Raw genomic sequence first — 288,358 nt, forward strand, 5'->3', positions numbered from 1 at the left:
GTACCTGAAGTTTATTTTTGGTCAACGTTATGATTACAACCAGCGTAGAGCTGCAACGTAATACAAACCGGATTTGCATAAAGCTTACAGAGGCGACGGCCTTTTTAAACAAATATATCACACCATCTGAGGAATTATACAAATTTAGGGAAATGTTGCAGGTCATTTACATGTTACTTCAGGGTCAATGAAGCAAAATACACGTACTCTCCTTTGTACAGTACATTTGTGTGGAAATATAAAACAAATCAATAGTGCTGTTTCGGTATTAAAGAAACGAACACAAGGTCAAGCTTGTACATACATTGTTGTTCGCCACTATACAAGCTTTGTTTACATGTTTGTCAAACAGAAGGACAAGACAAGGGTGACCAAGACATGCGCCGTCATCTCATCAGCATTCCAGAGAGCCGGTTGGTCATATTATCCTTGATAAGGAAGCTTGGAGTAATTGGCAAAGATAACTTTTATTTCGGCCATCATTATCTTCTCCTCCTCTCTGTTGAATTTTAATTGTAATAATTTCCTCCCCAAAATATCATTGACTTTCATATTGCCGCATATATATCAGCGGCAAGATCTGAATAATATTAAGGTGTCCGGCGAGGGACACTGAGGAAGAAAATGGCCCACGATTATGACAATTGAATTGATTGCGCAGTTGGAAAAGGGATCGGCATGAGGTAAATGAATTTCAGTGGCAGGTATGGCCACAACTGGCATCTGAAATGCAAACACCTCGGAGGAAAATTACAGCTCAACGCTTGGCGTTTCATAGCTGAGGAGATTTAAAGGAATAGTTCACCCAAATATGAAAATTCTCTCATAATCTACTTCATGACAGATGAACTGTACATGACTTTTCAACCAGATATGATTCGATCCAGGTCGGCTTGTGTTCATTTGTTTACTAATTAAGCTAAAAATATTTTTTTTCTCACAAACTTACTAACTAAAGTCATTTGGAATACTTTAATGTAGGATGTACAGTATGTTTCACCGTTCTGGGTCCTATATGAGATAACATATAGTAATAAATGATATTTTTTTTATATTTAGGTAAATTATTCCTTAAATGGTCTCAGTTATGTACTCTAGTATCTGTGCTTTTTACTAACCGAGAGTATTATTCAGACAAGAGCAGGTGACATTAAATGCATAACACAATGCAAGGAAATGAAAATCAACACGTACACTGATCTTTTGATGTCAGTTTTACCTGTTGACCTTGGTTGACCTCAGTCGCCATCTGACTGAAGCGTATCCGCAGTCCCCATCCTCTCTTTTACTATGTAAGAAAAACTGCATCCGTTGAGTGCATGATATGTCCGATGTTCCACTCTTGATATTTTTGTTGGGATGAGTGCATCATCCGAGTTGCACTTCTTCCTTTTGGAATTTTCAATGTGAACACACTACTCACTCTCTTTATACTACAAAATGGTATAGAATGCACATTGTTTTATTTTTAGATCCTACAACCAATTTAAAAACCTTTCCTGACTTGTGTCATGAATCAAATCAGATGATCATAAAAGTAAAGCCAGATGCTGTGTGAGTGCTTCGAGTACAGTTGAAAGACAACGTTGATCTCTTTGGAATACTTTGAAGCTAAAACAATATTTCTTGAGAGTTTAGACTTTTCAGTAACCATTGCCTTGATTTAAATGGCAGGTCAACTTTAAAATGCCCCACACAGTTCCTCACTCCAATTAGCTTTTGGGAAAGTTGTTAACATATAGGTGCTTTTCCCAGCATGAACTATGAATGATTCGTCAATTTCAATTATAAAAATGTGCACTTTGTAGATAAAAGTATTGGGACGGCCCTTTGTGATGAACATATTTGAAAATTTAGTCATTTCTATGAGCACAACCATACAGACGTTACAAATAGAAAAATATCCTTCCAACTGCTGCAACAAAGATGGAAACAAAATTCCTTTTGTAGGGTATAACATTAATATTTGCGTGGATTTACTGGAATAGATGTTACTGGAACATTTTATTAGCGGGGGGGGGGGGGTGTGCTCAATACATTTGTCCATATAGGTCCAGATTTACTAACAGCTTGCGGCAGCGCAAACGCCTCTTTTAGCATAAAAAACTGCTGTCAGGATTTACTTAAAACACGCAGTGAAAATTTGTGCTGATAAAGGCGAGGACAGCTGCTTTTTCACCTGACCTTGTTGCACGTGCATTTGTAGTAGTTTCCTCTTCAGACACAAACATGATGGGATAATTATGGATATTCAAAGGAATCACGAACCTGGTTAACTAAGGTTTCTCTCGTCATTGTGATGAAATTTGCTATTTATTTAACGGCCAAAACAGCATGTCTTAAATCCTGCGCTAATTTGCATAGCTCTTGGTAGATTTGCCGCCTTGTAAGTAATTGATGCTTTTTTGAAATTGCGCTCTTGCTCTATTTTGCCCTATTTAGTTAATCTGGCCCAAAGTGTTTTGTCTATAATTTTGACTTGCTTATACCAGAATCAGGCCACATTTTAGAAGTTATTAACATGGAAATCCAGGTAACTCTAAATGATTCGCAAACTTCTGTAACCGTAGATGCAATATGAAGAACCTTTAAAGTACCAATCTTAACAGTCCCCTTCACCTTTGCCATTATATGTACATCTCAAAGGACACTTCACAGAGGTCCATTCACGTGTGTGCATTCATTTAAGATTGTATCTAGAACTCGCATTTTTGACAAAAAATAACTTACTTTGAAAAACAAAGAGAGGCTTAACTGAATCAAGATGGAACATATAATGTAAATCCTGATTACTACGTAGTTAAAAAGAGGACTGGTTTCAACATTTTTACCTCAGATGTACACTTCTCATAGCTCAAGGTACACACACATTGAATAAGGTTACTATGGTTAACAGCGGGCTCTTCAGTGCATGGCAAATAAAGCATCCTCAAAGGCATTTTCACAGAGAAACTATGCTTTAAAAAGGAACTCACACCCTCTTCTCTAAGGTTACAAGCATTGAAATGCAGAATGTGCTTTGAACAGTTACATACCTCAGGGCATTTTCTCCGAGGGGAAAAGAAAGGTTGTGCCTTCTCAAACAAATGTCGGGTTGAAAAAACTATACACAGAATTTTTTGGGTTGAAAAATGTTCTATGAACTTATTGTGCTTAAAACTGTGATCGGTTGGTTAGTATCAGAAATCAGCATGTGTGGGTCAAAGTAAACTAGTGGAAATGGAAATTTCAGAGTTCAGAACACCGGTTATGGACAAATCTGAAATGATTTTGATATGATTGTGTTTGGCATTAATAAACACAATTGGGCAGTTTTCAGAAGCCACATTAAAACTGCACCTCTGCCGATCATCATCATTATACTTACTGTGTTTACTGACAATATGTTGACTAAAGGAAAATAAGGTGATTTAAAAATAATAAATGAAATGCACGTAAAATGGTTGTAAATGCATGAATTTGATAAGATGATGACTTGGATTATAATGCGTTGACACATCAAATGCGTCATTGAGAACCACAAGTGTAACAGATTCACAAGGCCTTCAAACCCCAAAACGAAACACGAATTTTCATTTTTCAACAAAGGATGCTGTCTGAGGACAGGTTTCATTTCATTTCGATTGTAGTGCTAGGTAAATGCATTGTGTAAATAAACCCTCTGTCAGAAACAATGAATGAATCAATCAAATTAATAAACAAACAAAGAATGGTATAGCTTGATAACTCCAAGCTATACATAGAGCAAATGGATACTAGGTGGAAACAGTCAAAAAGGGTCAAAACCGAGGGATGACTCTAACCTTTGAGACCTACAAGTACATGACCAGGCGATACCTACTTCTAGCGCTTAACATTTGTGTGGGCAGAAGTTCAAAATATCCCACTGAATTAGATTATGCTTGACTTTTCCACCCTCTGTTTTCTTTGCTATACTATGTGTTTTCTAGATTTGTGTCTTTCCCTTCAACATGTCAGCACTTTGAATTTTTGACACATTCTCTTGGTGCGTCTTTGCTTTAGTGCCATCACACTTTTTTTTGCTTTCTGTATGTGCCTCATGTCCCATCTGACATGTGCTCTCAAACAGCCCTGCCGCTCATCTGCTGTTTTCTATATATAAAGGCTCCAGCAATCTGTTACGCAAGTGCAAATGTCCATTTGTGAATCAGTGCACAAAAGAAAAAAAAACAATTGTGAGTTATCATGCAATCTTGTGCTGATTTAAGAAATGTTTGGTGGGCGGAGATCTATTTGATTTATAAGATCCACCGTGAAAGCCTGCGATACATATTTTTTAGTTTGTTTCATCCTACAACATCAAATAATAATCGGAGGATTTGATAAAAACAAAAAGGTGTCTGTTTTCCCCAAGCAAAACCATTTGTTTTATTACATGTCATTTGACAAGTGTTTGCTGCAGAATGTTGTCTCGTGAGATTTGCCAAGACAAGTGCGAAATAGTCTCACCATCAAATCTGGGGCACTTTTTCACCTGCTGAAGTCGGCTGTCCCAAAAGTGAAACTTTCTTCTTTGTTGCTTTGTTTTCTGTAACTGATTATCCGGATCAATCGTAAACAACAACAAAAACTTCTACAAGTAACTAATGCTGTACTCACTCTACCCTGAAGAAAGCACAGCAAACGCGAGTACGGATGCCAGTTAGTGTGTGATGGTTGGTTTAATAATTTGAGTTCAGAGAGTCATGGTCTGGTAAGAACAACAGCACTTGAAGGAAGAGATGTTGCTTTACTTACAACGAAAAAACTTGTGTGAGTGTTTTTTTGATGAATTTAATATGAACCAACAATAACATGAGGTTGGGGAGGTGACTGTGACCGATACTGAGGGATAGCATCAAGAAGGGGTATTTTAAACAATGAGAGCAACAACAAAAGGCAAAGTAAACATCTGTCAAAGAGTAATACACCGATGACACAAAGCGATACGTACATAAACCGTGTTTTCATGATCACACTCTAATCAAAGTAATTAATTCAAATAGTTGTCGAACCATTTGCATATGATCTAGGGCCGCTTGGCCGCTTTGATATTGTCAGTTCTTATTTGTTAGATGTACGCCACTGACAAACCTAAAAGAGTTTACACGAGATCCGGCCCAATCTTACACAACTGCAGCTGTCCCGCAGAGAGCGCCGCTGAACGGGTGAGAGGTCAACACAGCAACAGTTAGGGAATGCTTCGGGGAGGAACCTAAAATTGGATCTGTCATTTCTGAAAATTGTGGACTTGATTTGATCCTCCTCAGGCTAGCCTGTGTGTAACCGGGGACATCCATACAGGCTGATGAAGACAAATTACAGGTATGCTTTTCATGAGAAAACATCAAACACAATGCATCAAACGCAATCTGTTTTTTAAAGAACCTTCTTTAAAAGTGCATGTTGATTTGCGATGTTATTTTATTGTGAATTATTATCCATAAATTAATTATGAAATGTAATGTTTTTCATTGACTTATTATTGTTAGAAAATATTCACATGAAGACATTTAAATAACTCTCAAAAAATGATAATTTGTGTTTATAGGAAATATGTTATGGCCCCCTGTCAGGTCCTGATCACCCAGGATTTGTTTTAAAACCCAAAATATTGATTCGAATACGAAAGCTAATAATGATTTATCATCTGACACATTTACCTAGCAAAAATACTGGATGAGTGCAATATCACTTAATGTTGTGGTTATTGATGAACATCTGACTGCCGGATGTGGTAACCGCCGAATCAAAATGTAGTATTCCAACAGTAAAAAATGCAATTGATACAATAAGGGTGGTTTGTTCCAATTTATATTCCTGTTTGCGTCTTATAATTAGCTTTGCTTTTTGAAACAAAATTTGAGCTTTGAAGCAGGAAGATGCTTCAACAAGTCACATGTTTATCTGTTCAAGCTGTCAGTTCCACATGCTGCGGCCCAGTGTAACATATGTACAGCATTTACAGGCTTCCTGGTTCTCTTTTTTCTGCTTTTGAATCCACCACTGTGTACACCAAATTTGATGGAGAGACGAAGAGGTGAGAGATGCACAAAAATGTATAGAGAAACTAAAGGAGGAGAATGTAATCATTCCTAATATTTTAATCTAAATCTAATTAGCCAATGGCATTTTGTAGGTTATTAAGGCTGTTTTAAACCATTAACTTTCAATCATGGTTGAGAACTTATAGTCTTATAGCTTTTCTCTAACTAGAACACATTGCAGATTGTGTAAGTAGCCTATAGAATGTGAGATTTACCAGTATAAACAACCCTTAACACACACGCACACACACAGAGTACAGTTCAGTATATGTCACACAAAAAATCACATAATGTATCAAAATGATCAAATATCATACACATGCTTGTTTTCTCTAGCATTGATTCTGTATTTTGGTCTAAAATGTGATTTTTGCTTTAACCACTCCAACAATTATGTTTCTATTGCTCATGAATTATTAGCAGTTGTTTCACTGGATTTAATAAATATAGTCTCTAAATAAGACTCACAGAGGGCCATATCTGTTCCTCGTGCACATGCAAAAGTAAAGCAGTCCCCAGAGCCTCTGTTTACCAACCAAGTCAGTTTTACTCCTTTCATAGCCAGACATACAGAAGCTCACCTTCTCCCCCGAGGCTTGCATTTTGTCTCACATTGTTACTCCTCTCCAGCCACAAACCGCTCGAAATTTACCAGACTGAGGGGCTTTTATGCAAATCTCTGCACCAAAAACATAGTTACAAACCCATTCCTCATTCTCTGAAATACACACTTCAAACAGAAGCCATTTAATTCTCTGATGACAAAATTGAGAAGAGTTCCATTATTGCCCGTACAAGCTAGAGGGGACAACTTAAGAAGCTCGTCTGTAAACATAGCCATACAAAAGCACTCTCAAGGAACGCATCATCAGACAGGGAATCATTTGCATTCTTTTAAACAAATGTTTTGATGTTGAAACACACAGGCCCATTCTGCCATGTTTGATCTCCATCATTTACGCAAAGCGTTGACACTAAGTACAAAAACAACTTAAGGTCATTCCTCCATGACTGTGACAGATGATTATTCTGCAGAGGGGCGGGGCGGACACGGATGACGGGTGAATGGATGGTGAGATTACCAAATTGTTTCAACCAGCTGACCAACTCAAGAGAAGGATTCCTCTGTAGCTAATGGTCACCATTTGAAAGTCTTTTGAATCAGATCACATTAAGAAAAATGAACCTTCGTGAATTGGAATATAGAGAGTGAAGCACACCAAACGAAACCAATGAAAGGGTTAGTTAGAATGGCAACCAAATTCATCTATTCACGGACGGCATTCCTGAAATATATTTAATGGTCATTAGGAATGCTGTTTCAATTAGTATAAGGTAATGATATTTAAATGATTAAACTGGGAGAGGAACGTTATCCAGGTCAGACATATTCAGAATGCAGAAATGAAAAAAAAGGCAGTTCAATGTTGCTATTTTGTCAGATATTTAGATATGTTGCTAGAGCGTTTATATTTCATAAAGCCTGTGGCCTTTCAAATAATAGAATGTGAAGTTTGAATTGGAAATTTGGTAAACAAAAACACAAGAATTCTGCCCTCATGGATCCAGCATCTTAACAGACACATTTAAAGTTTATAATTCGATTATGAATATGACTAGCCTACAAAAACTACACGATTTTCTTAATGAGTACTTTCATCAAGCATTAATCATAGAAAAAAGATTTAGATCATATGCCAAGTAAACTATTTGCCAGTAAAAAAACAGTCATTTAAATAGTTTAATCTAATTACGATTTAACCAAAGCACTGAAGGTAAGTGATGACGTAACTAAATATTTTACCCACACTATTTGTGTAGAACAATGTGAATATGGTGTTTTAGTCAAAAAGTAGTCATACAACATGTATTTCAACTAAGTATAGATATTGTACCAATATGCTCTTGTTCAGATTGACTGACGGCTGCCAAGTGTTGCCTGTGTCACCGAGATGCTGAGCCACAGCCCATCACTTCCAGCTGTTCTTTCTATGGTCACACCCGACATGAAATCGATACAGTGCATTCTGCTGCTGATAAGGACACAGTGGGGAAAAATCTTTCAACCAGACTCCACTATATTTTTGGCCTTTCAGGTGTTTAACATGACTGATGGACAGATCAACAAGAAAATATGCTGAAGATCAAACAAGTTCTTTAGTTCAGTATCTTTTGATGTTAGTTTCTAAAATCAAAAACTCAGGTTTAGAGCACACTTACAGTGCAATTTACATTTAGTCATTTGGCAGACGCTTTTATACAAAGAGTTTAGGGAGCCATAAGCGATATGTCATACAGGAGCAATAATATAGTACGTGCCAATACAAAGTTACTGGCTCCAATAAATGGTAGACCACTTCCTGTTGAAAGAAAGGGTTAGTGTCAAGTATTCACAGAAGAAATGGGTTTTAAGTAGTTTTTTTAATGTTGTGAGAGATTTGGTTGACCGGACCGAGCTAGGAAGAATATTCCACCATGAAGGTGTTGTGATTGAGATTGAGCGGGAAATCGATTTACTGCCCTTATGGGAAGGCAATACAAGACGCCGCTGGTTTGCAGAACGCAGGGATCTTGATGGGGTGTAGGAGTGCAGGAGGGTGTGAAAGTAAGCCGGTGCAGATCCAGTGATAGTCCTGTAGGCTAGTATTAGTGACTTGAATCTGATAAGGGCTTCAACCGGTAGCCAGTGGACAGAGATGAAAAGGGGTGTCACATCAGCCCTTTTGTTAATGTGAACAATATTCAACATCTTTGTCATAATAAGACATGTTGTCATAATAAAACATAATAGCCTAAATAATCATCATAGCATCTTTCTCGAGCCTTAAACCCATTGAACAATTGCAGTGCACTTTTGATTAAAAATGTCTGTGAATTGTCTCAGAAAGTCATTGGTGGGTTCTGTCATACACGGAGGATGATGGATATTGACGTTGTTGAGCACAAGCATGATGGGTAACGTAGTTTCACAGAGTGTGTGGCTTTATCAGCGTTTACACACAGCGCGACAAAGATTTTAAAGCACAACCTGAAGTTTTTTGTTTTAATAAACAGTATAATATAATAGGTAAAGAATACTAATTCCAGTGCTTCAAAGAAAATGCTGTAAAGTTTTTATCTATCGCAGCAGCGGAATTCTACTTCATACTTCACAAGCGCCAAAAGTTACGTCAATAACTGTTGTCATCATTACAATCAACACAAGTTTTATTTCTGAAATGATTAACGTTACTTACATTCTGAATATATTAAGTAATAAGTAGGCAGCCGCATCGTAACAACTTTTGCTTATAACTTCTAAAAAAGTGGACGCTAAATTCTAACGGGAGGCCTGTATATTGTAACATTAGTAGTGTAAGGTAAGACAGTGGTTATGCTTTCATGTTGGCTGCCCTGTCGAAGAACAAATCGCGTGATTCTAACGTTAAGTCTTTTAAGTATTTTACAAACATACGTTTGTATTCAAAGCCTTTGTTTGAATTTTCTTCAACCTCTGTTGCTTTCAAGTCCACATTAAACAACGCGTATAACACATTTATGTGCATACTTTAGTATTACAATAAATGTAAACAAAATAACAAAGATTAGGTTTTTGTTTGACGTTTTCCTTTAATATTTCTTTCTCTTAAAATGTTTTAGATCATATTATAAATATAAATTTTTAATGCATTTACCATGTAGCTATATAATTGACAACAAGGGTAGGCTAAGATATTTTTGGTCTGTTGGATGCTGTGGTTTGCAAGTTTTAAATAAATATGTTTATGTTTGGAGGCTGGAAGTACAGAGATGGGAATAAATACAATGTTTTTGTAAAGAACATCTGTTTAAAACTGACTTATTTAGTACACATGTATGGCTGTGAAAGATTTTAAATGTCATCTTAAGCGTTCCTTTGAGCATTACTCGAGACTGCTCCTTAAAAGCCAAAAGAAACGTAAAAGAGGCTAAAGTGATTTCAAGAAAAAGACAAGCAGTCCCAGAAGACCCAGCTAAAGTAGGACTCTTTTGGTTGAGCACACAGATGCAGTACATAGTTGTGACCATTGTTCACAGTCTTGCTGCACCAGCTCACTCTCTGAGCTTCTGGAAAGCAGTGGCTCATATCATTCATTCATGGGGGAGGATGTGTCACATATCAGATTTAAAATCTCATGGATGTTATTCTTCAAGGAGGAGACCTCGACACATAGGATATAACATAAATTTTTAAGCATCTAAGACTGTCACTATCTTTTTTACCGTTGAAGTTACAATAAAAGCTTATCAACCAGATCTTATACAAAGTGTGGGAGTAGAACTAGCTTGCGTAGTCAGCGAGAATCTAATAATGTAGCCTTAAGCCATTTCAGGGGTCACAATGTGCCCGGTACCGCTGTGATTCTCGCTGTACATGTATGTCTTCTGAACCTTCTGTTCGCCCCTTTGGCCTAATGATAGGCTAAAGGAAAACCTGAAGCTTGTGGTAAAATCTCGAAAAGGTCATTCTACAGACGATAATGCATTCATCAGCAAGAAAATTAACTACACAATTTCACGTCTATAGTTTTAATGCGAAGATTCATTTGTGCCGCAGACCATGGGAGAGAGCAATATGCCATTAGTTTTGGTTGGCCAAATGAAAGTGCTTCCAATGTGTCTTATGCATACCTGTGTCTAATAATTGTAAAAGTTTAATCTTTTTCAAAAGGCTTAGACTTTCTAAAACCAATATGTAGTTCGCGGCATGTGACTTTAGTGTTCCGAGAGCTATGATTTGAAAGAAATTGGACAGTCGCCCGACGTGGGATAAGCTTTCATATTTATGAGAGGAATTGAAAGGTGGATGTGCTGTTTTGTCGTTATTTTAACCCTAGTCAATGTTTTTTCTTTGTTTATGAACTGAAGCTGAGCTATAATTTGTGCCACAGGTAGTCACACAGGTTTTTTTTGATCCATGTTATCATTTATACAGTGAAGCCATTGTTACAGCACTGTTTCTGCACCTTCATAGAGTCCTACAAAACAGTGTTTGAAATGGAAAAATGTGGGTATTTTTTATTAACCTGCCACGGTCATAGGCTAAAAAGATTCCATTCCAGTTGGTTTCTCTTTGAATAACAACATTAATTTCCCCCTGTGATGTGTTCAGGTGACCTAATGCGCAGATTCTCTTATAAAAGTCACCTGAGGAGTCAAGATTGATTTGAACAATGTTTTGCAGTCAGCTAGTTCAGAAATAATTTGGCTGATTAGAAATGTAACCATTGAAACCCTTCATTGATTTTTTTAAATCTTTTTTCTTAAGCATCATTAAAATAATCACGCTGTGAAAAATTGAACTTTAAATGAAAAGCTGGCTAAATGTTTCAAGTTCATTTAAATTAACTTAACTTCTATTTAAGTGGCTTAAAATCTAGTTTTATTTTGTATAACCTACAAGATGAAGTCCAAATACAACTAAACTTTCATTTAACTAAAAAAAATAAGTCAGCTTTTGAACTACAGTTTTTAAGTTTACATTTTTTTAAATGTAAATGCATATTTTAGCTTGGAAAGAGGTGCAAGATTAGAGCAATTCCCTTTCTTTGCAACTTCTATTTAGTATACAAGAAAATATATGTATTTTGTTCTATAAGGAACCGTCCCAGTATGCTAGGAATGTGTGCAGTCCACTCTTCAATATTTTTTTGATCGTGCAACACCTGACTAAACCTCACTGTAAAATACCTGAAAATTCACATTTATTGGTCTAATGTGTAGATTCTTGGAGCTTTGTTAGAGACCGCAGCCTTCACAAACTGTAAACTCTGCTTTGAATCAGTCAGTTTGCATGAGGATCAACATTTTGTTACCAGCTGGGTCCAGCAAAGGAAACCTGAAGGTGTTAATGAATTCAGAAGGGGGTAAAAACTGGGAAGAAGTTTAGATGCACAGCTGTAGGTCAATCCACATGTGTTCTGCATCAGTCATCGCTAATGTGAACTTTGCTGAAGCGTGTCTGGAGAGATGAAGACATGTTGTCAAAAGTGCACAATTTATGATGAGATCAATGAGACATGTGCTTTATTGTGTTCTTTAACGAATAATAATTCATAATTGTTAATTAAACCATTTAGTTAAACTTTATGATACAGCAAAAATATTATTCTAACTTGTTTGATTTGCAAAATGAGTTGTTGGTTTAGTCCCATTACGAAACACTTGAAGAGCGCGTTCACAGCAGCCCTGCTTCCAAATGTCTGGATTGTACGGAACATTACTTTGGAAGGCCCTGTTCACAATTTCCCAAAAGCCACAAACACAAAACAACAACAAATTCTGACTATACAGTACCATATAAAAAGCGTATTGTGTGGTTTTCCTGTTCATAGAAAATATTTGCATACATATAAGGTACTGGCTGTCAGTTTCTGTATTGCTAATGTGCAAAGTATGTTAAAATTTAAAACAGGAGAATGGAAAATAGATTTGAGACTTGTTCTTAGATGCTAATTCAACTGGTGCAGGAATAATAAATCGATAGTCTAGCAGTAACATCTCTGACGATGCTCTCATCTATAATGTATAACTCATGCATGTGAAATGAATCAACAAATAATTTGTATTACTCCATAATACAGATCGTGTTGCTCCTTAATACCAGGCTGCAGTTGCAATGCATTAAGATGTCTTAGTAAGTATGAATTATTGGAACATTGCGTGAATAGGCTGTTACATCACATGTATTGTTAGTATATATCATACACAGAGATTGCAATTGCACTACATAAGGAGGCCCAAAATCAAATAATTTGCAGAAAACTCAAGGGATATTAGCCGGTACTAAAAGGGTTGACCCCATAAAGAGTTGCAGCCTAATTATGATTTCATTAAATTGTTTATTCAATGGAGGAAGAGGGAGTAGAGGAAATTGAATTGTTAGGAAAGATGATGGCAGTGTTGTATCGAAGCGCAGAGTTGAGTTGGGGTTTCCATCCTATTTCTAGGTTAATTACATAGAGCCTTCACTTCAATTGTCAGAGGAGGAGCATCGCTTAACCTAAATTACACCAAAACCCTGAAGAGAAATTGTCTCATCCATGTAAACCTGAGTCCTCATCCTCACGCTCATCTATCTCTTCTCTCGATCCCAGCATGCCTCGCAATCATTACCGCAAAATCAAGAGTCAAGCGTCGGGGATGCGGAGTGTCCTACACAAACTGCCTTGTTTCCTGCATCAGGCGATGATAGTTTACACGACATGCTTTCAATTTTCCTCCTCAAACAATGCTTGTGTACACAGCTCACTCTAGGTTTGGAAAATGCAACAAAACGTGATTTGAACATCAAACGGCGGACCATCTGGGCACCACGTAAAGACCGGTCTTTTATTGTACCAGTAATGCGTCTTTTGTTTTTACCAGTATGAGGGCATCGAGGAGAAATATCTTCACGCGTTGATTTTTTCGTGCAGCTGTTTGTGTGTCCGTAGTCCTCTCATCCGGCCCTGCACAACAAAGAAAAAGCTCCATTAAAATTTCACACGAAGAAAGGCCTGCCAGGACTGAGGTTTAGTTGATGGAGGATCTCAAGACACCGCGTGCTTTTCATTTCACCAGCTTTTGCTACCATCAAGGCCGGCCTAATCCCTAACCTCATGCAGGCTATTCATTAAGATTGGAAATATGTATTTCAGATCAATTCTGTGTCCTTCCTATGGCCATACAGGTTACTTAACTAGACTGTGATAGCAGTATAAGCTCCGACGTACATACATTTATGGTAAATAACATCACTGTTCTCGGACTGAAACCACTTGAAATTGAACGGCTTGTTAATTATAGCCTGATAATTAATGTGTATGCTTTCTATTGTTTTGTATGCAACTGAATTATTCCGTCTAAGCCACATTCTGTCTCCTATAATTTAGTCTAGGGGCACTTGAAAAGTTCCTTCCTCCGTTCGCTCATGATTATTGGTGGGAGTTAAGTACGGCCGTCTGATCTCTTTAAATTCATGAGTTCGCTCGGAGAAAGAAAAGCATTTCACTTATGATTGGTCCATTGGTCAGAAAGAACAGAAGACAAAAATGTAGACAGATGGTATAAAAGGGACATCAATGTGTGTTTTTACGAAAGTAAAAAACAAAGCATATTGCTTATAAAAGAGAGAGGGATTTTTGTTTAAACAGTTGTATTTTTGCATCTCACAGCCTCCGCAACCAAATGACTTGATTTTTCAAACGTGATTCATCAAGACAAAAAGTATTTTAATGTAACCCCTCTTTCTCTTTATTTCTGTCGCCCTCTCTCTTTTCTTTTTTTTGAGCGTGTGCATGCTTTAGTGAGCGTGTGTACGGTTTGCTAGCATTCAGCCGAGATCTACAGGGGGGAACAATGTGATGAATTAGTTATGCATGCACACAACAAATTGATCCTGCTCTGTTCTGTCACAGAAAGCAGATGTTGCATGCAGTGATGTATGTGGATGAGCAGCGTGACTACAGTACATTAATATTATTTCTCATTCAAATGCAATGCAGAGGACAAACAGTGTCTCTCATTCATGGCAAGATGTGCAAACAACAATAAGCCGTATTTTGATGTATGAACTAACTAATACATCACACGTTCTGCCAGCCAAATGTATTGTTACAAAAGGCACACATATTTAAGACCAGTAATTTCTGACAGAATGTGTTTTCCCGTTCATTAGGATTAATGTTTACTGCGTGACGCGCTAAATTGTTTTGTCTGTTCTGCATATGCCTCCAGATTTTTTATATTAGCCAATACGTCGTTGGGAGATGTTTTGATGGAAAAAAAGACACAGTCAGACATTTTCTACATTTTCATCCTCCATTTACTGGATAGATTTTTTCAAGTGTATTATAAGAATATGTCAGCTTCTCTGCCATAAGTATATTCTTCGATGTAATGCTTAAGTAAACAGCATATAAAAATCTGAGGCAATCAGAAAGCAAGAGTCGGCATGCTTATGTCCCTGTGATGGCAAGTTTTAGTAGTAACAAGAAACAAAGCAAATATATTCAAGAGACTTATTTTTCAAATTCTCCTCTCACTCTTTCTCATTAAAAGTCCCATCCAGCAAACAGAACAGTTGTACAGGCCTTAGGTGTCCTTGGCATGCCATAATTGGTTCCGCAAAAACGCACAGACATCAATCGAAGTCTCTTGGAGCCACGTTGTAGTATCCTCAAACTCTACATCATATAACAAGTCCAGCATAATACAAGAGTGGTTTGGGTTTGTGGAAGCCGGCTTCAGGACAGATGTATCTTTGCTGTCACATATCTCCTTGGCCCCGTCACCTCCTTATATTCCCCAAGGACGTGGCATAGATCCAGTCCATGATTGCAATCAACCTTGTCTTGCACACAAACAAACAACTATCCTTCACCCTATCCGGAATGGCTCATGCCAGGCGATTCGACGGGCGGCAGCATTCATTGAATACCTTCATATCATCTAACTGAGAAACCCCACGACCTGTTCAATTGACTCTTCCATGAGCCGTACAACAGCTCTACGAGACATGGACTGAAAATAATAGCAAGCTTTGTGAGGCTTGTGTGTATCAAATCCCAAAGTCATTTATTGCAGACTATCACCTTATATGTGGGTCCGTACCCCTAATGCTCACCCCTGACGGCAGCTGTCATTGACATTTGGAAATACAGACAGGTTTGCCTTCTTTTTGTATTTATGGCTTCGTCTTCACTTTTAAACAGAGCCATCTTTACACCTGGCTGAGAAAATCACAGTATCCTGTTAGATGGCCCAAAATTCGTACATATTTAATTCGATTTCAAAAGCCTTCATAATTCATGGCCTGGATTTGTTACCGGCCGCACTTGTTTACGTTTTGCCATTTTCCACCTCGGCGGAACGATGCCTCGGCGATCATCATACCTGAAGGACGTTTCCTTTGAATTCCTCCCTCGCTATATTCTTCCAGGTTGAATGGAGGTCATGAATGTTGTATGTTTTGAAGGCAAAGGTCAAGATATAAAACTCGTTTGAACCTCAAACGCCACCTTTTCTTTGTTGGTTATGTTCAATGGAAGACATCGGCTAGCCGGAGCAGGATGAAAGACGGTCTCTGTATGCAGACATTACTATAGGGATTTCTTGATGTGTATGAAAGATTTATTTTCTCATTTCAAAGAATTCCATTACAGCTGATAATTTAATCATCTAATTGGAAATCGCAAGAGAGATAGAGAGACATATAGCGCGCACGGGGACAAGGTTAATAGACTAATAACAGCTTATAACAAGTTCATGGTTAGTGCTCTAAACAGGAGTTCCGACAAGCCTGTTTCCACTGGTGTCCATCAGCATGTCAATAGGGAAGCGAGTTTGATTGCCTGAATAATACGAATCGCCAGCATAGCATGACAGGATTTTTTAGAGGCCAATGAATGCTGGTAGAAGAGGAGAAGTAACAAGTTATTCTTTAACGACAGGTAGGATAATACAGAAGCATGGTCATGCTTTATGGGGAAAAAGATCAATCCGTTCTGAAAGAACCTGAATGTTAATATATCGAGGCACACCTTACAATTTACCTTCCCAGTCTTCAGCGCCATTCTTCGCCAAGCTGGTCCACACTGATAAGGTATATTAGTGTGTTCTTTTCTCCAATGACTTCTCTACATGCCGTTGGTAATGAGTCATAGATTCTGCGGGGGGCGGTCACATGCAGACTAAAGGATGAATAGAGGAAACCCTATTTGATCATATCAGTTAAAAACCCAAAACCCATAGGGTGCGTGCAAGACTCTAGACATTTCGAAATTTTTAAGTCGCAACATTTCGTATTGAACACAACACCTTTGTATCGCATTAAAGAAACTGTGGAAAGAGTTAAACAGTAGTGTAGGTTTTACTATTAGAGGTGTAATTAGCACACTGTGTGTTGTCGTCTAGATTACACATGTTGCTTCGATCTGATTGCCCATGGGAAGTCACAGCTTGATGTTTTTTATGTCAAGGGATACCACTATTCACCGCGGGCTGTGATGTTGAAGGCAGTGAAACTGGTAAACTTGCTGTGAATGTTCCAGAGAGATGAAGTCTGAGATGGAACAATATTGAGACTGTAGACTTCTGCTTGCATGATGAATTTGGAAGAACTCATTTTTTGAAGGTATTATCTTTTCATTTGAGTTGAAATAATGCATCAGTTTAAATATTTAATTTGGCCATTTATACTGTTATATTGTTACAGTTAAATGTTGAACAAGTTATTTTAAACATGTAAAGTAAGTTTTTGTCCTCTAGCTGTCAAATTAAAACTGCAAGTTACTTGCATGCAAATAAACACGTTTTTGTAATTATGTGAGTTGGGCTTTAACTACTTGGATACGATGGTTTGAGCCGTACTGCTGTACCCATGGTAACAGGTGATTGTGTCATTACAGCAAGTGTCACTAACAACCACATCAATCCTCCCGACTCCCAAAAATGGCATGGGCCATGGTGGTTGCATGTTCTTTTCTTAATTTTTATGGATATGACATGATGTGTGTATGTATAGTATAGTAAACTAATCAAAAATTTTATCTGTGGGAATTTCATTGTGACTAAAAGCATATGAAATAAATTAAAGCTATGTTCTATGTATTCATTTAAAATAAATGTAATAACATTTTTGTTTTTTAATCAAAGGAATTGATATGTAGAACAATTATATTTTTGTCCACAAATGTAGAAACTTAAGCATACACCTTGAAATGAAAGGATTTTTAATATCATTACAAACAGTCAAGCGTTTCTCAACTTTTGACTATACCGTATATATATCTAAAAATTTCTTTATAATTAAATATATGTGGAGAGAGTTTATAAAAAAAATATATATTGTGTTTTACTGTTAGATAGCTGTTTTTTTTGTTATTGCTTAATCAAAGCAATCCAACTACAGTTTGATGATAAGATCTTAAATGCACATTAAAAACATGATTTTTGAATGGATTTCCGATGTTGTCAGAAGTTGGGATATCAGTTTACGGTTAAAATGAAAAAAAACACATTTCTGTCAAATTGCACTTTTAATAAACCACCCACTTGCCGCTGTCCAAAATAGTTGATCTTATTCCAAGGCTAAAGTGATTATTCTTATGATAAGCATGTTCTAATGCATAAATCCATTATAAGGTATATCTTTGGGTTTTACGTACCTGAACAACGACCAGGGAAAACCAAATTATTAAATCATTTTTTATTACCAGTATCAAACATCAGACTGATATCAGAAAAGCCTTGAGCTGAGCTGTTTCCTTATAATAGTCTTCTATGGAGGAGAAAATGCTTAAAGTGAAATAATTCATCTAATCGGTGGAATAACGTCTCGCTCTTTTGACAGCAGCTAGTGTTTATTACAAGTAAAATTGGACAGAAATGTGACTTTCCTCAGTCGTTGTTTGGGCATTTTAAGTTGTTTAAGAAATGAAACCGGAAACTTATATCCCACCCTCTGACAACATCAGAAGTCCATTTAATGTCATATGCATTTAGACGCTAAAAAACATATTTTAATGACCGTAGCATTAGTCACTGTAAAGTTTTTACTTTGACCAAACTTATTTTTAAGTGTAATAATAACCTAATAGCAAGCCATCAGTAGCAGAAAATAACTGCCTTGCAAATTAAAATGATGTTGCATTATGATTCTGACATGAGTTAATAAGAGAAGTTTTAATTACTGAGTAGAAAGCAAACATTTCACATTCATATTGTAACTCTGTTTCTGCACGCCTCCCTGAAAGCACAGACACAGGTATCCAGTGTCATAAATCATTAGATTATCATGGTTGAGAGGGCGCAGAACTGTGATCTAAAAATGCTTGGCATACAGTTCTATTGAAAGACAATCTGGATAGCACACAAAACAAGGACAACAGCAGTGACTCAAACAAGAAGTTATGAAATCCTAATTTTGGCTTGCTTTACTTATTTCCTAAACATTTAAGATGTTACTCACATAGGCTATTTTACAAACGTTAACCCTCTCCGTCTCATTACAGCAGGAAATAAAAAATTGTCCACGATTAGATGAGGACCATGACATTTAAACTGCTCTGTGAATTTGGTGGATGCTCTAGCCCTATCAGAAATGCATAACTGGTTTCTCTAAAAGTTCATTTTGAGGGTGGCAAAATAGCCCTCTGAATAATACATGAGGTATTTTGTGCCTTTCATATTGCTTTAAGGCTCTCAGATTTGCATTTCTTTAACATGCCTCGAAGAAGTCCTTCTGTGACATGAAGTATGAATCTTAAAAATTTGAAAGGATCAAACCCTTTTTAGGTATAGCTCTGAGATAGCTACAATACTGGTATGGGGTAGAGTAGCTCCCTGGAGACTCCAAATTCCTCAAAGATATACAGGCATCCTTAAGAAGAAAGTAAATTAAAACTTGTGCGTTATGCGATTTAAGAAACATTTTCCTTGCTCCAAAACAATGCCCGGTGACGAGATCGAAACGATCAAATACGCATTAGCCTTAAAAATAACAATAGAGCTTAACTGTAAACATGGAATTTTACACAGGAATTGTAAATGGGTTTCATTTGATGCGAACATTAAAACCTTAAGGGCACGTCACGCTCAATTGAAAGTGTGACTATTTAAAACTGGGGCGAGGTGAGGCGTCACGGCGTGATTGATGTTACTAAGGTTATGGCTTTTGGTAAGAAAAGCTAGCTTGAGGGTGGCAGTCAAAGACTGTGATTTGTTACATTGCAGCAGTGTAAAATTAATGGGAAGATCAATGTGTACATGTTGTGTGAGTGACCTTTATTGAATGTGAGACTCTGCAAGATTTTCAGCCATCGCCGGCGAGGGAAAGCGTTGGATTCTGCTGACAAATGATTGTGCTTTTCAGGTAAGTGCGCTCCCTTGAATTTCGGTTTATAATGCATTACTGTAGGTAAGGGGCAGAGCAACCATCATAACTGCCAGGGGGTGTATAATGTCCTCTCCACTTTTACAAATGTCTACATTCATCGCCCCACTTTTTGGGGATGATCAAAAGACCCCCATTTCAATTATATCCTTGATTAGGTGTTTTATCTTTGGGCAAGGGTGCAAAAAGGGGGGTGGTAACAAATGCGTTGAAACAGAACGCGTGTATATGTTAGTCATAGGGGATATTTAATTTACACATTTAGAAATGAGACAGTTTGACGTTAGACTGTAGGCAGACAGTAATCTTTGTAACTAAAGCGAACACTGCCCCCTTTTCTTCGCAGGCGAGTAGCGGCGTGGTGCAAGGGTGAGATATTAGTCCACGGTGGATGTGAGCCGGGCTCAGACTCCGGCAGCAGTGCTGCTTTAAGATGATGAAGGCTGTGAAATTTATTGGAGGCTCCTCCTCCCGCGATGATGTCAATCGGAGGTGGAGAGGTGGGCAGTACTAAGGAACTGAGTTCATGCAATACAACAGAGATTGTCAGAGCTCTGCGTACAACTACAGCAAAACGCCTATCTCAGTGCGCGTGAGTGATGCTGCACCTATAGGCGCACTTTCAACCTCCTTCTCCGTTGGGGAACGCAAGCACTGACAGTCCACAACTCTATGTTTTCTCCAAATAGATATTTCGCTCTCCTTGTCCCTCTGGCAAACTAGTGGATGTCATTAAATGACGTGTCAGAGGATGTTTTCAGTGAAGTTAAGCAAACGCACTTGACGCACAGAGAGGGAACAAAACAACTTCACTAAAACTGTTTCTGGGCGCACGAGGAGAGTTCCCAGGTTTTCTAATGATGACTGTGTCACTGAATTGAAATAAGAAGTATTGCAAAGCCATTTGGAGCACCGCCATCTCTCCGCGCGTGGGATTCAAAGAGTATCATCCGAGCGCGAGACATCCGAGGAGGAATTACATCTTCTCTTCTGAAAAGTCGTTCACACACGTTTTTCGCTCTTCGCGCGCGGACCTTGGACTTTTGCATGGACATGGATCGTTTACTTTAGTTGGATAACGACCGGTCAGAACGTTGAGCTGTTTGATTCTGGGATTCTGCTTCATGGCACTTCATCTCCTCCAGCAATGATGCCGCTACGTGACGGGAATTGAGAGTTCGCTCCATATTCACAGAGAAATCCGAGGTAAGACGCGTCTTCTTTTATGCTCGTTTATGGTTTACATTTTACGAATGAAAAATAATATTTTTACCCGATTCGTTAACTTCATTAACACATCTGCGTTTTACGTGTCTCAACGGAAATCACGTTAAACAGTTTGGATGCCCGCTTGCTGTGTTTGAGGCAAAAGTAAAAGGGCCTTTCGATGTTATTGTCACTCGCAAAGTCCTAAGTTTACCCTGCTGTCTTCGAAGCTGAAGGAAATTGTACTCATATCATAAAATAAGCGATATTTTAAAAGACAGATTGTGTATAGACTTACTTTACCCCGCGCTTTGAAGATGCGCAGTCTCCAGTTTGTCAATTTGAATGGCGACTTAGCTAAACATAAAAGTATTATCGTACAAACATCGTGCGCTCGATCTTACGTGAATGTCAAGTCCCTACGATACGCTTCATATTGAGAGAACACAGCCAACACGTGAATCAGAACTGTTCAAAACCCGTGCAACGCTCTGATACGATCCTGCAACTTCTAAGTAATATATAAGAGGATTCTGTTTTGTGGTAGAATCCGGTAGCCAATATATATAATAATACCCCAAGGCGACGGGCACATCGCATTTTACTTTAAAATCTGTATCGAGCTCTGTGGACAGAAGAGCATCTCAGTAGATGAAGCCGGTGGATGCAAGAGAGATTTTCCAGGATGCGTCATTTTCTATACCGGTGTGCTTGCCGAAATATTTCGAATCGGCATCTCATGGCCATTTATTCTGTCGCTTGCAAAATAATTTAGTTACCGAAAGAACACGAAGTCATTTATTCTTGCTATAATATTTTGCATGGTTAATATCTGCCACAACTGTAATAAAAATAAGACATGATCCAACATGGCATTCTGTAAGCTTCTAACAAAGACGATCCAACATTATTTAAAGGTTTCATTGTAGTAACTAACTACGGCATTTTGGCAGGCAATGGTACATTTAATAGTATGAGTGCCACAATTTAAACTGCTAAGTTCAGTGGAAGAACAGTGCATACAATAGTACATTCTGCTACTTTGTTAACATTCAGTCATACATGTAATCATCAGATGAGCATTGTAATACAGTGTTAAATCGTATTAATTTCTAAATTAATGGAGTAAAGGGATACACTTCTGCATAGGTTTAAGACAAAGTGATGTAGTTTTCATTTCCACAGCTGTATCTCTGAGGTCGGAGCAACACTTTGAGATGCAATGCAACAGGCCTTTCGTTTAACTCATTGATTGTACTAAACTAATCGTATCAGTCAAGTGTGGAAAATACTGCATGGATACACAAATAATGTAATTTTTTTACTTATGACGAAATGTATTTTTTTGCTATAGGATCACTTTAAATTCCTGTAGCTCTTGCTTGTTTTTTATGCCAGCCTGTATTCTGCGTTTATTTTAATTAAATTATGCTTGTCTGACTATTGACTCTTCCATTATCATTACAGTCTACATGCAAAATAAATTCCTAGGTCTGTGGGAAGTTGTGGAACATATACGTCTATTGAATGTTCCCAAGAAAACTTACTTGAGTCAGTAGCACATTATTCCTAATCAGTCAAAGTGAAGTGAATACATTCACCTCACCTGCACTGCTAATGAAGCACAAGTCTACAAAAGTTGTCATCATGCGTGAAAGCAAAAGTTACAGTCACAAGCTTAAACTTAAATTAAACGTGTCACAGAGCAGGTGGCTGTAATACTGTTGTCTCGAAACCAAAATGCATAATTGGCAAAGCCATGGACAATAAATTATAGCAGTGAACGGTTCTGTAATGTTTTAGAAGCTACCGATATCAACACTGATATGGAAAAACAATTACTTTCAAATTAGAGAACTTCAGTGGCTCTGCTATGTTATATTATTTGCACAGTTATCCTCAGCAAGTATTATAATAGCATAAATGTAATACAATTTACAAACAAATAAAACAAAAAACGACTTGTTTTCTCCAAATGCTTAAATGAAACTGCATAATTGTTTAAAGTGGTTAGTTACACTTGATACTGTATTATGACTTAACACATTAACACATAAGTGGATGTTAATCTTCATACACCCAAATATTTTAAGGCCTACCTGTTAATTGTTTTATTTTGACCACTCCAGTGCCCTCTATTGGCAGTTTTATTTATTTATATATCTTGCGCTTCATTATTTTGTGAGGAGCATCTTGCGAACCAGCTATCTCAAGGATGATTTAGGTTGAATCTTAGATTCTTTATTATTTCCAGTAAGGTGAACTAAGTAAAGTTTAAAAAGATTGAAACGGCCGCAAACTGCATCGTAAATGCTCTTTAAATATATTAATACTCTATATAGTATGTATGCCCATGCAACTTTATAATACGTCAGGTAATTGAGGAAAAAGGACAAATTAGAGATTTTATTATATTTCTTCTCATAACTTTTGGACATTATACATTCATTTTTTTATTTGAACAGACTGCCGTATTAGTTTAACCACTAAGAGTAAACAGTACATCAAAGGGCAAATCTAAGCCTTTATAATCTTTATGTATAAGCCTTTATGTATTAACTTGGACATTCATTCAGTTTAAGATTTAGGGTTGCGTTGGCATGTTACACACTTTGCGACGCTTGTCCGTATAAAATCAATTTCAGAGAATGATGTATAGCCAAATGACATGTTGTTTCACTGAAAGTGCCCGCTATAAATTGCCTGATGTTGGTCTAAAGAATTAAATGAAAGTTTTACTATGATTATTTATGGTTCAAATTAGCAAAACAGAATAACTTGAGCATGGTTAAGGGCGCACCATTTGACGTGAACAAAATCATTCTTCGTTTCCTCTATAGGCTGAAGTTAGCCTTAGGTTGTTTTGTCATCTGTATGAAATCATATGAATAACAGACACGAGTGAATGCGTCATTCCTGCCGACTCGCATTTGAATCTATTGCTATTGGCAAAATTTTTGCTATGTTAATACCGCCCTATTGATCATTGAATTGTCTATTGATCCTCAGGATTAGTGTAGCTTTGTGTATTTGCAGGAGTCACTATTCAGTAAGAATCTAACTTTAAGGCATCTTCCAATCAGAGGAATAGTGCAGCCTGGCCTTCTCAAGTTTATCTAAGTAATGCGTTACTGTAACTGTGTTGCAGAACAATGGCATAACAATAATATTGACACTGAAAGCAATAGCAAAAATATCTAGTAAAAAAGCCATATGTTTCTCATTAGCAATCAAATATTATCACTTATTTGATGTTCGCAAGAGATTTATACATGATACATGAAGGCTGGATAAATTATTAAGGCATGTACTCTGTAGATGAGAAGGATGGCATCCTGAGTACAGAGGAAGGACAGCAGGTATGCAAGCGAACAGCTGGCAGGGGGTGCAGTGGGTCTCAAACTGCTGATGGCAGGAGGCGGAGGGCAACTCAAACGATGCACTGAAATGTCAAAGAATCACGCACACAAGGGGTTCCTTTAAACCCCGAAGAGTGACGCTTGACTTCTGATAAAATAGAGTTAAGCGACATGCTTCAGGCGCTTGTCCCAGTTTAACTTCTATAGGTGCCCTTAATTATTTGAAATGTCATTTTTGGTTTAATTACCGTTCTTATTCAATTTGATTGGTTAAAGAGTACATAACATGAGATCATGAAAATGACATTTCATGCATTGTGTTTGAAAATAAGCAGTCTGTCAAATTGTAATGTCCAAAGGTGAATGAATAACAAAGTTATTGGCTTGGAAAAAAGAGAGTCGACTCTGAATCACTCATACGAGTCGTCCCTAGTCCGATTCACGAACTGCCGCAGATTTACGTCACTACATACAGTATAGTCCACGCCTACGTTTTGCTAGGACTATCTGACCAATCACAGCAGACTAGACTATCTGACCAAACACATCAAACTAGCGGAAAGGAGGGGATTAGACAGATTAATCGCGGAACAAATCATTTGAGAGTCAGTCAAGAAGTCAGGTATGAATAACTGCCTATCATTACGAAATAATAGTGTTTTTACACTAATGTACATAAACTTCTTGTTGGACATTCCATAAACCAAAGTAGGACCTTAAAAATCCCCAATTATGTACTCTTTAATCTGAAGTTGTTTATCTGTCCCGTTTGCGTGTTGCTGATGCGATTTTACATCTCTACCGCATTGAGTCCCCGCTGATTCACATAGACAGAGATTCAGTCGAAACTTGCAGTTGGCATGTAAAATAATTTTTCTCCTTGACAGCTCAGCTCAAAATCAAGAGCAAGCAGGCCTGTCCATCACATTGTCATTTAAAACGTCTGCACGCTCCTCGCTGCTTGTTCCAGAGGGAAGGACAGCTTTTGCATACTCCGTGGAATCCATGGTCCGCTGCTCAGAATAGATCACTGAAAGACTGTGCAAGCCAGGAAGAAGTCTCGCTTGATACCCGTGAGCACAATTTTCCTAATTCTCTCTATTCAGTCGAAAAACTGGAAGTTCTGGAAGATTTGAAAAGTTGAAATTCAAGGCATTGCGAATCTATCCGGAGCATAATTTTCAAAGAGTCGTTCCCAGGAGTACATCTCAAAATGGCTCCGATTTTGCACGACAACATAAACTGTCCTAAATATGGGGAGGAGTGACACCCGGGCCCCCGTGCGGAATAGTGTAATCCCATCACTGTGTCCCTGGGTAGCAGAGCTCTGTACGAAATTCTAGACATCTCTTACAGTCAGCTATAGCTCATACTGTGAAGACTATTTGGTTCTGTACAGGTTCATCAGCGTTCGTTCTCACAGGGATGCTGCAATTTGTTATTGCTGACAGTAAAGTGACAATGACAGCCTAGATGCAGCACGATATAAGAAACAAGAGAGACAGTCGCACTTATTACATGTTTAATGTCCTATTCTCATAGACACCTAATGTCAGTTTGGGTTATTTAGATGTAGATCATCTTTTATTCACTGCTCTGCAGTGCACTTCATAGCCAGTAAGTCCTCTTCATTATGCGTTGTTGGATACAGCCTTGGACCCTTCAGAGCTTATCAGAGTACTGTAGGTGAATAGTAATAGCTTCGCTCTCCTGTTTTAAAAAATGGTGCAATTGCGAAAAGCAGAGCAAATTTCCTTCTTTTTGCTCTAAGAACAACATAACAGTCTGTGAATATGTGCAGATAGCATGCTGGCCATTGATCACTGTCATGTAAATACTGTGAATGGTGCTCGTCTGCCCAACAAACCTCTAATGAGTCCCTGCAGTCCAGCTTGAGAGTGCTCTCGGTGAAGAACAGAACATCCTCCGTCAGAAGAGACTCGAGTACACACTTGCCAAACGGCTAAGAAAACGGGGGTCTTTAACTCTGTGTGTGAGGAAGTCATTCTTTGGGATACATTTTTGATGTATGAGTTGAATCGTGCCACGTGGCCATGTAACACACGTCCTGATGGCTTAAACAGAAAAATTGTGTGTTATTGGGAGTAACATGCAATGGTTGAAGAGATCACCCAAAATTAAAGTCTTTCATCATTTACTAACCCTCGCGTCACTCCGTACGTGTATGTCTTTCTTCATTCTGCACAACACAAAAGGAGTTATTTTGAGAACTTTGATAACCAAACAACATTGGAGCCCATTGACTTCCTTTGTGAGGACATAGAATGACAGATATTTCTCAAGATATCAAAAGAAAGTGTCAAATATAGATGGTTTTGAACAACAGGAGAGGGAATAGGCCCTATATGATGACATCATTTAGTTTGTAGTTCATATATCCCTTTAAATAATTTGCTAAATTTGCTTAAGTATGTTTTATACTTCTACTTAAAATATTTTTTCATCACTTATTCACCCTCTTGGCTTTCTTCTGTGAAACACAAAAGAAGATATTTTGAGAAATGTCTCTGTGGTCATACAATGGAAGTCGATGGGTTCAGTGTTGTTGGGGCACCAGCATTCTTCAAAATATCTTTTTTGTGTTCTGCAGAGGAAAGAAAGTCATACAGGTTTGAATTGACATGAGGGTGAATGAATGATACATTTTTGGGGAACTATTCCTTTAATTATAAACAAATTAAACCGTTTTGTTGCTAAATATGCTTTTATCTTCAGCTTTACTAGTAAGTCATTTTGGAATTATACATGTGTGTCCAGACATTGCAGAATGTTCAAATCTATGCAAACAGGAAAAGCAGTGCATGAAGAGCTCTGAACACTAACAATACTGAGAGTCTAGAAGTGTTAGGCATCTCCCCCACCACTTTTCAGTGACCTAGTTGAGTTGTTGGCACATTGTAAAAGCTTCAGCCCTCTGGCTACTTTTATTTATATAATGCCCTGACAGGATTTGTGTGGCCATCGAGCACATTGGCAACAAACACTGAAATGCTGATTCATAAATCATGTCTTGGTGCTTTTGAATTATGGCTTTGTCCTAGTCTTCTGAGGGATAGTGACAATCATTTGGGACTCATGTTTTTTGACTTGCTAAAACTTTAGTCATACAACTTATGACTGTACTGAAGTTTACAGATTGTCTACATAGAAATTTAACTATTGTGTTTTTCTGATTTATTATTTCTTTAATACAGGAACTTTATTAGTTCTTTATTTTGTGACAAAACAATGATAAAACCGTCAGTTTTGAATTGAATAGTTTAAAATGTTTTACAGATATACCAATCATTTTCTCTTGCTTGTTTAAGAAATTACATTTCTGTCATAATTTACTCATCTTTGATTTGTTCTAAAATCTGTATAATTTCTTACTTCTGATGAACACAGAGAAAGATATTTGAAATAATGCTTATAACCAAACAGATCTCGACCCCCATTGACTACCATAGTATAAAAAAATACAATGGTAGTCAAAAGTGCCCCAGAAATGTTTGCTGTCCTACATTCTTCAAAATGTCATCTTTTGTGTAACTTTTCCTACTATGGGAGGCAATGGGGGTCGAGATCTGTTTGGTTATAAGCATTCTTCCAAATATCTTTCTCTGCGTTCATCAGTAACAAAGAAATGTAAACACATTTTGAACAATACGAAGGTGAGGAAGTGATAACAGAATTTTCCTTTTTGGGTGAACTGTCCCTTTAAGAAGATTGTGATCATGGCTGTCCATGGTCCCCATCCAATTTCATTACATAAAAACAGCTTGGTCAATCCAGTCTTAATATGATTCATGCAAAACATAGAAACAACATGAAAGGGAATGATGTCATTATGTTGTTATTTATGTTTATGGTCCAAAGAATGGTACAAATGTGAGTAAAAATCTAGTTGTATCTTCACTATATTTTAAAGTTGTCAATATGATCTTCTTTCTCTTTCTTTCCTGTCTTCTTGTACTAGACTTGCAGATCTTTGAAGTGAGAGTGTACCACCTACTCTGAGTATGGACTTGGCAATTGAGGCTCATGTTCTGGTGGTTTTACTCACCTGCCTGTTCTTGATGAGCCGGGCTCAAGAGAAGGACTACACGGTAAAAGAGGAGCAGCCCGAGAATGTGCGCATCGGAAACCTGCGCAAAGACCTAAACTTGAACCTAGACCCGAACGTTAAACTGTCATCTGCGCTGCAGTTTAAACCCGTCTACAAGACGGGCGACGTGCCTTTGGTGAAAGTAGAAGCCAGCACGGGAGAGATTTTCACCACAGCCAACCGCATTGACCGCGAGAAGCTCTGCTCTGGAGTCTTCAACGAGAAGCGCTGCTTTTACGAGATCGAGGTCGCCGTGCTACCCGACGAGATTTTTCGTCTGGTGAAGATCCGCTTCCTCATCGAAGACATCAATGACAACGCCCCGCTGTTCCAGTCTACGGTCATCAACATCTCCATTCCTGAGAACACGGCCATCAACAGCCGCTATCCCGTCCCCTCTGCGTTTGACCCTGATATAGGAATCAATGGGATCCAACACTATGAGCTTGTCAAGGTGAGTTCAACACTCAGCTATGATTTATTATAAGGCTTTGCTATTTACTGGTCCCTTAATGTCCAGAGTAAAGAAACACTGTGTGAAATAAAAATGTGTTTGGCTCGTGGGTTTAAAAGGAATTTACTCTTTGTTTGAGGAAAGTCGGTAATTGCACCGAGATTGATGGGAATAATGTGTAGAAAAATACTTTTTAATTGATGTGTTCTGGGTAACAAGGGTAATATCCTCAGTGGCTTAATATAGCCCAAAATGAAAAGTAGGATATTGTTATGCGCTGCATTAAATTATATACAGTTGCACGTACATTTGGTGAGCCGTACCGCGTACTCACATACATCCACGCTGTCAGTCACACTACAAAATATTACAACGTCACACACTTCAATGAACGAACAAGTATTCCCTTTGGAAAGGTTGCGCTGTATTTTAATTAAAATTCAAATGCAGTGTGAAATTCAAATACAGTGTGAAACAATGAACCCAAGACTGTCATTAAAGTGTGAAAGAGTAATTTGTACCTTTTCTTTTGAGAATTAGCAAAATCCTTGCTTTCCATGTCTGATTAAGTTACCAATTTGCATTTTTAAACAGTCTCTTGCTGCCAAGACGTCTCGGGAGCACCATTCTCAATCGCTCGCGCTTGGAAAGTGACCAGTGCTGTGCCACATAAAATATCAAGAAATAAGTACACGCACTCTTGCATTTCAGACGATACAATTTATCCTTTGCCTATGAGCGCACGGTTGCTTTCTATGAATCGTATATGCGTGTTTGGTGAGTAAACAGAAACGGAAAGACGGGGTTGTTGAACGCGTCTCGCGAGCAACATCTGGCTGCATACCTAACTCTTGTGGTCCCACGAGAGTACGAATCCGAAGCTCCCACACAGTAACGGTTCAGGCCGGCTCACCCTCGGCATGGTTCAGCACGATTAGCATTGCGGGCCGCAGCTGCCGCGCCTGTCGTAAGAGACTGGGCTCTGAAAGAGCTCTGATAGCAATCCCTCTTCTGCTCTTTACCCATTCAAGTCATGTCACCCCAAGAGGAAGCCCTCGCTTATGACACAGAGGGCCGTTATTGCCTACCCCGGTTTTAATTGCACTGCCATATTAATTGTTCCATCAGCATTAGTGTTGCCGTGTCACCTGGAACGATGCACACAAGCACTTTTGGACGCTATCAAGGTCAGCTTACAGAAAGTAATACCATGCATGGCTGAAGGAGTGCTTTCCATTAGAAGAGATTTTATCACTTAAAGAGAACCTCTTTACAAGTCCTATCTGCAGGCATGTGGATCAGATCAGGCTCATGGGATGAGGATATTGACTTTTCTGTTGTGGGTTCCACCCAATTCATTGTTATTTTTACTCTTTCATTTAAGCACTCTAACCTCACATTAAGAAAGCAGTTCTTCTCCTTTTGAAGCCATTTGTGTGTTTTAATCACCCGAGACCTTTGCCACTGTCATTTTAGATCTGCTCTACAGTCGAACATTCGAGAGATTTCAAATGCGCTTTCATTTCGCACCGTCCCCATTGGATTAGGTATTTCAGAAGCCAAGGTCAACACTGAAGTCATTATTGTTTTAATAATTCAGGTGTATTTTGATTTCATCTGTGTCTGATACTGATTTGATGTAGAGAAGAAACTACATCAACTTAAATAATTTAGCAAACGTGTTATTTTTTTTCTTAAGCTATTGCTTTTAAAGCCTTTCAGTTTTGTCAGTGCAAGACAGTGAGAGAATGAGTTGAACAATTTCGCAATTATCGAAATTGTCCGTCGGTCTCCTAATCTCTCAATATAGACCACTTCGCAAGAAGCAAACACTAGTCCAGAATTATTTTTAAAAATGACATGTTATTTTAACATTTTGATCCAACATCTGTTTTATTTGATGTATTTTCTTCAAACGTTAATGTTAAACGGTATGTTAAAAAACTGAATAAGCGTTGCTTACGTTTTTCAAAGCGGTCTATATGTGTGTGTTTATATACATGTGTATATAAAAGCTTTTATAAAATAACTTTTATAAAACAACAATAATGATAGCAATTAGCCTGGGAGAGCAAGCTATCAAAGCCAATGAACTCTCATTAAAACTAAATGTTTAGCATTTGCACACCCTTGAGAAATAGTCTGGGCAACGGTATAAAGTGCATCAACTTCAAAGCGACGAGTGGAAATTGCAAACTAATTTCTATTAGCGTTCTGGACAATAGCGGACGCTGGGGAAATTGTAAAAGATTCTAATCAAATTTCTCACTTTCATTTGCTCCCAGGTTCAATTTGTATCTAATTGTCGGCTGTTTCTTCAGCCAGAGTTGGACTGAGAAGGCGGCTCTTTTTGGTCACGAATAGCCAAAATCTGATTACAGCGGTGACAGAATGTTCCGAAAATAGTAAAAGTTACTCATTTTCTACTTAATATTTCAACCGTGTCTCATCCTGCTGTGGTGCAGGAGTCTAAAATATTCTGAAGAGATTCTCAGTTGTTGATACTGAGTTCATTCTAAAGGGTTTCTGTAGAAGGTCATCTCATTGATTCATACAGCAGATACTTTACCCGGGCCCCAAAGCTTTGAGAAACCCAGCTTGCACTATGCAAAATGAACTCCATTGATGCTTAAAACTCTGCTGTTAAGAGACTGATGTCTTTGGGTTATTTATAACTGACACTGGGTTTTGCATATATTTCTTGATTGCGCCAATGTACTTAAAGTGTGTTTTTTCTTAACCCGGTATCATCCTCTGTCACTCATTTACTTGTTCAAATGAAATTTCTCCCACGTGTCTATCCTAACGCTTTACGGGTCATTTCGTATGAATATGTAGATTTATACGAACCATGTGTATTCATTTCACACAATTGTCACTTCCCTTGGGTGCGTGATTCATGTTCCTTTGACTCTACCTGGGTCTCTCTGAAGGCAATCAGAATATCCCAGCTTCATTTTCTATGGGCAAGGCTAGAAACAAATGCATTGAGCATACAGACTTGTTAGCTAAAGCGTGTATTGTCAGCTTTTTGTTAAGGATTCTGCTTTGAAACTGGTCTTAGCATGACCGTAAAAGCCCATGGTAGAGATCATCTGTTGATATGTGCTTGTTGATTCTCGTGTAAACATCCAGTCAGTGTTGACTGTATAAGGAGAGAGAGATGTTCTGCAGGTGCTTCTTAATATAAATAGGCAATTGACACTGTTTATCATTTCGATGCTTATTATTGTACTTGTAACAGTGTCAGACGATTAATCGTGATTCATTGAATCTAGAATTAAAGTTTGTGTTTACATAATATATGTCTGTGCATATTCATTTTGTTTTTGTAAACAAATACACATACGTATACGTATTTACAAAATATTTACACTTAACTTAAACTCTATACATGTGAATATATTATTTAATATATTTAATAATAATATTTTATATTCTTCCTAAAATATATGCATGTATGCGTGTGTTTTTATGAATTCAAAATTACTTTACACATCGCACAGACATATATTATGTAAACACAGACTTTTATTCTGGATGCGATTAATCGTTTGACAGCCCTATAAGAGTGTAGATTTCCTCTTTTTGTGAGCGTTGATTTGTGTTCTTGCATGTGTTTGTAGTACAGACCAAAAGACAAAGCACAATGCATGCCAACAACCAACAAAAGATAGATGTTACATTATTTTAGCGTGTACAAAAGCTTTGTCAGCAAACTATTTAAATTGCCTTTTGCCATTAGGTGGCTGCATGCGATGTGCCAATAAGCCACAGTTTGTTAGTGCCAGAAGCAATAATGCAAGATTACCCTTAACTTGGAAACGCATATATCGTAACAACATTTGAAATATGTGCCTAGACAGAGTAATCTTCCCAGCTTTTTGTGGAGTAGGAAGCTTATCTCTTAAGGAAGTTGCTTTTTCTTGTTCTAGCATGAAAATGTTTTTGACTGAAAGGGCTTCAAAGAGCCTCTTTGTTTCACAAATGTGCTTGACTCATTCAGGCACCATTTCCATGTCTCCCCCATGCTCAGAAATATAGAACACGTTCAGGGTTTAGCTTCACCGTGTAGCCTGATCTGTAATCATAAATACAGTATAAGGGCTAGTTTCGCTAGGAAGCCAATTACTTTAAACAGTCAAAGCTGGTTTCTCATGGGGATTACATACAGTATGCATTTGTTTTCATTTTCCTCAGGCTTCGCCGTTGACTAGATTTAGTTCCTTGCTGGGGAAAAGCTTTTTCACACTTCGGGTTTTTAATATACAGTATGGTGGTCTTCCACTATACTTAAAATGGAAGCTTATCTCTTAGGCTACCATTTCAGCTACTTTGCTCACATGTGAAGTGGAAACCGTTCTGAGAGACTTCAGCGCACTAATTCTGAGAGTTGAAAGTCAGGTGAAACAGTACGTTTTGTGTGCAGCAAAGCAGAATCCACCAGAGGATAGAACTGGGACTCATTGTTTTATTACTGTGCTGCTATGATGTAGCTTTGTATTGGTGAGTTTCTACGCTGAATGTTAAAAATGTGTTTCATTGAATGTTAAAATGGCAAATTCCTGTCAAACTGACAATTGTTTTTTTTTATTTTATGTTTTCAAGAAAATGAAGAGCAAGCAGTCTTATTAAAGAGTCAGAAAAGGTCAGAGAGAGAAAAAATGAAAGGATTTCATGAAGGTCAATAAAGGCCTTGCTGTAAGAGTTCTAACAGGAATATGTGCATTGATTTATGTTCACCCAAGCAAATATGGAATGGCACACAGTAATTTCCTCTCCACCAAACAATTTTTGATTGCTTACAGAATCTTGGAGTTATTTACTTTAGAGAGAAAAAACAGCGATCGGTGCATTGCATGTTTCACAGGCTTAAGTTTTGAAGGTGCTGTATGAGGCTGTTTACTGTGTGTGGTTTCAATGTTTGCATAGGTCTTTACTTTATAGGATCGTATCCCCCAGACAGGCTTTCCAAGTAAATATTTTGGCTTTTGAAGGCTTTTGGAGACCTTCTGCCTTTTCTCATAGGATGAAAAAATCTTTTCAAGGTCGGATGCTGGAGCTGGAGCAAACATCTGTTTAAAGTTAAAACAAACTTATTGACTCGAAAGAAATCAGGATGTTTATGTATTTCCTTTTTCTGTGAGCTAATGATGACTTGTCATAAAACACATTTACACAATACAAAAACTCTAATCACAATGCTGATATAAATAACTGTAACATTATAAATCATTACTATTGAATTCCTCTTATAGAAATGTAATTGTTTCATTCTTTAATCTTGTCTCCTTTTCTTTGGCTGATATACTGCAAACCATTTTTAACGCTTGTTTTATCTTTTCTTTTCAGAGCGTAAGTGAATTCGGTCTGGACATCATCGAGACCCCAGAGGGAGACAAATGGCCCCAACTCATAGTCCAGCAGAGCCTAGATCGAGAGTCGAAGGACACCTTTGTGATGAAAATTAAAGTAGAGGATGGTGGCACCCCTCCAAAGTCCAGCACTGCCATTCTGCAGGTCACCGTCTCGGATGTGAATGACAATCGCCCGGTATTCAAGGACAGTGAAGTGGAGGTGAATGTTCCCGAGAATGCCCCAATGGGAACATCTGTCACTCACCTTCACGCCTCAGATGCTGATCTAGGATCCAATGCTCAGATTCACTTCTCCTTCAGCAACCAAATCTCCCCTGCCACCAAACGACATTTCGCTATTGACAGCACAACTGGACTGATTACTGTCAAACAGCCTTTGGACAGGGAAGTCAACCCCGTCCACAAGCTTATAGTGCTGGCCAGTGACGGAAGCTCTACCCCTTCAAGGGCTACAGTTATAGTCAATGTAACAGACGTTAATGACAACGTCCCCTCTATAGATACACGTTACATAATGAATCTTGTTAATGGCACTGTGCTGTTGTCTGAAAATGCCCCGCTGAACACAAAAATAGCCCTGATTACTGTGACGGATAGAGATGCTGACCTGAACGGGAAAGTGACCTGCTACACGGATCACGACGTACCTTTCAGGTTAAAGCCGGTCTTCAACGACCAGTTCTTGCTGGAAACTGCCGCGCTCTTAGATTACGAGACCACTCGTGAGTATGCAATAAGGATAGTCGCATCTGATTCTGGAAAACCTCCTTTGAACACTTCGGCGATGGTTCTTATTAAAATCAAGGATGAGAATGATAACACCCCCATTTTCCCACAGCCGGAAATCCAGCTCTCCATTCCGGAAAACAATGACCCTGGAACGCAGCTGATAAAAATCAGTGCCACAGATGCAGACAGCGGTTCGAATGCTCTTATTATTTACAGTCTCGGCCCAGATGCCCCGGATGGGTTTAACGTAGATGCGCGGTCAGGAATCCTTTCTGTTATCAAAAGGCTAGATAGAGAGAAGCATGAGAAGTATTCATTCACAGTTATTGCCAGGGATAACGGTTCTACCCCTCTTCAAAGCAACGTCACAGTAAAGCTTATAGTCCAGGACCAGAATGACAACAGTCCAGCTTTTACCCATCCCGAGTACAACTTCTATGTCCCTGAGAATCTGCCTTTGTACGGGACAGTGGGGTTGATCACAGTGACAGATGCGGACGCTGGTGACAACGCAGTCGTCACCCTCTCAATTATTAACGGGAAGGACAATTTTATCATCGACCCCAAAACCGGGGTGATCAAACCAAACATCACATTCGACAGGGAGCAACAGAGTTCATACACTTTTGTCGTCAAGGCTGTGGATGCGGGCGCAATGCAAACCACCTCATATGCCAAGGTCACCATAAATGTTGTTGATGTAAATGACAATCGTCCGGTGTTCGTCATCCCTTCCTCGAACTACTCCTATGATCTGGTTCCTTCAACCACCAGCCCTGGGTCTGTGGTGACAAGAGTGTTTGCTATTGACAATGACACCGGAATGAATGCCGAGCTGCAGTATAGTATCATTGGAGGCTCGCCGAGAGGATTGTTCGCCATTGACAAAATGACAGGCAACATTACTCTGCAGGAGAAGATAGTAATGGTAGACCAAGGTCTCCATAGACTGGTGGTAAAGGTCAAAGATTTGGGACAGCCGGAGTCTTTATATGCAATTGCTCTTGTTCATTTGTTTGTGAATGATACTGTCTCAAATGCTACGTTCATTCAGGAGCAGCTACGCAAGAGCTTGGAGACCCCATTGGACCGTAATGTTGGTGACAACGATGTGATACCTCAAACCAACGGTTATGTAATTGTCGTCATTGCTATCATCGCTGGGACTATGACAGTCATCTTGGTTATTTTTGTCACCGCCCTGGTGCGCTGTCGACAGACGCCAAGGCATAAAGTCGTCCAAAAGAGCAAGCAGAGCGGCGAGTGGGTGTCGCCCAACCAGGAGGGCCGTCAAATTAAAAAGAAAAAGAAGAAGAAGAAGAGGTCGCCAAAAAGTTTGCTGCTTAATTTCGTCACCATAGAGGAACCCAAGAGTGACGACCCCACCCACGAGCACATCAACGGCACCTTAGACCTCCCCGTCGAACTTGAGGAGCAGACGATGGGAAAGTACAACTGGGCGACCACACCAACTACCTTCAAACCCGACAGCCCCGACTTGGCCAAGCACTACAAGTCGGCGTCTCCTCAGCCAACATTCCAGATCAAACCAGAGACCCCCGTGGCTCCCAAGAAGCACCACGTCATTCAAGAACTCCCGCTGGACAACACGTTCGTGGTGGGCTGCGACTCGCTCTCCAAATGTTCCTCCAGCAGCTCTGACCCCTACAGCGTTTCAGAGTGCAGCTGTCAAGGGGGCTTCAAGGCACCTGGGCAAATCCACACCAGACAGGTAATTCACAACTTTCTTTCTTAAACCACTCGCTGTTCCAGCTCCCATTTGTACTGTCCTTCTGTTAGAAAGATGTGGAATGAAGGGTGGGAGCTGCATGTTGTGTGCGTGTCACACAAAACGTAAAAGTGGGAGGGTGTTTGTTGTGTGCTCGTTTGAGCGTTTCAGTTCTTTTGAAAGAAAAATGTCAAATAATTAATCAACTGGAGGAACGTTGTATATATTAAGAAAACGGTGACAGCGTTGGATAGCTTTGATTACGGAATGTTTTTATCTCCCAGTGAGACCATCAATTCTAAAGGGGGGCTATTAGAAAAACAATTTGTGTGTGTGTGTGTGTGTGTGAGAGAGAGAGAGAGAGAAACAGGAGTGCTAGCTCGCAGCATTGAGATTACGGCTATGTTTGTTCTTGATTGACATGCCAAAACCAAGCATGCTTGACAGAAAACCAAACAAGATAGGGTTGCATTCCACAGGCGCAACTGAACAGATGCACACTGCCGAAACAATTGTTTCCCACAGAAATGTTTGATAGAACTCATTAGGGCTAAAACTTTCAGCATAGTAGCGAAAGGCTGATTATTTTTTAAATACGATTCAGAAGTCAGTCCAAAAGAAACATTATAAGTTGTCTCTGAGGAAAATTGCCGGCATTAATGAGAAGAAAGTTCATTTGAATACCAGCATTGTATCCTGTGCTTCCCGAGGATATGTGCCAAATGCAAAATAGCTAATAAATAAAAGCAGGTGAGGGACGCAAATGTAAATTGGGGTGGAGGGAGAGGTGGCCTAGCTGCGGCGACAGGTCTTTCTTTAGTGGAAGACTGAGCCGTGCGATTGTAGGTCGGAGAGATCAAGGTGAAGACAGAGCCGAGGGACCGAGAGATTTAAATAGAAACATATTTGCTAATAGCTTGAAACGCTATTCATTTTACCTATCAGATGCGTGTTTTTTAATGACCCGGCAGGAGTCGGCGGGGAAAGGACTGAGGTCATACTGTAAGTCTTTCATTGGTGTGATTTCAGTGACAGAACTGTATCTACACGATCTGTTCCTAGTTTCTCAAAATGCCCTTTTTCACTTTCGAAAATGGCCTCAGTCATAGCTGGTCCTTTGTTTTGTGCATCTGTAATATCATGTCATGCACTCAGATCTCTTGTCCTTATTGAGGAAAATCTCCCACTGCATATTCTTTACAAATTACTGTAGATCCACTCAGATACATTGTGCGCATGGTAATTTAAGGTGACACCCACACATAGCTGATGTGCCTTTTCCACCATGAGGCCTTTATTTTACAACGCAGTTAAAAGCGACGCTCTGCCATGGCGCATTATACATAAACCTACTTATAGAACCAGATTATGGAAAGACACGTAATTCAGTTTATGTTTGTAATTTGACTTGCCAAGTTGTCCTTCTGGGTTTCAACGCTTCTGATTCTTTGTTTTGAAATATGCAGAAATATTTGAGGAAGCTTTTGAAATGTTGCGTCAGACTGTTGTGGGAATGTTTGTAATAAAGACAAACTGTAGATTCAAATCCCATTTAGTTTCCCGGGTGGTATCTCTATCTTTAAAACTCTATAACATTCTCGGTTTCTTTAGTAGTTTTATTTTTGTTTTTTGTTTGTTCTGCTGAATTTAGCTGGCTGTTAGATCACACAGCTCTCTTTGCTATATAATGTATAGGATCTTATTGCCCTTAACATGATATCACTAACGTTTACACTCACAACAACCAAAAAAGAAAGCTGTAATATATCCAAACCGATATCCCGCACTTCAGTCTAGAGAGCCTTTTGTGGATTTACTTTATAAGTTTACTTTTTAATTTTTTAAGGGTCAATTTTGATTGACAGGGATATGATAAACAAGAGCCTCCTGTTCAAACTGAATTTGACAAATTTAGACCAGACTGTGTGTGAAACGGTTTTCCATTAGGTTTAACAGTGTATTTTTTAGTGATGTGTTTGTCGTTTTTTATATATCTTAAGGGTAGCCGGTATGCTTTGACAGCTTTACACTATTGACTTAAACCCATTATGGGCAGTTGAAATGTAGAAGCTCTAAAGTTTAGAGTCATTTAGAAGCTCTGAAGTCTTGAGTCATCTCCAACTCCTAAGTAAAGTGCTTCTTATGTCATTTCTATATTAGGGCAGTCTACTGCACCCTACATAAACTATGAGTTACGTACTTTGAACAAGATTTATTTTTGAAACACACATCGGCCATTGTCTTTTATGTAGAGCAGTTGTGATTGACAACAGCTATGAGCCATTAGCGTTAGCGGAAAGAGACCACAGTGCTGAATCAGATTATGTCCCGCATCCAACCGCCCTATATTTGGTGTATTTACTGGGATGTTCTATGTGAGCCATAAAGCAACAACACAACTGTTAGCATAACGTAATGTCGCGACCTCATCCGAGCTGACACGCATCATGTCTGGATTTGCCATGATGAATAGACCAGCGAGAACATTCATAGGACCATTAAAAGATGCATTTCTCCCGGGAAAGGCTCATGGATGAAGGTCAATGGGACGCTTAACGGAAGCGGGAATGATGTCAGCATCGCAAAAAAAATCTTGTCAAAATACAACTTATTTATGGGCCATATGGCCCATAATAGTGTTCATTCTGCATTCCATGCACCACGAAAAGCTCGCTCGCGTCTCTTTCACTCATCTCAGCCTGTCTTTCATCTCCCGCTCTCCATGTTCTCAAACAGCGTTTTTAGAGGTCAGTCCGCCCCGCTGGTGTTGGGCCTTCTGTCTGAATACGCACTTCAGTTGTGCGGGTCAAGAAAATATCACCGTACTTGACTGATCCCTGGGAAGGCCATGAATATGCAAGAAAGCTAGTATAATCAAAAGCTATAAGGCATCTATATTCAGGACAGGGGTGTGTTTGAGGTCAGTAGTTTTGCCACGCAAGCTTATGTTGCGTTCTAACCCCTCTCCCTCAGAGCTGGATTTGAATACGCCCTCGACGGACTTACGAGGTCTCGCAGTCCAAAACACATTTTCTTTGCATCAGGCTTCACGGTACATTCAATATTTCAAAAAACATCATAAAACACGGTAGAGGATGTCCTTGAGTCCACAGTTTGTGCTCTCACCCAACCGAGTTTCAATAATTTAGATTCCACTTCAATTTTGATTCTCGCCGGGTATGGGGCAGATGTGCCTGGATTTCTAACCGTGCGCATTTTTTAGAACATGAAGTGATTGATTTCTTTTGGATTTCTCTCTCTCGCCCTCTCTCTATTGATTATCTCCAGTCGTGTCAAACTCCAGGCGTATTCTACTGCGTTTAGCCCATCAGCGATTCTCCGGCACGTCGTTCCTTAGCAATGCAATCTGCATGTTCATTTAAGCTTTGTTGAATATGTCCTCGTGCTTTTTAAAGCGTCCGATTCTGTCGCCTCTCGTAAGTGAAATTAAATTTCTCCATTAATATTTTCGCCCGGAGGTAGAGCCGTTTTCGACTCGCTTTCTCCTATGATATCTCGGTTATTACATCACTGTTAATAAGGGCAATGAAAAAATCAAGTGTAATATCTTGAATTGACCTTTCATGCCACAGGTCACATTTTTTATGAATTATGCCGCACCACTGTGACTATCCCGAGCCTCCTGTTGTCATCAATGAATGAGTGTTGCTTTAGTGTGGTGGATGTAACGACACATTCTGAGCAAAAAAAGCAATTTGGTATACCTGCATGCATTGACTAGTCACTTAACACTCAGCATTCTTCAAGGTAAATTTACCACCATCACAAAAATAACAGCCTGTTCCTTGCAGAATGCTTTTTCTCTCTCCGCACATACGCTGTATGTGTCCAGAGAGAGATGACTTCATTATCATCTTACACAGCTTAGCTACCCAGATGATTTTGTAACTACAATTTCCCCTATCTGTCTGTCTCTCTATATTACAGGAGACGGCACTGAACCCACCACTCTATGGCACACACTGTGGCACAGGTACAGCTCGCTCCCACAGGATAAAAATCAATCTCTAGCTGCCATTTCCTAAAGAGGGGCAGGGAGGGAGAGGAAGGCCCTCACTGAAGAGGTGAAAACACAAACTGTACAGATTCTCCAGCCTCAATCGAGGCCCGGAGTGAAACGCCAGACTAAATTGACTGTCCGGAAACTCTGCCCGCGAACCGTAGGAGGTTTGAAATGCTTTGTTAAACCCTTTTCGTCCTCACTCACCGGCCTCGCCGAATAGGGCACAAGACACGCCTGTAGCGTTTCTCCACTCCTCTGCTTATCCAAATGGAATATGAAAACGACCTCTGTATAGGATGTTTATGTATATATGTATTTATGTATACGCAGCATAGTCCCTATGTTTATTTATTGATTTTGTTTTTTTTCACACATTGGACAAAGTTTGACGTGCCTGGTGCTTGTTTCTCAATTTTATTTTGACAAAAAGATATCTTTTGCTCACCTGCTGTTGATGTTTCATTTGTTCATTCTGTGCTCGTATGTAAGGTACGAATTTGTGACCACCTCACTCCACGTCCCACACCGGCCGTGATACAATGCGCACCTCAGCATCGACACAGCCGCTGTCCTGCTCTCATTATACCTCACATTAAAATGCACGGCCCTCCGTAGGAGGCACCAGCACGCCACGGTAGGCTTTAGCTGTGTCACCGATTGCCTCAGAACTTGGGATGTGGAAGATTTTAATAAAACCCTAATGCTTTGCTAAGCTGCAATCATAGGGGACAGCTCTCCTGGTTCCTAATCACAGAATTGTCTAGAAAGGGACAACGGGGCTGACCTTTATATGTCGTCTGTTGTAGTCAGCTTATAAAACCAGAGCCAATATAACCTGTGAGATGTATTTTACTGATTCTGAATAGAAAGCCTCCGGCAGTCTGTTATGTGAGATGGTAGGTTGTAGTTACATCACCTGGGTGTTTGTATACAGTAACCTGACATGCTATGTATTCATACAGTACAACCGAGAAAAAACATGTAAAAAAATATATGAAGTAGACACTACCGAGCACGATTAAGTGGACTATACATATTTCATGTCAACAGCAATAAATTTACAGTTAAACAAGAATTCACAAGCACTTTAAAATCTTGATAATGAGCATCTCACATTTGTAAAACTTTGGAAGATTCCTGAATAACTATTTGTTTTTATAGCAGCATTGATCAATTGCTTAAGTGGATGGTTTTTGTTCAAGCAGTAATTTACTCCTTAAGGCGATGGACTGATTTTTTATAAGTGTCTTTTGACCTCTCGTTCTTGCGGAGGTATCGGATCTTATTGGTGTCTGATAAGTTGAAAACAAAGAATGACTCATTCATAGAAATGCAGCACTGTGCTGCAAACAGTTAGACAAAATATTTGCGATAGACAAAGGAGAGAAAATAGAAGAGGAGTTTTTAATTTAAGGGATATGAACGAATCACTTTCATTGAATATAAAGCACCTTACATTATCTTTGTAATTGACTTTGATTTGCCAACGTGTGAAGTAAACTGTATATAACTGTTTTATGTATGTTTGAGCTTTGAAAGTTTATTAAAGTCTTTTGCATTGTACTGCACATTTCCATGCATCATTTATTAATCTTGCAATTTCAAATCCATATAGTTGTTATATTTTCAGTTTATTATTAACTTCAAGATTTTTATTATAGTGCAATATTTTGTAACTGCATTCTTTCCTTAAAGGTACAGTTCACCCAAAAATAAACATTTTGTCAATATTTACTCGCCCTGTTGTCACGTTGTCACCCTGTATGTCTTTTTTCCTTTTTTTCCTATTTTTAAGAATGTTGTAACTGAACAACTGTGGTACACATTAACTTGCTATGGTTTTGTGTCCATATAATAGAAGTGATCGGGTACAGCCGATCTCTTCTTCAGAAAGTTATTTTGTGTTCTGCAGAAGGAAGAAAGTCAAACAGGTTTGAATTTAATTTTTTTTTATTTGGGTGAACTGTCTCTTTAAACTCTCAAGAAAATTGTCATCTGGAGATAAATATTACTTCTGGTTGGTTGCCGGTCTGTATTGACAGGACAAAAACGAATGAATATAATAAACAAATGCAATGATTTAATACTTTACATCATGTATTTGTGAATAGTCAGGATAACAAAGTCAAGAGCCTTGTCATTTTTTTAAAAGCGAGAAGAAAATTATTTTTCAAATGTTTTCTTAGCCAAATTAGATAGATGCCAACATGAACAGATTGCGTGACATGCTCTCATTTTTGAAACTCATAAACATAACTACACAAGTCACACAAGATAATAATAATATGACCCAGACTATGATAAAAACAGGTTTTCTTTTCAGCACGGGTAAACATGGTTTGTGCTGTGAGTCGTTGGCTGTATAGAGCATGAAACCATCACATTAGAAAGCAAACGTAATTACGTTTACTTTAGTACGATCAACAATTTCGGTGCGCTTGAGAAATAAAACTAGTTGTAGTTATGCAACTATAAAACCGAACGCGACATCTTTAGAAATACACCTTTTATAAAACTGAACAATTACCATTTTTAGTGCTCCTTGATCACGAAACGAAAGTTCTCGACGTGCATTTGTTTGCAGGTCCAAGAGTCAGCCATTGTTCCATTGAACGTGCTTTCAAAGATGCTGTTCCAGAAGTTCACATGAAAGAGGAGAGAAATAAGAAGCAATGGAAAACAATTTAATTGCTTATCAAAGTTACTTTATATTGCGAGCCTGGAGAGCTAATCATTTCCCTTGAGGGAAATATGTCCTTGGTGATTAGAGAAAATGGTGCACATGCATTACAGTGAGCTTGTATCTCTTTTTTTCTGAGAGAGTGTGCAAATGTCAGCCTGCTATTAATACCGCAATGTAAACTCTCAATGTGCTAAAATCTTTTTACGTTCGTGAGTGTGTTGACATGTGCGCTTTTCCTTAAGAACTCTCTCTGAATAATGAGACTAACACCGCTCACTGCTTATTTCAGCTTGCACAAGCATTTAAGATAAATATGAAAGCCTTTTAGGTGATGTAAATACACCGGACCGCACACAACTGAGTGTTTAGTATGTAAGCGATAATGTACAGTCAGCAGATTGCTGCTGCTACAGCACGGCTACCTGCCAAATAAATGAATAAACAGAAATTAAATATTGAGTTTTGATAAAAAATAATTGCATCGGGTGATAAGAAGCTGCAGAATGATGCATGAAATTATACAAACAGGGTGAAAAACGTTGCTGGTGACAATGGTCATTATACAAAAATAATTGACCGATCAGAATTAAGCGTTCCAGACGGCCTTGTAATAATTTCTATTAGGTCTTGTAAATTAAAAAAATGGGCAAAATCGTCCACCAGAATGATATCCATCTGGAGATCTGGCGAATTGTGTTTCTTAAAGAATATAATTTATTCTTCAAATTTACTATGACAGCTCGGCAGAGTTTCTTGTGTTGGCACTGCTTGCTTGTAGCATTGAGCTGAAATGTATCATTTGCTTGACAGCGTTGAGTAGAATGAGAATTCCCATTGAATCAAGTACAAGTACTAGCTTGGTGTGGATTATCTTGCACACAGAGCTAACATACTTAGCTTGTTTTCTCATAATATGCCCAATAAAGGGACCGATAAACCCAGTCAGTAAAGTAACAGGTGCAGTAAAAGAGGTGTCCCCGGGAACTAATGTGAACATGTTAAAGGGACAGTTCACCCAAAAATGAAAATTCCTTCATTTACTCACCCCCATGTCATCCCAAACTTGTACGAGCTTCTTTTTTTCTGCAGGAAACAAAATATGATATTTTGAAGAATGTTGGGGACCAAATAACATCGGCTCCTAGACATTTCTCAAAATATCTTCTTTTGTGTTCCACAGAAGGAAGAGTCATAGACAGGTTTTGGATGACATGAGGGTGAACAAATGATGACAGAATTTCTATTTACAGGTGAACTATCCCTTTAGTGCATTAACATTAATGCACAGTTCAATTATACTCTTTGTACCCTTTCATTGCACTTTATCTTTACCAGAACACTCCAATATTCCAAAAGTCTTTACCCTCACTTTAAAATAAATATATTTCTGCTTCATTTTTTCTTTTCTTGCTGCTCTGTATTTTTAGTATGTGTCGGAAGGGAAGAATAACTGCATAAATACATAAATTATCGCTAAAAATAAATAAAAAGTTGCATTTAATTGTGTTCAGTTTAAGGAAACTTGATGCTACTGCAAGACAGTGAAACCGGTAAGGAATTGCATTACTTCACTCCGAGTCTGAACGCTTATGAAAGTATCTCTCTGGCAGGTGCTGACTAAAGGAGTATTGCATCAAAAGACAGCTCATGAATTAATAAATCAGCCGGACTTTGCAATGACAAAATGTATCTCGAGGATCAGATTGCTGAGAAAGTGCAACAAAACATATGTCTTGAGATGGTATTTATAATTCATATTGATCATATCCTGTGTCCTCAGTATTACATCACATGCAGGGGCAGAATGGGGCCGGGGATTTGAGGGTACAGGAGAGTCATCCGCCGTTATAAATGATCAGTACACGGGGGAATTACTGGTTACTGCAGACTGAGAATATTGCGTCCAGGCCCCGAGGGGATTGCTGATTATCTCTATGTAGTTCTATTTATGCATTTGCCGTGCAGGGGTAGTACACCGGAAGATGGTCTCTGACTATTATTTGCTCTCGAGGCAGTGCCGAACACTCCTGCTGCCAAATCTATGCCAGACTTGATAATTCAATCATTCCTGTGGAGCTGTCGTGTATATTTGTTTGTTGGAAATCAGCTCTTTAACTGAACTAGTTGGCTTGTTAAGGGGATAGTTCACCCCCCAAAAAAATCGTCAACATCTTGTAATTTCAAACCTGTAATGACCATCTCGTTCTTCTGCCGAACACAAAAGAAGATATTTTGAAGAATGTTGGTAACCAAACAACAGCGGTATTAACTTCTATTTTGCGGACACAAAGAGCAATGCAAGTGAATGGGTTCTGCCGCTGCTTGGTTACCAACATTCTTCAAAATATTTTCTTTTGTGTTTTACAGAAGAAACTCATAAAAGGTTTAAAATGTCAAAAGGGTGAGTGAACAATGACAGAATTCGATTTTGGGGTAAAATATCCCTTTAAAAATGTATCCTTTGGTTAAATATACAACGTTATAAATATTCACAAGCTACATTGTTGAGTATTTTTAGGCTGCCTGGATTTACATACAATTGCTGTGAGGTGGCTGAGATTAATGTTATTGATCAAAGCCGAAAATGAATCAGTACTCTCTATTCAGAAAAAATAGTTTTACTTTAGAATTGTACAGTATATTATCCGTCACAAACTATACAGCCTTGTAGCTTTCAAATGACTTTGAGGAATGTGGAATTGAATTTAAACGTGATTGTCAGTTTTGTTGTTTTGTAGTGCTAGGTGGTCTACGCTTATTATTCAAAAGAGAAGGACAAAAATAATAAAATGTAAAATAAAAATACTAAAATACACTGCTGTCTGATTAAATGCTCTTGAATTTCATTCGAAGAACGTTGCTCTACACTAATCTTCAAGAGGACTCTGTCTTACAGATAAATTCTTCTGAAACAAGGAATTCAATTTCCAGAGCTTGTTTTTCATTTCGTCTGCATAGTCATCCTGGAAAGGTAACTTTTGTATGTCATGTCTTTCACGCTGGCACAAAATTCACAATGCAGCATGTATTAGGAAATGGCATGGCATTATTGAGCTGTGTAATAAATGTTAACATACTGTAATTAAGGTTAATGTTTGCACGAATCCTGAAGTAGTGTATTGGTGGGTTCATGTCATGTTCATGCTGCTTTTGACAGACAAAGTGCTTCATGGGATTTATTTTGCACTTTTGTAAGTCATGGACACTGAAAACTGATTAGTGCAAAAAAATGTTTGAAATGCTTAACATGATAAACTTACTTTAGAAACAACACTGCATAAGATTTAAAGGAAACATTTACTCAAAATAAGAATTGTCATCATTCCCCCTTGAGTCCTTGGCAACGAATGGCCACCATATCAGGAAAAATTAGTGGTGAAAAGTGCCCCAGAACCAATTGCTTTCCTACATTCTTCAAAATATTGGTAACACTTTCCTTGAAGCATTATAAAGTATAATGCATTATAAAGAGTTATTTACAACACATAATGTGTGTTGTAATGCATTATATGTAGTTGTAAAGAATTGTAACCATTTTAAAATGTGTAGTGTAACAATGAATTGCTAAGTGTATTAACTGTAATAACAATTATTTACAATGCATTAAAAGGTGCATTACAATGCTTTAATGCAACTTTTATAATGCATTATACATACATGCTTCGAAGAAAGTGTTTACAAAATAATTTTCCTAGAATGGTAGTCAATGGTGGCCAAGAACTGTCTGGTTACAAACATTCTTCCAAATACCATGTTCATCAGATCAAAGACATTTATACAGATTTGGAACAACTCGAGGGAGAGTAAATGATGACAGAATTTTCATCTTTTGGGTGAACTTTTTCTTTAAGACTTGTCAAAGGATGCTTTTGTCTTAATGCTTTACCATAAGCACAAGTGAAAAAATCCACCAGTGCACTGAGATAAAATGCTTTTGTTTTAAAGATTCAAGTCTAAATGTGCTATACACTGTTTCTTCTTGAGTAGATTTATCTTATTTTATGACCATTTTTCTCAAGACTAGAGAATCGTACTAGCCAACAATAGTTGTTTCGGAGTGCAGTTGTGTACCTCACAATTGATTTTGTCTAGTTGAGAAAAATATCCATCAATTTCAAGGTTTACAGGTGACCAGCTGGGTGTAGGCACAAATTTGCATGAGATCTTAACTAAGTGGGTAAGCGGAAGATCGGCTAAAGCAAAATTGGAAGGCGTTGATTTAAAGACACTATTCAAAGCCACTGTAATCCAGGTAATCCAGCACAGATTTCTTGATTTACGTCCGTCAAAGAGACGACAAGAGCCTGGCCCCATTTTAGACTAGCTGGTAATCTGGTTTGGACAGAGGGCTCTGGGATATTTACCCAGCCTTAACATTTGCTAAAGCAGATGGCAGGGAGGGGGGTTGGAGGCACCAATCTTCCTCATCCATCTACAGAAAAAAAGGAGCACAAAAAAATAAAAAGAACAGTGGACGATAATCAATGTTGTTTATTTTGCTGCTTGACTCTTTAAGTACTTTCAGACAGATTATAGGCTTTCCAGGGGATAATCGGAGAGGGCAGACAATTGCCTTTTTTCCCGTACTGAACGTATCCCCTGTGCCGACGTAAAGAAGGCGGTTTAGGGCGGATGCCGGTTCTTAATTCCTGATTAGTTCTGTTCTAAACCTTGCTAAAATTAACTGAGCAGGATGCTAATCACTGAGTCTCAGACACGTTCCGCTCTGCTCTGCTGTGCTGCATGGTTTACACTGTATAGCTGTCATGTGAGAGTGTTTCTCCAGAGTGTGACCCAATTAGGGCCGGCTTTTGAACCTTGCGCTGAACATTGTTTGACCACATAATGGACAAGCCATTTCTCGTAGGTGTTGTTACTTTGTTGACTTTATAATGGACTTATAATGGACTTTACAACAGAGCTGTCCCTCGATGATGCGACATGTTACATGTCATTGGATCTTAAGAGTAGTCTAAAAAGATGAGGAGAATACTGTATTTGTAGAATATACATTTATGAAACGAAATACAATTATTTATACAATAATTTTGGAATATTTTAGCATTCATGTTCTGTTTTATTTTTAAATCCCTTGAACCAGAAGTCGGGATCGTTTTCTTTACTTTGATCAAAGTCAAATGACATCTTGTGTAATTACCCGATAGCCCAGATTATATGAAATCAGTATTGTTTTTAATAAATAATAAATCTTTTGTCTATTATTTTTGTTGCGATTTTGAGACAGTTTTCAATTATTTTTTTGATCCGCAAGCTCAATAATGTATTTGTTGATTTCTGCAATTCAAACTTTTGCCTCTCTATCGCCATCTCTGGTTGACACATAAAGCTGCAATCTGAATGCATCTTGAAGTTAAATGATGTTAAACAAACACTTCCCACAAAGCAAAACCTGACTGCTCAGACTGATCATTATTATAATCTTATCGTTGTCAATCATGGCAAATAGACAGTTTTAAAAACTATTTTTATGGACTTGGATTTTTGTTCATTTTGTCTTTAATATTAGTATAGATTTTTTATTGATTTATCCAATATATGCACATTAAAAAATCCCCCAACCCTTACAAGCAAAATCCTAGAGTCTAATATTTTAGATAGGAATTATAAAAATGTATACACACTGACCGCCAGTCAATAAAAAAAATAATATATATATGTATACATACTCTTAGAGAAGAAAAGGAGGAAAAAATAAAATGTAAAATTAAAGAAATCAATTGTAGTGAACAATAAGCCTTTATTTGACATGGTCAGCATATTCTATTAAAGGATGCCTTCTTAATAATCTTTCTCCAGCATGTTCCTTTAATGAGTACTATATAAGTACGTTCATATTTGATCCAAATTATGAATTGCAACTTTAAAGTTATGTCCTTATTATCATATATTCTTTCATTTTAAGCTAAATAGCAGCTATATTCAAAATTCGGAAAACACCAAAAGATGAAACCTCTAGAAGATGTGTCCCTGGTCTTAACCCGCCTCGTCCTCTGCCACGCGTCCTCTTCCATCAGGGGTTGGACAGCAAATGCAGCCAGGACATATTTCTCTAATTAGTCCACAGAATTGACTAATTAGTGCTCAGAACAGGCGTTCACATGTCATGTAGCCAGGAGACCATATAAAGCTCTTTTAAAGGTGAACTCGCTGGCACCGGCTGGCTAGACTTAGGGAAGAAATCGGTAACAAAAAAGATCAACATCCTATACCGCGTTCAAATGATGCAAAATGGAATCTAATTCAATCAGCTTTGTCTTTTAATTGGATGAAAATGTGTAATTAGGGGCCAGATTGAATGGCCGGTGTTCTCGTTTAATATGCATCTTCTCCACGGTCTGTACAGCAGGCGTCCAGGCTCCAGAGCGCAGCAAAATGAGACTGGACAATCTGCTAAGTTTCTAGGAGATAAAAATGTGAGGATTTTAAGCGGGCCTGTGTTGACATCATTCCACTGTTAACTCATCGGCGCAGGTTATTAGCAGATGTCAATACCGCGGTAGAAAGTGTGCCATTAAGTTTGCTTTCTCATAGCATGGCTCATTACATATTTATGACAACCAAACTTTGTATTACTTTGGACTCGTCCGCTGTGAGTACAAAATACTGATCTGTAATGTCAACAAAATGTCAGCTCGGTATAACATTGCAAAACAGACCAGTAGATTTCATTATGGGATAGTGCCTGTGCTATTATGCGTTCATTATATTAAATCTGGCTGCAGGCAGTCGAATGTAAGAGAGGCAGGCATGCTGTTCGGGGGAATGAGAGTAGAACTGGAAACATACTGTTCGTACAGATTGTCGGCCCTAGAGAGCTGCCCTGTGGACTCGGCATGCCTTCGGATGCCTTCCTCTTGCCTAGTAAGCACTTTGAAAGCTATTGTTTAATACCTTGCCATACTCTTCGCTTCCCTCCATCTAGACACTAGTGGCTTTTGTCACACTTGATGGCTGCTTGAAAAATGTTATACATTTTCCAAATAAATAGAACAAAGAGGCAATAAATGATAAATGACTTGGGGAGCACCTTTTTTAAAAGCGCATTTATGAAAGTTTCAACACCGTAACAAAACAAAGCAAACTTTTTGCACTGCAGACACATGCAGCGCACCTATTAGGCGCACCTTTCAAAGTCTTTGAGATTTTAATATTTGAACAGAACAGCTTGGATCACATTTTGAAACGCTAACAAACAACAAACTCTGTGTTCATAATGCTATACCAAAGCGCCTCTGTACTTTTTCAGAGCTGACTGATGTTTGACATCACTTAAAATCTCATATGGTCACTGTTTCAAATTGTTTATTTTTGTATCTCTATTTATTGCTTTTATAGCAAGATAAAAGATATCGTTATTTGCTTTTCACATTTTTTCTCTCTTTTTTTAAATCCTGCCATGTTTTAAGGGGGTTCGAATGCAAAGTGCTTTGGCTGTTCTGCAATCTGTGTGCATGGGATGTTGGCTTTGGAGTGCCATGGATGGTGGGGATGATAAATCTCAATAAACTGAAGCCAAGCACATGGACAGATAATGTTATTCCTCCCCCTAAACATTCAGCCACTGTCCCTTTAATGAAAAGCTGAGCTCACGCAATAAAGTGAAATTTGTTCAAACTTATAAAAAAAAAAACTGGGAATAGATGGAATCCATTGTAATTGATTAAGTAGATCTTACATTCTGAAGAAAAGCCGAGGAGGGTTTGTCTGTGCGAAAAGTCGTCGACACAATCCAAGCTGTGGTAGGCGGGGCTTTGCCATGCATGTTGCCAAGTTATTCTACGGAGATCTAAGAAGAGCCCACCCCTACATTTTTTTGATCTTCTGGGGTCCTTTAATGTAACTCTTTGTGTTGTTTTCTTTGCCTTGGCAAGAACCAGCAATTAACAGCGTCTACCTTGCAAAATGCAGATTGATCGTTTAAACTCATTATTTATTACAATACACACAACTTTTGCAGGTGCAGAGTGTTTGCCTTCTCTATCTTCTGAGGTGAAATATATTCACCTCTTTCTCGGTTTACCCAGAGCGGATCATCATTTTGCTGTAGTCACAAGTCTGACTAAACCGCTGTCAACCTCTTAGTGTTCGATGTTTGCGAGTGCATGTTTCCTCAATGTCAATGATCTCAGGTGTAAAGAGACATGTCGGCACAAAAAAAGCGGTAGCACTGAGAGTTATTAAAATCAATGAGGGAAATGTGTGGCGTTATTTGTAGTTCTTCTTTAGTAACTCTGATGGAGGGAGTCAATCTGTACTAATTAAAACAGATAGGCCGGGGTGCCTGCGGACTGTCAGCCCTGTCTAACTTGATTTAGAGCCTAACGGTTGTAAATCAGGACCAAAAAGAGCTTGGGAAAGCATGCACAGACTGAGTATTTACAGGTTTGATGGACAGTATGCTTAGTCTTTTGAAATATATAGCACGGATCAAAAATACCACCACTGATTCTTGAGACAAAACAAACTCTTCAGTTATTTTATCTGACAAGATTAATATTATGTTCCATATATGTCAATAAGGTGAAAACATATTATAATATTCTGTAGCAGATTCAACAGACGGAGATGAAACCCTGGTGTCATTCATTCCATAATGAATTACTTGGCGTGGCACATTAGGATTTTAAGGGACAAAGGTTATAAGAAAATAGCAGGCGTTTGCACCTGAGATCTATCAACACCTGTGAACATGTTAAATAGGATAACTAAAACATATATCTGAATATATTTTATTCACATTTGTAGACAGTTTTATAATTATTGACAAAAACAATTATAGCAAATACAGTGATCATCTATTGTCTAATGTCTATTATCTATAAGGGAAAGTTTACCCCAAAATGAAAATTCTGTTAACATTTATTCACTCTTGTCATTTCAAAGCAAACCTGCATTACTTTCTTTATTCTGGAGAACACAAACGAAGACATTTTGAAGAAAGTTGGTAACAGAACAATGGCGGAATGTTGTATGGACGCGTCGTTGGGAACCGCCATTATTCCGAGTACAAACATTCTTTACAATATCTTCTTTTTTGCTCTGTGGAAAAAGAAAGTCATACAAGAGGGTGAGTAAATGATGACAACATTTGGGGTTGAACTATCCCTTTATTTTCAAGACTTGATCCGCAGTCTACAATTTGTTAAGAAGAGAATAACGAGTGCGGATCTATTCTTGGAATTGATGTTATTGACTGATCTACGCACCGAAACTAAAGTGGAGCGCAGTGATTTTTATAATTATTTGTGAATGTTAAAGATCCAGTGAAGTCAAAGCGAACAGTTTTTTAAGGACATAAATAAACTGATACGCTATTAAATGCTTACAAAATGAGCATTTTGGAGATTATAACTGTTCAAAACTCGCAATGGCACGTGTGCTCATACATATCTAGAAATTCCATGACATCCCGCTACACTTCAGCATCTCTTCGAAGTTCTTGTCCAATCGAATCCGCTTAAGAATCCGAAGAGTCCCGCCCCCTTCACTAGCAGAGCTGCGAGAGCGCCTCTCAGTCACATGTTCGCATTTATTATGTCCTACATGGTGACTGACACATAGTATACTAGATGGGAGATAGGGGATGATCCACACAGTGTAAACATTTACATTAAAGTCTTAATTTTGCGTTAGTGTGCACCGGTTGAGAGACATGTTAGTACAGAGCTGCTTGTATCTGTCAATCATACGCACAAATCTGCCAAGAAAACAAAACGTATCTAAACTGTTTCAAGTCTGAACAGAAGACTTTTAAGGCTCTATGGCTCTTTTAAACATCACAGATTTGGTGAGTGATGGAGAAAACAAACTCCAGTGTAACTCACCACCGTAAATAACAAGCTTCTAATGGCACATCGCTGGTATTACTGATCTGCCTATTCTTTCAATAGACTTACACTACCGTCACTGTGGATATCACGCTGTTAAATGCAGCTTTGCCTGGCTGAGGCTGACTGTTCTGTAAACGAAATGCTACTGGATATTTTAAAAGGGGGAGGGGCCATGTCTTGCGCTCTCTGCATTTTTCTGTTGACATTACAAACACATCAAATAATGCTGCGCGTTTCAAGGCGATTCAGTGCGTCTTTAAACAATCCCTTTAATACAACATCAATTTGTAAATTATTCAACATCCATTTAAAAGTTTACCTTAAGAGCCACAATAGTTACAAATATGCCTTACACTCAACCGGCGTGTTTTTGCGAGTTTCAGCCTGACGGAGTTCTCATTTTCCTGTCGTGCGCCGCGTTGTTTAAATAGCAAATGCACTTGCGCTCATTTATGCGCCCATGGGCGTGCTGGTCTAAAAAAGAGGTGTTTTCAGGCGCAGTGTTGGTGCGTTGCTATTTTTTTGAGTAATTGAGGAACTTTATTGTTTAAAAAAATAGCTCCTCTGACAGGTCCACAACGCGCAGCAGCACACAAACATGCCAAATCTAAAAACAAAAAAATATTTATAATATCAGATACAGATTCAAACACATTGCTAGCTCGAATACCCCTCAATATTTCACAATAACCATTACAATTACAAATACAGTCTTAGATAAAGATATTTTCCAGACGTTGATTTTGATGCTGACTCCAATGCTGTTTGATGGGTTGTTAATCGGCTTTTTGTGGAGGGCAATAGCAAGCAGACCAGGACACATTCCTTACGGCTAATTCACTTCGTAGAACAGCATGTCTACAGAATACATGTGTTCAGCCCAGGGAGATGGACAACAGTTGAGTGCATTGTGAGAATAGAGCTCATTTCATTGTCTGGATGATTGGGTTCGCCTGCGAGAGATAATGACAGTGCCCTCCTTTGACTTTGAGGCAGTGACCTGAAAATAGGCCCACAAGTGAAACCGCAGTCTGTCTGAACCTGTATGTGATTAAGGTCACCCAGACACACCACATTTGCTTGACCCCCTGCTCACATCGACCACGGCTCCAATTCACTGGGGACTTTTTTGTAGTTTCTTCACAATGCAAACATCAGGCTTTCAGGGGCGAGGTTCTGCGGCAGGAACCGTCCTGTAGCAGTTTTTCCAAGAAAATCTATTTTCTGACGGCTTGATAACACACACGGGAGGATTTTTAAAGCATATTCAGCTTACTAACTTACCAAGGACGGGCATTCAGTCACGACCACAGTGCTAAAACCGGCATGTTGAGTAATTAGTAAGATGGTCGCTGGTGAAAAAAGACACTGGGTAGCCGCGCATTCTGAACGTTCCCTGCTGAATATGGCCTGTAAGGTGAGATTTATGAGCTTCAACATCGAGTCTACTCTCAATTCATCTCACTGTGCCCTATCGGGGCGTCAAAGTCAGCCTTTTTTTACATTAAAGTGCCCTGTCGCCGCTGACCAATATTGTGTGACTCTGTGGTGTAGTATAACAGATGACTTGTGCACTTTTTACCCTGCCGCTGTTGGCAACATGCAGGACAACTTATTGAAGTCAGTGGTTATTCTGATGCTACAAGAAAATGTATATTACTTCTTTAAAAAATGCATTTATACATTTGATAGATGCTTTTATCCGAAGTGACTTGCATTATTATCAGTTTATGTGTCCCTAAGAATCAAACTCCATGAACTTGGCGTTGTAAGTGCTATGGTCTATAGCAGGGGTATTCAATTAATGTTTGAAGTTATTTTTTTCTTCCAAATGGGGTCCAGACAACGTGTTTTTGAAAATATCAAATAATAAATATTTAATCAATTTACCCAACACAGATATATATATATAAAATATATAATATTTAATCAGGCCCTTTGTCTTATATTTTGACATACACTTATCAAAAAAAACCAAAAAGGTGCTGACAACATACAGGCAACAAATTAAAATGATCTCATAATAACCAGAAAACAAAGTTACTAACTAAATTAGCCTTTCCATGCCATTCACACCAGAACTAATTCTATCTTTAAATAATTTCCCAATTAGAACGTTGTTCATTACAAAATGGGAACCTGCTTGAGAAAACCTTGCAAAAGTCTTTTTACTGTTTCCTACACAGGTTCATCATACAGAAAGAATATTCTGGGAATATATAAAACAACAAAATCTTCAATATTGATTGAATAATGACATTTTAAAGATTGAAATCTTAGTGAAATTAATGGGTCTTTAGCCTGGGTTTTCACAGGGTCATAAATGTTTACATGCTGATCAATAATGCTAATGCTAAATGTAGATAAAAACGTTACGCTTCATAAAATATCACAAATCTGGTCGAAAGGTTGGAGACATGGAGCAAACAGTCAACAGACTGACAGATACAAATACTTTAAAATTGCTGCATTTTGTTTACTGTTGTGTGTCCATTTACCTGCTCTGCGTGTCTGCACTACGGTTGTTAAAGCGTATCTGCTGCTTTTTATGCTGCGCGTCTTTGGTGGGAGAGAAGCAGCACGCGGAGCGGAAAGGGTTAAAATGAAGCGCGTTTGGCGCTGGATAAAGATATTAGAAGAAAAAGCGGCAAAAGATAAATTATATAAATGTTCCTGAGAGCGCGTGTGATGTGATTCTCTGTTCTGTAGACGCGCGGCTCAATTTAAACAACGGAAATAGTCAAATGTTTAAATGGTTTATTAGGCTTTATCACGGGGTCCGGATCCGGCATGGGGTCTGTCTATTGAGGAACCCTGCTCTCTAGTGTGTTGTGCCTATTTTCATAATACACTGTAAAGTCTTTCAAAACAAAATATTTCCGATGCGATTTCATTTAGTTCATTTTATGACCTCTTTCATGTGATAAATAATTAAACAAAGCAGTCTTGTTTTCTAGGGTCTCATTGGCCTGGCACATGACGCCCTAATGCTTGTAGGTAACACGATATCATGACCACCCCTCCAGGCTGAGAAAATGTGTAAACAGTCGTCTGCTTCATCTTCTGGAGCCTGGCAAGTTCTCTCAGCATCCACAGATCTCATAGCGTTCCCATCATTTCATTACAGAGAAATCTGTGTCTTCTTCTTTATGCACAATAGGTCAATGAGAAACCGAAGCATTCTAGTACTATAAAAACATGTGAGCTGAGCAGCGCAGGGTTCAGTTCCAGCTGGGTATCCAGAACTACTGTAACACCCAATGATTGATTTTCAGCTGGCAGATGATAAGAAAGTATAACTTAGTTTGTTTGTCAGGTTTTATATAAGGCATTGATCGGTGGCAGGCTATATATAATTCAAGAAAGAATAGGCATCTGTGATTATTTTCAAGGAACGGTGTCACTTATTTCTCTGCTGTAGCAATAGGAAGTTTTAATCTGAAGTTTGACTTTGAAATATCTTCTCTTTAGTTATGGAGAATTAGATTTTTGTCTGTTTCTTGAAAGACCTCAACAGTTAGGTTCGGGAATAAAAATCCTATTTATGTTCAAGAAAGAGAAATTCATTTTTAACAATTACATATTAATCTTTCAAGACAGATCCTAACATGAACACTGAGATTAAGAACATGCTCATGTAAGAGCCAGGTAAAAGGAACTGCTCACTTCCAAAGTAATTTTGTTATTATAGAGAATTTAAAGTGAAAGTTCACCCAAAGATGAAAATTCTGTCATCATTTACTCACCCTCGTCTCATTTCAAGCCTGTATGACTTCCATAAAACACCAAAGAAATTTTTGAACAATGTTCTTACCTGGCACTCGTTCACTTGCTTTGGTTTTGTGTCCATACAATAAAAGTGAATGGGTTCCGGTGCTATTTGCTTACCAACTTTCTTTAAACTACCTTCTTTTAATTTCTGCAGAAGAATGAAAGTCATACAGGTTTAAAGCGAGACAGAATTTTCATTTTTGGATGAACGTCCCCTTTAATGTTACATCTATTGGTTATTTTAAAAATTGATTTTACATCAAATCAACTACTTTTGCTATTGTTATACATTTTTCTGTCATGTTTTCATTTTACTTCGATTGTGTCTCAGAATGATGACCTCATTACCTAATAAAATATAATGTTATAAAGTTATAATGTTGTGATTCATCTGGAAGATGATCTTCACGGTTTATGGTTCAGAACTTTTAACTGTATTTTTAACTGTAAGTCCCTATACAGAGAAAATAAATGTGAAAAATACTGATACCAAGTATTTTATACCAATATAACATTGTTATTGCCAAATACCAAGGGCATTAATAAAAGTTGGCAGTGACTGTTTTGCTCCATCGTAAAGCCGCAAGTGTCAGTCTCCATTGCTGCCAAGCAAGCCGGATGTATCACATTAATGGAGGTAAAGAAATCCATCAATGCATATTCGATATTGCAAATTAGACGTCTTCAAAACCAACTGTCCTTGACTGCTTAAGTATTAAGCCATGACATGAAAGACAGTGCGAGTCAAAACACACACATTTCCTGCAAAGTGAAGAATCCTGCCCCTTATCTATTTGATTCTGCACTTGGGGAATTTTTTTTCATCTTACGCTTCAAACGTTGAGCGGCAAGTTCATTTGCATGCGCTTGAGGCTTGGAGAGTTTTAAAACAAAGACGTGTGACTGCGGCTGAGAGACGGCGGCAGATGGGGGTGTGGAGTGGGAGGGGAACCTGAAGGGGGAGGGGTTCTGAAGGAAACAAATCACACGAAGAGGATAATTTAATCTGACTCATTCTTTCTGTCACTTCATATAAACCAGTTAGCTGGCTCGGCCTCTAAAATGAATTAAAACGCATGAATAATTAAACATCTCTAGCTGAGAAAGGAGACACGCTTTCTGCAACTTCAAAGCTGGACAAAGCAGTTTTTTATAATCAACAAATTCGTGTTTTTTGTTCCTTTGGTATATTAATCCTCATGTTTGACATTGTATAATGAAAACGCAATTAGCTTTTCAGAACCCAAACTATTTCCTAAATCAATTTGCGACAAGTGCATTTGTAACGTTAATAGCTGCTGTGCAACTGTTCCTGCAGTGAAACTAGCCCCAAACATGCGTGAAAAACTGAATTATGGATTCGATTGGATTCAAGCTTTTTTCGGTCCGTTTCCATGCGAAACATTTGATCTGAAATAACCGTGTCATCAGAAAACTGAAGATGATCTGTAATACATCAACATACTTTAAACTACACCATTGTTTATTGCTATGCCATAGAGGTGATATTCCTTTTAAGCTCTCACAGACATATGCAGATACAAGTTTGACTCAAGCCTTTACTTCCGCCCTGATCTGACAGTGCCGGTGCACTTTAATGTATTGGCGCCGCATTGTGAAGAACGGTTGAATGATAACACTTTGTGATCTGTGATCCGTTCGGAGATCAATGCTTCGCCAAGTAAAAGCATGAGGCCGCTAAAGCCCCAGAATTTATAAGCAGTAGAAACTATTACGGTGGAAAGCTCAGAGGCTTGACATCAGAAGTGAGCAAGCGTTCTGCCCTGACAGTGATGTCACACTTAATATCAGACAGTACATTTCCCTGCTGGAATTTCCATTTTAAAAACCAATGTCTTATGAGATCTTACGTGAGGTATATTGATTTCAAAAGACACTAAAGGTGTTTAAGCTTTAACTTATTTGTTTCTTTACTCCTAACCCAGAATACTCTGACCTCTTGTACCACAAAGGAAGATCATAGCTTTTAACAAAGTGGTGACTGACCAGTAGACAAACAGCAGTGGCATGCACTTTTGTTGGATGGAGACAAGATGAATACAGTCATGTTTTAATCACTGACCTGAGTAATTCAAGACCCATCACATCCCGTTCGATGACTCTTTGCTTCAGTGAAGACGATTGATCTCAACCAAACCCTGTGAAATCGATGCGTGGTGACCATCACGAGCGGCACCAAAGTCTGTGATCACTTATGTGGCAACTCTGAAAGATAATTACCAGATAGTCTGGTCTCCTTGCAGCTTTCATAATTAACACTTAATTATGTTTTGAGCTGATGAGTTTCCTCAAAGTATGGCTGACAATCCTAATGTGATGAACAAAGTCAAGACTTTCGATGCCTTGATGAAACAATTCATGATGTCAGATCAATACCATTGTTAACTAGTATGGTACGAAAATGTTTTGAAAATAATATTAGGGAACATGTCATGTTCATTAGGCTGTTAACAATAAAATGGCAACATTTTCTGTAAAATGATCTTATAAAGCAAAGAAATTTGATGGATGGGTTGTTGTAACTGGTACGCTGTGACAGCCTTCAAAAGGGAGTAAGGTTTGATTGTCATACAAGTGAAATTTCTGAGCCCCAACCTAAATATTAAGCTGTATGTGTATGGATAGTCTCATCGGGCAATTTACAATAAATGCTCGCATTTGTAATCCAAAGACATAATTTCCACCACAAAATGACAATTTAAGGTGTCATATAACTTTAGATATAATAGATGTCTCACAGGATGCATGAGCAGTCCGCTATTTTGTTGATAAATGAAGAATTTCATTGCAAACGTTTACAAAGTCAAATGTTGAAGAACATCTCCCACAAAAGGGACAGTGCACTCATAAATATAAACTCTTGTGTTCACATTGTATGATTCCAAATCTTATGAGAGTCACACTGAATCTACATGAGAGCAAGCGAATGAACACAAATCTTAATTTTTTCCTTGAGCTATTCCTTCAAATCGCTTGAAGCCAGAGCACACCGTTCCAAGGAGCTGCAGAAACATTTTATGTAAATATTGTTTATGAGGTGGTGTTTATCAGATTGGAGGAGAATGTAAGTCAAGGGGCATGTTATTCTGTCAAAGATTTCCATCCATCCATGAATATCTGATGCATCAATTTGTGTCTAAAGAGGCATACAATGTTCAGGAAAAAAGAACGTTATTTGACGGGGGGTAATCCTTTATAAGACTTACCCTGAAGTTGCCTGCGGGAGAACAGAACAAGAAAACAGATTCCCGCTTCCGGCTGAATTCACAACTGTTAACTGGCTTCCCTATCCTTTTGTTTAGTGATATTGCGTTTTGCTCTTTGATATTCCAGTTAATCCTTCAAGTAAAAAGATTTAACTTGAGATTATGCTCTTTCTATGAACCCGGGCTCCTGGTCGCTTTCGCGTTCATGAGCAAATATTCCCGAGGCGATGTCATAAATCGAGTCATACAGAGAGAAAGCGGAAAAAGGAAGCACCGGGTTTCCCATAGGCGCTGTTGCTCTTGCACATACGTGGCCTACATTTGTACACAACTCTTAATGAACGCGTCTGAGTTTATAAATCACCGTTTAGTAAATAGCTTGATGGCATGGAAGCACTGTGATTGGATGTCATTTTAACATGCAGCACTTGAAAGATTGAACAGTTTCTATAGGGAACGCTAAAGTGTTTGGCTCATGAAAAATGTGTGGACAGATAACTACTTCAATGTCAGATTAGACGCTTCACTCCTGGCTGTATTTAACACGCTCATGAATGCTGCTTTTCATAAACTAGCCCACTCATATAGAAACAAATATATGCAGACTTTCAAAACTGCATCAGAAAATCACACTTGAGTATTGTATTAAGTAATATAAAAGTAATATCTTAAAAATGATGTTTTTTTACTATTTCTGTCATTTTTAAGTAAATATTGAATTACTTACCTTGCAAACAAAGTTGCAGTCATTTTTAGGGTGATTTTTTCATTTGGGGACTAGATTGTTGGTTATTTGGTTTCCATACGAGTATATTTTTGATTCGATTAAATATAGATTATGTTTTATAAATCCAGACACATATCATATATAAATTGATCTTTAAATGTAGATGCTGGTCACCGAAACCCTCAAATTTTGCTCTATTTTTGAAATACACATTTACATTAAAGGTACAGTTCACCCAGAAAATAAAAGAAGTCTATATTTTACTAACCCTCAAGCAGTACCAGGTGTATAATGAATAATATCCTGGCTCATCCAACTGGATAAGGACAATGGATTGAGACCCAGTTTTAAAAGCTCCTAAAAAAGGGCATTTCCATAATAAAAGTAATACATACGACTCCAGGGTTACATGTCCAGGGTTAATCCACGTCTCATGACACAAACAATACATTTGTGAGCAAAAATGAGTAATATTTTGAGTTAATTTAGTCACACGTAAACAAGATTATCACTCTTCTCACTCAAAACGGCTGCAGAAATGGTTACAAGACACACAACAACCAATGAGATTCAAAACTTTAGATCTGTAGCGCTGTGAAGCAGCGGTGTTCCCTACTGTTGGAAAATGATCGGTTCTCCAAAAAGTAATTTTTCTTGTCCTGAGACATGTATTTAAAGGCAACTTGAAACAAGTTTAAAAATATGTTTTCAAAATCAGAACAAATCAAAACAGGCCCATATAAGCCTTTACATAAGCCAAATTCCAGCATCTTCCTTTATCTTTATTCCAAGGAAAAGCGAAAATTCTAACATCTTCAGGAAGAGAAGGGAAGTACAAATTATTACAATAAATATTACAGATAATATCCTCTGCATCGCGTACATTAGGAATAGATTCAAGTATTCTGTTTAATTAAATTGAGAATTGATTCGAATCAATTTGTTTTATATTTAATTTATATTAATTCATATATCAATAGGTTATTGTATATTAATTGTATTAAATTAAATTAAAACTACTCTTTTTACTACAGTTATTGATTCTTTGAGGAGGTTGGCCACATAATGTTTGTTTATGTTGTTGCCACCGAAGTTTATACGAAATATCAGCACTGTTGTAACTTCACGTATCCAATCAAATTAGAGAAGCAAAGAAGAGTTTTCTACCTTTGAAACAAATTGAACATTGCATATTTCACTCAGATAATGGCCTGAGGGCCTATCATTTGGCAGCCAGTGAAGTGATGTGCTAAGGTCTATCGGGTCTGCCATTCTAACAGCTTCTCTATCTTGCCCTGAATATGAACTCATGTTTTCCTCATTGTGATTCTCTTCTCATGGCCTGTTGTTAGTGGCTTGGTTGAAATCTGAAAGGCTGAAAAGTGCCTGCGAGTCTGCAGGGTTACGAAGAGAATGATAAATCATTTACCTGTTAATTTGATTTTCAGAAATGTGAGTTTTATGAGTTTTTTAAATTCTTAGTCCTATTCTTCCACGGTTACATTTTTTAACGCTGTTCAGATAACATCAGTTCCGAAACACTTGATTGGCTGCAAGTCAGTATATGTTCGCGCATGAAGCGGTTGCCTAGCAACGTGGCTGTCTGTCTGCAAGGTCTTTGGCATTGTGTTGTTATGATTTTAGCATTTTTTCCAGGCCCAATCAATTGAGACAATCAAAAATACATTTTTTCCGACAGAGATTTGGAGCTCTGTCACAGGCTATTATTGTCTGATGTTTAGCAGTTTGAAGAGAATCTCGATATATTAGTGGCACCTAATTGCATTACCTGGGGGTAGACGAATGGCGCCAGCTAAAATGGTTGGCTGAGGCTCAAGCTGTGTTGAAGACAAGTGCATCTTTACAGCTTTTACATCCATTTCCAGCTGGGACCTTTATTGACGACTAAGTGATTTTCCAACAGTTTTTTGCCCTCAACACTCATGCTTCATCTGAGCTAGCGTTTTGCCAGTCACCATCTAGAAGCATATTAGCGGGTATTTCTCATTTGAAGTTGAGTAAATTCTGCATTGTAAAAAACGTCTGCTTGTATTCAGGGTATTATTACATATTGAAAGCATCTACTTATGTTTGCTTATTTCTTCTGTTTATAGCATTACATTTGTTTATTTCTCTCTCTGTGACTCTTTGTACTGTAGATGTGTGAAATTGGGTAAATGCTGGTCCATACTGTCTCAAAAATCACCCACATTTTAGATTCATATATTTGTGGCTGTTGGTTTTAAAATAAAAAATCACCATTTTAACATTGTCTCTAAAAACACAAATAACGTTCAAGGAAGATACATATATAAAGATATTTAGAAGAATGCTTGTAACTAAACGGTTCTTACCCACGTTGACTACCATTGTTGGAAAAATATCTTTATACATTTCTTTGTTCTGCTGAAAACAAAAGAAGATATTTAGAAGAATGTAGGAAATTAAACAATCATTGTCATTTTTTTCTTAAGCTAGTCAATAGTGGCCAAGAACTGTTTGGATACAAGCATTTTCCCACAAGCTTTCTCAGAACAAAGACATTTATACAGATTTGAAACAACTTGAGCGTGAGAAAATGATGAGAGCATTTTTTATTTTTGGGTGAAGTGTCCCTTTAACACATTAGCTGAATTCCATTTCAAACAGCTCTGAAGATTTGCCACTTCTCATGTTGAAAAGTAGGGGACGCTAACAAACCCCAATTTGTCGGATACTGCATGTCGTTGATCAAATCTTTACTACTAATCTTTCATGTGTACTTTTTACTCTGTGCTCTGTGCAAAATAATGAAGTGAATGGGTACTGCTGTGTTCTTCGGATACGACATTCTTCAAAATATCTTCTTTTGTGTTTTGAAGAAGAAAGAAAGTCATACAGGTTTGAGATGACAAGAGAGTGAGTAAATGATGACTTAAGTGTCATTTTTGGGTGAACTATCCCTTTAAAGGTGCATTTACAATACGAAAACCTTTTTTTAAATGATTTTTTTTATTTTAGTTCTAGCTGTGCAACTTTGTAAATCTTTTAGAATGCCGATTTGTCATTAAAACCTTGAAACCCACTGCTTTTCTTTCTATCCATTTTGCTATTCGTTATACTTTCTTTGCAACAACATACATTGGATCTGGTCTGATGTGACCTGCTGAATGATGTTGCCCACACACATTTAGCTAAATACGTGACATTTTAATGTAGCTTCGTTTTTTCTCTTAACTATAAAATTATCCGCAAAAGATTTCCTTTCTTATTTTATACAAAATGTGTTTCCATAGAGACATATTTTTCTCTGTTTTCCACCAGCTTTACATCTATTGTCCCTAATGAGCTGAGGACAATCATGCATCTATGAGTGACTTACTGCCGGTGTGGTGAGATCTTGGATGGTGAGATCTTCTCTAGATGTATGCGATTTATACTGTATTACACCAGTATAAAGCCATGTATTAGCATGCGTTTGTGCGATGTTATGTGAAATCACCAGTGACAATTATTTTGTAACAACTGTGGTTAAAAACATCCACTGACACACTAGCCAATATTTTCATGTTGCTTATAAAACCCCATCGTGTTTGTCCTGTCCTTCTATTCGAACATAGCTGAAAATGTGCTCTAGCCGTTTGTATAATGATAGAATCCTAATTCAAGGACAAGCGGAAGTAATCATTTTTTTCAAAGGGAACTTTTCAGGTGGTTTTCATTGCGATGTGAAAAAGCAGCGTTTCAAGTTTAAGTCAGTCTTTGAGAGGTCTACCTATTGGGACTGTTAACCTCGTGCGACGTGGTGCAGGAACAAGTGTGTTTCATTAAAATGCATAATGCATAAAGCGCAGTGATTGCATACCATTGATCAGCACTTGAATAAATTGAGTTGAAATTCTATTAACGTAACCAGTTAAGCATAAAGTGAGTGAATATTTAACAATAGTGCAATTTAACATATATAAACCTTCTGCTTTTCTTGAGTGGTGTTTAAACTACTTGAACAGACTAAACTGTGTGCATGCATCTGAACGATATGTATTCGCAATTACTACATAATAAACAATGAAGCAATATTATCTTGTATTTCCTCCACTGACATAAGTGGGTCTTTTATGGAATCATTAAATAAGCCCTGATCAGAGTACTTCCAGGGTCGTTTATGTGTTATGCAAGGGCTTTTAAGCTCTCTAACTTAAAAAATGAATATAAAACTTGTGGAATGATTTCTTTAAAAGGATGTACTAGAGTTCCCTTTCTGTCGGTCTCTCGACGTTGTGTCGAGAACGACAGATGGGGTTCGCCCTTGAGAACCAATCAACTCTGACTACTATAGAAAAGGCCAATGAAATTTGGCGAATGCAATTTGCATGCTGGGCTCCGCCCCCGGAAATCCGGTATAAAAGGAGGCCGGCGTGCAACATTCACTTACCTTTTGTTCTTCAGAGCCATCGCTCATGAGTACAACTCAGGATTCAATCCTCTACAACTACACGCTGGTGCTACGACGTGTTACAGCGGATCGTCCCTTCCTGCAGCGACCTTCCCCTGGGCGTCTCGGCGGTTCCGGAGGTGTTAGAGATTTTTTTCTAAAAGTCCTTTTCAGGACTGACTGAGCATTCTCCAGCGCGGCATGTCCCGCTGTTCTCTTGGGTGCGGCACCCTCATCGAGGAGGGGGATGGACACGATCGCTGCATTAGGTGTCTGGGCGTCCAGCACACTGAAGCAGCGTTCGTTGACACATCTGCCTGCACTGCGGGCAGATTGTCATTCAGAAGTTGCGGTCACGGGTGGCTGTCTTCCTACGGGAACCAGCCACCATTTCGTCTGCTACCCGGGCTGTGACATCTGTGGCTACGGCCCCGATGACCACCCACGTTAGCAGCGTTAGTGATACGGGGAACTCTGCGAACGTAAACCCGCCAGCCAAGTGCTCACGGGCCGATCGCACCCCGATTCGCTCTTCTGAACGTTCCCCAACCGGCGGTGGCATACCGTCCGGATCCTCACGCACACACTCGGAAACGATGTGTGACGTAGATGAGATGTCGCTCGCAGCATCGGAGGGAGACTGGCATCCGACTCTGCCGAATCCAAACTCCACCCCCAGCGGTCGAGTTCAGGAGGAAGCAGAAGTGATGTCATCCGTGCTAACCCGGGGATACGTGGTTCCCGAGGTCGGTGCGCGGTGCAAACCGCGCCCACCCCGGGTGCCATGTTTTTCCCGGAGGTGCATGAGGAGCTGTGTAAAACTTGGAACGCTCCACTCACGGACCGTTCCAGTGAAACCAGCTCCGGCTCCCTTACTTCCCTCGATGGTGAGGCAGCCAAGGACTGCGTCGAGATCCCCCGGGTGGAACGTCCGCCTGCGGTGCACCTGTGCCGCGGACGGCTACCACCTGGGGGGGGATCGACCACTCCTACCGTCCAAAGCACGTAAGACTTCGGCATCACTGGTGTCGAAAGCTTGCGAGGTTGCGGGCCAGGCTGCCTCCTCTCTCTATGCCTTGGCCATCCTGCAGGTCCGCCAGGCCAGGGCGTTGAGAGGGCTCCACGAGGGTAAGGCCGACCCGGGTATAATGCAGGATCTCCGTGCCACCGCTGACAGCGCTCTACGGGCGACTAAGGCGGCGGCACGGGCCCTGGGTCGGACGATGTCCACGGTAGTGGTCCAGGAGAGACACCCCCGGCTATACCTTGTGCAGAAGAGTGACAGCAAGGAAGTCCGCTTTCTTGATGCACTCATCTCGCAGGGTGGGTTGTTGGTAACACCGTCGAGGACTGCGCTCAGCAGTTTTTTGACGGCGAAGCAGACAGTGGCAATTAACCACATTTTTTTCACGCCGCGACTCGGCCGCCTACAGGCCTCCGAGATCTCACGTGACGTCTGCTTCCCTGCAACCCAGGACCCTTTCGACATCGGCTCCGGTTCCTGTGCCCCCACAGGCGGCACCCCGGAAGCAGAGGTCGAGGGGGAAACCTCCACCCCGTCAGCAACCTCCTCGCGAGAAGGGACACTGACGGGAAGACCCCAGGGAGAACAACATCGGGCCCGAACCTTCACAGCCACGGCTCTGATCGGTCGGTACGGGACGACTCCTGCCTCGTCACCAAAGCCGGGCCCTTGTTAGGGCTTGGCGCCCACTTACTCACTGAGTTTTCTGTTCTCCCCGGGTTTACTTGCAGCCGATCGCACACTCCACTGGACTGTGCTCGGCGAACCGACCTCACACCCTGGCGAGGCGTGAGGTCGTACACATACGACAGCCGTCACCACTCTCAAACCGACAGTGCGTGCCGTTGTCCCGCCAGGCAGGTAAGCAGGCGGAGCAAAAACCTTCCCTCCGGGGACTCCCCGCGACATGGTTAGCTCTGCCAGCCGACGAACCACCCCCCGTGGGAATGATGAAGCAGACCGTCCCCTTGGTCACCCTGTCACAGTCCCTGGGAGCTCGAGAGCTGCCCACACTGTCTCGCTGGCTAATGAGGGCGGTCCGTCTTGGTTACTCGATCCAGTTCGCCAGAGACTCACCCAAGTTTCGGGGCATCATCTCTCCCTCTGTCAGAGGCAGGGACGCCTCCGTACTTCGGGTAGAGGTCACCACCCTTCTGGCAAAACAGGCATCGAGTTCGTCCCTCAAAACCAAGATGTTCAGTGGGTCACCACCCGCACTTCATCGTTCCCAAGAAAGACGGCGGGTTGCCCCCAAAGGCTGCGTACCCTGAACAGAGCACCTTCACAAGCTGCCATTCAGGGTGCTCTCACAGAGGCGCGTCCTGACATCTATGAGGTGTCAGGATTGGTTCGTGGCAATCGACCTGAAGGACGCTTACTTTCATGTCTCGATCCTCCTCGACACCGGCCGTTCCCACGGTTCGCGTGCGAGAGGCGGGCATATCAGTACAGAGTCCTCCCTTTCGGTCTGTCCCTGACCGCCCTTTCTCCCTGAGAGGAGGAAGGCGAGCGGGTACTAAACTATCTCAGCGACTGGCCTATCTTGGCACACTCGCGAGATCTGTTATGTACACAAAGGGACCTGGTGCTCCGGCACCTAGGTCGATTGGGACTCCAGGTCAACCAAGAGAGGGGCAAGCTCTCCCCAGTGCAGAGCATCCTCTTTCTCGGTATGGAACTCAACTCTGTCACCATGTCGGCACACCTGTCCGCAGTTGTGCCCAACCAGTGTTGAACTGTCTGAAATGAACATTTTAGGCAGACAGCGGTCCCCCTGAAACAATTCAGAGGCTCCTGGGACACATGGCGTCCTCGCGGGCTAATACCCCTCGAGTTGATGCACATGACACCGCTCCAACACTGGTTTCAGAGTCGAGTTCCGAGGAGAGCGTGGCACACCGGCAGCAGGCGCATGGTGATGCCGCCCTGCTGCCGACGCACCATAACCCCTAGTCTTTATGACTTTCTCGACGGACTCAGGTCCCTCTGAGCAGGTTATGAGGCAGGTCGTGGTGACGACTGAAGTCTCCCTGCAGGGGTGCGGTGTAGTGTGCAACGGGCACGCAGGTGGGGTGTTGGACGAACCCCCGCCTGCGCTGGCATATCAATTGCCAAGAGTTGTGGGCTATGCTACTTGCACTGAGCAGGCTACGGCCTCTCGTGCGAGACATACACGTGCTGTTCCGAGGACAGCACTATAGCTGTAGCGAATACAGATCGTCAGGGTGGCGTTCGCACACAGCAGCTAAACACAACTTGCTCGACGCCTCCTCCGGTGGAGTCAACAGGTGACTCGTTCCCTGCAGGCCACACACCCCGGGCAAACTGAACTAGACAGCCGACGTGCTTTCTCGCCAGTTTATGCCTCGTGGAGAGTGGCGACTCCACCCCCGTGCAGTCCAGCTCATTTGGAGGCTGTTCGGGTAGGCCCAGGTAAAACCTGTTCACCTCCCGTAACACCACCATTTGCCCGCTTGATAGTCCCTGCCCTCGGCACGGATATCCTTGCGCACAGCTGGCCGCGGGATGGGCGGAAGCACACCTTCCCCCCCGGAGCCTTCTTGTACAGACTCTGTGCAAGGTCAGGGAGCAGGAGCACCAAGTGTTATTGGTTACACCACACCGGTCTAACCGCACTTGGCCTCAGAGCCGATGCTCTGGACAGCGACTCCCCCTGAACCATTCCCCTGACAGAGGACCTGCTCTCTCAGGGGAAGGACACGTTCTGGCATCCCAGATCAGACCTCTGGAACACCCATGTCTGGTCTCTAGACGGGACGAGAAGATCCTAAGATGGCTACTCCCCCTATACGGCTGAGACCATCACCCAGGCTAGGGCCCCATCTACTAGGCGGTTACACGCCTCTAGACGGTGCCTCTTCTCGTCCTGGTGTCTTTCTCAACGAGAAAGACCCACTGAGGTGCTTGATCAGGATTGTGTTCCCCTCCTCACGAGACTGGAGACTAACATCTCCCTTCCACACTGAAAGTGTATGTAGTCGCTATTGCCACTCATCACGACTCAGTCGGTGGAAAGTTTCTAGGGCAACACGACCTGGTCACCAGGTTCCTAAGCAGCGAGAGGGCGGAATCCGCCTCATCTCCGCTCCATACCCTCTTGGGACCCTAAGTGGTCCTGGGGAGCCTCAGGGCCCCCCAAAGAGCCCCTCGGAGGTTCCGATCTTCCTCATAGAGTAAGACGGCCCTCCTGACGGCGCTCACTTCCTTCAAGAGGGTAGGGGACCACAGAGCATCCTCCGTGTCCCTGGATTGCCTTAAACTCGGCCCTGGAAACTCTCACGTTATCTTGAGACCCAGGCCCGGGTGCGTGCCCAAGAAGTTCCCACTACTCCCTCCGGGGCCAAGTGGTGAACTTGCAGGCGCTCCCCATAGGGGAGGAAGACCCAACCCGATTAGTGTTGTGTCCAGTACGTACTGGACCGCACGCAGAGCTCTGAAGCTCTGACCAGCTCCGTGTCTGTTGGAGGACAGCAGAAGGGGAAGGCTGTCTCCAAACAGAGGCTGGCGCACTGGGTCGTGGACGCCGTTACGACGGCATTCCGATCTCAGAATCTCCCATGCCCATTGGCAGTGAGGGCTCACTCCACACGGAGTTTAGCCACCTCCTGGACACTGGCAGAAGCGCCTCTCTAGCAGACATCTGTAGAGCTGCGGGTTGGGCTATGCCCAAACACCTTCGCAAGGGTTAACAACCTTCGCGTAAACCCGGTGTCAGCCCACGTCCTGCGTGGCGACATGTAGGACTGGCATCCGGGGGGGCGTATGCCTGCGAAAGCACCTTTCCACCCTCTAACAGGTTGGGTCAGTGTGCTATTTACCTTTTCTTCTTACCCGAACACATCGCTAAGAAACTGGTACCTCACCAGCCTCCCTTCTTACCCAGACACTGGTTAAGAATAGGCATTCCATCCATCACCAAACAAGCACCCCCTGGGGGCTGGCTGGGCAGAGCAGCCTTCCCCCTTAGGCCGGGATACCATGTGAGCTATCACAGATAGCTCTAACCGGACCTAGTGCTACCGGACGTCTGTAACACCCCCTCCGTGGGCTGTTCCGTCTGATGTATCCTCATGAGAATGGTTCCCACTCCTGGTAACCCATGAGCTTCCCCAGGTGGGCCTCCACCTCGCGGTTAACTACTCAGTCCGCACGTTCCATGCGTTCTCCTCCAAGGACGAGACCATACCTATATCCACCATATTCCTCCCCACGGGTAGGAGGTGGCCTCTGTAGCGCTTCTCTGATTAAGAGTCGCGCTTACCCGGTGTAAACTGATCTGGACGGCCTCTCGCCTATAGAGAGCTAAGGCCCCGTCCGTGAAAGTTACCGGTCAGGGCTGTACCCATCTTTCTCCAAGAAAGCTCTGGAACCCCCCGACCACCACACTGGAAGGTTACAGTCTCACGAAAGCTTCGAGATGACACGCCCAGGCTTGTTACCGTCGCTTCGCTAGAGATTGTGACGCGATACAGCGTTGTGGCGTTTTCCATAGGCAACCCCATCTGTCGTTCTCGACACAACGTCGAGAGACCGACAGAAAGGGAACGTCTTGGTTACGTATGTAACCTCAGTTCCCTGATGGAGGGAACGAGACGTTGTGTCCCTTATGCCACGAACACGTATCGTATTCTGCTGCAGTTTGAGAGGTCTCAGGCTCTTCAGAACAAAGGTAAGTGAATGCTGCACGCCGGCCTCCTTTTATACCGGATTTCCGGGGGCGGAGCCCAGCATGCAAATTGCATTCGCCAAATTTCATTGGCCTTTTCTATAGTAGTCAGAGTTGATTGGTTCTCAAGGGCGAACCCCATCTGTCGTTCTCGACACAACGTCTCGTTCCCTCCATCAGGGAACTGAGGTTACATACGTAACCAAGACGTTTTTTACGCTCAGATATGCTTATTTGTTATAACTACATTTTTTTACAGAATAGCAAGAAGATTAACAGGATGTAAATACCGTGTTGAAGGCATGCATTGCTCAGTGAGCTTACAGGAGGATGTAAGCTTGAAGGTCAATTAAAAAAATAAATAACAAGCAGTTTTGATTATATCATACAGGTTTATGTGGTGTATTATATTTTTGAAGGGATTAATGCCACAAAACTGATTTTCACTGAATTCCTTTAAAATTGCTGTTTCTCGTGCTGGTGTATTTCATCCACAAATTAACAAACTTCCTGGAGGATGATGTCATCAAGCAACTGGCATTTGGTAGTTAAAGGAATATGGCAAAAAATGGGAGGGAACATGAAATTAAATAAGTGGTTCTCAAGCCTTTTGACTTTTAAAGCAACCCCAACCCCGCCACCCCCATTCATCATTTTTGCCTGATACAATATTCTGGAATATTTAATTTGTCCATTTTTTGTTTACCTTAATCCTTTTTCTATTGTAAATAATTAAAAGTCATCTCGGTGCCCCTTGGAAACTGTTGTGACCCCCTGGCCCCTTGGTTGAGAAAATATGATTTTTCCAAAAAAATATTTCCCATAAACACATAATACATTCATACATGTATTTTATAATAGATTTGGCAATACTTAAAATATTTATATACAAACAGAATTTTCCCCTTTTTGTAGCTCAAATAGACATGGAAAAACTGATAACATCATAGATGTGTACTTCGTGTAGCTGTACTTCATAACAGAAACACCATACAGAGTACTTGTTTGTATACTCTTCTACTGTGTATTTGCTGAGGGAACACATTTGTCACTATGAAATGAGCGGTGCGGTGTGGTATCCTTGGCCGGCTCCTTGTTTGTGGCGCCTGTCTTCTCAGCCTCCATGTCTGTGGGCCAGCCCGACTGCCTGCTCTCCCCTGTGGCCATCCTGCTCTCCTCTCTTCACCACAAAGCATTTGCATGTACTCGCATTATAAAGCAATTAGGGCCTAAACTGTCAACCTGACAGGTGGCCTCCATCTCGCTAAATGCACCTTAATGTTCACGTCAGAGTTAAATCTTTGCGGGCCCAAGTTGACAAACCGTCGCTTTTCTGTATCGTGAATAATTAAGCCAATTATTTAGTGCGGATAGCGAATAAACATATGCGTTTTCCCGATTCAATCCAGTAGGGGTCTGTCACTCTGTTCCGCGCGGGCAGAGCGCTGACCCAAATTAAAGCAAAAATCCCTCCCACAGCTCCTCATCAACTTCCTCAACAATGCCAGGAGAGGCTGCCAGCATCCACTGCCTTAATAAAACAGTAATGATAATGACTATTGGTATTGCACCATTATGTTTTAGCTCGAAATCAGGCAGAGGGAACCGTTTTATACGAAGGCTACTCGCGGCTGACAGGCTGATTAATCCAGAGTTTCCTTTAAAACCTCTATTTAGCAGATGACACTAATTTCTTTAGTGTTATGGTGGTTTTGTTGATTGTTTTGTGTGTGTGTGTGTGTGTGTGTGTGTGTGAATTTTGAGAAGAAGAGAGATTTTGTGGTTACGCTTGACTATTTCTGAGGTTGCGCGTTTGGACTATGACTGGTAGAAAATGATTAGGTTAAGCAGCATTAGTTTTCAAAAGAGTCTTAGGTCTACTGAATTATGATTGGTCGCACATCATTTCATGAACATAATGCTCTCCTAGATTAAGCCATGTCTTCTTTAACACCAAAAAATGTAGCATGGATAATCTTCGGCGCAGCTCATCGTGGCCTCTTTGCTTGTGTCTCTTGAATTGCTGAAAACGTTAGATTCCTTGACATGTTATCACCGTCTGCCCCGCATGGGTCATCGAGGGCTTTGAGCAAGCCATCTGTCTAGAAATGTGTCGGGAGCTGACCTGGATTCATCCAAAAGGATCACGGAAGTCAATGAAGGTCTTTGTTGTCTCATCGAGCGCCGACCTGCGTTCATACTGCCGATGCAAATCCAACACAAAATAACTCGGTTAACAGCGGCAACAGTGCAATATATGCAAACTATATCCGAGGAAAAATAATTGACAATTTGTTTAGCCCGTAACTAAATTTGCATCAGATGGTAATCATCACCCACATAAGAACCTTGATGTGACTTTATGATTATGTGAAACCAAAGGTCTCCGGCGCTATGGATTGCTGGTGTTGTCGAGTTGATAAGATATTATGTGCCATTTTTAAAGGGACTCCCACGCAGCACAGCGAAGCAACTAATGCTGTCTCTCACAATAACACAGAGATGAGGGAGCCATCAAATGTGACTGTCAGTTAGACTCCAGGGATTCACTTCCCCATTCATGCCTAAGAAAAGGTTGCCAGTACAATGTTTCTTAGCGAGTGAAAAAGCGTCTGTTTTTACTTTTTTCACTTCATGTCACCTTTGCCTTCTCACTGCAGGCGAAACGCAAAACAAAATGCGCTAAGCTTCTTTAGCATGGAAAGAACAGAGAGCGAAACCAATGCTTTGTGTATCTTCATCTCTGTATTTTTGTTGAAGGGAAATGGGAAGAAAACCTCCTTTTGAACCGGCTTTTTTTCGACGTGTAGGAGACATTGTAGCTTTTTAGTGCACAGACGCTTTGAAATAGTGATTTCTGCCTGTGCCTGTGTGGGCGACACCAGTGCAGACTCATTTATTAGAAGCCTATAATTAATGTGTTTGTTGATTCCACTCAAGGAAGTGGAAGGATGGTGCTGGTGTATTCTCTTTCTGTTCGAGCACAGCATTAGAAATATGTTAATTTGTGGAAATGTATTTTTAACCTTTATATTAACTGCAAATGTGATATTTAAAACCACGTCAGGGAAAAAGATACTGAGATTGTGTCATCGGCTAGTTAGATCAGACCTGTTACATCTCTTATCTGCGGTTTGTCATGTGGCAGCAGGTGCGTGAGCTTCTAAAAGAGGACATAATGAGGACATATCAAACAATGTTTGAGGAGGAATATATTGACATAGGCTACTTTTGAATATTTGTCTTCTAACATTGCTGTCTTGTTAGAATATATACCATCTTGACTGGGAGCAGATCTTAAGTTGATATAAATGAAATGTAATTTATTGATTATCTTTACATTTTACGTACATTTCTTTTGTTTTTGTTTTTTCGTCTTTTACTGTAAAATAGTTTGTGGTATATTTGCCCACATGAAAAAAAATACTTTAGTAAACTATAGTATTCACTTTTAAACTATATAAAAAACATACAGTGGATACTTTGAACCATGCAGGAAAAAATCTGTAAAAATAGGGCATAATTGCTCACTATGTTAATAAACCATCTTACAAGTAGTATTTTTATAATTTTACCTGCACATTAACTTCAATTTACTAACGCAAATAATATACAAAGTTGTCTCATTATAAAAAAGAAGGGGGACTGTGTATTAAAATGTCGGTGTTATAACTTTTTCAATTTAACCAGACCTTTCTTTAGACGTGACAGTTGAAATCGCCACTCGAGTATTATGCTGGGTTCACACCAAACGCGAACGCATGAATCGTGTTTCACGCTCTTCATTACTCGCGGGAAAAGTTTGTTATTTTGCGAGTGACGCGGTCTGACAAATATTTTCAAACTTCGCAGAAGACCACATAGAGGCACATTCGCAGCAATCGCGCTGCCCGATTCGCGTCATTCGCACCGCCTTCCGCGAGATCGCATTAACTTGCATTAACTTGTATGTAATTTTTCGCGCAAATTGCTTCATTCAAGTTTGGTGTGAACACTAGTGTTATGCCTGCATGACACGCAATCTAACCATTTTTAGCACAGACACGCAAAACAAGCAGATTATTTAAACCGCATCTGATTAACTCTTACATTATTCATAACACAATTTGCATTTTGTTAGCTGTTCAGCGTTAAAAAGTAATGCATTTGCCAGATTCCGTGCCATTCCGTGTTATACAGCAAATAAACATTTTATGCCTTGGATTCCGCAATTCCGTACGCGTTTTTCGCATCATGGAAACCATAGACACAGTAGATATTGTTGCATAATAATTCAGGTTTAAACGTCGTATAATTTAAAGCATGAGATGAAAAATAAAAAAAGTGTTTACCTATGGCTTTTACCATACTGGTCAGATGTTTGGTGGTTTAAATACCGATTTGCATAGTTTTCTATAGCCCATAAGTGAATTTGCATATGCATAAGGGAATTCTCACATCCATAAGGGTCCACATTCCTCATAAATGGGCACACAAAAATGTAAATAAAATAACGATTTAATACCTATTTAAAGAGCAATCCCTTCTACATTTGTTTGGCTGTTTTGCTTCTGATTGGCACATTTTATTTCACAGAAATCCTGCAAAGTATGTTATCTCTCAAAAAAGTATGTTATCTCTTTTTTTTTTTTTTCACATCCATAAAGCATTAATTTGACCCTCTTTTAAAGAGAATTTGCGCTTAGTCTGGACTCATTAGGGGTTTAGTTAATATAAAGAGATGATTCAATTGGTATCAAATACATTCTCTGCAGATTTTTATTTCAAGTTTTGAAATTAATGTCACATTCATAACGCTGAAATTGCTCATTTGTCTGCACTTCAAATTCAATTCAAACATTCTTATGCCTAAAAACGTTTTCTCAAGTGTCACAAACTCTCATCCTCCCTTTATTGCAAAACAAACACTTTGAACTATATTAAACACACATTTAGAAATGCTAATTCTGTATTAGGCTGGCTTCACAGAAGAGCTTTTCTGTGGTGGAGAAGCATATCCTCAGTTTCGAGCATGTCAGACTGTTGCTCAGCAAGCTCTTTGTATTCCTTGTAAGTAGACAGCCGTTTGACAGTTTGTTTCAAAGAATGTTTCAATACCTGAGGGGAGGTGTGCAAGGAAGGAGAAATCACAGAGGCAATTCAGTTATGCAAATCACATCACACTGTTTTCATTAATCCCACCTGAACATTGCAAACTGCTTGTGCAGAACCTGAAGAGAGAAAGGGAGAGATGGAAAGAGAGAGGAAAAAAAACTTTTCCAATATATCTATCAATGTCTTAACGTGCTAAAAAATGATGACAGTCTCAAAAGGAGAGCTGTGTGACGTTTTGATGGGCTCTGTGGTAATACAAAAGCCTGACAATGTAATTCTACTGTCAAAGTATTTAACTGTGTTATTTGACTAAATTATTTTTGGACTGTGACATCATGTAATGTATAAATAGCACACGGTTCATTGACTAAAGTCATTTCTCAGTTCTCATGTGATTATAGACAAAAGTTTGTCTTTCTCAATTATTTTCAATATTTTCTTTTATGGATTTAAAAGGATAGAAAAGTTGTTCCGGACCTCGTTGAACACAATAACAAAGATGTTTTCAGGGCCACTGTTGACTACTGTAGAAAGTAGCCTAACTGCTACTATGGAAGTCAGTTGTGGCCCGGGACTGTTTGGTTTGTCACCTTCTTCAAAATATCATTTTTTGTGTGTTCAAAAGAACAATGAAATTGATACAGGTTTGTAACAATTTAAAGGTGAGTTGATAATGAAAGAATTTAAACATTTAAGGTGAACTAGTCCTTTAATAAATTGAAGGTCAGCAATGTTCCTTATAAAATGATCAGGTGGTTAAAATGCGTAATATCTCCTCCGAAAAGCCCAAAAACAACAAACAAACAAAAAATGAAAGCATATATAAAGTAATAAATCAGTATTTCGTTTCATCTTCACTAATTGATTGTTGCATCACATTCAGTCTCATGATGCCGACGTGTCTTTCCATTCAACGTTCCATTGACGTCTTGTTTATTTATTCATCACTCAACATTTCTCTTTGAAGTGTTTACTGTGAGAGCGAGTTGTAAAGAAGATTTCAGCCAAATTCCATAAAATACTTCATAAACAGGAGACCTGAGGGAATATGTCTGGCTAAAAGCATAATTGTCATTATTCAGTTTAAAATCTACATTAGGGGTTTAGAAGTGACACGTCCTCATTACGCCGCTGGCCCGTGTCTAGCGGTAGAAATAAAGATGATGCTGTAATTACAATGGCGAGGATGACGGCGACGATGAGGAGGCGGCGCTGCTGGCTACAGGTGGATCTGATTAAGTTTAATCTGGCAACCCTCCTCTCTGCTATCTCCTCTCGAGGCTGCTCGCCTCTAGGTGTAAAAGCTCGGAGGCAGCCTTCCGTAATGAGCTCCTCAGCTACACATTGGATACCCTGGAGAACAGTCCCCGCAGAGCCGTAATGAGCACTCCAGTGTAGCACTCTGTACTCGCAGCCAAGGGCTCCGAGCTGGCCTCCCCGAAGACAATGGCACACGGGTGGGCACGGCTTGTTCGCCATTCTCTCCTCAGCCAGTCCCCAGGGCTGGGGGGAGTCCGCTTGTATGGAAGGTGGGAGGTGTGGCCTGGAGCCTGCAGTTGGCAGCGGTTGCCTCGCAGGGGGAGAGACGCTTGTCTTGGCCCTCTTTCACATCCAGCTATATGTGTGTGGGGTAGCGAGTGTGAAAAACGGAGAGAGGTAGACAGCCCATCATTCAGGCCCACTCCGAGCTCCAGAATCCCTACCTCAGCAGAGTGGTGATGCTATTTACTTTCCAGACAGTATTTATCATAGACTGCATGGTAGTGGAAACAGGAGGCGCTCGCTTTCTTAGCGTCTCTCTTAGTCTTTTGATTACCTTCGTTATTTAAATGGATTTGCATAACAATCAGCAAGATTTTATTAGCCGTCGCGATGCAGAAAACAATCAGCGCGGTGTTGATGCAAGACTCTTAATTACAATGTTGAATAATGTCAAGCAAATGAATCAAGCCAAGCACCTTTCACGTGGGCTTTCATCAGGCTGGAGAGATACAGGGAACACGCTCATTAACGCACGGGTCGTCGTGCCGGGCGCCAGGGTGATGATGAAGTGCTCCGTAGGTTAGCTTCTCACTTTCCACAATTATGCATATGGAGGGAAATACAATGATATTGTTTACGCATTGCGTTTGGCAATGGGCAGTATTTCTTTTTACCTTTTTTTAATTGCGCCATACTTTAATGAGCTCACCTCTCTTGATCTTGGACGGACTCGGTGTTGGCTAGCTCGGGTTGTCTTTCCTGAAACGGCTCCATCTGGGAATGAGGATTACATAGTTATTATCTCGGGGGTGGATTAAGGATTTGTGTCTATCACCGAGCGGAGCAGCCAAAGACAAATAAATCTCAACATGTTGATAATAAGTCTCTATTGTTCTTTTGTAATAATCAAGAAAAAAGGGCAGGGCGCTGGCGCACGGCGAGGGGTGTATTTGGGTTTGCTCCTTCATGTCCTATTTGGGAGGTGGGATTTAAGAAAACATTGTTTCATCATCAGATATAATGCGCTGGATTCCGCTCTTCTGGATCACTTGAGCTGTGGAGAGATCAGAAAGTCAATTCATTCCCGAAACAATGATTGAAAATTGAGAATATGGGATACACGGATATATTGCTCCACCGCTGTTTTGGTACGTATGAATCTTTGTTGGCAGAACAAGCATCTTGTTTGACATGTCTAACAGTGACATGCATTTTTCCATAGGGTAGTTTAGACTAGCGGCTACGTTAACAATTAACCTTTTTTCTCCTTTAGCAATATTTGACATTTGAAATTGTTAGCATGAATCAATATAACAACCTGCTCTGAAACATGTCAGAGGTTCGTCTAGTAACACATAGACCGCATGAAGCCCCTGGTCACGAATGACCTTTGGTGACGTAACAACCCGATTTGATCCGTTGCGTCCACCGAAGCCCACAAGCCCGCTGTTATCCAGATCTAAACCTATTAGCTCACCACCTTGCAAAACCACCCGGCGAGTGGTGGAACAAGTGGCGCACCTGTTACCCCAGGTGACCATCTCTTGTTTGTAAGCGTGAGCTTGTCTCGAAAGCATTGACGTGTCTAAGCGCTCAAAGCCCTGTTTCCGACCGAGCCCAGGCCATGATTTGATAGCCCTGAGTGGAACGGCAGGATTAAGGAGAGCATGCTGCTAGAATTGGTTTAATCATCATGAAGGACGTAGCCGTAAATGGAAGCGACGTGACATTGTCTTCTCAAACAGCCTCTTTATTAGTGCTGTAGGGTGCTGTAATCCAGAGCGCCACGGGCTGCCAGCGGCCACATGTTCCATTGGCTTTACCTTTGTGCTGTGTACAATCACCACAGTGCACGTGGTCCCGTCCTCTGAGCCCACGCCACATCACAACAGCCTTTGGATAATTCTGTTTTGTATAGACATAAAGGAAATGAGAAAGAAATGAGTGTGGGGGAACGGGTGGCGGTGGAAATACAATATTTGTAATATGTTACAAGAAACGTCTTGGGTTATTTCATGTAATTCCACCAGACATGGGATATTACAAATCATTTAATCAAATAGAACAAGACGCTTGTCACGCACAAATAGCAACATGCTCCTAGAAACGTCTTGATTTTTAGGTCGAAGGATCTAGCACTGGTGTAATTCTTTGGGCCCTAAGAAATTCATATTGTTTTTTCCTCAAATTTCATCTCTGTGTTTTCTGTTTTTATTTACTATACAATAGTAATATACTTGCCTACTCTATAAATGTTTTTGACCCATGCTGGGTAAATATTGGGCTAAACATTGCTGGGTTAAATATGACCTTTAATAATAAAATCCTTTAATACTACAGAGTATTTTACTATACTGTACTGTACTGTACTGCTCTGCACTGCACTTGACTTTGCTACACTACACTACTGTTCATCATGGCCTCCTTATCATCCCCATACATACTAATTGACTTTGTAACTCTGTCTCCTTTCCACCAATAAACTGGTGTGTAGAGCGTTCTGGTGCAATATGGCTGCCACTCAAACCCTGAGGTCTGAACTCATGTTTCTCAACATAAAGATCACAATTTCACATCTACATCTGACTGCTTTGCAATAGAGTAAACAGGCTGCAATTTGCCCTTGAGGTTACCAATTCCGCTTCAGATTTTGACTTCTCTTTTGTTCCGGAATTGAATTTTTCCGACATTGTGTGTCCTAATCTGGTGCGCTGGGGTGTTGAGTGTCATGGAATGACTGTATTTAGACATGTCAGACTGCCAGTGTTTGACCATATGGTTGCATCTTTATATGATTCTGTGGTTCTTAGCAGATAAAGAAAGAAAGAGTTCACTCTGCGAGAAAAAAACAAAGAATTATAGCCTCGGTAGGATCAGTTTGCTTTTAAATTCCTTGGTTATTGGTCCATTTGAACCTGACATACATTTGACTGCGATGAGATTTTTTCCTCAATCTTGTAAACCAGACTTGAGCGATGGTTTAAGCAACAGATGACTCAACCAAACAATATGTTCATAAACCACTTAGCCTCAATAACAAAAACAAAGAGCAAACATAAGCTTCTAAGTGTTTGGAGTGCTCTTATTAAGCTTTCTATAAAGCAAAACAAAAATCCATCATAACTCGTTTTAAAGGCTGCATGCTGAAGCTGGGTCAAGCGTGGTATTTCTTGTTATGTCTGTCACATTTTATACCAGAATCAAAATATTTGTTCCAAACAGAAACAAAAGAAGACTATTGTTTTCTTCATAAAACTCTATAGCCGATGAATTATTCAGTGTGACCAAATACCAGTTAACATTTTCAAAAATGAGACGCCACATGACAGCAGAGACTCGGCACAATTCAGACAGAGCTGTACTGTATCTTGTCACACACATTCTAGTGGATGAGCTCTTTTCTGGAGCAAAGGAGAAGGCAAATCTGGTTCTTCTGTTCCTCTCCCTCAGAGACGAGGATCAGCAGGCAGAATCCTTTATTTGTCCCAGAGTTGAGTGTGTGGAACACTTGGCCGTGTCCCCTGGTGCCTCTAGGATCAGAGTTGCGCACGACCACGGTCTCACTGCTGGCAACACACAGAGCCAGCTTGGAATGACAAATTGGTCTGAGACACCGCCGAGCACGTGCCAAGAAATGCTCAGAGAACACGCCACACCAAATTGGCACACTCAACTAAGTTTAGACAAGCTGCACACAAACAGACGCAAAGCAAACATCCGCAGGGTTCATATGTGCATGTGACTGGTGTAAAGGGTGTTTATGCATAATAAGAATGATGTTTATAGTTTATTGAGATATAACATTTAACACAAATTGGTAATGCATTCATTTCTTGCGTATACAACAATTTCTAAGGAGATTGAACAAGGGTTATGGATGTGACATTTTCAGTCAACCTAAAATATAAATTCTAAGAGGTGCATTCCAATGAGTTAAATCATCTGTTTATGTTTTTCTAAACCCCTGACGAGTCCAGACTTCAAAAGTGTATGCATGAGCTTTTTATTTTAAAAGAGGTAAAAATTAACGCGTTATGCATGTGACAAAAAGGAATGCACAAATGTGAGGGATGACCTACTTTGTAAAAGATTTCTGTCAATTAAAATATACAAACCTGAAGCAATAATAGCCAACAGATGGAGAAGGGATGACTCGTCGTGGAAATAGTTTTATTTGAATGACAATTTGCCCATTAAAAAGGATTATGGACCGTTATGGATGTGACAATTCACTTACATGACTATGGAAAACTTTGCTTTCAAACTTTAAGATAGACTTCACATGGGTATTTAAACCACTGAATATTGACATCTTACCTTGGTAAAAACTGTAATTTGCTTGACATTTGCACAGAATAGCCCATTTCTTATTCTGTTGTGTATTCAAAATCATCTTGAATTCAAAGCGTTTTGTCTTAAGAAACGAGGGACTGTTAAAATCTACCTCAGTACCCTTAATGTCTAACATCTGTCATGTTGGTCGGAACTGCACCCAAGATTTTCACCTACTGTTGCACTTGTATATGGTTGAGTGACAATAAAGGGAGTGATTTGACATAAAGGAAGATAAAATGTACAAATCAGAAATAAAAATGCCTTTTATAAAACTAGAAGCTACAATCGCAGATCTGCAAATATCAGGTACAGCTCAGTTCTGAAGCGCTTGATTTCAGAATATCTAGGAAGCAGGCAGACGAGACGGCTGAAATATTGCGTTCAACCGAGCATCCTTGAATTTCCAGTTGTGTGGTCATACATCAAACACAGTCAGATCTTAAGAGCAGGCAGCGCTAAATCCTCAGTCACCGAACAGCTGTAATTCTCAATAAAGCAGTGCATCAAGTATTGTTAACCGAGTGAATGTTAAAGCCACAGTGTGTGCTATAGCGTACCTCAAGAGCTCTTAACATTTTTGTTACCACCCTTTCATTTCCTGCCTGATACATTGAAAGTTTGAGGATCATTTCATGTAAATGATTAATCTCTTCTTTGTACAGCAGAACAGGGCAGGACATGTGACTTTTGATGAGCGTGTAGCATTTGAACTCTGGAAGGTATTAATGGATTAAAACCCAAATTATTTGCTTTGATGTTATTAAATTAATATCGAGTCTCACGATGGAGTGTCAGACAGAGAGTAGACGCGCGGCCGTCTTTGCTGTGAAATCATTACGGGCTTGAAAGGCAGCGCTGTATTGATATTCCTCAAACATTTCTTCTTCTTCGCAAATTTCTGCAATTAATTTCACTCGAATCGCTCACTGTGCAGGCGTACAGAGCCAATTTAAACATTGTTTTATAGATCAGTTCAGTCTTAGGTGTGCTAGATGAGTTGAATAGATTCATATGAATCTGAATTTAAAAGCCAACTATTGAATGCCTGGCATACACAATCTAAATAATCATATTTCATATCATATCATAGTCATTGTGTCATTTGCTTTCTGAATTTATAATGGAATCACTGCACTCTAAAGATGATCTTGCATTGAGTTTTTAGTGTCATGACATGATAAAGCAGATGTGAATAGTGTTTAAGTATTACATATTGGATGGTTTGCCATATAAGGTTTAAAGACTAGTCCTAGACTAAAATAAATGTTAGAGATGTCTAAACTGAAAACTGAGACAACAGAAAATACAGCAGTGCCAATTGTTTTGTCTCAACTGTAATGCTTGTTTATAAGACATGTTTGTGAGATGTCCCAATTTAGCTGAGACCAGTCCTGGCTTAAACTAATCCCTGTGCAGGAACAATCCTCAAATAAAAGGTGCTTCTTGATGCCATAGAATAATATATTTTGTCTAAATGGTTCCTCAAAGAAAATAAAGGGAAATTTACCCAAAATATATACAGTATAGGCGAATGCTAGAAACTTAAGAAGCAACTGAGATTTCTGGGGCATCATTGACTTCTAGAGTAGAATTAATTATTGTATATGTTCTGTGCTGTTGAACACAAAAGAAAATATTTTGAAAAATGTAACAAAACAGAAAATTTGGGGCACCTTTAGATTCAACCATTTTAATGGTTGTCGATGGTGCCCCAGAAATCTCAGTTGCTTCTTATAATCTTTCTTTTATTCAGGTGATGAAATAATTATTGGGTGAACTGTACCTTTAACATCCAGAGAACCTTTCTGTTTCACAAAACATTCTTTGTGGGAAAAAGGTTCTTCATATTATAAAAGAAAAAGATGGTTCTTTAAAGAACCTTTGATTGAATGGTTCTTTGTGGAACCAATACTGATTCTTCTATGGCATCGCTATGAAGAACCTTTTAAGTATATAATAAATCATACATTGTGTTATTTAAGTCCTCATGGTGCACCACTTATATTTACAAACAACACATCAAATCATAATTCAAAAACAATTTCTAATCTATAAATTCAATGTGGATATGGAAGTCGGGTCTTTGCCGTTAAAACGATATTCAGTCTCTCTTTGATGGTCTGTGCCCAAAACCACGCCTTATCACGATTTCAGGTGGACCACTCAAATTGAAAGCTTCCTTCGCTTGAAGCCAGATCAAAATAATTGTGTTTGAGTTGCAGGATTTCATCTGGCAGAGGACTTACTTGAAAATGATTCTGGAGAACAATAAAATACTCTTATTTCCTGTATATGTGTGTAAAAATGCACGACAGTCTGGCTCGCGGTCATTGATCTGTCACGAGTCAAAAAGTTCTGTATTTCTCTTTTTAAAAACCCTGAATGTGATAAATGTACAGTACGGTCCTTAGATTGTATGGCCGAGGCAGCTGCTAAATTATACCGCTCAGTTTGAGGGCTAAGAGTTGCCTAAGGCTCCTAAATTGCTAATGATCAACTGTGAAGAAGCGCTTTGATAGCAGTGCCGGGGGACTTTGTGGCAGATCTGCTGTTGTGTGCGGAGAAATCGGAAACCCTGTACCATTACTCTTTTAGAAATAGGGGATGTCTAAAGTGGAAGTAGGAAGAAAACCCCACGAAAGCAGACATCCTGCAAGCGTAACAGCATTAAGGTACATTTGACAACTGCAAGTGTGACTGTTTGGTTGTAAACTAGGCTGTTTCCAGGCCTGCCACAGTCCTCATTTTCCTGTCATCGCTCTGTTCTCACATTATGTGCTGCTAAGATCCAGAGACATGAGTGTGTGTGTGTGCGAGATCAAAACCATGGAAGTCACATGATCAAAAACATCTGATAATCCTTGAAATACAGACCCCTTTTAAATCCCACGGAGAGAAATGCAGCCACAGTTGTATCTTCATTTCTGCCCTTTTTCGCAACAACAACAACAACAAAGGTGTCATAAATGGAGACAAAAAATCAAGAGCATGTGATGGTTGTGCAATTTAGTTAAACTTCAGTGCTTTTGAGTGTCAGCCAGGAAGTAACAAGTACAAAGTCTCCCAGTGTGTGAGGAGAATGTTACTGGGCAAACGCAGTCTCACTGTGCCATCCTGCCAAATAAAAGCCCAGCGCGTTATTTTGCCTTGGGTGAATAGTGCTCTTGTTTGCGAGTTTAAATGGGAGTCGTCTGAGAGAGCGGCGAGATCTTCTCCACCTGGTGTGTATCGGAGAAGACAAGTTAATTTGACGACGTCAGAGCCTCTCTTAAAGATTGCTTTTAGGGTGAAAAGTGCTCGGGCGCCTGCTCCTGCCAATTCACAGCCCGGGGCTTTTTATCTCATGAGGGCGGGCACGAAAAGAAACAGAAGTATTTGTCAGGATCCTATACGAACCGTGCAGCAGTCTCATCGATACCAAGGAAATCGATCGTCTGATTTGACATGTGCGGCGTATGTCGTCTGTCGTGTTCTTTAGACTCCGTAATAAATGCACGCGCATGCGGGACGAGATTAGATTAGTCTTGATGAAATATTCATGCGTTGCGTTTAAACCCCTGCGAAGCGGTAATAAATGAACATGTTTGCTGTGAACTGCTTTGTTTTGCTCGGCTAGTGAATGAAATGTGATTTCTAATGCAGCTAATCCTTTTAAAAACCAGCGAGCTCATTATGGCCTTGGGATAACGCTTTGTGTGTGTGCTTGAGACGCCATGTTTCCTTGCCTGGTATATGAATATTTCGGGTTTATCTTTGTTGGCAACCACAAATAAAAAAGATATCGTTCCAAATGAGCTATTACATAGCCCAGAGCACAGTGTACTGTTGAGCATAACAGGTATTATGTTTTATTACACACAAAGCTGCGTCTGCGAATACTGTGTTTCGTACGTTCGCCGAACCACCTTGTTGTGTGTGCGGAAGCCCGGCGTACCTGCCTCGAACTCTGTCCTATTACAAACGTCTAATTGAGACTTCTCGCAGCACTCAAGGCCCAGTTGAAAAGAAGGGGCTTCACACTGCTTAGCAAATGAGCACACCAGGCGCAAGAAGCCTCGGTGTCTTGATGCACTTGTGGGAGGCAGTCATTTCAAAGAGCTCCCCTTTATAGCGATGGCACATTGAGCGTCAGTCAGCCTCAACACTGCTGGCAAGGAGATTACTGCTCTTTGCAGCCCGCCGTTCTCTCTACGCTACCCTTTCGAGAGGAAGAAATGCAGCGGTGAAGTGAAAAAATCCCTTCTGTGGCTTGTTTTTGGGGAGGAACGGTGGAGGTTTAATATTTGCAATTTGGCGTCTCGATAGAAACTAATTTGTCTGTGTACCGTGAAGCTGAGATGTAACACGTAATAAGAAGAGATAATAAATTTGCCTTCTACGTGGCGTTTTCCATCATGTTTATTTGACTGCACTTCACAACCTTGACAAAATCACATTTCGCTTTCGCGAGTTTTCCGCCGCTGCATGAATAATGGAGCGAGCTCAGAAGGAAGGAAGATAGGCCTACCAATAAAGGATTCTTTTAGAAACGACTATTCAAAAATCATTCCTTCCGTCCGCGCTTATTTTACGGAGTTAACAGCTCTCTAAAATAACAGGAGAGCGTTCATCTGACACAAGTCGTCTGCCTTTTACAAGGGTAGTTATGGAGAATTTGCATAGCTTAGAGTCTCGGCGCAACGTGTAATTTCGACGCGCATTACAGAAAGGGCATTTCGTCGAACGCGCCGGGTCAACGCCGCCCGATAATGGTGCCGAGTACCTGCGAATGAAAAAAAGCCCCATTGGCGCTTGTGTGTCTGTCGGTTATGTCAGATTTTAATGGGATCATATATTATTTAAACACGCAGGACAAGTTAATACACTCTGCACACGGTACCTGTCATATTAAATAATTAACCGTGGCCGAGCAAAACATTAAACAGGAAATAAAGCATTAACGCAAATGCATTCTTCCCAGAGACGTTTCGTAATTTGTATGTTATCGTTTCAATACTTGTGTCAATGGCGAGGTCCGCTGTTGCCCCGTTTATCAGTAATTAACATGCCGAAGAAAACACAGAGCTTCAAAATTCACGTAGCAAGATGGAGTTTAAATCGTAGTTTTCCTAATGGAGAGCTAAACAGATGTTTCGATTTACTGAAGTAGAGCAAACACAGGTCAAAGCGAGCGATGCTGACAGCGGCTCTCCTGAATAAACATGTCCTCCGAGCTGCCCTTGCAACCAGGAGAATGTGTGCTTTATTAGTCTCTCTACTTGACTTCCTGTGCCAGCGCTGCTCAGGTTACAATATCATGTATTGTTTAAAACAAGCTCATTAAAGGGAAAACTGTCTCCGGGAGCAAAAGCAGGTTGAAGTGGAGAGGAATTAATCTGTAATTGGTCAAATGCGCAAAACGGAATAGGCAAGGTTAGGCAGGGGAATGATAAGGAACTGAATTTGGTTTAGATTTTGACTACATTTAATTGTTTTGGTTCTGGTTACTGCTGATGTCATTAACGTGTATTTTGGTACCTGCATGATTTGTACACAACTACAGTATTGTGCAAATGTCAAAAAAAGACAATAAATGAACAACAGGCATTGTTTTTTTTTTTCACTTTAGTGAGGAATATCAATATACATTTAGAAACAAGCTTTGCCATTTACTGTATTAGTCAAAATAGATTTGAACTGGGAGTCAAATAAATATCCTTAAACACTGTTATTTTTATAGATTTATTTAATTTGGGTGAAACTTCTAATGTGCATAAGACTTATGCGCATGCATAAACACCACTTATTTGTATCATAATTCAATATTTATTTGGTTATAATTTTTTTACTATAGAAGTTATTTCTGATTGTGTACATTTAGTGACATGTTTTAATATGAGCCACTAAATAAGTTTTAAAAGTCAGGCAACAATTTAAGGAAACACACAATTCATTTACCCTTGTGTTCTGCTAAACCAGTATCGTTTTAGCTGTATGTTTGGGATTAAAGTAAAAATGGGTAATATTTATTGCATAAATATTAATCAGTACCATCAAATTCTCTGAAAATGTGAATCAAGATTATTTTAGTTTACTAAAATTCATTCATTCATTGAAATCAACTCAAATAATATTGACCTAAATATTATAAAAAGTTATTTATAAAAGTTTAGTAGTAGTCACATTATAATAATAAACAAGAACTCAAATAAAGCTAAAATAAAAAAATATTAATTTTATATAGCAACATAAAAAATAAACAATGACAAAAACATGTAACAAAATAAAAAAACATTTAAATAAAATGAACATAAAACCTAAAACTCTCGAAATAAAACCTAATTAAAAAAATAGTGTAAAACTAAAATCAAAACTATAATAACCCTGATTTGAAATAAAAAAATAAAAAACATTATTAAACTAAAATGTATTACCATCATTTTCTTGAGGAATTTTTTATGGCTTTGGTCACTTTTGACCATGAAGGATCTAAATGTGACCCCTAAATGTGAGTCCTAGAGAAACATAATCTGCTGTCAAAACGACTTACTTCATACTATAGGCTACAGAATGCAAAAATCAGTAAGAGAAATAAGTAAAATGTCAGAAATCTATATGCCGAAACAATATGTTAGATCTGCTGTTTCCACTGAGATTTTTCAGTATGTGGTGAATGGACGCCTTCATCCCACGAGGCCACACAAGCTGAAGAACCGCTAGTAAATTATTTTCATAGGTCATAGGTGAAAGAACATACAAATCACATGACAATGAAAACAAGGTGCATGTAGTATGTGCACTGCACACTGCACACATGAGAACCGTTATTTGAAATGGGAGAACAAAATCTTGGCCACTGATTTTATCGGATGCACGCGTCTGCTCCGAAGTTAACTTCCGCTCTTTGCTGCTACAATTGAGTTTATATTTAGTTTATTATAAAATTAGTTTATACTTAGATTTTATTGTGTATTAATTGTATTTAATTAAAACTACTCAGTTATTGATTCTTTGTTTATCAGAAGTCAACGTTTCTTTATATTGCTGCTGCTGATTCGATTGTGACTCATATGTACACCATTGAAAAACACACACAACTCAAATGCTTATTTTACTTATTTATTCTGCACTGTTGTTGAAAATAAATGACTCTTTTATTTTTCAGTATTTTAATTTATATTTCTCATCACATAAACCTGATTTTGAATAGGATTAGTCTTTTTCGAACCCTACAGTAAGATTATTAAGCTCCTGCCAACGCCGACTCTCGTCTTTACAGAGGGGGCACAAAACCACTTTCTATTATCTCAGACGCCTTGGGCTGACCACGCAATGTTTGTCTTTTACCAGACAGCTAGTGTGAAGCAAGGTTAGCACGCAGGCGATGCTGACTCCTCTAAGTGCTGATGAAATATAGATGTTGAAGTCTGGACCGCTCAATGTTTCATCTCTCTCGGTGATACCATAAGGAAGCCATTAATAGTGTCAGAGAGCATTAGTCCTACAAAAAGAAGATAACTAGATACGAATGACTGGCAGCACCTGCTTGGAATCAACCGAGCGTCCCTGAAGTATTACGGCGAGAAGTTTGTCCCCCGTTGCGCAGGCTCGGCCGGTTGTTTTTCCTCATATGTATGCGAGGTCACTTGGAAATGGTCCTTTCCCCCTGTGTTACCTTTGTCAGTGTGCAGAGGCCTTGCATCATGCATAATCGCAAACAGCAGGACCATCTGTTGTTGCCTTGTTGACTTACCTGCGTGCAACCTTTTTAGTGTTGCTTCTCTTGTATCGGTCTGATGTAGCGCCATATTTACAATATGGTAATTGGTTAATGAAACGCTGTTTGAGAAGCGGTGCATATGTTATGAAGCTTGTGCTTGTGTTTTCTGCGGAGTGGACGCAGGAATAGGCCTGCATGGTGAGGCTTGCTTTAAGCATCTGTTGCCAGTGGATTTCACGGAGACTGATGACCTTAACCTTTATTCAGTCAATTGGCTTTCCGTTTCTTCAAAGTAAGTGTACATAATAGGTCACTTTGTTGTGTCTTATTACAAAACACTTGCAATTTATAGGAACACTTGAATGCAGCGGTTTCTTTTGAATAAAAATAACTAACACAGAGTTTTTTTTTCTTTTAGAACCAAAGCCAGACGCCAGATAAAACATTCGCTGTTGTCTCAGCCAGCTGCCCCCATAAGGTAAGTTACTATCTAAGTAATGTTTATTACTCTTGCATTAAAGGAATTGTATTTAAACTCTTCAAATCTATGTTAATGTGTGGCTCTCCAGTGGTGGGATGCAAACAAAAAATGAGGCACAAGTCTGTTCTTTAAGGGTTGCGGTCGGCAGGGATTAAATGCATTTTTTTTCATGAATATAGTTTTTAATTACTATTTAAAGGTGTTTGATGAAATATAATTTCCTTGTTGTACCACCTGACCTGACACAGAAAGTGTATTTTTTCAGTATTTGTGAGAAATGTACAAACGGTTTCATTCAGTTTTTCTATTATCTCAACATCTTTAAAACTACTGATATTTGTGATATGTGTTCATAGGACGAAACATAAAACAATACCATGATGTCTTATTTTGAATGTTTAATATTTTATCCCCCATTTTAATACTTCTCTCAAGTTTGAGATACAAAACGTAACTGATATTTATTAAAAATATAAAAAATGTATTTAAACTAAATCTGTTTTACAGAATAATTGTATTAAGTCATTTTAAATAGAAGTTATCCCCCAGGATACAAAGACATGTCACGCCTTAATCCTTGTAGGAAACATGTATAGGTGAACATGTTCAATATTTTTCTTTGTTGACATCACATGGCTGTTTGCTATGTTGGCACAAATTCATCTGTCATTTAGTAGATGCCAACATGAACAGGTTGTGTGACATGCACTCGTTCTCAAAAACCATGTGCAAAAAAAATGTGGGAAAAAATTAAATATAAAGTAAATACAGTATGTGTACTTTTGCGCATTATTTGGATTATGCAGTGCATGGTAGTAGTAATAAATATTTGTACATTTTGGGGTGTAGAGCCTAGTCCAAGACTAACTTACATGTTACAGGTGTCTCAATCGAACACAACTTGCACTGACATATCTGAAAATATATCAGTGTGATTGTTTTGTGTCAAGATGCCAACCGTTAATGTTTTTTGAGCATTATGTTTTTAAAAACAATTTAGATATCTTAATTTAACCAAGGCCTTGTCCTGTTCCAGTCCGGAATCCGCCTCTAAAGGTTTATTTCAAACAAAATTTTGTTAACTTTGGTGCTATGTTCTTTGTTCAACTCCCACTGTAAAATGATTTCCAGAAGCAAACCAGTTGCCACTGTATGTACTTGTATCTATCTGTGAATAATGTTTTCTTCCACGTGTATACCATATAAATACAATAGCATTTTTTCCCTTGACACTACCATGGAGCAGAGCAAAGGGGCATGACAGCAGATATTTCCTCTTTATTGTGTCTTATCTCGGAAACAAGGCCCTGAATTAAACCATTACACTGCTACAAGATGTAGAATTATCTGTGATTTCACGCTTTTTGGCTCAGGATTTACCAACAAGCCGACAAGAATCAGCAGCGTTCTTTGTGCAGATGAACAAAAAGAAAAATGCATTTCATAGTTGAAAGCCGTCTGCGGCACCTCAGCTTCAGTAACGTCATGTCTACGCGTAATAATGTGTCATATAGCGAAACCTGGCGCTATTGTGGGTACGCTAACCCCAAAAATGCAAAAGTGCTTTTCTGGTTGACTGGGCAGGTCAAGAGTAAAAATCCTTGCAAAAAGTTGTCGAATGGCAGGCATTGACACATCAGACAGCCTGCCAGCGAGTAGTCAAACTTGTGTGCGGTATTTAGTGTGCAACCTCTAATATACTGACTGCCGTCTAAAGTGACTTGATGCTGCAAGAAAAGCTGCAAACTATTTATGTCACCCTGCATTATACGAAACCGCACGGCTGCTCATTGTGCCACATACACAAAAAGGCAATCAGCTTTGTCCTGGGCTTCTTGGCACACAACAGGGCTCTAATTGCTGACCTGTCCTTCACACGAGACAGTGCGATTCACCCCTGTCGAGATCACCTCTATTAAAAACCTTCTGAAAACCGTTGATGCACCTGTATTCGTCCTTGAAATGTGGAGAGCGTCGCACTTCCCATGTTGCTGTCGGCCCCCTTGGAAACAGCTGATCTGGATGGAGGTAATGAAGGGATGCCACCGATTTGCCGTGGCGTTAACGTTTCCCTGCGACCAGCAGAACATAATCTCTGTCTCGTCGCTTCCCATTAACGTCTGTGATCTGCACAAGCCAATATGCAAAGAAAGCAATGAAGCAGTGGAGTAATTTGGTGTGTCACTCAGCGCAGAATGAAAGTATAATGGCTCAATGGTTAGATATGATTTCTGTAATAGGAATGGCGTACTGTGTGGCGCTAAGACCGCTCGTATTTTCTGCGCTGGTATTGAATGCGTTCACAATGAAAGCGAGCTAATGAACAGAGAGCTTTTAAAAGCCCAGTGATTATATAGGAAGGAGAAGAGAGGGATAGAAATAAGGAAGGAGAAGAAAGAACGAGAGCAAGAAGAACCGAGGGGGGTGTAGAGAACACTAAGTATACATAATTGCTGCTTGACACATTGGCCAAATTCTGCTGTGCCAGGATTGGAGTGAAGATGATTAACGGCTGTCCGTGTGGGTGGGCAACTTGGTCACCCGGGGCTTCCAGTTGCCATAGCGATTGTACTCCGAAGGCCATACATTACATTGTGAGAGTCCCTGAGGCTTGAGCATTGTTAAATTCCCCAATAATATCTTACATTATGCGTTTGTCCTCTCCGCCATAATTCATTCCCGGCACTGTTATTCACAATAGGTCAATAGTGAATGTGGAGTGAGTCCCAATTTCACAACTCCCATCCAAACGTGAAGGATGGCGCAGCTCGCCGCTTAACGTTGATGAAGTGGCCCTGACTTGGGGGAAGTGATCATTTGTCTGACATTAGTACAGGCACGTCTCTTCTAGAGATTCTATGGACGCCCCCGGCTGATTTTCTGCAGGTATTTAAAGTCCATTCATTGAGGCGTAAGTTAACCCTAGAGGTACTTGTGCCATATCGCGGAGAACACCCGTTGGGACTGCAAAGCAGATGGCAGATGGAAAGCAGAATTTGACCCTTACCTCCCTGTGCGCAATGCCTGGCACAGGCCGTCGTCTCCTCACGGTGTGACCGACGTACCCACTCCAAACAAACACATATGGATGCCATCTATTTTGTGTTATTATGCCTGCTATGATGTCACATCCTCCCGCTTCTATTATCACTTCTGACAACAAGCACCTCCACATTCCTGCTGGAAATGGTGTTGTGAACTTGGAAGAACCTGTGGTGAGTAAGCACATCTTAAAAGTGATTCATACCAGGTAATAAATGGAAATCCCTCCAGCGTTCCAACGGCGGGCTAGTCATGCAGCAATTAAGCTTTGTAGCATGCGAATCTCAAGGCAGCATGCTTCGAGTTAAGCGCTCACATATAGTATACCGTACAGGGGAGAGTGGGAGTGATTCTGGGAGACAGGCAGCAAAATGCCCGATCCCACACTGCGGTGCCTGCGGACGCTTTGGCGGACATCTTCAGACAAACATGTATCAGAACTGGAAAAACTCACAATATGTAAGGTCAGTTGTGACCTCCGGGCGCAGGGCTGCACTGGGGCTGTCACTAGCTAGCACAGCATGTTCATGTCAAACAGAGGAAAGGTACACCACGCTGCCGGATGCTTGGAGTCTGCCGTGCAGCAGGTTGTGTGTGTTTGGGATATTTTTAGCTTCAGGACTTGATTGGGCTGTGCTTTTTCTGTTTCGGCGCAGGTTAATGCACACGATACAGCAGGCTAGAGGCCAAAAGCGATGTTTGACTTTGCACAACTGACACCTTTGCTCTTTATTAAAATATTTTTATTAAAAATGCGAGAAATATTTCAAATACATGTTGCATTGGTTTGTGTGGTGTTCTGATGCCAAGTTTTGGGTAGAATTAGAAGGAGGCTTGGCAACAATTGCAGACAACAAAGTTTATAAAGATAATAATACCATTTCGTATTAACAGTCAATTTATGCATTATTTCCGAGCGGCAACTTTCTGATCCCTCTCGTGAAACCAACACGGAAGTTAATGAAAGTGCAATTCATTGACTGACCAAAAGAGACCAGAATTGTATTGAGACCACTGGAGTGACAAGTGGTTTCAGGAAACAGGCGCCTCAGCTCCAACCACGTCTCGTGTCTTTGCCCATTTTCTATTATCCTGGAGTGAAGCGCTGCTAAGATGGTAACAGCCGGCTCCGCCCACTCTGAGCTTCAAAACAGCTCCTCAGAAACCTATGGGTGACGTCACGGACACTTTGTCCCCATTTTTGACAGTCTATGGTTATTTCTTGTGATATTTATTTATGTATATTAGAATATATTTCCTTGTTATGCTGTAGTTTGCTTTTTTGCCAGATCATTTTATACAACTTTATATTTTAATGCCCCCACAATTTAGGTGAACACTAAACATTAGGGGTAGCGTTTAACTAACTTGGTGGGGCATTCAAATATAAAGTATTGTACAAATATGTCACAAGGCATCAAATAACAGCTATACAATTTCTTTTTTTGACAAAAAATATGATTGTGCTCGACTGTATTTCTATTTATTTATTTATGTTTAAATAATATAAATATTTAATAATTATTTGTTTATAACCAACTAATATTAATAAAGTAATGATAATAATAATAATTATTAATAATAATAATAAAAAATAAAAAAATTGCCTTTTTGCCAAATAATTTTGACCAATAAATACCTCAAAAGTTTTGCGTTTCAGGAGAGTCAAATATAAAATATTATACAAATATGTCCTCAGACATCACTTTTGACCACAACTTTGTCATATGATATGCAAGAAAAGGACTTTCCTCTAGTCCTGTGCTTTGCTGTATTCCCCTTCAGTAAGTAGTAATTAGAAAAGTAGTGTTAATGTGGTGTCTTTTAAATTGGCAGAGATGTTATTTTTTACAGCCGTATTAAAGTGGGGTCTGTGCAAGAGGTACAGCATTTATAGACATACCCCTCACAAGGTCCTCTGGCTGCGGTTGACCCGCTAATGAAGACATGAAAGGAATACCAACCTCTGGAATTACAGCCATAAACCCACACGGATTGGATGATTTATTGCATTAGAACGGGATTAATTTGTCCCATTTTTCATACACTTTTCAATAATAATCAGTCATACTTAAAAGACAGTTTTTCCCTCCCTTGTCACCGGCTCCTTCTAAACTATGGCACGTTTCCTGCTCTCTTAGTTAAACCAATCAGGGATTTCGCTGCATGCTGTCCAATCAATTAATTCAAATCTGTGTGCAGCCCTTTGATATAGAATCATTTGTCAAATCAGCGGAGGTGCTGGAGCGAGCGTACCCATGAGCCTGAGGGCTCTTGACTTCTGTCCACCTAGAAATCTGCTCAGCGTTCCGATTCAGGCATTCCTGGTGTCCTCCGTACTGTTAATGGGGTGTCATTGTACATGCCGGATTTGGTTCGGCTAGGGTCCAAAGGCTTTTTCCATGCATTAGCCTCTCGACTACATAGCTTAACCTCTTAATTTTTTGAAAGCCCTGCTCTGAGAAAGCTCGATAGATGCCGTATAACAGAACAAGACCCATTAGGATTCAAATGATTCACTTTTTGCTGTTGCATGGTTATTGCATTTAACGTTACACGATACAACAACCACCTTTAGCGTGACATGAAGCATCAACCGTAATCTGGTTTTGCACCATTATTGTGTAATTCGGGAAAGAATCCCGAGTTATTCGGGTGGAGGTAATTTGCTGATTTCGCTGTATGGAGACGCCAGGCACCGAGGGGTCATTTAGTTCATATATTGCTCTTTTTAATAATGCTCTCATGTTTCTTTGTTCTTATAGCTCTCAGAGGAACTCCTGGAGAAAACTTTAGACCTAATTTCCTCCTGAAGCATGCGGGCTGAATGTGAACCATAGGTTTTTTATCGAAACGGAAACCACCATTTCATTTAATTACAACATTTTATACCCTCATTATGAATCAGTGTTGCGTGAGCATTACATTTTGATCTTTTGAAAGCACTCCGAAGCGATCGATGTATGTACCTGTATGACACAGATGAATGTTCAACCACAAACACTGCATAGATTAGCTTCAAAAAAAGGGTGCTGTAGAATAAGGGCATAGAAGTGATGCTGTTGAAATACAGAACATCAAGATAATGCTAGACGGCCTCAGTTCACTGAACTCCTATCTGATCTTTCGTAGTGATCAAAGTCATTCAAGTCATGTGCTAAATATTTCAGTAAGAATGAATAACAGTGTGCGTTGGACACGTGGCTCATATCTGAGCTCCAAAATCATTTTTTCCCATATTTAATCTGTGAATAAGAGGTCTTCAGACAATGTTATCGCACTCCTGCTGCCAAGTGTCATGCAATTAATCAATCATGCGCATTCGTGATTCGTACGGCTCCGCATTTCATTATGCGTCTCATTCTTGTTTTGACAAGGAAGCCAGTCCTCCGGAATAATAAAAAAAGCCAGGCGGAGAGTTTATTGCAGGGGCTCTATGCACGTTTACGTCTATAAGGTATTTCCTACAACGCGGTATAATGATGCATCCGTGGAAAGTAGTCATTTTCCTGATGTAGGGTGAGATGCTAATGATCCTGTATGGAATGGTGCCGCGTCTTAACAGTATGTGGCTAAGCGAAGGAGCGTGCGAGAATCTCCCATAAGCTTAAAAATAAATGAATGCCTCTCACCTTCACGCAACCTTTTCCCCCCGTTTCGTCTTCACGCCTTTATTCATGAGACTCTGGGTGTCAAGTTTGGCAATAATTTGTGTACTATTCTTAAATGTGTTCCCAGCACCGTTCCAAGAGGTGGCGAATGGAACGAGGGAATTTTAAATTTGATTTTCTGGTTTAAAACACAAAATTGATGGTTTCCTGAGATCCCGGCTCTGGTCCGCAGATGGGAATCTTTGTTAGGAGAGGACTCGGTATGATAATCATTAAGCAGATGTAAGTGCTCTGTGGAAAAGAAGCGATGACAGCGGCGCGCTGACTGGAATTTTAAATTCCCCCGAAAACTTTTCTCAGGGACTCGGGAAGGGAAATTAAGGCTCGCCGTACGAAGACTAAAAAGAATAATAAAACATTATAACTAGCAGATGACCTCATTAGACAGTGCTCATCCAATCCTGAGCTGCGATTGCTGTTGTTAACATCCACCGTACAGCGGAAGCTTCGTGATAATAAGGTCTTAAGAAGACATTTGTTTGTAGACTGTGAACTAAAGGGCCGTGTGGGGCTGTAGTTTACCGGTCTTGAAGCAGTCGGCCTGACACTCAATATAAACAAGGTTTGGAAGCCTTCAGATGAAGCAAGCTCTAAAGAATTCTAGCGCTGTTCACTGTGACAGCATATGTTGCATTTGATAGCCATAGCCAGAAAACAGCGAGTGGTCTGGAATAGAAATTACATTAGGTTTGTTCCCTTGTTGCCTCTGCTGATGACATGGGCTATATTGTGAGTCACGGGCTTGTCTTAATGGGCCGTAGTTCATGTGTGGACGCGTTCCTGTCACTGAATGTAACATTTTGTGTCATGTTCATCCGCATGGAATATTAATACCTAGTTAGTCGTAAAAATAAACAGTTTTGTCATTTGTGGAAAGCAGTCACTAAGATTTTTAGTTTCACCTTGGGGGACGTCATCGGACCGGCTTGTTCCTTTGTGAGTTTTCAGCGAGTCGTGTGATTCTGTAATGTTTTTTAGTGGACAAGCTCTGACTGCTGTAAAATGTTGATACCTCTTAGCTCTCGGGACATAAAGGAATATCCTCGAGTCGTGGCTACATCACACACCAGAAGCAAGTGCCAGGCAAGCAAAATACAAGCACATCCATCACAGAGCATTTTCAAAATTTCAGATACCGTCTGTAATACCCATGCCATGTCCTTAGTGTTCCTAGAATAGAAAATCCACAGCGAAAGGCCAATGTGGGAATGTTTTTATGAAGTGATTTGACTGCAGACACCTATTTTTTATTGCAGAATTTCCACTTTGACATTTTTTATGTCCTGGTCCTTGTAGGATTGTGATTAACCTTTTATGGTTCAAGATGAGGTCTGATGTGGCTCACAAAAAGCCCCAAATCCACAGATTTACATGTTTTCCTTGAATTCTCTGTTCTTACCCTATAAATCTTTTTTCTTACAGTTTATTACTGTCGTTTTACTTTCATTTCATGTCAAGGTAAAAGGCCTAACCTTGTCCCACTGTTTTCGGCTTTGTGAGTGGCGGTCTCATCTTCCTGCTATTCTGAGACAGTTTTTCTTAAAGAATGTGTGTAATCAAAGCACGAAATTCTCAGATAGGCTGCCCCTCATTTGTACGATTGAAAAGCCTCTAGACAGACTTTGCTTGACAACTGCAATTATGTTTCTGTAGAAAAGAGCTGAAATTATACGAACAGACCTGTGCTGAGACTCAGAAGGTCCATGAATACTTGAAATGCTGCACATGGATAACTGTTATTGAGTTAATTAGTCTGGGCTTATTAGGATCTCCCGTTCTGTCTTTCTCTCGCCGTATAAATTACTTAAGTCCACCTTGGGTATGCATCTATTTCCCTTGGTTTAAAATCAATCCTGACAATCAATAACCATTGCTATTAATGTTAGAGGAGGCAAAGCTGAGTCAATAGCTTTAAGTGTATCAAAAGTGTAAATAAACACTTGAGAGGATCATATTAAGAACTGTCGCTCTGAAAAGTCGCCAATTAAATCTAAGCATTTTTAAATAATTTTAATTGTCATTTTTACATGTGGTGCTTAATGCGTGTGACAGATATGGATTTTAAGGATGTCTTTATGCAACAGCTTTGATGCTCCCTGGACTTTTAAGACGCATTATAAAATACACAAAGGGCAAATTTGTAAAGTTTAATTCCTCTATATCAGCATTTGTAAGATACAGACCAGCCGATTATGTTTTTAACATAACAATTTTCTGCCTCACGTGGAATCATTGGAAAAATAATCACTGTGTGTATCTGCACAACATGGAAAAAAGGGCCCTAAATATGACACCTGCGGATTCACAGCGGTTGGTCATCGTATTTTTGGAAACACTTAGATCCATATGGCGTCCATATGTTTAAATATGATTCAGATGGAACCTGCGCGGGGATCCCGCTGCTTGCACAAACTTATCCAGCGTCATTAATCAGTGTCACCATCAGGTGTCTTGTTTGCCAGGCGAGGCTTAAGTGACAGTGATAAGTGATTCTTCTCTTGTTCCAGCATGAGCCCTAATACAGTGGGCCTTTCACATTATCAGCTGCGGACAATGCCACTGCCACTCTGAATGAATGGAGGTGTCAAGTCATTCAATGAAAGAACAATCCAAACCATTAACAATTTAAATGTCATGCTGAGGAAGCTAACAGTGAAGGTTGATGCAGATATTAGCTCTTTACTATTCCTATCATCCTTCTATCAAAGCGTTGCGCTCGGACGACCTTCGGGCTCTCTCTTTTCACGTCGAGCAACCATGACAGGAGCCAGGTGCGTGGAGAGGCCACACGTAGTCCGAGTTTTGACCTTAGTCTTGATGAGGGAGTTCAGGAAGTGTAGAGGGCACAGTTGCAGATTGGTGGCGAGTTGAACGTGGACTCGGATTCCAAATGTGTTTTCTGTCGAGTGCAGAAACATTTCCCTGCCCTCAGCACTCGAACCAGGTTCTTCATTTTTCAGCATTTTGAAATCTTTCTGGGCCTGATATTGAGTGTATTGTACGACTAAGCTGTTTCTTTGATAACTAAATGAAAATATCCCATTTCGCCGTGTACCTTCTCGCTAATGTGATCTGATTATTAAGTTAGATCCATCGACGTTACTGAAGATGTCCTTCAACTCCACCTCGATTCTGGGGACGGCTTACGAAAATTCAGTTTGAATTTGGTTGAAAGTACCTGATTGAATTTTAATGCGTAATTAAATCAAGCTGTAAATCAATTCATCCCCGTCTGAAGATGAGCGTGCAACACTCCCAAGCATCAAAAGCCAATTATGATGAAGTTATTATCGTATAGTCGAATAACGGCAAGAACTGACTGGAATGGCACCGCAGCTGCGCTCAACCCGCTTCAACAGAGCAACAAGCAGATTCACAGGTAAAACATTTTGTGCATTCCGCTGCACGTGCTTTCCATCTTTTTCGCTAAATAAAGGTGGCAGTTTACCCGCCGAAGCCTCTGGGGGGGACTTAGACTGCTCTCTTGATGAAGAACCAGATCAAACTGGTCTAATTTCCTAAATGAATCCTCCAGAACTATTACCAGTGAGCCCGGCCTCTGCATAATGTGATGAGCAAAGGGAACATTGATGAACTTTTTTAATTATTACGCCGCTTGGGAATTTGACATACCGGTTTGGGGATCCACACAGTCAGGCTTTTCACTGTTTTTTAGTTCCTTTTTAATTCACCCAATTTGTTGGTCCAAATGAAACACTGAAAGGTTAGAGTGTGGAGTAATTAACAGCACCGGGCCTAATGAAATCAGGAGGGGATGGTGTGTACCATGAGGATCAATACAGGTCTTTAATAGTGAGTAGGGTAGGAATTGTTCTGGGAAATAAGGACCACTTAATAGTAATAAGTTGATGAAACAGGCAACAGGGCCGTGTGCGCTAAATGAAAATTCGCTGGAACACAGATTGAGGCGTCACTCCAAGGTGGCAACGTATCGAGTTACGATCGTGTGGAGACGTATCAAGCTACGCTAGCATGTTCTCTGTTAATCTACAGAGATGGATGTGCTCGCGTACTGGGTTTTAAAGTGAACTGAACTTTAAAGTATTTCCGTGCCTGCCCGCCAAACAAAAGCGAGTAGTGAGGAACAGATGCCGGCTGTAAATATGTGCACCTTTGCTCACGTTCCCGAAAGAAGAAAAAGTGTTATTAACTACATGAATACTTCCACTTTAAACTCCTGCTGCCTCAGACATTAATGAGCAGCGCAGGATTGATCATTCTGCACCTTATGCACAATTTTTCCCAGAGAGGGAGCGAAGTCTACGGTGGCCATGTGCCAAAACACACTTAGCCAAACTGAGTTGACCTTTAAAAGTGTGAACAAAACAGCCAGAAACACAACGGAAAAATGGCAAAGGCAGGGCAGGGGCTAGTTGTCACATTTTGTACCATTTTCTCATTTCTTACATTCAGTTTTGAAAGTAAATAATTGTGGTACTATAGACCCCTTCGTTAGATATAAAACACTGCTGCAGAAGCACTTCTGAGATCAAAATCTCACATTTATAATTAAATCTTAAAGATGTTGATTTGACATTTTTATTAAGGTTGCGTGTGTGAACTGTTGTAAAAGTTGTTCTGGACTAGCGTTATTTTTGTCTTGCGAATTGGACTTTATAACCCACAATTATACAGTCCACAATTGCCCACCTGCCTGCCTATTGGTGAGCTTTTACCAACATTTAAAAGGGTAAAAAAAGAAAACAGCTAAAATGTAAACTGTAAAACTAAAATATTAAACCAATAGATGGCCAATTAATACTTCAAACAATAAATTTACATACATATACAAATTTACATTTAACAAATACACACATACATGCAACGACTGCATAATATGGTAACACTTTACAATAATGTTGAATTTTTTAACATTAAGTAATTCATTTCTTGCATAAACTAACAATGAACTACTTCTACATCATTTATTATTCTTAGTTCAAGTTGACTTCAGCATTTACTAATACATGTTTACTGTTTACAAGGATATAACTGTTAACATAAGTTAATGCACAATGACATTCATTCACAATGATTTGCATTATCTGATGTTAATAAAAATATTTATGAAGGCTGAAGATCAATATTGCTCATTGTTAGTTCATGGTATCTAATACATTTACAAATGTTAACAAATATACAACCTTATTTTACATGTTAAGGGTTACTGAGATTTTATATCAATATCAATCCATGTGTTGTATCCATGTGTATTCAGTACCTGAATCATAATGAGATTTGAATCATCAAATGTGTTTAAATTTAGGACTTTTATTTAAAAAAAATGTAAAATTACAACATTTTAACAAAATCTTCAAAAAGTGCCATGAACAACCTCCCCATCTGACAACCTGCATTCGTAACAAAAGTAAAGTAATATAAGTGAATAATTTGGAGACATTTATTTCACAAATCAAATCAAACATAATTTATCAATCCCTCTTAAACAATGTCTTGACCACTTATTGCAAATAAATCACAAGCACAAAATCAAGATGCAATGAGAATGCTGGGATTGCTAAAATGGCCTAAACCTTTTTTTCAGATGATTGCATCTGGAGGAGAGAACGTCATGATACCGAGTGTCACCCTCCTCCCACACAAACTCACCCCCATCAATCTTCAATTACTGTTTACAATGTTGCTATGTTTGGAGGTGTGCATATGCTTCAACTATATGTGTCTGCGCAAGTGGGCGGTTGTACACATGCCTCAGTGGAACAAGGTGCGATGAGATATTACACATTGAATCCTGTGCTGTATTTCACCAAATACAGACACATAAACAAGGCTTCCTGGGCAACTGTCTGATGGCAGGTCACGTGATCCTTTCACCTCTACTTAACAGCTGAGGTAGAGGTCCAAGGCCTGCCAGACAGTTCTGCACGGCTGAGGTACTACGACAGCTTGTGCTTGACCGTCCTGTCACTGTTTTAGCACATAACATGCCACTTCCTGCCAAGGAGCCCAGAGTCATAAGAGTAGCTATGTGAAGCCTTGGAAATGGCAGGAGAACACTGTTTGTCAGATTTCACCGCTGTTTAGATTTGTGACTAGTGGACAATGAAAGATGAGAGGTTGTATGCGAATAACAAACACTTCAAGAGAATTTTTCTGAGAATGAATTGCGTCCACTGATGGTGGCATTTTCGGTGCATTGTCGGTGTTGTTGCCCATCTTGCCAACTGATTCAAGTGGTATACACTCACCAAAAAGATTATTAGGAACACCTGTTCAATTTCTCAGTAATGCAATTATGGTGGTGGTGTAATGGTGTGGGGGATGTTTTCTTGGCACACTTTAGGCCCCTTAGTGCCAATTTGGCATCGTTTAAATGCCACGGCCTACCTGAGCATTGTTTCTGACCATGTCCATCCCTTTATGACCACCATGTGCCCATCCTCTGATGGCTACTTCCAGCAGGATAATGCACCATGTCACAAAGCTCGAATCATTTCAAATTGGTTTCTTGAACATGACAATGAGTTCACTGTACTAAAATGGCCCCCACAGTCACCAGATCTCAACCCAATAGAGCATCTTTGGGATGTGGTGGAACGGGAGCTTCGTGCATCCCAAAAATCTCCATCAACTGCAAGATGCTATCCTACCAATATGGGCCAACATTTCTAAAGAATGCTTTCAGCACCTTGTTGAATCAATGCCACGAAGAATTAAGGCAGTTCTGAAGGCGAAAGGGGGTCAAACACAGTATTAGTATGGTGTTCCTAATAATCCAATTTCTTTTATTTATTTATTATTAAACACTTATAGGTATGTCCGAAAAACATTTTTTTCAAGAGTTACATAACCGTAATATTCGTACAGATGCTTTGTTAGCGTTTTATCTAAACTGTGCAGAACTTTGGCCGTCTTTAGTCATGACACCCTAAACATGTTTAAAACAGCAATAACAACATGATTGCATCATGGCATAATCATTTTGGTTTTCGAACAGATGTGATAATGTTATGTTATATCCGACAATATGCAATGTAAATATATACCGTGATCTAACTAGATTTTGCTAGCCATCTTTATTTGATTGGATTTCGATATGGAAATACGTCGGTCTCAATAGTTGCAGCCTTTCATCTTGTGTTTGTTCATTCCTTAGGGTGAAAAGAAGAGCTTTTTGTCTTCGCTGAGGCATGAGCTTGGCTGCAAACAAGCAATATATTTCTACTTTGTGCAATGGGTGACCGCTGAGGAACATCATTCTTCCAGAACAGACAGACTAGGGTGACTGCTGTTGGGGAACGCTATGCTCATTGTAGGTGGCGTCTTACGTTCATTGGCACTTTGAGATGCATGCGAATTTCCAAAATGTTTGGTTTTACGAAGACGTAAGCTTTAAATCAGAGCTGGGAATCGGAATCCCTGGGGCGCGAGCTCAATCCGGCTATCATTGGAGCAGTTCCAGCCTGGTGGTGGGTCTGAAATTAGCCCATAATGGCACCTCAGCACGGCGGATCCGCCGAGACAGGTTTGTGATAGGGAACGGTTGAAGGACAACGTTAAACAAGTAGTCCGTTGAGGATTGAGTGCCCAAAGTGAATGTTTCCTTCTCATCACAGACATCACAAGAGGGCTGTGACCCCGGCAAGGACATCTTAAACAACAGCGGTGTGCCGCAAGGCTCAAGTACTTAAAACACCTCAGACATATGGCTTACTAAACGAGCGTTTACCATGTTTATTCATTTGTGGCCAGAATACCAAATGAAAGAATGAATTTGTTTTATTTCAACTCTTGAAAATAATTCTCAGCCGTGAGTACTGTATTTATTTCAGCCTGAAGTAATAAGCGGGAAAGAATATGTAGCAGGGATTATGATCTTTCTTTTTACTTTTAAATTGTCATAATATTTTAAGCACTCTTTTCAATGCAATCTACCAGGCACTACGTGTTTGGAAAACGAACACCAAGATCTCTGACAATGAAAGTTTTACAGTGCCTACCTTAGTTTACTCAGAGATGTACTTATATATTTGTTTAAAGATGAAGGCGATTTCAAGGTTGAAATAAATTGGGATTCCGAGCCGCAACACAATAAGGCCTGGTGTTTTTAATCAATTATTAATCCAATATTTTAATGATCAGAAAGCTGGGGATGATCAAAGGCATGGTTCGCGCCTCTCTGCCATTGCTCGCTGAGAGACACTCGGGCTCTTTGAAGTGCAGCGCCAACAAATGCACTTATCTCCACATTTCCCTCGCAGGCATACATGTGGAGGCCCTGTGAAAACACTGGTCTGGAGAACCGCCGCGGAGAGTGCAGAGTCGTTTGACCCCGGCATTTTGCCGTTTATAAAAAATACAACAACGTATAGACTTTGTTATAAACCAGTTATTCAGGTTCACTCGTTGCAGATAATTCAAGTTCATTCTGCAGTTTCCCTTTGGCCTGTACTATTAGGAATAATTTCTGTTTTTATTCCTGAATAATTCCTATTCTCACTGCGCTGGCTCCGCAGTGGCTACACCATATCTCATACCTCCACACTTCTGCATGACAGCTATATCTGAAATATTACTCGCCATTTCCTTCAAGTGCATGTACCGGATTTTGTCAATTTTCATACGCATTATTCTCCCAATTAAACCCGAATAGTAAATTCTGGTCACCCGGTGGAAGGGCAAAGCTCACATTAACTCCCAGCACATGCATCTATCGCTAAAAAGGCCTCCCTGCAGTGAAGGCACAGTTCCATTCATGGTTTTAACCTAATGAGCTAATTAATTTGTTGATTATTATTTTCAGCCTCAAGATGGATTGTTGCATGGCCGTGTTTGTCTTCTCAAGCAACCACATAATTCAAGGGCAATAAATTCTCTAGCTGAGATATCTCAATGACTCCCGATGAACCAATCCAATCTGTGACGCGGCAAAGAGAGGTGTCTGGGAAACTTCCCCGCCTCTGTGACAGGCTGTCGATGACCTGTATTTATGGACGAGGCATTCTGCCTTTAGCAACACCAACACAAGCCTTCATTGTGTTTGTCAAAGTAATTGTAAAACAAATAGGATATATATTTCCCTCTATCGGATAAATCAGCGTGGGTAGATATTGGGCAAGCGAGCAGGTTGTTAATGTCTTGAAATAATTGCTAAAGGGATGTCTTTGTTAGGCTGGAGAAATAAATATTTCTCTGTTGACAATACACTGTGAAAGCATTATTTATTCATCTGTTTAAGGAGATATCCTCTGCCCAGTGAGGACTTGCTTTGCACCCAACTTTCTTAAGGTGATAGTTCACCAAACAATGAAAATTCTTTCATTATTTATTTGCCCGTTTGTGATTTCAAATCTGTATGACTTTCTTTCTTCTACAGAACAAAAAAAGAAGATATTTTGAAGAATGTTGGTAACAGTAAACCATTGGTACCCATTGACTTTCATTGATTTTTCTGTCCATACAGTAGAAGTCAATGGATTGGTACCCATTTAGTGCTGGGCAACGATAAAAAAATGTAATCGCATCATTTTTCAGCGTTAAATTCAATAGTGAATTTTATTTTAAAAGTACTTCTATATCAACAAAAGTGCAATAAGTCCTTATTTCCTTTACATAGCTTAACATTTTTAACTTAAAATATTTATTGTAGATCTCAACTTAAACATTAATGTGATCAAAATAAATATTAAACCATCTGCCACCGCCAGGGCTATAGCGTTCTGTCTAGTTTGATATAATGATTGATTTTATTGCTTTATTTTACTCTCTTTCTGTATACTGTATTTAAAGTGTATTTCAAGCACATCTTTGACAACAAAATTTTTGAATGCTACTTTTTTCTTTATCTTAACAATTCATATAAGGATAACACAATTCCTTTAATATGAGTGAGTGGTTTGGGGCCATTCCTTTGTTGTTTGATAAACATTATAAACCGAGATCTTTATTATGCTGCTGCCCCTTTAAGAGCACTAGATATACGGATCTAATAACGTTTATAAAATGGACTACTTTTACATGGACCCTTTCTAATAAGGGAATTTTAACGTAATTTTGTGTTTGTTTGTCTGTTTCAGAGTATGAAGACGTGAAAGAAAACTCACTTAAGTAGATTGCAGTCTGACTACATTAGCATCACACTGCATACAATACAACATAATTCGTTATCATTGCTGTTTTGTACCTTAGCCTGAGAGGTTTTTGTTTTTTATCATCAATAGCATTAAATCAGCCTTTTACACCTGCGCATACTACGTTTTTGTGGGGCGAGAGCACTGATAGATAAGCATATGGCGGAACGAGAGGGGGAACCGAAATGGAGTGGTTTGTTCTATCAACTAAGCTGTCTGGAAGAGATTTAAAATGAAATATCTATGTAAGAGTTCAGTACCTATCCCCATTCAGTTCTGGTGTTCCTGGTTCATGTGCACGCTACAGTGGTCTTAGGCAAACCCCAAATTTTCTCATTGGCTGAGTCACATGGTGATGCCCATCCCAAGCCGGTACCGATCAACATCCCACCCCTTCTGTGACCCATGGTTTGTCTGTAGGTTTTAGAGCCAGTGAGCAATAATTGTCGGCATGTTAACTTGCCTAGCCCTAGTTTTTATTTGCTATCGAATTTATTCAAAATAGCTTACAGGGTGGACACAAGAGTGTGAGTAAATGATGACAGAATTTTTTGTGAGTAAATGATGACAGTATTTTCATCTTTGGGAGAACTATCCCTTTAAATAGATTTTATTGATCCAAAAATACAAAGATGCATTTTAAGTCTGTTTGATGCTGTTGAGGCACATACCAAATCGTTAAAAAATGTCTTATGGGGAATAATTTCACACTCATGTAATGTTAGCCGGCTGGCTGTAAAACTTTGTAGAAACCATTTCTCTGCTAGCAGTGTCAGAAGAAATAATGCTTTGCTTGTTGAGATCTCCATCTATGAAGTTGGGTTCAGCAGAGGCCTCTGTGTAAATATTTCATTCTCTTGATGAATCTCGGTTGTTTTCCACGACAGGAGCAATTATATCGCTAGCATCTGATGGGACGCTTCTTGCAGCTATTGTCCCATTATAGAGAATTTCTGTAGCCATGTTGTCTGAAACCTTGAGGACCTGACAGGTCACATCAGTCAGCCCATCTCGAATCCTTCGCTATACATGCGGGCGGATACATGTGACCCCTGTTCCTTGATTTGTAGACATGAAAACCGTTCGCTGACAAATCAAAAGACATAGCCGTCATTCTCATCTAACTATCCTCTGTGCATCTTGGACAAATCAGAATATCCTGCTTTTCTTATCAATATCAAATTGCTCATTTATTATCCCCGAAACAAAGAAAACACAATCTGTGATTAAAAATTAAACACAGTTATCTCTTCCTGAGCTATTATGGAGTCCCTCGGGAGAAGATGCTATTTTGCTGCCTCGCATGCGTCTTTTGTTCCCGTTTTGGAGGCATGTCACTATTTATTGTAAATTTTTGATGCTTCATTTGATATGCGCTTCTCCCTCCGACATGAACCAAAGTCTTCATCTCTGTGTCAAGGACTCCCGTGAAGTCCCGATTTTAGGTTCACATAGAGCAGAGAATGTGTTCCACCGCCAGCTCCGTCAACCTGCTAATGCTGTAATCATAGCTGACTGCAGACTCGCTCTGCTCTACCACCAGAATCAATACTTAATCAGACACATCATGCAGAACCCATAGAAACATTTTTACAGAGGTAAATACGTGTGATGTGGGTTATCGATACGTACAGGTCTATTTTTGGGAGCTGTATCTCAAGTCTATAAACTATTAGTTCAAGGTAAAAGTCACTGTTGTGCAGCTCTGCAATGGTTTTGTACGCTTGTTTTGATGCTGTGTTTCTGAAGCACACGTTGGTTTGTTACCGGACAATAATTGGAGCGCAGGATAACTGTCCTCATTAACAGTATTAGGTTAATTCTTTTAACCCCGCTGCCAAAGTGTCTGAGCTACAGGAACTAAGGAGCCCAACATATACCCTGTGCCGTGGACTTTGGATGTAGGAAAAAAACAAAAATATATTGCTTCATTTTTAACCCAGCATTAATTGGGTCCTAAAGGGACAAACCTAACCATCGTGTTGTAAATTAAGTTGCTTCTGGGCTGTTTTAACCCCTTGTTGGGCCATATATAAACATTTTCTAGTTTAATTTAACTCAAAGGTTAGGTTCTTTCCTTTTTGACCCAACGATGAGTTGAAAATAATCCAGCATATTTTTGGAGTGTATCAATTTAAAAGCTTTTCACTGTGGCCTGCTGTCTTAAGAAGAACTGAAGTCTCAGATATGTTAGACTCATTAAACCATTGGGATCATGTGACTCATAAAAACGTGCTAAAACGTGTTTGCGTGCGTGTGTGTGTGAATTGTACACAATCAAAGAGAATTGAATGTAACTGTTGGTTTGTTGGTTGCATTTCTCACTGGCTTGTTTTGTAGAGTTATGATGAAATTCTTGCAAATCAAAAAGGATCTTCTGTTTTGAACATGTTGATGTTAACAAAAATGGCACCGGCGTTTTGTGATACAGCTTGTTTACAAGGACAAATGTTTATACTTATAGAGTTTTAAGGCCTGAGGAACTCAGGATGCATTTTTTAAGAATTGGATTGACAGATTTCTTTAAAACATTCCTTTAAATTCCTTTAAAACAATAACCATGCTGTCATCTTTCACTCATCCCCATGTTCCAAACCTGTAAGACTTTTGTGGAATACACCTGACAGAATGTTATAGACTGACAGTGTCAGTCACTTACTTTCTGCCTAACATCTTATATCATTTCATTTTCCACAGACATACAGATTTTTATATTCGTATACAGCCATTTAGAAAATTTTTTTTTCCATAATTTTCTATTTAAATGTGTTTTGGTGAAATTATCATTTTTGTTTCATTGTGTTAACTACTAACTCAATTTTTCCTAAATTGAAAAAAAGTGTTGTTTCTAATCGCAATTATTTTTTGAAAATGAAACTGGAGGAACAGATCAAAATAACAGAAATGGTGCTCTGTGTTTTTTCAGACCTTAAATGCTGCTAACAAAACAAGTTCATATTCACTTAATACAATAGTAATATTTGTAGTCCTACATACATTTAAGGAAAGTTAAAATATATATATTTTATGTGATAACCTTGATTTTGTATCACACTTTCCATGTGTCTTGTCATGCTGTCAAGTCTTACACAATGCTGTTATCTGACTTTATGTCACTCCTGAGGTTTGTTTTGGTTGAAATTTTATAGACATTGCACTCTTAAGAGTACTTGTTTATTTCAACCCAGCTACTGGGTTGTTTCCACTCATGTTTGGGAAAAATAAACCAGCAATTGGGTTAAAAATAACCCGGCATTGAGTAATTTTAACCCATTATTGTGTTATGTCCAATATTTACACAGCATGGTTTAATAACACGGTGGACTGGAAAGACCACAATACATCTAGAAATGATTAGTAAATTAAAATTGTATTAATGTTTTCCACGTCTGTACTCTGTATATGGATTAACTAGCCCTTTAAACAATTCATGCCACAAAGTTGACAATTCATTAATATAGACTAATATAAGATAAATTCAGGCAATGAATGTATTCTTTTTTGAAGAACGGTCAAAAAAGTCTGTAAATCTCAGACTTTTCATTGCAAATATGTGAGCAGTGTGACAGAAGATCTCTAATACTTCAGATTTCAAACTTCTGGGGTCTTTTTCTCAGGAGAAAGATTTTCATTTTTGTGAAATGTTGTTGTGAAAAAAACTGAGAAATTGAGAACTCAGTTGTGATTATTTATTCCTCTAAGTATTCTATCTGTTCTAATCTGCATGTAATATCTGTGAGGACACAAGTAGTTGATTAAAGTAAACTCAAAGTGTAACCGAGAATGAAAGATTTAAAAGCCTCCATCACCCCAAAGCTAAAAATATTGCGTTTCAGAGCAAAACGCTGCACTCTTAAGATCATCTCTTAAGAGCAGGCAAGGCTTCCAGGAAACAGCATGTATCCTCCTCACACGCTTAGATGCTTCAAAAGGTTCTTCATGTTTCAGTGCTTTTAAGAAACTTGCACTTTTAAACAATTCAGACTCATTTGTCACCTTCGGTTTGTTTAACATTTCGGGATAGTTACAGCGCAATGACTTCAGTCTTGTGACCATCACACTAATGGACCGACAGTTGTTTTTCATCCTTTTTTCCGCGATCAGCTTTTGTCAGAACGACAACAGATTTAACCACCGTTTTTTCCAATTCCGTTCCATCAAAAGCTATTTATTTTGAGCAAATGTCACTTGCAAATGCCTGGTGATTCAGTGATCTTTATGCGTGGAAAGGGGCTTTCGACAGGGTCGGAGATTGTCTTTTTTGTTTCTGAAGTGCCTGGCCCAGCATGGATGATCTTTTCATTATCATGAAGTGCTAACCCGAGGTCAGCCCGAACAAAGTTATGATTAGATTGATCTGTAATCTTCGGCATTTAGTTAATTATGTTGCTCTTGAGGTGGCCGTCCGTGTCAACGTGGAAATCCCTTGAACACCGTTGTCATGTATTGTTTAAATGGTTCTCCAATGCTGTAGGACCATGAAAGCAATGTGCTTTCAACTAATCTCTGTTGTTCTGAATTCAATGTCATTACTCACATACTTCACTGAGCCCTTTGGCAACGAAATGAGAAGAAAGACACACTGTTTTCACCTTCAGCTGATGAGAACATACAAGTCGGTCACCGACCTTTGGTCTCCCTGGTAATTCGTCTGTGTAACCGAAATCTTCATTTTTTTAGATCGTACAACATTTTGGCTTGTAACAACCATGTGGTTTTTATTTATATCCCGTCTAATGATTCATTTGGTTGAAATTACGATTCCGGAGAACATAGGTCAAAGCGGAGGGTTAACACGACATCGCTTCCAAATCAGAAACGAGTTCAAGTGAAAATCAGGAGAGTTGGCTCATGTGTTTTCTTTAGCCGAGCGTCTCCACGCATTGATCTGGAGAGATGCCTGAAGATGCCTGGTTCATGAGCAGCGGCAAACGAGAAAATTAACCATAATGCTATTTCACGGTATTCCACAGTTGGAGATCACCCCTGCCTGGATCTACACAGCCAAGATGATGGGAAGAGACTGCACCAGTTCTTATGGTCACTCTGCGTGAGCGCTCACATATTTGTTAGCCTCTCATTTTCTATTCATGGGAACGAGCTCTAAGCTCCCCTCCCATTCCAAAGATGAGTATAATAAAAAAATGAGAATTTTAAAAGGCTAAATTGGGCCGCATTTATATGCAAAAATACAGAACGCAGAAGCTGCTGGGAAACTCGCAAGGCTGATTGCATTCCTACTATCAGTTGTTTTAAAATAAAAAGTGAGAAGGGCTCACAAATGACTTGATGAGTGCAGGGCCTCATATTTAAACAGGAAGTTTGGGCTGGACATGTTACGTCATAGTAATGAGCCATGTGTTTTCATGTCAATATACAGTATATTTATATTTTATATTAGTTATTATGGTTATATCTATATTTACCCTTTTTAAGTTACTATGTTTTTATTCTGTACAGGTGCTTTAAATACTAAACAAATTGTAAAAATGCTTTCGAAATAAACTTGAATTGAATGATGTACTACAGTACTTGCAGGGGAGTGACAGTCTCATGTTAGGGAGCGCTTGATTTGAGTTTTGCCTAAAAAGTGAGTACAAGATAATTTGTCAATATTTCACTTACTTTTCCCAGAAAAGTAGAAATGTTGGACGAGTTCCAAGCTAATTGAGATGAGCGAAAGGCACCAACAGTCCAATTTTGACGATCCATTCATGGGTAATAAAAGAAAAAGAACAATGTGTACTGTCTTTGATGCGCAAAAAATATTTCAGAAATTGTAAGCTGGTGTTAAATATATGTGATTTTTCAAGAGAGATTTTATTATTAGTAATAGTTTATTTTATTGCAATATAAGCAGATCACTTTTAAATTAAGCCATATATCACATACCCAGTATAGCGTATAAGAAGCCTATCTGCTTTCTAGAAATAACACATCAGAGAACATTGTTGTTACACAATGCACAGGGAATTAGGTTTTTCACAGTTTTTTCCTTTTATCCCGTTACAACTCCTATTAACCTTCGCTATAGAAACGCAACATTGGCTTTTAAATCTAAGAGATTAATTCCAGTAGTAGTTTATTTACTCAAAATAGGGTTGCTGCTGCACGGTTACCTGGCTTTAAAAATCTGGCATTCTTTCTGAATAACAGTGAAGCTCTGACTTTGCTTGGAAGAAAGGACATGGTGATGCATTGATCTGTGACTTCCCCATGGAACAGGATGGCTGATGTTCGTCTTCCCTCTTCTTCATGTTAGTATAAGCACCATCTAATTCTGCATGCCAACCAATCCAGCGCCATCTGCACATTGTCTGGGTCGCCACCGGCGAGGGGCTTTGGCAGCGGTTGGCTTGTCGCAGAACTTGGCTTATTTCTCCTCTGTTTTTATCTCTATGCACATACTTTTGATGGCGGTGTTTTATCCCGTTGGCCAGGCTTTGTTTGGTCTTGGTATCTCCTCTAGCAGCTTGTGTTTATTTTATGGATTTCTGGCATGAGTCTTTAAACAAGTGATAATGTTTTACAATACGTACACACCTTAACCCCTATAGAGAAAGGAGAGATGGGGATTGTTGAGCTTCGTCTGTATCAGATGGCTTTTTCTGAGGAACGAAAAATAATTGGACAAATATTAAATATAGATACATATATTGACATTTTAGATTAAATAAAGTATAAATATATAGACATGTAATAGGAGGGCTTGAATGGATTTACAGCGCTCTGATTTGCTCATAACTGTAATTATGCGCAATAACGCCCTCCTATAATGTTCACAACTAGTCCACCGATTGGCCTAAATTGGTTAAACTGGTTGAAATAAATAAAGTGGTTAAAGATTTATCATTCCACTTGGAAACACCAATTTTGGTTATATTCAAATTATATGAAATGACTCAACGGATGATGATCTGTGAAATAAGGATTCACTAAGGATTTGTTTATCAATATATAATCGAACAACCGTTAGTAGTGAAGTTGCTAAGCTTGTAATATAAAATATAAAATGCTTTCTGTTTGAAACATAAAATGTCAAGTTTATAAACTTTCTTGTACATGTACTTAAGTCAAATGTAGTCAAACTGTAAACTAAAATTATACCAAAAATCAGACACAACAGCTTTAGTTATAAGTCATTATTACTGTTGCAATTCAGAGTAATGCAAGCAGACAATTGTGAAAACCGATTTTGTATGCACTTAGTTTAGTTTAAACAGTAAAAAGTTACAGATTGCAACAAATGAAATGCTTTATATTCGTATGCCTCTTGCGGTCCATTTGGACTTGCAACAGAGCAGAGACTTCAGACGCATCTTTCTCAAATTGTCCTTGACAGCTGCATTTAATCAATTATGGCATTCGATTCGGAATGAGCTCGGTAATTAGAAACATTAAAAGTAATATTTGTGCAGTTGTACTGAAAAGATGACTGTTGTCATCCTTACAGAACTACATTGCAATGAATTTCCCTCAAGGCACAAAGTGGTAATTCAAATCAGATCCCTATGAAGTATTAGCTAAAGTATTCAGTACAAAAGGGAGAGAAAAAATAAGACCAGATAAAATGACTTTGGATCTTTTTGGCAGTCTGTAATAACATATTCAAGATTCAAACCAGATTAGTTTGGATTCTCTTTGATTTTGAAGGAATCTAATGAACCCCCTATAGCCTCATTTCCCAAATGTGCAGTGGGCATCTTGATGGTGTTGGGTGATTATATCCGCCTGTTAATCTTAACATTCCAAAAGCCTGCAAATGAAATGTTGACAGAGGGAAATGAAAGTAATTTATACATTGCTTTTAACAGGATCACGAGAAGTGTGGTTTTGGCCTTGTTGCAATTGCGTGGTCCCTTAATTATAGATCCCTAGCAACAATCTGTTGTTCTGTCATCTCCGATCAGAGCTGAACCACCTAACATGACACTGAAAGGTCATGAAGCTGCTTTCTGTGGCACGGTATCAAAAGCACACTGGCTTACTTTATAATTAAAGAGAGAAACGCACCTCACCGAAGATCAGAGGATGAAATGATAGCTATCGACAGTAGACCGTAACTGTGTGACATAAGCCTACAGCAAATTATTACCTCAACAAACCAAGTGAATTAATGTTGAATTAATACTAATGGATAAAACCAAGTACTTTGGGGGAAGTTGAACTGTATTAAAGCATTCTACACAACACGTACTCTGAAAATCTTAGAAAAAACAGGAAAAAAATACCCCATCATTTATTCAGCCTCTTGTTATTCAAAACCTGCATGACTTACTTTCTTCTGCAAAAAACAAAATAAGATATTTTGAAGAACGTTAGTAACCAAACAACATTGGCCCCCATTGAATTCCGTTGTATGGACGGACATTTCTCAAAATATCTTCCATTGTTTTCCACAGAAGAAATAGTCATATACAGATTTTAAACAACATGAGGGTGAATAAACGATTATTTTTTCGAACTCTATCATAAAGGACATAATACTTTTCATTATACATTGCTATAATTATAAATTCTAACCTAAGAAGAAGTCTAAGGGTGCATTAAGCATCTCTTATGTATGAGATCATTGGAAGTTTTTTTAAAGTAGGCGAGAACACGTAATTACAGCGATTTCTTTTGAATTCTCAGTTCTGAATTCAGCGCCGAGGTGGCAGTAACACAGACTATAATGAAGTTCACAGCTCGGCAGTCAGAATGCAAACTGAAAGTAGTTCGTTTTGTCAATCCACCGATATAGTTCCTAAATGAAGTGGTAAGCAGTTTGGAAACGTGTGTTTTTGGCAGCACATGGTTTTTATTTGTGCCAGCGCGTTTTTATAGGCATCTTTGCCTGCTTTTTTAAATGACAATAAAGCCTTTATTTGTGTCAGAAGAGAAACATTTGAAAAAGGCTGGTTTATATTCCCCCGAGCTCTTGAGCATGTGTTCATGATTAGCTTTTGATTCTTTGTATCTTTGTACATTTCAGGAATGAAAGAAATTATTCTCCCTGTCTGTGTTTATGTGGGGTATATCACGTTTTTATTATAAATGTTATTAATATTATTATTAATGTATTTTTTCTGTTTGAATATAGCCTGAAGATCCTTACCATAGGATCTGTTTTTGATTATAAAATGTATTATTCTGTATGTAAACAACCACAAAGCTGCATAGCTCAACATCAATGCTTTTCTTGAATCTATCACTGTGACCGCAATTGTATGTTCTGCTTTTCATTCTAGCTATAATAATGTCACTGAATCCGAACATCTATCCGTGGGACAAATATGAAAAAGCAAATAAATTGATTTCTGGCTTATTACAGTCTTGCATGATATTAGATGAAGAAGATGATAAAGGCGCCCGGTTTTATAGGGACTCGTGTAAAGCCTGCGCTTGCCTTTGGCCATTCTCTTACAGCCAGCAAAAAGACTCCAAAAAGGTCACCTTACATAGCGATCCCAGCCCCATAGAGACAGAGGTTTTCCTCTCCTGAACAAGAAAATCTACATAGTGTTCCCAGATCTGCCTGGTTAAAGCTACTTGATCCACATCCATCTCCCTCATCTAAATTGGGCCAGTGGGTCGAAAGCGGTGGAGCCCTGTGAAAAAGAATCACCAGTTTGCATGACCGTGGGCAGTCTCCATCAATCAGAAACACAATGCTTAAAGGGAGAAACCGGGACGGGGATATTCAGCTGCTCTCTCTCCCCTTACAGAGCAGTATAGTGTCTCAAATAGTCATTGGAAATACATTATAAACGGATCAAATGATAGTTCGCCGTTCTTGGTGACTGTTTTTTCGTAACTGACGATTAAAATGAATGTGTATATAATGTTAGATTAATGTTTTTATATATTCTTCTGACCTTATCAGAACCCAGCAGTGAGAAATCATTTCATAGTTAATGCGTCTTTGTATTGCAACATGTGCCAGGAATAAAAGCGACTCTTATCTGCTATAAAAACTTTACTTCTGTTTGAGGTCAATTTGACCCTGACATAACAAATTGTAGAAAAATAAAATAAACGAAATCCAATTAGGCAGTTGGCAGAAGCGGACCTCTACAGTACGCACAAATCCTTTGGATTTGAAATTTGCTTGATTATACATTACAATTGTTTGAGACAGTTTAATGGAGTGAAGATGCACCAAAAAATAAAGATGGGAGAATACTTGATACCGAAATTTTGGTCGACTCACTTTAAAAAGAATAATGCATATGATATTTTATTTACAATATAATCTGTTTTTACAAGATTAAGAAAACTCATCAACCTTACATGTCACTGTTAAGCATCTTTTTATGTTTATTATTTTGTTCTCTTCAAACAGAGCAGGAGGGTTAAAACCACAAAACTTGTTTTCTGTATGAACACATACACTGTCTTCAGATCTCAACCTGTGGTCCTGATGCACGGGAAGAAATGTTTTGAATTATGCCTCCTGTTGTTGCTTTAAAGCCTGGAGCCATTGATGACTACTCAGCTTGAATTTTGTGCATTTGTGTGTTTTAGCAAACGCAACGCCGTGTGACCTTTCACCTCCCAGACGGATCTCAGACGGAGAGCTGCGGCGACAGTGGGCTGGGAGAGCAGGAGTCCATCAGCGGGGCCAGCACCACCCATCCTCTGCCTCTGGGCTTCCTTCAGGAAGAGTACTATGAACAGACCTCACCAAACAGCCGCACCGAGGGCGATGGGAACTCCGACCCAGAGTCCAGTGAGTACCGACCGCTGTTTTTTTACCAGTACATTTTCAAAGTTGAAAAGGAGGAGACGGAGATACAACTGCAGGGGCCACCAAGTAACCTTGACTGGCAAATTGCTAAGGAATGTTTTCTTTTTTATTTTGATTAAACGTTTCAAGCCCCTAAGTGCATAGGTATGTAATATTATATTCTGGAGATGCACCGCTAATAGCCGATAGTTTAAAAACAGCCGATGATCAGAGCCGATACATCCTGTCAATCAAAAGGAAAATGCATTTGTGCTCTGTGTATAGAAAATGTTAAGAAATATCACTAGTCTGATGTTCAATAATAAAAGCCATTATATGAATAATAACATTCAGAAAGTTAAGAAATATTTATTTAATCATTAGAATCAGTGTCGGCAGATATCGACTGAATAATCGGCTACTGGTATCGGTGGATAAATGTAGTATCGGTGCATATCTAACATATACCATGGGGTCAAAAATTCTTTAATTGTAAATTTAGGCTATTGCCACCCTAATGTATGCATTTGCACCAAAGCGACCTACAGTGTTTTTCAGTACGTGTGTTCCCTCGGTATTGAACCAATGATCTTTGCACTGCTAATGCAATGCTCGACCAAATGAGTATAAAGGCAAATTCAAGTTTTTGAAAAGTGTAGAATGAGAAAAGTTGAGACATAAACTGAATAATGAATATTTCATATTTTCATGTTTTAAATGAACAGTCATCATTTATGTCATAAATCAAAGCTCATTGATCATGTTTCTCTACATAGTTTGTATGAAAGGTCAGTTTTCTTTGGCTCCATTGAAGCATACAAGATGCTCTTTGGAATATTTTCAAATCATACTGGGATTACTTGGATCATCAGGTTTTGGAGCTCTTGCCAGCTCCAGTGCTGATGCCATTACAACAAAATGTTGTACCAAATACTGAGAAATGGAAGAAGAAAAGCCGTGTTAAACTTTTCAAATTATAAAAATGTAAAAAATAAAAAGAAACATAGGCCTATTCACAATTTGACATTTGAAACCACTATTTCTATTTGTTTGTTTATATATTTATATACTTTAATCAATAGACTTGAAAACTTTTTTCTACCATGCCTTGCGTGCCTATTCTTTTTATTCATGTGCAATATTATTATATTCGGGCAGAGGGAACATTGTTGCTAAGTGAACATTATGCTTCGCTCTATAATAGCGCTTTGCGGCGCAAATAATGTTTGTTTAGGGAGGGTGTTTATTTGCTCAACTTGTTATTGTTTAATGAGGCGCAAAAGAGCTGGTTAGTATTTACTGCTGGGCTACTCTGTATCGCCCATTAGTTTGACCGACTGGAATGTCTGACCGTAAGCTTGCTACGTCTTCTTCATCATCCAGCTCGTAAAGCGCACTTTGTCTTTGATTCTGGCCGTAACCCTGAGGCGCTTGAATACAGTAGGACAGTCCAATGGTCTGGCGGATCCTTTGATTCTGGGGTTTGTTGCAGCGTTATGGTCAGGAATCAGTGGGTTGACTGTGATCAGCGAATCTCTTCATCCCTCGCTGGCCTACGCATCGATAATATGGGCAAATTACCATAGCGTTATTCATGTTGTCAGAGGCAACACGAGTTGGAAAAAAGAACAGGATGAAATAAATTGGCTTGCATACACCTGCAGATTTCCTCGCTGTCTGCTGTGTAAATGAGACAATAGCATCATTGCCCGAATCGTGAATGTCTTTTCCATCTGCACTGTAGCGGGGCTTTGACGCTGGGATGGAGGAAGTATAAATGCATTTCTATGGCTCTACCTCTGCTAGGCTATTTAAATACACATGATCTCAGATTAGAAGTTGTCAAACCGGCCTGCTGTGTAGGATAATTCAAGAGGTTCCCTTTAAATTTTGCTTTGTCCATACATCTAAATCAATATTTTTTTTTCAATGTATACTTTTAATAAGCCATAGTAATAGTATATACAGTTGTTGCAAGATGCATACAAACACACTATTTTTATATAAAAATGTTTTGACTGTAAGTACATGTAACAGATGGTTATAGATATATAAACCACTTTGCAAGACATAAACTCTTTGTCATGATTCCGCTATCATGTCATGTTTATTCTTATTCTTGCAGCGGAGTCATGACTAAGTCTAGGGTTTTGTGTGGGAAGGACATGGCATGGCTTAGATATTGGCTGTCATGCTCCTTCTCGTGTCTCGTCTATGGCCCCGCCCCTCTCGTCTCCTCGTTAGCTTCCCTTGAGTGTTTCATTACCCACACCTGCCTATTGTTAATTATCCTTTGTTCGTCTCCCTATTTAATTTCCTTGTATTCTCTGTCCTGTGCTCGTTTGTTTTTGTACATACTTGAAAACCTGGATGTCCGTTTGCTTGTCTTAACTCTTGTACCAAGGATTTATCCATACGCTGTGTCCCAGCGTTCAATTCCAGTGCTCTGTTCCTGTTTTTGATCCTTTTGATTTTTGTTACAGTTTGTTACCTTACGTGAGTTTTTCGTTCCTGTTTGGCAGTCTTGGTTTATCCCCTGTATTTTACCCCATTGTGGGTTTTTGTTTTGTGTTTATTAAAATCTTTTGTTACCCCGTACCGCTGCCTGCATTTGGGTTCTTCTCTATCACCACACGCTTCGTGACAGAACAAACGAGCCACTAATGAACCCAGCAGGTAGTAACTCGTCCCAGACTTGGTGGCAGTCAACCTACAATGAGGTCCAGAAAGGCAACGGCCCTTTTCCTCCCCAGGGTAATCGGACCCTGGATGAATATGCACGGGGATCGGTGGCTAGGCGGGGCTGTCTCCCAGAGGTCCTAATGAACTCGTATTTCCTTGCTGGCCTGGTCAGTCCTCCTCCGCTGGAGGAACGGGAGAGGATGATCCGGGGGTCTTTCCAGGACCTGGTAAAGGATCTCTCGTGCAACGGCCCCCGGGACTCCTCCCACTTCCACTTGGATTCCGTCCCGGAGGACCGGGTTCTGACCACTGGGATGGTGAGGTTCGCCAGTCCATCCTACTCACCTCCCGTCTGCATCCAGAGGAGACGCCCACGGAGGCAGTCGTGGGACTCCCCGTCCGACTCCTCCTGCATGGAGCTAGCCGTGCCTTCCACCGCCTCTCTTCCATCGGCCGCACTCCCTGTGGGCCGTTCCCGGAGGAAGAAGTCCAAGAGGGGAGAGCGTTCCAGTACTGCCCAGCATCCGGTGTTCCCGAGGCTGACTTTCAAGCTGGTCCAGCAACCGGCACCAACCACTTCCCAGCCGGCGGAGAGCGCTGCCCAGCCGGTCCCGTCCGGCACTCCCGGGCCTCTCCAGCCGGTCCCGTCCGGCACTCCCGGGCCTCTCCAGCCGGTCCCGTCCGGCACTCCCGGGCCTCTCCAGCCGGTCCCGTCCGGCACTCCCGGGCCTCTCCAGCCGGTCCCGTCCGGCACTCCCGGGCCTCTCCAGCCGGTCCCGTCCGGCACTCCCGGACCTCTCCAGCCGGTCCCGTCCGGCACTCCCGGGCCTCTCCAGCCGGTCCCGTCCGGCACTCCCGGGCCTCTCCAGCCGGTCCCGTCCGGCACGCCCGGGCCTCTCCAGCCGGTCCCGTCCGGCACGCCCGGGCCTCTCCAGCCGGTCCCGTCCGGCACGCCCGGGCCTCTCCAGCCGGTCCCGTCCGGCACGCCCGGGCCTCTCCAGCCGGTCCCGTCCGGCACGCCCGGGCCTCTCCAGCCGGTCCCGTCCGGCACGCCCGGGCCTCTCCAGCCGGTCCCGTCCGGCACGCCCGGGCCTCTCCAGCCGGTCCCGTCCGGCACGCCCGGGCCTCACGATTGTCTCACCCCAACCCGTTTGTTATTTCTTGTATGCCCCTAATCATGTTTTCAATGTTCTGTTGGTTTTTGTCTGTTACCCAGTCTGTCTTGTCTTGTTAGTTACCCCTTGGTGAACACCTGGAGGTGTTCATTTGAGGGGGGGCTTATGTCATGATTCCGCTATCATGTCATGTTTATTCTTATTCTTGCAGCGGAGTCATGACTAAGTCTAGGGTTTTGTGTGGGAAGGACATGGCATGGCTTAGATATTGGCTGTCTTGCTCCTCGTGTCTCGTCTATGGCCCCGCCCCTCTCGTCTCCTCGTTAGATTCCCTTGAGTGTTTCATTACCCACACCTGCCTATTGTTAATTATCCTTTGTTCTAATGCCCTTGTATTCTCTGCCCTGTGCTCGTTTGTTTTTGTACATACTTGTAAACCTGGATGTCCGTTTGCTTGTCTTAACTCTTGTACCAAGGATTTATCCATACGCTGTGTCCCAGCGTTCAATTCCAGTGCTCTGTTCCTGTTTTTGATCCTTTTGATTTTTGTTACAGTTTGTTACCTTACGTGAGTTTTTCGTTCCTGTTTGGCAGTCTTGGTTTATCCCCTGTATTTTACCCCATTGTGGGTTTTTGTTTTGTGTTTATTAAAATCTTTTGTTACCCCGTACCGCTGCCTGCATTTGGGTTCTTCTCTATCACCACATGCTTCGTGACACTCTTGTCCAGAAGAACTTCCGGTTAAAATGTTTTTTTATTTTTTATTTATTTCACATATATTTAAATCATCATTTACTCACCCTCAGATTGTTTCAAACCTATTTCTTTATTCTGTTGAAAAGTAAGAAACATATTTGGGAGAATGTTAACAATACTTTAGTTCTGGGACATCATCTGTTACAATAGTGGAAACAATATTGTATTTTTCTGTATTTTTTTTGTGTTCTATTGAACATAATTAGATTTTTAGAAGAATATTGCAACAAAAAATGTTTTGGAGCACCTTTAAATTTTTACAACTATGGAAGTCAATGATATCCTGGAACAGAAAATTGCTGAAATTCTTCAAAATATCGTTCTTTGTGTTTATCAAAACAAAGTAATTTATACAGGTTCGAAATTACATTAGGGGGAGTAAAAGATGACACAATTTTCCCTTTAAATCATGGGCGTTAATCTAAAGCAGTAAAACAGTAGGGAGGGACTATACACATAAAATTTCTCAATAGCAATTTTTGAAAGGGATACAAATGATAGTCAAAATTGTACTTACTACGACACAAAGCAACAATATGCATTAGGGTCATAGGTTTATTATTCAGACTTGCAGTCATATTGTAACTGAACTGTCACAATAACAATAAAGCTTTTTCCATTTAGGTCCCGTGTTCATATCATGCCAGGTCTCCAAAAATAAAACATTGCATGGGAAATGGCTTCGGCGTGTTAGTTGCTGTGTGTGACTCTTATGTATAAAGCTTACGTTAACGTTTAGTAGCTAAGAAACGTTTTAATCGCTAACATAGCAGAAACATGGAAAAATACATTGGTTATCAGCATTTTTTGCAACAACTAATTTATTAATGAATAGGCATCAACTACATTAAAGAGAATCACTTCATTTAAAGTGAATAAAATAGCCTTCTTACTGGAGTTCAACAACCACTGATGAACTGAGCTGACTTGAATGTGATGCGCAATGCGGTGGTGAGATGAACGGGGAACGCAGGCAGTGGGCCTAACCACCGTGAGAGGCAGGGGAGGGGGAACTCAACAGTTTCTATACTTAAAACACATTTTTTGCGTTTATATTTTCTTCTAATTACACAATTAGTTTAGGTAAACATAAATATATTAATGACAATAGAGAGTGCCAGTTTAATTGATTTGGGGGGAAACCCTCGGGTGGAGGGGGACGTGTCCCCTCCCTCCCTCCCCCCGGAATTTACGCCCATGCTTTAAATCTCAGGTATTGGTTGAATATTTTGATTCGGTTAGACACGTTCTGTTGGTTGTATTTTGTTGAAACATTTGTGCAGTGTTAAGATACTGAAACAAGTGGCGATCCAATAGGCTGCAGAAAAAAAAAGATCTTTCACCTGAATATGCATGTTCTTTTTCATTCACTCACCCTCACATCATTCCAAGCCTGTATGACTCTCTTTCTTCTGCAGAACAAAAAAGAAGATAATTTGAAGAGCATTGGGAACCAAACATCATTGGTCCCCATTGACTTCCATTGTATGGACACAAAACCACTTTGTGGTGACATTTCTCAAAATACCTTTTTTTGTGTTTCACAGATGTAACAGTCACATACAGGTTTTAAACCACATGCGGTTCACTAAATGATGGCAAATTATTTTTGGGTGACCTGTCCCTTTCAACATTACAGTTTATCATGGGCCCAACACTATACAAGTCAGGATACTCAATAGACAGTATGTCATTAGGCAGGTAACACAAAAGGACAGGTATGCCATTTCCCCTTCTCGAATAATACACCTTGTTGAACATGTTCAGATTGGCATGCACCTGACACAGTCTGGAATATTGTGCACAGATTTTTTCTTATGCCGAGACATGAGAACAGGCTGGATAATAGGCTGCCTGTGTGCAGCCTCCTGTTGAAAGTAACAAACTATAACACAAGCAGTCATTTGCATATGCTAAGTGATTGCTCTCTGGCTCATTAATATTCTGCAATGGATGCATCTCAGGCTTCATAAAATCAGTCTTATAAATGGGAGCACAATGCGAATGTCATTTGGGAATCTGGGTTAATTGGCAAAGTGGACACAATTTTTTTTAATATAATATAGTTCCTCTCTGGAGGCCAAATTGGTCTTTCATGAACAACACAAAACAAATAATCAGGCGAAATCATCACGGTAAACCGCAACAGGGAATTTTAAAGTCAGTCTTGTTACCACGTTGCTTCTTTCACTTCGTTCAAGCAAAGCCATCTTTGTACACAAAATATATAATTCATTCTATTGTCAGAGCACGAGCTGAGAAACCCAGTGCGTTTTTGAAACTGAAAGCCTTCAAACTGCCAACCTCATGAATAAACATGAGCTATCCAGCACTGCTTAAAAAATACATTCCACGCTTTTATCTCGAGATTAATACGTTGATGCGTCGAGATTTCCAAAAAAGCTGCGTAAAAGTTTGACGTCGGACCCTCGAGTGCGCAGATCGCGGAAGTCGGCGGCCTCATTCGGCTCCCATTTCCTCGCTCAAAAGTTCACTGATAAAAGCTGACGTTGTGGTTCAGAGTTCAAAACGAGAGATAGATCTCCTCTCTGTTGACACTCTGAGACTGTACGAGAGGAGCATTGGAGGCGTAGGGAGCCCAAGACGGATAAGATATGGTTTTATCAATGAGCAGCAGGCAGCTGTAGCTGTGGCAATCGCTTATCTTGTCGTCTCAATTTGAAAAGAGTGAGAACAAGAAAGAGAGAGAGCAAGATGAAGGAAGATCGAGAGATGGAGCAGAACGGCGCCGCATACCCACGAAAAGGTGACGGAAGATGAAAAATAAAAAAGACCTGAGAGGGTTTATGCGGGGAAGGTGGGGCAGCAAGGTCTAGTGTGTCAGCCGGCGCTGAGTAACAGCAGGCGGAGAAGCTCGGGCCTTCTTATGACAATGTATTTCTCCGCTCCTCTTTAAAACAGCATCTTTATTAGACCACCCGCTTTGGAAATAAAGTTCATGTGACATTTATGTTAGCGTTATTTATGAGGCAGGAGGCAATTCGTTTTATGGCTCCTTTTGCTTCGCCTCCTCAGGCTTGCTTTATCAGACTGTCACCAGTATAGTTTGCTCATTTTTGTTACACTCTGCTTTGGGCGATTCGAATTTGCCACGGCCTCTGGCCGATTGGCTAAAGACTCAATTCTACTGTCGCCAAATTAGCATGGATGATGTTGTCTCGCTGCCACTTCCCTCCTCTCTCCAACCCCGCTTCCCAGTAGCTGGCAGGAGGAAAAAGGGAACTTCTCAAACAATTAACATTTTCAAATCTTAGCTTTCCCTTCAAGCTCCAGCCAAACCTTTGTACTGGTACATCATCGAACAGTATAATGCATTCGAGTGTATGTTTTGTATTGGCAGTGCCATGGAAACCGAGTGATTGTGTTTTTGTTGAGTGATCAAACTGAGGATTTATAAAAAAAGTTGATTGATGTTTTCATATTTTTTCCAAGGTATAGTACATGTGTAGCTACTAGAGATGCACCGATATATATTTTAAAAACAGCCAATGATTAGGGCTGATATATCCTGTCAGGACAGGAAAATGCAATGAATTTGTGTTCTGTGTATAGACAATGTTTAGAAATACACCAGTTTGATCAATTCAATATTAACGTTCCTTATACAAATTAAAAACATTCTGAAAGTTAATAAATATTCATTTAATCGGCTTCGGCAGATATCACTCTGAATAATCTGTATTGGTGGAGAGATTTAGTATCCGTGCAACTCTAATGTGTACAATTCAAATTTGAATATAAATTTGATCATTTTATTTCAAATGAAACTTTATATCATTAAAGTGAGCGTAGCCTTCAGAGCGTCTGGTCTTTGGAGTAAGCACCGTGCACTACAAGGCTAATTTGGCGTTTTGGTGTGTTTCACAATCGCATGAGTCAGATTGTTTTCTTCCAAATTAATCAGATTAATTACATAAGGGATATTTATAAATTTACCCCCCTGGACAATACATGTTAATATAAATCCTTAACAACTCTCATAGATGTCTTGCCGGTGGAGACGCTTTTATCCAGAGTGACTCTTAGTGCATTCAGAATAAACATTTTATCAGTACATGTTCCCTGGGAATCAAACCCATAACATCCGTGCTATACAGAGACTGTGATGCACTGTATTTTGTACCACCTCCAAGGGGCCGAGAGAAACAAGCCTCCGTTAAAGATGCCTCCAGACATGCTGTATAGATATAGTATGGCTGTGTCAAGCGTCTATGGTTGCTTTCAGATATTACACGATATCCAAAAGGTTTAGTCTAAGGGAGTCTTCATCTTTCTATCTAAAAGCATGTTGCTTCCCAGTCATTAGAGAAATATTAGTCATTGAAAGAGATAAACGATTTTCTGATCTGCAGCATATGGTCTCTTATGACCAGCTTATGTTTTGTCTTTCTAAGTTCTAAATCTGGTACATAAAAATAAAAAAATAAATTCCACTAAACCAATCCACTTTATTCAAGTATAATAAGATTATAGTTTTAATGTTGTCCATGCACTTCCAGAGTAAGAGCTTTATTGTACACTTTCCCTAAGTGCAATCATGGGTCATTTTTGCTATTGTTGTCCTCTACAGTATTTAGAACAGTGCATGGACTTGGATATACCAGATATTAACTGCGCTTTCTCTCTTCCTCTTTTTCATTTTGGAAGAGCGGAGTTGTTATTGCTATTAGTGTTATAAACAGATGCTACGTTGGCCTTTTTGGATAATCTCAAGCGGAGCATGTTAAACAATGCTACAAACATTGCGTAAGTGACGGAGCGCTGCAAAAAACACATTTCCATTTAATCGAATCAGTCTGCCTATTATTTTATTCAATTATCAGTAATGAATGTGTAGCTTAATTACACTGCATTACGTCTCCGTTTCCCCATCAAAATTCTCTCCGGAAACCTTTTTACACAAAATGGTGACTTGCAAAACTCTCTCGCTGTCTGGAAATTATTAATAATTGTCACCAAGGGAACGGTCTAAACTGTAAAATCTAGTTTGAACCTTCGCAAATAAATATCTGTTACGTCAGGCTCGGGACTGAGATATGTAGGGATCATTTATAGTAATTTATGTATAATAATTTATGGCGGGCCATTTTACTATTGAAGGTTATACTTGGATTAAATAAAAAATCATACAATTTTAAACAAAAATAAATGATAATTGAAGGTTTAATTCCGGTTCTAGAATCTGATTGGACGAGAGGCGTGCTGATATTTAGGAGCAGGACAGCACTAGGAAGTTTTACAGTTTGGGCTGAAGTCTGAAGTTCCAATTATTTATTTGACGTTTTTTAGTTCAAAGAATTTTTTCTCAAGTTTTGGTTCATAAACCACTTCTGTTATGTACTTTCATGGCACTGATTCATCTTATAGCTAAATTTGTTCAAGCTGTTATTGTTAAACCCCAAAGAGTCACCCCTCCCAAAGAGTCAACCAAGCCCCTGTTACTGACTTTAAAAGCGTCTCTTTAAACTCATATTAGAAGTAAATGTATTTTTAGAGCATAAAATACCAAGCAACAAGGTTTGTATTTGTCTCTTTCTTCCCAGAAAATAAATACCAATGTCATTGTCTTTTTCTGTTTTTTTTTTCTGAAACAGCTAATTTGGCAACTTGATATGGAGCATAATGTGATCAAAAGAACTGGAAATGCATCAATATATAGGTGCATCAAAATAATTCAACACTTCATAGCACCTGTCAGCTAATCTGAATCAAAGTGCCTCGATTCCTGCTTAAAAAGCTATTTTAGCTGTGTTTTCCCTTTTCTTCCCGATATAAATATTCTGACATTTAAGCATAAATACCTCAAAAACTCACTTTGAACTCAAGTTGTAATGTGACAAGACTGCATCAAAGCATTGGATGTTTTTCAAAACATCACAGCATGTTACCTCATTCTTGGCACATGCATAAATGCTTATTTTATTATAAATTTTTCTGTGTTTAGGACCTTGTATAGGACTCGAGTAATCATATTAGGAGGGTCGCTTGAACCAAACCTTATTTGCAAAGCTGGCTTCTCTCAAACCAAACAAGTAAATGGTTTTTGAGCTGCAGGGCTTTCCAGCTGCTACACAGGCCTGGCTTCAATTAAACCAGCGCCAGTATGAATGTACATTTTTGTTGTATTTATTTTTCCGGTTTAGCCTTTTTTCTCCTCGAGCTCATATCTGGCACAGGTCAGGTGGGATTTGATTGGTTTCATCTGTATATCCATCGGAGCCAGCAGGATTTTAGGAGAGAGTCCACTCTTTGAGCTGATATCTGTGTTTGGTCTGCTTCAAATGCCATTGATAGTTGTCTTGGGGAGACAATCTATTGATCTGCAAAGTCAAGTCAAAGCACTTAAATCTCCTCTGTTTCCCTGGAAGAGTTGGAAAAGTGTCATGCAAGAAAGCTCCAAAAGAGTGTATTAAGCAGCTGTTCAAGACGTATCGAACACAAGCGACCTGTTTTTGAACAGAATATTTTGGGCTTTGGTTTAAGCCGGCACTTCTGATCTTTCCACCCTCTCCACCTACAGGGAAAGATACGAATTCAAACGTTCCAAATATGAGCATTTTTAGTGTTAATCTTTGAATATTGGGCTGGGAAACAGAGAATTTCTAGGAGCTTTTATTGGTTTGAAGAACTCATCAGATTAGGTTTTAAATTAACATTTATGAAAGGGATTAAATGACATTTTAATGAGGAGCAGATACCTTTCGCCGATAAAATATCCATAACTGCCTTAAATTCAACAATCACCACGACAATGTCCTTCAGGAAATTATTTGGAGGCTTTGCTTTCCGCACGGAGCCAAGCGCAGGCTGAAAAGCCACCGCACAACACCCTGAGCGCGATTTCAAAGGCACTGACAATTAAAACAGCTATTCTGCGCTTGTTAACACGTTCAGTAAGTTTAATGTCTGATTTGGAGGAAGGATCAATAGCTGTCACGTTTGATCGCATCTGCACATGAAGTATCCTGAACTCTGTGGGGAAACTTCAAACGGGCCGCTTGAAAGCACTCGCTTACGACCGGCTATCAATTAAACTTGTCTCATTTTTCTGACAAGTGGTGCGATTCTGAAATTCCAAATCACCTTTTTTTCAGGGGGGGGTGATAAATAGAGATTCGCAAAATGCTTAAATATGCACACATTCCCTAGTATTCCGATGAAGTAAGCGTTATCCACACATTTGCGAAAGAGTGCTAAAGATATTTTCGAAGACGGGATCTGCTTTTAGTGGGTGATAATAGTACAATGTTATCTGTGAACAAGGCATGTTTTAGTGTAGGCCTAATTTACATAGAATTCATTTGGATCTGCACTAAAAAGTGAAAATGAGTTAAAGAGATAGTTTAGCCAAAAACGAAAATGTTGTCATCGTTTACTCAACCTCTTCTCATTTTAAACCTGTGCGACTTTATTTTTCTGCGGAACGCAAAAGAAGATATTTTGAAGAACGCTGGTAACGGAAAAACAATACCCACTGACTTGCATTGCTTTTGTGTACAATAATGAATGGGCACCGAGATTGTTTGGTTGCCAACATTCTTCAAAATATCTTCTTTTGGGTTTTGAGAAAAAAATAATGACAGAATTTTCGTTTTTGGGTGAAATATTCTTTAAATCAAATATTCAAAAAATAACACATAAAACAGACACCGGGGGCACCAGAAAAAAAACATTACAAAACAGTTTTACCTCTAAAATGACATTGTTTCACAATTTTATTGTAATTTTACGTTTTCACCATATTTCTAAAAAACATAAAAATCTGTAAAAAAACAATAAAACATTATTCGTGGAAAGTCTGAAAAAAATAACTTCTGTAAAATTACGGGTTTTTAAGTGACCAGTAATAAGGAAATAAGAAGCAGATTTTTGCCACACACATGACCCTGCAGCATCTCATAAAGATATCATGTTAATGCACTGTAGGAGTGCAGAACCAAACATGGTCAACATCATGACCAAATCTGCAAAGGCACTTCAGTTCGACTCAAGATTTCATCAAGATTTTCTCCCAAACGGCATGATATCATTGACCATATGCACCCGTTTCTGCCAGAGGGATATGTACAGCAGCTTATTATCAAAGCTTTACAATGAAAGGATATATGTCTTGGATACACATCAATTTTTCATGCTCTTCATTCACAGAACCAGACTCCAGACTCCAGTTCCATCAATCAAATGCATTTTGTTAGAAGTCTATCATCCTTCAGTAACATGCGCCTTCCAGTCGTCGGCACAATCCGGCCTGCTCGATTCGATGCGGTTGCGAACAGCCGACCTGTTTCTAATTCAGATGCAGCGGGAATACATGGAAGAAAGTCGATGAAAAATAGATACGTTGATATTTTATTCAATTCCATTTGTTACAAATAGCCTTGACAGGATTTTTGTCTCTTAAAAATCGTACAACTTCAGGATTCATCTGATCGGAGCTCAGAAAGTTATTGGAATAGTTTTTGTTCAGAATAAATTTGGGTCGTGTTTTGCAGTGCATTTTATATTCATTTATTTAATTGTTTATCCTAATAACATTTGAGGTATTTGTACACATTTCATTCAGAACGTTTTATATATGGCATTTTTAAACGGTGAATTATGCATGCTTGCTTCTCCGCATCTAATGTTGGGACAATTGTGTCTACACAGAGAAGTGGGCCTATAAAATATGCCACGGTGAATTGATTAAAATGCATGGCCTTACCCCTTTCTCATTTTTCTTATGCAGACAGTGCCAAGGATAAAGACGGCTCTGCTTAGATAGGCTTATTGACCAAAATAACCGAGAGTCAATATGTTCCTTTAAAGCTAAACAGACTCAGCATCTTAAGGGGTTGTATTTTCGGTGGCAATAACTGTATTGACACTTGTCATATTTATATCTAGTTAGTAAATCATAGCTTTGACACATGCCAAAGCCGTTTATGTTTGTTATTAGTAAAACCAATTGCATATTCATGAATTCGAAGCGTGTTACAATAAACCAAGGCATCTGGGCCATCCATAATGCAGAGTTATGACAGAATCTTACCTGTTAAATCAAAGCAAAACATTGCTCGATCTATTTCCAATTTATCACGGAGAAAAGCGAGACAATCCCAAAGCAGCTAATATTAGGGCAGATCGAATGTGAATGAATAATCTTTTTTAGCTCCGAGTCCTTTATCTTCGCACAGGTCAGGGGGATCTAATCTAGGGGTGTGTGCGCGTGCATGCAGGAGCCAGATTACTCGGTGGCACCCCGTGGTCCGGTGATCAATGTGAGCTCTGATTCTTTGATAAATTGGTATTCTCAAACAAATGGATGACTTTAGAAAGAGCTTGGGGCCAGTAACGTAGACAGATGGAGTGTGGGAACAAGGGCGCTTTGCTGAGTGCAGGAAAAAGGATTTCATTTGGGACACACAGGATGGATTAGACTTGCCCTGGCAGGAAGTGTTTGGGCTAACAAAATATGACAGGAGCTTTTGAGGGCTCGACACTGAACACGGGGCCCTGGCGGTGGCGTTGCCTCCGCACCAAAGAGCAGCCGCATTCATCCCGTTCTCCACGGTCAAGTTCGCAGGCCGTGCCGCCATCGCGCATCTGTGCGACCTCCAGGCAGCCGAGCACCGGGGAGAGTCAAACGGTTGCCTGGTGAGAGGAGCCACCGATGCTCGCCTGTAGCCGCCCCACCAACCAGCCGCAAGTGTCCCTGTGCCCCGCTTCCTGCACGCACCTGCTCGGTTGCATCGATTTGGTCTCGTTCCAGGCGATCATATATCCCAGGGGTTTCAGCTGCTCAACATCTGTCACGCCATGTAGATTTTTTCAGGTTGATACATAGATGCTATTTATAAATCACGAATTTCAGATTTGTCTTACTTTTGGGTAAAAGGTAGAATGATGTTAAATTGGCCACGTCCCAATGATGAAAGCCCGTGGACAGAAATCAGATCATTGTAGTTTGGTTGTCAGTGTGGTTTAGATTGTTCTTTTCATGTTGATTTTATTTTAGCAATCTCGTTATGTGCTTTTGTCATCTATTGTATTTATTTATTTGTTTGTTTTTTATGTTGCTATATAAGATGAATTAATTAATATTTTGTTTTGTTTATTTAACACTGATAATATTTAGTAATTTAACTACTATTTCTAAATAATTAATAATATAATTTAAAAATATCTAAAACAATATTTTATATTTTTTTATTGATTTAATTTCATTTTACAGTAATGTTTTGATCAATTTAGTTTAGCCTTTTTTGTAAAGAATAATAAAAGCTGATTATTTGAATTTGAATTTAGTCCAGTTAACTGTATGTTTTCCGGAAAGACATAAATAGTTGTATAATTAGTAAATTCCCTGTAGCTCATTTTCTGATAGTTCAGTATGTGTATAGCTTAGTACTGTGAAAATAAATAAACAAATCCCTCAAAACAGATAACAATTTTTCCATACAGCAGCACAACTGGCTTCCAAACTCTATTCCAGATTCAGAAATATAATTATTTTAAAGGCATTCTTAATTAAATTTTACTTATTCACTTCAATGACCAACAACCCCGGTACCATACATAAATCTTCATTTACAGTCCTACTGCTTATAATTAAAGGTACATTGACCACAGAGATTGACGTTTCTGATAAACTTTCATCATTAACACCTCTCTCACGGGTCTTAATCCTCCCACCGTAATTTCATTAAGATCTACATGTGGAATTACGCACATTTGTTTTGCTGTTCGCACAAAAGCAGTTGTGACAACAAATGACCATTACCGCAGAGACTGTGATTATTAAACCTCTGCCTTTCTGGCATAAAGCATCGCTTTCTCTGTAGATGAATATAAAAAAGCAGGGCTTCTGTGGTATTAACAGAGCTACTGTGTGTGTCCTTGATTGTGTAGTTGGCTTAACAAGTCACTCACAGAGGGAGGCAGATGTTGTCTTGCGGCATGGCCGTTTGCCTCTGCCACTTTGATGCCTGATGTCACTGTGCATGCAGGTGCACTGCTCCTGTGGGTTAACTCTCTCTCTCTCTGTCTCTCTCTCTTGCCGGTGGTCAGAACTGCAAGTGTCACACCGGGGGATATGCCCATTAGAACCAGTGAGCTATAATAATTGATGATCAGACCTGCTGTCAGAGTAAAAATGCAACTCCAAACGAGAAAAGGCATGCTGGGCCACTTGCAGTAATGCAGACGGAAACATGGCATTAAGCTGTCACGTGCTGCAGAGTGAAGGTATGAAGGGAGGTCCCGGCTGAGGACGGCGGGTGCCCGTTGCACCGGTTTGTCCTTGAAATAGCATGTTTGCATTCTAATGACGTGAGATGCTCTGTCGGTAATAGACGCCTTGATGTTTTTCAGCCCGTGGACCTATTTCACACCCCCACAGTCTACAGTTTCAGTTAATTATGCATGTCTGTGTAGAGAAACAGTGTCTCCAATGGCAACCTGTAGGTAGACCCTATAAACCAGGGCCTGTGTTTTTCCAACGAATGCCGAGGCCCTTATTTCAGAGGAACACGCCTGATCCATGTTGCCGGTTCATTTTTATATTCTGCTGTGGGTTTAATGATGAGAAAACCTGAAGGAGCAAAAAGCACAACCCGGAGATTGATATCAGTAAAGCTGGGCGGATCTCTCCGAAAGATGCATTATGCTGCGTTATGGTTCTACTTAGCGCTAAATCAAAGCACACATTTTTCAAACCGGCCTGTCCTGTGACTAATCGTCCTATTAAGATGACTGGTAGGCATTTCATTATGGCTAAGATATTGTGAATTCATAATTCTTAACAAACAGGGCGTACAAGGTGTATCTAATTGGGCATTTTACACTCCATTTCTTGAAAACACTGGGAAACACTCTCGAGCTTGGAAACTGGATCACATATTTGGATCCCGGCGTGATGGTGCACACCTGTTTTTCCCTGTCGGTGAGAGAAATACTGTGTAGCGGAGCAGATCGTCTGATTATAGCGCCGCTGAGAAATTGAAGAAGCTTTTAATCATTCTCAGGAGTTTTCTCCGTCTTATTTCTTTCCTGGCGGATCCGTGGATGTGCACGGACGTCTCAAAAGGAGCCTTTGCATTTTAAAATGATTATTCCCATTATTCCTCAGCCTAACTGCCCATAGCCGCACGCTCCCGAAGTCACTCCCATCTGTTTTACCTTCCAGAGCATCTGCCATGGCTCGCAGGAACATCCACCTCTCGAGTCAGATAGACATGAGGACATCTGTCCCAGCAGAGAGCCAATCAGGATGCACCAACCATTCTGTTAACGCTCCAGCGGGCCCCGCGCCACGCTCACGAGCATTCGACACGCTATACCCAAGCAAATTGCATTTCTCAGTGAAGTTAGTGTTTCTAATTCTTCACTCACAGCCAGTTGTGCCGGCAGATAATTTGATAAGCGCTGTCATAATGGTGCTGCCGAATCCTGATAAATGTGTCTAATGTGGCTCTGAGTAAAGGCTGAGAGAGAAAAAAACACTCTGGATTTCCCGCTGCTTTCCCAATAAACAGCGCCAGCCATAAAGACGAATGGAGGATTGTGGTTTTCTCCGCTTTCAAGTTACAAGAATGAGTGTTGTCCTGTGGCACATTTCGAGCCGTACCGTATGTTTTACCATGCTCGTGTGGTTTATTGCGAAAATCAGTCACACAAATGGCTACACCAACAATTCACACTTGATGTTCTCCTACACGGTGTCAGTACATCAACACGCCCTTCTCTGCATTTACAATACGACAGGAATTCATTATACCGGACATTTCGCACGTGAGCGGTTCTTTTCTCCCACAAAATGTCTCCTCTCTTAAGTGCTTGCCATAATTCTTTTCTCATTGAGGACGATTTCTCAGAATGAAGCTTTTTGGGAAACTGACCAAGCACTGACCTATGAATGCACAAAGCCACGGGCCCTTCATTCTTTCGTATCTACTTATAGTTTAATCTGTTTCAGATTTTCCCCTTCTGTTAAAATATGCTGTCTGTGGCTGCCACTCTCTGTGAGAGGCGCTTCTTAATCCTCATGAATACATGACTTTGTGCGCATGAATAAATAAAAAGCTGCTTGGCGGGTAATTGAGGTGCCGTGCCACTAACAAACGAGGACACAATTTGTAAATGAGATATTCCCCCATCTAGCTCCGCGATGATTTATATCAAATTAAACCATTTACTAAAATCATGCAAGAGGGCTTGCAGGCGTATCCTTGCAAGTTTTTTCCTGATAACACAGAAGCGGCAATTGCGAGATGTCCTTCAGTTCCTCTGTATTGCTTTCAGAGGGTTAACTGTGGATATTAAAAAATTTGATTTTTTAATCAAAGTTTGCATGTAGTATGTTTACATTAATGTTGAAACTCAGCTGTGTTGAGTCACGTATGTTATCCTTGAGGCAATGCCTTTACACGCATAATAATGAAGCTGATTTCTGTCGTTTCTGTAACTATACTTTCATGTTCTTTCTTTACTCACCTTTAACCTACACCTTAAAATTCTTTAAACATTTATTCACCCTTATGTCATTTCAAACCTGTTGACTTCCTTCTACACAAAACAAGGATAATCTAAAGAACGTTGTTGACCAAACCTCATTGGCACCTATTGTCTTTCATAGTATGCACCCAAAACCACAGAGACATTTCTTAAAATATCTTCCTTTGTGTTCCACGGAATAAAGATTTGTAAACAGGTTGTGAACAACATGAGCGTAAATATATGATGACATCATTTTTATTTTTCAGTATGAATTTTATATGTTTCGAGTGACTTGTCTTTTGCTTTGTTTCAATAAATTTTGTGTTATAAATCATTATTATTAATCACCCTTTATGTTTAATATTTTGTATTTTCTAGGTTTTGCAAATATCTAATATCTCAACAATTAAAAAATATTAAAAAATATGTGTCATCTTTGACATTACAGTGCTGAATCATTTAAAAAGTACAGTATTTTTTTATATTTCCCAAAAAACAAAAAAATAGAAGGATAGCATCGATATGAGAAAATTAAAATAATTAAATTAGATAACGTTTATTTCATTTGTAAAGTATAGTGGAATAGCCGTTGAAATGTGTTTGTTTTGCTTTGGAGAAACATACATAGGACAATGCATCAATAAAATATACATCATTTATCCAGTCAGCAATTCGATTGAGTATGAGGAGTGTTACTACTCGCATCAAGCAGAAGTTTTTCACGTCTAGCCAGACTTACAAGAATCGGCACAGCGTTGCATTGGATAAATCACCAATATCTCATTCTCTCTGAACATTTCTATACAACACCTTCGTTCCATTCCATTGATTCATGTAGATATTCATTAGGCTTGATAATATCCCGCAAGTTGCGCCTTTGGTCTTTATTGTATTGTATTCTTACAAAGTGTAATGAGAAAACGGTTGATGAGCCAGGCATCCTTTCTCTTGCCTGTGGGAGACCTCAAGGCAAAGGAGGAAGTGCTAACTCGAGATAAACCCAACAGCGCAACGTAAGGTAGATAACAAGGTTAACCTAAAGCAAAATGGCTTATCTTTGGGGAAGCACACCTGAAGTAAGCAGCGACATGTTTAAAGCAGCGCTACGAGTGCATTTAGGGTTGTGAGCGGCAGTGGCAACATGCCCTTGGCCAGAATGCAATAAATAAATGATTTCAAGTCGACGGAGAGGCATGCTGCGACTCTGATGCGCTTCTCCTGTTTAAAACAGTGACACATTGTCACGAGGGGAGAGATTCGCCGTTCAGTGTGTATCTCAGGTATCTTCGGCGAAAGCACAACAGAGGCGCTTTGGCAATGGATTTCGTCTTGGGAAATGTTTCCATTAAAGACACAAATGTTGCTTCGCAGTGGTGCCATTAAACAAAGCGACGACGGAGTGTAAAAATGCACGGGATATCACCGAACGCTCCACGCTCGCAGCTTTGTGCCCGGCGTCGCCAGAGTCTACACACAGTGAGAATTTGTGATTACTCTGCACGCTTCAGGGCTGCGAAAGAATAACATGGCAGGGGACACGGTGTGAACCTTGTCGGCTGTTATGCGTTTAAATGACTGTCATCACGAGAGGATGAAATTATCAAAGCTAACTATAAAAAGATATCGCATCGTTCCCTTTCAGCCGTCGAGTTGCTACAACCTTTCCAGTGTTCGATATACCTCAAAGCAACTCTTGAAGAAATCGGCATCGATTTCATACTGCGGGTCCTCTTCCGCACTCGTGCCCTTGCGCCTAGCGCTTGACCCACTTATTTTCTCATCTTTCTTGGTTTCCTCACGAGGGTTACGCTTGCCTACTGCTTTTCCCATTACAATGTGGACGCCTGCCAAGTATCCCGTACAGCCTCTCTCAGAATGAGTTAGGTGATACCAGCTCAGTTAGTCAACATCATAAATCACCAGACAAATTGACATATGTGCCACAAGAGAGCCGATCCTTAAAGGAGGCCCAAGACCACACGCAGCTACAGGAGCTCACGATCATCACGGTGGTGTATAAATATTGACAAAGCGTTAGGTTGAGATATAGCATCAAGCGTGGCGTTTAGCCCATCTCAAGTGGATTGCTCCTAAATACATTAGGTGTGTGGAAGCGATGACCACCTCCGCTAATAGTTATGGCTGTTCTTGGGTTCCACTTGTTATTACGCTGCAGTAATGCACTGCATCTTGCGGTTCAACTCCACCTCCTGTTTTTTTACTCATCTGATTTCTATAACGGGGTTATTTCATATGAGTGTGGAAGAGATTTGCACTCCCGGAGAGTAAAGATGCACAACTCTTAGTCCCATGTCATCTTTTTCCAATAAAATAAAATGTAAAAGGCAATTTTAATCGTTTCGAAAAACCCTATCAGAGTGATTACTCGTCCTGCACTGTAATGCTCTACGCTCGAACTTCCCAAAGCTTATTTTCCATCAGGTATAAAGGTAGGCCTATTTTACAATAGTGTGAGATTTCTTCTCAGAACACCATAACACAACAAAAATACAGTCTGGTTTTACAGACTTGTTACACAATTATGGCATACAGTATTGGGAAAATATGATTTTTATACGAAAAAAAGATGCAATGTTTTGGTACTCATATCCGTACATTAAAAACAATGTGTTGTTTATTAAATCATAGGGTAACACACCTCTGCCTTACCCATTTGATTTGGTTATCTCCTGAAAGGATGGAAGATAAAATGTTGAGTTCCTTCAAAAGGCTGCTTTAGAAAAAAGACAGAAGGCTTGGGGCAGGAAAGATTTCTTTATACGCTCCTTGATAAACTTTGTGAGCTGTTTCCTTTCAGGACATTCAAGAAGATCATTTGAGTGGCACAAGAGAGACATGGATTTTTAGATCTCTTTTGATTTGGATAGCAAAGGGGCCTTGAATTCAGAATGGGTGAATGCTAGCATCTCGACGATTTAAGTTATTGAAGGTTTGTGCATTGATATGCGCTGGTAAAGAAATGTAAAGGGCAACATTTCTACAATTTTTATTTTATTCATCCAAAATGGCATCAGTCTGAATGAGAAGGTCATTCATCCAAAATATGAAAAATCGCAAACTTATTTTAAGAAAGTTGATAGAAGGCGATACAGTGTACACATATTAAAAATGGTATAGAAATACAGTGGGGTCCACTGATGAAAAATAGAGCCCACAAAATTCCCTGTCATATTTTTTTGAAAGATGTTTCACTTTTTGTAAGGTGAATAAAACATTTTTTATTAGAAAATACAAAAGTAAAAAAACATTGAAACTAAAATTGCATACTACGTTGATCTTATGTTGACGTATGTGAAATGTCTATATTTTTTTCGATGCAAAACAAGCATGAATTCCTGGTGGTCAAAGATCCTTTACTGAAAAAAGTTACAGAGAGAGACGGATCAATCTTTTGTCCCCATTGATACGTTCATGTAGAGCTATAATAGAACAGGCGAATGGGATAATTGTTGGCTGGATGTTGTACTCCCTTGAGTCAAGTCAGCACACAATAGCAAACCCTCTCTGGGTTCCCTTAGTGATCACAATGCTTTTTCATCCCCACAGTACTTAAACATGTTTCAAGCCTCCGACTCAGAAGAGGCTGCTTGTAAAGAAGAAAAACGTACATGAATATAATAATTAACTTAAGGAAACATTCTCAAACTCCCCTCAAACTTTGTGTAACAATCTTAAAAGTGATGATTCCATGTATGGCACTTGTGAAATCCTTTCTCTGTGATCTTTTCATTGCAATGGGATTTGCATTTGGATTTGAGCAGGATTTCGCGTTAAGAATATGATCGCTCTCTTCGCTGGTTAAATGTTTAAAGAAGACATACAATTTGAGTTGGTGCCGAGCTCATCAATATGAAATTGATGGAGAGCTGGGGAAAAATGGAATGAGACAGCCTGACACACCTCCCTTCTAAATCCAGACTCAATCCATTTTCCGAATCCTCCACCTGTCAAGATTAGAAATTGTGTGGAGACACAACTTCTTACATGGATTTTGGCTTGCCTTTGAACGTGACTTCTGTGAAGAAAATAGACGGGGAAAAATAGCCATACAAGATGTTTGATACTTTCTATATTAATTGCATTTGGCATATTGGCATGATGTTATGATTTAACAAAAGTAAAATTCTCTGAATTTTTTGTTTTAGATATGCATGAATGATGATCTGCTTTGCCTCCAATATAGTTGAAAATGAAAAGTTCTCTATAATTTTCCCACAATTGACTTCATGAATGGGGCACATTATACATGCATGCTTTAGAAATGTGCTGTTTCTGCATAGAGATGAGGGAAGCTAGTCACAAACTATTTCGATGCCCGTTGTGTCAAGTCCCATTAGTATTCTAAGATGTGAGCCTCAACCATATTAGTATGGATTCATTGCATCTTCACTTATAAAAGACACTTTGTTCTAAATTGAAACTTGAGATCACTTGCAGTCTTCTCAAAACCAGATGAAATGCAGTCAGCATTAATTTTTGGCACACAAGCAAACATTTTTCCCATTCCGTATGGAATTCAGAATATAAAATAGTTTACACTTTTACAATATGCATTTTTATAAGGTGACTGAATATATTACCTAAGCCCTAGCTATTTGGTTGGGGGGAAATGGGAACAAATTGAATTAATTCAAATACCACCCTTACAGTAAATGACACCTTGAGCTATTTCATTTCACATGCTTAACCTCACAACACTTAACTTCAGCATTTAAGATTTGTAGACGTCCTTCTTTGTGAGAAATTTCATTCTGGAACATATTCGTCCTGAGGGTTGGAACCACGAAACATAATGCACGCTCTAATTCTTGTCAAATGCTAATGACCATCTGATAGATAAGATAGGTTATAAAAAATAGGGCGTTGTGAAGAAGGCCCACAGACACTTTATATTGGCATGACGTATCATTGTGGTTTTGATGCCATCAATCACTAGTAAGTTATAGTTATGGTTCAGCCCGACAGGAATAGCACAAATCTTGTAAAACGTCGTAATTTCTAAAGACTGACTGAAAAAGGCCATGGCGGTCTCGTGGGGTCCTGTGGGAGATAAAAGGCATATAGTGGTGGAGGGAGAGCAGACATCTGTTGTGTTGACAGATTTCTCGGTGAGTGACTTTAGCACACTTACAATCCACTCATATCAGGCCATCGTGCCCTCTGTGAACAATGAGAGTGATGAATCTGCAGTTACGGGCCCCTCGTGATGCCACTGAGGCCAATCTATGGGAACAGCCGTTAAAATAACACATCACATGACTGGGCCTTTTTAACAAGCTCAGAGACACAGGTTCAAGGAGGGCTCGTGTGGAACGAGGGACCCAGCTGCACATTTGTGTCTAAAAACTATACATCCTGCTGCTCTCCGCTGACCTCCACCAGAGCCGTTCATCCATTGCGACATGCCTTTTCAACACCACATGGTCATAAGGTTAGAATCTTATTTCTATTTAATTCATTTGTGTTATCTTCTTTTGTTTGTAAAATAAGAAATTTTGGCAAAATTACAAAAGGAAGTAAGTCCAAACAAAGTTTTAAAAAGTAAAAATGTATGCACTTATGTGCTCTGAAGATCTTATGTGCTCTGAAGATTTCTTATATATTTACAGTAGTGGGCAAAAGTGATGTCAGAGGTAAATGCTCTGCAGGTATTTGTAAAGTTATTGCTTCATATTCAATTAAACGATCAAAATATGAGGTTTTTGGTACAGAATGGACTAAACACTAAACATGTTGTGTTTATTGGACAAATCTATTCAGTACAAACGCAAGCTACAGTGTATCAGGGAATATGGATTTTATTTGATCATAGAACAGGAATCATAGAAAAACTAAGCATCTTATGCATAGATTGACTTGCATGTATAACATACATCTCATTAATTAATATTTGTTGATCTTCAAGAAGTATTATTTGCCATTCCCAAGTCTTTTTTTTATTTACTTTACTTTATAATTTATTTAATTTTATTATTATTATTATACGTTTTTTTTATTCATTTCATTATTTATTTATTTCATTTAATTTCATTTTATTGGATAAGGATCTGCATATGAATTGCATTGACATACTTCAGGCTAATGTAAAAAGGTCTCTAGTAGGTGTCTTTGTTGCCACTTCCCCTTTGTGACAACATACCCCTTATAGTATAAAAGCATACGGGCATACATAAAAAAGCATACATAAAAAATAAACAAACGCATGTTTTTTTATTTCCTGAGGTAACCTACTATATAGTGGGACAACTAGCCCCTGTCTCCCCTTTCTTAATGATTATGCTTACATTGACATTATATATGTCACTCGCCAAGTCTTTGTCCTTCTCTGCTTAAAGGGCATAATGAATGGTGCAATATAATCAAATTATAGAAAGCTCAGTATTCAGATACACAATGCTCGAGCAGAAATATGGTGCTGCATTGTTCCTTTATTGGCATCAGCTGATGAGCTAATCTCTTTGAAGTCATGCTTCTTTCATCATTAAAGCTCCATGCTCTGCAGGCAGCCAAAATAAAGACAGCCAAAATCACACCAAACTCACAATATCAGGGACTGTGGAAGGCAGTAGTTTAAGAGATCTATTAATTAAAGGTATACGCTGAGGAATTGTGAAATAACTGGAAGGACCCATGGGGCATAGACATTTGTAAGTATTAATGCTAGTGTTGTATAAGACAGCCCACAAATGATCTTTGAAAATACATGTTTTGCTTTTATATTCCGTTTGCCCCATAAGTGCTATTAGTATAAAGCATCATTTCCAAGCATCATTGTAAACCATTATTCAAACCGTCATTATTAATTCACCCATGAGGACAAACACCTCAAGGACATTCATGCTTTGTTTTAAAAAACCTGTCAAGAAACATTTCTGGACTCGCTCAATGACCTTAGCTGTTTCAAACCATGAACAAGTTTTGACTTTTACTGACTCCTGCGCGCTCTGATCCTCATCTTTAATATGTTCTCTCGCACACCTACACTAGCCGGGCTTTACACAAAGCCGTCTTGACATGATTGATTAGAGTATCACCTGCCAAATGCATGGCTTTGATAGCTGTGATGTCTGTGATATATCACTGCATTATCTTATTACATCACCAAGCCGAACTGAAACAATGCAGTCGGTTCACTCTTAAAGAATGTGCATTAGCGTGTCGATTTCATCGTGTTAAAAAAACAAACCTTGCGACTACTGTTGCTCCTCACAATCATAAAGAAATCAGGTTCATTGCAGCTGACGCTGATAGTAAATACGTCTCGAGCAATGTGACCTTACTTGAAAATGCTTTTTGTTTCGTAATAAATATTAAATGAGCACAATTATCTGTCTGCAGGAGTACAGCGTGGCTATGCAATATTTCTTGCGAGCCGTTCGGCTTGGTAGATGCGCCAGCTTCCGCATGACTTATGTCTTGCTGGGCTGTGTATCAGTTCGGAAAGCCTGCCTCACAGGAGGCGGTTCGCTTCAGATTCACAACCAGGATGGTTGTGAATATCTACGTTGTTGTCCGATTTTCAAACACAAAAAATATCTCAAAGCACGTTCATTCGTCTAAACCTTGGAGATTTGGGGGTCTGTATTTCTTAGCTAATGGAGGTTAATCACACATAATTACCCCAGTGTGCTGTTTAATCAATCAAAAACATCTTATTCATATATTACAGAAGTCGTGCTATTATTAGAAGATTACGTTTGTGGTATTTTTACTCTGAGAAATGGTGTGTTGTGTTGCTTTGCATGGCTGGGTGATTGCATTAGAGTTAACCGAGTTGACTGTTGTCATTCTCAGACTAATTACAGTACTTGTGTGAATTCTTAATAACTAAAAATTACAGTGCGTGCCTCTCAACATCTGAGGGGCTTTCTAAGTTTAAACACTTTGTTCTTTGTCAGCACATCTAGCATGTTGTTTGTGCTTGTAATATTGTTTTGTGTTCATAAATTATTGTTTATCAAAGTGTGACAATTCCAGCTGGTTTACCTTGTTTAAATTCTAGTTTTTAGACGCTCGGAGCGTGTGGAAACATGGAGTGTCTTTTTCCTTGTGAAGTAATGCTCATGTTGTCAGCCAATTCCTGTTATTCAGACTGGACAAGTTGGCATCATGAGGTCACAGACTAATGGCTGGCTATTTAGCAATTATAACAAAGAATGAGTCTGATGGACAGACATATTAATGTCATTTTAAATCTCTTTAAGTTGTCTGTCTGTGTCCGGCAAAATCTTTTCCATCTTTTCTTAACTCATGGCTTAATTGTGTTGTTGTTCGGTAATGCGTTCCATTCAGCCTGCGTCTGCTTTTTGCTTTTAATGGAGAAAGCCTTATTGTGACTGCCTCCATCAAACCGGGCTCTTGAGGCCCCAGGCCATTTCGGGGGCTCTGGTTTCGTTGGATTTTAATTTGTCTCATCCCGCATGAAAATAGCAGGAAATGACACGCAAGAAGTTTCAGGTACACGTCTCACGCAATGGTTTGAGAAAGGGTTAAAAGGTTTTTTGTGTTGATGTATCATTATTTATTTGAGAAGGACAAGAATAACCATCCTGCAGTGTAAATGTGACAGGGTTCGCTAGACACCTAATTATTTTAACCATGTTCCCCAAGGTTGTGTTTGCTAAGCTTAGGGTAAATGCTAGCCGTTGGTTTGACATTATTTCATTATCAATGATATTTGATCCCACCACATTAGACTGTCTGGATGCATTGCGGTTGATTCCAATAGTTATTTTTCTGCACTTTTGACATGTTAAGTTGTAATTGTAAGCAATCTCTCCTTTCGTTTGTCCAGTTATTTTTCAGTGTGTTTCAGTGAAGGTCATATATTCGTTCAAACATGAAGCCTTTTTTAGATGCCTGTTAAATGTCACTGTCAGTCTTCGACATACAGAAGGAGCAAACTTTATCCGACCCGTCAGTCTATATTTGAAAACAGCGTTTATTCTGTTTTCCTTTTTCCAAAACAACAGAAACGGGGTGCGTTTTTGCCTACATTAGATATCACAAGTATCATCAAAAACGATGAAACATCTTTCAGTTTCAGTCTACTGATGTATATTTAGCTGTTGTTTTATGTGTGCTGCAAAAGGGTTCTCATGCCGAGTTCTTTATACCTTTCTCGACCCCCGATCATTGATCCCTCCTCTTTTATAATGTGAGATGGAGGATGTCCCGATCTTCTTTACATCATGTTTCACGCAACACATGAGAGAGTCTGTCACAAGATGCGCACGTGTCTTTCAAAGCTGTTGTTGTAGGTTACTTGCAATAGCTGTGATTTTGCTGAATAACATAAAAATGGGAAAGTGTAAAAAAAGGAAGATTGTACAAATACAAGAAATACTAATACTGACTTTTAAGGTCCAGTGTACGAAATTTAGCGGCATCTAGCGGTGGGGTTGCAAAACTGCAACTGGTGTCTCTCTCCAGTTACCTTTCGAAGCACTACAGTGGCTGATATGGGACAAAGATACGGGTTTCTTTCTTTGCAGAAAAAGAGAAAATGTTTTTACGAAACATGCTCTGTATATCAGTTGTTTCTACTTTAGAATCGTGAGTGAATTCTATGCAAGGTGACCCTTCGATGTATGTAGATAGAAAAAGCACATTCGAATGTAATAAAAACATAATGCTTCATTATATGTGGTCTTTATATACCCCTGAAGACATATTTATGTGTATTATATTACATTTTTTTCAAAAGATCCTCAAAAAATTAGGTTTACTGGAGTGAGTGTTTAGATTTATTTTATGGAGATCTGAGACATGATAGGGCAAGACTTCTGACGTCCTCCTCCGCTGCTGTATAACCAGTACAAGAAAAGACAACGTCCCACTGTTTTTATACAGCCAATTCAAGTGAGACTCAAACAATGACAAATCCCTCCCAAAATAAGGTCTGAGGTGAAGCGCAATACCTGGAGACAGTGAGTCATAGGTGAGATAAGTCTTTCTGCCAATAGAATATAGGGAGTGATGACTTCCTGTCTATTCGTCTGGAGGTTTGTAGGTTAGCATCACAATATCTGAGCTTTATATCCTTGGTGTCAGCGAACTTTCTATCCAGGTGTCTTTTGTTTCCTCTCTCTCTCTCAGTCCTGACTCCCTTTTTTTCTTTCTTTCTGGTGGGCCTGACGTCTGCATTACCATGGTTCCGGCGACATCCAGATTGGTATCTGTTTCACGGTAAATGTTACTTTTCCTGCAATTGCGCTGCCATTTCTCAATTGGTGCAATTAATCTTGTCCAAACATTGCAGAATTTCTGTCACCTGACACTCTGCACTGCGCGACCAGTGTCGGCCATTAGTGCCTTTTAGAAGGTTGTAAAGACGTCTCATGCTATCAATTAACTTTTTTTCTGAATATGTTTTATTATTCCATGTCTGTGTTTTACGCCGTGTGTCCGAGCATGTGTTCTGGAACATCCAGGTTGCTGTCCGGCTTTCTCACCTTAGGAGAGGGAAAACTTCAGCAGATGGTCAGCCTTTAGGGTCCATAGCACATTGTCACCGCTGAATTACAGTCCAGAGGGAGATGAGATGCCTGATAACCTCCATCCCCTGGTTCCATCTGCTGAATCCTAAGCAAGGACACTGAACTCCAAGATAGCATCCTGATGAGAAATTATTCATCGGGTGGAACAGAATCCCATTCCGGGGGTTGTTCTGTATATATTTTCAGTCCGTCGCCCCAAAATATGCTACGTTGTGTTTACATGTCCATGCGTGTGTTTCCTTGCATACGATTAGTGGTTTACGAGTTCATTTCTGTGTGTCGAGAGCTCCAATTTCTACTACCGGTAGATTGCTTTGTACAATAGTACGTTCTCAATGCAACAAGCTGCCTGATGAAACTTACTCATTCGCCTGAACGCTGTTACCGAGAACAAAAGCAAAGGCTTGAATGGAGAGTGATCATTACCGCTCTCAGTTGTTCATCCTCACTAAAAATAGGAATTTGTGACTCCTCGCACAAGCTTTCAATTCTCCTCACATGAATGACCCAAATACAATAGACTTAAAGCCCTTGTGATACACATTGCAGGAAGATGCAAAGCAGCCCATTGTCTTTATTTGGACAAGAGGGCGTGTTTTTTTTTTGCGGCAGTCTGTACGTTTACCGTCAAACATGATAGCGTGACAATGGAGTATCTAATTCTGATTGTTTGCATCAAAGCTGCTCTCGTCCGTGAATGGTGAGAAAAGATGGCGTATCTAATTGCAGACGCTGCTCGCTTCTGTTCTCGACTATAATTTTGGACTGCCTCTGTTTGTCCTCACAGTCACTGAATCCCTTATAAAGACAATTAATTTTGTCATAGTAGTCAGTGCACAAGGCGCATGTACTTACACTTAGAGAGTGTAATTATAAGGCAGGATTTCCTGCGCTCTTGCTTTGTTTTATAGGGCTATAGACACAGAACAGTGTGGTCTGAGGAAGATACTGTATATATTATGCAGTATTTTATAAGCCACATACTGTGCAAATATATCATCGCTATCCTTTTGAATCCTTGGATACCCAAATTGGAATGGAACATTGTACTTTGTAAATGATTGAATAGGAATTTCAGGACTTTTTAGGAACAAAACGATGCACTATTTATATGATTCTATACGTGTTGTCACAGCTGACCAGCAGTTTTTCATACTTTTATTGGTTAAATATTTGCAAAACACAGTGACAATCATCAAGGGTGACATATAATAATGATTTGTGAAAAAAAAGTAAATGAAGATAAAAGGTTTCAGAAGGACTACAGAGACATGCATCGACACAGTTTTCTGTTCTTATTTGAAGCATTTCTCTCTCTCTCCCTTTTTTGTCATCGAAATGAAGAGATCTGAGATTTGTAATGGGGTGCAAATCATTACTATTAAATTATTTTTATTATTATTTAAACACCTGAAGACCTGTGCAAGTTGTCCCATTGTGGACCAACTGAATAATATTTTGTTCATATTTGTTGGAGTAGGTTTTGTGTTTGAAAGTAACAGTGTATCTGTTAAAATTAATAATAAATCAATAAAATTAATTAAAAATGAATTCCAACTACAGTTTAACCAAATAAAGATTAATGTTGGCATATTATATAAGGAAGCTGCTATGATGAGAATACGGGAGTACAGAACATACACAAATGTAAAACAATGTCTAATACAAAACTGTAATAGAGGGAACTCAAAATATCAAGATGTAGTTTGGGCCAATAGTTATTTTACTGAAGGAATGACAACATTGAACCCCCCAAAACAAATATAAAAATTCCTCTGTAATTTATTTTAAAGTTTCCATTTGATATGGTTGTGACTTATCTTAATACATTCAATCTTATGGGTGTCCTTGATTACTTAAGAATGAATTACAATATGATTTAAGCAGTGTAATTCACAATGAACTACAATTTCTTGCATTTCATTAAATAATAAAAATAATCTAAATCACATTCTGAAAAAGTATTTAAAATAAAGTGCATTTAATACATTTTTCTGCTTTCAAACACACTTTTTTTTCACACTCAAATTTGTGTTTCTATTGTGTTACAGAATTGTTTTATGAATTCTAGTATGTTTTAACTGTCTGCTGAAGACCTTAACCAGCCGAAACCTCCCCTGAAATAACAGCTGTTTCCACTTACATAATGGCAGCAAGATGTCACTTCATATTCTGGCTGGCAAAGCTGTCACAAGCCATTAATCCAAGTCCGTCCATGGGCCATGCTGTCACATCCAGCACTAGAGCGTGGTGGAGCCGGGCCCGCAGTGATCGCAGACAAACACACAGACCTGTGTACTGTTACCTACACAGCACTTTAACTGATGTCTTACAACCTTACAGCTTTGTGCTACCTTTCTCACCTGTCACAGGAGAGCCCGTCCGCCTGCTACTGACAGACGTCTGTGTGAGTGATCACATGTTCTATTCGGACACATCCCATGTGAAACGGCACATAATTATCTGCCAATTACGTTCTAAAATGGAGGAGTGATGTGCTCCTATGCTGACATGTATGAATTACCGGCATGTTTTCAGGAGCCATTCTTACCTTTCTTCCGCGGGCGCCCTGTAATTACCCCGAATTCCTTTCGTTTTTAGGATTTCCTTTAAAAGATGGCAAATGGCACGTGGTATATCCAGTTGTTTGTTTGTAATGCTCTCTATCTCTAGTTCATGAAAAGAACAGGTGGAAAGCAAAGCTTTTGAAAAAAAAAACATTCATTGTGTGAATGTGAAGATGCATCCTTTCAGAGATTTCATCTGCCCTCTGCTGGCCATCCAGAAGAGCAATGAGGCAGTTCAGCAAGGAAAAAAGTTGAGGAACAAACTTCAAACACTATTTCTTGCTCTTACTTTCCGTGTCGCTCAGAATTGCCACCATTGTGTCGCTGCTGAATACAGATTACTTGCTTGATCACTTTTAAAGGCCACATAATAAAGAATGATACATGTTTACTGTACATGGAGTCGCCGCTCTATCGATCGAGAGATTTCAGTTTCATCTGAATGCAGAAGGCAGACAATAGCTTTTTGGGCGTCTCTTTTCATTCCTTTAGAGGACTGCAGATATAGTACACTCTCTTACATTAACTCACAACCGCTGGAGTCCGCTTTCTTCTCTTCTGCGATAGCTGCCTCATACAATCGGGAGCCTATTACCGCATAAAATACGCTGGCTTGTCAATGCATCTGAACCTTGCGGAGATATAGGGTTCTTTAGAGTGTGTTGAAAGGTCATAGGATGCGATGAAACTCGGCTGGATGCTCTGGGCTTGAGCTTTTCAGATGTGTTGAGTAGCATCAATGTGTTCACAGTTTGAAGCTTTTCTTGGATGTGCAAAATGATCCTTTACACAATGCGCCAGCTGTTCCACGCAGAGGGAAAATATTGCATTGGATATCATGGCGGGACTGGATATAGTTCACGGTGATATATATGCATATCTCATATCTGTTTCGACGTGCAGGCTATTGCTTGACACTGCCTTACCAATACCCGGTTTTGGTAGCGAGAGATGCATCCTTTTTGTTCCCCGTGTGTTGTAATATTTCTTTCCTTTAGTAATCAAATATTAATGTTGCGGGAATCAAAAATGCCGGCGGCTGGAGATATACTGCTGGCCTCTACTCCTGGATGTAAAAAGAACGAGAGTATTTCCATACTGTATGCTGCTGTCGGCATTTTAAGTGTCTGACACATCATGCTACCTGTGAACGTTCACATGTGTGTACATTTGATTTGGCTTTGGGGTGTTAATTGTTTATGGCCTATTTGTATTGATCAACATGTAACAACCTAATACAGACATCTTTAAACAAAATATTGGAAAAATTAATGATTTTCCATTTAAGTAAGATGTACGCTGTGGGTCACCATTAAATTGCATCTTGAATGGTTGCCTTGCACACCGACGGAAAAGTGGAGAGATCGAGAGAAAAGCGCCGAATAAAATTTCCGAGATAAAAGCGGATTTTTAATTATTGTTGCTGCAATTTCTCTACCGCCTCAAAAAGTGTGCTGTCGAGCCTCGCTGTGTTTTGACACAGTTGGTAATGACTTGACTAGTTCAGAGGTCAAATTCAATTAGCACAGTGATTTACCAACTCCGACTGTATTAAGTTATTGACCTAATTAAAACCGAAGGCACACGTTTTCATAGAGTTTCTCATGTCGGGTTTCGCATGAATTAATGTAAACTCATTATGGACGATGGTTTTTCTGCAGGAGGAAAACAGCCTCTTTATGGCCTGACCTTTCGTGGTGGTCATTGACAAACCCATGATCCAGTGCAGATTTCATTAGGGAGAGAAACTCATCTTCATTGATCAAACTGAGAACTGGCTGGAGGGACTCAGCAGGGCGTGGAATAGCTACGCACTGATCAAAGAGCTAAGAGCGGCCGTATAAACAGGCCTTCGCCTTTTGCATGCTGTGTGGAGAGAGAGCCCTCATCCTTGTTAGGCTAGAAGAACGGACCATATAGCGATCTATATGTGTTTATATATACACACACACACCACGCATCCTTGAGCTTGTCTGAAGATGATGCTGTCAGGTACGTAAGCTATATATGTATCTTTAGAAGAATGACCGGGGCTAGTTGTCACGCAGACAGGTTGTCAGAAGGGGTGCAGTATATCTCATTAACAGTTTTTCTGAATTTATTATTTAAAGGGGTGTGTTTAGGTAAAACCATCATTTTGATCTTACAACTTTCCCACATTTCAAATAAAAATATTGTTTCTATATGCATTTACTTGCACAAAATGAAAACTGGAGAAACAGGTCAAAATAATAGAACAGATGCTTTATATTTTTACCTCAAATACTGCAAAGAAAATAAATTTATATTTAATTTTAAGCAATTCAACAATACTATCTGTACACATATTTAGGAAAACTATTCTTTATGTGATTTACTTGTTATCACATTTTTCGTGTGTCTCTTCATGCTGTCAGTCTTTAAAATTGCTGTTGAATGACTTTGTCTCCCTAAGGTTTTATTTTGTTAAAATTCAACGCACACTGGACTGGAATGGCCACAACAACATATAGAAATGCTGATCAAATGAAACATTGAAATTGACTCTTATTTTTTCCATGGCTGAAAGTGTATTTAAACAAATACTTAATTTTGCCGTGATTGTATATGGTGATTTTAAAAAATATTTAGTTCTGAATAGATTTGATTAGGGTAGGTTTGATACTAAACAGTAAATTGGTATGTTTGTACAGTATACAATGTTTAAAAAATGTATTTGTTTGCTGTAATAAGCTGTTTAATGGTAGGGCTGTTATTTTTATTCTATTTTTAAATCATAGGCATTTTCAGTCGATTTGTTTTACCCTGAGAAATATTCACTGCATTCAAAAATAAGACAACAACATCCCCATATAACCTCCCCTATATGGATGATATGTTTACTAGGCCTGTATATACAGACTCACCACCTTGAATCAGACTTTCTATATTTAAGCTTTATTGATTTGGCTAGTTTGATTTCTCTATGCAGCATCCATAAATATATCGGCCGGTACATGACAGTAAGTCACACACTCGTCCATCGCTCACCTCATTCTGGATTCTCATTCGAAATGGAGTAAAAAAACATCAAAGGCAAACAGAAGAGCGCATGAATTAATTAACAATTTGAAGTTGAACGTTTGTACACAGAGCGCTGTGGTGAATTGCTATTCATTTGGAATAAGACACTTATCACACCCGTGCAGACTGCGAGAAACACCTCACACCAAGTTGTATTGACAGAAAAAAGTCTTAAACTGAAAAGGAGAATTATTCACTTCACAAGCCTTTTTAGGTCTTCAAAAGACACCGACATGCTACTAAAATATTCCGTAAAATTAATAATATCGTACGTTCACGCTCCTTCCCGCATTCGTGGCTCGTGGCAACGGTTGGGTGTCTATTTTTAGTCGTGTACATTTTTCTAGCAGTGACCCTCCATCCAGATCTGTTCTCTGTCATCCTCTGCAGTACGAGTTCATTTCTAGCATGCCCAGTGATGTTTGCTAACGCGCAGATATGGAAGCTAATTTCGTTTGCGCGTTATTTGTCAGTTTTATTTTCATTAACTTCTGGGCACGTTGATTGATGAACTAACAGATGCTCCATAAATCAACGAGGAACAACATGGTGCAGACACAGACTTAGGCCATCACTTAAAAGATCAACTACAGCATTCGATATAAATGAAGATGAAACTCCTGTTGGAGCAGTTTTTAATGACTTTACTTTACTTGGCTCTCATCTTATAAGGAGCTGACACTTGAAGCATGGGTGCAATCTGTGCCCATTTACAAAGTTCAATACCCCAAACACCACCTCGCCAGTGTCCCTCACTCAATATGTTAGGTAATCGCAAAATGTATAGTATTTTTCATATAAGAAGGCAAGCGGAAAAAACTGCAAAGGGCGTGCAACCACTATAAATGGTAATTGTCCTACTTTACAGTGCCTTGTATGAAACGCAGTCCAGTTTATAAATGAGACCCCTCTGCGAGCTCCTCTCCCCGAACGCTCCCGCCAGCCAGCCCCGTTTCAAATGATTCGGCCTTTGCTTTAACTTTAAAGGGTGTATGTCACCACTCCTCCTCCTTCAAACATGTAGGTGTCGTGTTAGCTTTCTACACTACTTGGCTGCGTAATTCTCCATCATTCCCTTAATGTGGGGTTTGATGTCTGAATATATTTCACTAATGGATCATAAATAAAAATGACCCAGGTCAGCCACGAGCAAATTAGTAAATTAGTTTGCAGCTTGCCAGGGAGATGGATAGTCTTTAGTCAACCTACACAAGTCATGCAGAACACTGTTGGGATGAACAGATGCACTCAAGAAAATAAATAACAGGGCACGAAAGGAAGATGATAGTCATTCCAAACCGCAAAGTTGTCAAATCTCCATCTTAAATAGTGCCATGTCCTGTAAATGTGATGCGTCGGGCAAAAAATATTTCTTTCTTTCCTTTTCTTCTCTCCTCTCTATAATGACAGTGCTTGGCATTTTCCCGCTTGTTACCCAGAGTTCATTTCCTGACAGTCTGAGACGTATCCAATAAAAAAACTGGGAAGCAGTATTCAATATTGCACCTCCGCAGAGAATCCATGTTTTGTCACTGCTGTCTTCTTTGTTCTTGACATTTCTGGGGTGCAAAATGTCTATTATGACTTTACACCGTTATGTTTCACATGAATTCACATTAACGCATTTCCAGAAAAATGATCATTTGTGCTTTCAGCTACTGATCTCAGTCCATTATTCTGGTCATGAACCAGCCGTAGCAGCTTTAAAGCTCATAATGCGGTAGCGGAGAGGGGAAATAGGCAGGAAGGAGTAAAAATGTCAAACTCAATGAATTCATCACAGAAACGTGTACAGTGCGGCATTTTCAAACCGCCGTATAAGAGAACGCCGTGCTCTCAATGGCCACCTATTTGATTTTCTACGAATTACGATAATTTAACAGAGCTATAGATCGTCTTCAATACTGAAAATACAAGACCTGAGTGCTGAAATGGACGTTGTGGTCACAAAAAAGGCAGTACAAAATTAATGTCACAATCTGTTTGCAACCACATCATTTCATGCTATCGCAGAGCCGGGATGGAAAATGAAGACTCTTATCTGTGAGAGTCGTATTGATTGAAGGTGCTATGGTAAGAATTTTCAGATAGTCAATTACTGCATTGAGTTCTCTTTTTGTCATTGTCTTTGTCTGTGTGGTACAATCACTGCAGAAAAGGAGTAGTGTCATGTTTTGTAGCGTCAATCTCTCAAACGCTCGAACACTGTTTAAATGAAGTGTACAGGCATCTGAAATGTAAGATAAGACCCTAAAAACCATTATGTTGAGCTGAATAAGTAAAAGCAGAAAGCAGGTGGGTGGAGTTATTTCTTCCTGATCTAACCTGTATATAAATAGATGGAAAAAGAAAAATAACTTGAACAAAATCACCTAATACATTACCATTGTCGGGTGTAACAAGTTACTAAGTAATTAGTTACTGTAATTTAATTACATTTCCCTTGAAAAAGTAATGTAAGGGATTACTCTTCCTTTTGATGTAAGTGAACTTAATACTATGTAATATATTCAATAGTGGAAATGACATCAAAATTATAAGTCTAACTTTAAATATATGCTTTAGTATATCCTTCTCACATTTATATAGTTTGGTCATTTAATCAGAATAGTTTATGTAGTTGTTTATTATTTATTTGAATGAATTAAATTAGCTTTTTCATGTCTATCCTCAATCAAGGTTGTTATTCAGTAGGATATAGAAAGTAATTAGTACTAAATACTTTTTGGAAAGTGTAATTTGTACAGTAATCTAATAACACGATTGAATATGTAATCAATAACTAATAACTTTTTTCAGAGTAACTTATTTACTTGTACATTACCAAACAAAGAGTATTTAAACTTACCCGTCAAGGTTATTTACAGTAATGTATATATAAATGTACTGTACTGCTGAATTGAGATACAGAGCTTGGATTTTTCATACTTTGTTGGCCCACGAAAGCTGACTGTTAGCGCTTATAATAGCTATTTTTGGCTGTGGCTCCAGCATTGCCTGACAGCGTATTTGGCACATGGAGGGTGAGAGGGGGAATCATCAGAAATCAACTTTTTCTATCAGCTCAGAGCAATTGACTGATGATTCATCGCGACATCTCTGCTGATTTCCAAATGAAAGGCAGGAGCTTGCTGAATAAACATTCAGATGATTGGCACCACATTGAGTTTGTGGATTCTTTGATTGCACAACGGTTTTATAATATGTGTTTTTGGCATAATGCTAGTTTATTCATATCTGACTCATGCTATAGGTGACTGTGATGGGGGATGACACTTTGTGGCGATGGCGAGTACAGTACGTGTGACAGTTGTGCTACTTCAGTGCGAAATCCTGTGTTTTATTATATTATATTAAAGGGATGTTTCACACAGAAATTAACATTATATCATCATTTTATTAAATGACTCTTGTCATTTGAAACTTGTATGACTTTTCTTTCTTCTACAGAACCCAAAAGAAGATATTTTGAACAATGTTGGCAAGCGAACAGTGGCAGTACCCATTGCTTTGCATTGGTTTTTTGGCTGTACAATAGAAGTAAATGTAACGGGTTTTGCTGTACATAACAAGCGCACGACGAAGAGAGTATAATCCAATGAGTACTTTAATAACAAAAACAGGAATCAAAGCAGGAAACACCACCACACATAACATAACCAAAGGCAGACAATGAACTAAGGAACAGACAGGGTTTAAATACACAAAAGTAATGATCTAACTAGACAAGACACACCTGAACTGAATATGAAATTATTAGAAACCACTGAAACAATCGAGGGAGAACTGAACCAATAATGACATCAATACACAATGGAAACTAAAGACTACAACTGAGACAGTGAATGGGTGCCGCCGTTGTTTAGTTTCCAATATTCCTCCAAAAATATTTTTGTGTTCTGTAGAAAAAGTCATACAGGTTTTGAAATGACAGAAGGGTGAGTTGAAGACTAAATGAAGACTGGTCATTGGTTTAGGTTTGTTTACTGGTTTATTTTATGTGCATTTACAAAACATTTATGCCTTTTTTTTTAACTAACGCATAGTGTTTTCAGGGTTCAGTAACACTTTTATGTTGTTAAATGCAATATTTACCAAGTTTACATTGCACTGATGTGTAGTGTTTAGTATTTTAGTATTAGAAAATATGATCAATTTAAAACCCCATTCGTGTCCAATAATGACTATTTTTCCCAGAACATATGAATCTCTAATTATTAAGTTTTATGTGCATGCGGCCCACTTTTCCCCTGTGCACAATGGAAACACAAACTGCCACAATAATAAATAGTCTAGTTCTACTATTGCGTTGGCACCTGAAACATGAACAAAAAACTATAATATTTGCTTATTTAAATATAGTTTTATATGTACAGCTGTTGTGTACATGTACAGTGGAGCGTGGCACACATACAATCTATATACACAAGGTTACTGAAAACAAACCCTTGGAAACCGATTCTGTGATGTGTGGCCAAATTCAAATGGATGAGTCCACCCATAGTGCTCGTAGCCAACTCATGTTAACGTTTTCCAGATATGCAAAATAACAGTCCCTGTATTACTCTTACCTTAATTTACCTCGCGGTCTCCATGAAGGTGAACAAGCATTAAGAATAGATGCTGAGGGGTTCAACCTAAATTAAAATGTATTTTTAAAAGGTGCCAGGACCGGTCCGTACCCCGGCACGGGTCTATATGCAGCGCTCCCTTGTCATGCTCAAGGTCACGAGGGGCGAGGAGTTTTAATTGAAAATGAAATTGTCTACCTGATGGGTTCACCTAATTATGAAATATTAGAGTTGAGAGCGCAGATCAAGAAAGTGAGAAATGATGAAGGGATCACCTTGAATATTACGGTTGGTCATGTACTACCCTCTTGCTGACCAATGGCAACTAATCTTATCTCCAAATTAAAGCCTGTGCTGTCTGTCCTCAAAGCAGAAATACAAATCCCACATAATAATGAATGTAATAAAAAAGCCCCCGTCTGTTCAGAATTGCCAGCTCCTCAAACCCAAGAATAGACCTCATTGTCTTGGTTTTCCGCTACGGGGGCGAAACATCATTATCATGCATATGATATCGGCTTCGGTGTAGAGTTGTGCGAAGACCTTGAGGAAGCTCGAGAAGGCAGCCGAACGGGCTTTGATGACAAGTGGCGACGCTAAGCCTTGTCCCTGGCTTCACAACATGATGACAAAAGCATATGACATTTGGTCCGTGGACTTTCTGTCTTTCCATGCCATCGCCATTGCACGCTAATGGGTCTTGACATTACAGCTGTAAGAGATGCCAAGCATAAAATGTGACAGATAAAGGGTTATCTGGGGAATAGAAAATACCTAGAACAAGACGCCCTGCCCATCCCGTGCCTTTCGACTCCTCTGGCATTGCAGGACAAATGACCAGAGCTTATCTAGAGGTGGATAGAGACACAATCCAGTGCGTATGGTGTTAATGTTTGATAGTAGTCGCCTCAGGCAAGACACAAAAACTCAAGGCAATGAGGTCAATAGGTTTTGGGCAGTCTATTGAGCACAGCCCTCTGGCTATTTTCTATTCTGTACGCTCTCTGGATATCGTGTCCTTCTGAGGCCCCTTCATCATGACTGGGTGTCTTTTTCCAGTTCCATTGTGTGTCTGCAGCTTTTGAGTCCCAGACCCATGGAGTTTATCTCCCTCTTTTGAGTTTGTTTGTGTATTGATCGCCATACCGTATTTCATATTTCAGTCTTTTAGAGGACACGACTGAACGTGGTGCTCTTCGGTCTACCCTGATAAGCATTGCAAATAGACTGAGAAATGTTAGAGCAGAGGAACGTTTGTCCTTCCGTTCAACTGATGCTTCAAATGACGAATGACAGCAGCTGAGACATTTTAGAAGAATAAATGTGACATTATTGAGAGGACGGACAAAAATACTCTAGGTACCTGTGTTTTTTTCTGTTTTGCTTAAATCAGACCTACAGTAGGCATCCAATAAATAATATCAAACAATGTTTTCCTGATGCAGGAAGCTACAGGCGTCATTCATTTAACTTTTGACTTTTTAAAAATAAATTAAATTAGTGATGCTCTGATACTAAATTTATCTACCGATATCTGCGATACCGATACATTTTCTATACACAGAACACTTTATTGCATTTTCCTGTCCTCTTTTGATTAACAGGATGTATCGACACCAGTCATCGGCTGTTTATTTTTAAGAGTGTATGTAGAAAAAATGCTTTTAACCACCGATAGCGATTATTGGCCGATATATCAGTGCATCTCTATATAAATCTAACCGTTCACATTTACATTTATTCATTTGGCAGATGCTTTTATCCAAAGTTAGTTACAACTAGAAGAGCATTGAAACATTTTGTCAACAGGCTAAACAGTACTGTTAGGTACAAGGCCATACTACTAGGAGGATTAAAGCTGGAATAAGCTAAGGAGAGAATGAACAATAAGGTTTATTATTTTAGTTTTGACAGACAGACATACCGAGTTATTGGTTTGTCAAATAAATGTGGAACAGGGTTTTTTTGCTGTTTTTTAAACTTCTGAAGGATTCTGCAGTTCGGATTGACGCTGGTAGTTCATTTCACCAAAGGGGAACCGAATAAGTTAAGATTTTTGCAAGTGATTTGGTGCCTCGCTGTGATGGAACAACCAGGCGTCGCCCATTTTTAGACCACGTTTACATAACATGCAAAAAGAAATACTGCTCATTTTTTAATTCTTAGTACCCCTAAGTAGTTATTCTGGTTCGCAGAAAACAAAACAAATACACATATTGTGGCTGTAATACATTCGGGTGAATAACATCTTGAGGCATTTTGATAAGCTTTAAGGTTTTATTATATCCCACTTTTGACCCAAATACAGGCTTGGAATTTGTTTCATTCTAACAATTGCACGGCCCAAAATGAAAGACCCCCTGAAATATGTTTTGATGTTTTTGCTCTATTCCCATCTATCACATCTGTCTACCCAGTAACTCGCTTAGTGGCTTTGTTGGTCTGTGTGAGAGAGAATTTATGTGTGTGAGAGTGCTGGTTTGCGTGCATGTACACCCATGGAAATATATCACATGGCACAAAGACGAAAACCAAAGATTTAATGGTGTATTTTAGAAATAAGAATTACACTTGCTGCCCGTTGTGTGATTACGTGTGAGAAATCAGATTCTGGTTTAACGTCTTATCTATATTCTGGGCCTTGCAGAAGTGCCGGTGACAGGCGTCTGACAGGTAGACAGTGGAGTGTAGGGGAAGAGAGTGGAGAAAAACATGTCTTTGAAAGAGGAAACCCTGAAACTGTCGGCTGTATGGACACTCTAAATATATATTCATATGAAGGCATGCATATAACACATTCATCTCAAGATATTAAGTGTTCAGTTCGCTGGTCTTATATAAGCAAATGTTATGTTGTACAATAAATAAAGACAAACAATAATATTGTGTTTCCAAAGGGTGACTATTGTTATAATGCGGTGTGATTTTCCATGCGTTCCACAGGGAGACGCTTTGTTTTGGTGGAAGCGTAAAAACATGTTTTTATGTTTATTTACGCAAAGTAATTTCCAGAAGAAATTAGACGGGTATATGTGTGGACGACCCATAATAATAAGAAATATATTATGACAAACGTATAAAACATATTCAGATGTTTCAAAACTGATAGCATGCGGTCTTGATGTCTGAAAGAGTTTCCGTTCCCTGGAGAACGCAGGCAGACAGAGAGACTTTAAAAGAGTGCTGGGTCAGAAGGTATGAATGTGTATTTGCACACAAAAAACACCCAGGAACAATCGTCGCCTTTCATTTTCCTGAGAGTGAGGGGAGCAGAAATGGTAACATCTTACATTTTCAATAAACAGTTTCATTTTTTACAATTTGATTTATTGAAATCATCATACCCCCTGAGGTATCCCCGGCCATCTTTAATAATTCAAGCTTCAAACTGCAGGATGCCATCACAACGCATTTGAAGTCATTACAAAAATCAACTCACTATTTGTTACAGCAACACTGCCGAGTGATTCACAGATTTATCAGCACTTTGTCGCCATGATACGATTGCTCTCTTCCAAAACCTTGTAATGCATTATAAGCAGAATTGTTTCCTAAACAGAGAATACAATCCCAGAATTCATTGCAATAAGCTTGATTAACAACTAACTCTGAGGTTGAGGGTGAAATAAGGGTTATGACAAATAAACCATAATATTGTATTCATAATTTTTTTTTAATGTGATTTTCCCTTTTTTTAAATCAATATTATTTGTCAACCTTAATGTTTATCAATGGGTTTTGCAAATATCTTACCAATAAATAATTAAAAGTTTGAAATACATAAAAAAGTAAATGTCAACTTTGACAACTCAACTCAACTCAACTCAACTCAACTCAACTCAACTCAACTTTATTTATATAGCGCTTTTTACAATTTTCATTGTTACAAAGCAGCTGTACATGAGACACATTTAATACAAGTATGAATTCTAAAGCAGCCCCCCCGGCCAGGCAGATAGTGCAAAACAATATGCAAACGGTGGTGAGGAACCCAAAACTCCCATCGAGAAAAAAAACCTCAAGGGAACCCAGGCCCAACCAGGGGATTCCAGTTCCCCTCTGGCAAAAGCTGCTGCCTCTGCACAAGCTCATCAGTGCTTGCACAACAAGGCTTAATAAAAATATAAAAATTAAAGATTATCATTAACAATCTAATAGCATTTGAAATGTTGTAGAAAAAAACAAAGTTGTCGCGTCCTTTATCCAGCTCTATCCTCTTAGCACTTGTCAGGTCACCGCTTCCCATTCTCAGCTCTGCCATCAGGTCTGGGCATGAACTGCATCCTGCGGTAACCTTGGAACAAAGAGACAAGACTGGCTGAGAGTAGAGTACTGTTCTGCACTCTTTGATGCAACAAGTACATCATTTGTTGTTGGATGTGTTCCTGGTTCCGGTTGATCTAAATAATGCAGCCTAAATCCTCTGAGGATTAATATTATGGAGGTGTAGTGTATGCAAGATTAAAAAGATGAGTCTTTAGTCTAGATTTAAACTGACAGAGTGTGTCTGCCTCCCGGACCGTGCAGGGAAGAATATTCCAAAGTTTAGGCGCTAGATAAGAAAAGGATCTACCACCTGCACTTGATTTTGAAATTCTAGGTATTACCAACTGACAGGACCCCTTAGAGCGTAATGTACGTGGTGGTCTGTAATACAATAGAAGTTCATTCAAATACTGCGGCGCTAGACCATGTAGGGCTTTATAGGTAATAAGCAAGATCTTAAAGTTAATGCGATGCTTTATAGGTAACCAGTGCAAGGTTGACAGAACCGGGGTTATATGCTCATACTTTTTTGTACGTGTAAGAACTCGAGCTGCCGCGTTTTGAACCAGTTGCAGTTTTTGTAATAGGCCCGCAGGGCAACCACCTAGAAGTGCATTACAGTAATCTAGTCTTGATGACAACACAGTATTCAATAATTTATAATCTAAAAATTTTTTTCCATTTCTGTAAAAATGATTTGTTGATTTAACTTAAAAAGTTAAGTTACCCAGCTGCTTAAAATGTTGTGTTAATTCAACTTTAAAATTTGAGTTAACTTTACAACTTTGGATCAAATTCACGTAATAACCAATATTTTTGTAAATAGGTTCGGCAGCTGGGTAACTTTTTTATTTGAAACAACAAATCAATTGTTACAGTGAGTGAATGTGACCATTCAAGCTTTCGCAAGGACAGCGACAACATAATATTTTATGTGGTGCATATCTTTTTGGTTCTTGGAGTAGTGCTCTGTCAGCTTATCAACGTGTTTTCGTCAAATTCTATTCAAATCAATTGTAAGTCACTATTCGCGTGTCGAGTTGCTGCCTATATAGCACTCCAAATCAATCACCGGAGATCGCATGACAGTTTGGATGCTGCCTATTTAGGCGATGCCCAGAGAAGCAGCTCAATAGTTTTTTTAAAAGACCCTTGTCTCCTACCATACGGCAGGTAATGTTTTATTGGAAAATGCAAGAAACTTTTCAAATAAAAGCCCTCACCCCACAGCATCGCAGTTATTCTTAGCTCGTTTCAAACAATTGGATCTGGACCTTCCTAGAAGCGGATGTCGAACAGAAAGCGCATCACTCCGGGGCATATATCACAGACACAAAGAGACTCGGAAGGTTGTTTATTAAATATTTCTAACAGCTAATTAACCGCCCCCAGTTCTCAGGGATCGCCATTGTTACAGATTCTATCATTAGCAGGTACATTCATTTCCTGAGACAATAGAGCGAGCCTGGCAACTGGCTTTTTGTCCTGCCAGTAAAGGCGTAAAAGATGGCCCACCTTTGATGCTATATACTCACTATCTGCCTGACCATAGAGGCAGTTACCAAAATATATTGCTCAGGGAAAAGAACAAATCACAAGTGACTAACAGATATATTGCACATCTAGAGGCGTAGTTTATTCCCATCCCAAAGGAATGCATTGAAGGTGTACAGCGTTCTGTGAGTTGAAGGCCTACTTTGGTGTTCCTCTGTAGATGCTTCTTCTATGGCTGTGGAGTTCAAAGCGGTACATCTGCACATCACAAGGAACCAATGTGCATCAATTTGACGTCTATACCCGTTTTAGGTCTTTTAAGATATTTTCCTCTTATTTGATATCTTATTTCCCCACAGATACGTTGCATTGTGGTAAACGCATCAAAAACAACCCTAAAGGTATACCTTAAAGCCTATCCGCAGATGTTCTTGCTAAGTCTAAAAACATATTTCTGAGGGCTACCCTTGGTAACTGAGTTCAAATCAGCCACCGTGGAGAACATCCCAGCTTTACAAACTGATATGAATGGCGAGTGAGTTTTGGAATAGACAGTGCGCGGCTCTGTCTGTGCCCTTACCTCCAAAGCTTCCTGTAATCTCTCAAACATATTGCTTCATCCATCTTTGTTATCTCTTCATAAGAACACTGTCTCGGTATACAAAGGCGGATATTTTACCCCGAAGAAATTGTTTCCTTCCTTTTACATTTCAAAACGCATTACCCATTGAACGTTTCACTCCGCTGTCAGATGTCTGCATATGCAAATTTTGCTTTTTAAGTTATTTATTTTTGCAAAGCATGTATATGTGATGTCTTACACATCATCGTTATGCCTTATGCTACACATTGCATTGCAACTTTTCATTAATAACTGTTTTTTTATAACGCATTCAGCACCTTTTCCTGGTTACATATTTACAAGAATATGATGCATTATTATATATGAGATCACTCTTTTGCTTTTGACGTTGTATTATGTTCTATCATATATAAAAAAATCTTCATACTGCATTAAAACTACGGCTACAATTATTTGGGTAGTCGACAGATGATAGTTTCAGAAAGTTTACCTGCGGTTTGACACCCTGTACTTAATCTATTTTAAAAAGCGTTTCGCTCATTACTTTATGAGTATTATGCATACAGTTTTCATGACCTCATATTAATTGAGAGTCTACAAGGAATATTTCTACTTGCATTTGCATTTGCATTTGTAACGTAAAATTAATTTATCACACCGCAGGATCTCTTAAAAAATAAACTAGTGGAGGCGAAAAGGTGCTTTAAAAACAATAAAAAAAGATGAAACGATGATCAGTCACGGCACCTTAGCCATACAGTCTCTTAAACATCCTAAACATAAAATCTTGACGTTGATTTAAACAAAAAGAAGCAATATGACGCATGACCTGCTCTTTTATTAGCGCATAAAACAGACTATATGGTATATTATAATGCACAAAAAAAACATATTAAGGCTTCATTTTTTTGCACTTTTTAGATTTTGCTTGACTGTATTGTTTCTCTTCACATGCCGGCCCATGCACGAAATAAGTCCTTTTGGCAGAGAGGCATAGCGCAGCGTGGATCTTGTAGCACTCTCTATGTTATTATCGTGATCAGTGCTGATTGCTGATTGTTATGGTGTTTGCACCTCTCGTCTATTCAACCCATGCTGTGTGTTTGGCCAGTGCTGATTGTGTTGATGCTAACACCCCCCCTCCTCTTACCTTCCTAATGGAGAAGAGGCCCAAACACAGAAGAGCAGATGAGAGCCGGAGCCCCACCAGACATAATGAACACCGAACAATCAAGACCATCAGTCGACGAGAGAGAGACAAAAAAGTCAAGTAGCTCTATGAGTACAGCGGTCCCCGCCCCCCCCCCGAAAACAGCTTCAATTTCCTTTACCTCTCCTTTCCACCTTAAATCACGTAGAGAGGGATGTTTTGGAAGATAATACATCGCCGTCTTGTTCTTTGAGTGGCAGCGTGGAGACTTTTATACTTATTTCCAGATCAGACGGCGAATGGAATCTTTTATCCCGTGCTTGTTTTTAATCAACGCTAACAAAAGGGAAGACAGTGGAGAGAGTTTGACCCGCTGTGTTGGGGGACCAAGCTCTTTCTGTGGTCACTTTGTCCTTGATTTTGTTCTGTTATTTGTTTTGCTCTTTTAATCTCAGCCAAGTCAATAATATTCTTTGTTGTCTGAAAATGGTGTGTCGGAAAAAAAGGTCTCCCTCTTTTGTTGAAATTACCTGCCTGTGACTTCTCTCTCCTCAGTACTCGGGATGAAGTAATCATTAAATGTTGTTTTCTGGCCGCAATTACTTTCCATTGCATTGGGTCAAACACAGCATGGATGGAGAAGAGAGCGAGGTGGAGAAGGGTGGGGGTTGTGGGAGGAAAAAGAGGAGATACGAGACGTTTGATTTGTGAGTCATTCAGCAAAAGAAGATATTTGTAAGAATTTGTTTAAGTACATACAAAAAATTAACTTGTGTCATTAAAACTAATTACATTTGAAGAGGAAGTGACATCATTCAAGCTTTCCCCATTTTTTTTTCATTTTAAACTGTTTCGCCCATCAGATTCCCTCCAGTTCCGAATATCTTTTATTAGCACATGTGTTAAAATAATGTTCGAAATAATAGAAATTTCAACTTTAAACATCACGTTCAAAAATTAAAAGCCATCTATCTCATTGAATGATTTATAAAGTAGGCAATGTGGGCCTGTTCGAGAGCTCGGCTGATATACGTACAGCAAAGACCTGCAGACTCTCCACTGTGATTCAGCCATTGTGACTGCTATAAATGAACAAATCACTTTTTCATTGCCGCAATGTGAAATACGCGTCTTAATTTAAACTGTGTTGAAGTGCTGTCAGTAGACTCCACCCTATTGAGAGAGCTGGCATATTTCATACTAGCCAGCTCATGAAATTTAAAGCATCCTATTACTGCCACTGAGGTTTTTATTTCAAACGAATTAAAGGTCCAGTTTAGGAAATATGCTGTCATCTAGTGGTGAGGTTGCTAATTGCAAATAAAGGCTTGCCCCTCCCTTTTGAAGCACTATTGTGCGTGACACAGGACTAAGATGTCGTTGCATTTTCACATCTTCACCAATGGAGATAAAGTATTTACGAAACACACTCTGTAGTGCAGTTTGTCCGTTTAGGGCTACCATAGAAACAACATTGCGAATTCCATGATAGGGGACACGCTGTGATAGAAATAGCTCATTCTAAGGTAATAAAAACATTACGCTTCATTATGTTAGGTCTTTATATACCTCTGTATATGATATTACATTTCTGTCAATAGATCCTTCAAAAAATTAACCTTTAAATCAAGTAGGTTTGAAAAAAATACTTAAATACTATTTCACAGTATTTGTAGTCTTAATTAATGTAGTCCAGACCCATCAAAATATTTTATTATGTAAAATAAATATAGAAAACACTGTAACTGGATGATTATAATAAAAAATCTACTTTTTGTCAGTAACAAAGCCTGGGTCACCGTTGTTATTATGTATCTGTAAAGTATGACAACATTCTTAGAAAGTGTGAATGCTGTAATCCTGTGTAGGCTTGGATGCTGTGAATACGCTCGTATTGTCGACTATATTTGTTGTGCAGGTGTGAAAAATGATAAACAAGTGGGGAATTGGGAAGATGCAAGTCTGAACATTCGCCAAGCAAAAGTTGATGCTTCCGCAAGCAAGTTGTTCTTTTTTCACTGCGAAAAATATCCTTCTTTTGTGCCAGATTTTCATTCAAACACAGGAATTGAACATGTGCTGCCCTGAAGTTTAGTGCGGCGGATTAACAGATGGTGGGATGTGTACTTTACGTATTTGGGGGGCCATTATTCAAAAACATACTCTGTCGTCTGCTGGACCCCAGAGCAACTCAGCTGTGCAATTGTGAATTACAGCTTCCTTCGGAAATTGTCATGCTGTTCTGTCTATTAGTTATTTCATCTCAACAAGGGTATTTTCCCTCGTGTGCTTTATATAGAATTCCACAGCTCTTATGAAGTAATTAATTACACTGATTAGCAAGTCAGGAAACTATTTTATCAAGATGATTTATACAATTTATATATGAGGTATTCGTGATAATGATTTATAGAATTTGTGTTACTTTTAGATTTATTTAGCAAAATTGATGACTCACCCAGACACATGTTAATAGTAAACACGTTGGCTTCTTACATTTTTTAAACTATTCTACTGCTTTTTACAAATTTTTTAAATGTCATACTGTATATTGGTGTCACCATCAGTTTTAACGTTCGAAAACAACACTTCCCTTCCACCTGAAAAAACTGGTGTGTGTAATATGTCTTTGAATTTTGGGGTAAAACTTTACAATATGCTGTATTTGTTAATATTAATTAATGCATTAGCTAAAATGAACAAACAATGTGTTATGATCCTGTCCTCCTTGTCAGACGTTTTAAAGTTTTGTGGACAAGGTTGTGACAGTACCGTGTCTTTTGTGCTTGTCGTGTTATGTGTGCCTTGGCTCCGCCCCCTCGCTCACGTCTATCTTCCCATTAGTGTTTCATTCCCTTCACCTGCCCATTGTGGGAAAAACTTTGTTATGAGTCCTTTATTATTTATAGTTTACCCCCATCGTGGATTTTTCTTTAATAAAGCCTTTGTGCATAACTTCTGTCCTGCGTATGGGTTCTCTGTCAAAACTCCTGACACAGTGAACAGTACACCGTAAATAACTCATAACTCTGTTTTTCGCAGCTTTTCCACATATAATGTCCAAAAAACTTTTTTACTTTTGTAATTTACAGAACTTTACAGTTTTACATGATTTTATACCATATGGCCAATAACAGTCAAATCACAGAAATAGACCATTTACAAGAAAAACATAAAAATGTTATTTTACGATGAAAAAACGTTTACAGAATATTTCTCGTGCCCCAGATGCCGAAAATTTTCTGTTTTTTCCAGATTTTTTTATATTGTACTTTTACAGCATTTTTTTTTACTGAGTTCTAGTCATTTTCTTGTCAAATTAAAGCATTTATTAATTCATTTTAAAGTACAACTTGTATCTGTTAACATTAGTTATATTAACAAGACCAAGAGTATTGACATTAACTATTAAAAAAATGTCTCTGCACATTGCATAAGAGCTATATTGCTCATTGTTAGTTCATGCTAGCTAATACCTTTACAAATACAGTTACAAATACAAAGTGTAAGAGAGACCTTAACAGTTTTTCGATTCTAAACTTGATAATTACAATGTGTCACATAGTTGTCATCAAAATGACTTTGCAAGGTCTAGCAATGCAAGTGCTCAAATACAGAAGTCTCAGCAGTGCATAAAATATGCCATATAGCTCCATGCATCTTGGAATTTCCTTAACATATTGCAGTCGCCGGAGTGTTGCATGCCCTTGGCCTCCGGTTGTAATTTATTTTTGCGATGCATGTCACAGTTTACATCCCACTGTACATTTGTACATTTGGGACTTCATGAATATATAATAGCAGAGAGCGGTGTGAAATCATACGGATCTCCTCTGCAAAAGTAAAAGTGTAAATCACTCATAAGCAGCGATGAAATATGAGAGTGCTGTTGGAGTGGGGCTGGTGATGAAATGCATCTAGCCTGCAGTAAGTGGCCTTTCCCTGATTCATGAGAATGAAAAGTGGGGCTCTTATTTCACCTGATGGTTGTGTCCAACCCTTGAGTGAAAAATGGCATCTTTCCCCTTGTAAAACACCCATGGGGTTAAATAGCTCCATTATTATTAATGATCATCCCTTTGCCAATCTAGATGTAGAGTCAGAGTGGGTGTGTAATGAAATGATAAAGTCCATGTAATTACAAACTCAATTATTATCTTTCAAATTTCATTTACTGTAGTTAGTCGGTACTGGATTAGTTTGGAGCCCGTGCCCTTTGTTTAATATATATGACAGACGTACATGGACATGCAGTGTACAGTATATCAATTCCTCCCAATTTATGTGGAGCAAGAAAGTCCAGTTGTAACCAGCCTAAGTTGTAGGATGGTTAAACTGTAATCGTATCTTTAACTTCGCACTGATATTCTATCCTGCCTTGTTCTTTTTCTTTCCCAGTGGGTTCCAGCTCCACTGACATCAAGAGCACCAATTAAACGGATGTAGAATTTGCATATATGGCTGAAATGATACTAAACTTTGATCAAATATGCCACAGTGTACCCCCTCTGTGGATATGTTTTGGCTTAACGAACTTTATTAGGACTCATTACTTGATCATTTGCATTTCTGAAACACAACCCTTAAACTTATACTATGAGCTCTTGTGAAACTTTCATTTGTGCTGTTCTACAAAGACTGTTTCTTCTCATCGAATGCAAAAAGCCACACTGAAGGTTATCTTCTAGAAATCTAATTACAAATGAAATTTATTGGGGTCGTTCTATAAATATAATGTGGGATCTCATCTGTCTTCAATAGAAGGCACCATTTCTTATTTTCATAGTATAACCTCCACAATACCACCACTACATTTGGAAAAAGCCAAAAAACTGGTATTCAAAAATAAAACTTTAGTTTAACTTCAACTTTTATAGTTTGTCTTAATTTATATTTAAGATATTTGGCTATTGTTAAAAAAATAAATTCCTTGTGATATACTTTATTTTATGTGTGCGAAAAAACATTTCAACTACCCATTAGTAGAACTCCTTTCAAAAAGGCTTTATATTGCATTATAATTTGCAGTGTTACACTTATTTTAACAGCAAATTTTCTATGAAATGTTTTGTGTCTATGAAAATGTGTGTACAGTATACTTATACCATGTAATTAGTAGTTTTTGGCTTTCCTGTTGAATATGTTAACTGATGTCAAGTTACTGTACACTGTGTAATATCCAGTGAAGGTTAATACAGTAAATACATTAAGGGTACACAAGGGTACAAAAAACAAAATTCTGAATTTACATAAAAAAGTATTATGCTGTATTGTCAGAAAATTAGCAGTATCATTGAATTACTAAACCATCTTATTTGCATATAGCTTTACTTTTCTTAACTTTGTCATATTGCTGGACATTCACACTGCGTCGCCAAGGGTCACTGTCACTCATGTTGCCCGTATCCGCCAACTCCCTTTGAAACTGAATGACTTTAGGCCTCTTCTTTGCAGCAGACTGTTGTCAGTGTCTACGCCCTTTGAAACCTGTAAAACACTTTTGCAAGAAAATTACATTTAGTTCATTAAAATTCAAAGCAGACTTCCCTCTTGTGACATAAAGCTCACAGCTTCACGCAGAAACATGCTGTAGGTGGTACAGAGCCTGGTTTCTTAAGCTCGACGGTCTACCAGATAATGTTTAGACAGGCGAGGGAGAGAGAGCGAAAGGGAGAGAGATGATGTTCTATATTTATGCAATTAGCCCTCTAATTGGTAGTAATGGGTTTGCACATGCTAACATAATGACTTGAGTAATCATCTCTGTGGCATCCTTGATGTAAATCCCATCAAGATATATTCAGGTCGTGCTGCTTTGCTTAACAGCCCTGTCACAAACTGTCACTTGTGCGTATTGTCTCATGCCAGCTTGTCATTGTACTATAAGTTGTGTGTTTTATTCTAGTGTCTGGTTGGGCTGTCATTAGGGGGACAATCAGAATAATTGTCCTGGACTGATGCAAAGATCCTCTATGCTATTCAATCGCAACAACATAGACAAACATGGCCCAAAGCGGTTGACCTCCGTAAAGGATCAATAACTGTCCAGTAGTTTTCATTTAATTTAAAACAATCATTATACAATAAAATATTAATATAGATTGTTCTTTAATGAGCCACTAGCTCGACTGATTGAGCGTCTATATACTGTATAGTACATACTGGACCTGGTGGACAGGTGTCCCGCTTGTGAAAAAATGTTGTCTTGGGCCCTTTGATGCTTTGCACAGATCCTGTTTTCTGGCTTGAAATGTTCAATTCTCTCAAATACTGTTGTTTGTGTTTCGTTTTTGGAAATGCCATATGTCACATCCTAAGCTAGTCTTTATTGTTCATGTTAATTGTTTGTTTTCCCGAACACTTCAGGAGCTTTTCTTGTTGTTATTTTCTTTCCCCAAGGATAGCACTGTCGTGCAGTCTGGTACGTCTTTGCAGATAGCGAGATGTAACAAACCCCACAATGTTCAGCTTTCAATGCTCACTTTCTAATGCGTTAACTTCATAGGTTAAAGAAGATCAAGACTGTTTTCTTCGCTTAAAGAACAATTAAACTGAGATCTTTGAACAAAAGACAAGGCCTTTGCCGTCCTTAATTCAGGAGCTATCTTATTATCAACCTGTGGGCCAATCTCTGACAACAGTGTCGGACAATGTTTGCCGGGGAAGATTGAAAATATCTTCAAGCTCGTTCGCACTGCTGTAATTACAAGTCTGAATCAACCCGGGCCCGAATCAATAACCGCTGGGCATTTTGCAAAATGTTTCATTCTACAGACAATTTGCTTTAAATGCGAGCTGTTATTAGAACCCCTATTACTCTCCGAGTAAATAGGTTTGACATTTTAAGAGTATATTTTGCGATAATGTAAATAATCATTTGGCCCACGCAGCATTCAATTTTACAAAGCCATCAGCAGGAGATCTTTGTGATGGAATTAAAAAATATTTCACCCCCAAATGCAAGGTTTGCCAACAAGCATTTAGGCGTGTTGAGACCTGAGCGTGTGGGGTCTGATCCTTTTTAAAAGCTCAACGGGAGAGTAGCGATTCCCACTGAATACAAAAAGCACTTAAACAGCGTCTCTGCCTCCGGCTGGCGAAAGCATTCAGCGCTGTCATACACATCAGTCAAGCTATACCGGTCCCCACAGAGGAGAAACTGATAGGCTATGGACTGCATCTTTGGCGCTGTTTAATGTGAAATATCACATGCAAAAAATAGTAGCTCTCCTGGCTGTTGACACTGCGCCACTGACAGCTCGTGCTGTGCCTTTGTACGCTGGAAAGTGGTGCGGTTCCAAAGCACCTTTCACATTATGTAATTACACACACACTCTCTCCGCTGTTTGCTGCTATTACCTACTAAACTCACACACATACGCACATGCTGACATGTCTGCGTAATCCTGAGAGAATGCATCGGGCTGCTACGGTACATGCGGCCTCATGCATGAATCTGTCCAGTGTGGCATGATGCGCTTGGTCCTCAGAAGAACAATGGCTCGAAAAGACACCTCCAATTTTCAAAGCAGCTCTGGGCTGATTTACGGGATGCTCAGAGAGCGACCTGGCCAAGACTCATTCTGCTTGCTCAGAGAGTGAGTGAGCAGCATCATTTTTCCTTAATGAAGTTAGTGACCCTTTGAAAGGTGACACGTTTACCGCTCCACTGATTTATGCACTGATGCTCTGAGGCACAGTGTAGCACAGCAGACCAGGATGATAGAGCCACATCTCTCTCTTTGTGTCTCTCTTGTTTCTTCCTCTTAATTCTTTTTCTGCACCTGCAGAAGTGCTTTTTCAAGCTTTTTCTTTTTTTTCTATATAGATTCTGTACAAAATACTGCATTGTGGAGGTCTTTTTTTACAGTAATAATGTAATATAGCAGTATATTGAATTACATCTCATCATCATCAAAGCTGACGTTGAAAAGGATGCTAGACTTTTATCAGATATTACTTTGAAAAAGAAATTCAATTATTTTTAATCAAGTGGTGCTAATGTCATTTAGGTGGATGTATGATGTATTCCCCTCCATGGGTGTTGCTGATCACATGGTCATGTTCCACAGATTTTAACGGACATGGTGTCCGAATGTCTTGTTAAAATCGCATGTTTTTATTAAGTGGCATCCATACAGTGGCCAAAAAGTATGTCCAACTTTGGACAATTGCCATCTTCACTCTTTGCTTAAATATTTTATTAAAGATGCATGAAAATGAAATGCATGTTTCATGCTTGTGTTTTGAGTATATACTGGAGACTATATTGTCAGCTTTGTTTAAATGTATGTCAATAAATTTGAATTATATTAAATTATATAAAATATAAATTATATTATATTATGACATCTATGTGTGTATATTTATATGCTATATATATGACATTTACATATATATATATATATATATATATATCAAGTTGTGTCGAATATATATCAAATATGTCAAGTTTATGCATTTTTTTTGTAAGTCTACTTAATTTCAAAAACGTGACACAAAAAAGTGAATCCTACAGTTGTTTTTCAGCGTATATGTATTCCATATTTACAAAATAAATATATACAAAAAGTGTAAATATTTATTTTTTGTGTATTAGATTGCAATTTGTATATTTATATATATATTTAAATATTTACAATTTAAAACTTTGTGTTTTGTATTTCTGGATTAAGGAAAACATAATACAAAACAGCAATAACAGTACTGTCTCATGGTAGAAAATAAAAATATCCCAGGCATGCCAAGCATGTGCAGGAAAATCAGACCCAGTCCCTTTCAATTATTTCTAACATCTTAACTTATGCAAATATGCTAAATAATTTCTACATGACAGCTCAGGGTGGAGGCCTGCAGGAGCAAAGCGATGTTTGGGCAGGGCTTCCTTTCCTTTTTTACTTGGTTAAGATATACATACGACACCGCAGGGCTGCTGCTTGTCTCCGCCAGCGCTGTTTTACATTCTAATTATTGGAGTTGACAGTTTTTATGACTGAGGCTCAAAAGTGAGGCCTTTCCTTGGCACGACTCGCATGTGATGTCAGAGCAGGTTTAATGAGATAAAAAAGTTCTGTACTTTACTGTTTCCTGCGGATCGCATTCTTCATCACGTTCTTGCAGCGGCGTTACTAATACGTGTCAAATATGTGAACAAGTAGACGGTGCGGTATGAATGACTGTGTGTTCTGTTTGATTTCTCGTAATTGCTTGGTTTGAGTGGAAGTAAGGTGTGCACGTTGACAGTGATTAAAATAAACAATGTGTTTTTTTAGCTGTTCATGAATTCTTTATTTGTAAAAAGCCAATCTCAGATGCAAACAACACAAGCTTTTTTTAAAGGTTTAATTAAACCACGGGGAATTCACTGCATATTGTAGGTAAACATTTAGGACCATGGGAATACTATTCAAATTAAAAGAACCGGTGTTGTTTTTCTCATTATGAGATGAATTAAAGATTCATCACTGCCTTTCATTTTTCTATAAAAGCTGACATTTACAGGTCATTTTTAGACTTTATTCTATAAACCTTTTATGCTATTCAAGTGCTTTAACAATGAGAGAAAATTGCATTGATTTTTCCTACAGTTTCCAACTGAGCTAACTTTTGCATTTTTCATCCTTCACAGCTATAGAAATAAACCTGCAGAAGGCTTTGGCTGAGGCCTCAGAGACCTGCACCCAGGAATGTCTGATCCTGGGTCATTCTGACAGTTGCTGGATGCCTCCAGCGTTGACCCAGTTCCAGACGTCAGGTGCCGCCACTCTGCCCTCCTTCGGTTTTCAGCAAAGCTGGATGCGGGGGACCAAGGCAGATGGGCGTCACACCCTCGGCAGGTCAGTGCCCAAAGATGATCTGGACAAAGGGAGCAACCGGCCCCACTTCTACCACACACTTGAGAGACACTGTAGCAAGAAAGAAGATCCCGTCAAGGTCATCCCTCTAGCCAGCTTTTCAGCCACGTCCAGTCCCCAGACGTCCATGAGCGCTGGTTCCTCCGTCTTCCTGAGTGAGCATCAGCTGTAGAAGCGCCACACCGGCCCTCGGAACGAGGCCTCAGAGCACGGCTGAAACAGAATAGCTGACGGATTCTGACGATTATTAGCATATGTCACCTTTTACGACAGCTGAGACGTGATGTTTTTTTAAATGTGGGATTAAAGGAGGTTTAGAGCGAAGGACAGAAGCATCCTCTATGAAATGGAGTACATATAAAGTAGACAAACGGTAGATCTAGACCAAAGTAGCTCTTCAAGTAAAAAAAATAAACAAAAAAGAGAGTAAAAAAAAGATGTGTGTCTGTTTGTTAGTAACAGATTAGTGGCAAATGAATTAAGCTTTGTTGTGGATCAAAAGGGATGATATATACATAATGATTTTATTGCCGCCTCTTAAATGCAACTTGACATAGTGAATTACTACTAAGTGTATGCTATTGAAAGAAAGCATTGTATTCGTTTACATGCACACCAATATTCCTAATTATGCATTTTTTATTAAGAAAAATAAACAAATTCAAGCACAAGTTCTGTTTAGTTTATAAAAAAACAACGTGTGGATAATGCACATTATCTGCAAACGGTTTTAATTGGCGCTCACTTACCGCCATGTTTTCTCTGTGAATTCATACACACTCGTAAACCGAACAATAAAAGTTAATTCCCAGTAAAACTTCGACTCTGGGTTAAGAACCACATGCGGAATATTATGATGCATGTAAACGCAGTCAATAAGGTTAAGTGTTATGTGTGAACGCTGGGTGACTGCGATATTTCTTTGGCTTCGGTGAGGTGCAGCTGAGTTTCCGCCCAAGTCACTTTTATTCCTGGTGATTGTTCCTGTCCCCTGAGTGTGCCGCTTTCACTGTCAAGAGTACCGCTAAGCCTCTCTGTAAAAATTAGCCTTGCTCTGTGTTAACACGTAGAAACTTTTATATATTCGTTGGCGTTTTTCTCCCTCATGAGCTCAGAGCTACCCTCTGAAGTTCAGTTTGTTGGTAGCTCCCACATATCTGACACCCTTTGTCTCCCATAATAAGCAACCCACTTATTTTCAACATTATCTCATTAGCTGAGCCTGGGAAGGCGCGGACGGCTAAAAAGACACCCTTTGTTTTTTTTTCTCCCCTATATCAACCTTTCTTATTCATATATATAAAATGTTTGCGCCGTTATAAGTGCTATGGAACCAATTACGAGAATCTCCCAATAGTATAATTACTTTGATCAGTAATCACCGTACAGGCTATGGAAGCAGACTACCGTTTTATAATAGTATAATTGGACACCTTTGTGTGCGGACGTGCGTGTGCTCGCGTGCTTGTGACCTAAATGGTGCATACTAAAAACTCATGAAAAGCGCAAGCATTAATATGATTTCTATATAATGATGTCAAAGATACAGCCTTAAGATTTAGATGTGCATTGTGTGGATGTCGACTAACTGATGTAAAAATCATGCCGCATTATAGTCAAAAGCGTATTCAAACACAACTCCCACCAATACGTTATTCAACAAAGAGCCCGTGCTGGTTGAAAAACCAGCGTGAAATTTTTATTCAGCAACACTTTTCCTTAGTATATACTGATGACACAGAAATATTTGGGTCAGTGATCCAAAAAATTACTTCACTGTAAGATAGTGAACGATGCAGTGGCAGGAAGTTTGCTTGCGGTGCGCCACAGCGCGACGTGTTGCTCTTTGATGCGAGAGAACTGACAATCACCCCGGCAGATGTTCCCTCAACAACAGTAGCTTATAAAATCTGTCAGACATTCTTGATTAAGAGGAATAATTGCAGTGCGGAACTCTATCAAGGGATGCAGACTGTGCCCCGGTCGTATACTTGAAAGACTCACTCGTCTGCTAGCTGTGACAGTATCGTTCGGACAAGATTATTGAGTGACAGTGAAAAGACGACCTCGCTCTTCTAATCTATAGATCACCGAACCGTGAAAGACAAGGTCCGAAATACTAACGTCGGCCTTGGCGTCCGTGCTGCACACCACAGCTTGAAAATCTCTTTCAAAACAAACGGATGAAAGGTATTTTGGAGCTCCCCATAAGTAACGAGAGTGAATGTTGAAGAACAGAGCAAAACTTATGAAATAAGTCATTCTGTTTGTGTATTCCCTTTATATTCTCGAAGATAGACGCACTTGAAAATAAACATTTACTGAAGTCAGAAATGGACACTTTGGAATAGTGGAGCAGCTACATTAGTGCCAAAGCTTTACAGAGAGAAAAGACAAAAAGATGTGTGTGTGTGTGTTAGGAAAGAAAACAAGACTGTTTGTGATAAATAAATGCATAAAAGGTCTCAATATGCATGATTAATCTGCCCCCTAGCACTTTTGTACTTTTCTAAAAACTTTCTTTCCCAATCTACAATGTAAACAACCTTGATAATGAGGTGTTTCTTTTCCTCTGATATTTTTGATATCTTTGATTTAGTGACGTTGGATTGCTGGAAAATACGATGACAGATCCTCTCAGTATCTTCATTTGCATGTGGTTCTAGTTGACCTCTGCTGGCTGCTCGTGTTGCGTGCCGCTCCAGTCCCGCTCTGACACTAATCTGCAGCTCCGTGCTGTCACGCGGTCATCTCCCTTGGGTCATGTTATACTTTGGAACTTGCGCCGACAGGAATGAAGGATCATAATGGCAACACTCTTTCAGCACGTCTACGCGCAAATCAAACCGGTTCATTACCATAAAAAACAAGGAAAGGTTAAAGTGTACATAGATATACTTAACAGTAACCCCGGGACATGAATTTTAACACACCATATATGTAAACAAAAGGAAATGTGGTTTCTACTTACTGAAAATAGTCCAATTTATTGATAAAACGACAACCGTGACAAAATGTACAGTATGAAAAATGAGAGGACAATCTCTGTTGTGATCTATTTAAAACATATGCATACTGTATATTATTCTATGTGTGAGCGTGTGTTTTTGTGTGTGTGTGCATGTATGTATACCGGCACGGAGCTGGCCATGAACATACTACGTATCTTGTATAGACTTTGAAAAGAATATAAAACTGCTGATACTGTATATGAAATCTGCTTGTAATTTAAAGATCATTTGTTGTATTTCATGGTTTCTTTACTGGAGGTGAGTTTTCACGTGCCGGCGGTTAAGCACTGATGAACGGTTCGAGTACTGTATATCTTGACATACCCCTGTAAGATAATCAAAAATCAAAGAAAAAAGGCTCATTTACATTTGATGTAATGGTTTTCTTGTCTTGAATTTTTCTTGAACCATTAAATATTGTGTATCTTTAGACGCCCTGTTGTGTGTCCTGTTATTTGAAAACTCGTCCTTACGGAGTGGAAAAAGCCTTGATGTAGAAAACAGGTGGCGGTGGAGAATACTAACAAAGGAGAAGAAAGAAACACGGTTCGGTTATGAACCTACTCGACCAGCCTCCATTAGGGAAACTGAACAACGTGCATACAAAATAGTGTCTGTTTGCAGGAAAAGCAGAGGGAACTCTGATTAAGTCTGTCTGCGCAGACAATAGCAGTTACGCGGCTGTTAGGGACATTGATTCAGTAGGAGGTGGAGTTCGTAAGCGCGTCTGAGACATTTTAGTAGAAAGGGAAGTGGCCACCTAGGTGGTTTCAAGAATAATTGGTGAGTCTGGGCATATAACCACCATTATCTCCTGTGCAAATGTGCCAGTACTGCAGCTTTGGAACGAACCCAAGGCAGAGGGGGGGGGACGAAGGAAGCCTTGAAAAGCAAATGAATAAAGACTATGCGAGCAAAACGTTCTGGACCGTCTGGATCAGGGGTGTCTTGGGTTATTTTGCGCCTTGGGAAATGGCAGAGGGGATTTTTGAACATGTGGCAATAATATATCCCTCGAGCATCTGCAGCAATATTAGGACACAGGTAGACAATAGTGTTCATCTTGATTAGAGCGTAGGTGGCGCTCTGTCGGATAAACCGATGAGCTGGTGAATTCTGCTGACTTCACGTTTTTGATGCTCAATGATATATTCTTTTAAAATGTATTCTTTAAATATTCTTTTACTTCTTTTTGCCCTCAACTCTTTCCTGCCATTCTCGCTGCTGCCTGCGGCGGATATCCAACCCGCCTACATCCAAGTGTGACGTCGGAAGTCACTCCCATGCCACGCCCAATACACAACTTTTCGACCCCTGATCCACTCAGATATGAGCGTGACGTCACACTTGGATGTAGGCGGGTTGGATATCCACCGCAGGATGCAGCGAGCCCTACTTGGATGTTTTTACGATAATCCATGTTTTTACTGTACAATAGAGGGCGCTGTTACACATCGTCTGAAACAGTACAAATGCAACATCCGCAGATGGTAAAGCAGCAAATACTCTGATTTTGACGAAGCCTTTGACGAAAACACACCTTTCTCAGATTTTTGTTCAAAATGTTGTATTATTGTAGTATAAGAAACTTATCGACATCTGGGAATTTATGAAAATTTAAGATAGGATAGAATGTACAGTATAAAGCATATAGTGTCACGATTTGGGGGAGGTAGAACCCAATTGCAGGCAGATACAGACGGTAAAGCTGGTAACAAGGATTTATTAACACACAAGACTATACTAAAAAAGCAAAACAAAACCCACTAGGGGGAAAACAGGACAGGAATGTATAAACTTTAACAACAAACACTGACTTACTAAACTATAAAACAAACACTTGGAACAAACACTAAACTAGCACTTACTTAGACAAGGGAAACAGGAACAAGGCAACAAGCAAGAAACACAGCTACATGAACAGGTACAAGGGACTTCATACGGGTACAAGTACACGGGTACAAGTACACGGGTACAAGTACACGGGTACAAGTACACGGGTACAAGTACACGGGTACAAGTACACGGGTACAAGTACACGGGTACAAGTACACGGGTACAAGTACACGGGTACAAGTACACGGGTACAAGTACACGGGTACAAGTACACGGGTACAAGTACACGGGTACAAGTACACGGGTACAAGTACACGGGTACAAGTACACGGGTACAAGTACACGGGTACAAGTACACGGGTACAAGTACACGGGTACAAGTACACGGGTACAAGTACACGGGTACAAGTACAATGCACGAGCCCAGGACAATGAACATGAGGACTCTTTATAGGGGAAACAGACAAAGGATCGTTAACGAGAAACAGGTGCTGGGGATTAGCACTAAGGAGAGGCTGATGAGGGACGAGAGTTAGGGAACAATGACAAGACACGAGAAAGAATCATTCAATCTCACATAAAACCATAGGTTATGTCATGACTCCACTCAAATAACACGAATAAACATGACATGATAGTGGAATCATGACATATAGGCTCTGTTCTCACATTTGATAGGCAATTCTGTATTTTGCAACATGTAAACATTGGTCCAGCATTTTCTAAATCTTACATAAATAATTAAATCCTAAAGGTATTCATATTTGATTTGGTTACACATCTTCAGTTGGTTGAATTCTGTTCAATGTCTGTGTAGTGTTAAAAAATGAAATAAGAAGGTTGCAATACATCAAAATTAATTTCAACATAAATCAGCATGCAAACATTCAATGCAAGGTGGTATTTTAAACACAAATGCATCAATGCCTATATGCGAATGTGATTCTTGACTATGCGACTGAGAAGTGCATGTAGAGATGCTAAGTGGCTGTGACAAAGGGTTGATATGCATGGGGGAACTTGAGAAAAGGTAATAGGCAAAGGCTATGGATGGGGTCTTAAAGTCACACATGTAGGGAGGCCTTCCACACTTCACCAGCGTTATTCCCTCAGGCCATTTTATTAGATGAATGAGACATGACTGGCCAGCACAGAGCTAATCAAGCCTGTTTTGTAATAGCGCCTCAAATCGAGAACCAGAAAACTTGCAGCGGCTTGCAGAAAGCACGGCTGCTGTGTTCCTCACCTGTAGATACAGATTGTGCAGCTAAAGTCTACAGGATCATGCTGTGGATAATTCCCAATGGATGCAGCGATCTGAGCTAAACGAGTTGCTAAATTGGAGGTTACTGTGGGACGACACCCTCCTTTGGGCTTCTGTGTACACAGAAAGCATCTCATCAGAAGCGTGTAGATGAGGTCATCACATCACCGCTGGATATCTCCGAATCAAAGCTTTCTTTACATTACAGCAACAAGGTTCACGCCCCATTCCCGTGTTGACCCAGCGTTTACGTCCAGCAATAGTTTTTAAATCCCAACCGAATAACAGGTAAACAGAGCCTGGTGCAGTGACACAATAATAACTAAGTTCCTATTGAATCACAGTGCAAGTCATTTGTGTTTCGTCCCTGGCAACAGAAGAAAAATACAATAGATCTCAAAGCAACGCTATGAGGCACACCAAGTGATGTTGATAAACGCCTCAAATATTCTGAATGTAAAATTGATTGAAGGGGCCATTTGCAAGCGACTCACACCTTCTTATTTTTCATTCCAATCTGGCTTCAAGAACAGTTGTTAACTCGGCAAATATGTTTCTTCGGCGGCGACGCACTTGCTTTTCAAAGTGCCATCTGCATGGCCGGTGGTTGAACATATTGGGAGTGTCAAACAGCATGCTCATTTTAAATTGTAATTAAACTGGCCATCAGGTACCTTGAGGCTGTTTAGTCTACAGCAGGATACTAATTACTAGAAGATGACCTTTGGAATAATATCTGGTGAATAATTCATAATTCGAGAGATTGCTTTTGAGACAGCCGCTCTCTTATCCGAGTGAACTTTGCATGCTCGGAACTATTTAAAAGAATTTTCAATTCAGTAATCATGCAGTACAGTATGTGGGAAATGAATTTCAGACCTGTTATGGAGATAGACATGATTCATTTACAACCTGGTTAATACTAGCTCATGTCATTAACTGTGTCTATCATGACGCATGCTGCACAAAACACAAGCTAGATTATGTACTTATATGTGAATTTCAAGTCTTCTTCTGAGAAAAGTGATATTTTCATATTGGTAATGACAAGGTCAATGATTATGTTCATGAAACCTTGTTTTAAATACATACCGGAGAAAATTTTATTTTCAGTAATACACACTCTCCTGTTGAAGACATTTTTAATATTATAAAATCTATACGGCAATATCCCATTTCTATGGGAAAAACATACATTAGGGCAACCACAATGTACTATTAGATTACTATGAAATTAATACAGTTGTTAGTTTATGCATTTATTTCGAACAGATATAATTAATAGATTAACATATAAAGACTATTTCTATCATTCTTTTCTGAATTGAGCATAGGTACAGTGTGTGTTTATGTGAAATGATCAGTGTTTCATTCTGTGAACTACTAACAATAATTATCCTAAACAAAAATATATTTGCATTTATTTGCAAGAAAACTGGAGAAATGGTTCAAAATAACAGAAAAGATGCTTTGTATAAAAGAATCAAACTCATATTCACTTTAAGCAATATAATATTATGTATTTAGGAAAAGTCCAAAAATTAACCTTGATTTTTATCACAGTTTTCGCGTGTCTTGTCATGCTGTCAGTCGTCATTCACATTTTTGTTGGATGACTTTATGTCACTCCTGAGGTTTATTTTATTGACAGACACTGGACCGGAATGGCCACAATACATCTAGAAATGATCAATTAATACAATTTTGGAATGGTTTCATATTTTTTCCGTGGCTGTATGTTGCGACATGAGCTAAAATGTGAGGAAAAAAACATAATTTTTTACAGTGTATATATAAATTAAACCATTCACTCTCTCACTCTTCGTAGACAGACATTTTATTGATGTTGCTGTGTTGGAGCGTTAACCCTTAGAGGGTGTACACAGTGTACCAGCCCCGGTGCAACTAGATTTGTTCTTCATATCCTGACACCAAGTTTAATATAAAAAACAGGTCAAAGTAATTCAATCATTAGGCTCAATGCACATTGGCTCTTGCCCTCGATACTGTAATAGCATGATGTTGTCCGGTCTCTCTTACTTCACACGTGGGATTCAATTTCCCCTGTCTTGCCATGGGCCAATTCATTTGTTCCATGAGAAGCAAAGGAGAGCGCTGTGACCAGCACGCAGCAAGAGCTCATCACATTCACAGTGGTTTTAAAGTACATGCGGCCTGAAATGGCAGGATTGGATTTTCAAGTGAAAGCCACAGTATTATCATTTTATGGTTTTATTATTGCACCAAAAATTCAAGTTGCTGATAATTTATTTTAGTCTTGAGGGTTACGCTTCAATGACTCTCTTAGCAGAAGCATGAATGTGTATGCACACACATGCAAACACACGCACAAGCAAAAAGAGTTTTAAAAGGAGAAAATCAATTTCAATTATTGAAGGTGATAATGGACAACTAGGTGTTATTTTGGAATGGCTAGGGAAAAAAGTGGACATAAAACCAATGAAAGGGGCAGAAACTTTCAAATGTCTCTAATTGATTCTTTATGGATTTCACGCTGTCGAGAAAATAAATAATTGGTTTAACTTTCCTGTTCATTACTCAAAACGTGGCTTTAGAATTTTAATCCACTCACAGGTTCTAGATCTATTGGCTGTGTCTGGGCAAACAAAGACCCAGCTAGACTAGAGTGGATGGAGCGATGAGAAATGAGCTGCTCTCTTCCAAATACACAAACTGAACTGTGGATTGGGTCAAGTGTTTGATTTAGACAATAGGAATCGCCTGCAAAAATCAGCTCTACGTGAGTTGACACGCTTGACAAAATTTGGGAAGTCCTCAATACAGCATGTGCTGATTAATGAGTGACAATTGTGATGGCTGATTTAAATAATGCTAATTGGCCAATGGGATAATGATGCGTACATTTCCTTTAATTAGAGACAGAGAAGCTCCCTCTGATGCTGCTGATAGGTGGGCTTCTGGAGATGTCGATGTGTCATGGCACTGCTGCACTGGGTTGCAAAAGTGGACTTAAATGATAAAATTTTTGTTTTAGGGCAATGGTTCTCAAACTTTTTCGACTTAAGGCTCCCTTAAACTTGGAATTTCTATTAAACTTAAACATATTCAGCTGGAACATGTTGCTTGGTGGTCTTAATTTTTAGTTTGACTGCATGAAATTTTTGATACATTTCTATATTTCTTAGAATCAGAGTTATTCTAGTTTTGATTTTTGTTTTATTTAGTTTTATTAATATTTTAAATGAGCCTTTAGTATTAGATCGTTAGCTTTTGTGTTCATTCTAGTTATGTTTTAGCAATTTTGTTACATGCTTTTGTCATTTTTTTTATTTATTGCTTTATTTTTAATGTTGTTATGTAATATTAATAATATTTAGTTTAGTTTTTATTTAATTTTAATTTTAGTTTTAGTTTATAATTATACTTTTACTGCTTTAAACTTACTTTAGTTTATTTTTGAGTCCCTGAGTTAAGACTTTCCAATCATTTTTCGATAAATATTTGATTTGATTTCAATGAACAAGAATGTTTTGAAAATGTTAATTTTAGTGAACTAAAATAACCTTGCTAAGATTGCCACAAAATCTGTCCCCCCCTGAAACCCCCAGTTTGAGAACACTGTTTTAGGGCATGAACACTAGTTAATCTTGATGTAGTTTTATCATATCATCAGATATCATTAAGACTTAATAATTTAAAGCGATTTAGAGAGTTCGTTAAAATATAAAACTGTATGCAAGATTGGAATAAACAAAGTTATTATTTACTAGTGTGGATCTCAATATAATTGACATTTTAGTTATCATTTTTTATCTGAACGGGCCGTTATATCTACAGTAACACGAAGTATCTAAATACAGCTATTAGGTTTTTATCTCCTTATAAAGTGAATGAGTGAGTTGTGAGTTATGAATAATTTATGTTAAGACATTCTACAAGGTCTTGTTCTCACAGCATCTCCACATTTTTAAGTTGTAATCAGTGCAGATAAACATACAGTACAATAGAAACAGCCTGCATCTGAAGGTAACCCCTCCATTTCTTTACTAAGATAAATGTTCATGTAAATCAGCAAAGAAAATAATCGTATTACAGTACATTATCCTATTGCCCAGCCACAGTGCTTTTCGTGACCTCCTTAAATATTTTCAAAACATTTTCATGCCAGTCGGAGAATCATTTATTTGGCAGGAGAGTTAAAGGGAAAAAAGGGGTGAGAAAAAGTAGACAGTTGTGATATTGGAGTTGTGTCTCCATGGCCCTAAAGGAGGATGACCCTCTTGTATAACCTTTGTGAGGCATATAACTTGCCATGCGGGCCCGTGGCTTGTTGCCATGGCGCTATGTAGACTACGTTCCCTCTGAATGATGGGCTCATTGCATGCTGCTGAGAAAATAGCATCAGCCAGAATGATTCATCTTCTGGAAGCATGGAGAAGAGTACACAACATAACGCTCCTCGCAGTGAGGGCTTTTATATTGGAGAGTGGGCACTTTCAGACGGCTCACAAAGAATTTTTAATAAACGCTTTCGGAAAACATGCACGGGACACTCGATATTGCGTCGAAGTCCATGAACTTGAAATGCAAAATTTTGCTCTCGCATCCAAATTGAATTATCGCTTAAGACTAAAACAAAAAACAGCACAAGACCTCAGAGGGAATGAAAAGGTGGTATCAGAGGGGAGATAATTGCTTTTACTGATGCAAGTGCAGAGACGATTCTTCAATTTAAGATCACCATGAAGAAAAGTAATAAACAGAGGGACCAGTGGCAATAAAATTAATACCACGACGGCAACGGGGCCGCCTCTTAATTATAATGAATGGGAAATTAGTTTCAAATTGTTCCACTAAAATGTGCATTAATTGTGTCATCTGATTCACAATGGAATCTTATTCAAGGGTGTGAAAAGTTAATTACCTGTGATATCCATCATGCCAAATATTGCTCTCGGTTGCTCGTGGTAGTGTCATAAAAAAGATCAGTCTCATCCCTGAGCATTGTTTAAGATTCACTTTTTCACGCTAATTGTGTCTTTGCTCCGAGTTATTTTTTGGAGTATCAGTTTCTGCCTCCGAGTTCGTAAAATCTGGCTTGGAATCAGATCCAGATGGAGTGCGAACTGTCTCTTCTTGTGGAAAATCAACAAGGGAGTCACCAGCAGAACTCATTTTCAATCGCGGTACAATAGGAATCTTTATCAGCGATGACTCAAAGCAACAGCAATACCAAATATTGCCATCGTGCTAATGTGTTGTTGGCAGTGTTTTGTTAACTGTTACTGTGCGTCAAGTTTTTTAAAATCGCCTATACAGGAGGTAGACAGGCGTCTGTAAATGAAGATTGAAGAGAGACACTTTTCTCACCCAGTGAAGATTCATTCTCGACTGCAGCATAAAAAACACATCTCCAAGTACGCAGATTCAAAGGCACACTGACAATTCAAAGCTGAAGTGTCATTAACAAGTTAACTTCAACCTTACAGTTTGTATGAAAGCAAGGAAATAAAACAAAAGCGATTGAGTAAACTTCTAAATGGAAAAACATCAGTACACCAGTTAAGGACAAGTTTCATTTCTTACGAATATGCTATTGTACTGAATCAGCCTCAGACATCATGACCATGTACTGTCGGCTGACTGTCTGAAGCACAAGGCACACAACTGGAAACACTTCAGCCGATTCAAAGATGTTCTTTAAATGGTTCAATTTGATAGGATATCCAAGAAACGGCGAGTCACGTTCTTTAACGGTCCACTTAGAAACAATGTAAAGCCTTCTGATCAGAGAAGAAAGATGCTATTTTCACACCGGTCACAATGAGCACTGAACTGAAGTACACTGAATTTAAATTGCAATTTTAATTCATTTTAAGAGTACATTACTAGGGATTTTTAAGGTCCTACTTGTATGGAATGTCCAACAACACGTTGATGCACAAAGGTGTAAAAGCACTATTATTTTTGTATTTATTGTATTGAATATTCATTTTTGGAAAGGGGTTAAAAATGTCACATTACATAAACATACTGCAAATGTATATGTTGGGTGTAAAATAACAAAAGCATCTAAACGTCAAATCTGTATTTTTTTGGCTCCCCAGCTGCTGGACTATTACTTTTTTACAGTGTGAGGTTAAAAGCATAAACTCATAAACATTGTTGTAAACTTTTGAGACCATCATAAAACCTGCTATTAAGGTGACATTTCCACACCCCTGAACATGATGCGCCACAAAAATGCCATAAGGCCTCTTGGGCGCTCTTTGGCCATTCAAAGCAGCAGTCGTTCAGTCTGAAGGTCTGACTTTGTGAGACTACATTGAACCTACGTCCATAAACTGCAGTATTCCAGCCATCCTTATTTTAAATTCGACACAGTTTTACTCATTTAATAATACATGTATATACTGTACATAAATCAGAATATTTAAAGGGACCGTTTACCCCAAAATAAGAAGTCTGTCATCATTTACTTACGCTTGAGCTCTTTCAAATCTGTTTGTTTGTTTTGATGAACACAGAGAAAGATATTTGGAAAAATCCTTGTAACCGAACAGTTGGTCCACATTGAAAACCATATAGGAATGATGACAATGGTTGTCAAAAGTGCTCCAGAACTGTTTACTTTCCGACATTCTTTAAAATGTATTCTTTTGTGTTTACGAAAAACAAAAATGCTAAGCAGTTTTCCTTATAACTGTACATGGTAGTCAATGGTGGTCAAGTACTTTTTGGTTACAAACATTCTTTCAAATATCTTTCTCTGTGTTCATCAGAACCAAGCAATTTGTACAGATTTGGAACAACTTGAGGGTGAGTAAACAAAGACAGATTTTTTTTGAGTGAACTGTTCCTTTAATGTAATTCCTCATGACCAACGAAACTCTAAAATAATTGGTACTGATGATTTTGCCTTATATATTCCAGTACACATCCAGTCTCCTCCCATTGCATCCTTCCACTGCGTTTTAATTGGTCAACAGATATCTGCAGCAGGTTTAATTATTTACATATTTTTAATAACATATTTAATTTGATTTAGGTCTAGGGTAAGGGATGACCGTATTTTAATAGTGTATTTGATCAGGTTTATGGTAAGGGTTAATCAATGTTTTACTGTGATCATTACTTATAGGCGTACACTAAATTATGTTGATAAGAGCGAACGTTTGTTCCAAATTGCGGAAGTATCGAAAGTGGGAGGAGATGGATCTGCATCCAACCTCACGCACTAGATCTTCTGCGGTATGGAGCATCTTGTAGATTCCATCAAGCTTTAAATAGTTTCTCGACTCTCAAAGCAATTACTATGGTGCAAAAACGTATTCACTTAACAGACTGTGAAATCTGTAGTGACATGTGTTTGGACCCCCACCCAAATAACACTCTTGATTACCAGCTGAGAGCTTTATGCATTCTCCACCATCCTGTCACTCCATGAAATATGTGTTACAATATCTGCAAGTGAAGTGTAGTCCTTCAGCAAACTGCTACAGTATATCAACATGAGGTCTTTTGAATTTCGTTTTATATTATTGTTCCCTGGCAACACATTTGTGCCTCTCGAAACTCACTGTTTGGATCAGTGGGTAAAAGTAGCCGTTTCAAGGAGCACCAAACAGCCCTGATGCATTAACATTTGTTGTTTAAGTAGACCTTTGAGGTGTTCTTGGACATTATAATAGAAATACACATAAGATATGGCGATGAGGGAATCTCTTTGATGATTCACCGTTGAATGTGTCAGAAGGGTCTATTATAAAATCAATCAACAGTATCACGCAGAGAAAATATCCTTTGTTTTTTTTCAACTAAACTGCAGTGATGCACATTTATTGGAAATAGGGGTTTCAAGGGGCTACGATGGCAAGAATATTGAATAAAAATAATTTGATTATGTGAGTGGTGCCATTTGAGTAGTTTTAAATGGTAAATCACAGTGTGCTGTGCACAAGCATATTTGCCATTTTACTTTTTAATTATAAAAAAAAAAGAATTTGAAAAGTGCATATAATATTACTTTTTATATTTACATATATTAAAAATTGATAGAAAAGAGGATTTTTTTGCAAGAAATCTCTGTATAAATTATTATGTGATAAAAACATTTCAATTTCCTGTTCGATTTTATAGTTCCCAAATTTTATACACTGGAGGGAACGTCACAGTACAGCTGATGCCTGTCTGCTCCATGCGTTCACAATCACTAACACACAATCATGATACCCAGCATGCAGTCTGGTTTTGGTGGTCCCTGAACCTTCAAGAATGCAGAGATTGGTTCCAGCTCAATAGATCCTTCCCATTATTTAATGTATTCCAGACTATTACCACTGCTTGCTGTGACACCTCATTCTTTTCCACCAATATATAAGAGGTCATTCAATAACTGACACCTCCTTTCCATACCATAGTCACATTTCTGTTACTGTTTTGGCATGTGTCACAGCTGCAAAGCACAAACTCAAAGATATATCTGCTGACAGAGGTTTCCCTCGTGAGAGTCACAGTAAATGCATTTCTCTCGGATGCCAGACAGATCTGTCGAAGACTATTGATCATGCTACAAAACCAGCCATGAAAATCATCGAATGACAGAAAAGATGTTAAGAGAATTTTGTGACATAAAAGTTACAAATTAAGAGATGTTTTAGATGTGTGTGACCTAAGCTATGCATCATTTATTTTCCATAGAATGTTTTTTTTACTATAGCGTCATTTGTGAAAAAAATGCAGTATCGCCCAAACCCTTGGTTTCAACTGTTCGTCTTTTCCACATTTACCGCCCAGAAACTGAAAGAAACATTTCAATAAGCTTAGACAACATGTCCCAAAAAATAAGTGGGTTGTCACATTATATGAGATGAGTTGTCACAATGGTTACCTGCTTTTACTAAAAGCTGTTCAGAAAACATTCAAACAATAATTATGAAACATTATTCAGGTGTATAACTTTCAGTCAACCTTTTATGTTGCTTGAAATATCCTTTAAATGACACTTATACTGACAGAAAAGTCTTAGTATATTTAGCCTATACTTAATCTTGATCGAGAATTAATGTACATCTATTTAATATTTCAAGTAAAATCTATAGCACATTAATACAGTGTATATTATTATGAGTAAACCAATACATAAAATATAGGCTACTTGATGCATACTTATTTTTTGGTGTAGGGAATCAATTCATGAAATGGGATTTTTAAACATACACTAAAATATTACATATTTGTTTGGCTAAAATATACTTAATGAATCATATACTACTCTTGTGGAAAATTTTGACCCCCAAAAATTTGACTGTCACTGTATATCAGTATTGACAATAATCACGATATTAAAAACCATTCATATCAAAAATTTTTTTAATTTAACGCATAATATCGTAAAAAAAGATCTGGACCTGTCCAAAGTTTTGCGTTAAGAGACTCAAGGTTACAAACTCTATTTCTATTCCCTATACTCAAATTTAAGTGGTATTGGTTGGACTGAAAAAGAGCAAAATGTCTTAATCATTTTACATATACCGTGATAATATTGTTACAATGATCTCTTTTGGCCACGATAACCAAAAAGTGATTTAAAATCTAAAAATGTATATTATTAGACAGATGCCAAACACAGACCGGATGTTAACTGCAGTCCCGGCTCGTGTTTCCGCTGAAGTGGTGTATAGAGTATGTGACAACAGTCCCCGGTCAACCCACCCCCCCAAATCAACAGGGGCATCAAATAAAGCACTTCTGCATAAAAGTTTGACAAATCCAGATTCATAACACAGTCATGTACAGTAAACCATTCCTCATCTTCAACAGGAAGACTCTAACCACCCTTTTCATTTAAATTCACAGCCTTGTTGCGGCTGATTAATTTTCCATGTTGTTGTGGTGCTCCGTGTCGTTGCTTTATTTTAAGATGCGGCACAACCTGCTTACCGGGGATCTGGCAACACACGAGACGGCTTCCTCCAGTTGGATGGGAGGTGCAGATCTGTCATGAAGCAGGTGCTTGGGGAGTTCAGCTCTATTCCTTTGACTGCAAACAAATGTACCTGGGGACCTTACACATGCCACTTAACATTCACAGGGTCCGGGATCATTAGGGAGCGAGCAGCCTGGTTAGGGACTGTGGCATCTGCACCAGGGTTTTAATCTTAATGTTGTCAATGTCGCCTTGTTTGCACTATTAGGAGAGAAGCAGAGTTTTATTGAAGTATATCTTAACTACCCTTCACAATTCACTTTTTTCCCTCTACCTCATTTCTTTGCATTATTTAGTTTTTTCATACTGAGAGCTTATGCATCTAAAGATAGAACAGGTAAACAAAAAAGCAACAACGCAGGTTATATAGAGATAAAGAGAAATTGATTGCCATGGGCAAAGTGAGGCATGATTGCAGCATGGTTTGGCAACCGATGCGTCCTGCAATTGCACATTCTGCGAAGAGATTTAAGCGCTGTTGATGATTTTTCTTATAAACACACACACACATACACCTCTGTCACTGGCCCGTGGGGACAGTGTTAGCAGGCAACAGGACTGTCAGAAGAGCAGAAGAGAGACAGACACATCAGGGAAATAGGGAACACATGCTTGAGGGACTCCGTTTCTTTACATACAGACATGATTTGCACTCACCACTTTAAATATTGTGCCTGTACATCCAAACACTTAATAAAAAAAACAAGAAGAAAAAGACAAAATATATTTAAAATTCTTAATGTTATAATGTAATTTTATTTATATGCAAGTAATAATAATGATTATTATCATTATCATTATTATGATCCATATTGTTATTGTTATTATTGTTACTATTATGTTTATTATTATTATTGGACTTTGTCTCTCACATGTACACGCCCATATGTCCCATATTATCTGCTAAATATGAAAGCAACATAGAAATCTAATTTCTTATCCTTAAACTGTATAAATTTATAGAGTACAAATAGCGCTGTTGGTACAACAACCCCACTAACACTGTCATTTAAAATCCATTAACATGATTGCAAATCAAATTACAAACCAGATTTAATTTTCTTTTGGAACTACAACCCTTGTGAAACATTTGCAAAATGCAGCAGAAAATTTCAAAAACGTGAACAAAAAAGACATGTGTGACAGTGACTATTTCTCTGTTGTTCAAGTTCACTCGACATTCCAACTCTAAGTCTAGTCAGCCTTTATCTCGGCAAACATCAAAATCCCTATACAAAAAAGAAGAAAATGAGCTATTGATTTTTGTGCTATCTCTTTTTGCTGCTTTCTACTTTCTCCCCACAGCATTATCATTCTAGAGTCTAATTGAAGGTCAGGGCAGGTTTTCTTGTCAAACTTTGCTTCCTGACAGTCAGCCTGCCTGCAACAAAATGAATGATCTTGGTTTAAGCATACGCAGACTTTAAAATCTCACACGCTTTTGGAGGAGTGATAATCTCCTACCCTCTTTTCGGTGGGGTAGTTAGCAATACATCAGTCGGGCTGAGAATTCAGCTTTATTGAAAGTAATTTGTGTGTCTGTCTGGAATAATAAAGCTGTCAATTTTTACTGTACTCTGCGTACCATCCTCGCGAATGTCTGAAGTGGCTTCATGTCACAAGCCAACAGGGATGGATAATGATTTGTCTTAATAAAAAAAGGAGGCCTCGCTCACCCACACATCAGTCAATATAGAAATAAAATTGATTCACAATTGTCGCTTTAGCGGGAGCGTTCACCCATTTTCTTGCTGCGATGATCAGTCTGTCTGAGGCCGTTTCTGACACGTGTAAATTCTGCCACGGGTGTCTATTACGTTGTCTCGGTAATGCAGATCTGGTTGTCACACTTTTCTCCCCAGTGAAAAAAGTACAGTTGGTTTAGTTGCAAGAACAATGATTATACTGGATAGATGATCTTATAATGGACAGAATTTGAAAGAAAGTCTATAATTTATAAATGATTCAAACTACACCAGTGCTGGATGAAACAGAATTTGTGTAATTGACTCGAAACCTAAAACCACCTGTGACAACAACATCTTTTCTCTTCTGATAAAACCATAAAAAACAATGTTCTTGTCTAATATATCATCACTTTTCTGAAGGCAGCCTTGGATTTTTTGGCAGTCTCCTAGGCAAGCATATGATAAGTGATCTATTACTATTAAATTCATAAGGTTTTTTTATGAACTTGACATATTTGATGTGAGTGTACATTTGACTTGTCGCTGTCAGCCAAGAAAATACTGTTTAAGTATAAAATGGAGCATAATGCAGCTTCTGGCACCCACACAATTTGGCTTGCCAAACAGCTTAGGCAGCAGTGCTATGCTTTTCATTAAAAAAGTACTCTACCGAGAATGAACAGATTGTTCCATTTCCGAGGAGACTTCAACAAAAACCAAGGCTGAAGCAATCAATGGACCGCTACGTGATGGTGTCATACAGGTGAAACGATGTTTTGCAAGTGGACATTCTCAAAAGGGAATCTGGCGATGCTGACAAAGATACTGATGCTGTATGTGAAGCAGGTAGTGTTCTCAGAATACACAAGCAGGACATTTTTAACAAAACCGACATTAATTGGGGTATTCAAAAGGTAGGACTAAACCGGCCGTACGTTTTACGACCATATTGTCTGAGTTATAGTTTCACATAACATAATTAAAGTCAGTAATTATTTGGTGGCTGGATACAAGTCGTGCTACGTGAAGTCCCGCTGAACTCAAGGTGTAAACAACATTCTTTTTTTAGAGAAGTCATTGCATATTCCTCGGACTTATTTATGGTTTAGTGAGCAGGTCACTTCACTGCTTGCTTGAACAGCTGCTGGCAGGATAACCCTTTCAAAAAACAAGGTTTTGAGGAGCACACTTGACCCGCTTGCTGTCAGTTCTCCCATTGCTTATGAAGCTCTATGATGACCTCTTCTATCAGCCTTTGCCTGGGTCAAATGAATAATTTATCTGGGCTTTTGCATGGCTGTGACATGTAAATGCTTCTACCCAGAACATCAACTGACCCTTGCTGCCATTGGGATTAAGTTTTACAATGACAAGTTCGAAACTTCAGTGATCTGTTCACATATTTTGAAACGTTTATTCCCATGCATTTTCAACAGTTTACTTTGTTTTATTTCTTCAATTCAGTTATTCATTTTTGTTTATGTATAATTCAGTCATTCACTTTTTATTTTATTTATTTTATTAATTTGGCTCAACTCAGTTTGATTCAATTTAGTACAGTTAAGCTCAGTTCAATTATTTATTTTATCTTTCTTTCTTTCTTTTTTCTATTATTTCTTTCTTTTCTTTTCCCGCTTCACTTTATTTTATTTTATTTTCAGCAGGTTTTTCTCTCTAGCCAAGACGGCATTAATGAATTAAGATTTTAGAAAATGAAAACATAAATGAGCTTAGATATGCATGTAGCAACCCAGATAGTAAACTGACGTTGATTCAAAATCAGTTTTTGGTTGTAAAGGACAGCATCAGTCATCAATCAAATTTTAAGTGTATGGTTGAAACATCAAAACAGTATTACGTTAAAATAACACACAAGTTGACAAACAAGTGCAAAGAGATTTCTACATCTAATGTGCAATATTTTATTACTAGGGTGGTAACTTATGTATTTGCTTTCCTAAATTTGAATTTCCAAGTTATTTCAATTCAAACTTTTTGGACTATACAAACTTTTCCCCACACTACTTCAACAAACTTCAACAAACTCCCGTCCCTCTAAAAAATGCTGCCGGCATTGTTCCTTGTCAGATCTCCTGAAAAACCTTGAAGGCAAAGTATTTTACTTAACAGGTTTCTGATTCGACTTTTTTGTTCTTCAAGGACATTTCCCCCGCTGCCAAGAACTGTCAAACAGAAGCATCTCAGTATAAAGAGGTGAGAGGACACCAATTAGAAAGCCATCTCTGGCCAGGAGAGCCAGCGGCACAGCTTGCCACAGGAAGTGGGATGTCTGACTTCCTGCGTGGGGTCACAGCTGTTTATAGAGGCGTTGACATTTCCAACCAATACAGGGGCCGTTTAGCATTAAAGAGACAGAGCTCATTTGAATAGCAATGTGCCATCTCAATGTCACCGATGAATTTACATTGTCTTAAACATCTGTCGCCGGTACAAGGGAAATTATACAAGCATGTGGGTGTCAAAACAGTTTATGCAGTGCACGAGGCAGATTGTTATAAGTGCAGGGTGTTGTATTCTCTCGGTAGAGACAAAAATGCAGTTTCGCATTATGCATCTGAAAAATTCATTGTGAATGTCTCATATCTATAACGAGAAATTGATTTCGAATGATAAATATAGTGTTTTGTAAACGCAATAGCATAACTTCGCACGTGAGCTCATCTCTACAGGCTACAACCTAAATACATTTTCTCCATGTGGTGAACATTTGGATTTCCCTCTCGACGTTTCTGTGCAGCGGTGTGATATTAAATCATAGCTTTTGCAAAAGTTCTTGAAACCCAGCAGAAACTGATTCTCCCCGAGTCTTAACTTACGACCGGGACTCACAAAAGTGGTTCTGCAATCATTTAACCAAAATAGAACTTTTATTACAAGAAATTGCTTTTGTGATAGAAGTTAAAACACCTCCTCGCTCACCCGAAATCCTCATCTTGGTATCCTATCACACCTTGGACTGGGATACTCGTACCCGGGGCGAACAACTGGAGGTATGGCAAGGATGACGAGGTGTGATTGGCTCCTGCTATGCGCAGCTGTCCATGTCCATACTTGCCCCGGCGCAATTACACTCTCTGATCCCTGGCCGCTCCACTGCCATGCAGTCAGACCCATTAATCTCCCAGGTTGAATGGTGTGCCATGTGTTAACAGGGAGGTCCCTTACTCACTCCGCACCTGGCCGGTGCAGTCAGGGCCTTGCCAGTCATTCTGACTCCTTCTCACGCCTATCCTCTCCCATTGATTACACCTAACAAACTGGATAGAACAACACGGGGATGTGTTCAAACATCTTAATTTGCTGTCCACCTGAGGCAATTAATGCATCACAAGAGGACCACGGAGAAAGGAATGAGCACTTTTAAAGCGGCACAAATTGTCAGGGCTATGTGGGTTAGTGGCTAGTGTGTTGTGGCACATCAGACCTCCCGATATATATAAACAGTATATTTCCCTTAAATGTTTTAATCGACATCAATTCAATGTACAAGTGAACATTTATTTGAGCTTTAACATCATGTTCAGTCAACACAAATTAAATATGTTGTGCAAGGAACTGATTAATCTTGTGTAATACGCAAACTTGAGATAATTTGTCTCAATTTGTACAAATATTATAAGTTATGCGTACACAAAATTATTACTTGTGTTATATGACTTGTGTTGCCAAGTACCGCAAACGTTTACTGCACAATGATTTATACCTACAGTATTTATTTAGTGTTTAAAATGATAGTTGAAATGAAAATGAAAATTGTTTAATATCTTTTGCTCACCCTCTTGTCATTTTAAATTGGTTTGACTTTCTTCTCCAGAACACAAAAGATATGTGACCCTGGACCACAATAGCAGTCATAATTTTTTTTTTATTTAAATGTATACATCATCTGAAAGCTATATAAATATAATTTAATACGAAAGTACACACCATCAAAAGAATTAAGGCTGAAATGTACATTTTGCTGGTTCATTATTTCCTGTTCTTTCTCTAGTATCTGCATTTATACAATTGATATAGCTAGTTAAGGAATATATGGCAAGGCCTAAATAATGTTATTTAAACACAATAAATTCAGGATGGATAATTACATATGTATCTGTAATAATTTACCTATTTTGTGTTCATGGTATTTCTGCAGTAAATGAGCTATCCATCATTTTAAATGCAAGGTACTTATGCTTGAAAAGCTGTAGATTTTCTTTCAGTCATTCCTCAGTGATTGGCCGCTAACTTGTGATTAACATTGATAATGCAGCGAATTAATAGAGATCCAAGCTAATGTTAATTTAGGAGCACTGGTTTAATCACGGTCTGAATAACAAGGTCCCAAAGTTATGGTTTAGCAAGCCCTTTTTGTTCACTGAGATTAAGGGAGGGTCAGACAGCGCTCTATTGTTCAACTGGGAATGGAAACTCATTTGCGAAAATGAAGAATGTCTTGCCGGCATAAATCATGTTCCCTAATCCCTTCACTAATGCCACATAATGCAAATTGTCTCTTGCTAAAAGATCATACAATAGAGAAGAGCGTAAGGAAAAAAGTTCACAGTATTCCTGCCATTTCTGCTATAATTAATGTCACTAGAGCTACATGTGTTGATTGAAACGTGTGAAACAAACAGACTCTCGCTTAACACTTCAACAAGCAAAAGCACTACAAATTGTTTCCAAATTGTTTAAATATTTGTCTAATAAAAATCTATTCCCTTTATCGTGACATACGTTTAAATATTTGTTTTCTATCATTGCACCTTTGCAATGTTAATTAATCCTTTTGTTGGTATTTACTTTAAATGATTTCCAAAGAAGTGAATTTATTCTGTATAAAAGTAGGTACATCCACTGAAGCAGCATTGGTTTAATACACACAGGTTTTATTTGTGTCGTAAATGTCTTTTTAATTAGCCAATTTAACAAAAATGAGGTTAAGACTGTCAGGGGGCTCATTAAGTTGAGGAAGGTCTCAAAGTCCCTTATGTCACATGTGTACTGTTGTGATGTCATGAAGGAGGACAAGCTTTCACGACTAGAGTTTAGTAGTGTATTCACATGGTTTGCAGAGCTTGTAATTACACATGCAAGTATACAGTACATTACACTTCATTCTTAGCTCTCTTGGGCACTGGACATCACACTGCCAAAGTGATTCTGGGGTTTGGCTTCTCTTCTCTACTTTCTTTCCTTCTTTGGCTTCTTCCCGTTTTGTTAGTTTTTTTGGCATTGTAAAAAGAATTATACAGTATCTGAAGAAAACCTTTGATGCAGCAATCCAAGTTAATGATAATTTAATTTATAACTTGAGTCAGATAGAGTAAACTACCTGTAAAGGTTCAAAAAGATCTGCTGTATATTTGTACCAGTATTCGTTGTATAAACAATAGCACGTGCATCTGAATGTGCACATGCACAAAACAAGTTGATGTAGAAACAAATATTAATAGTAACATAAATCTTTAGATTTAACACTTTGGTAACACTTTACAATAAGGTTCCTTTAATGAAAATGTGTTATTAGTTCACATGAAATTTATTTCTTCTTGTTCATTGTAATAATCCTTGTTTATAAATTCATTAAACAGACAAGACTTGGTTTTAAAAATGGATTTGTATATTATTAAATAATATTTACTAAAATAAAAATGCATTAGAATTATTGTTCATTGCTAGTTTTTATCTTAACAAATGTTAATAAATGGAACATTATTGTGACGTGTTACCAACGCTTTCCTAAATGCATAAAGTGAAATTATTGAAATACAACAATCATTAAACATCTATTCTTTCGAAAGTTTATTGTTGAAAGTATTGACATATGTATACTATATATTTGTTTATTCGTCCTACCATTTTTCTAACTATGCACTTTTTCATCATTCTTTTTATAATTATTTACATTGTTGTAAAAAAATAAGACCCTTAAACCAAAATAAAATATTTTCAGTAACTTGCAATTAGTAAAAAGCCTTTTCAAAAAACAACATGAACTTATAGCATAAAATATATTACAATTTAGAGTAAAACTGCTAGAAAAGAGCACAGGATTAGTCTGGCATCAAATCCATATTAAATGCACTGTGGCGGGTAAGATGTCCAACCATTATGAGAGAATGCCAGCAAGCCGAGAAAAAGGCCATCACCATAAGCTCTTTGGAGAGATTCATTGCTGTGATGAAGTTCACCACATTGAGCACTCATTGACTCAAATCCCTCAAGTCTTGTTAAATGGCATTTCTGCTCCAAAGGGACTTGCCCCACACACACGAGGCAGATGTTGTTGCCGAGAGCGACAGCATCTTCTGAAGCAATGTGATCCTCCAGCACCAGGCGAAAACAAACACAAAGCAGCATTTCATCCGGGGGCTTTTCTCTTGTTTGGTTCTGCAGTGTACACAGAGAATGTGTGGCTCATCAAAGACCCTAAAGTGATGTCACATATGGGATGACATATAGACAGGCCAGGTGATAAAGGATTAATTTGTGGTGATGTTTTTTTTCTGCACAGCTGCCAGAATCATTAGAGAGCAGCGAGCAGGCACAGAAACTCCAGCGAATGCTCTTTTAAAGACTGAGGTCATGTGTCGTTTCAAAGGGTATCTCTGTTGTTATTGGGTCAACAGTTATGGGCTTTCAAAAGCCGGTGAAAGCATCGCATTCACACACAAACAAGCACTTTTTGCACAATCTTCTTTGACACGGGTCCGATTATTATTAAAATGTTTAAAAAAGATTTGTTTGCATTTGTTTCTTTGCATTGGTAAATACACTTCTAAGCAGTTTTTAAGTTATCTCATCATTTTTCAAAATTTATATTGTCAATATATGAAGGTTCTTTAAAGTGGAGGAATAATATTAAAGCGCATTGGCTGCAGATCAGTAAAGAATACAAATAAACAAAAATATCAGTGTCAGACTTAAAGTATCAGTTCTCCCAAAATAGAAAATTCACCCTCATGTTCCAAATTGGTATGAATTTATTTTTTCTGTTGTACACAAAAGAAGATATTTTTAAGAATGTAGGAAACCCTATTATTGTCAATGATGGCAAAAAGTTGTTTGGTTACAAGCGTTCATCCAAATATCTTTCTCTGTGTTCATCCGAACAAATACATTTTCGCAGATTTGAAACAACTCGAAGGTAAGTAAATGATGACAGAAATGTTATTTTGGGTGAAGACATAACTTGAATCTCTTGCTTTAAGTCTTTAAGAAACGTTATGTTTTTTTAACAACCCTTGCTCAGGTTATACTGACGCCGCCACACTAACAAGCTGTTGATATGAGGTTTAACTGAGATGCAGTCCAGATAGACAGACAGATTACTCGCCTTGTATGTGTATGTTCAATTATGCTTTACTATACAAAACCGTCCTTCCAAATATGTTCCTGTTTTGTATGTCAACAGAAACAAACCATGTTTAATAGGCACCAACTAAACTTTGATGTATTTGATAAAAGCAGCAGTTCCCATCACCCTCATGGCACAATTCCTTATAATCCTTAATTCAACAGCCTGCTGAGGATCAGAGAAACTGAAATTAGCCCGAGGCTATAAAATATGCACTAAAAATGAGTTTGCTTGAGTGATATATTAACATGTTGAAAATCATCAATTTATTCAATTGATTAGATGTATTCAATTCAATGCAAAATCACTATTTGCATGTACTGTGATCAATTCTGAATGATTCAAAAGGATTCAAACAGTTTAAATATTGAATCCCCACACAAATTATTATAACAGACATTTTTTGCATTTCAGCTGTTATTATAATAGACATTTGAACAGAATCTTAGTGCAAATAGCATATTGCCAGTAGCTGGTGTACACATAGCCTAATTTATTCAAACAAATATAAATCTAGCTCATCACCACAGCTAATGGCCACATATTGTACAAATATCCTTGTCGCTTTGGTAAAGAAGTATCCTCAACTAACTAAAATTTAGTGTGTTTAAGTTATTGTGAGTTCTAACTTTATTCAGACAATACAATTAGAAAACTTTTAAACATTGACAATGGCTATCAGACAGTCAGATTCTTAGTGGAAAAGAGTAATCAAGATGTCAGAAAAGTTACATAATTATACAATCAGCCTATAATTTGTCACTCACAATAGCACAATATTATGCTCACAATAGCAACTAAATTTATTTTCTGGGATGTCAACAGACATGGTATATACTTCTGCTTCTTATAGCAACAGTTTACTTTTAAGATCAGACGGCTTCTTGTTGTTTCCTGCCCGACCGTTAAAGAAAGCGACACGCACTTCTCCCGGAAATCCTTTGAAATTTAAACAATCAGTGTTTCCATAAAAGTGTGCCTGATGCATCAGGGCCTGTCTTAAAGCTTCTAAGAATCTTCTAAGAAAGCTCTTAATTTATCTTAAGAACTTCTACGGAGGAGTCTTAGAACAAACTTTTTTTTGTTCCAAGACAAAACGGCTGACCCCGTTTTGGTATGTATGACACAGTCTTTTAAAGAATGTGATTGATTGGTTGACCAAGAAGGAAAAGAGGGCTTTTTTTCCTGTTTTACCGTACTCATGCACACCCACACACACACACACACACACACACACACACACACACACACACACACACACACACACACACACACACACACACACACACACACACACACACACACACACATATATACATATAAGAATATCTTAATTTTTTATTTACCATGCTGTTAATGTCAACGTATTTGATAGAAAAGGAACAGTGACATAATGCCTTTCTGTAGTGCTGTAATTGTTTGTGTGATCACTATAAAATGTTGTGACAGAACAGAATAGAACCTCTGATGCATAGCTGCATTTCTCCAGTTGTTAAATATGTTAATGTAGCGATTTCTTCTCTTTCTGGCACTATGGCATTTCGGCGTTGTTTTAAAGATGTTAGCATGTCTAAAGGGTTGGTCACAAACATCTAATGTGTTGTGCCTTATTAACTCACTGTCATTCAATTCCATGATATTTTACTTTATAGCGCTTTTACAATTTGTATTGCATCAAAGCAGCTATGCAAGAAAACCAAAACGAACATAATCAAAAGTTGAACACACACACACAAAAAACAATACAAAATCTGATAAACCTTAAAAGTAATATGGAAATTGTCAGGCATTGCAACACATTTTCTTCTCACTTTCCGTGTTTCATCCATTTTCTCTGCTGCTAAAGAATCTCTTAAGTCTCTTAAAAGTCGATATTCCTAAAATGTTGGACCTTAAGAGCTCTTTTAAGGGATAAAATCCTTAATGAATGACTGTTTTCTGTACTTGGATCTAATTTGTAATTCTAAGGGGGAAAGCCCATATTTCTAAGAATTTTCTAAGATCCCAGAAGTTTGCATCTGAGGCTACTCCATCAGGGGATAGCTAGCAGAAAGCTGCTTTAACTTAAAATTAAAAGAAGTGTAAAAGAAATATAAATAAAGAACTACTGCAATCGGCGTACAACTCAAGTTACTCTTCATAGTGATTGAATATAAAGTTGCACTTAGATGTTTCAAAGGAACAAAGAAAAATCTCTAAGCATATGCTCCAGTGTCTACAGCCGTGAGGAAGTGCTAACAGCGTTTCTCAAAAACTCAATCCATCTGGCGAGATTGACTTTCCTAAACAACATTCTATCGAAAAACTTCCAATAATTATCTTAATTTGTATTTTACCAAGACATATTACTGCAGGTATATTTAATGAAACTGTGCACCAATATCTTCTTCCATTTTACCCGTCAATTAATTCGCCCTGAATAAAGAAATGAGTTTTCATTGTTTTAAATGACTAGCTAAATTTAATATATAAAAATATATATTATGATGATGTTATGAATCATTCATTATACATGTCACAATGCAGTGAGGAACTATGTAAAGTACCATGTCATGCCATTTTGACTAAACATCCTCTTTCATTTCAAGGTTTTTATTGGATAGTAACATTTTAAGTTGACGTAAGAAAAAAGACGGAGTTATCAACAATTTACATTGAATAGAATGTAGTATTCATTTCAGTAGTGTGTCAGTGTACAAATCATGTCTACATATCTACTTTGATAAGTTTTACATCACAAATGAGACAAATGTCCCCAAAAGTTAGAATCTGCTTTGTGAATCGCTGACTTTTATCTCCTGTTTTGAAAACAGAGTGCCAAAGAAAAGAATCTTTATTAAAAGCATTACTGCTTCTCTCTGTTGTCCACGGCCAACAGGAAAATGCACTTTCCATCTTCCATGAGTCTGTGGTTGAGAATGTGAAGTTATTTTTGGTGTACTTGAGGAGGTGTAAGATGAATTTAGAGAGGAGAATGTGAGACTTCGCTCAGGAAGCAGAGACACAAAAGAGCCTGATCAATATTCTTTATTCAGGACTGCATTTAGATTATAGTCTTCACTCAGTGTGTAACTTCACTCTGCTGAGTTGCACAATAGCTTTTTGTTTGTTGGTCTCGGTCTTGTAGTTTAAGCCCGTATTTTTTTCTGTTTTTATCTATAGTTCTGAGAACATCCTTAAGAAAAGGGTTTTGTCTTCAAAGTCGCATAATGACAATTCCGATGTACGTAGCTAGGCCGATTTTATGGTTTGAAACAGACTTTGGCTATGCCTAATCTATTTTGCTGTGTGTAAGAAGCAACACGACGCTGTGTATTAATCTTTGTTCATTTTATTTCTGGATGGTCACAATAAACTAAAATATCTCCTGAGAGGCACAATTCATGTACAATAAAACAAAATGAGATCATAAAGGGTAAGCAATGAAGCATCGCTGAAGTAGACTAAATGAAATTCAAGCAAGCAGTAAGGTTTTTTTTTGTCATTTCAAACCTGTATGACTTTCGTTCATCTGCAAATCACAAAGTAAGATATTTTGAAAAATGTTGTTCACTGGACCCCATTCACTTGCAGTCTTTTTGTGTCCATACAATAGAAGTGGATGGGGTCCAGTGCTGTTCGGTTGCCAACTTTCTTTAAAATATCTTCAATTGTTTTTGGCGAAGAAAGAAAGTTATAAAGGTTTAAAATGAAAAGAGAGTGAGTAAATGACGGCAGCATTTTCATTTCTGGGTGAACAATCACTTTACTATTGCTTTGCTAAATGATGAGTAAAACAAATTTTTTGTTCCCTCAGATATCACTAAATAATTACATTATTATTGAATGCACATTTTTAGCTGTTCCCAGACAGATTGCTCTATTTTGGTAAAGAAGCACAAATGTGACTTAGTGCTGTGTCAGCCACTGTAATGAGCCGTTGGTTGGAATTTAAAACCTCAGAGCTAGATACAACTTAATTTCATACACTGGACCTTTAAACTCTTACCATATCCACATCTCATCATGGTGGAACTAGTAAATATGCTTCCAAGTTTTTCAGTCTTTGCTCGAATTGTTGTTTCGACAGTCAAGTTCAACCATTTGTGCCTGTTAACCAAGTTAAAAATAAATAAAACTTTTAGTTTTTTTTTCTACATTATAATTATCAGTATTTAAACTAACATTTGGTCACAAATAAGATACAGTATACCCCAGAAACAAAAGGCTTATTTTTTATAATTACACATGTGTAAAATATTTAATGTTAGTCTTTAAAATAACAAATTGACATAAAAAAGTTTGCATTTTATTTACAAATTGGCATTAAGATTGCAAAAATAGAAAACCACATACAGTAAATTCAAAATAAAACTCATATGATAATAATATTTAGTTGTGAGGTTGACAAGCAGTGTTTTCTGAAGTTCAAGCGCATTCTGTCACTAATTTTCTGAAAATACTACTTTGTGATGAGTTTCAGATCCAACTTTGTAGCATATTTGTGGAAATTTCTGACAACCAAAACAGAAAACAAGTCCCTTTGAGGAGTGTGCGAAGTCCGAACCCTGTGGTTAAGTTAACACAGTCATGCAGTCGCTAGATATAGGTGTTTTTAACATGTGAGCCAGACAGCACAGTGTGATATAAAAAAGCTCTCTGTATCATGTTTGTGCTTTGAAAATGCGGTATATCTAATGTACGTAAAAGTACATTTATCACAGTTACAATTTTGGCAAACTTGGATTGACTGTAAAGTATATGGTGGAAAATGGTGATCTTATGGCACTGAAGGGAGATATTATAAGACGTTACGCTGAACGCTGTAAAATTGCATTATTTGCAGTCAAGGATTCCTATAATCATTCCACACATCTCTACCCTCTTTATTCTAAAAGGTAAAATGTGGGAACATTTCTGAGCTGAAAGATGTCACATTCAGAACAGGTCTAGTGAACAGGTCACAGTTCACACAGTCCATGCTTCTATTTTCTGTGAATGGCTAGCCGTTTCTAAAGCGTACAATGGCTTGCGATTCATTGCCAGTGGTGCACAAATGATTAGAAATATTGACATTTGATTTATATTGGACCGACTTTTCAAGCAATTAAACCTTACATTGCTGCTTTCTTCATCTCATGAAAAACATGTCATTTCCTGGGTACACAAAAAACAAAGTAAACTTAGTCATGGTCAGTCAGATAAATAGGAACAGATATACTCAATTCTTTCTCTGCAAGGTTGTGAGATTATTCAACCATGGCAATAAATTTTCTAAACTAGACAGGTTACTGGCCCTGTCTTCCTCTTCTGAAAGGTGTCTTGAGTCTTTAGTTGCTATGGAAACCTTTACCCTGACCATACCTTATTGTCACTTATTTTTGCTTGTCCACATATTAAAGAGCGTCCTTTATCTGTTAGTCACAAAATGCTACTTTTGTACAAGGTCATTTTTAAAGACCTAAAAGACAAACTAGAAAGTCGAAAAATCTTTCCAATTCAGACTAAATAGTTTTAAAAGATTGCAAACAAGTATTCATTGGAATCCAGTTTCTCTCACACATTTGTTAACTCTTTTTAAAATGAAAGTGTCAGTAAAGTGATATTGATCTGTATAAAATAACACATCCTCTGGGCCGAGGCAAGTATGTCATATTGACAAAACAAAGACATAACCGTTATGACCGGATCTAAACTTTTAAAACCTTGAAAGGTTAAGAATTTAAGCCATTTTCTACCTACCTTTGGAAACAAGCATTCCATTCATGTAATTTCCTGAGGATTGACCCAGCATTAGAGAACTATTCATCAAGACAACAAAGACATAATGTATTGATACATACTGTATTGTACAATAAACAATTTTAAGAGATTGGAAGTATTCAGGAAAAAAGTACGGACTGTCCTTGTGAGGCCTCTGAATAAGTGAGGTGACATAACTTGCAATCACTGACAGCCAACAGTATTGTACTCATTTGTTGAAGCTTTCCACACTGATTGCTGAGTGACTCATCATTTTGAAGGAAATTGGCTTCTTGAACAATTTTTCCAAGGAGCAATGTTGCATCCATTTATAGAAAGGGACAGGAGACTTTGTAAAAAACTAATAAACGATTTCATAAGGAACTTATTACATCTTACCTGTTTTGAAAATGACTGCTCTGGCACCTTCAGAATCTTAATGTTGCAATGGGAGTCTAGAGTCTTAGCAAGAGCTTTTAATTCTCTCAGACAAATTAAGTCAATATAACATTCAGAAAAAGGAAATGTTTTTTTACACAAGTTTCGAAGTACGTATGTAGGCTACACCCCCACACTAACATCACTTGGGCGAAAGCAAATAAAATATACGAATAAGATCGTATGAAGTCATGCGAATTAGTCAAAATTAGTCACATTGTAAACTAGTTACGTTTTCACAATGAGATTTTTTTGAGTACACAGGTTTGGAACGATTACTGGAATGGCATTGGGTATATACAAAATTACGGAGATTTTACACTGCAAATGTGTATGTATTCCTCCTTTAAAGTCACTGAAACTCATTGCTAATTTAAAGGGGTCATTTGACTCGGCCAAAACAAATATTATTGTTGATTAGATGTAATGCAAAGTGTATAGACTATTTACTGTCAGGGATTTGGGCAGAAGAACCCAAATGCAGGTAGACGGTGGTGAAGGGGTACAAGGAGGTTTATTGTAAACCAAAAAAACACAAAACAAGGACCCATGAGGGGATTAAACAAGAATGGCAAAAAACAGGAACACAGACTGAATAAACTAAACTTACAAACACTAAATACAACACTTGACAGGAATACGATAAACAAACAAAAAACTAGACTCACTTGACTACTACCAGGACAAGGAACAACAGCACACTGGATATACCACAACAGCACACTGGATATACCACAACAGCACACTGGATACACCACAACAGCACACTGGATACACCACAACAGCACACTGGATACACCACAACAGCACACTGGATACACCACAACAGCACACTGGATACACCACAACAGCACACTGGATACACCACAACAGCACACTGGATACACCACAACAGCACACTGGATACACCACAACAGCACACTGGATACACCACAACAGCACACTGGATACACCACAACAGCACACTGGATATACCACAACAGCACACTGGATATACCACAACAGCACACTGGATACACCACAACAGCACACTGGATACACCACAACAGCACACTGGATATACCACAACAGCACACTGGATACACCACAACAGCACACTGGATACACCACAACAGCACACTGGATACACCACAACAGCACACTGGATACACCACAACAGCACACTGGATATACCACAACATACCACAACAGCACACTGGATATACCACAACAGCACACTGGATATACCACAACAGCACACTGGATATACCACAACAGCACACTGGATACACCACAACAGCACACTGGATATACCACAACAGCACACTGGATACACCACAACAGCACACTGGATACACCACAACAGCACACTGGATACACCACAACAGCACACTGGATATACCACAACAGCACACTGGATATACCACAACAGCACACTGGATATACCACAACAGCACACTGGATACACCACAACAGCACACTGGATATACCACAACAGCACACTGGATATACCACAACAGCACACTGGATACACCACAACAGCACACTGGATACACCACAACAGCACACTGGATATACCACAACAGCACACTGGATATACCACAACAGCACACTGGATATACCACAACAGCACACTGGATATACCACAACAGCACACTGGATATACCACAACAGCACACTGGATATACCGCAACTTACACTGTTTAAGCAAATCTTGTTATACCCAGGGATACACACAAAATGACCGAGCACAGGACAATGAAACATGAGGACTATTTAAAAGGGTGACAGACAAAGGAAAATGAACAGGGGAACAGGTGACAGGGATTAAACACTGAGGAAAAGCTAACGAGGAAACAAGATGGCGGGAACAAAGACGCACACCAGAGAGAGAGTATAGCAAGCCGATAGGATCACTATCTCCCCCTCCACACACAACCTAAGGCTATGCCATGACTCCTCCTCAAGACCAAGAATAGACATGACATGATGACAATTTATTGTTAAAAAACGCTGTATTTTCCAAAAACGTGCATGTTTGTATCTCCTCTTTGCCCCACCTCTCTGAAGCGCACAGAGTTTTAACAAAGCTTATCGCTCTGAAAAGCGAGGTGTGCTGTGATTGGCCAGTTAACCATTGCGTAGTGTTTGGTCAAATACTGCAAGCGTGTGACGGAAATGTAATGTCTCTTACCATATTTGGAACATCAGGTTCCAAAGCAACTGTACTGACAGGTACACCCACCTTACTTGCATATACATTTGGGCGATCTTATTCAAATAATACCATGAAGTGATGTAGATTTGCGGGGGTTTGGTTACACGAGGCGTTTCAGGCAGGTTTGGGTGAACATTCGCTTTTAGATCAAATGCATCATTTGTTCTGACACTTTAATTTTTGCAATTTTACGTGTCTAATACATGCATGGGCAACTTATAACACACCAAAGACACAGAAAAACACCTTTTCGCGCCATAAGACCCCTTTGAAAAAACAAAAGCAGGAATTTGAAAAGAGACTATGTAAAAGAATAACTGATTTCCGCTAATCATAATTTACCATGCCTCTTAGATATAAAAACGTATCAATTTCATCATAATCGACATGAATTAATAATATCAAGGTTTATGAAATATCTGAACATATGGCATCAAAACAACTTATCGCAAAATCATCATCATGTGTTTCAGCCTGTCACCAACCTGCAAAGATGCTATTCATTTTACAAAAAAAAATTCCCCCATTAAAATTTGTTCTGAAAATCAATGCGGTTAAACTGGCAGGAGTCCAGTTGCCAATATAAACCTGCTTGAGAGGGCTGCCATAATTGACACTCCATTGCAAATAAAGTTGATGAAGTTATACGGTTTGTGAGTAGAAACTCCCTTGCATCAAAAGGATTAGAAAACACCTGAAAGATAGCACTGTTTTCAAAGATGATCTTATTTAATTACGTTTCATTTTGAGGAAAATGCGCTGTTATGAGATTGTAAAAGTGTGTTGTGTAACCCTCTTGTATATTCAGTGCCTTTATTCGTTTAACACTGTTTCTGAATGTTTGCATGATTAAAATCGTTGTCTGTTCCCAAATTATTACCTTAGAGTAATAATATACGTTTGAATTGTCCTTCAGAGTGCATCTTGAAAAGTGTGGCCCAGCAAAAGATTGGCCTGTCCTTTTGAAACCAATTCCTGATACAAGGGTTTTGGCGTTCACATGTCTGGGATTATTTTTCGATATTGTGCATGTGTTGAATATATGTTAAAATAGTAGGAGAATAAAATTATTGGAAGTTCCTTATGTATTTTCCCCGATCCTTTTCACTTTGTGTCATCCATTGTTTTGTCCATTATGAAAGTGATATTGCGGTGAACATTTCCCTCCATCATAAATAGATGCATGTTAACTGACTTTGACACTTGCGCTGTTGTTATTGATTGTACAGTGAAGCTTAATGAAAGCCGAATTACTCTACAGCAAAAGGTGGTATTAAGTGATAAAAATATGCATCTTGTTTGACAGGTTAACAAGTATCAAGAAATTAGCAGCCAGTGCTTGACAGACACCTTGAAAACACCCCCAACGTTCTTGAACCTGAATTGATAAACAGATGCATTTTAAGCAAAGCAGCGAAGCGTGTGAAGATTATATTAACACAGGTAACATACCAAGGGTGATCGTATGAGCTAAATAAAGGGTGTGGTATTATCCTCGAGTTCTGTTTTGACACTTTTATAATTTCCTTTTTGAATCTTTCCTTTTCTCCAGACGAATCTGATAAACATTACAATTCTGCTCTGTCTGTGCTTCGGTCATCATTAATTAAGACTGCTCTGCGTTGGCTTATTGACCTGTGTGGCACAGGGGATTTTGATGGGTTGTGAAGAGCTCATAGAGTCTGGCCCAAAGCCTATTTTTTCAACCCAATTCGGTCACCCACAGTGTTTGATGCATGGCAATTTAAATCCCCTCTTCTAATTAAATGTGATCTGCTCTTGAGCTAAATGACATTTTTACAGAAGGCTATCTGGTACCTTGAAGACAAGGTGACATTCCACTTTCCATTATACAGGATTATAACAAGTAGCCGGACTTTCACATAGTACAGCTTGAGTGGTGGCTCTCTGAGCAAAAAAATCTGTTATGGTGATGTGCGGCCAGCTTTAAGGAATCAAAGGGATTTGGGACTTAATTCGCAGCTTAGCCATTACATCTCAGGTGTCAGCACAATGCAAAGTTCAGCACTAAATCATTCATAAAATAATGTCATCAGTCCGGTTCCCTTCTGGAGACTTTGTTAAAAAGCTGACAATACCGATTTGGAATCAATGAATACTTTTGGGGAATATACAGTGTTTTTATGCATTTAAAGTGATATTTCACACAAAAGTTAAACCTCTGTCATGAATTAATCAGCCTCAAGTTGTTCTAAACCTGTATAAATGTCTTTGTTCTGTTGAACACAAAGGAATATATTTGGAAAAATATTAGCAACTGACATTTCTGGGAAACAATTGAGTATCATAGTAGAAATTTAAAAAAGAACTTTCTCTGCTTTCCTAAATTCCTCAAAATATCATCTTGTATATTTTACTATGGTAGTCAATGATGACCCAGAAATGTCAGTTGCTAGCATTTTTCCAAATATCTTCCTTTGTGTTCAACAGAACAAAGAAATGTATACAGGTTTGGAACCACTTAAAAGTGAGTAATTTTCGACAACATGTTCATTTTGGGGCGAACTATCCCTTTAAATAAAGGAAGTAATGGAAATGTCAGCATATCATGGAAATAGTGAACTGGAAAGCGAATGCTATTTGTAAATGAAAGTGTTCCTAAGGTGGATTAATACAAGTAGTATAAAACTCTTGTAATACCTCTCACTCACCCTTGAGCGCTTATGTAGAGGATTTTAACATAAATAAATTTAGTGTCTGACTCATGACATATTGTTATATTAATTTCTCTCCATGGGAGAGCCATTTGTATCTTTCTGGAGATGGCCCTCACAACTGTGTGTTTATAGTCTAGTGTGGAGGAAGTGTTGTAATACATGGGTTTTCCCTGTTGGAACATTGAGGATGCTTTCAATAAGTTTGCATTGGAGATGCTTTGTGTTATTGAAGGTGAATCTTGGGTCCAGTGGTCTAAAAGATCCAATGCAATGTAAACTACTACTTTTAAAATATTCTCCCCACGGAAATAAAGTAACAAACTGTTTAAAATGTATTGTTTTGGAAGTACTGAACAAGATTAATCTAAGCATATTGCTAACAAAGATTTTTTATGTTAACTGGACAAAAAAATCGTACATTATAATAATAACAATAATTTGTTACATTCATATAGCACTTTTCTGGACACTCAAAGCACTTTACATGGAAAGGGGAATCTCCTCAACCACCGCCTGGATGATGCAACGGCAGCCATATTGCACCAGAACGCCCACCACACACCATCTTATTGGTGGAGAAGAGAGCCAATTAGTACAGTACATATGGGGACAACATTACACAACATACCTTGCAAAAAAGTACTGTTTAATGTTTGCTGGCATTATTTATGATGTTCTTGTTTTTTTAGTGTTAGTAGTCTGTTGTATTCAGAGTTATTTTCTTAAAAATGATGTTTAATCTATGTCACCAAAGGTTTTATGTTCTCAGTGTATCGATGTCTTTGTGCATGATGCAATATTGTTTCTGCTATAAATTCAACTCAAACTGTTTGCACTTGCAGTTTTTTGGCACCTGTTAAGTAACATAACTAATATTTATAGCAACGTTTTATTTAACATTATATATTAAGTATATATTTAAAAAAACTAAATAAAAACTTTATTTCGATTCGTAGACTTTATTGCAGGTTTATAACCTACAAGTAGTGGATTAGATTTACATGGGGAGGCTGGTAAAAATAATGATTACCGGAGCTTCTCAGTAATTTTAGGCCCAATTGAATGTGCCATGTTTATAAGTATATATCCACTGCAAATACTCATTTTTTTATGTAAACTCCGATCAATCTTATTGTAGAACAAAATGTGTTTTCAAAGGCCACAGCCATAGCTGTCAGACTGTATTACTTTCATGCTCAGTGACACAAACCAGGCAAACAGCTCTAAAGATTTAAAGGGATACTTCTCCCGAAAATGAAAATGCTGTCATCATTTACCTTTGAGTTGTTCCAAATCTGTATACATTTCTTTGTTCTGATGACCACAGAGAAAGATATTTGGGAGAATGCTTAAAACCAGACAGATTTGACTACCAAAAATACAATGGTAGTCAAAAGTGCCCCAGAACTGTTTGTTGTCCTTCATTCTTCAAAATGTCTTCTTTTGTGTTTAACGGAACACAAAAAATATAAAGTAATTTTACAGCGCTATTTTCAAATTCTTACAGATTTGATCATTTTCATGTATTTGGCATGCCTGTATCCGATATGCATTTCCTCATATTTGATTCTGTGACTCCGGTGTTGTACGCGCCACGCTCTATCCGTTCAGCTATAGGAACCCTGGCAATGTTTTTGTTCCAGAGTCTGTAAATCACAGCTCCAACCCCATAGTTTGACACATAGCTCATTATCGAAAATGATATGGTCTGTAGCTATACGTAAGTGTTGTGTACGCATCTTAAGTATCCTAATTGGCCGATGAAATAAAGACTATTGCGGCTGTTGCGGGACTCTTATGTTTAATATTTTCTCTCACACTGTGTGACCTCTGAAAAGCCTCAGCGAGAATTATTGCTTAACATGATGGCACATTCCCAGTCACTGCAGATTTAGGGTTGGCAATACCATTAGCACATTTGCAAGCCTTTGGAACAGGGAAAAGCAGCAGTGTGCCACCCGTGCAGTCAGCAGGGAAGATCAATGAAGGACGAAAGCCTTTAGTGGCTGGGACTGAGAGGCACGGTCCCTCTTGCATTGCTTGTAACATGAAATCAAGTCCGTAAGCTCTGAACATTTTGCCATATACGCTACAGACTAGATCAAATACACTCTAGCTCTGTAAGTCATTGTGCGACTGGGTCTCCAAATAGTTTTGCCTTGATGGTAATGTCCCCCACGGTTAACACTAAGGGCTGAGAGTTGATCGCAAGTCAATTTCTGAGCACTGAGTTGGTGATTGTCTCATTAGATGTCATTCTTGAACCCAACATCGAGCTGATATGACTGCTAGCCGCAGATTCAATTTCAGCTTTTTTCAATTTCAAGATATCAAAGCTAGTTGTAGGTGTGATAAATTTTGCTTCATGAGAACAACTAATGACAGACTGGTAGAGGAAGATGATGATTATGTTTTACATACTAACCTTGGCTGCCAGGGTCTGTCCTTTAATGACAGCATAATTCAGCGTTCACCTTGGGAAGCTGCCATGGATTTTAGTTTATGAGGTCACCTGCATAACCTCAATCATTCAAGTACAAGCTCTATGCCTTTGCATCAGTGACTCTCTTATTCTCACCATTACTGAAAGACTTGCGCCACCGGATGTCTGACAGATTTCCTTAGCGCTTTTATTTGAGACATTTTCTTTAAGAATTGTACCACAAAGTTTTTGACGTCAGCTGAGAATTTACGAATCTGCAATAGATGTTTGTGCAACTATATTCGCAATTCAATTATGAAGTGCCTTGTCATGTATGTCATGTTTGTTTATACAGTATGTCGGTGTAGGATATTTTAATGACTAATTAAGTAATAAATGTCGCAAGTTTGAAAATGAATGTTTATGTCAGGAAATCTTGAATCCCTGAGAAATGGCATAATTAGCTGATCTTAAATAGCTTTAATTGGTACATTTGTTGGCTGAAAAAGTGAACATTTATTTGTTATTCAAAGGGATGTTCGCCCCAAAATGAAAATTGCGACATTACTTACTCGCCTTCTTTTCATTTCAAACCTGTATGACTCTCCTCTGCAGAATTCAAAGGAAGATATTTTAAAGAATGGTGGTATCCAAACGAAGGCAGTACCAATAGACTTGCATTGGTTTTGAGTCCATACATTAGAAGTGAATGGGTACCACCGTTGTTTGGTTACCAACATTTTTCAAAATATTTTCTTTTGTGCTCTTCAGAAGAAAATGTTATTGTTGTTTCTTAAATAGAGAAATGTTTCAGTTTCGTTGAGCTATTTGTTGTCTTATATATTGGTTTTGGGGTATCAATATATATTCCATGTATTGTTTTACCGGCGGAATATATTTTTATTTCTGTATACATAAATGTATGTGCTCACGCATAAACTGACTTTCCCAAAGTCACCCACCCTAAAAATATTCATCAAGTAAACCGTGTGACAGGTGCCTTTTATAATATGTATTCTATATAGCCTTGCTATAAATACCATTATGCTAAATAAATCTTGTTCTACCCCTTAAGTAGAGGAGCGCTCGAGTGTTTTAGCTTCAATGATTACCAGCAGCAGTTCACAGATATATGAAGTAACTTTCGCTGCCACCTCATATTTTGTGAGCTCCTTTTTGTATAGGAGAAAGAGTCCTGTGGGATTTGCATTATTAAAGCACTTTGATGTGCCTTACTTGTTTTTATTCCGGAGAATGTGTTATCCCATAGAGTGCGAGGGGGTAAAGTAGCACAGATATGTTAAAAGGCACCGCTAGGCTCCAGTCAAAAGAGAGGAAGAGAACGCTTTCGTCTCCTAACCTCACAGAGGTGCCATCTGTGAAACGGGACATAAGGCAATGTGATGGACTGGGGAAGTATTCAAGATAACCTTCTTAAAACCCTTATTCTACTTTATGCCAGATCGCTTTATGATAGTGCCTAGCTTGCATATTCCCTCAGGGAAAGGATTTTCGGTGTCTGTGGCCCTTGTCAACATTGACATCCATGCACAGATCACAAAGAGGCTTTGGTTCTAATGCCGCAAGTGTGCGTGCCGCTGTGACATTGCTGCATGAGCGGTTTTATAGCAGTTTCTTTGCCTTTGCACATTGAATCCTATAAGCATCCGGACCGATTTTAATAAATCAAACATAACAACTTTGTTAAAATCGTATTCATACCTTTTACTTTCTATGTCTTTGAACCACTCAGTCAAAAGACTTCATACAGCGTATAATGCACTTTTCAAGTATACTAGTATTTTTCAGGCTGTTTGTACCTTTTTGATAAGGACCACTTTAATGCTAATGTGAAAGTGCTCTCTGAGAAATCACTGCGAGATCTGAAATGCATTGCCAGTTCAGCTACCATACCAGAACTTGTCACTACTCTGACAAGACAGACAGGAGAGAAGCTATGCGAGACATTGAAAAAGCACGGTGTGTTAGAACATCGTCCATGTCTTGGACCAGCTGTCAATGGATGTTTCCTATGGGAGCCAGAATTTAGAAGTCACAATGATTTAATTCATATGTTTATAAGTTTCACATAAAAAGGATTACATTAAATTCAACATAGCAATCTTCTGTAATATTAGAGATGTTACTGGCATATGCGGAAAAAAGATCATTTACGTAAGTTATGTAGTCTATTTATGTACAAGTATCATGCATCTTTGAATCTAGAAGCTCTTTTATCATTTTAAGGAACCTGTCAAGTGATCTGACAAATGATTTTGAAAAGCTTCAGATTAGATTAAGGAAACGAGTGGAGATGCTATAGATGCTGTACGGTGATGTGAACCGCCGCTCTCTCCACATGCATTCAGACAGAACGCACCACCGTTCATTTTCCGCGTCACTACATTGCCACCTAGTGATGGCCACTCTTGCCGTCCCCATAAAGATCAGAAATGATCTGAGAACAAGGAAAATAATGCTGGCAAAACATGGTGTTTGAAAGCTGGTGCTGGGTGGAAGATGAATTAAGATGTGAACCTTTTTTTATCGGATACTACGATAAAGGTGAAAAGCATCACCTGCGCTGATTGAGGTTTTTTAAAAGCCTGATGCATTATATTCTCTGTAATAAAAAATCAAAGACTGTTTTCCTTGTCACGCTTGTGAAGTAATGATGTCGGTAGTCATGTCGTAATAAATTTTTAATCTGCAGAGTGTATTGGTTGACACAGAAGGTTATTACTTGACAAACTGCATTAATCTTGAGAAGTGATTGTCAATGTAACAATAGTGGGGCGTTGGTGTTAATAATGCATTAGGAATGATGCTCTGCATGAAAAATGAAGTTGTTGACTAGGACCACATTTTTTTTTTTAAATGTATGCTTAAAAAAATAAATGAGAGATATTGGTTTAAAAAGCTTCTAAGGATCTAATATGAATAACAAAGGTTCCCAGAGCACCAAAGTCTTAAGGGCTGGGGATTTGATTGTAAGATGTGCCAAGCCGAATTTAAAAACAAGCTTAAGGACTTTTCTGTTTGATCAATAATCTAGTCATCAATCAGAAGTGGTTCATCCTTCCTTGCTATAGCGCTTGATCAACAGTTTATATGCACCACAGACAGCGCCATTGGTTAAATTCAAGGCCCCCCGGTGAGCTATGCTAGTCTGTGATGGGGTGAAGAATCGTTCAGTTTTCAGAATGAAAAGAATGTAGCGGTCTAGCTTTTTGACAATCTTATGCTTGATCGTAGAAGTCAAACACCAGAGAGTTTTTATTGACTTAAAATTCCTTCAGATGATTTTAATTGTGATGCCACAGCAGCTGGAAAGTTTGGGTGAAGAATCACATAGAGCAATTAGTTGTTGCTATGGTAACGACATGAGCAAGAAAAGTTAGTCCCAATTTCAATCAAATAAAACTGGTGGATCTACTGGTGCTTCTTTGGAAGACATTTAGATCTTTTGATAAAGATGATCGCACAACGTGTAGTTTCAATACATTGGGGCACTAAGTACATGGCTACTGATTCATTGATTCTTGCAAAATTATTCAGTTGTTTAACCTTATTGATTCATTGTTTGTGCTTTTTGTGGCGCATTACATTATGATTTGCATTAAAGTCGTTGACAATATCGATACAATATCGATGTTCTACAGTCATTTTTTTGCCTTCCATTCAAAGAGGTATTTGCGCAGATGTATCGGCCTAATTGGAAAACATTATAAGCTGCAGTTTACTCGTAAATGTATCTGTGCCGTGACAAATGTTCATTCATGCTGTGCTCCTTATGACGTGAGAAATACATACATACTTTTATAGAAACAGCAATGATGTGCCTCATCCTTAAAATACTCACCATTTCAATGCTTAAAGGCCATGCACTCTATAATAAAATATAATGTGATAACTAACAAAAAATGTATTTACATTTATGCATTTGACATAAATACAATTTAAGGTGTTTTCCCGGATAGGTCTTAAGCCTATTCCCAAACAAATTGAAATGTTAGTTCCCCTTCAGTCGGTCTCTCGACGTTGTGTTGAGAGACGACTGGGGGTTTGATCTTGAGAACCTATCATCTCCGAGAGGAATTTCTAAACGCCAATAGGATTGGCGAATGGCCCGCCCACGCAAGTCTCCGCCCCGTACATACGGGTATAAAAGGAAGATGGCGGCGGTCATTCATTCACCTTTTGTTCTTCGGAACTGTTTGCACTATATGTGGCAAATTTATTTCTTCGAGAGAGTCTTTCTTCTCCTGCCGGCGCGACGCGGAAGCTGCGGATCCCCTGGTGTGACGACGGTCTTCCCTTCGACTTCCCGGCAAATTCTCACAGAGCCTTATTCTAAAAGAGCAAATTTCCCAGCTGCTGAGCATGTCTCGCAGCTGTGTCCTTGGGTGCGGCAGACTCATTCCCGAGTCAGACGGCCATGAAACCTGCGTCACATGCATCGGGTTGCAGTGCGTTAACCCGCCCTCCCCGAAACGCTCGCGGCTTGATGAATGGTACCTGGGTACGGGTCCTAGAGTTGCTGGCAGTTCATCTAGCACTGAGGAGGCTACGGCCCCTAGTGCAAGACAGACACGTGCTAGTCCGGTCGGACAGCACGTCTGCCGTGGCGTACATCAACCATCAGGGCGGCATACGCTCACGGCAGATGTCGCAACTAGCCCGACGCCTCCTCCAATGGAGTCAGCAGGTGACCAAAACCCTGCGAGCCACGTACATCCCGGGGAACCTGAATCAGACAGCCGATGCGCTCTCTCGTCAGGGGACTCCCCGTGGAGAATGGCGACTCCATCCCCGCGTAGTCCAGCTCTTATGGGAGCGGTTCGGGCAGGCTCAGGTAGACCAGTTTGCCTCCCCGGACTCCACCCATTGCCCGCTTTGGTTCTCCCTGACCGAGGGCTCCCTCGGCACGGACGCCTTAGCGCACAGCTGGCCGCGAGACAAGAGGAAGTACGCCTTCCCCCCAGTGAGCCTCCTTGCACAGACTCTGTGCAAGGTCAGGGTAGAGGAGCACCAAGTCCTGTTAGTTGTGCCGTACTGGCCCAACCAGCCTTGGTTCCCAGACCTCATATCTCTGATGATAGCTCCCCCCTGGCCGATTCCCCTCTCGAAGGACCTTCTTTCGCAGGGGAAGGGCACGGTTTGGCACCCCAATCCGGGCCTCTGGAATCTCCATGCCTGGTCCCTGGACGGGACGAGGAGAGTTTAAGTGGCTTGCCTCTGGCAGTCCAAGAGACGGTCATGCAGGCTAGAGCCCCCACCACGCGGCGTTTGTACGCCTACAAGTGGCGTCTCTTCTCGTCTTGGTGTTCCTCCCTTGGAGAGAACCCGCGGAATTGCCCGATCGGGTCAGTGCTGGCCTTCTTACAGCAGAGACTAGAGAGTAACCTCTCCCCATCCACCTTGAAAGTGTATGTAGCCGCTATTGCCGCTCATTCACGATCTCGTGGAGGGTAAGTCTCTTGGTCGGCACGACCTGATCATCAGGTTCCTTAAGGGTGCGAGGAGGGTGAATCCACCTCGACCGCGCCCTGTACCCTCTTGGGATCTTAATGTGGTCCTACAGGGCCTGGCTATGGCCCCGTTTGAGCCCCTCGGAGATGCCTCTCTTCCTCATCTTACGATGAAGACAGCACTCCTGACGGCGCTCGCATCCATCAAGAGGGTCGGGGACCTACAGGGCCTTTCCGTGTCCCGGGATGCCTAGAATTTGGAACTGGTAACTCTCACGTTGTCCTGAGACCCAGACCAGGTTACGTGCCCAAGGTCCCCACCACTCCCTTCCGGGATCAGGTGGTGACCTTGCAGGCGCTCCCCTCCGGGGAGGAAGACCCGACCTCTCATGTGTTGTGTCCTGTACGCGCTCTGCGCCTCTACATTGACCGCACACAGAACTTTAGGAGTTCTGAGCAGCTCTTTGTCTGTTTTGGAAGACAGCATCAGGGGAGAGCTGTCTCCAAACAGCGGCTGGCACACTGGATTGTGGATGCCATCCCGTATGAAGATTTTCACGTATTCCCCTCTGGCGAATTGGTGACCTCCCCACTGGTGGCTCTCCACCGAGTTTACTGTCCCCAGATTCGGGTTGACACTTCCGACATGCGCTCTCCCTATGGGTAGACCATGCCTTATACCTCCACATGTACCTCCCCACGTGGCAGGATGTGGGCTCCGCAACACACTCTTCAAGAGAAGAGTAGTGTTTTTTCCCAGTGCGGTCCGGAAGGGACCTCGTTACAGGGGTAACGCCACCTTCCGTGATGACCGTCAGTAGAAGCTTCTTCGTATGTCTGATACTGAATCCACTGGAAGATTACATCTCGCGGTAGCGCTCAGTCTTGACTCGCAGGGCCAGTCACTGTCGCCCCGCTAGAGGTCGTAATGCGGCGTAGTGCCGTGGCGTGTGTAGATACTTCCCCAGTCGTCTCTCAACACAACGTCGAGAGACCGACTGAAGGGGAACGTCTCGGTTACGTATGTAACCTCGGTTCCCTGATGGAGGGAACGAGACGTTGTGTCTTCACGAGAGACACTCTCTAAGGTTCCTCAGCACAAAGGTGAATGAATGACCGCCGCCATCTTCCTTTTATACCCGTATGTACGGGGCGGAGACTGGCGTGGGCGGGCCATTCGCCAATCCTATTGGCGTTTAGAAATTCCTCTCGGAGATGATAGGTTCTCAAGATCAAACCCCCAGTCGTCTCTCAACACAACGTCTCGTTCCCTCCATCAGGGAACCGAGGTTACATACGTAACCGAGACGTTGTCTTGATCGAAAACGACTTGCATTTAAATGTCTTAAAATGTGTAAGTGTGATTGTTTGGTCCCAAGATATTTTTGACATCAATTGTTTTGTTTGTTAAGGTTTACCTCACCCTAATGAAAAATGATTTACATATTCTAATCCCAGTCCTTTTCTAAACTAAGCCCTTTCCAGGAAACCGCTCCATATTCAGTTTGTGCGTTTCATTAGAATCGAACAAAACAACAATTGCACTACAAACGTAATACTCAAAGCATTCACAAACATTAAAATTATACCATATAATGCAGAAAATGTAATCCTGGAATAAGAAAACAAAAGGAAATATTTGAATATCTCTGTCAATGAGACAGGGGTCTTTTCAGAACAAAAAGGGGAATCTCTCCTCTTTGATTGGACGGTTGAAAAATATTCCAGTTTGAAAATGCCCAATAATTGAGGACGCCCGCTGTTCTGCAGAGACCTGCCCTGTCAATTGTGTACATATTAAGATAATGTACATAGAAAAAGTATTATATGAAAGGCTCAAGAAAAATACATAAAAGTTTGATCAAGTTTCAATTACTTGCAAATCTGCAATCTTTGGAACAATTATATCTAGTAACTTAGACATTTAACTAAAGTAATATTACGCAACTCAAGATCATTTCATCACTTGAACATCCTTAAAAGTTCCTTTATTATTTGATTAGAACTTTAAAAAGTAAATAAAGCAGGAAGCATAAATGAATAAGTTAAAGCGGCCCTAACACACACGGTTTCTGTCAATCTAATATTAATCTTGAGTACCTAAAGAGTAGTATTGCATACGTCGTATCTTCTAAGAGTATTTAGTTCAATCACATTTATAAAAGATAGATACAGCTGTACGACTATTTCAGAAAGCATACAGTGTGTGTGGGGGGGGGAGCTAAAGTATATTGCCAACAAAACACAGTCATCAGTTTCACTCACCGCATGCGGTTCATGTCCGGCATCTTTTAGCTCTATCAGTTTCAAACAAGTTTTATATGTTCGATAAAATCTTTCTGAAACCTGTACCATCGCTGGGGGATAGTATCGAGCAAAAAAATATTACGTAATACGCTCAAGTGTGAAGGCAACAAATTTAATATTTTAAAAAAGTCAGAATGCATGACACACCGTTGCAGCACCCCTTTAAGAAACACTAAACAAGTACATTTTTGAGTCTACTTTTAGTATAATTCACTCCTGAGAATAACTTTTAACACTGTTATAAGCAGTCCTCAGTGTCTGTATAGAAGGTGTTTATGCTGCATCATTACCACAGCACAAATCTGCTCTCTTGATGTGGAAGCCAAAAAAGTAAAAGCAGGGCAAACATGGACTTAAAATCAAAGCATGAAAATTGAAAATTACTCAGTTTGTCTTTTATAAAGGAAATAAAACAGTGTAATTCAGACACCCTGTGTGTTTGACAGAGAATAATAACACAGGTGTCAATGAGCTCCGAGGCAGCAGCTAAAGTGTCAGGAGTGAGAAGAGGAGAACGGAGTGAGTTACAAAAATAGAAAGCCAGAACGACTAGTGCTGCATGCAAATGTACAGATAACAGATCTTTAGCAGCACGCTAGGAAAGTCCATCTTATCTTTTAAGAAAACAGAGAGGTAATCATAGTTTTATTAATCCTGCGGGATATTTGCATATAGCTGCTAGCTTTTCGCCGAAGGTCAGCGTTCCAGCACTCGCAGTACTCTGGGTCATTTGACATTTGAAAGGCAACCTAACAAGTGAAAAATAAATGACCTCAACTGTACTTCTTGAACTCAATGACACCTCCCATGGCAAATGGGTTGAATTTGTTGTTTTGCATGAATCGGTGCCCTTGATTTTCTGCCTGGCAAGTGCTTCAATTTACGATCTGACTTTTTACTTTTTGTGCAGTTGTTAAATCATCCTTATAAATTAAACAGCAGGTGCTAATTGAGGAAGGGGAAAAAATGCAACCATAACTATTAGCATCCAGCAGAGCCGAATGTCTGAGGACACGCATCGGACATTCTGCTCCCTTGACAAATAAACAGGTCCTAAGCAACCGCTTCAGATTTGCACTTCTAAGGAAAAATAAGTTAAGGTTTGAAAAGCGTGTAATTTTCCTTTTTTTCTAAGATGTTGTAGCTGGGTAGCATTGTATTATTGGAGCAAATGAACAAGACAGATAAAATAAAAGATAACATGGCAAATGAATTTATACATTTCCAAAAGCAAGCATTGGCCATTTTTGATAGCAAACTTGATTGCACATTGTGAAGTAGGATGTACCTTAAGCACACACATCCCATGAATCTATTGTATGGTGTTGCCAGTATAAAATGATTTAAGGAACATCTGGTTTTCAAAGTGTGTCTAATGATTTCTCATTCATCTTACTCTAAATGGCTTAAGTGCATGTAATTATATTTTTAATTAACCATGAATCTGTTTCTGTCAATTGCAGCAATTTGTCATTTTTGTAGGAAATGTACAGGGCGACATGAGGCGGGATGCATTCAATGAAATTAAATAACATATCTATTTCCTCCGATCGGGTTAGATTGAGCCATGACAGTGAGAAATATTATCTGTTGTAGCTGCTGTGTAGCTTCGGAGGTTTCATGGTACAGTAGGTGGCAATTTGATAATCTCATACTAAATTGCCATTTCTGTGGAAAATGCATACCCAACTGTAACACGTCTGAAATGCAACAGAGATATTTAAATGCATCTATTGATGCTTTTGTCACTTGTTTTAACTGGAACCATATGTCTTTACTTAAACGCTGTGTGTCGTGCATCGTTCATACAGTTTCGTCTGCTCACTGCTGCTTTGATACTTCTTTTTTGTCCAAAGCATTGCTAATTCCTCATTAAAAATGATGAGCTTCTTTATCACCTTGCTTTTGAAAAGGTTAGTCCTCAGCCCTGAGAAGCAAGAGGGAGTCCTTCGCCTCAACCTGACAGCTTTCTCCCAGGTTTGCTCATATTGATCAGGGACCTGAGGTTGCCTTTCCTCCATTTGAACCCAACGTGGGGTCTGCAGTGCGGCATACTAAAATGATGTATAATCAATGATTCATAGCACCAACCTGGCTTGTGCAAAGCCATCAAAATTATGCAGCACTATAGGCGCTGACTTCATGCTGCACAGACCTGGGTACATGGGAAAAGGTGGATAAAATGTGATTCTTGGTCCGGAAAGAGTGGTACAACGAAAAGGAAAACGGCTGTGATGTGTGTGCTGGTTTGGATGTTGTTGAGAGATTAGAGATTATGACATTCTTGACAAAAAATGGTTTATGTACAACCTTAATGGATGGTTTATAATGGAAAAACGCTGAATTTTGACTGTAGTAAGTAAAAGACACCAAGTTCAACAATTTTTATTGTAAAACAAATCGGACTATTAAAATGACCTATCGCTGTTGTCCTTTCGAAACCTTATCTCCATATTTTCAATTATATTATTCTCCATAAATTCGTTTTTATTTAATTAATTATTAATGTTTGTCACTGGGTTTTGTACATATCTAACCAATAAATAGTATTAAAGTGCTTGTCAACTGTACAAATTACAGTGTTTTTGTTATTTCTTTAAAATCAGCGAATTTGGACGTACAAGGTTTCAGTAGGACAGCGATGATATGCAAGTTGGTTCAGTCATATCAAATCATAATAGGATTTAAAACCTGTCAATATGTAACTATTTGAAGCCTATAGGCTATCTGTCAAAGCAACTTTTCTTTGTTTATTAAGCTTAACATTGTAAATGCACTTTTTTTGTCTGTCTGTACGTCTGTCTTTACCTTATATTCTTACAGATACTGCTGTTCTCAAGGTCTCCAATCTTAAATCAGGATTTCTGAGGATGAATGTTATGCTCAGATGAAAAGTCTTTATTGCAAGAGCTCTGACACAAGGCAGAGCTGCAAACATCTGTATCGAAAATAGAAGTGTCCTTGAGGAAAAAATCAGTTCATCTTATTTCAGCTACTTGTGTGGGAGAGTAGTAATTGAAAAAGTTAAGTTGGTGAACTAGTTTGCAACACACTTCATATGTGTGTGTGCGTGCATGTGAGTGAGTGAGTGAGTGAGTGAGTGAGTGAGTGAGTGAGTGAAAAACGTGAGAGAAAGACGGAGCGAGTCAGATTTAGTCTAATAAATTGAATCAGGTCAACTGTATCAGGAACACAATTAAGGCCATTATATCACTATTCTTTGCCATTGGACAGAGTCGCACTAAAGCTCTTTAATGGAAAGAAAATGACATGAAAAAAATGTTGAGAATGTGCAGACACGAGTGGAAATAGTGGAGTACAAACAGATATAATTCCACCTCTATCTTTTTAAAGGGGTAATTCACACCAAAAATGAAAATTATTTCCTCACCTTCGATTTGTTCCAAATCTGTATAAAAGTATTTGTTCTTATGAACTCTTGAATGCTTATAACCAGGCAGATTTTGCCCACTATTGACTAGGAAAAATTTAGGGAAATCTGTCTGGTTACACAGTGTAAGCATTCTTCCAAATTTCCTTCTCTGTGTTCATCAGAACAAAGAAATTGATTCTAATTTGAAACAACTCAAGGTAAGCAAATGATGACAGAATTTTCATTTTTGGGTGAAGTATCCGTTTAATCATTTCGCCCCGTTTTAACAAAGACTCCATTAATAATGTCAGGGATATTTAGAGTGTGCTTTGATAAATGAGATCCTGTCCCTGTGTCTGGTGGGAATCCCATTCTCTTCCAAAACCCTGAATTAATATAATTTCCCCCCTCCTGCTCTCAAAAGAACATCACACGTCCTAGTGTTAATTACAAGTGGGAAATGACTTTATTCATCAATCAAATCATTTTCCTTAACTTGTCAAAAGCAATGCTGTCTCACTGTGCGTGAATCCCCTCTCTGCTTTGTTAACAATGCAATTGTTATGACAGAGCGCGAACGGAGAGCATCTGCCTCTTGTTCGCTTGGTCGGCACGAGCTTCACAGCAACCCTGCGGAGGCAAAGTTCACTTAAAAACCCCAAACAGAGCAGAAACAAATGATCATGTCAAGGTAGATTAATAGCATGTGTTACTGAATAATCATTGCTACTTAAATCGCGAGAGACGTCTGTGACAAATGCTCGAAGATCTTATAGATCAGCCTTCCCTGTGCACACTGAGCGCGCTGTGATGTAAAGGGCATCCGAGATTGCAGATTGTGCTGTTCTGCTTCCTGGAGGTGGAGATCTGAGACTACAATTGTACGTTTGAATGATCGGTCTTGTTAAACGCATTTGTGTTTGTATAAAGATCACAGAGCTTTGTGTCTTGACTGTACATCTTAGCTGAAATGTAGCAAATTGTACTGTGACTTGATTCTGAAGTTGCCTTACGTGCAACAAAATTGGGTCATGGTGGGTCAACAGCACAACTTTGATCGTTTCGGCTTGCTGCTTCGCTGACCTCCGAAGAGCTCTGCTTGTCTTTGCTCAAATTTTGAGTCAGCAAGACTTCAATTAACTTGTTTTGTTACAGGTTTTTCAAAGGTTAGGTGAGCTAGGGTTCGGTATGCCATTACCAATTTGTTTCCCAGTAAAAAAGAGAATTTTTCAACAACAGACATTGTTGTGATATGTGTAAAGATAATTACACTATTATCTAGGAAAATAAGAGTCTTTTATTTCTGAAGTAATGTTTTGTATTAGATTTATTCGCAAATGTGGAAAGAAAAATGCACTTGATTCAAAACTTTAAAAAAAATCAATTTTGCTCCTCAAGTGAGTTTTTTGTATTGGGAATGTTTGAATTCTCTTACTAGACAACAGTACAAAAGTAATTATTTTAAAAACGGTTAAAAACGGCTTTTTGTGTATTTGTTTTAATTCCCAGATTACATTTGCAAAGCTCAAGGGAATTTTTTTAATTTTGCTGTTTGTTTTACAGTAAAAAAATATAAATTTTTAAAACAACAGAAATTATACTTAAGAAGCAAAAATGTGTGAGACAATAAGGCTTTTTCAGTCTTTTTACCGGAGAAATATGTTTTGAATTCAGTTTATTTTTATTTGCCAATGGGAAAGAAGTATGCACTTGATTTATAACATAAAAAACAGTTTTGCCCCTCATGTGTTTTTTTTTTGTATTGGGAATGTTTGGAAATTCATACTGAACAATCAGACAAACATACAGAATTAAAAAAAGGTTTATTTTTTGTGTATTTGTTTTAATTCCCATATTGCATTTGCAAAGAATAATGTTTTTCAATGTGCAAATATTTTCTCATTTCCCAGTTTAATATGTGAGCTATTTTTAGATTCATTTCCCTGAAATGTGTAAACTCTGTGGCACTGTCAAAACATTGCTTCGTTTACTTACTGTATGTGACCAAACCAGCAGACATAGAAACATTGGTTTAATCTAGAATGAGAATTGAGAGAATCGGGACACGACTGCTTGTTTGGGCCCCTGCAGAGGACAAGCAGATTTACAGGATGGTTGGAGGATGTATCCGTATGTCTGATCAACAAAGATGGAGAGATGTGTTTGCACAAATGTGTTTGAAACAATCATTATTTTTTTAATTCCATTTAAATGACACATTTCAGATTTGACATTAGATTTTCTTCATGGCGCTACGCTAGATTAGTCTGCAACAGCGTGATGTATAGAAACATTCTCCAGACATTGTTTGTATAGGAAATATCTCTTGCTCTGCACAAACCCTCCACTCTCTAAAAAACAGTGAATAAGATGTAGGCTCTTGTGGATATACGTTTGATGAAATTGACACACATTATCGATTTTCCCTCTGAGAAAATACACATGGATTTAACTTGCACCAAGCGCCATTCCTTCTGTGATAACACAGTTGGCACACCTTTGTCAGGATGCAAGCGCTCTCTATTTATTTTGCCCGGAGCGAAGACTGATATTCCTGCATTTGCATGTACACGCATTTGTAAAGATCCAATCAGACATCAAGGTGAAAACACATTTGCAGAATTCAGTGCTTAGACAGAGCTCTGTGAAACAAATGCACATAGCCCGGGGTGCTGAGGAAGCAGATAAACTGCTAACTGTATCTGATAGGACTGAATGAATATTACTTCTTTTAAAAATAGATGGTTTGCACTTTTAGGCAAACACTGTGCAAAGCTTATTCACTTTTTCTTTATCAGGTTTGGGGAGGAGAAAAAAGATTCAGCGGTAACACTTTACAATAAGGTTTTGTTTGCAAACATTAGTAAATGCATAAGCTAACATGAACTAACAAGGAGCAATATCGTTTTTCGCAATTAATCATAGTTAATGTCAGTTCAATTGCAGAACTGTGTTAGTTCACTGTACAGTATCTATATTAACAGATTGTATTTATATTATGTAATGTACTTAATGTTGTAGAAATGTTTTTCATTGTTCATGTTAGCTTATTTATGTTAACAAATACAACCTTATTATAAAGTGTTAGTCATTTAGAACTATAGATACCATGTGTTGTTGACAGATGTTTGTTAATGAATGCAGCATTGTAATTGGAGTTTAATTAAATAACACCATAGTTTTTGCATTATTTGTGAATTTTTCGTATGCAATGTCTTCTTTTACTGGTGCTAAGTCAACTTGTATTGTATGAAAGTAATTGGAAATGAACTGCAATGTTGTAATCTAATCAACACAAATGAAAGAAACTTCCTACATAAAAATCTACGAGGTGAAAATGAAACGTGTGCTCCCACACAATGTATTAGCTCTGTTCCAAAACCTAGTGAGATGTCTTGCTGAAAATTGCATCCTTACATCAAGGTACCTCATACTGTTAGTAACTGGTTTGGAAAGCCTCACAAAGAAAAATTTGATTCATACTCTACTAGAGTCTAGTAGTTGATTTTAAAAGATTCCAAAATATTATTATTATTATTATTATTAAACGTTTTTTTGGAAACTTTACATCCAAAGTTTGGATTCCATCCTTTCTCTTTTACAAAGACGGACTACTTGTAACATTAATGCTAAAGTTACATCACATGTCAGCAGTTTGAAGTTATAGCTGCATTCAGTGGCCCTGATTGGAGGTTCCTGGGTGGGTGTTTGTGGGGAGTGAGGGGGCTCATTGGTTGTGGGGATTCATCCGCTGGGGCTCTGTTGGTCCGGTTTGGCCTTGTTTTGTGGTCGATGTCGAACAACAGAGGAATAAAGTTACAACATGCCATTTCTATTTTCCCTGGTTGTTCCTCTGTTTTCTGGTGTCGATCGTGGAGTGGGACCGGGTTGAACCTGCACGGTTTTCGGCAAATGGGGTTACAGATGGTGGGTTCTCCCTCTTCCTCATGGATATTTGCTCGGTGGCTCTTGGTCGGGGTCACTGAGTGCAGCTATGATACGTCAGAGGGGATCTGGGCCTTCCGGCTGAGCCTGGTTTCTCCCAAGGTTTTGGTTTTTCCCGAGGTTTTTGTTTCTCCATTAATCAATCATTGGAGTTTGGGTTCCTGGCCACAGCAGGGCAGTGTTGGCTTGCTCACCGGGAGACTGCATTTATTTATTTATTTATTAATTTATTAATTTATTAATTAGATATTATTTATTAGAATGATCTTGCTCGTTCTATAAACACCATGCACTGTCCTGTGTTTTACCTTTCAGTTTTTCTGTTTGCCCCTGTAAAGCTGCTTTGGAACAATGCACATTGTGAAAAGTGTTATATAAATAAACTTGAATTGAATTTTACAAAAAGGTTCTTTGTCGTGGACAAAAGATTCTTTGGGGAACCAAAATTGTCCCCTTTGACAATCAATCTGAAGATATTAGCACATTTATTTTTAAGAGTGTGATTTTTCATTCTTTCCATAATGATCCATGGATGCATTAGTGTTCCTTAAATGTAATATAATCTTAACTTGATACAGTTGGTCCTATTTAAATCCCCGAATAAAATAATGTTTTGGTTTTGAGGTAGCATTAAAACATGCAGTTTTTTGTAAAGCTTTTTTAAAAAGTATGCACTGTGACAAGCGTTAAACAAATAATTGTGTATTGGATTCTAGGTTTTGGAATGAAGCATGACAGAAATGTGCAGTAATGATCAAATCATTCCATTGGTAACTTGTGTCATGTCTGAATTAATCAACACGCCTCATTTACGATATTTTACAGCACAAAAATGTAATTTCCTGCCTGACACAATCTGGGAACTTATTACCCCAAAAAGCCGACCCTCGCATTGAGGGAAAGAGCGCATGTTCACATGAACATGTTCACATTGCACAACGACAGCTTCAAAAGGATTTTATGGTAAAATCTCTCCCGCTTAGTGATTTAAAAAGTCTCTCCCGCTGGTGATTTAAAAAGTTGAAAGAGAGCAGAAGTCAAGAGTTTTGGAATACATTAAACACAGCGCAAGGAGATAGCAAGAAATATTCATCATTCTTAGACTTCAGAATGCATTACCAAAGAACAATTTCAACAAGCTCTTAGTACCTCTCATTAGACGGGGTATCAAACCAGAACAAAACTCACTTCTCCTAACTACGTGGAGGAAGTGGATTGGAAAATTAAATGGAAGAGACAGCATAGCCTTTGCCATGGTGCCGTCACCAGGCCTTGTCCGCACTCGCGAGTCCCTCAGCTGCTAAATTACATGCTCTTTAATATCTCATCATCGACTGTCTTTGAATGCTTTAAGCACATCAGAAAACACATAAAAATAATTGCTTGAGGTCCAAATGTCTCCAGTTCACTTAAGAACGGCCAAGTAGCCCGAGAACATTGATTTCTAACGATAATGCGTCACAAAGTTTTATATCTGGTATGAATTTCATTTTTTATAAAGCTTCTGACCATCTTCTGATCAACTGAATGGTCTCATTTTCTTCATCAGTCTAATTTTCACACTGCGGTGACAAAGTTTCTCAATTGATGTTGGAAATCTCGTGAGCAATATTTAATTGGGCTGGCATTGCCCCTCCTCTTTGCTTTCTTATGCATTGCAAGCAGCGCTCAAATGAGTCAAGCCTCCCATTTCCGTCTGCTATAGGGAATCAGATAAAAGTCTCTTCAGAGGAACCTGTTTCTTTGCATGAGCATTACAACCAAATCAAACAGCCCTTTCTTTCAGCGAGGTTTGACAGGAATGTGACAAAGGTACACCTTTGGTTCTTTCCAACGGGACAACAGTTGTATCGTGTACATCAAGGGAAGTTTGAAACATTTCAAGAGCCTCGAGTCGTACACTATGCATGCAAATGTTCTCTTTGCCTTTGCGTGCATGCTTGTGTGGTTTGAAAAGAAAAAAGACCCACATTCCCCCAGAGAGCATTTCTTGGGAGAAAAACAGTTTGGCCAACTTTTGCATGGTTCTTTCATCCGTATGTATTCTATAATGTATTACGAATGCGTGTTTAAATATCAAGCCTTGTATTCACACCCCACCGCTTGGTATCATTTTGCTTTTGATTCCTAATTACAATTTTCTTTGTCTAATTTTTCATGCTTCTTCTCATTTTCATTCTGAAGCTATTAGCGAAAGAATTGATCTGGAAAAGTGTCTTGGTTGTGTGTGCATAGCTATGATTAAATTAGACGTACCTCTGCGTTTCTCATCTAGAAAATTGAGTAGTGCCAACAGCACCGCACCGCACAGAAGATGACAGCGGAATGGACAAGCTTGTGTTATTATTATTATCTAATCATTTTTTAACTCAAGGAAATAATAAATCTGTCAAAGTGTTCTGATTTAAATACCAAAACAGCGAAAAGAATTAGCATTTAAAGTTTGTTTTGTCAAGACTCTGTTTGATGGGAATTAGTGACATCTACCAGATTTTGTGAAAAAATAGATGAAGAGATGAAAGATAAGATTACGTATAGACAGAAGAGAAATATAGTTCGACAGACAAGATATTCAATGCATCAAGTGTACCCGATCGATTAATGTACTTTTGGCCTTTTTTATTTTGGTGACGACAAAGCACTTCCCCTGCCGCACTTCAAGGCTCAAGACTAGGATACTGAAATCTTTATTCCTCCACAATTGGTCTGGAGAAGAAAGTCGACTACAACACTGAACAGACAAAATAACAATCCAATTCACTCAACAGCCTTTGCAATCACATATTGAAATGGAAATTACACCCTCTTGGAAGTGTCTAGCTGATTCATGAATTACTTTTGCATTGATTGTGTGTTTTGCATGCATCCTACAACTTTCATTTCGCATACTTGCTGATAACATATGGAGTGTTGTAATCTGAAGCCAATTGTTTATTTTCACTATTTGAAAGTGACACAAATCATTTTTGATCCGTTCTGCAAGATTTATTTTGCCCGCGCAAAATAATGCACACATTTTTTACTCAGAGCTACTGAGGAAATCTGTACGAAATTATAGTGCTGCTTCTGGTTCAAAGCGACGTCGAGGAACAAATCAGGCAGATTGCGGGTCCCCCGGCTCAGGAGCAGGTAACAAATGTGCCGTGACATGCCGAAAATAAACCACTCACCTAACAAAGTTGTAAAAAAGCATGCATTTTAAAATGAAGGTGAAAATGTATGTTTAGCAACTCTAGCAGCCAAAATGAGGCACAGAATGTAGTTTGTCACTTCATCATTTTAAATGCACTTCGGAATTTTTAACATAAGCGAGCCAGCAGTCATTTAACCAACCCAGAGATGACCTTCCAAATCAGGCCTGATAGCGGACACCATTGACTTGGCCTCATCCGTGTCTCATTTGAAGCTCTCATATGTACTCTGTGTGACACGACTATTTCTAGCTGATAGTGCATCTCGCCCCAAGTCTTTGTGATCTTAGATATCGTGTTTGACTTTGCCAGCTGATCAATATTCTATGAATTTTTGAAGCTCATTTAGTCTTGGGGAGAGAGAGGGCAGTCAGATGTATTGGAGCATTAGTGGGCCAAAATAAAAATATAAATCTCAGCAGATAAAAGTTGCTTTTCTCTTGTGTTTTAAAATATTGTGAATTGCATGCATTAAAATATCTCGATGCGTTTTAAATATTGATCGTAGCTGAACCATTTATGCAAATGATTTTCGCACATAATGACAACGAAATGGTTCAGTTATAGGCTAGAGTGCTTTTTGTTGAACACTCATCGACAGACATATGCTCTTTTTCTTTTGATCTGGTTAAAAAATGACTGTAATTCTGCAAGTCTTCACTGTCTCATGAAGTTATTTTATTTAGGAATGTTGGAATTGTTACACGCAAGATTCTTAGACACAATCTGCTTCACAGAGATTGCGGCTACTGAGGTTAACAACAATGTTTTAACAATGTAAGTTAATGCTTGCTCTCCCTGGCACCGCTTTGCAATTTGTGAGATAACAGAACTTTAGCCAGACTAGCGGTTGTGCCAACTTATAGAACACAATGATGTAAAATGAAGCCTAAGGGGTTTGCATGTAAACGGGCCTCAACATGGAAAGCATTATTTGTACTTTAAATTTGAGATTTTCCATTCACATGTTTCTATCTGAGCTTGATATATTGATTCCGGGGCACTAATGCCCCTTTCTAAGTCACAAACTCTCTTTCATCTGAATGGTAATGGGTGAATTTGGTGTGTTTAAGGAGCAGTTCACCAAAAAATTATAAGTCTTGTTTATTCATCATCTTGTTATTCCTCACAGGCTGTTATTTTATTCCTTGGAAAAAAAAGGAAGACATTTAGAAAGTCTTTATACAGCTCTGTACCATACAATAACAGTTATAATGTTTAGTTTACTTTGGCTTAGTTTTAGCAGGAATATAACCACAAGTAATAGGACAAATGTTAGAAAAGGGAAAAATGTGGCAAATAATTGAATCATCTTCATTTCATTATAAAACTTTCTGCAGAACAGAAAAAAAAGATAGTTGGTATCCAAAAAACATTGGCCTCCGTTGACTTACATTGTTTGGACACAAAAGAACTGAGACATTCCAATGTTTTCCAACATAAAGGGTGAATAAATGATGATCAGAAATGTTTTTGGGTGAACATTCCTTCAAGATTAGTTAATGCATTAGCTAACAATGAACAATTTTATTTAAAATTGATAAATCTTTAGTCGTTAATACCCATACAGTTGTTAATTTTCCGTTTATGTTAAATTATCGATTAAGATTATTATTATTTTTTGTATATATTTTTTATTATGCAGATCAACCATATACAGTATATTGGAAGATGGGAAGATACACATTGCGGGCATCATCATAATCTGAAGTTTTAATAAAGCTTTACATTCATATGTCGATTACGATTATTGTTGGCAAATTCCACTTTTGATTTAAAAAATTTATTAATAATGTTGAAATGAACAAACATTTTGTTTAATGAATGCTGTAGAAGTCCTGTTCATTATTTTACATGATCTAAAACAGCTTACTAATGTCAACAAATGAAATCTTAAATAAGAGTTATCCAACTTTGCAGCATTCTCACTTCCCATAGTAATTTATTATGGGCCTACCTGTTCTGTTTTGTGAGATCTTAAGAACTGCATGCTCATGCAACATTAACCATTTTGATACAAATAATGTTAAATGTATTTGATCACTGTTTTGTCTGCCAAATACACTATGTTTGAAATTTTTAACAGTGTGTGTTCAAGCACTTTTGTTACACATCTACAAATTTCCCTTGAGAGAGTCCAACAGGACACGATCATAAGTTTGGCCACCTGTCCGAGAGATTAATTTGAGATGGTTTGTAGTGGGCTTTAATGATTAGAGGTACAGTCTGCTGCAAGAAAAATAATCACACCAGCTATTGTCATTAGCACTCCTATCCCCGGAGGTTAGAGCGTGTGCCACTGTGTACAACTGAAATTAATTCCCTGACCGATCACAACCACATTCCAACATGGTTTGGATTTCTTTTCTTAAGGCTTTTATGGAATTTATAGATTAGATAAAATGTGGCTTCTTTAATTATTAGTTGCAGCAATGTAATTATATTCTGCACTAGTATTCCTGTATAAAGCAAGGCAAGTGAACATACCTCACACACTTTTTTTCTTGCACCCAATAAGTTCTAATGCGCTTGCTTATTATCCTGTTGTTATAATCACATTGTCATTACACAAGAACATATGAGGAAGGCTATAAACGTGAGGCTAAATTGCACTCGAAACTGTGAATGTAAAATGTAGCCTCCTTTGTTAGATTTCTTTTTACTAAACGTGCACAAATGTCAAAGCAATTTTCCAAAAGATTATGAAATCACTTAAGGATCCATGCTTTTTCTTTATCTGGCATCTTTTGGAAAAGTAAGTAAGTCATGATTTCACTACTCCTTGGGTGCTAAATCTACAACAACATGCAATTTTAATGATTTTTGTTTACTTGAATAATTATAGTAATGTAAGATAAATTTATTTTGATTTAATTATTTATATTGTGCTGAAGCTTTAGTTTCAGTAGGGAATTAAAATTTGGACATGACTTACTCACCCTCAAGTAGTTCCAAACCTGTATACATTTCTTTCTTACACAAAGAAAGATATTTAGAACAATATTAGCAGGTGACATGTCTGGGGTAGTCAAAAAATCTTCTTTTGTGTTTAACAGACAAAAGAAATGTATACAGGTTCCAAACATTGTTCATTTTTGGGTGGACTATCCCTTTAAGATTATGCAAAGAGTGACACAATATAAATTATGTTGTTAAATTATTTATAGACATTTAAGAAAATATGAAAATTGTGATCATTATTCTCACCGCCTAAAATGTAATTTCGTTTCATTCACTTATTTCTGAAACTATTTAAACCCTTCTCAGACCATTGTAGCTGCATAATGTTGATGCATGGGTAGATTTTCTATTTGGCCAGTAGGCTTCAGCTGTCACTAACTTGAACTTAACTTGTTTTAAAGGCTATAAGGGAATGACAGTCGGCTGTAAAATATACTTTCAGACATTACCCTGTGTTGGTGCCAGTAGTTCAGCTATGCCACCACTTGCCACAATTTATATGAATCATTTTCACACACCCCTTGCTGCTTGTGGCATACAGTATTTATTGTAAATCTATTCAACACAAGTATGACATTCAAATAAGGATGTTGTCCACAGTTCTGGAGAAGAACATAATTTACACTGACCACATTTCAACATAAGTCAGTTTACATCCCAGAGTATGTCAAAAAGATGTCATGGTAATGAACTGAGTATATTTTACATGGTGGATGACAATCTGACAGATACAAATAAACATGTGTATAACTGCCAGTTATAAATCAATGAGCGAAAAAGATGTATTCAACTTTATTTCACAGTCTATAAAAGTAAGTTGCAGTCCTTGATTTTGATTGATCAATAGCTGTGTTTTATTCTCTATAAAGCACCTTTAGCAACCAGCATAGCAACGTAAATGAAGACAAATAAATTTGTTGCTGTTAACTGTAGATCAGGAACTGTTTTATACAGTGGTAGAAAGGCTTTTAATGATTTGTATTGTTGAAAGTTGCATTGCTTCATATGTTTTGCTTTAATATGTGTATTGTGCGGTAGGACATTTCTTAAGGCTGGTCCTTTATTGTGAAAAAAAACATTGGCTGAAGTGGTTGCTGGCACTCTGCTTTGCTTTCAGCAGTGATTTATTCATAAATAATATATACTGTACATCGGTAACTCCAATGCATACCCTCTATAATAAAAGCCATCTGTATATTATGTTCACTGTACATACCCGTTTGTAACTACTTCATAATACTGAATTTTTCCTGCACTTATGCAACTACTTTATATCCTGCACTTGCTGCTATTGCACTTCTGGTTAGTCAAAATTACATTTCTTTGACTTGTACTTGTACATGTGTAATGACAATAGAGTTGAATCTAATCTAAAGTAATCCATCCTATCAGAAATTAGCGCATTCCAGGATAAATACCTTAAAAATATTGTGATAGCAAACATCAGAGTATCGTTGTAACCGTGGTTAAGTGGAATAATTGACTCCGGCACTTTAAATTCTTATTAATTCATCAGAAAATGAAAAAAAAGCTATGCTAATAACTTTTTTGCCATACTAGTTAATTTTATTTTTACTGTATTCTTCATTTATTTTCTGTGTTACAAAGTCAAGAATAGATAGCAATGGTGTAAAGGGCCGTACCCACATTTTTTGTCTGTTGCGTCTGTCAAAATTTGTTAAATTACTGAGTAAAAGCAACTTTGCAAATCAAAAGGGAGGTGACCAATCAAATAAAAGAGGCGGGAGTTACTGGTTACAAAGCCGAGAAGTGACCAATCAAATCAAAGAAGATGAAGCTACTGTCACGTCTTCAGCTGTTCAGCAAGACGGTTCAGTTTAAAGTAGCAATGCGGGATTTTGAGTAGGATCTATTAGCATAAATACATACAAATAAATATTTCTTCACAGGTGTATACCATACGTAATTAACTGTTAAGCTGTTTCTATCTACAAACCGAGCGGGCCTAAATACATTGAATTCGCTGCAATGTTTTTTACAGAAGCCCAAAACAGACAATCAACTCTACAAAGTACATTTCCTCTTCCTCTGCCTCTACCCTGCGGTACAAAGTCCGGTTGACCCTGACTTTATAAAGGGGGAAAACGTCTAATAACTTACTCCTAACTGCTATCTTGCTGTCAGATCAAAGGCCTTTAACAGCGTTGCTATTTACTGTTAGCTAGCTCTGCCCTCAAACGTACTGTGCAATGCAAGTATGCCATGCTTAGCTTTATCATAGCTTAGACCACGTACATGAGAAAACTGCTCAGAAAAGCTCATGATATCTCACTTTCGATTTCACCATATATCAAACCAAAGAAGTAATGGTACAAATCAAAACATTAATAGCAGTGGAGCATTATCCTCCCAGGATAGCGGCACCACTGCAACATTCAACATAGGGCGTGACATACATTTACATTTAGGCATTTTGCAGACGCTTTTATCCAAAGCTTTATCCTATATATTTTGCATTGGTATTTGCAATCCCCTGGGATCAAACCCACAACCTTACCACTGAGCTACAGGAAAGACATCAGCTTCACATTCTATATTAACACAGGTCCTAGCTCCTCCCTGACTTTAATCCTTATTTTATACTTAAAATCCACAGACTCTTTATTTTATGTAATACAGTAAATAAGACATCGCTCTTTCTACAATCTTTCTAATGCCCGCATGATCTCTTCCCTGCGTCAAAATGAGAAGACACGATATCTCAGCCGACGACATCTTTTTATACTATGGTGGCAACCGTCCTGTTTGGACTAAGAGCTTTTTTGCATTTCTCAAACTCAGCGCTAGTGGCCGCTATAAATCCCAATCTAGACCTTTAAAAGTTGAAAGAGTGGTGCAAAACACAACATACTGTAAGTGACTAAACACATTCAATATTTGACAACTGTTTAAGTGTTTAACGATGAACATCCCATAGTATTCACCAATGCAAATGACAAAATGCTGATTTAGATGAAAATCTGTCATTTATGTGATTAGTGTCATTCAAATATCCATTAATTCTGTGTTTTATTTTGGTAGGTTAAGAATTCTTTTGTGCATATTGTAAATTAATGTTATGGTTATCAAGATATTACACTAACATTAATAAAAAATATTTAATCATCATCAAGGGCTGCGTGGCTTTAAAAGGATATCCATCAATAGGTTGTGGTTAAAATAAAATAAAAATGCAAATCGTTGAATGGTCTGTGATCAAAATTTAAATTTGAAGTAATGAAATCATCATATGTTTTGACGATCACTATACATTTGTAATGTAACGTTTATGTGTTTCGTTTTTATGATATTCTTACATTCCAAACACAGCTAACACTAATATTTTGGGTGTGTCAGGGTTAAAGTGTGCTTGCAAATAATCAAACATTGACAATAGTCGATTGATTTCCTGTAGCTCAGTGGTAAGAGCATTACGTTAACAACGCAAGGTTGTGGGTTCGATCCCAGGGGATTGCAAATACCTATGTAAAATGTATAGGATAAAAGCAATGTAAGTCGCTTTGGATAAATGCATCTGCTAAATGTAAATGTTGATTGTATTGGGGGGACCCCAAATAAAATTCTGCTAAGGGCCCCGGTAAGGGTTGGACTGGCCCTGGTTAATTTGTGAGGAGAGCAATCACATCAAACTGAACACCTCAAAATTGCAACAATTCAAGGTCGACACCAAGTGCTCATAAGGAAACAAACATCCTTTAAAAAGCATGCTGGACATGATGGTTTTGGCCTATCGCCGGCTGCAGTCAAGTCCTCTTAACACATAAAACACCAGCGATGTCAACTACCGAATAATGCACCCGCATTTGCATATAGAAGCCCTGTTGACAAGTTTCAGTAAGGGCAAAATGCACAAGATATAGTACCTTCTATGCTCTGTAAATGGCAATATTGCTTCTTCTGTAGCAGAAATAAACTGCTGCAGAAAAAGTTAGGTGCCATGTAAAATGTTATGTGTAATTGCATTGGTCACTACAAGTGGAGAAAAGAGTTCATATACAGTAGTGAAAAGGAGTCAAGTAAAGAGTAAAAGTTGCTAATATCTTTAATACCAATAATACTCTTAAGTACAACTACAAAGTACCAAAAAAGATACTTAAGTACAGTAACTAGTTACATTTACTCCAATACTTTATACCACTGATGGACAGGAATAATTACTAAGTATATTTAGACAATGTATTGCCATTGAAAGAAGTAAGACCTGTCACGTATATGATGTATAAGTTACTTCAAAGAGAGAATGAATAGGAAAGTTCACATCTTTTCTCAACATGAACCTGAGCAAATACAGTGTGTCATCAAACTTACAGGAGTGGCAATCTCTTGCTGGTTTGGAGCGGCATTTGAGTAAACTCTGAATCAGTGCTTATTGCTCAGTTATTCAGTTTGGGTATAATGAAAACCATGTCCTGAATCTGTCACGGGAGATTAGGTGAATATGATCACTGTTGTCCTTTTGCCAGTGTTGATTCATATCCAGCGGCTGTACAGTCAGACGTGTTTTACCTCTCTTTATACCAGGCAGGAGAAAAAAATCAATGGCTGATGAGGACTTGAAATAAAGACGTTTCAACAGAATTGTGATGAAAATAGAAAGGAAAAGGTACTTTGCTCATACACTGAAATGCAAATGAACTCAGTCTCCAAGCACTTAAAAACGTCTTGGTTACGTATGTAACCTCAGTTCCCTGATGGAGGGAACGAGACGTTGTGTCGAGAACGACAGATGGGGTTCGCCCTTGAGAACCAATCAACTCTGACTACTATAGAAAAGGCCAATGAAATTTGGCGAATGCAATTTGCATGCCGGGCTCCGCCCCCGGAAATCCGGTATAAAAGGAGGCCGGCGTGCAGCATTCACTTACCTTTGTTCTGAAGAGCCTGAGACCTCTCAAACTGCAGCAGAATACGATACGTGTTCGTGGCATAAGGGACACAACGTCTCGTTCCCTCCATCAGGGAACTGAGGTTACATACGTAACCAAGACGTTCCCTTTCTGTCGGTCTCTCGACGTTGTGTCGAGAACGACAGATGGGGTTGCCTATGGAAAACGCCACAACGCTGTATCGCGTCACAATCTCTAGCGAAGCGACGGTAACAAGCCTGGGCGTGTCATCTCGAAGCTTTCGTGAGACTGTAACCTTCCAGTGTGGTGGTCGGGGGGTTCCAGAGCTTTCTTGGAGAAAGATGGGTACAGCCCTGACCGGTAACTTTCACGGACGGGGCCTTAGCTCTCTATAGGCGAGAGGCCGTCCAGATCAGTTTACACCGGGTAAGCGCGACTCTTAATCAGAGAAGCGCTACAGAGGCCACCTCCTACCCGTGGGGAGGAATATGGTGGATATAGGTATGGTCTCGTCCTTGGAGGAGAACGCATGGAACGTGCGGACTGAGTAGTTAACCGCGAGGTGGAGGCCCACCTGGGGAAGCTCATGGGTTACCAGGAGTGGGAACCATTCTCATGAGGATACATCAGACGGAACAGCCCACGGAGGGGGTGTTACAGACGTCCGGTAGCACTAGGTCCGGTTAGAGCTATCTGTGATAGCTCACATGGTATCCCGGCCTAAGGGGAAGGCTGCTCTGCCCAGCCAGCCCCCAGGGGGTGCTTGTTTGGTGATGGATGGAATGCCTATTCTTAACCAGTGTCTGGGTAAGAAGGGAGGCTGGTGAGGTACCAGTTTCTTAGCGATGTGTTCGGGTAAGAAGAAAAGGTAAATAGCACACTGACCCAACCTGTTAGAGGGTGGAAAGGTGCTTTCGCAGGCATACGCCCCCCCGGATGCCAGTCCTACATGTCGCCACGCAGGACGTGGGCTGACACCGGGTTTACGCGAAGGTTGTTAACCCTTGCGAAGGTGTTTGGGCATAGCCCAACCCGCAGCTCTACAGATGTCTGCTAGAGAGGCGCTTCTGCCAGTGTCCAGGAGGTGGCTAAACTCCGTGTGGAGTGAGCCCTCACTGCCAATGGGCATGGGAGATTCTGAGATCGGAATGCCGTCGTAACGGCGTCCACGACCCAGTGCGCCAGCCTCTGTTTGGAGACAGCCTTCCCCTTCTGCTGTCCTCCAACAGACACGGAGCTGGTCAGAGCTTCAGAGCTCTGCGTGCGGTCCAGTACGTACTGGACACAACACTAATCGGGTTGGGTCTTCCTCCCCTATGGGGAGCGCCTGCAAGTTCACCACTTGGCCCCGGAGGGAGTAGTGGGAACTTCTTGGGCACGCACCCGGGCCTGGGTCTCAAGATAACGTGAGAGTTTCCAGGGCCGAGTTTAAGGCAATCCAGGGACACGGAGGATGCTCTGTGGTCCCCTACCCTCTTGAAGGAAGTGAGCGCCGTCAGGAGGGCCGTCTTACTCTATGAGGAAGATCGGAACCTCCGAGGGGCTCTTTGGGGGGCCCTGAGGCTCCCCAGGACCACTTAGGGTCCCAAGAGGGTATGGAGCGGAGATGAGGCGGATTCCGCCCTCTCGCTGCTTAGGAACCTGGTGACCAGGTCGTGTTGCCCTAGAAACTTTCCACCGACTGAGTCGTGATGAGTGGCAATAGCGACTACATACACTTTCAGTGTGGAAGGGAGATGTTAGTCTCCAGTCTCGTGAGGAGGGGAACACAATCCTGATCAAGCACCTCAGTGGGTCTTTCTCGTTGAGAAAGACACCAGGACGAGAAGAGGCACCGTCTAGAGGCGTGTAACCGCCTAGTAGATGGGGCCCTAGCCTGGGTGATGGTCTCAGCCGTATAGGGGGAGTAGCCATCTTAGGATCTTCTCGTCCCGTCTAGAGACCAGACATGGGTGTTCCAGAGGTCTGATCTGGGATGCCAGAACGTGTCCTTCCCCTGAGAGAGCAGGTCCTCTGTCAGGGGAATGGTTCAGGGGGAGTCGCTGTCCAGAGCATCGGCTCTGAGGCCAAGTGCGGTTAGACCGGTGTGGTGTAACCAATAACACTTGGTGCTCCTGCTCCCTGACCTTGCACAGAGTCTGTACAAGAAGGCTCCGGGGGGGAAGGTGTGCTTCCGCCCATCCCGCGGCCAGCTGTGCGCAAGGATATCCGTGCCGAGGGCAGGGACTATCAAGCGGGCAAATGGTGGTGTTACGGGAGGTGAACAGGTTTTACCTGGGCCTACCCGAACAGCCTCCAAATGAGCTGGACTGCACGGGGGTGGAGTCGCCACTCTCCACGAGGCATAAACTGGCGAGAAAGCACGTCGGCTGTCTAGTTCAGTTTGCCCGGGGTGTGTGGCCTGCAGGGAACGAGTCACCTGTTGACTCCACCGGAGGAGGCGTCGAGCAAGTTGTGTTTAGCTGCTGTGTGCGAACGCCACCCTGACGATCTGTATTCGCTACAGCTATAGTGCTGTCCTCGGAACAGCACGTGTATGTCTCGCACGAGAGGCCGTAGCCTGCTCAGTGCAAGTAGCATAGCCCACAACTCTTGGCAATTGATATGCCAGCGCAGGCGGGGGTTCGTCCAACACCCCACCTGCGTGCCCGTTGCACACTACACCGCACCCCTGCAGGGAGACTTCAGTCGTCACCACGACCTGCCTCATAACCTGCTCAGAGGGACCTGAGTCCGTCGAAAAAGTCATAAAGACTAGGGGTTATGGTGCGTCGGCAGCAGGGCGGCATCACCATGCGCCTGCTGCCGGTGTGCCACGCTCTCCTCGGAACTCGACTCTGAAACCAGTGTTGGAGCGGTGTCATGTGCATCAACTCGAGGGGTATTAGCCCGCGAGGACGCCATGTGTCCCAGGAGCCTCTGAATTGTTTCAGGGGGACCGCTGTCTGCCTAAAATGTTCATTTCAGACAGTTCAACACTGGTTGGGCACAACTGCGGACAGGTGTGCCGACATGGTGACAGAGTTGAGTTCCATACCGAGAAAGAGGATGCTCTGCACTGGGGAGAGCTTGCCCCTCTCTTGGTTGACCTGGAGTCCCAATCGACCTAGGTGCCGGAGCACCAGGTCCCTTTGTGTACATAACAGATCTCGCGAGTGTGCCAAGATAGGCCAGTCGCTGAGATAGTTTAGTACCCGCTCGCCTTCCTCCTCTCAGGGAGAAAGGGCGGTCAGGGACAGACCGAAAGGGAGGACTCTGTACTGATATGCCCGCCTCTCGCACGCGAACCGTGGGAACGGCCGGTGTCGAGGAGGATCGAGACATGAAAGTAAGCGTCCTTCAGGTCGATTGCCACGAACCAATCCTGACACCTCATAGATGTCAGGACGCGCCTCTGTGAGAGCACCCTGAATGGCAGCTTGTGAAGGTGCTCTGTTCAGGGTACGCAGCCTTTGGGGGCAACCCGCCGTCTTTCTTGGGAACGATGAAGTGCGGGTGGTGACCCACTGAACATCTTGGTTTTGAGGGACGAACTCGATGCCTGTTTTGCCAGAAGGGTGGTGACCTCTACCCGAAGTACGGAGGCGTCCCTGCCTCTGACAGAGGGAGAGATGATGCCCCGAAACTTGGGTGAGTCTCTGGCGAACTGGATCGAGTAACCAAGACGGACCGCCCTCATTAGCCAGCGAGACAGTGTGGGCAGCTCTCGAGCTCCCAGGGACTGTGACAGGGTGACCAAGGGGACGGTCTGCTTCATCATTCCCACGGGGGGTGGTTCGTCGGCTGGCAGAGCTAACCATGTCGCGGGGAGTCCCCGGAGGGAAGGTTTTTGCTCCGCCTGCTTACCTGCCTGGCGGGACAACGGCACGCACTGTCGGTTTGAGAGTGGTGACGGCTGTCGTATGTGTACGACCTCACGCCTCGCCAGGGTGTGAGGTCGGTTCGCCGAGCACAGTCCAGTGGAGTGTGCGATCGGCTGCAAGTAAACCCGGGGAGAACAGAAAACTCAGTGAGTAAGTGGGCGCCAAGCCCTAACAAGGGCCCGGCTTTGGTGACGAGGCAGGAGTCGTCCCGTACCGACCGATCAGAGCCGTGGCTGTGAAGGTTCGGGCCCGATGTTGTTCTCCCTGGGGTCTTCCCGTCAGTGTCCCTTCTCGCGAGGAGGTTGCTGACGGGGTGGAGGTTTCCCCCTCGACCTCTGCTTCCGGGGTGCCGCCTGTGGGGGCACAGGAACCGGAGCCGATGTCGAAAGGGTCCTGGGTTGCAGGGAAGCAGACATCACGTGAGATCTCGGAGGCCTGTAGGCGGCCGAGTCGCGGCGTGAAAAAAATGTGGTTAATTGCCACTGTCTGCTTCGCCGTCAAAAAACTGCTGAGCGCAGTCCTCGACGGTGTTACCAACAACCCACCCTGCGAGATGAGTGCATCAAGAAAGCGGACTTCCTTGCTGTCACTCTTCTGCACAAGGTATAGCCGGGGGTGTCTCTCCTGGACCACTACCGTGGACATCGTCCGACCCAGGGCCCGTGCCGCCGCCTTAGTCGCCCGTAGAGCGCTGTCAGCGGTGGCACGGAGATCCTGCATTATACCCGGGTCGGCCTTACCCTCGTGGAGCCCTCTCAACGCCCTGGCCTGGCGGACCTGCAGGATGGCCAAGGCATAGAGAGAGGAGGCAGCCTGGCCCGCAACCTCGCAAGCTTTCGACACCAGTGATGCCGAAGTCTTACGTGCTTTGGACGGTAGGAGTGGTCGATCCCCCCCCAGGTGGTAGCCGTCCGCGGCACAGGTGCACCGCAGGCGGACGTTCCACCCGGGGGATCTCGACGCAGTCCTTGGCTGCCTCACCATCGAGGGAAGTAAGGGAGCCGGAGCTGGTTTCACTGGAACGGTCCGTGAGTGGAGCGTTCCAAGTTTTACACAGCTCCTCATGCACCTCCGGGAAAAACATGGCACCCGGGGTGGGCGCGGTTTGCACCGCGCACCGACCTCGGGAACCACGTATCCCCGGGTTAGCACGGATGACATCACTTCTGCTTCCTCCTGAACTCGACCGCTGGGGGTGGAGTTTGGATTCGGCAGAGTCGGATGCCAGTCTCCCTCCGATGCTGCGAGCGACATCTCATCTACGTCACACATCGTTTCCGAGTGTGTGCGTGAGGATCCGGACGGTATGCCACCGCCGGTTGGGGAACGTTCAGAAGAGCGAATCGGGGTGCGATCGGCCCGTGAGCACTTGGCTGGCGGGTTTACGTTCGCAGAGTTCCCCGTATCACTAACGCTGCTAACGTGGGTGGTCATCGGGGCCGTAGCCACAGATGTCACAGCCCGGGTAGCAGACGAAATGGTGGCTGGTTCCCGTAGGAAGACAGCCACCCGTGACCGCAACTTCTGAATGACAATCTGCCCGCAGTGCAGGCAGATGTGTCAACGAACGCTGCTTCAGTGTGCTGGACGCCCAGACACCTAATGCAGCGATCGTGTCCATCCCCCTCCTCGATGAGGGTGCCGCACCCAAGAGAACAGCGGGACATGCCGCGCTGGAGAATGCTCAGTCAGTCCTGAAAAGGACTTTTAGAAAAAATCTCTAACACCTCCGGAACCGCCGAGACGCCCAGGGGAAGGTCGCTGCAGGAAGGGACGATCCGCTGTAACACGTCGTAGCACCAGCGTGTAGTTGTAGAGGATTGAATCCTGAGTTGTACTCATGAGCGATGGCTCTGAAGAACAAAAGGTAAGTGAATGCTGCACGCCGGCCTCCTTTTATACCGGATTTCCGGGGGCGGAGCCCGGCATGCAAATTGCATTCGCCAAATTTCATTGGCCTTTTCTATAGTAGTCAGAGTTGATTGGTTCTCAAGGGCGAACCCCATCTGTCGTTCTCGACACAACGTCGAGAGACCGACAGAAAGGGAACTAATGGACTATTATTAGTGTTTGTAGCTGTGCTTTATGTGTGTGTTAATATACCTCAGAAATACGACTGTCTGCTTATTCTGCACTGCTAGGTGATTTAATGCAAGGGTGAACAAGAGGAACAAGTTTGAAATGCCTAAGGTAAGCTCAGCCGTCCTTTGTTGGGTGCCCATTATAACAGTATAGTGCTTTGAGCGAAAAAAAGGTCAAGCCGTATGTTTGACATCCAGCCGAGGATGTGCACCGTTGCTATGCGGTCATGTAACTCGCAGAACACACAACATGTGACATTTTCTCAAGACATATCGAGAAGGCATTGATACCTATGATTTTTTGAAAGCAAGCTCACAGTTACTAAACACTGCTCAGTACTGCCAACATGAGGGTAATTATGGAGTGGACTTATTGTTCAAATGTGTAAATAAATGTAAATAAATTGTGCTTTGTTTTGTCTGTTAGAAATTGCTTGCTTGGTGTTGGAATCAATGAACTGAGCAGTTTTAATCTTTATCTAGACCTGTGCTGGCAGTTGCTAGTGTTACAATTGTGGGTGTACTACCTGACTGCGAGTGTGAGGAATCTCTTGGCTCTCATTAGTATATGACAGATTGTACAGCAATCCAGGTTCAATCTTTCAAGTAGGTTTTTTCCCCATAATAATCCATTTCTAATATTTTCATTAAGGAATAAAGCATTTAAAAGGATCCAGTCGGCTTTCTGTTATTTCAATTAATTCACATTTAAGGCCTGTTTAATCCTTTAATGCATGATGTGCACCGCAGTAAAGCATCTTTTCAAGGCTTTTTAACTTTTTAACCTTTTAAGTATGATGATGTTATATGCAATTACAGTGAGTGGGATTGTCCTTGACCATTATCCATAGTAATGTGTCTTATATGTTGTTATGTTTGTAACACAAATCGTCGCTGTCCTTCCAAAACCTAGCTCGTCAAAAATTTTAAATTATTACATGATTAAATACTGTGTTGCTGAAGTTGACAAGTACTTTTTAATACTATTGCTTGGCTATTTGCAAAACCTAGTGAGAAACGTAAATGGTGACTAGTAATGATTAATGTCAAAAATATAAACATCACGAATGAGGTTTCAGAAGGACAGCAGCGTAATGTGACCCTGTCCAACCTGATCTCACTGGAATATCTACGTATTTTACGAGGTGGTTGCTTCATATGAATTTGTACGTTGTTAATTGTACTAAACTTTACAATTACTAGACAAAAAGCAATGCTGAAGCCCCACCACTAAGTCTAGTGTCACTGGTGCTAAACCAATTCATACTTAAATGTAGGAATTTGTATTGATACGAATTAGCCAAAATTAGCCACCTCGTAAAATAGTTACGTTTTTGCAGTAAGGTTGTGTTGCCCTGTCTTTTAAAAAATATAAATTATAAAGTAATAAGCATAAGAGTTTTGATTTCAACCATTACTTTTACTATGATTTCTTACGATGATGAGTCACACAAAAGTGACTTTAGCTGAGTTTATACAGACAGCGTCACAAATATACAGTGGACAATTTTGTTCTTGATTAGGATAAAACATTAGCATATTTTCACTTTCTGGTTTAATAATTTGTACATGATTTTCCCATTGTTGTTTAGTGGTTTACTTATACAGAAACCCCCATAACATTGGGTAACAAACACCCCAACATTTTGTACAGTACTGGAGCTACATTAGGTGCTTACAGAGACGATTCCTTCTGTGTTGTTCAATTGGAATGTTATTGTATATTAACAATGTATAATTGTATATATAAAAAAAATATATAATAATTTCAAATATTGTCAGCTAATATGAAGGAAAATATATTTTGTTTTTTTTGTAAGAGGACTTTTAGGCGGGACTATGTCTTTTTTCAACCAATTTGAAACAGTTTGAGACAAACCCCTATATTTGCTAGTCCAATTGGTGCAGAAAGTACACATTACGGCTAACTTTCTGACAGAGATGAATGACTCGACTCACAAATCAAATCCAGTTTGATGTATTTGATGAGCACACAGGTGAAACTTTAATATCGCCCTCATTAACATTAGCAACCCAACGCTCCAAGAGCTTAAGGGGTCAAATCCCGTTTCACCCTCTGTGTAGAAGCGTCAGTTTTTCAAAATCATTGAGGGTGTGGCCTTGTCGTCAGCCTTGTCTGGTGATTGAAGAGAGAAACGAGAACAAGCTTAATTAGTTTCATCTGAGGAATTATTAAGCACTAAAATAATGGCGCGATTCATCTCTCTCGCCATCTGGTCAAAGAGAAGTGCTCCGGTGGTGCTGATTGCGTTCCTCGGTGCTGTGTGGAGGTAATAGGCTGTTCAAAGCGACTCCACTGTGGACAGCTGAACAGAGGTGGAGCAGGAGCATCTGGGCTTTGGGTTATGAACAGCTGCCTGTCATGAGAGCTTCCTTTACTAGCAAGTGAAATCCAGCGTTATGAGCTTATGTTGAAGGGGAACAATCATTACGCCTTTAGAGGTCTGTCAGACACAAAGTAAGACTGATGGCTCTTTGGATTCTGCTGTGAAATTCTTGTTTTGATGAATTGAGTTTCATTTTCTATGAGTCTTTCAACATTAATTTTCCCCAGACATGAGCCATTTAACCCATTATGAAAAATGTACTGATCCAAGAAGTTTGTGTCTGAGTAACATGGTGAACATGTTCCATTTCCTTTTGATGTGATTTCAGGGGTTAATGTATTTGTTTTACACCTGCAGCAGGTAACTAAAGCTAAAGTATAAGTGTGTCGCGTGTACAGTATATGTGTGTTGTGTTATTTGCATGAATGCATAGCAACACTGCACCTCCTTATTTCTGTTGGTTTATACTCTGGATGTGAGCCACGGACAGGGCCTATGCCAAAGAACTATACGTGCACAATACTAATATACTGTCACCTATCAGTTATTTAATAAATGTTCTTTGCCAAACATTTTTCCTCCCCAAGTCTTTCTGGTAGAACTAAGGTTTCAGAAGGACAGCAATGAAATCAAAGTCCCATTAAAGCCACAATATGAAAGACTTTTGCATTAAAATTCAATTCAAAATCCACTAGTTTTGTTCTTTTTTATTCTTTTATTTACTTATATTATACCAAATGTTTCCAGCAATGTTTGAATCCAGAGAATTTTGCAATTAAAACAAGTGCAACGTTCATTTTCTGTCAAAGGGGTCATGCCCGTTATAAGTTTATGTGAGTCAAGAGTTGTAGCATCTTTCAAGCCACTACATACGTTATAATGTGATGTTTATAAAACTTAATTTTATCATGTCACTTGTGAACATTATTTGTAAGTGCCATCAGATTGATATTCATTAGAAACAATTTACATAATTCTAAGCTGTTTTGTGACTTCTAGCAATGAAAATAACACATGATTTTAAGTCACTTTAAAAATGCAAAAGGTACATTAAATGAGTGCTCGCAATAAACCAGATCCTCATTTCAAATCATTTTATTCAAATTTTCCAATGACTGACAGGGTAAGCAGTCAGTCTCATTGATGTAAGGGCAGTTCCCTCTCTCACATGAATTTTCACATGTACAGCAATCTTCCACCCCACACACACTATAGAAAACATTTAAGATACAAACTCCAAGAAAAGTTTCTAAACACATTATTAATTTTAGAATTCGTTTGCTAAAACACTTAACAAAGACTGTGAACAATGTAAACAGTTCCTCAATTCAAATTTTGGGCGGGCCTGAATCCATGTCTCAATGATGCACTCGAGCCACCAAGCATTTTTATTTACCTCGTGTTTTTTTATCATTCAAATGTGGTTAGGGGGTTATTTAAGGCAGGGTAACCAATTTCCGAATTACGCTTTAGACAACTGAGTCGGGCCAAGTACCAAAACAACCTTGTAGCCAATCAGCAGTAAGGTGCACAGGACGGACATTAGCTGAACCGAGCACTGATTAAGGCAAAAGATGGGGGTAGGGGTGTGTTTGTTGTGGTGGTTTGAACATCAACAACGGCTTAGAGAAATCACCCTGCCTTTATCACATTTTTCTATGGAGTGACAAACTCATATTTAATTATATTTTAGTCTGTCTTTGAGCCCAAGAGAAGTGAGACTGCGGTAATGTGGGTCAGTGTTGATTTAGAGAAATTTTGAGTTTCATCGAATTATTACAAATATCCAACTAGCTTGATATTTCGGTCATGTTCTCTTCCAAATTGTTGACGAGGTGCTGCTCTGAAGGAAAAATCCATCATTTGCATGGGTCCCATCAACAGTTTAAGCGTCTGACAGTGCTATCAAAAAAGCAGTCAATAGTCAGGGGAATAACAAGCGTGACTCAAAGGGCAACGTGTTTTATGTTCATGCCCAATGAGCCCTTATTTCCCAGTGCTTGTCATAAAAATCCTGATGTCTAATTTTAGCGCACTGAATAATTATGGAGTCTAGATGACATTTTGTGGATGATGTGTGGTCTCGGCTAACTCACCTCTTTGACACAGCTCATCCCCCTTCACAATTATGTGAAGTGCGGTTCATGAATAGGGTCTGTCTTCATACAAACAAAATATCTGTACCTAGAGTCTTGTTCTTTTAAACTCGTGATGCATGCAAAGCATTAGCTCGCAATCTCAATTTAAACTCCCAATTAAAACTGAACAGGGCTCGATCTTCATTACCTGGACTCCAGGCGATGTCCGGGTCATTAAGCTCTACCTGAATCTGTGGAAATGTTTTAGAGGTGAACATTTGGAGGTTATGAGATGGAGCATAAAATGAAATGCTTTGGCGTTCTGTCTTTGCCTTTTGTCCTGAAAGGCGCAAGATAATGAAACGTAATGTCATGTGATGAGGATCTTGGCAGCGAATTCTGTAATCAAACGCCCGTGCACAAATCAGCATCCTTCAAATTAAATGGAGGTGGTATAACAGAATATCAATTGTTTTGCTTTGTTCTCTGTGTTAAGATGTTCAACAAAACAAGGCAAGTTATTGGAAATAAAAAAGTTTTGCATGCTTCCCATAAAAAGCTTTCCTGTGCCGGTTTCAATATGATTAGCCCCCAATTCACTGTATATTATATCACCCAATATATAACATACAGTATAGATTCGCCTGAAGTATGCTTTACATTTCAATGCTGTCATAAAACTAAAATTTTCAAAGACCTGCTGTTGAGACCTCCTTTTGCAAAGTGCATGTCAATGTAAAAGGTCTTTATTTTACATCCAAACAACCATTTTCAAGCTTGATAAAATGATTCACGAGGATAAATGTTTTGGAAATGTTTAAAACACTGAAAAGATTTAACGCGAGCAATATATGTGGGTGGAGTCTGTTTTGTGACTTTAACATGTTGTGTGGGAGGACACGTTTGTTTTTTTGTGCTCTGTAAATGTTAAAAGTTTCAGCGCTGTCTGTTGAAGTCCACATATCTTGCATAGCTTCAAGGATTGAATAAATGTATTTCTTTAATTCATTTTGTTTGAATAATTTAGGCGTTCATCTATGTTAAATGTCCTCATAGTAGATCCAGATGCGTTAAAGTTCGCCTCAGGCTGACTTCAAGGAGCTTTGGTTGATCAATATTTTTTAAGCAGAGGTACGGACTAAATTTGTATTAATTATTAACTCAGCACTTTCTAAAACTACTGAAGCAGAATTAAAAGCAAATTGCAAAATTACGAAATATTAACTTGGGTCAGGCGTGATCCTTACCAGCAGATTTGAACCCTGATTTAGATCTGAAAATACATGTTTAAAAAGAAGAAAGTATTTTTAACTCGGTGCTGTTTTATGATGTATGGGAAGCTTATGTAGTCAATCCTGCAATGTTTATATTTTATTCAGCTTTTTCAAAAGCACTTTTTATTCATTGCTCACTATTGATTGTAACAAGTTATGCTTTCATTTCAGATCTTTATGACTGGTGATTGAGTTACCTACATACTCTAGAGATACACGCGGTCACATTTTGCTAAATCAAGTCTGTTTGCTTAGACTCACAACATCTTAATAAAGCAATGTTTTGTGTCCTGTAATGGAATTAGTATAACTTAGAGAATATTGGCTGCATGAAGTGAAAAGTAAACATGGAAAGAATCAACATCATTTTCTTTTGTTTTAACGGTGGAAAAGGAAAATAAAATCACAGGGCTTGTCATACTTCGGCTACCTATAGCAGACTAGAGGCTTATAAAAAGCAGCAAGGTGAGTCAAGGTTGCCATCTTGTGGAAAGCAAATATCAAGTGACAAGACCAGCTGAAATGCTGTGTGTTATACCTCAGAATAGTTTTGAATAGAAAATCTAAACAGGGATGTATTTATCGTGATAAAAGAAACGTGATAAGGGGCGGGAATTAAGCTTACAACCCACTCACACATATAAGCATCTGACACACTATTTAGATTAATTATCTGAAATATGTTTAGGGAGCTTCACTTTTGATGACAAGATTCTGAACAAAGAATATTTTCGAAGGATATTCATGTTTACTTTATTTTCAACTAATGTTGGGTTATTTTCAACCCAGCATTGGGCCAGAAATGGACAACCCCAACCGTTGGGTTAAATTATTCCAGAAAATGTTTTATTAGACCAAAGAAAAGGGTTAAAACTATCAGGTATTTTGTGTTCAAACAATCCAGCAAACTGTGTGTTAATTTGTAACCCAATGGTTGGGTTGTCTAATTTTGACCCAACCTCTGGTTAAAATTAAACAATATTTTTCTGATTGTAGTTTTTTGTATCCCTTCACATTCTGAAATAATACAAAATAATTTCACCTAAATTTAAATTATTATTTCACGTCGGGTGAACTACTAATTTGTTAAATTATATGTAATATACGGTGGCCGCTAGGTTTCACTGCGCAGCAACAGAAGAAAACACTTGCAAACACAAAATAGCATCTTCATTAGTTTGGCGACACATGCCCTGCAAATGCACAAACAAATACAGAAACGCGATGCAAATACTTGCAACACAACAAAAACAGAAACGCGCTGCAAGCTGCACAGACGACAACGGAAGTGTTTCCGAGGGACCGCAAAAACTGATGCACCGGATTGAGACGCGCTTCATTTTGACTGTTCAAATTAGTTAGTGGAGTTGTCAGCCACAGTGTAGGTAATTGCTTTATAACTTTATTTAAACTTTCTTAATGTACGTACGTAGGATATTATTAGCCTGTCGATTTGAACAGTTTAACAAAACTATGAGACGTAGTAGCTGCTCGACTTACTTAAACAAGTGTCACTATAAAAAAGTTTAAACGTTTAAAAATGATTAAAAACGTGTCAACTTATTCTTGTCGACATAGTCAATGTGGCTGACAACTCCACTGACGAATTTGAACAGTCAAAATGAAGCGCGTCCCAGTCAGGTGCATCCGTTTTTGGGGTCCCCCGGAAACACTTCCGTTGTCGTCCGTGCAGCTTGCAGCGCGTTTCTGTGTTTGTTTTTTTATGCGAGAATTTGCAGCTCGTTTCTGTGTTTGTTTGTGTTGCGAGTCTTTGCAGGGCATGTTTCGCCAAACTAATTAAGATGCTTTCTGAATTTGCTTGTGTTTTTTTGTGTTTGCATGTGTTTTCTTCTGTTGCAGCGCAGTGACACCTAGCGGCCACCGTAATAATAATCCAAATAATGTGTGGTTAGCTCATCATAATCGCAAAATACCCCGCCAGGATGATAAGAGACCCCTCTGCTTTCCAATGGGGTTCATAGGCAATAATGATCAGCTGAATGACTATTATCACTCAGCTAAATGGTATATTGGGTTAAACAGAGCTGTGGATTAGAGAAACTGACAACGAAAGTAAAAAGAAAAGAAAAAACTTTCAGCACTTTCAGGATTGCCTTATGGAGCTGCTGTAATGATCACACTCGCTGCTGTTGCGCGTCTGCAGCACAGACAGTTTTGAAAGCCTCTCTTGTTTCTGTGACCGTCGTCAAACACTATTTAGAGTCTCGCTGGAGATTTGGATGGTGCTTGTTGCATTCAAGATTATCCACAGTAATCAGCTCCTTCGAGTCCGTCCTTCTAAGCCGGTAGCGCGTCTTGCTCTGTCTTGATGTTACATCATTCTCCACATGGCACATTATTAAGCTTATGGGAGCATGTTGGAAGAAAGCCTTGCTCTTAGATTTGTCGTCGCAGCGAGCCTCAGCTGTTCGCAGATGGATCGCTCGCAGGCCGTTCTGGAGGACATTCTCAGTGTCGACATGACTCACATTGCTGGGAGGCCTTTGAATGTGATATTAATGACACGGTTTGGCTTTGTCAACAGACGTGATTGATTTCTAACCAGACGAGAAGAAAGATGTCTGCTCGGTGGCTTTTTTCCTACGAAAAAACCCATCTGAAATTCCAACCAGCTGCAGGGTCATGGCGATGCCTAGTTATACGGCGGTGTGTCTTGTTTGTGCCATAGCAGATTATCAGAGCTTAACACACCATGCTGCACATTCACCTTTTATGTAGCCTATTCTCCTAGTGGCTATGCGTGTTCCAGGTGCTTTTCCTGAAAATAGCGTGAAGGGCATGTTTTGCGAGAGCGTTAGAGCTTGAAACACAATAAAAGAGGGTTTTCTGTCACAGAGGTTGTTGGTTGCTTTTGCTCAGCTCCCCGTGATTGGAGTGTGACTGCAAAGCTCAGAGGCATTGGCATCATATCCCTCACTGGCAGGCACGACTTGCCTTTGAATTCGTCCCCCTCTCTCATACCTAATAATTCTCTTTTAAATTAATTGCATCTTTCCAAGCCTTTCTTTTTTATTGCAGGCATGGTTTTTCAGTGGATTATATACCGTGTGGATAAGTCAGTTAAAGGGACCCTTGAGACAAACTCTCCTATTATATTGATGTGTGTAAAATCTCTTTCATTTTCTTAAAGAACAACTTGGCTTTTAACTATAATTGGCGGTCTAAAACTCACCGATATTGCGGGCGCAGAGGTTGTTACTGTGTCGCTTGAATTGACGTTCGGGGCCATCTAAAGCCAAACCCCAGGACTGTTATTTAAGAAGGTCAGGTGAAAAAGAATTGGACTCATGCTTAGAGATAATCACCATTGAGTCTGTAATAATCATTCAGGGTTCTTTAAAGCCGAAATTATGGCTTCGAAAATTCACCTTTTAGTGGAGAATATAACCGAATGTACAGTTGTGTTCAAAATTATTCAACCCCCACTGAAATTGCTTGTTTTGGTCGGTTTGACATTGATTATGATCATTCAGTCATCCTGCTTACAATTAAATCAAAGAGGCACGTGTAGGTCAGACAAATATAACATAACATTTATAATGAAATAACCACAAATGTCTTTTCTGAGCTCACACCATTATCAGTTTTATTCAACCCCCAAGTGACATTCAATCGTAGTACTTAGTACAACATCCTTTTACAGTTATAACAGCTTTTAAACGTGAAGCATAGCTTGACACAAGTGTCTTGCAGCGATCTACGGGTATCTTTGCCCATTCATCATGGGCAAAAGCCTCCAGTTCAGTCACATTCTTAGGCTTGCGCACTGCAACTGCTTTCTTTAAGTCCCACCAGAGGTTCTCAATCGGATTTAAGTCTGGTGACTGCGATGGCCACTTCAAAATGTTCCAGCCTTTAATCTGCAACCATGCTCTAGTGGACTTGGAGGTATGCTTAGGATCATTGTCCTGTTGAAAGGTCCAACGTCTTCCAAGCCTCAGGTTTGTGACGGACTGCATCACATTGTCATCCAATATCTCCTGGTACTGAAGAGAATTCATTGTACCTTGCACACGCTGAAGCTTCCCAGTACCTGCAGAAGCAAAACAGCCCCAAAGCATGATTGACCCCCGCCATGCTTCACAGTAGGCAAGGTGTTCTTTTCTTGTTCTTCCTCCTCCAAACATAGCGTTGATCCATGGGCCCAAACAGTTCTAATTTTGTTTCATCAGTCCACAGAACACCATCCCAAAACTTCTGTGGTTTGTCCACATGACTTTTGGCATACTGCAGTCGACTCTTCTTAATCTTTAGGGACAGCAAGGGGGTGCGCCTGGGAGTTCTGGCATGGAGGCCTTCATTACACAGGGTGCGCTATATTGTCTGAGCAGAAACATCAGTACCCACATCTGACAAATCTTTTCTCAGTTCCTCAGCAGTCACACGGGGACTTTTCTCCACTCTACGCTTCAGGTAGCGCACAGCAGTCGAAGTCAGCATCTTCTTTCTGCCACGACCAGGTAGTGTTTCAACAGTGCCCTTTGCCTTGAATTTGCGAATGATGCTTCCTATGGTGTCTCTTGGTATGTTTAACATCTTTGCAATCTTCTTATAGCCATTGCCCTTCCTGTGAAGAGTAATCACCTGTTCTCTTGTCTTCCTGGACCATTCTCTTGACCTCACCATGTTTGTAACCACACCAGTAAATGTCTAGAAGAAGCTGAGTATCACAGTCATTTTAAAGCTGCCTAATTGGTGCTTATTAGGCTTTATTGCTGCTCCCTGATATCCACAGGTGTTTTCAATACCTGATTGAAAACACTTCATTGAGCCTCTGTTCTTCAGAGTGGTAGTCTTTAAGGGGTTGAATAATTATGTCAATGAAGAATTCACAAAAGAAACATTTACTACTGTATTACAAAACTAATTGATGTCATTTTAGTTGCATATGGTTCTTTAAGAAGTCCTTGTTGGATTTCATTCTGAATACAATTACAAATGTACACTAAATTCCCTAAAACCATTTACAGCATTGGGGGTTGAATAATTTTGAACACAACTGTATACTTTACAATAATCTATTAGCTAAAATCAGGAGTTTTTGCAGCGTTTACTAATTTCAGTTCCTGTTAATTTCTACTAATACATTTTTAAAACCAAGCATTGTAACTGTTAATGTTATAAAATGCATCATTAACTAATGTGAACAATTGTGTTGACAAACGTTCATGATGAAAACTATTGCTCATTGTAAGTTCATGTTAGTTGATGCATTTACTAATGTTAACAAAAGAAGATGGTTCCAAAATGGGTCCAAATTCCTTTTTTATGTTGATATCAAGATTTTATTATGTTAGTTAGCTGTATTTGTAGCTATACTGGTCTATATCAAAAGAAACCATGTGCAGTGTGATTGATCTTAATTTGAATACACGGTAAAAAAACAAGTTTTAAAAACTGAGTTCTCTCATTTTGGAACCAAACTCTTCAAATACAACCTTATTGTAAAGTGCTACCCCTATTTGTTGCCCTTGTTGAAGGATCTAGACTTTGCAACATTTAAAGAGTTTGTTTTAGTCTCTTTTAGTCAAAGGGCTGCCAGTAAAGTCTATTTTGTTTAGGGCAAAAGATTAATGTGTGTACATGTTGTGTTTGCCAAGGGCGATGAATGGGTTAAGGTCGGGGGAGAATCAAGCAGTGAGATGTTGAATGAAGGTCATGTGGGAACCATGCTGGGGAGTTCACATTCAAGGACATAAGGATATAGATTCTCAACACCTAAAATACAGAAGTTAAGTTAGTGAGCGTTTTATGCAGTAGCTTTGTTGTGTTTTAGATTGGCTTAAATGTCATAATACTGTAGCTCCCAGACCCCCATGATATAGTTTAAAAATTATAACAGTAATTTCAGAAGTAATATTGTTATTTATTTCTGGTATTAAATATGCATCTCAGACATAATCAAAACATAGACATTGTTTTTAGACGCGTAAAATGGGAAAAAATATTGCTTTTGTTAACGGTTCATTTGGGAAAATACAATAAACTGCAGCAAGGAATGAATTACAATCGTGCTATCGTGTGTACACCAGTAAGAGAATCTTAGCATGTAGGAATTTATTACGATTGAATACAAGGGTAATATTTTTGTATATAATGTATTATTTTTTTAGCTAATGTGAATTAATTATATAAATAACATTTAAAATTATATTAAATAGATATTATGAAAACGTGATCGAAGGCTTCTGTTATGTTTTTATCAACTGCAGTTTTGTAATTATTCTGGATGTAAAAAAGTGTCGATAACTGCTTTACTTATTTACAATTATTGAAAAAATAAATGAAAAAGAGAACGGGAAACACTGAATCCTTAAAAAGTCCCCATGAAAGGAATGAATTTACTGCCTTAACAAAAGCGCCAAAACTTTTACATTTCCAGCTTTAAATATCCACACAATGACTTGGCTCTCTAAATGATGTAAAGCTTGTTATACACATTAAATAAGACGAGTCTGGAAAGATGCTCGAAGGCTGAATTGAAAGAGAATCTGCCTTCTCAAATTTTCAAGCTGAAGGCTATACTGTGTCAACTTATGCAAAGCACCGCGGTGCGCTTGTGAAATGCACGGTAAGATCAAATTAATCTTTTGAAGTTGTTAACAGCATAGGCTCAAAAAGACTCAGAACCCGCGATCAGGCAGGTGCAGTATGTGCTGCCGTGGGCAGACCTTCTGGCAGTGCGCATGAGGTTTGGACTAACACAGTGTGAAGCGGAGGTCCCACACAGTGAAGCCACCGACAAAATGGTCCAAAAGTGATTAAATTAACTCAGTGTGCAGCACTGCTTATGTCCCTTGGCTGGCTGCTATAGACCATGACCCCAAGGTTAAGCTCTGTCACCTCTGCCCTGCTTACTGTGTTTATCGCTGGAATATTTTGGAACATTTGCTGATGTGGATGCGAATGGAAATGGCCTGCTGTGAACTTAGACAGCTGTACAATGTTTATGAGAGGTCTGGGTAATACTCTGCTAGATTGCACTTTTAAGTGGGTTAAATAGCGCAGTCCTGTGGCTTGACTCACTTTTTCATTACAGTTTGTTAGAGAGGGACGATCATTTTTAATGTCTTTGTGGAGAACAGTTTCTACTAACCCTCATTAGTCTCCAAGAAGGTATGTAAGTAGAATAAGTTATCCTGTCGTTGTGATGTAATTATAGTCAGTAGATTGTCCTTTGCAAAACCATGAAAACAAAGGGTTAGAAGATATAAAGAGGCCTGGTAGCTAAATTACTTCTTACTGAAATCATACGATCCCTTAAGCATGTGGCATGCTAGTTTTTTTTACACATGTACAGCCGAACGCACATTCTTGGAAAGTACACATGCTTTAACTCATAAGTGTACACACGAGTTTTAGCACATGTACGTTGCGACATATACTAATTGTACTAATTGGCTTCGCAACTCTGACTCTTCTCCACCAATAAGCTGGTGTGTGGTGGACGTTCTAGCGCAATATGGCTGCCGTCGCATCATCCAGGTGGATGCTGCAAATTCAGTCTACTGGTGAGAGAAATTAGGCTTATTGACGGGGAGAAACATTATAAGTACTTTCGTATGTCAGCCCTCAGATTCGACTACTACCTTGAATCGACGTCCCCAGCATATGGTTGCCACCTGGTGGTTAGTCTTATTACAACAAGAAGTGGGATTTGCGCAGTGTACGCTGTCCCTCGCAGATGCTTGGAAAGGGAACCTTACTTCAGCCTTTACTCCATGCAAATCTTCACTCAAAGCTACGTCTCCTCCAAAACATGATCACACAAGTTGTGTGGTTTATAGTTGTGTAGCAAAGGGATTCCCAAACATTTTTCAGCCCGCAACCCTCAAAATAACAGTGCCAGTGACTCGAGACCCCCACTATCCTCAGAAGTGGGCAAAGTACACAAATGTATACATGCAAATGGACACATGCACCTATTCAACCCAAACGCGCATAATGACATCACAAAAGAGCACAGTCTCACCCGGGTGATTGACCACCACCTAACCCAACAAACCAAATGTGGGACAGGTAATCCGTTTATGTGGGACAATGTGGGACACCATTGAAAGGCAGCGCGAAACTGTGATATAATAACGAAATGAAAACATTTTTATATCCTTTTTAGATTATTAAAATAATTTGTTATTTAATCCGTTCCAACTTTCATAGATAAAATGTTATACAACATATATAATAGAATAAATGAAGATTTCAATTTAAGGTGTACTGTCTCTTTAAATGTTGAAGAGAACAGACGTGGAGTTATCATTTTGTAAACTTTGAAAATTAATTCAAAAAGAGAAAACTAATGGAATAAAGAACAAACAAATAATGAATAAGAGTTTCTCTTTTAATATGTATGATTGTTAAATAACGCATTTCATGATTTTCAAATGACATAGTAAACACTTGCGGCGAACATTCTGTCTCAAAAATGTGTTCCAAACCGCGTGGTACTAAAATGTGTATGTCATTCAATATCTACCCCTGGGTGCCTGGTGGCAGTATGTTTTATTTTGCAGTTTTATTTTGTCGTATTTTTCCTGAATACGACGGTAACTACATCGAGTGCAAGCCCCTGAAGCGTTGGACACTTCGGGATATCAGCCCTTATGTGATTTCAGGTCACCGCGGCTTTCAGAAAATTTGCGTTGCGTTCAACCGGTCGGTGGGCTTCATCTAAGCTTTGGACACTACTGAAAGGTAGATGGACATAAATACATCGCTTTTATCTTGTTACTCACGAAATTTCATCGAAATCCATAGTGGAGAAAGTATTTAAATAAATCGCGGAAATTGGGTAGTCAGATTTGTGGCGGGTAGATTAGCGAATGTACTGCAGGCGCCATTCTAAAAAAAACACGTCTATATTCAACTCATTCTGACGGTGTTTTTGAAATTCTTGAAATTATTACTGATGCTATTTAGTTTAATATGTATATCATGTTTTTTTCTGACATACGTGTCAAAATGGTTACATAATTTACATCACTTCGAGTTAGATTACTGAGAACTAGCCTGTAACTGTCTTAATTAATAGGCTCAGAACACTAGATATAACAGTAGGCCTGGGCAAGTGCAATGCGGATATGACAAAGTAAACAAGCATAATATTATTTAGGTCTTTTTTGCATTTTTTTCATGTAACCTCTAGCTGAATATAGCAAATCTATGCATATAATTTAAAAGTGGCATTGGAGTGATCAGAAAGTTATGCTTGTTGTCTGTTAATACTCTTTTATCCAAAGTATCCTGCAACACAAGCCATGTTGATCAGAACATTTTATGTCCGACTTTCTTTAATCGTGTAAGATGATTCTCCATGTTTATTAGGCTTCTTGTGCTGCTTATGTTAGAGAAATCCAGTGTTAATCAATGTATGTACAGTTGAGGGGCAATTGTTTTATTTAATACGATTATTAAACATTTTTTTTTATTTAATACGCTAACCTATGGGCTAAACACAATTTCAAAGCCAAAGAGTTTACGATGTTTTAGTGAGTTTCTATTCGGCAAGTTGACATGGGACACACACTTATGAATATTCAGAAGATTTTCTCAATATAGTAAATAACTATAAAATATTATGTGGCGTGGTGACGACCCGTACCGCCTTGTGTTACACCGTGGTGTCACCACGCCATTATTATCATTTTATAGTTATTTACTCATTGCTTATTGTTATTACACATAAAATATGAACTATTACTACAGATGGTCGAATTTCATGAAACTGATTCGAGTGGTGATGTATGTGTCTCTTCGTAGGCTATCTGAGGACGATGGCTCCTCTGACTGCAGCGCTTCTCCGCTGGACTCAATGCGTTGTCTTTGGTCGATATTAATCAATGTTTCATTTCGACAAATAAGAATATCTTAAAATAAAGCGTGAAAAATAATCTGCGTGCACACGGGACTGTTTAACGTGGCGCTATAAATGGACTCGCTATGTGTCGTGTGTGTGACGTAATCATGATCGAGGGAGAGGAAATTCCTAAGGCTGATGGCTTTTTATTTGCCTGGTTTTATTTTTAACGTAACTAGTATTTTTATATTTTAGTACACTTATATATTACATAAACTATTTTAAAAAAAAATCCCGTAAATCATCTTGCAACGGGGCGAATGCAATTATTAGGTCAGTTTTTGGTCCTGCAGCTTCCGCAAACGATACGTATATATTTATAAAGATCAACGTAGATCACTTCAACCAACGCTTACTGTGGTTTTATAAAAGCCTGATGACTGGAAGTTGATAAAAACTTGCAAAGATACTTAGTAGAAATAATTTGTTATAGTAAATATGACATCCACAAGAGAAAACATTGATCTATGACTTATGTCTTAAGGATGTTTGTGATCTTATCCATATTCATTCTTTATTAAGCATTTTTTGTTTACACATTACCACACAGTTTTCCCACAATTAAACATAAAATTACCAAAGTGACATTTAAAAAAAGTACACAAACGTGCTACATAGCCTATACACATTTCTTTCTTTTTGACCTATATGAGACTAGTGCGCTGTGTGTATTTTTGTTGATGTTTTCTGTCAAATTCTGACTATGACGGAGTTGCTCTTGACCCAATGACATTGCATTAGACAACTTCAAACTGAACTGAACTATAGGGGTAAAAATGTAGGCACGCTTCCTGCGGCTTAAACACACGTGTGATGTTTACACATATGGCTAATCAGAGGGTGTGCAAATGTGGGCCAATTTGAAAAACAAGGAAAAGCGTTTGATGAACCCGTTCGCACGTTGAAAGATATTTTTTTCTGTATAATTGTGGCATGACACATTTCGGATAAACCTGCCCTAGTGCTAAAAAAATGCATCACAAACTTCCAATAAATCTGCCCTAGCATTTAAAAACTGTGAATACTAACTGTGATTTTGTATGGTTTTTGATCAGACTGGGCAGACTTCATGCAGATAGTCTGGCTAAACGTGACTAAATGGGGAATAACACTCCAGAATAACAAAATATCTGTGGGAATCGACGAGGGAGTTGTCTTACCCTGCCGGAGGTCTTTTTAGATCAGTTAAGCATTGCATGTATCCATTTATTCAAGCAAAGTAATGGCCTGGAACTTTAATTGTCGTGAGTAGTTCATCTTCACCAACAAAAACAACCAACAATGAGGTCTCGGTAGGATGCTTACTATCACCTACACTGATGATTAAGCTCTTTCCTGCCATACAGAAATCTACATGTTGATCCATCAACTCATTTCATAATGTACAAGCTAATATTTAATTAGTATGTAATTCTTGCATCGCTGAACCTTCAGTGTCCTTGATAAAAACATTATTACATTCATCTTAAAGAGGACGGCTCATTAAATGTGCTTATTGGGCTGTTATTGTAACCTATGATTAAAGTGTTCCAGTTTTGCTCCTGCCTTATAGTTTGACCTTATGGCGGAAAATAGAATTTACTTGCTTGTCTTTTTTCAAGCTATTTATATTTTTGGTTGCTCTGAAAGTGTGAGACATATTATTCCTTCACACCCCTCCTCGCTGTTCCTAAAACTGGAGTAAGACTACAGAAATAGATGATTTCAGAAGGGTGATCAATTAATAACAGCTGTTTAATGACTCATCTTCCAACCTGAGGATCATTGCTGATCTAAATGCAAAGCATTTTTTTTCTGTAGTTAAATGCAAAACTGTTGGTGTATTAAACGTTAAACTTGTTTAGGGTCTTTTAAGGACATTTAGGATTTTTTTCTAGGTGAATTTTGGTATTTTGTTACTGCGCTACCACGGGATAAAATGCAAACTCAGTATTTTTATAATAGACATTATTTTGTTAAGAGAATGCTGCTTTGTTGCACTCATTACTGAAGTGTTTTTATTTGTGTTTTATTTATTTCCCAAGCTGTAATGAATGATTTAAAATGCATCACAAAACAAAAACATATAGTATTACTATACTCTGTAATACTAAAGCGCACACTAAAACAGGTCTGTGTTCTTTGCAGTACTACTGTTTTATTACTAATAATGTAATAATAATCATTGTTTTACCTGCCCAGGGAAACTCAAACATAGAAATGTTCTACACAAAAACGACACAATTTTACGATATGGCTAATTTTGGCTAACTCATATAAATTTGTAGAAACGTTTGTGCCACTGATGTCAGGTTTAAGGGTGGGTTTTCAGTACTTTTTTATACACCTTGTAAAATAGTTACGAATTCCTGTGAGATCTGGTTGGAATGTTGTAGCAATTGTTACACAGGCACAGTGATGTCAAGCTGTCATACACCATTGAAGTATCATAAAAGTAGCCATAATTCAGTGATCTCTCTAAACAATGACTTCAGTATGATCATTATTTATTTGCCCTCCTTACTGAAGTGTCATTATTTGTATTTTCTGCTGTATTTCTCAAGATGTTGGCGATGAGTAAAAATGCATTGCAAACCCACTGTGTTCCCTGGGATGTTAATAGGCTATAAGGTTTCCCGCAGATGCGCTCGATACGCTTGTCATTCACATGTCCCTGTTAAAGTTCAGTTACGAGCTTGTCTTGGAAATTGGCGTTCATATTTGTGGAGGTTGAGTTGTCTTTTGTTGGTTATAGTGACTCAGTGTATCCAGACGCTGAATTAAAGAATGTCTCCCTTGGAAGTTGAGGCCCATTAAAATGATAGATTACGTGTTGTCGTAGTTTATGCTTAGGGACAGTTTACACCCACAAAGCAGTCTAATTGCATTCGTTCTGGTGAAAAATCCACAAGCGTTGGATCTGTGCTCTCAGGCGAGTTGGCAGCATTCTACCTGACATCAGAAAACTTCCTTTGAGGGAGAAGAACGCAAATGTAAATTCTGACAATGAAAAGACAGGGTCTATAACATCAGAAGTCAGTGGACGGGCTTGGCATGCATAATTTCAAAAACGGCACAAAGCCAGTACAGCAGGCAGTGAATGGGTTCATTTCATCTCTACTACAGTGTGTTGATCCACACGTTCCCGCTGTCATCTTGTTAAAATGAATGACAATCAGTGCATCATTTCAGCCTCTGAGATAAAGTAACCAGTTCACATTTCAGGCTTGAAACATTGAATGAATATTGCAATCCTGCAGTTTTGTGCAATCCAGTGTATCGTTTTCTGCCACTGTAAAAAATACTTTGGAGAATATGTTTAAATAGCAATAAAGACACACTTGTTTAAGGTATAGTTCACCCAAAAGTGAAATTCGGCAATTATTTAATCTCCCTTAAATTCCAAATGTGTATGAATTTCTATGTTCTGATGAACAGAAAAGAAGATAGTTTGAAGAATGTGGAAACCAAACAGCTCTAGGTCATAATAACAATTTATTTTCCTACTATGATAGTCAATGATGTCCTTATGTTATCCCAGGGTAACAAACATTGTTCCAAATATCTTTCTTTGTGGTCAGCAGAACAACTACATTTATTCTCAATTTTCATCATCATCCCTTAAATGAAGCAGCTTAGATATAGACAGTTCTGTCCTACAAAGGTAAAAGATCATAACTCCGAGTGTGGAACTGAGAAAAATGACTATTTGTCTATTTATATGACTATTTATATTTGTATTTGTTATTTTCTCATGGGCTTTTCTGATCTGGGGATCCTTCTACGAACGATTTGATAAAACTAAATGTACTGTACAGTATACGGTATATGTAGTAACAGTATTAGACAAATAATGAAAATGTGATCGCTATGATATCACTATTCGTTATTGAAGCAAGTTTGGCTCATGAATGCCAAAAAAAGAAACAATCTTTTTTCAAATGCCTTAACGTGAGCTGTCAAAATAATTAGCAGCACGTGGAGATGGTTTTTTATATATATGTCTAATTTCTTTATATTTCATCATTCTGGTCTAATAATTATGCTGCATTATTATTTCAATCATATGCCCTTGACCTAGTTGATGCAGGTTGACATTTATTGTTCATTGCAGGAATAGAGCTGGCCTTCTGTAGGTAACAGAACTAGTAGTGCAACAGCACCATCTGCTGTAAACACATATTACGCATGCATGCACATCAGAATGTAGAGTCATGTCCCTGACAGCTGTGTTCAATATTTTTCAGTGTAAGTCAATGCAAGGTCTGTGGCAGCTTTTGCTGGATCTAGTCCAGACTGTCTTGTTTATATTGAATTCTTATTGAAATCTGTAAAGTAATTTGACGGCGCGAGGGATATTGACAGGGGCGTAGAATATGCCAATGTAATTTCTGTTTTCTAGAGATTAAATTAATTGATTAAACGTTTTGTGAGTAACTCCGTTTATTTCTAACAGACAAATAAAATCACACACACAAGGAAGTCGTTAATAAAACAAATTAAACACAAAACATTTTGAGCCTGAGTACTGTATATATATATATATATGTATATATATCCTTCCTTTACAAAGAGGTCATGAAATGGATTTCTAAATTGGAGGTTTGGATGAAGTAGATAGAGCGATCCGTGAGGGCATGTAAGTCAGGTAATTTCAGAAATCTTTTCAGACATTGCAATTGCAAACATCTGGAGGGACTAAAACAACACATGCACTCTTCTTGCCCTCGCCTTATGATGTGTGCATTATAATCAATTCTTATTCCCTTTGAAATGTTCAGTCTTTGTTTTTCTCTTGCTCTGTTGAAAAGCACAGAGTATAGCCTAATTGCAATCTATCAGTTTTATCAAAAACAATCTTACTTGCTTTGGACAGCAAGTCTGTCCTTTCACATCACTTTCATCTCTTGACATTTCAGAACAAATAATGCATTAATTTTTAAAGGTTACACTGCACCATTTTCTTTGTGAACTTGAGCCTGCTATAGGTGAACTAAAGTCACTGGGATTATTGATTGACGTGCTATTGCCATTTTTCATTTTAGGTTTAAATATATACGATGAAAATAAAGATCTTATTATTATAGTCTGCAAGACGAATGATAAATTCTTTAAAATAAAAGAATAAAACATTTGTAGAGTAGGTCAAGCTCTGTTAATCATGACCTGCTGTACAAATGGCAACCACTGGAGGGCAGTACAGTACACATTTCAGCTTTGTATAAATTCATATAAGGGAATTTTAAAACTTGATATGCAAGATTATTTTCACAAATTGTAGAAACAATACTCAGAAAAGACAAAAATCATTTTATTTCCTAGTTTTTTCTGCATGCCATAAACAAAGACAAATGTTTCAGTGAACAGGTATTGCAAATGTGTCATTCTAGTAAACATATACCTGATAAGCATGTTACATTCCAGTAAGTCAGACAGGTGATGAGACAGTAAACCTATTTTAGTTTTGGCATGGTCCAAATGAAACATGAACGTCAGTACATCATAAAAGCAATGATTTTGATGATTAAATTATTTAAAATGGCATTCAGACATAAAGCATGCCAAAAAGCTATGATCGTAAATTATATACAATAAAAATTACAAAACCTTTACATTATGGTGAAATATCAATATGATATAATAGTATCTTTTCTACTGTAAACTGTATTACAATTAAAAGTCGTTACTTACAAACACGTGCTAATAACTTTGGCTTTTTTCATTTTTTTCTACATCAAAGACAAGTTCTTACAAAGGTGCTGAACCTAGTCTTAGACAAAATGTGTATTCAGATGAGAATTGTGCATGACAAATTGACAATATTTTAGGCGTTACAAGTTTTGTTGCAAGCTTACAACTGGAAGTATTCACAGTGGTCTTTTAAAATTGTTTATCTAAGATCAAAATAATTTTTTCACAAAATGTCACAAGTAAACAAGTATACCGCTGACTTTAAAATACAGTTGATTTTCATATTTTTAAAAGATAGAAATGTGTGACGAGGTAAGCAAGATGCAAATATTAAAATGATAAAGTTCAACTCAAAAAAGTCTGTTTGGATAAATGTCAAAATTCTCTCAATATAAAATATGAAATTGTCTCATAAAATTTCATTACAGTAAAATCTTGTACACATAATTTTTCTCATTTGTTTTTCAGTTTGCAGTAGTGCTGAAATATTTAAACAAAGCAGGAATAATCAGTTTCAATGAATCCAGTGTTCTCAATAGCTTTGATGAACTATGTGTATTTTGCTATTCCAGTTGTGTGAGTTCTTCGAGGGCAGTTCAGCTCAAGGAATCTGAGCCTTCAAGGCAGTCTGACCACCACCACACACGCCCCAGCCCTTCCAATGTTTAGAGGGACCTCCTGGAATAACAAGAGATACAGAGGTTAATGACCAGTGTCCTACCACAACAAATTTCCACCTCTGCTCTGCTCCCAGTCGCACTCTGCGTGTAATCCCTGTTTACAATCTAATGCATCATCGCAAGAAATGTTATAAAAGAGGCAAAGTCGACTTGTAACCCAGGCTGGCAGAGGAAAGAGTGCTTAACCTGTGACATTGTGACCCAGTGGAAAAGAGATGAATGGGAGGAAATGCTTGTACTTCCTGTTCACAGTCATACATCATCCGAGCATTCAAAGAACATTAAAAAAATGAGCGGTTTGACAGGTATTCGATGTCGAAAACATTTCTAGGTACATTTTGACATTCATCTTTGCGAAGAACACCAAGTTGGGTTATTGTGGTAAAATGTGTTGCAGACACATGCTTAGTAAGAATGTTGCTTGGTGTATTTGATTTCAAGGATAAGTTCAAGTTTAGTGATGGACAGCTCCTCTCAATTGTTGTGTTGAAACTTACATCGTTACTATAACAACCAATACACTGAAAGTTAACTACACCAAAACAAACTGATCAGATTTCCTCTCTTGGACTTTCAGTTCTCATTGTGTGCTCGGCGTGAACAAAGGCAGCCCCATTTGAACAATGCACCCACCTCGGTCCATTCACTGTTCTGTGCATCATAGGACTCAACGCTGTTTAAGTAGGTCTGGCCATCGTAGCCTCCGACCGCATACAATCTGTCTCCCAACAGACACACCCCCACCGCATCTCGAGGGACGCTCAGGGAAGACACCGTGGTCCATGTGTCTGTTTTTGGGTCGTACCTGTAAATGTAGCACAGATCACAGGGGGTGCAGTTTAATGAAACACAAGTCTATCTTAAATCAACATAAAGCATGGAGTACAATGAGAGGTAACTGCTTCATAGATTTTTATTACTACTTAATAGTGCTGCTGTGAAAGCCTTGGAAACTGAGAACTATGATTATCCCCAAAATAAAATCTATTGAGGGTTTAGCACACAGAGCACCAATTATTGAGTAATGAGTTTAATTTCTACTGTGCTGCTCTTGGCTTTTGTGCATTACTTTTATTAGGATTTCTTTCTAGACTTAATTTAGCTACATCTTGTGTTGACTTTAATTATGTTCTATTTTCATGTTTGTTACCACTTAGGAGGATAGTTCAGCCAAAATGAAAATTCTTCATTATAAATTTACCCTCATGTCATTCCAACCCAGTGTGATTATCTTTCCTGTGCAGAACACAAAAAAAAATATTTTGAAGAACGCTGGTAACAAGACAAAATTGCCGCATTGACTTCCATGGTATGAACACAAAACAATTTCTCAAAATATCTTCTTTTTTTTACAGAGGAAAGAGTCATACTGGTTTCGAATGGCATGAGTTTGAATAAATTACAGAATTTTAATTTTGAGGGTGAACTTTTGAGAAGATTCTTGTACAAAGTGTGGTCAGTCTTTGTTTGTTTGCGTGTGTGTGTGTGTGCTTGCATGTGTGTGTGTGTGTGTGTGTGTGTGTGTGTGTGCTTGCATGTGTGCGTGTGTGTGCGTGCTTGCATGTGTGCGTGTGTGTGTGTGTGTGTGCCAAAACCATCATACATTCATTATTTGTCACAATATTAAATATAATAGGCTATATACTTATAATATTATAATAGCATATTGTTCGTTTAACAGTACATTTATTATTTATTAGCAATAATGTTATGCATTCAATTTAGTTGTGGCCAAATTGTTTCGTATTGTTAACTATGATTTGTATATTTTCAGATATTCAACATGTATCTGTACTGTAGTTCCAGTCATCACCAGCAGGAGGCATCTCAATCCATGTTACTGAACTACTTGCTGCTTCCACCCACATTCCTCAGTAACAAGGTAACAATGGTTTCACAATAGCGCAAGGCGTGTTCAGATTTGCAAATAATACAATGCAGGATTTGCAGCACTTGGCATACACCTTCTATCCACCCTCAGAGTTTACGTTTCATGGGCTGAGGTTGTTGATCACAAACAAACATCTGTGCCCTTGAGGCTGCTTGTCCCAGACTAAAAGTAAAAAATTACTTGCCCTGGCAGATTTTAATGACAGTGCCTTTGTTTTGTCTCAACATGCACACCGGTAATTCTTTTTCTGAAGCATTTTAAAAAAGCCATTTAAATATCCTTATTTAACTAAGGCATAGTCCTAGTTTAAGATAAGTCTGGTCTGTATAACGCAGGTTTTATAAACATAGGTGTTATATGTTTTTCTTTCCAGAATTCTGTACATTGTTAAAGTACCTCTCCACACAATCCGAGAGGCGTGAGCAGTGGCTTGAAGCGGGTGCATCATGGCCTCCAACCGCATACAGGAAACTGTTGTAAGTGGCAACACCCACGCCTCCTCTCCTCTTTGACATTGGTGCACACATACTCCATTTATTGGTGTGGGGATCAAAACATTCCATGGATCGCAGGCAGGAGCTTCCATCGCGACCACCTACAGCAAACAACCTGTAGATGAACAGATTTTAGTTACAGTCGACACGAAAGACACTTGCAAACTTATGTAGGACGGGACTTGATTGTATCCATCAGGAATTCAAGGATTAGTTCACCTTTAAAATGTAAATTCTGTCCTTATTTGCCTCTTGAAAAATGTTGGTGACATAAAACCGTTGGTCAACATTGACTTGCATTTGTTTTATGTCCATATAATATAAATCAATGGGGATCAACGGGTTTGGTTAGCAACATTTATCAAAATATCCTCTTTTGTGTACTGCAGAAGAAAGAGAATCACACAGGTTTAAAACAACATTAGGGCGAGTAAATAGAGTCAACTATATTCCTTTCGTTTTGGAGATTACATATTAGGAGTTTGGTTATTAAGATAACATTAACCAATAGCCTGAATGGCCTCAGTGATGTCAACAGGAAAGGATGTAGCGCATTCATTTTTTCCTGTGAAATAACATGTATTGATGAATTGTTCAACGTAAAACTAGAAACATGCATTAACATTTTTCATTTTGACTCTAAATATAGGCTATCTATGATATTTCCTGGTAAAAGATTGATCAATTAATCACTTAAAAGTAGGGCATTGGGCTCTGGAGGTAGCTTGAAGTGTTTTGTCTTTGACCTGGTTACAAAAGTACACCACGGGTAATCATTCAATGTCTTGTTTGATACAAAACTAGCCTCTTTTTCTCTCAGACAGTTTCAGTCTCTCTTTTTTCTCTCTATACCAGCTCACCCGCCACTCATCTAACTTGAATGTGAACGACACAAGAGATTCTTTGGTCTCAGAGCCTATTAACTCCCATCTGGCTGTACAGAGTTGCGGCGAGTATTGGACACAACACCTGAAGTATTTAAGATCTCACTATTAGGTCTGTAAAAATGTACAATTGATTGATTTGAATTCGATGAGAGATTGTGCATTGTGAATAACTGTAAATTTAGCCGAGAGTATATTCGCAAAATGGTAAAGCCTTGATTGACAAATTACTTAAATATACTAATTATTTACAATTAATGAATTTTATTAAAATGATTGTATTAACGGCAACAACATATACACACGTTATGTGACCCAAACTTAACTTTTGGACATATCCGCAAATAATCAATAACTGTTGAGTTTTTATTTAATTTAATACAATTAATAGACTTTAAAATATGATTATTAATTAATATTAATATTAGTATAAATAATATATCAAATAAATTGTTTTATTAGCCTATAACCAAACACAGAAGTTAACTTCATTCAGGTTTGGAATGACACTAGGATGAGTAAATGCCAGCTTAATTTACATTTTTGGGGTGAGTATTATATGTAGTATTCTCTCTTCAATAGGGTTATTTTAGAGATATTTTCAGTCTGAAACAATAATTGTAAAATAAAGAAATAGTCTTTCTGCACCAACAGTCAAAATATAAGAACTAAAAGTCCTTACTTTCCATTGAGAGCTGTGACGCCGACAGTGCTGCGTGGGGTGGACATACTGGCCACGTAATTCCACTGCCTCGCCTGGGGGTCCCACCTTTCCACTGTGTTTAAATAGCTCCATCCGTCATGACCTCCCACCGCATACATAGGCCCCTCTAGCACAGCGATTCCTTTTCAAACAGAAAAAATTAAAGGAAGAAATAAAACTGGCCTCAGCTTTTGTAGACACAAAAAAGAATAAAAAGCACAATCCAAAAGCAGAGTATCTCTCTGCATCTTATTATGGCTAGGAAATGTCAACATTGAAATGGTAATAACATGGAATTAATTTTAATGAACATCAAAGGGCGCTCTCTCATACCAGATATCATGAGCTGAAAAATGTCCTTCCGGTCAGGACCGAAGCACAACGGCCCTGAGACGCTGTGGAATGCATTAAGAATTCATGGTGCATCTCTCTGCACCCTTCACAGAAAAGGTTCTTCATGCTTCTGTTATAAATCTCTGGCTCTTGCTATTTTGGCTCTTGACATATAAATCGTCTCTTGACCGACTTTTTGATTCTGATATTGCGATGACTTTAAAGACCTCAATGTGCAATATAGAGTGTCAGTTTTATGGGGGTTTTGTACAGTGCATTTTCACTTCGCCGAGTTTAAATTACCTGCCATATATTTTATGTAACTTTTTTTATGGGTGGCCAAGATTGCCTTTGTTGATTTATACACACTGTAGCTTTGATGTGAGCACATGGTTCCTTTATGCTACTGTATATAACATATAGTTATTTCTTCAGGCACTGGTGTTTGTGCCAGTTTCAATAAAAGGATGCATACACTAGCTTGGATAACACCAATAAAGTGTTATTTATTTTAATGACACAAAATTATTTTCTGGTCATCTGATTTAGGTTATTATATTTTGTGTTTGAAACATTGCCTGGAATAAGTAAACAACTGTACTGATCATGCTTTGTGAGGTTGTCATTCTATATCACAGATTTACTTTTGTGAAGACTAGACAAACGTTGTAGGAAGGATATTGAGAACAGCCTATGTTGTTTCATGTTAAATAAAATACTTTGCAGGTCGATTATTATACAATAAAATATTAGTATAAATTAAGAATAATGTATATTAAATAAGATTAGGAATTTTAAAACGATTAATCACATATAATCACATCCAGAATAAAAATTTGTGTTTACATAATATATGTCTGTGTAGTGTGTCATTATTGCTTTGATTTTAGTTTAAATTAGTTTTACTAATACTTTAAATAAGCTTTTATTTAAAAAAAATGAATTGTGTTAATTTTGCAATGTGCTTTTAATGTTTTATTATTTATTTAAGATGAATTCATTTTTATTTTAGTTTTATTTTAGTTTTTGTTAATTATTATAATGTTTGTGCTTTAAACATATTTCAGTTAAGTTTTTCGAATAATTTTTAGGTCAATGCTTAATTTGATTTCAATGGACAGAAACGTTTTCAAAGTTTTAATTTTAGTTTAATAAAATAACCTTGATTTATAAACACATACACGTACAGACAAATATTTACATGTATTAATTTATATTAACCAATCATTTAAACCATTTATAAATGTTGAGTAATTTTTATCTATATATATTTAAATATATGCATATGTATGTATATGTATACCAAATGTATTTGCACAGTACATAAAAATATATAATGTAAACACAAATTTTTATTCTGGATGCGAATAATCGTGATGTATCCTGAAATAAACTATAAATATAGTTATATTAATAGCCACTAGCTAGAGCAATCAACAAACACAGGCCGAGCGTTTACTCTGGGCCAGCCATGTGCGTCTGATGAAACCGTCTATTTATGAAGCAAATTATGCATGGCTTTAAGTTATTTCCAAGTTCTGTATCACTTTTTGGTCATGTCATTAAACCAGTCTTGTTAGGTCTTCTCAACACACAATAGAAAATATTATACAAAAACATCTCAAACATTCAAAGAACCCACCTAATCCATGTCTGTGGGTTGACATTGGAGGCATAGTGGACCAGACTTTAGTGATAGGGTTGTAGCATTCCACCATATTAGAGGTCTTAAGTCCATCTCTGCCCCCAACCACATAAAGTTTGTTATCAATCACCGCCACGCCAAACTGAAGTCTTCGCCCATTCATGATGCCCACTTGGATCCATCTGTTCGTACGGAGGTCATAGTTCTCTATTGTTGTAGATCCTAAAAGCAGACAGAATTTCGGTTTATTGCGCAATCTGTTGCACACTGCTAGGCTATTAGCTGACAAACTGTCTCTCAGGGGCAAAATCAAACATGATAATGACTTGCATCCTGGCAAACACATTTTGTTTCGTGAGAAACCATATGGAAATTCTATTTGTGGCAATTAGAGATGCTACTTTGAGAAAGGGAAAGAACGAAAAAAGTCAACCTTTTGAGGCATCCATCCCTCCAACCGCATAGAGACATCCAACTGTGGATTTGCGTGGTTTGGTTCTAGGGCTTTGCAACATGGGACGGCGCTCTGGCAAAAGATGGTACTTCATAGCTTCCATCAGGAGCTTCTGGCATTCCAAGTCCTCGGAAAACATCTTGTTGTTTTCCAGATCAGCAAGAAGCTACAACAAAGCAAAACAAAAACAGCATTCAATTCTAACAAAGGGAACGTTGGTGAGTAAACACATTACAATTTTAGTGTTTGTAAAATTGGATCAGCAAAAGTGATATTAAACTGTTTCCTATTTTCAGGTTTCTAAAGTACCAAGAAAAAATGAATAAGGATGTTTGACATGGATGTCATTGGCAAACCTGAGGAGGTAAAAGAGGGAGTCGGATATACGCCAGTAACACTCCCAGATCCTGCTGCCTGGGCTGCACATCATAGCGAACCCACATCATGAGTGCCTGGAAAATAGTTTCTTCATCTGGAACATTGATGTCATCACTGGCCAACAGCTTGCCTATTTCTGTGGTTGGTAACAGCAGAAACTCCTGGTTCTGGATGACTTCTAAAAAATGTTCCTGAAAATGTAACGTAGTTGTTTGCTCATGCGTTGTAAATGTGTGATGCAATATGACACAAATGTCACCACGGCAGTGATTCAGGCACGGGATAAAGAGCCTAACAAAAGGATTGTGGGGTATTGCTTTATGCAACAGTTCAACTGATGAAGTTAATATTGCGAAACTTTTATTTGGCACACTATTGTCAAATACGTTGTGTATTTACTGTATGGGCTGCCAATAACAATAGTATAAAAATGGTTATCATCTTTTGCTTGTAATTAAAATCCTAGATAAGAACAAGGACTGATGATCCTTAGAAGGCCTGAGCGAGCAGCCTCAAGTGCATTGGACAGTATCCAAAAGTCTGCAAGTGGAATATTATTCTTTATATTTGTTTAGAGCAGATTTTATTTATTAATTTTAAACATTTACCTCACATTTTCTCTCTGTGGCCAGTGCAACAATTTACTGATACAACAATGTATAACATAAACTTGTTAAAGGGATAGTTCACCTAAAAATGTATATTCTGTCATCATTTACTCAACCTCTACAGATCTCATCCCCATTTTAAACTAGGGAAAGTAAATACAATGGGAGTCAATGGGTCTGAGACAATCTTAAAAAATTCTCTCTTTATGTTTAGCAGAACAAATTTATTCATACATATTTGGAAAAATCTAAGGGTGAGTAAATGATGACAGAATATTCGCTTTAACATTTACATTGATGCATTTGGCAGACACTATTGTTCAAAGCAACTTACATTGGATTACACTTTACATTGTTTTATGTTTTTTACTGCACATAACCTCTTATTTGGAAAACTGTAATATTGAAAATCAAATCTTAAGAATCGGCTTTTCATACTCATCCGCATTCATCTCAGCAATATAATGATCTGCTCGATTGCGTCCGCTAGGACATCGGATAGGTTGACTTTGATAAAACTGTGATAAAAAGGATGCTTCAAATCTTTTTAACAAGCTTGTTCATTACAAATGGCACTTTCAGAGTTTCCTTTGTGCATGAGAAGTAATCTTCATCGATTCTCTTGCAAATAAGGGTAGTAAACATCTTATTGATCATAAATCAGATCTAAACAGCAGAGTCTCTCTCCGAAACTCGTGCCTACGCATTCGGAGCTTAGCTCACACATAATTAAATGAGTGCCATACATTGATTTTCATCCCCTCCTCCACATAGATTTAAAGTCTACTTCTTATAGTGACGTTGATATGGATTCATTATTCCCAATTACCATCACAAGAACCCTGACAATTAATGGAAAACATTAATTCTGTTTCCCTGCTTTGAAAGCCTCTTGCAGGCATATATTTTAGAGGAGGGCATCAAACTGAACAGTGTGTAACATGTCCTGCAGCAATATACTGTGGGAGTGCGCAGAAGGCTTTGCATGAACTAGATGATTAGGTTGGAAGGAATGGCGTGGGAATTTAATGGCTGTGCCAGTTAATGTTTTCTTGAGCGGGGACCTTAAAGGTCCAGCGTATAAAATTGAGCAGCAACTAGTGGTGAGGTTGAGAACTGCGACCAATGGCTCACTCCATCCCTTCCATTTTGTAGCACTACTTTGGCTCATACAGAACTAAGATGTTGTCACGTTTTTCGCTTCTTTGCCATAATATATTTAAGAAACACGATCTGTGCTATGATCTGAGTACCCGCGCTGTATGTACATAGAAATTGCTCATTCTAAGGTTATAAAAACATAACGCTTCATAATGTAAGGTCATAGTTATGTATATTGGATTGGATTTCTGTCAATAGATCCTCCAAAAATTACACATTGGACCTTTAGGCAGCGTTCAAATTATTGTCTTCTTACTAAACTAAACATCTGGATTTTAGGCCATTGATATCTTGAATCAAGACATGAAGTCTGGGCCTCTCACAAAAGGACAGAATTTCAGGATGAGTCATAAAAAAGGAAAAAAATTAAAGTCTATCAAACTATGACTTTTTAATCTGACACCACAGAGAGTGAAACAGGAAGCTCTGTTCAGGCCATGTTCATTTCCAAAGTGATTGAAGGGGAAATCGTCTTGCTTGTGTTCTCTGATTAGATTAACCTCTGTGCAATAGAAAGCTCTTTGTAAACAGCCTGTGCAGATGTCCTTTCGCAGATAACAGCTATCTTCCTAAGTTGTTTCCTCACTTGGGCAGAGAAATGCCCATCAAAGCAAATGTGCTCTGTGGATTTTTGGGCTCCTGAGAATACTTAATGCATTGCCATTATTTAACCGAAGCCACTTTTTCCTACGTTCATAATACATCAAAGAGGCTTGCAGAGCACCATGCTTAGATATAAAATGTCACACCAAGTATGTTTTATGCGTGACAAGGTTTAAAATCATGGTATGGATTTTCACACTTTAAAAAAAAACATAATACAGTAGGAGGGCAGGATGTGTCATCGCTTCTTTGGTTGTTAAATTTAAAACACATACACCAGCTAAATGATAATTTTGTCAATATTTATAAATGCAAACCCAACATGGAGTATAATTTGCAAAACTCTTCATGAGGTCTGTGAGTTCTCTGAGAAGTGATAAATGTTGGCAATAGACATACAATATTTATGATTATTACTATGTGAGCTACTTAGAATTCTTGGTCGTACCATAGTGTAGTTGTGAGCAACATTCAGAAGATCCATGCATCCCTGAGCATCAGCAAATGAGCGGATCCCCAGGCAGTTAGACGGGTGCAGTTGTTTCATCAAAAAATTGCAGCAAACCTGAATGACTTGTGAGAGCTGGAGGAGACAAGCAGCAGCTAAAAGACTTTCAATTGTCTCCTCTTTCAGCTCCAGGACTCCTGTAGATTTGAAAAAAATATTTAATTAACAAAGGGCTATCAAAATGACTGAAAATCCCATGTGGATTATAGTTTTTAAACAATTAGAAATGTAATAATGAATGGATTTGTGTAGTCATTAAAGCAGATGTAACACACGTAGTTTATCCCAATCTCACATTAATCTTGAGTACCTATAGAGTAGTCATGCATACTTAGAGTCTTCGAAGAGTCTTAGTTTGATCACATTTATAAACGACAGATATAGCTGTATGATTATTTCAGAAACAGTCATGCACCTTGAGGCGTGCAGGGGGGGTGGAACAACAGCATGAACACACAATACATCATCGCATTGTTCTTGCATAATCGTTGATTCCCTGTACGTTCATGATTTTTATATAATGCATCTTTTAGCGCTGGGATCTCCAAATCAAGCATTATATCCACCATTTATATAACATTCCTCACCGAAATACACTGAACAAACAAACAAAGCTGAACTTCAATACAATGAACAAAGCGCATTGATGGGTTTGCTCTTTCTCACGTCTTGCTGATTGACACGTGGGCGTGCTTTTCCTGGAGAATTGTCCAATAAGAAACTAAGAAAAGTTTTTTTACGCAACTGAATTTTATTTTCGAAAAAACTTCTCGAAATCTATTCAAACCTTGTGGGAGTTTATCGAGCACAGAAATACTATGTCATACATCCGACTCGTTTTTTGACAAGTTGACCATGTCAAGCATGAGAAGCCAGCATGTTTAACATAACAAAAAGTAACGAATTACAAATACTCAAATTACTGTAATTGAGTAGTTTTTTCAGGAATTGTACTTTTTTAAGTAGTATAAAAACAGTGTACTTTTACTTCTACTTTCGCTACTTTAATTAACTGCCCTATTTTTCCTCACATTGTGGTCGCTACTTTATATGTTTTTATTTTCATGTGATTGGCTAAGGAGAATAATCAGTCCCGTCACGTGACCCCGTCCATTCAAATCGCGCATAAAAAACTTATGTCACACAGATTTCAAGACATTTGCCGCCAATTTACTTTAATCAAGGAGGAGAACGAACGTCTGCGGCAGGCAGGGCGCGGATCAAACGATGGTTTTGCACGCTTGAAAGTCAATGCGGGAAAGGGAAACAATAGGAAGATATGGAGAAATATTGAGTTCCTGTATCACTCCTTTCGTCAAGTTTCATTCAAATCACTATATAATGAGATAAAATTGTCCAACCCCCGTTCCAAAGTCTCTTCATCAAGTGCTCTGCCCTTATAAGTGAGTAGGGAACATATGCGATTGGGACGCATGCAACGCAGTTGCGCAAGCTGTACATTACCAGTTACAATGTTGAAAATAATGTTCAGTTTCTTGCACTGTTCTATCGATTCGCTTAAATAAGACGCCATTAATACGTCAAAAGAAGCCGCAGGGATAACTTTTATGTTGCCTCTATCTGTATTATGAATTTTTAAAGACATGAACCCGGTTGACTTGCATTTTATGAAAAACAATGGACCACAACTCTAGGTAAAAATCTTTATACCTAAAAAGTAACGAGTAACTAGTACTCGGAGTAGTTTTTGAGAACAGTAATGTTATTGTTCGACCTGTTGAGTAATTGATCAGCCAGCTCCTCTACAGACATGACTGTTAATGCTAATCCAATGCAATTTAGATTACAAATGTTTTGCATTTTTCGCATGCAGTATTTGGGGCTTTTATTTATGAATTTCTGCATTGTGATGCCTAATACACATGATTGAACAGTGTTGGAAGTGTATAAATGGTTTTAACTGGAAAATGAGCTCTTAATAAACAGACAGACAGACAGAACAATACATTGAATGGTTATTTTGTCTGAGTTGTCTCCAGATACATGCTTTATCAGTAAGGTAAAGATGTGTTTTGTTAAAAGTAGCTACTTTTTATATAAATCTCCAAATTGGATTATTAATAATTATTCTTAATTCATTAAATAACACCACCTTAAAAGTAACGAGTAACTAGTACTCTGAGTAGTTTTTGAGAACAGTAATTTTTACTTTTACTCTATTACTTTTTTAACACCAGTACTTTTACTTGTAATTGAGTACAATTTCAGCAATGTAACAGTACTTGTATTTAAGTACAAATTTCCAGAACTCATTCCACCACTGTGAAACACTGTTGAACCACCACATATTCTTAAGTAACTAAATGTTCTTCACAATTGTTCTGCTGGTTATTAAAAGTGCATTCTGGTAAGAAATGTTATCTAACTTGAAATCAAATGCACAATCAAATAAGCAGTATTGGCGAGGCTCCCAGACAATTGGCTGCTAGCTCTTACATATCTGTTTTTAACAGTTACAATCAGTTTTCATGTTGTCTTGTGTTGTGTAGGCCTAGTCATCCAAATTTGTAAACTGTAAATTCATTAACGGTTCGTAATACCCTAACATTAGCGTACATGGGTCCAAAAAGGGTTTTGTAATACAACTTTACAGCTAAATGTTAGCTGGTCTTTATAAAATTGGGATCATAGATACTGTAGTTCCTCACTAACATTTTGTACATTTTCTGTATGTTTTAAGTTTTACCCTTGCATTGTGTTCCTGTCTGTGAGAAAATAAAGTAAATAGTTTTCCAACCTCAAACATCCATATTTATTTAAGAAAAACATGTTTGGGGTTTTCAGCCATATATAAAAATTACTTTTTTGTAAAAATATGATTTTTTTAATAAATGTGATCAAGGTAAATGACAAATATGAACCATACACTGTTCAAACGTCTTAGGCATGTTAGTATTTTCACCTCAATAAAATTACTTTAAAACTGTTATTTACATAAATAGACCTGAAGATGTTGCTTGTGCGGTAATTGGGATCAAGTGAACATCTGAAAGGTATTTTACATCAATTTTTATGGCTATATTGATTTAAAAATCCAATAATGCTGTGAGTCTCTAGACCCGTGAACATTGGCTGATTAACAAAAATATGAGCCTGCCATCAGATAATCACCACTCAAATAAGTCATTTTTTGGCCATTCCTTTTTATGCTGGTTGTGATTATAATTATAGACGGTTTCAAAACAACAACACAATCAAACGTTCGTGGACTGTCCTTAAGTTCCGGTAAACATTCGCAAACAATAGTGTTCCTGTAGATTATTCTTTTAACAAGCAAAAGAAACCGTGAAGATCCGTTAGTTGGCTAAACTTGCCTCTCCAATATTTTGAACTGCGACACCAAGCTCAACCGCTAGATGTCCATGACCCCTAAGGTTTCTTTAAATGCAACAAACTACAGGACACATTCAACAAATTGTTAATTTTATACAATTATTTTACAATAAAATTATATTATAAATTAATATAAATGAAATAAAAATATATATTATTGGACACTAGCCAGACCGATAAACAAACACAGACTGGAAGTCAACTGCAGTCCAGGCATGCATGTCCGATGATATGATCTATATATGACATTAATATATATTACTGTACCAATAAAAATATATATACATACCAGTATATGCAAAATGAACCAGCGCTCTCAACGCCTCCGGATCAACACCCTCCATTTTAATTTCCTCTTGTTTTGCCTCCAACACATCATTGGTGAACATGGCAGCAAAGTAGTCTGACACTGCGCTCAGGACGAGTCTGCAAATAAATGTGCAGATACTTTATATCTTCACAAAGTATCCACACAAGTTCTTGAAAGTTGTCTTCGAAGAAAATTCCTCCCCTACAAATCATTTATCTCAGCACAGTGTGAGTAAAGCAGCTATTTTCACCAGGTTGTTTCATGCAGCTCTAGGGTGATGTTGATTGAGCTCAGCGTCAAACTGGGACGCGCAGTAGAGCGCCGACTACAGAGAATTTTCCAACAGAATAGCATCAAAACACTGAGCGGCCGGGAGAGTTCTCTATGTAAACACAGTTTCACAGTCCTTGAAGAAAGTTCAAAAATCATTAGGACTAAATACATTATATTGTAGAAGACAAATCGATCAAGATTTGGAAAACAAATGGGTTCTAGTCCATTCCAATGTTTGTTTTTTGAAAATATGAATATTCAAAGGAAAGATACAGACATTTGAAACAATACCACTGCAAAATAGTCTTGTCAAATGTAGTCTTTTTTCACATATTCCCATCTTGTGCACCTGTCTTCTTGCAGAACGGCAAATGGAGCATTTCAAAGCATTTCAAAGAATCAGCGGAGACTCACCTGTGTGCAGGGATCTTGTGATCTCCAGCTATCAAAAGAACATCACACAGCTGCTTGTGCTGAAGATAGGTCTCCATCTTTCGGAAGGTCTGTTCTGCATGGTTTGTGGCCTGGAAAAACTCATCGGAGCAGTTGGAGCTCATTCTAGAGAAACTGCTCAAAGCCAACCTGTGGAAAAAAGGAAGACAGGAATTGAGCTGGGACTGAGCGAGGTGCGCCTCTGACAGCTTGATACTGCTATTTAATCTTCAACGGTGACGGGAAGAACTCAACTAACACCTGCACAAGCTTCTGTGACTTTATCATTTATTTTCTCCTCGATTGAATCGTCGGTTATGATGGTCCACTGACACGCAGTGAGTGATCATGCTGGAGAAAATGTGTTTAGATTGTGAGAATTGTGAGAAATGTCTGTCTATGGTGTTTATAGACCGATTTATACCTTTTAAAGGAGTAGTTTACTATCAAAATAAATTGTCAGGATAATTTACTCATCTCCATGCCATCCAAGATGGTTATGTATTTGTTTCTTAAGTCAAAAAAAATTGCAGGATTTTCTCCATATAGTGCACTTCAATGGACTCCAAATGGTTGAAGGTCAAAATTACAGTTTCAGTGAAGCTTCAAAGGGCTTTAAACGAAACCAGACGATGAATAAAGGTGAAACGATCTGTCATTTAAAAAAAAATGTAAATGCTTTATAAACACAAATGCTCGCCTTACTCTGTTCTGCGATGCGCCTTCATGACTTCATAAAATAGGTAATTACGTTGAAAAGGTCACACTTGAGGTAGGAGTGGTACCAAGTCAGTGTTTACAAGTTGAACGTGCAAATTTTCAACGTAATTACGTATTACGTGAAGTCATGAACACGCATCGCAGAACAGAGCAAGGTGAGCATTTGTGTTTATAAAGCATATAGCTAAGGTTTAAAATCATGGTATGGATTTTCACACTTTAAAAAAAACGTAATACAGTAGGAGGGCAGGATGTGTCATCGCTTCTTTGGTTGTTAAATTTAAAACACATACACCAGCTAAATGATAATTTTGTCAATATTTATAAATGCAAACCCAACATGGAGTATAATTTGCAAAACTCTTCATGAGGTCTGTGAGTTCTCTGAGAAGTGATAAATGTTGGCAATAGACATACAATATTTATGATTATTACTATGTGAGCTACTTAGAATTCTTGGTCGTACCATAGTGTAGTTGTGAGCAACATTCAGAAGATCCATGCATCCCTGAGCATCAGCAAATGAGCAAATGACAATTTTAAACCTAAATATTTTAGAAAATGACCAATCGTTTCACTAGATAAGATCTTTATTCATCGTCTGCTATCGTTTAAAGCTGTTACAGCTGCATTGAAACTGTAATTTTGACCTTCAACCGTTTAGAGTCCATTGAAGTCCACTATATGGAGAAAACTCCTGGAATTTTTTCATCAAAAACCTTAATTTCTTTTCAACTATAGAACAAAAACATCTTGGATAACATGGGGGTGAGTAAATTATCATGAAAATTTATTTTGCAAGTGAACTGCTGCTTTAACTATTTGTTTATTTCATGCCTATCTACTGTATGTGTGAATTCTTGTTGTGCGTGTGAATGCTGCACGTTTTTCCCCCTTGCATCCCAGTCGGACATTAGTGATGTTCTGTATATTTGTCAGAGTTGAAATTGAAACCATTAAAGCTAAACTCCGTAAATAAGTGGATTGAAAGTTTTCCAAAGGGGCAGATTACCATTCGCACAAACTTGCCTGTTTTATTTATCCATTTATTCGTTTGGATGCAAGGGACTTTGTGGGGATCTGGACGCTCTTCATAGAGCTTTGATCATGTAAATTCAGAGCAGCTCTCCCTGCAGACCGGTAGATTACGTGCCATTGTGTTGCATCTGAATAATCCTTCTGACGCAAGGCAAACCATATAAACCCTTTATTTTGTTGTCCTTCACAGGAGAAAATCCACAGCTGACATTTAACCATTCCACGCTGTTTAAAAAGTCTGGCGGCCGGAGGGAAGTACAGTAAAGCTGTGCATTTTGATTACATTTTGTAGAGGGGTGGCGTTTTAAAAAAATGCTCCAAAATTATGCATGGCTTTGTACGGGTGTTTACGGCTGTGGTTGTATTAATAATCAACAAACAAATTTGCATAACAAAAACTAGGCGTTAGGATACTTTAAACGGCGCATTGTATTGAGGACCATAAGGACAAGAGGGAAATTAAGCACCTGATAAAATGTTATGACCTCGTAAAAGTTTTAATTACTGAATAAATCCCAGTGAAGCTGTGGTCATTGGATCAATAGTTTTGTGAACCTTGGCTTCGTCCTGAGAGGCAACACATAAAGCAGAATTTCACCCGTGTGTCCTTAACTTTAAGAGAAGATTTGCTTCATCATTATTAGAAATGAGTTCTTCGGAATAACACCGCACATATAAATCCAACATTTATTTACAGCTTCTAGTATTGTGTTATTTAGCAGAAGTGAACCTGTGAGATGTTTGTAGGTGCTGTGATCTAAAGGCCATTGCAGACTGTGCAATTTTGGGCTGTCCCAGATGAAAGATGACAACCGTGCCAATTTTTGTGGTCGGGGGTTCCTAAACGCTGGTCCTACATTGTACAGTGAGAGAGACACAAAGCCATTGTCAGGGTCTTGCAATAAAAAGACAGCCTGAGATCATTTTCTGACAGTGTCAGAAATTTTGCTTGATCGTACAACCTATGCCTGCTGAGTAGCAAATAAAAATGAAACATGAAATTACATATTGATCAACACTATGGAGGCGAAAAAATAATAATATTGCTTTCATCCGCTGCCACCTCCTCTCATTCATGTTGCTGTGTTTGTTTACAATTTGCACTTGATGAGGACGTTTTAAGTGAGATTTAGGACAATATGGTGTTTATTTAAAGTATTAATTTTTTTTTTACTTAAATTGTTAAATTTGTATTGTATCCCATTTTGTTACACAAATCTGTAATATTTTGTTATGTTTAAAAATAAATTAAATCATCGTACAGTGTACCTGCATGCATTCCCAAGTTTATCAGATCCAGGTCATGCAGTCTGACCTGTCATGATATTATAAGATCGGTAAAATCACTGTAGCAGGTCTAAAGCACCACATTCAAAGACTAACTTGGCTAAAGGCTGATGCACATCTTAAATATTTTTCTATTTTATAGTTTTAATCTATTTCTATTATGTATAATTTGCTGTGATCATTGTTGCTTTATATATGGGTCCAACCTCTAAACGGTTGAACAGACCACTAGAAAAAAATGAATATGTGGTTCTTTCGCTATTGGGTTTTATGGCATTAAGCTACGGATGATACACACGCCATCAAGTGTTGAAATAGACATTAAATCTACATTATATTCTTTACATTATGCCAACATGTTCACATTTGCAGCTGCAAGACATCTTGCAATTTATAACTCTTGAGTTTATTTCGTGAAAAGCTACGAGGTTCATTCTGGTCATTATAGAGTTGTTTTTTATGCTAAATAGATGGGTAATTCATCTCAGTGACATTATAACCACATTTGGCACAGGACTGGGTGCACTGAATAAGAAATAAGGCAACATAAGAGGGGTTATAAAACCTAGAAGCATTACTTTGCTCTAAGGAATGCTGAGAGGACTTTTATGTCCACCAGTATCGCAGAACCAAATTGCTTCTGTATCACTCTCTGAAAGGTTGTAAATTTACTGGAAATGTTTTGTTTCTGCCTGTGAAATTGGCTTTTTATATAAAGGGTAAGGTGTGTCATTACAAGCCAAAATGCACCTAAACATGATGTATAGAAAACAAAAAACAAACATTTCTGTAACACCTGAATAGTATCTTTGATTTTCTCATACAATACAGTATTACATGCAAAGCTGGGGCCAATTTTATGTAATAAATAATAGCAAGGAGTTTGAAACGCTCTATTGCAGTATGGGTTATATAACAAGAGGACACATGTTATGTTTCAGTGTGTTTATATCCGTTTTATCTTTGAAGTTGTAAAATAATACTGTGGCTTTGGAATACACCTTGTATGCTTAATAAATCTGTTTGGTATTATGCACTATGACCAGACAAATTGACAGATGATACTATTACATTTTTAATACTGTTTACCCATGAGTTGCTTGCAGAATAAAGCTATTTGTTGTCTTGTGGTGCATCGCACTACCCATCACATCTCCTTATTGGTACAGTGTTTGAGTAGTTATTGAACTTAATCTCAGGCACTCAATATAAGATGATCAATACGAAGTGGGCAGTTGGGACAGTTTCTTTGAGAGAACAGGCTACCAATAGGCTCTCTGGATGCTGTTTCAAACATATTGGAACAATCTTCCTATCTCTGTCCGTTCCACCACATCTCTCACAACATTTAAAAAACTACTTAAAACCCATCTCTTCTGTGAATACTTGACAAACAAATGAAAAAAAAAAAAAATACACTAACCCTTTCTCTCAACAGGTAGTGGTCTAGCTTTTGTTGAAACCAGTAACTTTGTATTGGCACCTAATGTATTATGGCTCCTGTATGACATATCGCTTATTGCTCCTAAACTCTTTGGATAAAAGCGTCTGCTAAATGTCTAAATGTAAAATGTAAATGTTAACATGTTGAGCATCTTGAGCACCACATGTGAATTTGAAAACAAAGACCAATGCCTTGTCCCGAATCATATATTTATCTTGACATCTCATATTTAGACAAAAAATCTGATATGTATTCATTAGAATCACAAGTGGATGCACCTGTATAGATCAACAATGAATCAATACCAAAAATGATTGAGATAAGACAAAAGCCTAAAATCTATAAAGAAATAATGTTACAATTTCAGAAGTGTAGAGTGGAATAGAATTGTGCTGGCAGCAGGTATGAAATGATTTTTCGAGCATCTTAGTATTAAAATATGTGTCAGCATCTCTGCCCACATCTGCTCTGTGCATGTATATCGTTGACCTTTCGAGAAATAGCTTGCACGGGTGGTGCAAACATTCAGAAGCAGCCCTAAGCGGTTTTATTTGGCAGGAGGATCTTATTCCTCATAGAACAGCAAGTCAATGCTCCTTTTCCAAATTTTAAAGCATGAATCATTATTCAGAGATGCACAGTGTGGTGAAAGATCACAACAAAACCAGACTGCTTAAAACAGAACTGGATTTGTTGCTATTTTGCTTCTCTGCTTCAAAACGGTAAGATAAATCTGAAAATATAATGAATTTGGTTTTCTTTGGGGCCTTTTAGGTCTCTAAATGTTAGCAGACATATTAAGTATAAAAACGGACGCATACAAACACAAAATAAGAAAAAGATTGATCAGTAACACTAAGGTTGTAATTGTTAACATTAATTAATGCATTAGCTAACATAAACCAACATATTAATTGTTAATTTATTAAATGTTAATTTCGGCATTTACTAATACAGTTTAAAAATCAAACGCTATGTTAATTCTGAAAAACTATGTTGGTCCTTGTTAGTTCATTGTAGTTAAAGGTACAGTTTGTAAGAATTTTGCAGTAAAACATCCAAAAACCACAAGGCCAATGTTATATATGTTTTTCAGTTGAGTACTTACAATATCTCTAATGTTTCCAACTGCTTTTAAATCCTGAGAAAATCGGCATTGTAAACAGTGGACCAGGGCCGTTCAATCGCCTGTCAATGACGTCATATCCGCATTACTGTTTGTTACGCCTTTACTGACGTAGCAACCGCGTGACACGTCATAGACAGATGCGGAAGTTGTTTGTAAAGTCGGTCCGTCTAGCATTATCGCAAATAATGTGGGTATGTTCAAAATAACTTTTACTACGATTGATTTGAACACTAAAAACTGTGCAGTGTTATCACACCATCGAATTGGACATTTACTGTAACATCCATGACTAACAATTTAGTTTTAAACCTTACATTAATCTGGTCTAATTCATTATAATGAAATAAAATGATTTCATCAAATGCAACATTTATAAAACTTTATTACTTTACCTCTTCCGCTAACATGATTTCTCGTTCCCGTCTGATTGATGTATCAGCGGTACCATCAGCGGTGGAGTTGAAGTCAAAGTATCCCATCATTGCACGGTTCTACACAACGTCATCAAGCTACTCGATTTTTGTTGTTTAGATCGTGCGCTCTCTAGCGGTGAATTCTACAAACTGTACCTTTAATGCATTTACTAAAGTTAACACATACATATTGCCCATATATCTTCATAGCAGCCCACATTTGTAAAAGTGCATCTGACATTCAACGGAGCCCCGTCAAAATACTATTCTTGGCAAAATGCAAAATTTGTTATTTTCTGTCCTTCAATGCCTTGCATATCTCTAACAGCAGCAGGTTTTGCTTGACATACCTATATATTTGAGTAAAAGTTGGAATGCTAATAGTATGCCTAGCAGACAATTCCATAACAACAAACGAAGATGAATGAACCTCACTTCTAAAAGAGGATTACAGCTATCTGTGCTCCCTCACAGCCGTTAGCAGAAATCATCTTTATCACCAAGACAGCTTAACTGGAGCTTCATTCCTCCAGCAAATTCACCCAGTGTCCTTTAAGTCTGATGTAGTGAGTACAGTGAGGGCTCAACCTTATTTTTAAACTGGAGCTGTATTCATGTAAGCCTCAGGATTTGTGCTGAAGGAACTGTTTTCATTCAGTGAAATTGCTTTTTTCGAGCAATCGAAGAACAAGTCTGTTTTAAAAATTCATATCTAGCCATCAGCATTCAGAAAGAGCTCTGTATTTCTCTTGTCATTTATCATGTGGCCATTTGTCATAATGGACATAAAGAAACAGACCGAGTGTACAGTATCTTGATGAAATAAAATAAACATTTGCCTTAACTTTTATTTTAAAGTCGTTATTCACATTTATTTTACAAGTAATATCTTATTTTATTTTTCTTTAATTGTTCTCTTTGTGTTAGGAATTTCAAACCAAAAAAACATTGATCTTATAATAGATCTTTAGGACATCACAGCATTAGGACTATACAGTATGCCAAGTTTGTGGATTTTGCCATATAAACCTCATTAACAAAATAACAAAGCATTACCTATAGAATATTTAAGGCCCTTGAACTATTTGAGCATAAAGTTGATCCTTCTGTCGCAATCAAGATAATATATGCGTATTGCTTTCATGCTCATTTTACATGCTTCCAAGCGTTATGAAAACCACTTGTCAAAATGTCTAGTTTTGCCAGCATAATTTTAATCCAGATTAATACGTGAAAAAATGTGCCTGGTGTACCCAAGGCCTGCATCTGAAATCTGAATCAATAATAAAGTATTTCTGTCTGTTTTATTTTATAGTCTGTTTTATTTTTGGTTATATACAGTATATATGTATATATGTCGTTTTTCATAATAGTGCAGAACCCATTCAGTGACATGAGAACTTTAACAGATGATACAGTATGTTTAAGATAAAAGGTAATTGTCTGAAATAGGCTTTTAATAATCCACAGTCTGTGAACAGCTTCCAGAAATGCATTATTAATGAGATAGCACAAAAACATTATGAGAAGCAATACAGGCCACAGCTCTTTAGCATCTTAAATTAGATTGTGTGGAATGTAGACACACCTGTTAGAGGAAAAGCTATTACCTAGTGAAAAGCTAATATTACCTATTATGTGTTATACCCTTTGTTTCAATGTAGTAGTAAAATGTGTTAAAAAAT

The 288,358-nt window shown here is 38.9% G+C and overlaps 2 protein-coding genes and 1 long non-coding RNA gene across 8 annotated transcripts in view; 2 read left to right on the plus strand and 1 right to left on the minus strand.

Annotated features, from left to right (window-relative positions):
* Positions 1-20,515: 20,515 nt before the first annotated feature.
* On the plus strand, positions 20,516-177,439 carry pcdh11 (protocadherin 11). Of its 2 annotated transcripts, XM_056769768.1 has the most exons (6): positions 20,516-21,147; positions 28,486-29,068; positions 34,421-36,907; positions 90,341-90,400; positions 117,735-117,939; positions 173,808-177,439. In XM_056769768.1, the coding sequence occupies exons 2-6, from the start codon at positions 28,529-28,531 to the stop codon at positions 174,203-174,205; spliced, it is 3,690 nt and encodes a 1,229-aa protein (XP_056625746.1). In that variant the 5' UTR covers positions 20,516-21,147; positions 28,486-28,528; the 3' UTR covers positions 174,206-177,439. The 2 variants fall into 2 exon arrangements, with proteins under 2 accessions (XP_056625746.1, XP_056625747.1); XM_056769769.1 differs by lacking the exons at positions 90,341-90,400; positions 117,735-117,939; positions 173,808-177,439 and adding an exon at positions 40,853-42,476.
* Positions 177,440-265,533: 88,094 nt separating this feature from the next.
* Positions 265,534-288,358, minus strand: part of klhl4 (kelch-like family member 4) — a 31,045-nt gene continuing 8,220 nt past the window's right edge. For all 4 annotated transcript variants that reach the window (XM_056769657.1, XM_056769659.1, XM_056769656.1 and 1 more), the window contains 10 exons: positions 280,625-280,792; positions 279,917-280,053; positions 276,214-276,410; positions 273,372-273,584; positions 272,995-273,181; positions 272,559-272,783; positions 270,563-270,725; positions 268,899-269,111; positions 267,245-267,416; positions 265,534-266,609 (listed from right to left, as the gene is read on the minus strand). In XM_056769657.1, the coding sequence (XP_056625635.1) occupies positions 266,550-266,609; positions 267,245-267,416; positions 268,899-269,111; positions 270,563-270,725; positions 272,559-272,783; positions 272,995-273,181; positions 273,372-273,584; positions 276,214-276,410; positions 279,917-280,053; positions 280,625-280,767 (1,710 nt within the window). In that variant the 5' untranslated portion in view covers positions 280,768-280,792 and the 3' untranslated portion in view covers positions 265,534-266,549. The remainder of the gene's footprint in view (positions 266,610-267,244; positions 267,417-268,898; positions 269,112-270,562; positions 270,726-272,558; positions 272,784-272,994; positions 273,182-273,371; positions 273,585-276,213; positions 276,411-279,916; positions 280,054-280,624; positions 280,793-288,358) is intronic.
* LOC130437965 (uncharacterized) lies at positions 267,402-270,553 on the plus strand. 2 transcript variants are annotated; one of them, XR_008909250.1, is made up of 4 exons: positions 267,402-267,505; positions 268,386-268,493; positions 268,876-268,978; positions 269,852-270,553. It is a non-coding gene; the product is annotated as an uncharacterized LOC130437965 (long non-coding RNA). The 2 variants fall into 2 exon arrangements; XR_008909249.1 differs by having other exon boundaries at positions 267,425-268,493.

Source organism: Triplophysa dalaica, chromosome 16 (genome assembly GCF_015846415.1).
Source record: "Triplophysa dalaica isolate WHDGS20190420 chromosome 16, ASM1584641v1, whole genome shotgun sequence".
NCBI classification, from domain to species: Eukaryota; Metazoa; Chordata; class Actinopteri; order Cypriniformes; family Nemacheilidae; genus Triplophysa; species Triplophysa dalaica.

Excerpts from the sequence above, each read along its gene's own strand:
- pcdh11 (XM_056769768.1), top strand. The coding sequence starts at position 28,529 with ATGGACTTGGCAATTGAGGCTCATGTTCTGGTGGTTTTACTCACCTGC. Across the intron at positions 90,401-117,734 it reads CAGCCAGCTGCCCCCATAAG|CAAACGCAACGCCGTGTGAC; the intron begins GTAAGTTACTAT and ends TGTGTGTTTTAG. Across the intron at positions 117,940-173,807 it reads GAACTCCGACCCAGAGTCCA|CTATAGAAATAAACCTGCAG; the intron begins GTGAGTACCGAC and ends CATCCTTCACAG.